This window comes from Lonchura striata, chromosome 3 (genome assembly GCF_050655825.1).
Source record: "Lonchura striata isolate lonStrDom1 chromosome 3, ASM5065582v1, whole genome shotgun sequence".
In the NCBI taxonomy this organism is placed as follows: Eukaryota; Metazoa; Chordata; class Aves; order Passeriformes; family Estrildidae; genus Lonchura; species Lonchura striata.
This window is the reverse complement of record NC_140705.1, coordinates 44,221,097-44,453,003: the sequence shown is the minus strand read 5'-3', so window position 1 is coordinate 44,453,003 and position 231,907 is coordinate 44,221,097. Positions and strand designations below refer to the sequence as shown.

Here is a 231,907-nt window from a genome sequence, read left to right as displayed (position 1 = left end):
TCTATCTCAGGTTATGGGTGATTCCTCTTGTGCTGATACTGTAAGCGTGTTGTAGGGCTGCACAACTCTGGGCAGCACTGGAATCCCAGTGACTTTCTGCTCTTTGCTCCCTATGAGACCAGTGCGTCCACAACACAGAAGGAAGCCTTGAACCAGGACAAGCCTGGTCCTGCCTAACACTGTGGGACACGGTCCAGATGACTGGGAAGTTGCTCAGGGAGATCTCAAAAAGCAAATAAACTGGTGGATCAGGGAGTGCAGTCAAATTCACTCGAAATCTGCTTCCAGGGCGGCAGGGAAAAGTTCACCTCCTTGAGCAATGTGAAAAGCAACAGGGAAGGAGATGCTGCATTAGCAAGGTCTGAAGGCCAAAAGAAAGAGGATTAAATGGCAGCAGGACCCAAATCTGGCCCCGGGCATCCCCTGCTCTAGAGATGCAGATCTCTGGCCTTATAGCAGCCACAGTTATTTGTGTTGTAAACTTAAAGCCACCTCAAAAACACTGCAAAGGCTGATCAGACCATGTCCATGGGTTTCAGGTGCACCTGAGAGAGGCTGCTCTGAATGCAGACAGGGCTTTACGTCCCATGTACAGCATCAGGCTCTGCCAAGAGAAAAAAAAGAAGAGCTCAAATATCCCACCTCCCCACCCAAAACTCCACTAATATAACCCAGACACCCAAAGCTGGCTCTGCATGCAGGCTCAGGCTGCAGTTGCTGTTGCAAATCATCAGCCCTTCCCTGTTTCCTGGGCTGTGCCTGGCATTGCTTTGTAGACCTGTACCGGCTGAGGTTTGTTCTTTGTCTCTTCAGAGCCTTTCCTGTGGTTTCTGTGATGGACAGAGGTATATCAGCCGTGAAAATGAAGGCAAGAGTACTTCCAAGAGTACAGGGAAGAGCTCCCTTCTACCACCTGCAGGTTCTATCAAAGCTGTTTCCAGGGCTATTTGGACAAAAAATATTTCAGCTTCCAAAAGGTGAGAAGTTACACTTCACATTTAGTATTTGTAATGATTAGTATTATTGCCATTTAACATTTACCATTATTGTCCTGGTTTTTGATGGAGTAGTAGTTAATTTTCTTCATAGTAGCTGGCATAGTGCTGTGTTTGGGATTTAGGGTGAGAATAATGTTGATAACACAGTGATGTTTTAGTTGTTGCTGAGCAGTGCTTATACTAAGTCAAGGATTTTTCAGCTTCTCATACTGCCTTGCCAGAGAGTAGGCTGGGGTGTGCAAGAAGATGGGAGGAGATGCTGCTGGGACAACTGCCCCAAACTGGCCATAGGTGTATCCCACATCATACAGCATCATGCTGAACAAAAAAGCTGGGGGGGGATGGTGAGAGGACTGGCTGGGCAGCAGTCAGCTGATGGTGAGTAATTGTCCATCGCTTTTACTGTATACCCTTTTATCATTATATTATATTCCCTTCCTTTTCTGTTTCTTTAAGCTTAGCCCACAAGTTTTACCTTTTATTTTGATTCTCTTCCTCACCCCACTGTGCTGGCAGTAAATGAACAGCTATATGGTGTTTAGCTGTCTGTTGGGTTAAACAGATTTTGTTTATTAAGCAGGCCTACATATACAGAAGATACTAATACAGCAATGAAATTTACTGTCTCCTCGTACTGCCTTGGAAGTACAGATAGTTGTCAATCCTGCAACAGGAAATGGCATGTGTTCCCTTCCAAGTGTATCTCCTTCAGGATCTTGGACTCTGATTACTGTTACATGATGACATTTCTCAGCACTGTGCCATGATCTCTTGCCAGGTATCTTTTTTTCTCTTGGAGTATTAGCAGCAATAAAAATCCAGTGTGTGACCCATCTTCAAGTACAGCACTCCTTCTGCCTTTATCTTGCTTTTCTCCTCTGGTCTTTGGATGGAGAGCCAAAAGGTCTTCAGTGAATAAAAGCAAAAAAATGAAAAAGTGAGGAAGGTCAGGTGAGGAAAAAAATTAAGATGCCAGAGGTGTGTGGATATGGCAGCAGAATATATGGAAGTGCAGTTTTCATCTGTTCCTCTCAACAGGAAGCAGGTGGGTAAGATCAGGCAAATCTAACATACCTGTTTTCTTGGAAAGATGATAAGGAGGGAAAGGATAGAGCTGTTTTCTCCAGGGAGGAGGAGCTGCTCTTACTTTGAGATACTTGAGATGCTATCTCCACTACCCTCCTTCATGCATGTGCTGGGTGGTATCCAGAGATGTCCCTTGGTGCCCTAGGCAGCCCTATTCAGGGAGCTGAGTACAGCAGCACCCTTGCAGCATAAATACCTTCAGGGTTTAGTTCTTTCAAAACACACCAGAAATCTAAGGTGCCTTCCCTTCTTTGTAGGTCACAGTCCATGTTTTTGTGGCACCCACTATTACAAATCCCTTCTCTATATCCCCCTGAAGGCAGATGGATGAGCAGCATCACTGTGAAAGCTGCTGAAGGGACCATGCTGCTCCTTGGCTGTCCCACCACACTCCTGGTCTGTGACATGGCTGTGCTTGGTGCCCAGCTCGGGCTGCTCCCTGTGTGGAAATGCACTTAACAAGCTCTTTTGGGGTATTGAGTTTTTCTTGAAAAACCCCTGCCCCAAGGATGTGTTCCTGGGAGGGTCCTGCACTATACAACTGGCAGTGGTGGCATTGGCCCTCCTCTTGTCCTTCCTGGGCCATCTCACTGTGCTGGTTTTGGCCAAGGTAAGTAATCTTCTTCACAGGAGCTGGCACAGACCTGTGTTTTGGATTTGTGCTGGAAACAGTGCTGATAACACAACAATGTTTTCATTACTGCCAAGCAGCATTTACACAAAGTCAAGGCCTTTTCAGCCTCTCACCCCATCCCACCAGAGAGGGGGTGGGGGTGTGCGAGGAGCTGGGAGGTGGCACAGCCAGGACAGCTGACCCCAGCAGACTAAAGGGATATTCCAAACCATATGGAATCATATAAAGCTGGGGGGGAAGGAGAAAGAGGAGGATGCTTGGAGCGATGGCATTTGCCTTCCCAAGTCACTGTTATGTGTGATGTGGCCGTGCTTTCCCGGGGATGGCTGAACACCTGTCTGCCCATGGGAAGCAGTGAATGAATCCCTTGTTTTGCTTTTCTCACATGCATGGCTTTTGCTTCACCTACTAAACTGTCTTTATCTCAGCCCATGAATTTTCTCAATTTTACTCTTCCCATTCCCTCCTGTGGAATGGGCAAGTGCCTTCGTGGGGCTGAGATGCCGGCTGGGGCTAAACCCCCACCACACCTAATGAAGCTGATCCTGTTGGCTGAGGGTGTTATGTGGCAGCTGTCCTGGAAGCCACCATGGGTGCCCTGGGGCCAGGTGCCTTCCAGGGCTGCAGGATCATGCTGAGAGCCCCAGCTAACTAACAAAATCCATAACAAAACAAAAATACATCACAGTTTGGTGAATTTTCTCCAGGTTAATCAAGAAGAAGCTTTTTCCTTAAAATGTGAAAATCCAAGGCACAGATAGATGACCTGGTGAAGTTTGTCCTATGAGCACTCCCTGTCTCCTGGTACAAGAGGGATTTCCTTGTGCTCATGTGCCCTCTGTAAAGCCAAACCACCTTCTGGCTGCATCTGGGGATGACTTTCCCTGAGCTGGTGGCACTATATGTTCCATCTCTGCATGCTGAGGTGTCCCACAGTGAATGTACCAGTTACCTTTGGCAGGTTTGGGCTTGAACAGATCCTAGCGCATCCTCCATGTGGGGTAATTTATCCAGCAATGCTCTGGGGAAGACCCGTGTTCCCTGCAGATGCCAGTGAAAAAGTGGTGCATCTCTCCCTTGCGTGCGTGTGCTCGGTTAAGTAAGATAACGGCTGCTAGCAACAGCGACCATACAGCTCAATTTCCACATGTGCATCTGGTAAGTGCACATCAGCATTGTGCAGAATAGCAGGGAAATTTATACCTAAGAAAGATAACTGGCGAAAGAGTATCGCTGTAAGTCATGGCACTTCTCCTCAATACTTGTATTCAGGGGTGGAACAAGCCTGAGTTCACTTGCAGCAATGAAATGCCCCATTAATCACGTATGCCTTTGAAAGGGATATGTCAGGCTTGGCTTATACGCCTACATTGGTACCTGATCCCATCTAGACAATGCCAGACAAGCGCTTAACAAAGCGACTCTAGTTAGTAACTTGACTTATTTGTTAGTTTGCTAGTTAGATATAAATCAAAGTGTCGTAATAAGCCAGTGATGTAGCAACAGCTGCAATCTAATTTAGAGAGAAACGGACTCATTTTAGTTTTCCTGACATGAACACAAAAGACAGTATCAATACTGAAGCTGGCAGAGAAACAGCTGTATAAAAAGAAGTGAAAGGTCCAAATAAGACGGCAAATAAATATATTATAAACCAAATAAAATAAATCTTAAAATAAAATTGGTCTTTAACAGTTTTAATTTGTCAGCAAAAGAATTCTGACTACAAGGAATAAATACATCTTGGAGATGTGCTGTAACAGTTGAAAATCATTTTATCAGTATAGCAAACAAATAGCTCTGGCTGCATCCTAAGTACTTGGGTGTGCACAGGAAAGACTTGCCTCAGCTATGACCCAATGTAAAAATTTCTGGTCTCCCAATTTTGGTCCCCTAAATTTTGCTGTAGAAGCCTATTAACAAGCTAACCTTTGAGGCAATTGCAAAAAATACTATTAGTGGCAGCAAAGAATGCTGTCAGGAAGAGCTGTATTTCTGGCTGGCAATATAATGGCTCAGCTCCATTGATTTCAATTTATCTATATCTCTTGATTTTGGCTGGAGACTAGATCTGTGGTATCTATTTTGGGAAATGAATTTAAAAACAACAACAATAAATACTTCCAGATGCAGCATTGAATCAGCAAATCATATTCAGTGCTGCTTGAAACTATTGAGTCAGTTGGTGCATAGAGATTTTTAAGAAGATGCGTACAGTTTAATGACTGACTAAGAAATTTATAGACAGGCTTGCTTTATCTCTTGCTTCATAAAATATAGGTCACAGAAGTATTCTTGCAGGTAGAGCAATTAGTGGCAAGTCCAAGCAGAAGAGAGCACAATATGCATCACTCTGCAATTAGCTAAATGTATTATGAGTTTGATTGGGGTTTTCTGCCTTTTGAGATTTTAGATATTGATGAGAGCAAGATGGTGAGCTTGCAAAACCAGTGGCTTGAGCCTGTGTAACAAAATCTAGCACTTTTACATCTAAGAAAAGTGGAAAGCAGAAGTCTGCCATGTTCCTTGATAAACTGAATTAATCCTGCAGCTATTTGCACTTGTTTTGCCTGAACAGAAAATGTAGTCCAGTGAAAACACACCATTGAGGCAGATTCTGATCCCGCAGTCTTCACTCATAAATATGAAATAAGTAGTATTTTAACCAACATTGTCAGGATTGCTCAGGTGCACAAGAGCTGAAAATGTGACCGTGAACAGTCAAAGTTTTAGGCAGCCTATCTGACTGGAAGAGTCCTGTCAATCCTTAAGTAAGATTCCACCATTAAAATTCAATGCATATCCTTGAACTTGTGATCTATTTTGGTGGTTTAGAAAACCTGGTGCATGGAGTGATTTCTTCAGTGTGGGGCCCTCAGATGCTACGAACCCAAGGATTCTGAGCTCTAAGTGCTCTTAAAAGAGACTTCATATTTTTACTCATGCTCTCAGATGATTTTGCCAGATACAGTTTTGCTGCAATAATCAAAAAAACATTTTATCACCAAAAACATCAGGGAATTACAGGTGCATATATATAGAAGATGATATCTCTTGGGTGAGGTGTGATCCACTATCTCTATGTCCCTCTTTTTTATGAAGCATGGCTCTATTAAAGGAATATAAATCAGGAGAATGTGTTATAATAATGCCAGGGCAGGGTTTTACCTTGTACTTTGTTCTTCATGCTGCAGAACAGAGCGCAAAGTGTTGCAGCACTGAATCAAAAACTCCGAGGATTGGCATCCATGCCAATGCATCCATTGAATGGTGCTTGTGTATTAATAACAACTAGTAATGCTTTTCTTAACTATGCTTTTCATAATTACTCTGTTGTGTGACAGTGCTGACACTGGTAAGCAAAGCTGTGTGGCAAACCACTTAGCAAAATCAGTAGAAATCCAATGTACAGATTATTGCTCAACAATGGTCTTATTCCAACCAAAAGTGCAGAGATTATGCTTCATAGTAAATAAATAATGATGCATATTTACATATACATATTTACATGATGCAAATTTACATATGCATTTCCATGACAGTTTAGGGAGTGAGGCCTCCACTGGAGAGATGACATATGGAGAAAGCTGTGTTTGCATGCATTTGCCATTGTACTTCTTGACTTTTGGGTCATCTCAGTGCACTGTACCATTGCAAGTTGTGTCCATCCTTACTCACCTGCCTTTATGGTCTCTTAAAATTCTTCTGCAAATGGGGAAGGTCTTAGCTCCTACATCTGCCTTCTGGGACTGAGGATGCTGCTGCTCTGCAACTCTTTGTCCCCTGTGGTGAGAACCTAAAACATGACACCCACTGGTGTGCATGTATCTTGAAGTGTGGAGACCAATGTTTATGTTTTAACTCAGACTTTTAAGTCAGTTCCAGTTTTAATTCAAAGCATTCTAGTTCTCTTGGAAACCAAATCACTTGGAACAGACCTAACCTACTAGTGAACAAACCCTGCTTCAGGCTGAGTTACAATTAGGTTGCAGACACTTTTGCCTTTTTCCCTTTCCAAAGAAGGTCTAATCAGGTTTAGGGGAGCTTGGTGGGTAAAAAGCAGGCTGGTGACATTTTTGATGTCAGTTTAAACTCAGTCTTCATAAATCTGTCTTTCAGGAAATGCCTTGTGAATGCCATCAAATAAACAACAGTGGGCTGGACTATACTCAAACAATGAGGTTCTTTGAGTAATGTAGATAAACCCCATTTTAGATACAGCAAAACAAAATACTCTGACAGAAGAGCTGGACTGCCTGTCACCCAGCAATGGAGTTTCCAGAGTTTGTTTCAAAGTTTTAGGGCTAAGTATCTGCCTTGCATCCATTTCTCATGCTCTCCTTTTGGTCAGATGGTTGCAGCAGATCTACAAGAGCAAACTAATTCTTCAGCTTAGTTTAGGCAGCCAAACTTCCTGAGTGGCAGCAGATACACACTAAGACTGCAGCAGAATCACTTGTTCTCCCATGAATTTGGCTCCTTTGCCATGCAAAGGCCTCTGGAAAAGAGCAGTCTATACTTTCTGTGTAGGTGATTAGATGATGGTTTCTCATATGCAAAAGGCAATCCATGTCAGGCTGAACAACCTTTCCCAACCCTTCCTAGGGTAAAACAGGGCTCTAGATTTCAGCACCATGGTGCTCACAGGAATGTGCTAGCCCCTCACTTCACCTGCTCAGCGGGTGTAACAGAAGGTGGAGTCACAGGTGAGAGTAGACATATTTTTCATTTTTTTTTCCAAAATTTGTGATAATAGAGAGATTGGGAACTTCCCAGTTGCTGCTTTCCATTGTGAGAGCAAGGCTAGAAGAGTCTGTCTGTATACAGATGTGGATTTCCTGGAATCCATGCTGTGGAGAGAGTTTCCTGCATGCTTTCCTGTTCTGGTTTTGGATTATGGGAGGAAGTTTTGTGGGGAAGAGCAGGTTCCATGCATAAGCCAGGGATATTGTTATGCTCTGAGGGTGGGAGCAAGAGCTGTGAATAGCTGCAGTTTGCAACAGGGCAGGTTTGACTCTGTCATGCAAATAGACCTTGATGTGTGAAGGGTGTACCCATAAGGAGCGCAGCAGCATCAGTGTGGGAAACACATGTGTTTGTTTCCCCTTTTCCTGCCTAGAATATGAGCCCCACTGCACTGTGCATAGGAAAAGGTACACAAGCCTCTTTGCAAAAGAATTCTTGCACTGGCTTAAATGCAGTTTTTGGTGGTAAGACCATAGAAAATGAGGCCTGCTCCTCTCAGGGTTGAGCTGCTGTTGGAGTATTTGAGGCTGAGAAACCCTGGCCAGCCTAGCACATTGCTGTGTAGCAGGCATGACAATACCATGTAAAAGAAGTTCCCTGAAAGGCTTTCAGAAGTCAGAGCTGCTATGCAACAGCCTGGGAGCTTGTTAGCTCCCTTGCTACATCTGCCTTGAGATGAACAAGAGCCCCCATCAATGCCATTTCGCCCTTCTGTACCTCAGGCCTGGCACCCACCCCACCTGCTCAGTTCAGGCTTACAGACAGACAGACAGACAGATGGACAAGGATGCACTTGCTCTTCCCCCCACACTTCTTTTTCTCCTCTTTTTCCTCCATGGCTTTTTGCTTTTAAAGGTTGCTGCTGACAAATCTATCTATTTGGGGCAAATTGTCAGTGAGAAACTTCCGCTCGAACTCTTTGGGACAAAACTGCCTCTTTGAAAGGGTAAATCCCGTTGCATGAAGGTCTGAACAATGGCCAAATGTGTTGCTGCTACTGCTGCCGCTGCTGCTGAGGCCGGGGCTGTGACAAAGAGCGGATTAATTGGTGCCGCGGCTGACTGGTTCGAGATGGCTCCACTCAGCCCGCGCCGCGGGGAGCCCCATTGACTGGGCCCCGAGTCCCACTTTTCACAAACTCCAAACAAAAGTCAATTTCTTTTTTATAAGGCGAGGGAAGAAAAAAAAAATCAGTTCATGTTTGAGCTCGGGAAGTTGACTTGTTGGATTATAGGGCGTCATGCTCTCCCTGTCTGTCTCTCCCATGCTTTAAAATTGCTTCTCCCACTAAGAGAAGAGTGAAGAGGGGAAAATGGAAGCAAAAGGGAGACGTTCTCATCGGTGTGAGCATGAGAGTGGGCTTTGGGAATAGAAAGCTACCAAGGACCCTGAACTATGCAACTGTGCTGGGAATGAAGCAGGGACTCTTCTTTGGGGGTTTGAACTTCTTCAGCCATCTGATGCTGTTCTGAAAGGTACCTGCAGGACATTCAGTCCTTAGGCAGATAGTCCTGTCAGGGAATGAAACTGAGTCAACATGATCAAAGTCAGCATATCAATGTGGTACTTCATCATCAGCAGTGTCTCCTGGCTTTTTCCATCAGGGAGGGTTTTCTCATGTGGGAGAGGGCAACACAAATAAGTGTCCTTCTTGAATAACCTTTGATTTCCTCTGACTCTAAGCAGGTCAAACAAGGAAATGTAGAATGAAGTTCCCAAGAGGTATATTGCATGCACTCAGAAAAACTACAATATATATAGGACCAATCAGAGAAAGAGAGAGGAAAAAAGAAAGAAAACTAAGGGATTACTCTTGTGCATACAGATGTTAATAGCCATTACCAAGTTGGCACAGTTTCTGCAGCTGAGGTTATACTGGAGCATTTTGGGGAGTTAATCCCTGTAATTGCTTTGATAATCTTGTGGTATTTAAGGTATCACTTAATCAATATTTAGCTTTTCTTTTAGAAAATAGTGATCCCCAATAAAAGAGCGAGGCTATTATCAGATGTAACTGCTGACCCTCTCCTCCTGGAGGTGGTATAGTATCAGATCTCCAGGTTACCTGCAATTCATTTGCATACATTCTGTCTTTGCAGGGGGATATTTCACATTGGATTCTATTTCTCCTTTTTCTGCAGAGTAGATCCTTTGATCTAACTCTCACTAATTGTTTTGACACACAGGGGAGGGAGTAAGGCATCCAACAGTTAAAGTTAATTCCCTTGATTTTTTTAAACACTGTTTTCTGCAACTTATTCTTACTCTAATGGAAAATAAGGTGTGATTTACCATCCACAGTTTTGCTGCAGACTATAAGGAGAAAAGCAGCTTGAATAGTTAGAGAAAAGCAGTTAGAGCAGAAGAGTACAAGAGTGCAGCATTTTTATTTGATAAAATGATAATTCTTGTGTGTTACATCTCTGTGCACTTTGCTCATGAACTTTTGGTATTTTAAGGTCCACATAAGGTGATTACAGGTTACATTCCATTTATGTTTTAAGTAGAGCTATCTTTGTGAAAATACAGCAAGAGCCAAACAGTAGGAACATCTGTTCACATTATCCATATAGCTCTGCAAGTATAGCTTAACTTGAAAAGAGCCTCTGGCTTCACTACTGAGCTGGAGGATTTAACACCACACCACACACCCCCCTCCCCTGAACCTTTGACTGTGACCTTCGCTACTCCACTGCATTTGCTTTTGCCCTCTGGATGTTCTTCGACTTTTGGCTAACCTGACACTGGAAAGACTCGGCTATCTTCCCAGGCTGATCCTCCTTTTGTCTGTTTCATATATCTGTATATAGTTCTGAATTAATCCATCTCTGATTTTATCAGTGAACAGAGAGAAACGGGAATCAATAGATCTGTAGAAAATGTGATTGGTTTAATTTATTCTCCTTTTTCTTCCTCCTTGCAAAACTCCATCAAGGAAACTCCAAAGATATGAAAGTGAAATTTCCTTTATTATACATTTAGTCTGGTATAGAGGTCTATAAAAAGCAAACAGATCCTGTGCTGGAGTTTTCCTTACTGTTGGGTATGCCCTTAAAATTTTTATGGTTTCCTAAGAGGAGCTTCATTAGTGGGCAGAAGACAATACAAAGAATTTTCATTTTCATTGTGTCCCTATTCTGGCTGTCAGCTACCAAGATTTTAAACGAAAGGATGCAATTCTCAGCAGAGCAGCTGAGTTGTGGGGAACTCCAAGGGAAGGAATGGTCTGATATGTCAAAGGTATTGGAAAAATCAAAGGGAAAGGGACTGGAGAAGAGGTGGTAAGAATTGACTAGAAGGACATCATTAGTGATTTTAGAGAGAGCAATTCCTGCAGAGTGAAGTGGCTGGAAACCAGACTGCTGAGTGTCAGAGAGGTGAGTTCAAGAGAATGGGAGTAAACTGGTCATTTGAAAGGATAAGAGGTAAGGAGATGAGAAAGGCATAATGGTATGTAGAGGAGGGTTGTTTTTGCAGAGACTTCAGAGGCTTTTTTGAAAACAGACGAAGAGGGTGATCCATAGAAAGAGTCTGCTCGTGAGTCTGGAGAAAGAAAGTGCTAATGAAAGAATGAGTAGCAATGGGGGTGGCTGAAGGGACCCTAGCAGGGAGTGGGTGAAGAAAGGATTTTTTTCCAAGCATAAGTGCAAAGATGCAGAGGATGAACACAAGGGTCTAGAGAAATTGACCAGACCACATGCCTGGAGGAAATAAGGCAGGATAGAGGCTGGAAGAGTTAGCAGTTAGTGCTAAGGGGAAGGGCAACAATGGAAGCTAAGAGACCAGCTGGGCTAACTATCACCAGGGGTGACAAAAAGGAAGGGAAAAAAAGAGTAGCCAAAAAGTAACTGGACAATGCACATGGTGTAAGAGGCAGAAATGGCTATGCAGTGAGGTCAGTGACTCTCTGCTGAGCTGGCAGCTGAAACTGGAGTTCTAAATATCAGACTAAAGCTGCAAAAATCAGCAAGACAGAACCAAATCAGTGACAGTGAAGAGGAAAAGGAATGGTTACCATGATCATACTGTAAGGCAGCAGATAAAAGAACAGCAGAAAGAGCTGGTACCACATCTGGTAGACATAATGGAGGCCACAGTGAGGCAAGGAGAACTGGGGGCACAGCAGTGCCGCTATGTACAAGGGATTTTGATATATTAATCTAGTTTGAGGCATGGCCATAAAGGTTTCCAAAGCCCATAGTCCTGATCCAGTTCATATTCAGTTGGGAAGTATAGAGGATGCTCTTAAAATGAAACAAGGGTATATAGGGAAGAATCTATGGATTCCTTTTTTTATTTTTCATCCATATAAACCCTTTGGAACCACCAGAACTGGTCAGGTATTTGGATTTGGATCTTGGACAGATGGATCTCCTAAGCCTATCATTTTTGCTTCCTATCTAGAGAGTCTAGTGTTCAGCAATGGCTCTTGCACTAGGACTGAACAAAGTACTTTCCTTTCACTCCACATTTTATCTTCAGTGCCCAAGATCAACATACAGGTGTTTATATCAACCAGGAGGTGCTCAAATAACATTATTTTGGGGATAAAGTATTTACTTTTTCTTCCTGTCTACTATGGGACAATGCTGAGCAACTCAGTCACCCTTCCTGTGTCTTAGACTGTAAGTCTAGTGCAGCTCATGCACAAAGTTCTGACACTATACAGGGGTCCGTGGAGAAATAAAAAGGAGAGCTGTGCTTTTTTCTATCTTTAGAGCTGTACAGTTGGTTTTGGGCTTCTAAGAGAAGCAGACCTATTGTATTGAAACTTTACAATGGTGATCTCTTCATGGGCACTCTATTTGCTGGCATAAGTTAAGCAACAAGGTGGAGTTGATTTTTCATATCTTTTTCAAGTCTTCTGCCTTTCAGAGCCCAGGCTGTTTCTGCCAGAGCACCAAGCAAGGAAATAAACACTATATTCTTCCTGCAAATGAAACATATTTGGTATGAAAACCACCAAGAAGCAGCAAATGTACAGCCTTGCTGTGCTTTGTGTAAGGTCGCATTTGAGAGCTGAGCTCACTCTAAAGTTGCAAAGGACAAAGACTGATATCTCTCTTTCTGTTGAATCCATGGGCTTCTCACCCACAGAAAAATTCAGAGGATGGAGAAAGCCCATACAGGCCTCCTGGGCTGGGAACCCAGCTCATCACACCCCTCAGGGCTGAGAAGGGGGCAAGGTGGAATTTCTAGTTCAGGTAACAATACTGGAGTTGGAACATTTACAGTATCTCAGGTCCAACTCCACTCTTGCCAAGGCAGTGCATTCAATGAGCTGGGTTGGACCTCACTCCAGTTTGACCTGAAAAGGATCATGTTTCTGCTGTGACAAAAAAATTAAATGCATTTTATGTGCCCTGGTTTACATTCTCTGTCCATAAATCCTTTTTATGGTTATTTGTATGACATTCTTATTTCTAGATGACATCTGAGTGTAATTTAATTTAACTGCACACCACCAGGATCTACACTATCTGGTAAAAATACTTGATTTCCTCTGGAAAATTAACTGCAAGGAGGCATCTTTCACAAACTCTGAAAAATTACTTTGATATCAGAGTCAGACAGGTAATTCCAGTTCTGAGTACACACAACCCAGTATGTTGTGTCAAGAAGGTAAATAATAAGTGTCCTAGCTGCTGTGAAATATTTCCACTGATCATTAATTTAATTTGAAATAACAAGTCTTAAATTGTTATGTTCATTACTGAGTGCCCTGGTTTTGGCTGTTACAGAGTTAATTTTCTTCCTAGTAGTTGGTACAGTGCTGTGTTTGGATTCAGTTTGAGAATAATGTCGATAACACACTGATGTTTTAGTTGTTGCTAAGTAGTGTTTACCCAAAGTCAAGGACTTTTCAGTTTCTCATGCTCTGCCAAGAGGAGATGCACTAGAAGCCAGGAGGGAGCACAGCCAGGACAGGGAACTTGAACCAGCCAAAGGGATATTCCATGTTAGAGAACCTCATGCTCAGTATACAAACTGGGAGGAATTGTCTGGGAGGGGCTGGTAGTAGTTTGAGAATGGGCTGGGATTCAGTCAACAGAACTAAACAATTGTATTTATATAATTGTCATTCTTGGGTTTTATCTTTTTCTCTCTTTTCATTGTCCCCCTTTTCTTTACAATGATTATCATAGTGTTACTATTATATTTTATTTCAATCATTAAACTGCTTTTACCTCAACCCATGGGTTTTAACTTCTTTCTGATTCTGCTTCCCAACCCCACTGGTGGGAAGTGTGCGAGTGTGAAAGCAGCTGTGCGGTTGCCAACTGGGGTTAAACTATGACACTGAGAAAAATGTTTTACATTTTATTCTACTGAGTATTAACTAGGTTGTCCCAAGTCGTTGGATTACTTAAGATGCAAAGAGCAGTTAAATGAGCATTACAAGAAATGGAAACTATTTTTATCAGATTGCTACTGTATAAACAGAGTAGATTAATTTTACTGGACTTCAAAAATCCAAATTGCATACTTGGTTATGTTCACTCCCTTTTTGCTGAGAAAAAAAAATGTATTGTGATGCACATCTCAGATCTATTTTACACTTTGATTTTGGATTAAATTAATTACTTCATAAAAATACCAATATAATAGATGCCCTGTTCACTTCCTGTCAGGTGAATTCTAGACAGGTCATTGAAGGCCTTACTGCTTAGGAGGAAAGAAAGGGCAGAAAATGGAAGAATGGAAAAATCATCATCTCCTTACAAATGGGAAACCAAGCTGCAGAGGGACTGAAGGTGGGATTCATCTGCCCTCAGACTGGCATTTGCCTTACTAGCTGCAAATGTTTGAGTTTTGTATGTGGATTTTTTGTAGTGAATCACGGAAAAACTCTCCTAGACCACAGTTCATTCTTGCTGTACCAGACATCCAAAATGAGAACTTCTTGGTTAGTAGTTCTTACCTTCCACTGACTCTCAAGGCATTCAGTCTCACAAGGCTCAGGTGCCGAAAATATCACATGGATATTAAAGGTCAGGTGAGATGAATCCCCCTGGCTCCATGTCACATGGGAGTTTTGTTTTGGTGTCTGAGAAGGAGCCCAGTTTTCCTGAGAATTTAACAGTGATCCCCTTCTCCAAAGACCCCTGTCATTAGTACCAATACTACTTCTGAGGGAGAGCCTGGTGCTGGGGACCCTGGAAGTTTTCATAAGCTATAAAGGGCAATAGATAACCACTCATGTGGGATTACTTGTCTCTCCTCTGAATGACCAGGAAAATCATTGCCTGGTGATGTTCAGTGGGTGCAAGCTAGAGCCCTGGGCCTCCATTTGTCCTCCAGCTGTCCAGAGATGAGAATTCCAGAGGGAGGGAGGGAGGGTGAATTGCCTCTTTTCTGTATATTGATCCTATACCTGTAACTTGATTGGTTTTCCCCATCAATCAGTCCACATGATGCCAAACATCCTTCAGGACATTGCAGGCAGAAACATACAAGGTGTGTCCAACCAAGGATATTTTTGATAGGTGGCATGATTCAAATCTCCTCAGAGATTTGTGTCTTGCTTATCCACAGCCAAGACATTTCTAGAGCAATCAAGGGACCCTTGGGAGGATCATTAATATACTTTGTGCCACTTCTTTGGGGAGTAAAGAGCTGTAGATGTCAATGTACTTGCCAATAATTCTACTAGAAAATATGTACATGGTGGCAGAATCAAACCATCAAAATAAGAATTTCAAGAACTCTGACTCTTGGTCAGGTATGTTGCATTTTGCATGACTGCAGCTTTCACACCTGATTAGTTCAAGGCTTTTTGGATTTTTTAAAATGCTACTTCACTGGCACATAACTTCTCTAAAGAGGGAGAAACTGCATCAAGGTCAAAGCAGACATATTCCACTGTGAACCAATGGCAGTGAAGGATAAGTCTGGAGATAACCTGATTTTCAGGCCTTTTTTAATTACTATGTCAGTCTTCTTCCTCACTTAATCAAAATTCTCCAAACCCTACTTTTTCAGGCTTTTTTTCAATGTAAATGTTAAGCTCAGTTAATTCTGTCCAAGAATTTTGGTTGCATAGTCAGATATTTGTACAGGGATGTACATTTGTATGTTTATATTGGGGAACAATTATTACTCTCTTCTACTCCTCTCTGTTGTTCTCTGCTGAGTAGAAAAAACTCAGAACAATTAATTTCATGTCCCTTCTGTAAGCCAAAGTAACACTCTAAATCTTTACTTCCAAGAAGCAATTAACTTCAGGTTTATTAGTCAAGTTATGCTATGAAGTTTCAATCTTTCATTGTACACTGTGAATTTTAATTACAATTTATTAAAATAATTTAATTGACTTCAGTCAATGGGCGTGAATGAGGGCAGAATTTCCCTGAGAAAGCTGTAGACAGAAGAAAAGGCCACCCATCCTAAACGCCTTCTGCCTGCCCTTTTTTTGGGTTGCATCAGACTGTTTGAAAGAAAGCTGCATTTATCATCTTTGATGCCTCCAGCTCAATGGTCAATTCATATTAGATTCCACAAAAGGCAGTGAACCAAATTCATCTCTGATACAATTCCATTGACTTCAATGGTCTTACCACAGGGATTAATCTGGCCTAATATTATAGTGTTAGAATGTGTGTGTGTGTACTATTAGCCTAGGCTCTTTGCTGGAGATCATGCCGTGTAAAAGCTGGTGGCTGTTGCAGTTGCAATTTGCTCAAGAAATCCAATTCCTTTTGAAGGAAGGATTGACCCACTGAAGTTCTCATTCCAAAAAAAAACCCCAAAAAAACCCAACAACAACAACAAAAACCAACCCCAAAAACCAAAAAAAAACAACAACCAAAACCCCCTCCAAATCTCCAATCAATTTGGAACTGCAGCTGAATTTAGATGTATATTGGCTAATTTGGTGTATTATGCATGCAAATATTGGTATAAAATGTGTTTCAATTATTTTCTAAGGCAGGGACCTATGCATTCTGCACAGTCACAAAGAGTTTAAATGGAGTTATTTTTCCCTGCCTATAATCGTTCTCCCTTTTAAGTACCCAGGCAGAAAAAGTAAGTTTACTGCTTCTAGCACAATGGCTCTCTTCACTTTTAGGTTTGGGAGACCTGGGTGACCTACGAAAGTTAATTAGAAGGTTAACAAAGACTAAGGCAGAGTAGAATACAGCGCCTCTCCTCCAGCCAAAGATGTCATCCATTAATTAGGGAAATCGTTAAGGTGGCCTTTATTGAATCCGTAGAAAATTGTCAGTTTGCCGTCGACAGTTTTGATCAGATTTTGCTCTCCCCAGTAACACCACCCTTAATCGTAGGAGCCGCGCAGGGCTCGGGATGGGCCGGGAGGGGTGCGGGGGAAAGTGTGTGCACATAGGGGGAGTGTGTGTTTCAGCGACATTACAGTTAAACAGCCGCCAATTGTGACGGCTTTGATTCTCAGGCTTACATGGCATACTTATTCCATGATGTAATCTTTATTGAACCTGGAAGCTTGGGGGTGGGGGGCAGGGGGCAAGTGAAACTCGCTGCTGCCTCTCAGCCGCAGGAAGCCCTGGGAGTTAATATTGCAGTCATCATAGGCAGAGCTGGCTGCTTTTGCATGGTAATACGCTATCTGACTCCCCTCTCCTCCTCACTGAAGAGAGTCTGCTCCCAGCCCTGAGAGCAAACAGCCATCTGCACAACAGACCCTTCACTTCTCCAAGAATACGTTCACTTTAAAGTTGAAGGGCCTTTTTTGTAGATCTTGGATTTTTTGTATACTCTCTTTTGCAACTACAGTACCAAATTGGTGTTGCTATGGAGAATTTCAAGTGAAATGTTGGACAGTCTTGGAATTTTAACATGTATATTTTTTTAACCTGCTGGGAGAACCGGCTAGCTGGAGTTTTTACTGGTTTAATTGTGACAACTTTCCCTACACGTTGAAGAAAGCTGTGTCAAGGACCGTGGCTGCAGCGAGTCCAGCCTGTTCAGTGTTGAGACCAAGAAAGTGACCTAGCATTGAAGAAGTGTTTTGTTTGGACATGGGAAGCCATCGCTTTCCAGGGGAGGAAGGTGAAGACAAGGACTACTGCAATCTAGGATGTTTACATCTAAACAATGCTGTCCTAGTTCTAATGTGCTGGAAACTATTGCCTGGAGCCATTGGTTTGAGGGTTTTAAACATGAGGAACCAAGAGCTGTCTGGATAACTAGAAGTCTATATCCTATGCAGCATGTGGCGCATGATGTCTCAGAAAGATTATAAAAGTAAAACAATTATATTAAAGAATACTACTCTGACTGGTGTTCAGGATAAATTAAGCACAATTCTGGGTCGTTAAGACAAACATACTATTAAGAATATCTTGCACTTATTCTTGCACCTCAAATTCTGGTAAAAATCTTCTTCATGTTAGCATGAATTTCTCTACCAAAAAGAATTAGCATGTAAAATACCAAGAAAAAGCAAGTTTTTGTATTTACAGGGCACATATCTGCCTCATTCCTTAGATATTTCTATACAATATATTATTTATATGTATATTATAATTCAAGCTCTCTTAGAAAATAATTCAAGTTTGTGTTTTTAGAATGCAGAAGATGTCGTAAGTATCAGCACAGAAAGAGTAGCAAAGAAATGCTGTGCTGCTTCTGGTATGCTCCCTGTGACCCTCAGGTTTTCTGCATGCTTCCTGTGCCTGAAGGGAGTCATGGTTTGAGCTGGGACAGAGTTTGTTTTCTTCCTAGTATCTTGTACAGCACTGTGGTTTGGATTCAGCCTGAGAGCAATGTTGGTATCACATTGATGTTTTAGGTGTTGCTAAGTAGTGCTTACCCAAAATCAAGGACTTTCCAGTTTCTCATGCTCTGCCAGCAAGGAGGCACAGAAGAAGGCAGGAGGGAGCATAGCCAAGACAGCTGACCCAAACTAGCCAAAGGGATATTCCATGCCATAAAACATCATGCTCAGTATATAAGCTGGGGGAGTAGTCTGGGAGGGGCTGATTGTGCTTCGGGGATGAGCTGGGCATTGGTCAGTGCATGGTGAGCAATTGTGTTGAGTATAATGTGCCTCTCTTGGGCTTTATCTCTCTCTTTTTGTTGTCTTCCTTTTCATTACTACTATTGTTTTAATTATTACTATTATTATTGTTATTATTATTTTATTTTCAATAGTAAACTATTCTTATCTCAACTCATGAGTTTTATCTTTTTTTCCTATTCTCCTCCTCACGGCACTGGGATGTGTGTGTGTGTGAGTGAGTGGCTGCCTGGTCCTGGTTGCCAGCTGGAGCTAAACCATGTAGTGGAGATGGAACAAGGTATATTCCATGAGCAAGGCTTTCTCCATGTATTGAAGGGCTCCCAGAGACTTGTGATTTGAACTGGAGAGACACTGTGTTCCCACAGCTCTATTTTGGACATTTTTCTGGTTTAGGCTAAGAGACAAACTAACTCACCCATTGTGTAACCACTGAGACCCCCAGATAAAGTGTCATAAGAGGGCCACCCACTATTATTCTTTTATTACAGAGCGGCAGAGGTTGTTCAAGAGTTACACAGGATTTTTATACATTTTCCTACTTCCTTTTGTCTTCTAGTAGCAGTCCTGTAGCTTTGAGAGCTTTGGAATCTGACTAGAATCAAGTTCCTAAATTTAAGGTGGCATTCCTGGAGGCTTTGGAAATCATTCCGGGTAGGGCAACACAGGGTCTCTGTTGCTTAGACATGTTTTCATGCCACTACATTTTCCTTATAGAGAACTCATGTCAGTGTTAACTTCCGCATTCCTGCAATGAATTTTCTGGCACTATGGAACAGCATTTGTACAAGACCCTTGGTAATCAGTGCATTACTAATGAAGGTGTATAAGCAGGATCAAATCTCAAGTGTGGGAGAAGCTTATTGTACCTACAGCTATAAGAAACATACCAAGCAAGAGATTATGATGATTTAGAGATTATTTTTTTTCTCAGCTGATGGTCCTGGAGTTGCAGACCAAATTTGTATACTTTGTATGGAATTTTACTGCATTTTCCATGTGATTTCTTTTCCTCTAGGAAGCTGTGACTAGGAGCAAAGCAAACAAAAGTCACTGCAAACACAATTTTACAGTGATTTCAGTTAATACAGATTTGAGAAGGCTGGTAAAAGATGCACACATACTACTTTTTAATGATATTCGATATAGCAATGCTTAAAAGTGACACAGTTTACTGGCTTTGAGGGTTTTTAACTCAAGTGGTGCAGGAAGGAACCAGTTACAGGAGACAAGTCAATAGAAGGCCAGTCAAAACTGAAGGAAGTTCTCTAGAGCCTGGTTTTGTCTGCTTCTGCAGTTTCACCCCCTGCTCTCTTTAAAAGCACCATGGAAGGTACTTCAGAGAAAGTCTGAGTATCTAGAAGGTATAAAATCCCAGTTAACTATAGTCAGCTGCTCCTGTTTTCGTGTCCTGAGTGTCTTTTTCTATTCACAGTGGGCAGGGGACCACTTGTAAATCTCACTATTTTGACCTGTTTCAGCCTCCCATGCCAAGATAAGATGAACTGTGGCCTGAACACGCCTACTCCCCTCCTTGGAGTATAAAAAGGATCTGGAGAATTCATCTGAGTTAGGCTCATTCTTGAAACTGAGTGCTTCATCTAAAGCAGAAGCAATTTCTTGTCAAGGGACTCCTGAATATGACAACCTGTGGGAGGAATGAAGAACCACTGCAGAGCTATGAGGTGGAAAAGGAGCTGGCTAGAGAAGGGAAGACAGCTGGCTATGCTGGAAGGGAATTTCACTCCTGGAATATCTCAAGACTATTTATTTTTTTAATAAATAGATGGATGGATGCAAAATAGAGCAGCATCAGCTACAAAGAGTAGGACAGGACTATTCAGGAACAGATGTTGGCCTTTATAAATAAAATGGATATGGTTTGTAATTGTGCAAAATGCTTTTAAAGGTGAATCAGAAACATTTCTGCTTGAAGCCAAGAGTTCATTACATGGAAATACAAAAAGGGGGAAAACGTACCTCCTTCCCTTACTCGCCACACTCTGACCATGAGACTCCAAAGTTATAGGGTTGCCAAGTAGGCAAATTCAATTCCAGTTTATATAAAATGAGCTGTTTCCAGTAGAGAAAGGAAAACAGGAATGCTGTGCTCTGCCATGCACTGAGACTTCCTGTGGAATTCTATGAACAAAACCTGCAGAAATGGAGGCTATCACAAGTGACTAAAATAAGGTCTAAAGACCCAAGAAAAGAGCATGAGACCTTGCAGAAGGGATTAAAGCAACATCTGAAGGCTTTGCTGAAAGGCTTAGGAGATGGCCTGAGACTGGAGGTAAAATTTTTTAGGGGCAGCAGAAGCTGGAACAAGTTCAAAATAAATGAATAAGGAACCAGTAACCAGATGGCTGAGGACCAGCAGCTTTTCCGGGGACAGAGGAGGCCAAGGAATCTTTGGCAAGCTTGGAGGTTACTAACTGAGCAGGACAGCAGTGAGGATTAAAAAAGCTAAAAATACCAACAGCACAAGGAAATCAAAAAGTTGCAAAAGTCAGAAACCTGATGTGGAATTAAGTTTGTCAGTGGACTTCTACTGCCTAGTTTTATAACACTGAAACAGGAAAGAAAGAAGTCAAACTGTACCAATATATAAGAAACTGGCTAAAAAATTGCAGTGAATGATCTGAGAAGGCATGCCCAGAACCCTTGTGTCAGAGAAGACGGACAGCAACGGTGTTTCCTGGGAACCAAATAGGTCTGAAACACTACCTGCAGGAAAAAAAAAAAAAAAAAAAAAAAAAAAAAAAAAAAAAAAACAAAAAGCAGCTTAGTTTCCAAACTGGGGCACACATTCCAAAGCCAGAAACCATCCCAGTAGACTGGGGCTCACCACTGGGGTCTCAGGGAAGAGGAGAGAATCTACCCAAACTAGGAAGAACCTGAGGAGCCTTCCCTCCTGGCACACCTCCAGCAAAGTCTGCCAAGATGCTTTGGCAATGGGCCAGTTTAGAGGGACTCAGCTGGACTTGGCCTGGCCTGCAAAGACCAGCAAAAGGGGGCCAGAGCCATTCTGAAAGGTGCTGGAATTTGTCATGGGGCTCAGCTGCAGCTGTGTGCTGAAAGAAGACATTGCTGCAGGGCAGAGAGAGAGGAGCTCAGTGCTGCAGACACCAGGAGTATGGGCAAGAGTCTGCACACAGGATGGGGATCCTCCTTGTGGCACTTCTGAGTGATTAGAAGGAAGGATAAAGGTGGTTTGTTCAAAGGGGAAAATGTTTGCTAAGCCCTGTTGACTGCTCATTTAAGGGGAGCAGGTAGAGAAATACCACAATGACTACAGCCTGGAGTGTGGCCAAAATGGAGTAACAGGTGGTACCCAGTGGAAGTTCTTGCCCAGCTTTGAAGGGGAAAAGGTGCAGCTTATTGACCTGAAAGTACAAAGAAGTAGAAAGGTCAGAGAAAAAAAAAAAAAAAGTTGAGGAGGATCCAAGATGCACCATGAGATCTGGGAAACCCTGGCAGTGAATGCTGCTGTGCATCAGCGTTAGTGCCTGCATAGGCAGGTTGCTTTGGAGCAGAAGTGCAGGTTTGAAGCTGATGCTGTGGTGATCCTCGCTTACCGCAGACTGGCTCTGTCACAGAGCCCCTGAAGTGCTCTCAAGCTCATCTCCTGCCAGAGAGCACCACTTGGGCAGCAGCATTTGTGTGGTGGGCTGTTTGGGCCAGAGAGAAGCTGGCTAAATGCTATATGAAGAAAAAACCCCAGGCTGCAGGCAGTGCAGATTTGGAGGCCAATAATTGTTCCAGTCTTCTCTTGAGCCAAAATTCTTGCTAACACCAACAGAGACAGAACATATGGTGATTGTGCAGTTGTGAGTTATGGGCAGCAAACAGAGAGAGTGTGAGTGCTGGGTCAGATGTCTTTTTAATGACTCTAGTTAATGAGAAAACTGTGAAGCTCTGCCTCTGGTAAGGGATCAAGGATAGCTCCTCTGTGTCCTGAAGTCACTTGTTTACTTCATAATGAAGACTCAAGGCTCATCTTTAGAAGCAATGACCCATTAAACTGCCCCACACTGTCTGGGGAGAAGGCATTGTACAGACCACTGAAGACCTAAAGGTGCCTTCAGCAGTAACTTGGACATCATCCACAGGTCTGGTGAGGGAAGGTGGCACTGTGTGCCCTGGGACAAAGAAGAACGCGCTAAAAGAAGCAACACCATTGTAGGTGTGGCCACTGCCGTGGGAGAGTAACACCTTGGACATTGCAGTCTGCTTTCCATACTTAGTTTTAAGAAGAGTTGGCAAGTGGTAGTGGAAGCAAAGAGCAGGGGTGAAGGGCAGGAGACAGCATTTCTACTGTGTCAGTAAGCAGCACTTGAAAGTGCCGGCTTCTGGCTGACACTGAGGGATCTTGGAAGCAGTCACTGCAAAATAGGTCCCTCTCAGCCTGTCTGCTCTGCCGAGATGGCTCAGGGCACACTCAGAGGCTGCTGGTAAGAAAGGCTGCATTTACAACTAGCCTGGGATCAGATCAAGGCTACCACTGAACTTGAGCTTCCTGAAATGAGAGCTGCTCTGAAAAGGGGCTACTTCTCATGGACACACAACCTGGCAAGAGGGAGTTTTCTCTAGAAAAAGGAAAAATATGGCTGTGCACAGGACTGGGCGATTTCCCAGGCAGACACAGATGTGCAGAATTTTGTGGGGCTCTGAATTTACTACGAAGACCTTATTTGTGAGTTTGCCAATATTGCAGACTCACTCTATAAACTGTGTAAGAAAGCACCAACTGCAGTGGCATGAGAGAATTTAACAACTTCAGAATTAGGGTTTCCTTTTTCTTGGCAGATCCAATTTTAAAACCCCATAGTGTGTTTTTTTTTCTGGGCCACTCTGGACCCAGATGCAGGTCCCTGCCAATAGGAAGCTGCTCTGAAAGAAAAAATATGTAGGTTATATCAATGTGAGGAGTTATATTGAATTTATAAAGTTAAAGATCTAATACCAATGATGGTCTAAGTAATTAAAAGCCTTAATAAAGAGGAGTTCAGAAAGGAAGGTTGCCTACAAGCAGGAGAAGTAGTGGCATATATAGTCACACCTACTCCCTAGAATAAGTAAGGTGCTACAGACAACTTGTCCCAGCTGCCTACTGGAAGTCAGTTTCAAATGTTTCCCTGTGCCAGATTGCTCAAGAGGGGCACTGTAGAAGAGAAAATAGTCCCTTGACTTCCATAACATAGTTCAAAGTTTTCCAGTGTGTGCCCTGAAAACTACTCTAGAGTCAGAAATGCTGGAGAAATGTAGATACATCCCAAAGACTCTGCTTTGGATGTAATGCATTGAGAAACTAGCAAATTTATTGGCAAATGCTGTCATCCTTGAGTACTGGAGAATTGTCACTGTCAAAACTGTCATTGTCTCATTAAAGAATAAAGTATGTAAAAGGTGGGAAAACTTATCCAGAAATTATTCCAGTACAAGCTGATGATCCTAAATACCTCACCAAGCAGTCCTCAGTTATACATGAATTTTGAAGCTGACAGACATTTGGAGAACGCAAAAAATTTTCGACAAACTATTAGAAGATTTGTGATCAGTAAAACACCAGTAAAAGGCATAAGAAATAGGGCAAGAAATGAACTCCTTGCAATAATTATGTTGTTGGGATGGAATAGACATACAAGTAAGGAAGATGCCGGTTGACAATTTATTAGGGAAGGGATGCAGAAAGAGAGCCCATGTCTGTTTCAGTCTCCTGAACTTCTCCTGCGGACATGAACTCCACCAATGAAGAAGACAGCCTGTAACATGTCGTACGTGGCATGTATTGTACAGCTGAGGACTGTAGGTCACATCATCAGCTGGAAGAGAGAAGCATAGCTTAATTTACTTTCATGGAACAGCACCCGCTCCCCCCAGCTGCAGATTCACCTCTTTGTGCTCTTCTGCTCCATTAAGGCAGCAGTTTTTCCCAGCAACTTTGTTTTCTGGGTGTTGCTTTTTGCTGTGAGCACTGGGAGAAGACTAAGTGCGTCCTCCAAGGCTGGACCTTGGAAATAGTTGAAAAGATAACTCCTTACACAGCCACCCTTTGCCAGCTTCTCCTGCGCCTGAGGAGAACCCAGCATATAGTTCTCTTACTCATAGTTCTCTTACTCTGCTTCAGAGAGGGATCTATCCTCATGACTCCTGCCAGTTCTGCAGTGTGTGTAAGACCTTCATATCAGCCTCTGTAAGAAGAAAATTTTGTTTGCTTTTCCAGCATGTGAAAAAAAAAAGCTGAGATGGATCGTCAAAAGTTACCTTGTTCTTATCAATCTAAGTCCCTGTCTAAACTTCAAGACCACATAGACAAAATACATTTATGAATAGAGTGAATAAAATGTAACCCCACCTGCTGCAGCGCGAATGGATGAAAGATTGGGAGGGGACAGGGTAAACTGAGAACATGATGTAGGAGACAAAGAAAGGCAGAGACCAGTTTGTCCACTGTATCCTGTACATCACCTTGCCCAATAACTCTGGCTCCTGAGAGACTGTGGGGCTTTTCTATGGCATCTAAAACTATGGAGGGGGTTTTGATAGGCCCAAAGATATGGAACTGTGTGCCTTGATCTGGGAGAATTTGGGAGGGGCAGAGGCACTCACAGGGAAGGGAACTGAAGTTGGCAGGTACAGACTGAGGCAGGGTGGGAGGTAGGAAGGCAATGAGGTTATGTCATGTTTGCAGTAGTAAGAGACAATTGTGGGGATGGCAGGGGCCCAGCTGGTGTGGAAAAGAGAAATCTCTGCTTGGAAGGAACATCTGCAGGAACATCAATGTCTCTCCACTCTGAGTCTGTTCAGTGATGTATTCTGGTCCATCAGGATGGGGGAAGTAGTACCATTAGGAAACCTTCTTCTTACCTAGCCCTGCAGGACTCACTGCCTCAGCTCTCAGACCTTGATCTGGAGTTCCTGGCAGTCCTAGGGGAGCTGGGACTCCTCAATGTACTGGGGAGAGGGGAGAGTGTTTCATACCTGGGAGGGCTGTCCTGCTCCAGGGAGGCCCAAAGAGATAGAGGCTTGCACTGAGAACTTGCTGCTTCATAATCAACAGACCTTGCTTGAACAGCCAGTGGAACAAATGTCGCTTCCTGCGGTGCCATATTGCTTACAGTGTTGCCACATAGCAGATAAACTGAAATTCTAAACTTGCCAGGTCATGAACTCTGGGCTGTCTCAGTCTGTGCCAGGGCACGCCAGAGCTCAGAGCACAGCTAACCTCCCCGAAGCAGCGATCACACCCACCGCCCGCGAAGGTGGCTCACTGCTCCCTCCGCAGGGGCTGTTATCCAGGGAAGATGAGGAGGATGTGTTCTTTAACCCGGTGGGCTTGGGATCAGGTTCATATTCCTTTTGAAATCCCTACCACATGTGCAAACAAGTTGCACTGGGTGGTGTAATTTGAGAACAAAATTAAATGAAGAGGTGACGTGCCAACAGCGTACACAAAACAAGGGAAGCGTTTTCAAATCACAAGCTGCCACGGAGCAACGAGTTTTTACATAATAGCAAAATTAGGGTTTGGATGACTGGTATTCTTCAACAAACTTTTCAGAAATATTTCCTGGAGCAAACCCAAAAAGAGAATCCTCATTTACCCTATTCCTTTCATAAGTAATTGAATTCACTTGTTTAGGGTTTCTGCCTCCTCCACCTTTCATTCAGCAGCAATGTGAATTCTGCTAATCTCTCTACAAAACAGTCAATCTCCTCTAGTCTCACTAACCATCATTCAGCCACCCAGTAATGAAAAATTGCTTTGATCCTCTCTGTTTGCTTCGTCTCCAAAAAATATCTCCATCTAAAAAAAATAAAATCTTTAATAAATTATTCGACCCAAAGGAATGTGTATGATTAGTTCAGTGGGTTGTTTGAGCTAATAACATTGCAAAAGTGGCTCAAAGCTTCAAGAATGGGTATACAGCATTAACATGAGTGTCCAATGGTTATGCAAGCCACAGAAAATTACATAAAGGAGAAGAGGGAAAATGCAGGGAGCAGATTAGTAGGCACATTTTCTTTCTGGATACCATATTTATGAGTAAATGTGAGTTACAGATTTTTTCAGACTGCAGCCGTCCTGCTGCATGCGGCTACCAGTGCTGTATTCACAACGTATTAACTTGGATAAGCAGGATGGTGCTTTCGACATCTTTTCGGGGAGGAGATCTGAAAAACACCTCCCCAGGAGATTACATTACTTGTCAATCATCTCTCTACAAGACAGAAAACTTTCCCCACATTTTGGGATGGGGGGGAAGGGGACAGCTTACTGCAGCCTGTCCACCTTCATTGAAAGCATACTTTTCTACTGGTTCATTTTCCAATATGAATTTTCACAGCAATCAGCAAAAATTAAAACCTGTTCAGAAAAAACACACCCATAATCCTTCTTCTTTGTTCTCCTTGGGAAAAATACAGAATTGCAAAAAGACTGAAAAATATTGTACTTTTGTCTGAGAAGAAATAAATAAAAATTAATGCCTCCCAGCCTTTTTTTTTTCCTCCTGTTCTGTAGAAGCCACAAACACAATCATGTCTTCGCTGGTGAAAGTAGGTGGTTTTTTCTCATTCAGCTTCCTCCCTTGGAAGAGAGTATAGCCAGCCTTATAAAGCACAGATCTCCATTAATTTCCGTGATGAATTTTAACAGGTTGATTTCCTCCTGCCTCTGAGCCATCAGATCATGAGATTTGCCTCTGTAAAATACTCTGTAACACCTGGGAAAAAGTTTCTGCGCTTTGAAGTAATGTAGCACTCTTCAGGAGAGAATAGGAGGCACACTGTAAACACTTGGAGCCAGATCAAGGGAACACTGCTAGTGAGTCATTTTACTTGAATGAAACACACTTCCATTGCCCACACAAATATGTGTCTATATGTGTGCTTTTATTTTCCTAGACACATTAGTTTTAGTTATTTACCCATTTGTGCTCCAGATAATTACATGCTGCGGATTCAATTGGATGCAGATTTATTCTTCACTTCCTGTCCTAAATTCTCTGCAATTAAACAGCTGCTGTGTGCTTGGTGTAATAAATTTACACAAATTCTGGGATGGTTTGGCATAGCAGAAAGGTTGTTTGGCACGGGCTTAGGACGGCTACATTACGTACAACTGTCAACCCCTGTGCAGGTTATGCTTTCTCTCCCACATGAGAATTGCCCTGCTGCAACCAGAACAAGCCATTTGCATGACAGAAATGTTTACAAATTTATAACTTGTTTTGGTTGGCTACATAGAATATTCTGTCCCAACCTGGAAAAGAACATTTTCTTAGCTTTCCTGAGCTAAGTCTTTCAGAAGACTTAGTTGAAAAAGAATAATAAGAATAGATTCTCCAGGAAGCCTCTGTCTGCAGAAATACCACCACTTAATTTTATCGGGTGGAGCTTTCTCCCACTAATTGCTGAGGAGTATGGGAAATAGAGGAGGGGCCTTCTTTACCTATTTCCATGTATGCTATAGTATTTTGCAGCATGTTGCACTGTCATTAATCAAACACACAGATCAGATGGTGATCTCATCCTTTGCCAGGGCGCTTACTAGCCTCCATCCTGTACCGATCCACCTCTGTCAGGAACAGTTCTCACACCTCCAAAACAGGCGTCTCCCCTTTGATATACACCCATCACCACAGGGCATCCCCATCTCCTGTGGCATTTGTGGCCTCAAATGACTGTGGTCTGTGTGCCAGCACGAGCAGTACACTGTTCTTTTGGGGGAGCAGATGTAAAGTCTTCTCCAGTGGGGCCTGCAGACTGGAATTAGAGATGTACTTCTGTTTATGAGTTAGCACACGTGTCTTTTTGTTTCCTGATACCTTCTGCATAATGAAGTCAATGAGAGTTAAACTCCTCAGCTGTGATTCACATATTCATTAATCTCCCGCAGTAACAAGTACAAATTTTACAGCACATACAGTGAGCTTATTACCAGTGTAAACAACTTGCTGCATCCAAAAAAAGTGTTGCAGGAATTAGGTCCCATTGTACTGAAGGAAGGAAGGGTTATTAAAAAATGCTGTGCACTGCTACCTAGGCTCAGATGGCTCCGATCTTGTTATTGCATGGCAGTAATTCTGGATCTTGGAGAAAGAGCTGCCCACATAATTTCCACAAATGTCATTGGGGTTTGCTGGGGCCCCACAGGAATTAACCAAGGGATTTAGCCAAGCATGGGAGTCACTAAAAAATGCCTAGAAAAACAACATACCTGAATGCAAGAAGCATTATTTATTTAATTTATCCGTTTGGGGGTGAAACGATGCCGAGGCAAAAGTGGAGAGGAGATCATGTGTTTCTTCAACAGGAATCCCCAAGGCAGACTACTTTTCAGGGTTCACCCCACAGGCTGACTTTTGGAGTCACATGCAAAGTCATGTCCCTTCTCAAAGGGCTCTGATGGCATTTTTGTGCTGTATTTGCTGCCAACCCATCTCCAGAGTTAAGTTATTGTGGTTCCCTTCAGAAACCCACACATGGTATGTGTGCAGCTACAGGACTGCAGATGCCTCCAGGATTAAAGAGTATGTGGCATGCCCAGGATAATCTTCCATAGGAAAGGCAGAATAAATACTCTTCTTTTCAAGAAGAAGCATCCATCTCATTATTCTCACTCTTTCCACAGCCTGTGACTGTGTCTACCCCTTCCCTGATAATATCCAAGTTGCTTTGACTTAAACAAGTTGAGCACCCCCTTGGCCATTTGAGAAAGGATCATTTTTCATTTTCCAAACCACTTTGACTCAGGTTCTCTACAGGTTATGGAACATTTTTCCTTTTCTCCCATCTCTCCGTCCACTGAGTTGAAGAGGAACAGGATCAGGCCCATGATATGATAAATTTTTTCTTGTGTTTTATGCTTCTCAAAGGTTCAACTTTAATCCACATTATCTTTCTCCTGTGAAATGCTTCTGATTCAGCTTTGATGGAGCTCTGAAGAAGATTAAAATACTGAGTGGATGGGAACAGGTAGCTGGTTATAAGCTTGAGGCTGCCTATAAAGATGTATGGCGAGGAGCATCTCTGCAAAGGAGGCTGGCATGTTTAGTGACATAAAGTGGCTTGACTGTTAGCTTCTTTTTTTTTTTTTTCTTGCTAAATGACAAGACAAAGCCACCTCTGCTCTCCTCCAACTCCCCTCACCCTCCCAAGCCATCCCCTTCCCCCTAGATGCTTGGTGTTTCTTCTTTTAGAGGGGAAAAGAAAAAAAAAAAAGAAAAGAAAGGGAGAGAGACATTTTCTTTCACACAAGCCCTCAGAATTACAGTTCATGAACTATTCAGTAAACTGACCGGCATGAACCTCCCTTCAACGGCCTAATCTAAGGGGTGGATCTATGTGTTTTGTTGCTTGTCAAAAACAATCACTGCTCGGCCCATTACATTTACAGCACGTCGTCCTTTAATTGGTGTAACACACTGAGGGCTGAAAGGAAGAAAGTCCTACAAAAGCCCCCGAGTGAATGAACCCTGACTCACACAAAAATACTCTTCAGAAGTTCAGAGCTGGGCACTAACAAGGGAGGTAGAGAGTTAGTTTGAAAAGGGGTTAAGTTCAGAAATGTGCCACCTTGAAGACCCTCCCATCAAAGCCATGATAGCATTGACAAGATGCAGGGGGAAAAAAGTTAATATTCCGGCCTTTCGGGTTTGAAGGGAATGCGGGAAAGGAGTGAAGACTCCTCCCGGCTCCCCTTCCCGGCCTTACCCTTTTCACATTGGGGCCGTTCTCATTGTGTCCTTCGACTGCTTAGGAAAAATACGACAGAAAAAAAAAAAAAAAAAAAAAGCAAAAACGAAAAGCGAAATGCGGGCCGGGCCGGGCCAGCCGAGCACTGACCCAGGACAAAGCCCGCGCCCCTCGGAGATGCCGCCTCCAGCCCAGTCCCCTCGCCAGGCGCTGTCCCCGGCCCCTAATGATTAGACTAATTAACAAAATCGATGTTTAAACTCCCGAAGCCACACTTCGGGGGAGGGGCACCGCGGGTGCAGGGCCCCGGGGCCCCTCCGCTGCTGCCCAAAACCCCGCAGCGGGACCGGCCCCGCCCGCCCCGCGCCCACCGCCCCGGGACACCGGCGGCAGCGGGGGCAGAGGGGCTCTGCGGGGCCGGGCCGGGCTGTCGCGCCCTTGCACCTTCTCGCCGGTTCTGTATCTCCGCTCACACCACATCCTTCTCCTCCATCTTCCCTCATTTTCCTTTCCTTTCCTTTCCTTTCCTTTCCTTTCCTTTCCTTTCCTTTCCTTTCCTTTCCTTTCCTTTCCTTTCCTTTCCTTTCCTTTCCTTTCCTTTCCTTTCCTTTCCTTTCCTTTCCTTTCCTTTCCTTTCCTTTCCTTTCCTTTCCTTTCCTTTCCTTTCCTTTCCTTTCCTTTCCTCTCCTCTTTCCCCTTCCCTCTTTTTTCCTTTTCTCCTTTCCTCCTACATGGACTGTTGCTCAGAGGGATTTTTTTATCTCTCTAAAGATACAATAACTATTTTGATGTAAATTACGAGGCTTGGGTGGGTCCCTGGGGTAGAGAGTTAATGATTCTTCTTACACCGGGCTGTTCTTTCACTTTTCCTGTGCGCACCATGTTAATAAATTAATGCACCTTTCATTACTCCTACACGCATCAAACCTCAGCTTTGTATTTTGCGGCCTGACCCTCGTTCCTACACTTTTGTGAGCAAGTTGCCCTCATGCTAAGGCTAGGGCACTTTTAAATGCAGACCCATAGTCCTACCCAGGTTTGTAATCCGTCAAAAAGCCGTTGATTGCTGCAAGCGTTACTTTTCATTAAGAAAACTTAGAAGCAATTTGGAAGAACCCTTCTCAATGAATACATTTACCCCCAAATGCTTTTTATTCTTCGCCTATACTTGATGAGTTTCTCTGGCACAAATCAGTTCTTACAGGCACAGAATGGGCAATCCCCTGATCCCCATCAATTGTCATCCAGAGTTTGGGCCACTTTGACCGCCAATAGTGGGGAAGTCAGAGCTAATCCTCAGAAGGAATCACGGGAAAAGAAAAGCAACAATAACCAAGTCAAGCGTAAAAAATGAAAGAGAAATCTCTATTATCACTCACTACATTTCCCAGCGATGTACTGAAAAAATCAGCTCGTTTGTCATTCGAGTCAGACACCCAGAGAAGAATATGGGGTCGTGGTGGGTTGGTAGACTCACACGACGTAAGGAACAATATTTTAGAGCAAAAGGCCTCTTCATTTGCCAAATCCTCCTCACATCCGCCATAACCATTAAATACAGACTGACTTTATTCTCTATGGGAAGAACAAGGGGAAAGGAGCCTTCAGCCACATAGCCAGACAAAAGTCCAAAGAGCCGGGGACCGGGGAGGCGAGGCGGGAGGAGCGCGGCCACCCTCCTCCGCAGCGGCCCCGGGCCTCAGGGGCTGTGCGAGGGGACAGGGGGTGTCGGGGGCGGGGGGAGGTTTGTGAAGCGGGGGTGCCTGTCTGTCTGTCTGTCTGAGAGCGTGTGAGCAGGTGAGCTCGCAGGGAAGGTGGGGGCATGTGCATATGAGTGTGCTGGGGTGCCGGGAGGTGCACGTGTGCGAGAAGGGATTTTTGGGAATGCGAGGAATCCGTGCATTGGAGACGGCGACGCGCGGGTGTGAGCGCTGGCTCTCAAGTTTGCGCGGAACGGAGGGGGAGAGGGGTGTCCGCCCCGGGATGCGAGGTCGTGGATCGCGGGAGGTGTGTGCGCCGCGGGGGCGGGTGAGGAGGGACACGTGTGGAGAGAGAAAGGTGTGAACACGGGGGAGCGGGAGGGGGCTGTGAGGGCTGTGCAGCCGCGACACCTGGTCCTGCGCGCAGGGCGGGGCCGGCCGGGAGCTGCTGGGGGCTGAGAGACACAGTGAGACTTTTGAGAGGCGGCAAACATTGCCGCTTTCCACGCTGACACCTACAATTAGCCCAAAGAAGGCCGTGAATCCTTTACTCCCCGGCCAAGCGAGGGGCAAAGTTAGCGCTGACAGCCAGCTGCCAAGCCTCCCGCGGCTGATACCTTTCGGGCAAGTAAACAACTCGATAGCCACCAGCCTGCTGCTGGCCCCCCGGCTTTTGCGGGGAGCTTCCCCAAAGCCCCACGGCTGTGGTGTTCTTCCTCCCCGGAGGGCTGCCAGAAGCTGAGGGGCTTTGCTCGGGTTTGGGCTGTCTGTGCGATCAGAGAGGGAGCGAGACAAGAGGGGGGACAAGGGGAAGAGATCAGCTCTGGTGAAAGAAGGGGGCGATGGCCCCACTCGTGCTCCGGGAGCCCGCGGGCAGCAGGAAGGAGTGGCTGACCCCAAGCTCGCCTCTCGGAAGGTGGGGGGCGGCGGGCGCTCCCCGTTTCCCGCAGAGATGAGGGCTCTGCTCGCATCTTGCCGCGAAGCTGTCTCCCTAGTTTTTAGCACCCCGTAGGTTCACGGGTACCTTAGCGCAGACTTCTTATTTTTCATTGGTGTGAGGCTTATTTTTTTCACTCCGATTTTTTTTTTTTTTTTTTTTTTCAACCAACGAATAAACCTTTCAGCAAAAGGTTTGGTTTTGGTTTTTTTATTTTTTTTTTCCTTCTTGTCCTGTTCCCCACCTCGCAGATTTCAGTGCAAACCCTCCACTCGCTGCGGCCGTGTTTCCTCCGAGTTGCCCGGGCTGCTCGGGGCTGCGAGCGCCCGGTAGGCTCGGTGCTGCGGCGGCCGCGCCCGCTGGAGCCCGGAGCGGCCCCGGGGACCCGACCCGTCCCCGCTCGGCAATCCCTGCCGGGGAGCAGCACCCCGGTCGCGGTGTCCTAGCCCGAATTTACATAAAAGTGCGGTCGCTTTGCATCATCCCTCATCTCTAAAGGGTGCTTGAAGAACTCGAGACACTCTGCAGTCCTAATTAGTGATTTTTGTCCTCTTGTTACGGGGCTCAGCATCTCATGCAAATGAACTCTTCATCGCCGGCACCATTACCCCTGCGCCAGAATTAACTGACTCTTATCTTTAATGATATGCCGCTGAACTTCTCGGAGCCCGGCTAGCTTTTTATCTTGATTACTCTAATCAATAAGAAATGATAGAGTAAAATTATAAACTCTATTGGCTTTTGAATGTTGCCGACAAGCCCTCTAGATGCGCTCCTCTTTCATTGTTATTTATTAAAATGATCTTCAGCTAACTGCGGATGCAAATAGGGAAATAAACCGGCGAAGGGGCCCTGCACGGAGGGATCCCCCCCGCTCCTTGATGGAGCCCCGCCGGGTGGGCTCAGATGGGGGCAGTGGGGCTTTGTAAACAAATAGCTCTTTTTTTACCAGAAGCTCGAGTAAAAAAAAAAAAAAAAAAAAAAAAATTAAAACCACTCAAAAAAACCCACCACCCAAACCAAAACAACAACAAACAAAACCACAATCCCCCAAGTTCTCCCCTTCACAACAAAGCAGGACATAAACTTCCCCCTCCTCCCCGAGGCCCGACGCCCTCAGGAGTTGCCTCAGGGCGGGGGCGGGGAGAGGGCAGGCACGGGTGGGAGACGGGGACGTGGCCCTGGCCCGCGGCTTCCCGCGGAGGGAGGACACGAAGAGCCCGATCCTGGCCGGCCTCCCCCCCTCCAAAGGAACCAGAGACAGTGTGCCCTAACCCCTTCCTCTCCGCAAGGTCAGCAAACACCCGCTCCTCGCTGGCGGTAATAGGGGATCAACATTAAAGCAGCGTTAGCCCAAGTCGCCGCGGCGGAGACTTTTCCACAGCCTGATCAGTGCAGGGCTGGCCGGGAATACGACCCGCACTCCGTCGCCCCCTCGCCAGCCCGCTCGGTCCGCCCGAAAACGTCTTTTCTTATCCGCCAGCAATAATTAGATGTCCTTGCAGTGACAGAGGGATGCACGGCACCGGCACTTTGTCTCAGGGGGAAGGAATACGTGGGTATGCGCGCACCCACACACAGAGGCACAGAGAGAGCCAATTTTGTTGCTGCCTTTTCCTCCCCGTCTTTCCTGCCCCCCCCCCCCCCCCCCGCTTTCTTTCTTCCCCCTCCCTTTTTTGAATCTCAAGGAGTGGCACTGATCGGGCCCGGCGGCTGCCCGTGGGTTCCCAGGGCTCCCAGAGCCCGTTCCCCGCCCGCGGCGGGTACAGCCCCTGCGAAGGAATTCGGGCACATCCCGGGCTGGCAGCACGGATCGCTGCTCCGCAGCCGCTCCTCTGTTCCGACCCGCTCCTTCCCTTCCTTCCTTCTTTCCTTCCAACGAGGAGTCAGTTTGCTGTCAGTGCCCGAGATTTTAGCGAAATTATGAGGTGCCTGCGAGGAGAGGGTTTTAGGTGGCAGTTTTCAAGGCTGTCGAACAGAAAAGGATACATTTAGTTTCCTGCATGAAAATGAAACCCCTCTTAAATAAATTTTTAGGGCAGAAACACGTTGGCTCTAATGAGTGGTCTGGGGGCCGTCATTTCGTCCCTCTCTGAGTGGCGGACTTCACGGCATTTCCTAACCCCGGGGCTGAAGTTAACAAATCCCCGTCTCTGCGATCACCCACGGGAGAAATTCTCCGTATTTATTTCAACCCGTAGTCTTTAAGCCTGTAGAATACCAACGCCTGCAGAAAATACTTTCCCCCCTGAGGAGTTTAATTACTTCGAATATTTTCAGTATAAACCTGTTCTTATCTCTTAGGGAGACAATTAATCAGAGCGAAGGAAGAGTTGCAATATCCAAGATGGGTTGGACGGATAAATAAAATTAGAGATACCCAAGGGACATTTTTTTTTCTTATATCGGACACATGGTGTTTTTTTTCTAAATATTCAGACGACACACAGGCACATAAAATATGTAATTGGCGTATAATGGAGCAGTACACAGGGGAAGACTAACAAAGTAGTCGTAGGCATGAAAATTGAAGTTGTGTGCCACAAAGACAGACCCTTCCATGGGGGAAGGGCTGAATGTGGCAAAATCATGTAAAAATCTCCGTTCTCAGTAACATCTCGTTATTAGGAATGATGACTAAACCTCTAGGATTATTCTGGACTGTAAGTTATCAAGAGCCCACTAATTTCACATTAAAACCCATTGACTGCAACAGCGTGATTGAAGGGTTTTTAACAATTAACATAATCAGAAAATGAGCGGAGATAATTTTTATTCAACTCATTACTTTTTAATCATGTATTTCTTTTAATTAATATCTTCTCCGTGAAAATAACAAAAAGCCGAGTCCCAAAGCGGCCCCGGGCAGGGGAGGCGACCCCGGCGGCGGCGGCGGGGCGGGCCGGGGGGCTGGGGGCGGCAGGGCGAGGAGGCCCGGGAGAACGAGGCGGGAGGGCGGCATCGCTCCCAAAGCCACCACCGGGGCTGCAGCCACGGCCGCTCCCCAAGACAACCCCTTCCCCATGTCAAATAAAGACGGCTTGTATCGGACTCTCCGACCCCCGTCCCCCTCAAGCCCCCTACCCAAGGGGCGCAGGACAGCCGGGGCATATCCCGGGATCCTCGACGCAGCACCGAGCGAGCTTTCCCCAGCGGCTGCCCGCAGCCCTATCCTGCCCAGGAGAAAAGGCTGGGAGGTTTTGGGGTGAGTGGGAGGCCGCCCCCGGCCCCGGGAGTGTTGTCTGTCCGGTCGCTGGTGTCAACAGGTCGCTGCTGCCGCTCAGCCCCACTCCCCTCGGCGCCCACCTCACCTGTGACAGGGGCAGTGTGCCCGGCTCCCGTGTGCGTGAGGCTGTGGAGGGGTCCCGTGTAGGGGTGTGTGCTCGGTTTCACCGGCTCTTGTCCTTTCCTCTGCTGAGTTGTGTAAGCCTGCCCTATGGCCACTTCAGGAGTTGTGAGTAAGGGAACACCTGGCTTGGGAAAAAAGCCCCAAATCTGGTCTCCGTGTTTCTGCGATCCGGAGGAGGAAAGAAAAAAAAAAAAAAAAATCACAGCTGCTCTCCAGAGATCTGCGTGGGAGTGAGCTCCGGGATTTGCCCCAGCACTGTCCTCGCCGAGACAGAGCCGTGAACAAGTGGAAAGGTGCACCTGAAGTCTGTCCATCCATTTGTCCACCCGTCTGGACACTCATGTATCCTCCCCACCACCGCCTGCCCCACGCTGCCCTCCAGTGCGCGGGAGGGCTGCGGGGGGAGAGTCCCACGGGCGGGATCTCCACGGGCCCAGCACCTCGGCACAAGGAGCCGGGCAGGGAGAGCTCCTGCCGCGGGTGCCCGGCTGCTGGACGGAGCTCTCACAGCACAGGGGCTGGCCTCAGTCGGTGCTGGGGACTCTCCGGTGTGGGTGTGTGTGTGTGTGTGTGGGTGTGTGTGTGTGGGTGTGTGTGTGTGTGTGTGTGTGTTCCCGCTTTCACTGCGAGTGAACATGGTGAAAATTCCGTGGGAAATTCCCGGGATAACTCGTTCCTTATTTTCTTAAAGTCATTTGTGGACAAAGGTATGAAGACTGAATAGCTGTAAGACGGTGAGACATCGGTTCACGTAAGACAGTCCCAGACATCCACAAACCCATGCTGCTCAGAAAGGCTTGGCCAATCTGCTGAAGAATTGACAGGTTCATGTTGAGTAATTAACTCCTCTGTTTCAAACACTTCAATTAATACAGTATAGAAAGGCAAGAAAGCCAAATCCTATTATTTTATAGATTCTCACAGCCTAACCTCTCCTCTGCCACTGAAACTTCCCTTCTTGAAAATTTACTTGGGGTCCCTTGTTCCTGGAAGGAACCAGTGTAAATATCCCCTTGAATATCGACTGGAGCTGAATTCTGCCATCCAGAGATTTCACGGTCCTGGCCAGCCTGCCTGCACTGTCCCTGCAGCAAGGTTTGCACAGTCCCTCCTTGCAGAAAAAGGTTGAGTACACAGTATTAGATCAGTTTTAAGACTGGAAATGGGTAGTGAGTTTTATATCTGTTATTGTTGCTGGTTAGTTGTTTAGGTGTTTTTTGGGGGGAGGGGGTGGAATGACCATTTATTAAAATAAAAAACACTCTAAATGGACAAAATAAGTTTGAAAAGACACTATTACAAATAAAACATCCATAAATATCCTCCCAACACTTAAGTTGCATTTACTACATGTGATATTTATAACTGTGACAGTATTTGTTGTTTAAAAAAAAATTCTTTAATATGAATTCTGTGTGAATCCTTGGAAGAAGGGAAATTACTTTCAGGTCACAGCAGCAAGCTGGAACAGAAACATGGTGATGAACACTGCAAGGTGTGAAGGCAACTGTTTACAAAATTTCATCCAGTCTTCAGCTGCCTGTACCATTTTGAAAGTGCCTGTTGGTGCCTGCTATGCATCTGGTACTCAGCATTATGTTTACAGCTTCTTGACCAAAGCACACTCCCTTTCTCACAGGCATACAACCCCGGTGAACTTTGTTGAACAGACTTGAAAAGTCACAAATAAGAAAATTTGACTCTTTATGGAAACCACAATGGACCAATGCTGGTGACACACCCCAGGTGGGAACAGTGCTTGGCTCTTCCTTAGTTCCTCACATCTCACAGCAGTGTGGCTGTAGCTGGCAGAGGTCCAGTGGGATGCAGCCAGAGTGAACTTTGCCTCCTCAGGTGTCTCTGCCAACCCTCTGCCAGAAGCCACCTTGTTGTTACAATAAACTAAAACTGTGCTGAATATTCTTCTTTTTTTCCCTTTCTCAGAATTAACATAGATGGGGAGTACTTCAGGTAAGATTGGAACTCTGTAGGATAATAAATGCTTGCATTCAATACATTACTGAAATAACCTACCACATTTATACTATCTTCTGTTAATGCTCATCTTACTGTAATCCTTTACTCAGAGAAGAGAGGGAAATATTTTCTAGGAAATTATATTAGTGAATAGATCGTTTTCTACTACCATGTGTAATAGGAAGTGCTGAGGTACAACTCAAAGAAGAGATGTAAAGCAGAAAACTCACCAGGACAAATACATATGGAGACACTTGTAAAAGTATTCTTTCTCCCTTAGCTGATTAGTTCAGATGTTCATGTCAGCTCCTGCAGCACTGCTTCAATCCTGGCTACATAAGTACAGGAGGGAAGGACTCCTGCTTCTGGAGGGTGTCCGCCACTGGCTCATCCCAGAAGGGCTGAAACACAAGGAGTGAAACTTGACAAGCAGATCCAAAGTCTGTCAAAGCCCAGCCACTTTCCCTTAAGAGAAATGTTTTAGGCTTGTGCTTTGAGAACTTGATGAAATTCAGTGGAGATATACAAGAAGCAGGAAACAGTCTGCTGGAGAAGAGAGTGGTATGATACCACACTGACCCCAGGGTAACTAAGAGCAAAACTTACCTCACTGGGTACTTCTGACCATGGACAGTCATCCACCCTGCAGTGAGCTATGAAAAGAATATAGCTTTCATATTATGTGTGTTGATCAAGAAGTTATTTGTGGTAATTTTGCTATTATGCTGCTTCTAATCTTTCTGCTGGGTTTTAAACATTGTCTTTAGAAGTCTTTTTTCATACTTTATTTTTCTATACATTAGCTATTTCATTGGTATCATCCTGTTTTACTGACATGAAAAATATCCAGTCTAACAGCTCTTTCATTTCATAACGAACTGCACAATTAAGACTTAATTAGATGCATATGAGTAAGAAAATGGCAATGCCACACAGGACCTTAAATGTGGTATCATTCAGTTGCTCAAGTGCAGAATCCTGGAAAAAAAAATCCGAACAAAAAAATGCCATCAACTTAGTTCTAGCTGTATCTTTAAAAGCTGGCATGATTGCCATTGACAATTATTGTTTTTCTAGCCATTATTCTAAAAATACAATGCACCTATTTTTTTCCTTTTCCACAGTAAAAACTCTGACAGGTGCATGGAAATTACATTTATCTGTGCTTTGGATTCATAGATAGGATTATATGCAAACATTTAAGGTCTAAGCAAATATCATAGGGCATTACATATGCTTTCTGAAGCTATTATGTTGTTATATGCCTACTGGAAAAAAAAAACAAAAAACCTTCATACAAAGAGGTGGGGTAGCTTTCTCTCTTCAGAAGTGTGCTGGTGCTAAACAGGCAAGAGGGGGTAGCTCATGAATGACCTGTCTCGGTGTTCTCTCTATATTTGTTTGGAAATGAGAAAACTACTGCTGGCTTTCTGGCTTACCATCACAGACCACTTCAGCACCTTCTGATACCCCAGCCCCAGGGACAAAAGAATGTCCAGGGCTCCTCCACCCAGCTAGTTCCAGCTGAAGGTGGAATCCACTAGAGGTGTATCCACTAGAGGCTACAAGAAGAAACTTCAGGTGCTGGTGGATATGGAAAATGGGTCTTGGGCAAGCCTCTGTGGACGGTGACAGTCAGAAAAATAACTGTTGATCCATTGAGGATGTCAAGAGTGGGTCCAGTCTCTCCTGAAGCGAACAGCTAGCAAAAAGGAGGGAGAACTAGGTAGCATCTAATCTTAATCCATACTCTGACATGGAGGAGATTAGTGATTCTCTAAAATGAGAATGTGGTGATTCGGCTGAGGTGAGCTGAGATCCTGTTTCACAATTTTCCACAGAAAAACACACTGCAGTTGATCTGGCTCCATAGACCTAGCCACAGCTCTTTGAAAAACTGTGGTGCTAGGAATGTTTCCTTGTTTCATTTGGCAATTCAGAGACTAAACCAATTTGCAGAACATTCCTAAAAATGCATTCTGTGTGAGGCACTGATACACATTTTCTGTAAGTATAACTCTGAAGAAGTTATAGTTGTGATAGTTTCTTGTCCTTACCCAGAGAATGATGTTCCTGAGTGTGTCTTCACTTTTCCAGAGTCTGATGTTCCGTGACTTCCAAGTGGCTGATGCAACACTATTGGTTCTAAAACCTCCAGGCAGGAATTGGCATTTGATTTGCAAAGACATGGATAGATTTTGGGAGTTTCTGAATCAAGGACTGAAATTACTGTGATTCAACTGATTTTTGTCTTCCTGACTTTTGAGTCCTTTTGCTCATTCTTCATGGTTTAGTGCAGGTGTGACTTTATCTTCTTGCCATGAGGGACGAGGTTTCCATATTATTTGCTATCCACATAGAAAAATAATGCTCCAAATGGACAGTTCGAGCAAGCACAGTGGCTCAGGCTGGTCAGAAATAGTGCAGCTAGAAAAGTCTTTGTCAATCTATTTTAAAAAAAGCTATACAATCTTTTGAAAATAGGAATTGTCTCAGACCAATTCTACAGTATTGCCAAGGTGATTTTGACTTGCAGCTAACCAAAAAATGCCTCAACAGGCTGACAGTACATTTAACATATTTATTTCCTCACAAGTTCAATGTCAAGGGTGTGATGAACATGTGTATGTGCCTTTTATTAATCACATATGTGCTACTGTTTCCTGAACTGCTTTCTGATTCTCTGTAGAATCTGGAAAACAGTAATTTAATCAGGTGACCCACAGTTAGGCTTTGGCATCAGCCACAACCAGGACATGAAGGAGCCGACAATGGCTCCATGAATTAGGAGGGAGGTGCATGACTGTGATGGAGAGCAGGAGGAAAAGCATCTATTACATGTATTCCCTACAAGGCAGGGAATAGATGTAATACACTGGTCCTGTTTTCACGTTGAGCTTTGTAATTTTTTGTAATCTTTGCAATGAAATTAGTCAAGATTAAAAGACATTTTCATTTCTGCAATGCCAGAAACACCTCTCTGTGGACAATCCTCTCACCTCCAGCCCCTGTTTCAGATGATGGGTAATCTGTCTCCTGTGCAGCAGTTTTGGCCTAGGAGGCAGAGCCCTTTTTCTCCTTTTTTCCTGCCCTCTGAGCTGCTGCCTGCCTCAGTCTCCCTTATAGAGGCCATTGCACTCCCCAAGCACCCAGCCTTACAGTCAACCCTGACTCCTTTCACTCTTAGTCATCACTTAATTTTCTGGCACTGCCTTGACATTTGTGGTCTGCTCCTCTTTTTCCAGCCCTCTGGTGTAAAGGTTTTATCCAAGTCATCATCCTTCAAAGATAACAAGAAAACTTGAAAAAATAGTTTGTTTTTCCAGCTCACAGTGGCATAACTCAGGAGAAAGACTACTGACAGAAACAGGGAGACTGATAATCAGAGGGGGAAAATAGGTTCACACCTTCAAACTGTTCATTTTGCCTGGCTCACACTGCCATCTCCTCAGATCCAGCAAGATGGCATAGGAAATCAATACTCATTTTCTGTGTTCAATTTCTGCATTTTAAAGGTAAGTTTTTTTTCCTTCTGCAGAATAATGCTCTTGCCTGTAGTCAGGGCAGGTATTGAAACACTTGAATGTGTTTTCAAAAATAATTTGGTATACCCACACAAGATTTTTGATATTCTTCAATATTTCTGAGATTTGCTGGCCAAGGCTGAATCCTGCTTGTGAGTATAACCCTTTTGATAAGGTCGAGCATAAAGGTAATGGCACCAAGTCTACAACAAAATTAACTGAACGAGCTTGACAGCCGAGTTCTCAGTGTAAATGCCTGTTTCTGCTTGGTAACTAAATTTATCTATTATCAGAGAACCACGCCTTCTTCAAACCCAGTTCTGAACCACAGCTGAAAAATTAGTGACTTTTAAACTTTCTGCTTTGTAGTGTCACGTTTATTTTTGATAAAAAGGAGAAGCACTTAGTGACCAAACATCTTCCTTACTGATCTGCAGCAACTGGTTACACCTCAGAGATCTCATCTGAAGCTCTCGAACCTTTTTTTTCCTTTATTCTTCCCCCTTCCCTTTTTCTTTTTAAAATTTTTTCTTTCTCATTTTTTCCCCTCTCCCAGTCTAGTTTTCACACGCAGGAAGAACGCATTATCTCACAGGAGAATATGGAAGTCCCTTAGACGTGGGAAAGCGCATCTCTCTCGACCCGCGCGATGAAGGCGCAGCTCTGCCCCCGCCAGCCGGTCCCTCCCGGTGCCCGCAGACCCACGCCGGCGACAGCCCCGGTGAGGATGCCGAGAGCTGGCCTGGGGCGTGTTTGCACCGCTCCCCCGGGGTGCAGCTGCTGTCGGGGCGGTGTGGGACAGGCCGAGGTCCCTTTGCAGCCCCGCTGCCCCTCGGTGGGGCGATGCGCGGGAGTGCTGCTGCCCTCTCCCGGGGGATGCGGACCGCCCGGCCGAGCCGCCCCCGCCCTGCCCCGGGCAGGCACCCCTCTCTGTGGGGACACCCCTCTGCGGGGACACCCCTCTCTGCGGGGACACCCCCCTCTGCGGGGACACCCCTCTGCGGGGACACCCCTCTGCGGGGACATCCCTCTCTGCGGGGACACCCCTCTGCGGGGACACCCCTCTGCGGGGACACCCCTATCTGTGGAGGACACCCCTCTCTGGGGGGACACCCCTCTGCGGGGACACCCCTCTCTGGGGGGACACCCCTCTGCAGGGACACCCCTCTCTGCGGGGACACCCCTATCTGCGGGGACACCCCTCTGCGGGGACATCCCTCTGCGGGGACACCCGTATCTGCGGGGACACCCCTCTGCGGGGACACCCCTCTCTGCGGGGACACCCCTATCTGCGGGGACACCCCTCTGCGGGGACACCCCTCTCTGGGGGGACACCCCTCTGCAGGGACACCCCTCTCTGCGGGGACACCCCTCTCTGCGGGGACACCCCTCTCTGCGGGGACGCTCCCGGCTCGGGCAAACGGGGCTGTCTGGACTCCGGCTGGCCCGAGGGTGGCTTAGGGGCGGCAAGCAGCCCCTGTTCCCGTCTCCGGGCTGCGGGTGCCGGCTTGGTGCAGGCAGCGCCGCCGCCCCAGGGTTTTTCGGTGCTTTGGCTGCACCTCTGCACCACGAAAGGGTGACAATCTTCTGTTGCCGGGGCCACCTGGGCACACGCGTCCGGCTAAGCAGCCTCAGGCTTCCACCTTCTAGATGCGGTCCCCAAAGCAGCAGGCGCTGTGCGGGAAGGTACTGCCTGGCCCTGGAGAAAACGTCGGCGGGACTTGCCTTGAGCCTGGGCAGCAAGGCTCAGGAAAGGTCTGGCACCCAAACCAAGGCCCTTGCCCTGGTCATCTGCAAGTACAGACAGCGTGGTACATTTTTGACCACACTGACACATTTGTCTGTGTCATACTCATGACGTGGTTTTCATTTGTTTCATTCACTACTTTAAAAGCCAGCTCTTCAGAGCTGAGGCATCCAGGACACTCAGAGGACAACTCTCTGTTGTGTGCTCCTTGCCTGTTGATAGCATCTGTATCACCACCTTTACTTCTGTGTTTTCACAAATCTGTCTTGGGTATTTCCATGTGTGACATTTATGCATGACTGGCGCAAGCCGGCATCAAGTGGGCCAGGTGACACGATGCTGGTGGAGCTGGCTACAACTGGTTGCTCTGGAAGCCACTTCAAACACTCCTGGGCTCCCAGCAGCTCCAAATCTGTCACAGCACCGTGTGCCACCACCGCTGCCTCTTAATCGACTGCAAAAAACCAGCCCCAAGCAGGGGCCATTCCTGCTTGGCTCTGTTATTCCCGAAGGCACCATGCTATGGGAATCGCGGGCTCTCCTTCATCTCTCTGATGCGTGCCTTACCAAAGGGCTACAAACACCAGACTCGGTGAGAAGCCCGTGGAAGCGGCTGGAAAGAGCTTGAGTTCGAAGGAAGGGGCACGGGGTCAAGGTCCTGCCAGACAGAGTTATCCGATAGCCTGGCACTTCAACCCCGCGAGGGGCTACCCACAGATCTACTCACTCCTCCCGCTCCCAGAGGAGTTTTCCTTTGGTGGCTGCGGTTTTATTCAGAGTCTGCCACGGGAAGTTTGGAGCCAGATAACAGCCAAGGTGTCCAGCTTCAGATAACACGTGGGAAATAATTTGTTTGCACAAAGTTGCAGTTTATTTCTCCGTCATAATTTCTTTCTCTGTTTGGGGGATTTTTTTACCCTTAAATTTCTGCTGTATTTGAGTATATTTTAAATCGCTTCCCACACGACAGATACTCTTAAAATCCCTTCTCGGGTGAAGAGAGTATGACCTGGATGAAATCGCGTTCCCCTCGGAGCAGGATGCGTCCGAGGCAGGTGCATCCCGCGGGCACAAGCACAGCTCGCACACACTCCGGGCCCTGGGGACACCTCGGCGCCGTGTCCCGGGACGGGCCCGGGATGGGTCCGGGATGGGTCCGGGACGGGTCCGGGACGCGCTCCCGCCCGGCCCCGCCCCTTGCCCCGCTCCCTCATCTCAGCAGCCAATCAGCGGCGGCGCCCCGGGGCGCGGGCCGGCTCTTTGCCGGCGCGGCGCTTCCGGTTCCTCGGCGCGGCCGCCATGGCGCCGCCGCGGTCTGCGTGCCGGGCGCTGCTGCCGGCGCTGGCGCTCGCCCTGCTCGGCCTCGCCGCCGCCGCGGGGCCGCGCCAGACCCCGCCGCTGGAGCTGGCGCAGGAGCTGGCGGAGGAGCTGTGGAGCGCGGGGCTGCCCGGCGACCTGCCCGAGCTGGAGCCCGAGTGCCGCAGCCTCCTGGGCGCCTTCGCGGAGGGCAGCGCGGCGCTGACGGGCTGCCTGGGCCGGCGCGCCCGCCCGGTGCGGCTGTGCCAGGGCTGCCACGGCCACTACCGCCGCCTGCTCGCACAGTACGGCAGCATCGCCCGCGCCGTCGGGGTGCGTCCGTGGGCCGGGGGGGTGCGTGGCTGCCGGGGCGGGCTGGGGGCCTGGCCCCTTTCCGGGAGGCTGGCAGGCCTGTGGGCACGGCAGGTGCCGAGGGATCCTCGGGAAGGCGGGCTGGAAGGCTCGCTGCGGTGCGCAGGGCAGTTTGGCAGAGGCTGGGCGTGTTTGGGGAGCGCCGCTGCCAGATTCGGCCGCCTCCTTCTGCTCCGCTGTGGCAGGGTCCGTGCCGCCCGCTCTGGCGTGGCTGGGGCGAGTGGCTCCACCTGCAGAGAAAGCGGTGCGAGTGGAAAAACTTGAGTTGTTCTTGCTGATGTAGCAATGGCTAAAGCAGTGCTCCGGCTCACAGGTTGTATGGGCACTAACGGGGAGCGCTGCTAGAGCTTAGCTGCCTGGCACTTCCCGGAAAATGGATGGCCTGTGAAGCTGTGGCGAGTGAGGCACACCATCCTTTGAGGAGCCGTGTCACAGTGTTCTCGGCTCCAAAGCTGATGGGAGAGTGTGTAGAAAGCCTGAGCACTGGCAGGGGTCAGCGACTCTACTGCTGGTGCTGGGTCTTCTGTTTACATCCTCCATCGAGCTGATCCATTTGTAAAAGTTAGTTCCGGGGATAATGTGACGATGACATTAGTGAATCAGACAAAAGGACCTTTGTTCTTTGATGATGGCTAAAAGTGGGTGCCCTGGTAAGAGAACAGACAGAGTAAGTTTATATGGTGAATGTACCTTGGATTGTGCTTTCAGCCTTGGGATTTCTGAATCCCAAGATTTAGAATTGCCATTGATGAGAAAAATCTGTTGCTTTTTAAGCCTAGGCAATAAAGGTGCCACAGTGGCCTGTGAACCATTTCACTGCACAGGTTACTGTCATTAGAGAAGTATCAGTGTTGCTTTTGGGTAGTGTTTTGGATTGTTTTCCTATTTCTCCTCACTACACCAGTGCTTGTATAGGAAGAATGCATGCATTTCCCCTGGTAATTGTCCTCTCCAGGGCAAATATATAGCCGGTGGTCTCTTGATTTAGTTTGCAAACTTGTGGTCTGTTTGTTTCTTTTATGGAAACTATTTCACACCAGTGACTAGGTAGTGTGAAAGTGAGAAATGTAATGTGTAATTCTCTTGGGTACATTTACCATGATATTTTGGCTAGGATTAAGTAGCCAGATGTATTGTGGTACTTAGAATATGTATGAGCTCATTGCAGCTGCTGTGCCTGAGTACTAGCAGCCTGGGAGGACTTGTCCACTACGTGGTCTGGAAGGCACTTCTGTTGGCTTTCCTTCTATGTGTGGATTAACTAACTAGGTGAATAAAGGAGGTGGCCTCTTGCAACCTCACTCCCTGGTTACAATTAATCAGGTATCTGATGTTTCCATCTTAACAGTAGTTAAGAGTGCAGTGTGACAGGAGCAGGCTGGTTTGAGTTTTGGACATCTCTGAAATATAAATCCTCCTCATCAGGCTAATTAAAGAATCAATTAGGCAAACTTTATTTAAGGAATTATTTGGGTCTGTGTGATTCAGTTTTGGTAAAAGTGCTTTTTCCTACTCATGAGCCCAGGTGGTGAGGAAGATTCACAGCCTTTGTGAAGCAACCAGAGTTTCCTGCATAAACAACATTCTTGCATATCTGTAACTTAGTAGAAATGAAAGCAGGCAAGTGTGGGAGTTACCAGATGTGGCAATATTTGACTTCTGCAACTGAGCCTCCAGGAGAAAGTTCTTATTTAACCTCCCCTTCCCATTTTAACAAAGAGAGGCAAAAACTGGATCTCTTGTAAAGCACTGTAACGAACAAATTTCTCATGAAAGAGATTATTTTTTTCTGTGTCCCACATCACTTATCAAAGAGGCTTTTGGCAGCCTTGGCAATTTTGAGAAGTGCTTAAGTCAATTTAGCAGCCAGACACCAGGAGCTAGATCACAGGAGTCAGCTGACTGGTGGTCACGGTTCTGTATCTGAATTCTGATCAGAATACTTCCTGTTTGTTCTGCAGCTGCTTTTGCACTCACTGTGTGTTTTTGAGCTTGGTCCAGAGAATAAGTTGTGGTAAGAGTTGGGCAGAGCCTGCTTTGAGGGTGGGGGTGGTCACTAAGACAGATTGAGCTTGGTGCCTGTGTCTGGGGAGGGTGAGAGCTTGCCCTGCACATATGTTTGGGTGCGTGAGCACAGGCACTGCTCCACAGAGGACTCTGTTCCTGGTGTTGCTGCACTGGGAGAAGTTTGCTGCTGGTGCAGCAGCTTTGGAGGCTGTTTCTGTTTGGGTTTGGTTTGTTTGAGGCCAGTCTGCTGGTTCAGCTGCCTCAACTATTCCTTTTGTCTAATGAGAACAACCCTGACCCCTTCTCTGACTGCACATGCCTTGAGCTGGCTCCTGGGGCTGCAGCCCAGGAATGGATGAATGTGAACCACCTGGCAGAGGAGGTCTTGTCTGTGTGCTTGTTTCTTTTTTTTTCCTGTGTATTTTTTACTGACTCGCATGCAGCCCTGGTAGACCTGCAGGGATTGTGTGCAGTAAGATGTGTTGCTCACAGTATGAATTGGAGAATCAAAAAATTTTTGTTCCGTCACTTCTGCTCTGCCTTTTCCAGAAATATCAATGTGATGTGTTGTTTTAGATGTGCTTGTGTAAAATACATTTCAGAAATTCCCCTTTGTATTTTTAACACTTGTTTGTGTCCTTTCTTCTTTGCTTTTATTTCTAGAATTCCTCTGAGAGCCACAATTGTGCCAAAAGCATCTTGACCTCAGACAGGCTGCAGATAGTTGTGACCCTTTCAGAGTTCTTCAATGAAACCTGGGAGGCAGCCAACTGCGCAAGTACGTGACTCATTCTGTAGCTCTCATGCTACTGTGATGCTACTGTAGCCCCTAAAATGTGCACAGATCAGAATTGTGTATGTTTGTTTGAATACAGCCAGTAGGTAAGACACAAGTCCTGAACTGCAGTCACTCTGAAAGTGTTTTCTCTTGTAAGGGCCAAAATCTGAGGGCAGTAGTCTGTCAGAAAACTACCGATGATGCTTACTACTTTCAGAAGGATTTCCTAGGATGTTGGCTTGCTTTCATGGTGCTGTTGCTGAACTCCTAAATTCCTCAAATAATGTTGTTTTTAAAGGTCTGGCTGATTAGAGCACCTGAAGTAGGCTAGCATGGATGGAAGCAGTAACATAGGGTTGAGCCCATGACTAGAAGGAAAGCCCCAGAGCTTCTGTCAAAGCTGGTAAAAAGCTCAGCTATTTTCTTAAAGAACAATAATTACACTGTGATTTCTACTGCTGTGTTCATGGTCTAGCTGTTTCCTGGGTGCTCACCATTTCACCTCTGCTGATGGCTCTTCTGCTTCCACAAAATGGCTGTTACTGTTGCTGGGCAAAGCTGGATTTCTGGGCTGGGAAATAACAGTAATGTCTTGTTTTATCTTGAAATCCAAAGATAATTCAGTCCCCCTCTTCAGAAAGCTCTTGATGATAGTCTTCATCTTTCACTTAATCAAGGCCAATTAATTCTGAAATGTGTTCTCGATGAACCATTAGGTCAGCAGGTCTGAGTTATCAGTGGCAGGCAGATAAGGAAACTGCAGTGTTGACTAGACCTATCCTTTCTGGTTGAGAGCTCTTTTTGCAGGAGTAGAGTGTCTGGGGCTTGCTAGCTGCAGAAATGTTAGAAATTAAAATATCCCAATGTTTTTCTTTCTTTTGTACAGATTGTTTAAAGAATAACAGTGAGGGATTATCAAATTCTACTGAAGAATTCCTGGATTTATTCAATAAATCTCTGACATGTTTTGAACATAACCTTCAGGTATTTATGCTCTGTGTTTAGGAGAAGCACTAAATCCTCTAACTGCTACCAAAATTTTATTTATGCTGAATAAACTACAGATGCAGACTAGGCAAATAAACTGCTGCTGAGTTTGTGAATTGTAGGCAGATAAATCCATGATCGGTAAAATGCAGTTGTTTACAGACTGAGTGCCTGAAATTAATTCTAATTGATACTCACCTTGACTTCATTTTGTCTGTAATTGCAATGCTACTTCACATCAAAATTTCTGAATTCACAATAGTTGATAATTACATAGTAAAAACCAGCATGGCTGCATGCACTTGCTTTGTAGAATTGTTGTCTTTTTTATGTAGAAATTCAGTCTTTAAGTATCCTTTTGATAATATGGACTAGCTCAGAAGTACCAGACACCTTTAATTCTTGTAGCATTTCTTTTGACTGTTAAAATTTCTCATGGTTAAAGGTTGGCCATATTGCAAAGACAATATAACTTCCTTAGTAAAATAAATATGGTAATTGTCTTCAGAGAAAATGCCATATATAGCCTAAGAAACTGCATATTCTACTTCAGTCAGAAGCTGGCCAGATTTCAGGATCATTCAGTAGTGAAATGAGTTTACTTCAATGGGCATAGGATAATCTTTGATGAAATGGTCTGCTTCTTTATTAATGCTTTGTAGGAAATGTGCCTTTATAGGCCTTGGTCAGGAACAGTGTGGACTGGCCTATTGAAAACCTCAAGTGATTGAACTAGAACTTAGCCCAGTGGTCAGTGGGTAGCTGGTACAGCCATTATTTGGTTGAAATATCTTCAGAGATTGTAGTTTTGTTTTCAAGTGTCCTGTATTGCCTTCATGGAGTGGTGAAGGCCACAGATGGAAAGGATTGCTTGGTATGGCACAGCATGTCACTGTCAGTGTCAGCAGTAGCAAATCAAGCCAATTTTTTGTTTAATGCTTTAAACTGTCATTCATTTGGAGTTTTATAATCCTAGGGGCAAGGCATTGATCTGTCACCAAATAACTACACAGAAGTGTGCAAAAACTGCAACGAAACCTACACAAAATTGAATGATCTGTATAACCACCTGCAGAGGATGAACAGGCAAGGTGGTGAATCTGCACACTCTGCACACTTGTGTATTGACGTGGAAGATGCAGTAAGTGTTTGTTAATACACTTAATTAATCCAAGCCATTTGTACTTTTCATACTAGGATTGCTTTTTCCTTTGTGCAGGAAGCAGTAGGGGCAGCAGTGCCTTTGGCAGGCTGGTGTCCCATGGTGGGAGGTGTTTGGTGGGGCTGTCCTGCGAGGTCCTTGGGGAGTGCTGCAGGAGTGTGACTGAAGCTCCTGATCTCCTGAGCCCATCCCAGTTTGAATAGCTGCACTTTCATTTCTTTTTACTGTGAAGGAGATGGATTAAAAAAAAAAATAAATCTCTTAATCTTCTGGCTTTTAATGTGAGGCTTTAGTGCTATTGTTCTAGCTGGTATGTTAATTGATTCCTTATTACAGTAGCTGTTTGTAGGGATCCTCAGCATTGATGACATATGTTTGGAAAAAGCTTTGGTATATTGTGGGGTTGAATTGACTGGGCTGAAGGAGTGCTCATCAAAAATATTGGATTAGCCCTGTCCCCACAGATTAACTGTGAGCTCTCTGGGAAACAGGCATGCAGCAGTGTCTACTTGTATCTGAGTACAGTTATGTTTTTGAAGCTTATAAAAGTTTTGATGAAATCTTGGCTCTATCTAAATAGTTTGTTTCAACATTTCCAGCTATTTGCTTGCTTTTGGGGGGAGATCTGTTCAAGTGCAATTTTCTGAGATGATACTTGAAGACTTGCATGTCTTGAGGCCTGAGTGTTTGCCATGCCATGCTGCACAGACAAAATGCATGTGCTTGCTTTCATGGTTTGCTTCTCTTTTCCTTTTAGATGAACATCACTCGGAAGCTTTGGAGCAGGACTTTCAACTGTTCTCTTCCCTGCAGTGATACAGTCCCAGTGATTGCAGTTTCATCCTTTATCCTCTTCCTACCTATTGTTTTTTATCTTAGTAGCTTCCTTCACTCAAAGCAGAAGAAACGGATACTCATTTTGCGTAAGTGGTGGTGTTGGCATTTCACTGTTGGATTGGGAGGTGCCAGGGATTTGCTTGGCTCTTGTGGGAGAGGAGGCCCAGCCAGATCTGCCTGCAGCTGTGCTGACGGCGCTAATAGCAACTATTAGTCTGCTGCTGTCCCCTGAAGAAGGGTAGTAAAGAGCTTCAGCCATATCTTTTCATTAAAGTTTCTGGACGTGAACAGAAAGCTGTTTGCAAGTCTGTGTCGGATAAATAGAGGGAGTGGAGAGACTAGTTTTGTGGAATTCTTTGTGTTTAATTTTCATGTAATTTTTCCCTTTCTAGCCAAGCGCATCCAGTCAAATGCCAATCTTGTGAACATCCAAGAAAAATACAGCTGAGCTGCAAAACAAATCCTGAGAGCTGCTGCTGGTATACAGTGGGTACAATTGTGTTGGAATGAGGCCGGCACAAAAGAGGAGTTAATTATGGTTTAGTGTAATGATACAGAGCAACACAAGTTAAACAAAATGCTGTCTGACTTCTAAGCGAGGAGATTAACAAACATGACAAGGCAGGGCTGTGTGACACTGTATGGACTCTGGTTTTGAAAAATATGTGGGGTTTTTTTTTTCAGTCTTGGGCTGAAGCTGTGTTTTTCTGTTCCTAAGCTTTTGTACTTCACATCAGTAGAATAGCTACACTTTCCTTGTATGGTATTTTCCTATATTTGTTTATTTTTGAGGGGATCTTGATAGACAAAATTTCAAATAATGTTTTATGTTTCTGCTTAAAACATTATTTTTAGTTCCACGTAATACTCAGACTAGGGATGGAAGGAACCCTTTAAAAAAGTTCCCATCTTTCCTATACCACTGAAAAGTCATGCTGCTGGCAACTGTTAAAAAAGAGGCATGAATTATGCAGAGAGAGTGGTAATATATAGTGTCTAAAATGGCAACAAAAGCAGCACAACTGCCAGTGCTGGACTTGAGTAGTAATCGTTGATGGCTACAGTATTCTGTTTTCTCTAAAACTGGTGGCATGTTTAGTCTTTTGCACACTTTAACCACTAAAATTGTTGCTTTTCAAATCTTACATTTTCAGAAGCTAATTTTACATACCTGCTTGTGTAACAAAGTTTCACTCCTTTTATTTTGCCATTTCCTTTCCTTTTTAATTCTAACATTTTTGATGTTTTGTTTGTTTTTGTAGAGGAGAAGTGAGGTAAAGTCAAGTCACTGGAGATGCTGAATTTACTGGTCTAGAGCTTGCTGTGGCTTAATACAGAGGTGTTTACAGGAACTTTGTGGGGTAAAAGTTGTGTTTTCTAGGTATCTGTTTTAGCAGTAAGTGAACTGGCGGGTTCTCTGACTTAAAAACCATTCTGAAGAACAAGAATATACTGTTAGGAATTGGTGACTTTCAAGAAATAGTTTTAAAATGTTATTCCTGTGAAATGGATGGATGTAAACAAATTCAGACTTTGAGAACTCCAAAGCTGATGGAGAAATTTGTGCAATAACTGCAGGTATGGGTGATGCTGCTCTCAGCACCAAATTATGGGCACAATTTGATGGCTGCAACAATAGTGGCAGTTCAGTTTGTTTATTGTATTTCTGATTTGGGAGAGTGGTAGTGTTTAAATTATTTATAACTGTACCTGAGGTTAATGAATGCCAGAGCCTTTGCTCCAATTTTTCAATGTATTTTCTAACCTGGAGATAAAAAAGAATGGTTATTACAGCTAAAAAAAAATTAAATTTCTCTTGGATCTGTGTCTGTCTGTAAAAATACCCCATGAAATAGTTGTATTTGATTTGGTTTGGAGCCTATAATGTTGAATTTTTCCTTTGCACTAAGGCTCAAATAAATATATAACAGTGTAACAAAAACAGTCCTAAAGCTCTTCAAGTAATTTGTTTTATTAATAATTTTATTTGTTATTTTTGTTCTGTTAGGACATGCTGTTGGTTTTGAAGTCAAGCTTAACAAGTTTATTAAACAATATATTTAATAATTAGTAAAATACTGTGTTAGCAACTGGTTCCAGCTGCCTGATTGCCTTTTTGTGTTTTATCAGAAAGCAGTATCTGTGTAACATGTGAATTACTAGATCAGGAATCACTTTGTTTTAGGTAGTTAACAACAATGATAGAAAAATGTGTTTCTCTTGTGTAACAGTACCTTCATTCCGCTGGGAGGGGCATGCTGCCTTTTAAGAAAAAAAAGTATTTTTTATATCTATTATTCTTAAACTTCAACATTCTGGTACTTATTCAGCTGCCTGCTCTAATAGCATTACATTGATTTGGGACATCATATGATTGAGAGCTGTTCAAAGGAATCTTTCATTCGTGCAGATAAAGCCAGTTTGTATGTGCAGCATTTCAGAATGACAGCTTTTATACTGTAAGCGGTGGCTTTTTGAGCACATTCATGTTAAATAGGTCTGAAAGTCATTACTTTTGGATATGGTGGTTAAGCACTTTAAAAAAAATCAGCTTTTCTTATTTTCCTGGCTTCTAAGCCAAACGGAAATACTCATGTGACTTTTGTTGGTTTTGATTTTAAAGCAGCAGCAAAGTTTACACTTGAGATTTTTAATGTTAAATCTACTATTTTCTCCTTTTTCTCCTCCCCACCCCAACTTCCTATTGTGAACTTTCTTTACACAGTGTTATATTTTTGGTAGGATATTTAATATATAAATTGATTGGATTATCTTTATACTCTATTTGCTAGAGAAATGTGGAAGCAAAGACTGTTGAAAAAGAAATAGAATTTTTTTTTTGCTGCTAGTCTTTCATCTTTATTTTTTGCCTTTTTCGTATTATATGTATTAAAAAGCATAAACTTTGAAATGCTGGTTGGGTTTTTTCAGTAGAATTAAAGATTTCTTACTGTGGGGGCGGGGGGCAGCACTTTGATTCATATTTATACTTACTAGGAAACCCCTGAATGTGCAAAGTCAGCTCTAATAAAGATTGTCACTTAACAGTGAATAGTGTGGTTACTTAATTGCTTCATTAATAGTAGTTTTATACTCCTCCTCTTCTGGGCTTGTGTTCAGAAGCACCTGCTTATTATTCTTCATTATGCTGTTTGCAGGACAGCAGCATCAGAAAGGTTTTTTTTCAAAGCAGTGCTGTGCTGAATTACAGAACAGCAGCTGCTGAGAGGGTGGAATTTCAGCCCTGTCAAAGCCTCCTGAAGTCTATGGAAAGGCTTGTGTTAGCTGCAACTGTGCAGAAGTAAGGCTGGTGGGGATAACTTGCTGTCTTTGTGGGGAGGCTTTTGGCTGCCTGCACCAGCCCCTTAGAGCTTCTGCAGGCACGATGCTGGATCGCTGCTGGGCTGCAAGGTTTAACAGCAGCAGCGCAGTGCCTCACCATGGAGAGGGTGGGGTGGCTCACCTGATGGCAGGAGCCCGCTGCTCTAGTGCTGCGATTTGCAAAGGCACATTTAAGTCTTGTCCCTTGCAAGGGACGTCCAGGAAGGTGGGGGGAATTGCAATGTCTGTGTGGTTCTAGCTGCTTGTATGGTCAGAAGAGAAACTTGAAAGGGAATCTGCATGAGAGAAGGGCAAATGGGAAGAATAGAGGATTTAATTGATGGGTGGAGCAGAGGTTCAGACATGGGGGTCTGTAAGCACACACAGGGGAGGCTGCTGAAGTGCACAGGTAGTTGGAAGATGCTGAGAAAAGAGGGTATGAATGAGACCTTGATGGCAGCTGAGCTGGAAGGGGGATGCTCTGGCCTCTTGGTGGAAGCAAGGCTGGGGACTGCTGTGTGCAGTGCAGCTGAGCTTGAGCCCTGCACTGGTCTGTGGTGGGGGGCCTGCATGGTCAGAACTGGGAGTGAGTAGTAGGATGACAACAGAGACTTGCTTCTGAGTTAAATGCAACTGCTTTCTTCTGGGTGTGGTGATATTGAAATAATCCTAGTTCAAAGGTTCCTTAAAGCTCCTTATTCTGTTTTCAGCTGAGTGAGGACTCCTGTTTAGCACTAAACAAAGAACTTTTTTTAAAAAAACTAAACATAGATTTTTTTTTTTTTTTTGTGTAATGGCTTCTTTGTACATCTTCATTAAATAATCACAAAATGGCTTTAGTTTCCTAATGTTTTGTTTCTGGTGCATTCTGCCCAGTTAATCAAGCACTGTCAAATCTTGTGTTTCTGCTAATTTTTACCTTGGTTTTCATGCCATGAATATAGAGTTCCTCTGGAATGATAAGCTGTGTGATTAGCAAAATCACTGTACTCTAATCAGAATGTATGGGTAACTTATCATTTTTTCTTCATATTTCATTGTGAATTTTCCCTTTGGGACTGATGTAAGCATTTTTAGCCTAACCTTTGTTAAGTTTGTGCAGGATGTGCATTCTGTATCTTTGCCAAAGTGAAAAGTTACACTGGAAGAGCGAAGCCAGTAAATTCTGCAACTTCTCTGGAGTGTTACTTCTCCCAGCGTTGTGATGGGTGCCTGTTGCTACTTGCTGGAGGCAGCCAGGGTACCTTGTATTGTGCTGAGAGATGAAGTGCAGGTTCTGTCTTGGAGATCCTAATCTAATCTATGACAAAAATAACATGGAAAGGAAGAAAACAGGTGATGTGATCAATGACCACAATCACAGTTATGTAATGCCTGTATCAAACACCTGCACTTGGAAGAGGTTACCAGCATCTCTGCTGACCTGGCATGGTCAGTACCCAGGACTGGGTGTGGGCTTAGGGAGCTGTCAGACCAGCGGCTTCTCCTGGGATGGCAGCAGCTCCAATGCTTTGCTCTGCTGGAAAGTTGGTGCTGCTCCAAACTGGTTTCCTCCTGCATCTGCTCTGAACTGTGGCAAGGACAGTGTCAGGAAACTGGTGCTGTGGGCAAGGAATATGGGGGTACCCTAGTGTATAGCTTTGAAGGGAGCCTGTTGCTTGAAATATGAGCTAGGTTTGGGCTTTTTCACTTCTGTGCATCCTGTTTGCAAAGGGGATTGAGCAGAATAGGGTTGAGTGAGCACAAAAACAGCAGGGACACTACAATGTTTTGCTGTGTCAGAGAGGCAAAGTTGTGTCAAGTAAATGGTAATTATTTTTTTAACAATATCTTAATTAGTTGTGGCAGAAATAAGTTAAATAGTTACATCAGCTCTAATCTTCCTCTGCTCCCATCTGAGGTGAAAATAATGGATTTCTTTTTCCAAATAATTATTAAAAGAAAGATACTCGCTAGTAGCTCAGTTGAATTTTTAACTTTTAATACTGAAAATTCTCCTCTGGTGCCAGCACAGTAAGTATCATGGATTGCTGCAATTAAGCCAGTGCATTAAGTTATTCATAATACTCTTTCTGGGCAGTGTTCCCACCTGCTTAATCTGTGCTATACAAGCATTTATTAGAACTGACTGTTGAAAAACGCCAAGCTAAATCGGACAACTAAAAAAAAAATTGGAAAATCAATATGATGCCCTAAACTGGTTTAATGTGTCTTTCCTCTTCAATAATCCCACACGTTACTGATTTATTTGCTGTAATGAACATGCCATTCAACCAAAACCAGATTAGCTGCTTAAACCGCCGCATTAAGCACGGAGCAACTTTAGTGTTGCTTTATATTTCATTGTAATGCTCAGCACTTACAGTGGTGTGACTTTCCTTTGCAACAAGGAGTTTGTGTGAGAGTCACAGAAGGCTTCCCAAATGGTTTGGTTAAAGCATTTGAAAAGGTAAGTATGGGTTAGAGGGTTGCAACGTGACACCTTCATCCCAAACTAAGTGGAATCAAACCAGTGAGCAGGATTAATGCACAAATTTATACTCCCTTCAGGATTTTTCTGGGGTTAACTATGAAATAAATGGCTTATGTCAAACTGATCTAGGTTAAGACAGAGAGAACGGCCACTGGCAATCAGAATCTTCCTTTGGACTTCATTCAAAAACCTTTTTTCAGGCATTTCAAAGAATAGCAATTTACTGTGCTGCATCAAAAAACAGATTGCAAGGAGCAGGCATCTTGGCTTTGCAAGGAAGAGTCCCAAAATAGATGTGGGAAAGACAGCAGGTTTTCAAAGGAGTCTGTAAAGGAGACAGGGAAGTAAAAGTACAGGTATTCACACCTGTCTGGTATTGTGTAATGTATAATAGAAAATCTGTTCTTTTGCATAATACTGGGTAGGTCTGAAAAGTTTAAACTCTCCGGTTTCCAGATAAAACTGTGTGTTCTCTCCCTGCTCTAATGGCAAACTTAACTGGGTTTTGATTACTGTTTTGTTCTTTCCCTGTGTCACGAAAATGCTGTTTTAGATAATTACCTTCCCTTCTTGTTGATTAGGAAGCAAATTGTATTTGCTGGGGTATCTGTATACATTCTCCCTAGTTCTCAAAACAACAGTGAATTTTCTGTTTGCATTATAGTGTTATGCTTCTTTTTCTTTGGAAGATTATGATGAGTTGGCAACATGTTTCAGCAGCTTTTTGGGGTCTTGGAGTCAAACTTAGAATAACAAACCCAGAGAAATGTGGTTCACAGTATTGCAAATGTGTGCTGAGTTGAGAGCAATTACCTAAACATGTCAAAATTTTTTAAAAAAATAGGGTATTTGCACTGTGCTGGAGCAGGTTCTTGCTCTAAAAAGTGTATGTTTAAGCGCACCTTTTGCCCAGGTGATCAGAACATTGAATCAAAAGTGATCTGGTAATAAGAGAGTTGAGGGATTCAAGGAAGCTGTTTCTGGAGCAAATGCACTCTGGAAGTCTGTTAGGGGAAGCAGCCTTACTTTGCATTGCTTCATTTAAACAAACAAACAACCTGAAGCTGCTTTCAGAACATCTGCCTGAAGGGTGAGTGCTGGGATGCAAAAAAAGGGCTTGTGAGTGTTGGCAAAGATATTATTTTGCCACTGATATGACACTTTTCCATGGAATAACAGAATCTGAAGGTGAATATGATGGAGTGCCCTGAGAGGAGCATGCATGCTTCAAGGGGAAAACACTGTCCTCAGCAGCTGGTTTAAAATGGAGGAATAGTAACAGTTATGTTACTTGTGTGTTTTTTCTCAGTTATCAGGAGGCCACTCAGCACCGTTTGCTGTTGCTGTCCAAACTGCACAGATGTAAGTGATGCTTGCATTTAGCCCCTGGGCTGTGGTCACTGTGTGTTACAGCAGGCTCAGTTCCTACTGCATAATATGCTTAATTTTTCTGCTACACAGGTAAGCAGCTGCCTTTATTGCAGCCACTCACATGAGCAACTCTAGGCCCACTCATAAGCTCCTACAGTCATATTTTATTCAAAGAGGAAGTGATGTGTGTGATCTTGTAATTCATAGTGATGGAAGCACTTGGACTGGCTTGTTTCATGTCTAAGCAAGCATCATATGAAAGGATAGTGAGAAGGAAGGAATGAGGGAAAACCAGTGAAACTGAGCAGGAGAAGGGAGGATTGAATAGTCCTGGGAAAGCCTCTGCCCCGCCTTGGCTTGTGTAATGGGGACTTATACAACACGTAACCCAAGCTGACCCTGACCCCGCCAGTGCTCAGGGACTATATTTTTACTAAGATTAAGCTTCTCTTTTCTTTCTTTTTCCTGGAACAATTTCATTGGCTTTTAGCTTGCCTCTTGGCTGGCATAGTCAAAGCAAGCTTGCCTGTTCTTATCTGTGATATTTATTTGCATCCTCCATGGGTTGTGTAGCAGAGTCTTCTTTGGTCCAGCAGCTGTGTCTGTGCCAGCCTTGTTGGGGGACATGTGGCTGTCCCACGAATGGTTGGGTAGTGATGAACCACTCCAAAAATCAAGCAGGTGAAGGGGTCTAGTTTCTTTATAGGGCTTCTCTCTCACTTTCTTGAGGAGATTGTGTGCACAAGCTAATCCTCAGTGACTGGTAACAGGGGCAGATTTCTTCCTCTTATGCATACAGATGCCCACTTACTTCTGTTCAAGTGAAAGTAACTCTCTGTAGTAAGAGGTCAGAAGTAAAACTACTTGTCCTGTGCTTTCTGAAAAGCATGCACAGATCTGTAGTCTCTGTGACAGGGACCAGGCTTCCCCCTCTGGCTTAGGGGTTTATCCCCAAATGGGATGGCTGCCCTGCAGTGCACACCTTGCTGCTGACTGCAGCAGTTGGCAGTCTTACATACAGGTAGGCAACCTCAAGGAAAAAGCAAAGCAGACACAGATGTGCTCTGCCTGATCTCTCACCTTCTCAATGTTTTTGCTGCTGCCATATCTAGATGTCTGTAAGCAAAAATGACACTTGAGGGATTTGGATACATGGCCTCTCAGCACAGGGATGCCAGATGTGACCCATGTGCTCTGTGCTTCAACCACCTCTTCTGAATCAACCATAAGGTCTTGAAGGCACTTGAACTTGGCAAACCCATGTTTTCTTCCCTGTTCTGGTTTCTATTTCTAATAATTTTGATTCAAGGTTTGCATTTTTTTCCCCTGAAGATTTATGCTCACACAGCTGCAACAGCTCAGTAAAAGAAGCAGCACCATCCTTTATGTTACTGGGGCAGGAATTAACCTGTGAGTTATCTTCATGTCTGACATTATGAAACTCATATTTTTACACTGGAAACTCATTCCGAGGGGACAATAAGCATAAGACAACGTGGACAGAAATAGAAGTAACAGATGAAAATGTCTAAAATAGATGTTAAAGATATATATATATACATATTTCTTTTTCCTTTTAAGTGCACCTTCCTGATTTCACAGTGCATTATCTCTTAGCTCCTGTGCCATGAGTCAGACAACCTGTGAAACGGAGGTGCACAGACTCTACTGTTCTCACTTCCAGCATCTGAGAGGGGAGATGAGGTAAAAGGGGAAAAAAATAGAGATTGAGAGACTAAGAGACCCCATCTTACTCACTCTTAGGAAAAAAATGCATATCGGCTAAAAGGGGATAAAAGGAGCAGAAATTCCAGTCATATGTGCCTCTTGTGCAAAATGACTAATTAAATGACATTGGTATCTTAAAAATAGACCTTGCTTTAATGAGAAAATATTTTAGAGGTCATTTAAAAAGAAATCAAAACCCCAGGAATGATGAAGAAGATATGACTGCCTGCCAGGGCTTTGTTATTTCTTAGAAATAAATCTCATTTTGGGGATGGCTTTTAAGAAGAACAGGAAAGCCTAGCTCATGTACAATAGCCAGGCTCATACAAACAAGTGTGGGCCAGGCCTCACAAAGGGGCTGCAGAGGTCAGAAAACAAGTGCTGGGTGGTGTGTAAATGAACTCAGCCTCTTGTGACCCTTGGGCAAAAGCTCCTGCCCACGTGGAAGCAGGAGCCTTTGCCGGCTGCCTGCACCCAGTGGCAACTGTGCAGCCTGAGCCCGGCAGGGGCCCGGAGTGGCCAGCGGGTCCTGGCTGGGGGAGCAGCCTGGCACCATGGGGCTTCTCCCGTGCATTTCTTGTGTTGCTGGAACACAGACCCCAGGCATCCATAGTTTCCTGGCACAGGCTTTGGGGTGACAACTGCCTATGAGCAGTGCCCACTGGAGAACACAAGAACTGCTGTAGTGGGTCATCTCTAGTCCAGGAGCCCATCTCCACTCTGCCTGCCAGCTCTGGCACCATCATTTTTTGTTCACCTTCTCTATGCCTGCTGGGTTTTCCTAAACCTTTGCTGTTTCTCTTCTGCGTTTGCCCCAGTAGCACATATACCCCAAATAACTGTTTGTCAAACCATGTGCTCAAACACCTGCAAGATGAGATTTCTAAAAGTTAGTTTATATACTGAAAACATGAAACAGATTAATGCAAAGGGGAAATGTTTGATCTCTTTTACCAAATAACCATATCAAAAGCTCTTTTCAATGCCTTTTGTTAAAACATATAAAAGTCATGAACTCCTTGGCTGCTAGCCAGTACATCAGAGCATTGCCTGGCATAAACTAATGTCGCTCTGTCAGTCTTCAAGGACATGAACTGACTCCTGCCATGCCTGGATGCAGCCTCCAGGGATTAACAGGGTGTTTGTATGACTGGTAACACTGTATGTTCTGTACTGAAATGGGTAAATGTGTATGAAAACCTGTGAGTGAATTTGAGAAGCTAGCTCCTGAAGTACAGCAGATCTCCAAGAGAAAGAGACTGACAGGCTGTCTATCTTTGAGGTGATGAATAAGAAAAGAAATGATGTTTTTGTAACCTTTCCTGATGTTTGCCAGGAAAGGTTACTCCCCAACAAAGGAGAAGTTCTCTTCTAGTTTTGTTATAATAACAGCAAAATTCAATTATAGGAAACTTTCCATCTCTTTACCTGAGCTGATGGTTCAAGGAGAAAAGAACAGGTTTCCTACTTTAATATTTTCTCCTTCAGAGCTTTTCCTCCTAATTTGAAGAGGTACTGAAAATAAAAAAATTAAAATTATGAGAGTGCTTTGTAACTGAGGTGAAATTTATATCCACAAAGAGGTAATGGCATGATCACTTGGTAAACACGAAGTAGGCCAAGGAAGGGTGCAGCAAGAAGTTGTTGATGAGAGAGGTTAAGATCAAAAGTTTACAGATCACAGAACACCCACAGTGACTTACTGGGTCATGTGGCCCTGCCAGGTCAGGGGCTTACTGGCCAGGAACCACTGGGGAGCCCAGGGAGCTGCAATGCCAAGGAAACCACTGCTGAAATGGGCAGGCACGTGGAGGGGAAGCAGGGGCTCCTAGAGGTGCATGGTTCACTCAGGATTGGGTGTCTCAGCAGTGTTCCACTCAGTACAGGACAGTGGACACAGGTCCTGGAATCTGCAGGGTGGAAAGAACTCCCCACTGGGTCCTGTAAGAAGCTCCCTCTGCTTGCTTTCCACATAAATCCTCAGTTTTTCCCTCTAGTGCTTCCTTGCAGCATTTCAGCCATGTCCATATTCTCCTGTGAACACCAAGAGTGGCTTTGGAGGTTTATCTGTCATCACTCCAGTGGTTATTTGATTCCAGAATCATCACCCTTACCTCATGCAAGCTGTGAAATGAATCCACATCTCAGTAGTGTTATACTTGTCAAATACATACTCGTCCTCCTCAAAATACCACAGAATACTTGAGAGTGGAAGGGACCTCTGGTGCAATCCCCCTGCTCATGCAGGACCACCCAGACACAGTTGCCCCAAGGTGAGACTATGCTGAGCTTCTCAGTTACCTGATTTTGCAGGGATTCCTCTGAAAATGAATGCAGCAGCTCTAGGAAGGGGCTGAGAAAGGACTGCTGGGTGTCAGATCCCATGCTCAGCTCCTTGCTGGGCCAGGATAGTGTCCAGTATAATCCTACAAATACCTCTTCTTGGCCAGTCTTTGTCCTCCGGGGGCTGTGGCTCCTCCTGATGCTGAGGCTCTCTGCACTCTATTTCCTGTAGCACCTGGTGTGTGCAGGAAGAACATTTTGTGGGTTTGGTGTCAAAGCTTCTGCTGTGATCCCTGGAGGTTTGAGCAGTCCACTGTGCAGGGGTTGGGAGCCCTCTGTCTGCTTCAGGGAGAGCCAAATAGCTCCTTAAATGCTCATTAACACCAATGCAGGGTGAGCATTGGACATTCCTTCATTCTGGGACCAGCCCTAAGCTCGCTCCCTTATTAACCATGCAAGAAGCTGCTGCCACCATTGCTGCTGAGTGACACTCAAGTGGCTATTGTAAACAAGGGATGGTTAAAATTGTGTTCTCTACATGATATTTCAAGAAAAAAAATCTCAATGAGTAACAGGACAAGCATGTTCTGAGTTTGGCTTTCTGGGGAAATCAAGCTTGTGTCTTAAGGGGTTTGAATGCAGGTTATGACTTCCTGCATTTGCAATCTTTTGGCAAATCTTAGTCAAACTGGACTTGAGGGAGAACATCCAAAAAGACAGAAGTTTCTAGAAGTTTCATGATAAGGGCTGCTGAGGAGAGGAAATAAATCACCCAGAAATTATCCCTCAAAGAGGTGGCAGCCTGACCTCACTATTGGTTAGCCATGACAAAATTCCACAGGAATTTTGTAGAAGCCCCAGCTGCAGGGAAAGCTACAGCCAGACTTTGCATCTTCCTGGGCACTACAATAAATTGATTGTGGGACTCAAATGTGGCTTTGTTAGTTCCAGTCCTTAAGGACCACCTAAAGCCTGCTGGTTCTGCTTTAGTCTCCATTCTTTCTCCCACACTGGGAGCTCTGGGCCCTCCTGGTCTTGGCACAGCTGCCAGACTGGTGAGAGGGCAGCACAAGGTAGTGGTGGAACCACCTCTCTTCAGTAGAATATCAGAAAATTGTGGTTTGTTAGAAATGCATGTGCCTACAGTACTGACTACTGCTGTGTTTCTCAAATACAAGAGGATTTTCTTTCTCCTTGGTACCAAGGAGTTTTATGCTGAGTTGACTGAATAAGACTTTCCAGCAGAATAATTTCCCTGAAAGATTAGGAAAGTCAAACATTTCTTAGGATCTCCATCATGTCTGAAATCTCTTTATCCTACATATGAATTACCTTTTCTCTCTTAAACTGATGCATGCACCAAAGCTGAACTCAATGCTTTTATTCTCAGCTGTTGCTGTTTAACTGCTCCCCTCTCTAAAACTTTTTATTAGCTTTTTTTTTTTTAAGGTGAGAACCTGAGAGGGGTCAGCTGGAGCATAACTGCTCTGCTTTTCCCTTTCACTAGCATAAGTGATGGCTACACATGGATTTCAAATTTGTTTCAGCTCTTACTGGGAGCTCTTTGCAGCCTGAAGCAGGGATTGATTGTCTGTGAAGAGGCTCTGCGGTAACAAAGGCAGAAGTCAGGCAGGGAAGGTCTGGCATGTGAGCTGTCGGAGGTGGTGTCACTGCCAGCTGACCCATCATAAGACTGCCGGGAACAGCCAAAGGGTGCCCTGCTTGGGAGGTTCTAGTGCCCTGCTCCCTGCTAGTTTGTGCTTGGAAACAGATTGACTAACATAATAGAGTGATTTTGTAATCTGTCATAATACCATAAGCTACAGATCCACAGACTTTGACCCCTTGCAGGTATAATGAGCTCCTTTATTCAGCTGCACATGCTCTCTCGATGGGGGAGAGAGAGGGGGGCTTTTTTCTAATTATATATCCAAAGCATATGTTTTGCCCAGAAACAAAGCATTATATTCATTTGTGAAATCCTATAAGCTTGGCTCTTTTTATTAGCCAGTTAACTAATTGACAGTTAAGAGCATGTATTAATATCATGGTGTAACCATGCAGTCACTTAATCTGACAGCTTTATTAAAATCATAGCATTGCTCCTCTAAGTTGCTACAGTGAAGGGCTGTAGCAGTTGCATTAGAAACACTGGTATTCTGAGATATAAAGCTCAGCTGTGAAAAAAAGTCAAAATAACAACACACAAAGTCTCAGCCTGGTATTGGTCTCTGTTAATCCTTTGTCAGAATTGGAGAAGAGCACTAAAGGTTCTTGTATGTGTCTTTAAAAATCTGCCCAATCAATTTAAAGTAGGTTTTAGGAGCCTAAAAAACCATTTGTTCATACATTATCCTTTTTTCCTTACTGCATCAGAAAATTGTAGCAAAATGCAGATCACTGCACATCTGAAAGAATAATGCAAAGCTCTGGGTGCAGTTTGGGCAGGGGATGTGTGTCACACTGGGGACAGGGGGAGCCCAAGTACAGGTGTGGATGTGGCACTGAACACAGCCCTTCCGTTTGCTATGGTAGTTTAAAAAGGTAAATGACCTGTACATGGAAAAGCTTAGAAAATAAATACCGGTAATGGAATCAATGTCATCATGGTGTGATGACATTGTACAAATCAATCTTACATCCTCACCTCACCAAAGTAATACTCTCTATAGCAGCCCATGTTTGAAAGGGTTGAGGTGGCAGATTTTTGTCACAAAGAGCTGTGCTTTCATGAGGAACGAGAATAAAAGCTCTACAGAATCACATTATTCCTTTCATTATGCTTGCACAGCTTCTGCATCTGGTTTACAGATCTTTATTACCTGGTGCCTGACATATAAGATGGAGAATACAAAACAGCTCTGGTTTTGTCAAACTGATAGCTACAGAGGGGGACAAAAAAAAAAAAAAAAAAAAAAAGAAGATGGAAATCAGTGAAGCAAAAATAAATATGAAAACCACATAATGGTATTTTTGCCAGTTTTTACTTCATACAGATTGACAGAGTCATGGTGGGAAACCCAGAAAGCTTTAAAATGCCCCCGCACTGAGCAGCAAGGCTGCCCACTGTGGGCATGCCTTCCCTGCTGTAGCTATGAGAGCTGTATTTGGCTGGCTGGAGCTGCTGTGCATTTACTGGCTTGATGTGATTCACTGTGTGGTCAGGACAAAGCAAAGATGTGCATGTCCTTATCCCTGCAAAGATGGGCTAAATCCCTCTGATTCAAACTTCTCCCTGCACTCCTGCCCTCTGTGCCTGACATGCCCATGACTATTATTTTAGCTCAGCAAGACAGGACCAGAGTACAGCACCAAAGGCCTTACAAAAGAGGCTTCACCCCATTCATTTATTGCAAACTTCCCATCTTTTACCATGGGCAGCATTGAAGTGAGTATCACAGAAATGTGTAGCCAGACTGATCCTACAGCCAATTCCTGTAGTATGAATGATCTCATCTGGAATGGTTGAGACCAAGTGGAAATTACCTTGGCTGGGGAAGATGGGGCTGGGGCTGGACATTTCTCATGCAGAGGCAGAAAAGTCAAAGTGTCTTCAAGCAGGTGCTGATTACACTGCAGCCAAGAAACCTGTTCGTGGGGAAAAAAAAGTAATTTTTTGAAGTAAAGAAACCTCTCAGTGAGAAGTGAAGTCAGTGGGTACACATGAATATGAGCACACATTGGTGCTTTCACTGGGCAGAGGCTATTAGAAGAGAGCACATGAGCCTTGGCACCTTCTGCAGTCCATTGCCCCTTTCTCTGCTGTATCTATCTAGTGCTACTGTGCTAGGGATGTTCAGGGGTATGCCCTAGCCTAGCCCTTTTAGCATCCACCTATGGATCTATTACTGTCCATCTAATTCCTTAGTCAACTAGCTGACACCATTTGACTCCCCCAGGTTTATGCAGTTGCCAGCAACAGAGGTTCACTGCCATCAGCCTAACAAATGTCTCTTCTAAACCAAGCTCCTACTTGTTTCCTCCAGTCTCCCCCATACTGATGTTTGCTGATGCAGTATTTGTGAGTCACTGTTCCACTTGGCTGTTGTTGCCAAAGCTTTGTGAACCTTTGTATGTCCTTTCTCAGCCACCTCCTCTGCAGAGCCCCAGCCTGCCTCTCTGACCCCCATAAGATGATCTTCAGATGATCTCCTTGATCATTTCAGTTGCCCTTTCCCATCACTCCTCTAGTTCTACACACAAGGGTATGGGTCAACAGGTGTCTGCTCCAGCCACCAGTGGAAAGTGTAGCTCAGCCAGCAGGAACAATTTTCGAAGTCCTTTTTATTTTTGCCATGATATCTATTAGAATTCAATCTTGATGAAAAAGAATTTTCATCCTTTGCCTTCTGAAATGTCCTTCTAAACCCAGACAATGTTGCCCATTAAAATAAAGCAATGAACAAAGTAAATTAGAGAATGGTAGTTAATTAAATATCATAAATGAAAGCTGATAAAAACTCTCTGGAAATCAATACAAGCCTCTGTGCATAATATTGGTGACCAGTAACAGGACACAAGGGAATGGCCTGAAGTTGTGTTGAGGAGGATTAGTTTAGATATCAGGAAAAGATTCTTCACCCAGAGGATGGGTAGGCACTGGAGCGTGGAAGTGATCACTTCCCCAGGGAAGTGATCACAGCACCAACCTGACAGGGTTCAAGAAGTGTTTGGACAACCCTATCAGGCACACAGGTGGGATTCTTGGGGCTGTCCAGTGCAGGGCCACAAGCTGGAATCTGTGATCCTTGTGGGTCCCCTCCAACTCAGGACATTGTCTGGTTCTAATTTATGATTTATTACATTCAAGGTTTTACCACTATTTCTTGGACAAACCTTGCACAGGTAGCAGCCAGGCAATGGTGTCAATGTGAATTTTTTCTGATCACTGGCAGCATGATTGTGATCATAATAAATAAAAAGTCAAGGAAAGCCTCTTTTAAACATTCAAACAACATCTGTTAAAAAAGCCCAGCCATGGTGAACAGATGGCTGCTATATATTGGAGCAGACTTGGGGGGAGGACCATAATATCACACTTCCCAAGCAATTTCTGAGCAGCAGAAGAGAAAGCAGTACCTCTAATGCGAAATCAGAGGTAAAATGAATTAGGTGGTGATAACCCTTGAAAAAGAAAAGGTATTTTGTGAGTTTCTGTGCAAAGACCATTTGAGCTCTAAGCTTCATAATCAGCTTGGAAAATAGTTTAACCCACAGGAATCTTTGTGACTTACTTCTGTCTTCCTGAGTTTGCAAGGTCAACTATCAAAACAGATATAGTTTGGAGAGCTTTGAGTCACAAGCAGTGGGCATAATTTACAAATGATTTTCTGTTTCTAAAGGCAGTGCTATTGCATCATTTTTAGGTCATGTTTAACAATATGGCATAGAATAGTTAATTTAAACAAAAATGGGAAACTCAGAGGGGAAAAAGGGGGGTGCGGACTTTTCAGATAATCCACTTACTGCATCTTTGTTGTGCCTATCCTCATAATACCCCTGAGTCCCGGTTGCTGGATTTAGCTGTAACACTTAACCAACTTCCAAGAGAAGCAGCAGCCGTGCTCCAGCTTGCATTGCTAATATTGCTGGCATTAGTGCCCTGTGGCAAAGCCTGCACCTCCTCATGGTGTGGGCTGCTTGCAGCTGCTTCCTGTGTGCAGCTGGGTGAAAGACAGAGAAAAGGGGAATGAGAGAGTGAGAGAAGGGAAGGGGGGAAGGAAGGAGGGAAGGAAGGAAGGAAGGAAGGAAGGAAGGAAGGAAGGAAGGAAGGAAGGAAGGAAGGAAGGAAGGAAGGAAGGAAGGAAGGAAGGGAGGGCATTGGCCCTAGGTCAGTGGGAAACCCTCATCTTCTAAAGTACTGCTCAACTTCAGTATTGCATCCTCACAGTTACTCCCTAGCAAGCAACAGCAAAGAACAAAGTAGGCCAAAATGCCAACCAAATTGATTCCTGATGGAACTCAGCCACTGGATTTCTACTAAGGGTAAAACTCCAGAAAGTCACAGCCCAAATGTTACAGACGAGCATATAAGGTGCTTAAGCTCTTATCTTCCCTCTTAACTGGCTCTTCTGGCACTGCACTTTATTTAGGAGCACTGTGGGGTTTTGAGCTGCCACTAACCTCTGCACTACTGAGATACAAGCTGCTAGCACTTTGCCCCAGGACCTTTTTCCTGAATTTGCTACCTCTCAGCAGGAATAACCCACAATTTACTCTCCTCTGAAACTACCCACTGGATGAAGTTCTGCAGTATTCAGCACACTGGCCAGGAAAGCTCCCTTTTCCCATTGTCATGGTTTTCCCTGGAATACAGTTAACTTTCTTCACAGTGGCTGATATGAGGAGGATATGATTTGATTTGTGCTGGAAACAGCTGACAATTCAGGGATATTTTAGTTCTGCTGAGCAGCACTTGTACAGTCCTGCCCTTCATCTCTTTCACTTTCCCCATCCCTTTCCTATTGGTCTGGCACAATATTTGTGCCTATCCAGGAGTGGATCTTTGGGGATATTTGTGGAAATTGCACAAAAATATTAGGAAGTGTGCCAAGGAAATAAATATTTTCTTACCCTTGTTGGGAAGCAAATTGGACATTGAGGTGGCAATGGGGCAATCCCAAGAGGGAGCTATACTCCAGTAGGTAGTCCAAGAAGAGGTTAAAACATGGGACCTTTCTTCCTTGTGTGGTCATGTCAGAACACCTCTGTAGCTCTGGAAAACACTAGTTTTATTCCCATAAAAAAATCCAACAGGGTTCATGGCTCTTCAGTATGATCACACTAAACTCTTGACTGGAAGTCATTGGAAGAATGGGCCATCTTGTGTCGCAGGATAGACTCAGAGAATGAAGATTTCTAAAATAGCTGGGCCAAACACAAAGACTCCTGTGCAACATGGCTTGCAGTGTGGATCAGGAGCAGAACCAAAACAGGGACTGGGAGCCCACCCAACATGGCTGGGCAGCCTGAGGTGGATCCCAGACACACACAGGGCAGATCCTGGTGTCTTTCTGGTGTTTGCAGCTTTTCCATGGCGACAGGTTCTTGTGAAGCCCTCACAAAAAGCTGTTTTGTTAGCAGTGACCATTTAAATGAAATATGCCATATAAACCTGTTATCTTTTCTCTTTCTCACCTAAACACACTAAGAGCCTTCTTCTTTTGTTGCTTTGATGGCCCAGATATGCTAGTCTTATGCAACCCCACATTGCATTTTACTGGGAACTAGTATACTTACAAAATTGGCAAATCATTGGAAATTCATCACCTTCTCATTGGACTTGTTTGGCAGCAGCATGAGATGGAGAATATGCCAGCATTGTGTTGGATTGCCATTGTTGTAGAAGAAGTTTGTAGAAATATAGCACTAGCAGCTTAAACATTAATAGCTAGAGTGCACAAAGCCTATAAACTGCAGCACATGAATTGTAATAACCATATTACAACATGCCAAATAGCTAACTACAGAATTGGCCAAAACATCCTTAAGAGGATGTTAAAGGGGATGTAGAAGCACTGTTTACTGGATAAGATGACCATTTAGTACTCAAACAGCAAGAAAATCAAACTAATGCAATACCAGCAGATCCTAGACCTCAATATTATGGAATTGTTGCATGAGGGATGGGGAATTTAGATTGTAAGGAAATAATTGCCCAGGGATCTCTCTGTTCAGGGTCCCTCTTCAGAGACACCCGGCTCAAGCTGTAGTGCTATTAATAAAAAGGACTGTGTAGAAAAATCTCTTTTCAGTTTATTGATTTGGTGAAAGCTTGGAGTTGAACTCTGCTGTGGTGGTTGCTGTGTGTAATTTCCATAGCAGTTTGGGGACCCAGTGGGACTCTAGACATCCAGCACTAGATGTTGGAAGCTGTAATCTCCAAATGTCCAGGTACTGGCATCACCTGAGAACTTTGGGACAGGAGACACGATTAATGAGTGCTAAAATTCAACCACTACATTCTGGATATTCTGGCTTCAAGTGGGTTCAAACTGCAGCTCAGAAGCATGGTAGGAGAGGTGTGCATGGCTTTATCAGAGTAAGGCACACAAATTTGGCATACAGGTATGGGGAATGTACCCAGCATAGTGAAAGGGATGCCCCGAACTGAGGTATAATTTAGTGGAAGCTATTAGAGCTTGTGGAGAATCTGAAGTGAACTGGACCAAAGTATGGGAATGCAGGCAGAAGGTACAGGAACACCTTAGTGATATTGGGGATGATCACGGTGGGATTTATCAAAACAGAGAGGAATGACCACACAGAACTTTAACAATGAGCTAGGGGCAAAAGTATTTGTTGATCACCCTGGATATACAGAAATATTTTAAAGAACATATGGCTGGGTTGCAAGGAGAGACATTACATAAGCCCCCAAGTTTTATGGTTATGTTTATGTTACATGTTTATGTTTGATGGATGGGAAGAAACACACATAGAGCTGAACTTGCAAAGGAAAAGCAACAGGAAAAGCAACAAGAGGCTAGTCTTTTAGTGGCAGTACTGGCGAAGAGTTTACAACTAAGAGGGTGAAGGAAAGGATTTCCCCCTTGAAGAGAGGGCAGAGGTAGGTCAGATAAAATATTTGAGAAAAAAAAAAAAAAAAAAGAGAAGATTTGTAATTAAATGTGAGGAAAGGTGTCATTCCCATTCCCATTACTGTGGGAAACTCGGTCACTGGCAAAGAAAATGATCACTACTTACGAGGGGGCATCATGGGGAGCTGGTCATGGGAGATGTAAGACAGAAATCATGAAGTAATCTTCTAAGACTGAAGGCAAGAACTCATTATAACTGGAACTGGAAATCTGAGTTTAGGGGATGTGGAAATTATAGTAAGAAATAGGAATAAAGGGACGTGAAGAAGATTTGTATTAGGAGAACCATGCCTGTCTTTTTGTTAGGAAGAGATCGCCCCCAAGCCCTAGATATACAACTACAGCTATCATTCGGAGTCGTGATTTGACAATCACGGGGGTATGTGTAACATCTGAAGCTCAGGAGCCCGACCTGGAGATACCTGAGCCGCTGGAAGTGGTGCCCAAGGAAACGCGGAGTCAGTCGGGGACTGCCGAAATACGCCTGAAAGCAAAGGGAGGCGCGCCCTCTGCTGTGAGCAGCATCCCATCCCCCGGCAGCAGGGAAAAGTAATCAAAACCAAGGTCAGCATCTTGCCCAAGGAATCTTGGAAGTGCCTGAATTCCCATATAAAACCCCACTGTAACCAGCTGGAAAAAACCAGATTGGATAAACATGGGTATCCTGAGTTTCAATTTATTCCAGATTTGAGAGCAACGAACCAGCATGTCTCACACCCCTCAGTGCCAGATTCCTCTCCTGCACTCTTGCAAATCATGCACTGGGCTACATATTTTATTTTACTGCGACTGATCTGACTGCAGTGTTCTTCAGTATTTCCACACATGAAGAAAGCCATCCCTCGTTTGCATTTACTTGGAAGAGACTTCAGCTGATGTGATCTTGTCTTTCAGAGGGGTTTAATGGCTCTTTTACCATATTTTCTCAGAAATTAAAAGAAGATTTAAAGGATATTCCGTTACCTGGTGGATTAATTTTAGTGCAATGTGTAGATAATTTATTTCTAACACCTAGTAGAAATTGCAATGACTGTTTGAAAGATATTAAACATTTATGTACTGCCTTAGCAACCAAGGGCATATCTCTATCCAAGCTCCAGCTGTGTCAAATGGGAGTGATTTGTTTTAAAGGAAGGACAGCAAGTAATAGATATAGAAAGAGTAAAGGTTATAGTTTAATTTCTTTGGTTAGTTAAAAAAACCACAACCAGTTAAAAAAACCACAACCAGCTATGAGGATTCTTGGGTGCAGCTGGGTTTTGCCAACTGTGGATACCAGGATTAGTGGAACTAATGTAATCTCTGGCTGAAACAATAAAAAATGAAGAAATAGAACCCATTACATGGGGGCCAGAATGGGAAAAAGCCTTCAGAGCTATAAAAGGGCCCTTGGTTTTGGCTCCAGCTTTATGACTTCCAGACTACACAACGCCTTTTGATCTGTATATACATACCAAAAAAAAAAAAAAAAAAAAAAAAAAAGACTGCATAGTGGAGTATTAATGCTGAAATTAAGACCTCATTGAAGACCATTTTATTCTAAGTGGATCCGGTGGCAGCTGGAGCTCCAATGTACAGTAGGTCCATGCCAGTGGCAGCTACAATAGGGAAAAAACCTCCATCTTTAGTATTAGGGTACCCAATTACAATCTACATGCCACATAGAGTTGAATTACTTCACAAGTAAGTGTCTCCCCAATGTGCCAATGTGCACAAAAATACAAACAAAATCTTTTAAATGTAAATGGGTAATTCTACCTGGCAACACTATTACCAGTATCAGGAGAAGGGGAAGAGCTCTACTGACATGACATGTAATCCAGACTATGAGTGAGGCATGAGCAGATCACAGACAGAAAAAACCCAGGTCTTGTTTTATTCACAGATGGATCATCCTACTGTTTGCCAGAGGCCTCCAGCAACAGTTAGTGCTTAAGGGGCAGAGTTAATTGCCTTTGCCTGAGCAGCAATGCCTGGGAAGCAGAACGTGAGTATTTATACAGATTCTAAGTGTGCTTTTGGCATATGCCATGCAATATTGTGGAAAGAATAGGGGTGTCCCACCTCCTCAGGAAAAGGTGTGGCTAATGAAACAGAAATGTGGGACTTGTTGGACACAATTCAACTTCCCAAATAAATTCCTGTAGTTTGCTGTCCATTCTGTACAGGGGACACTACCCTAATCAGCCAAGAGAATGTCCTAACTGATGCAGCAGCAAAGGCCACAGTTTGTCAACCAGCAGCGAACATCATAGCAGTTACTTCAGATAAGAGCTCATGGCCTGATGTTGACCATCCAGAAAGATTATGACCAATCAGGTGTGACAAGTGAAGAAAAGGAACTGTGGAAAAAGTTGGAAGCAATGCAAGACTGAAGATGGAATATGAACAGTAGGGGGAAACCTGTCTTACTGAAGAAATAACTGATAACTGAGTGGTTCTATGATGAAGCTCAGGGAAGAATGGAAGCAGTGGCTAATCAAGTACTACAAGTATGGGCAGATCTGGGTGTCTAAGCAGCTGCAAAAAGAGTCACCTGTCCCACCTGTCATAAATTATTACCTACAAAAGTGATTTGTGAAATCAACCGTGAGCATTTTTCCCATTCCAAAGATTGCAAATAGATTATAGGGATATGGCTGCAGCATGTAAATATAAACACTCACTAGTGATAGCAGCTTAATTTTCTTAGCTTCACAAGGGGTGGCATGCACAATTAGTAATACCAGTTGTTGCATGTACATTGACCGAAGTGGAAGGACTTCAGCCAATGTCCAAAGTTGTGGGAACAAATAAAATTAATGCAAAAAAATATAAGAAGACAATATTTCAGCAGGATTCCAAGAAGTATGGAATTCATACTTATTTACCAATTCACTTATGGATTTACTTATTCACCAATACTTTAGCAAAAATATTGACTCACCTCCTGGGTACCAGATTAGGAGCTTGGGCAAAATGAATTCTTTATAGGTTATTCAATTTTATTATGATCTTTGAAATAATGTTTGTTTTTTATTAAATGTGATAACACTTGCTTTACTCAACACCTTAGAGTATTCTGCTCCCATGTTAGAGCATTGTTAATAAAAACAAAGGCAGGACTGTTGTAGAAGATGTTAGCTTCAATTTAGCATTCGCAGCTTAAACATTAATAGCTAGACTGTGCAAAGCCTGTAGATTGTTGTATATGTGCTGTGACATCCATATTACAGCATGCTGAGTAGCTAACTACAGAACCAGAAAAAAACAACCTAAGAGGATGAGAAACAGGATACAGAACCACTGTATTGTCTAAGGAGATGCCCACTTAGAACTGCCTACTAACTAAACAGCAAGCAAATCAATAAAAAGTAAGAAGACGCCAGACTCTAATATTACCATTGATCCCAGCTGTCACATAAGAGGTGGACGTAGATTGTAAAGGTATAATTGCCACGGGATTTCTTTGTTTGGGTCCATCTTCAGAGGTGCCTAGTTTGATCTGGAGGACTATTAATAAAAAGGACTTTACAGAAAAGTCTGTTTTCGACTTACTGATTCCGCCTAAGCCTAGAGCGGAGCCCTGCTATGGTGTCTGCTATGCCAAATTTCCACAGCACCATCTGCCGGCCTCATTACCTCCTGAGATCCTGGCTACCCAGACTGTCAGCTGTGCAGCTGTGACAAGGCAGTCCACCACCTCACAGAAGATTAGCACAGTCATGACATGTGGGACACAAATTCCCACAGCATACAACATATCTCCTAGGTTTTTATTTCCATTTTACAGTCATAAAATCTTCTATTCTGTTTGGAAAGTACGTATCTGTTACAGATGCATTGTTCCAAGTTTCACCATTCCTACTCACTAAACCAGTCCAATTGTCATCTTTGGCACCATACCAGGTTTGTCACTACTTTTCTTCCACAGAGATCTGGGGACCTTGTCAAAACACACATTTTTCTGCCAGTAATTTGGGTCCCTGGCTCATATGATTAGGGATTAAGGTAGGATTGAACTCAGTCAGCTGCAGTTTTGTAACTAAGCCTGATAAAAGCCTGAAGGTGTGGTAGAGACAAATCAGCAGCTGACAATCTCCCATGAGATCAGAAACACCAGCAGGTGATATGCAGGAGAGGTGCCAGTGACTGTGAAACCACTGTGCCAATGCCACGTGTGTGACACTCTGTAACTTGAACCTAGTGTAGGGTGCTGAAGGAAAGCCAGGTGGATGGCAGAAGTGCACTGTGAGATGCTGGGGGCAGCCCCCACGGCTGCAGAATCCACCTGTGCACACCTGGCTTATGTGGAAGGGCTCATGACAACTGCTAGTAGCACGACAGGGCTGTGTTGCAAAAAAGGGACACTTTGGTGAATTGACATAACAGGCCCTCAAAGTATTTGAGAGCATTTTGGGAAGATCAGATTCCTCTAGGTTACAAATAGTTATCTAATCAAGATATCCCATAATGATATCTTCACCTGCAGTGGACCACATTGGTTCTCAAAGCCAAGGACCTGGGGTTGTTTTCACCAGGGTGACCTTTCAGACAGGCCATGAGGAGAAAAAGAAACATTGCTTTTTCCTTTTTCCTGGGAAGCAAGGGATCATGTCACTTATAGGGATATTGGGTAAGGAATGGCACTCAAATAAACCATAGGGGTTTAGGTTAGAATGGTCTCTGCTCACTGCTGTTCAGTTATGGAGCATCCCCCTTCTGGCTGGGGAAACCTGCATATCAGAGCTGATGGCAGGAATTATTTTTCTCCAGCCCTATTTTCCAGTGGCTCCTGGCTAATACCTGGAACAGGCTGGCAGGGAGAAGGCAGAAAGAGGATAAGGCTGAAAGCAGCTCCTTATGATTCCCTTACTAGGTCAGTTAATGCCACAGGCAACCAATCCCCTCACACACCAACGGGGCAAAGGAGTGATGTTGCCAACAACAGACAAAAAATCTGTAACTGAGTAGCGAAGCAACAGCATTAAGAAACTATCTGATGATCTGCAACAGAAGCAGTGCCTGCTTTCCTCCTGATCTGACTCCTGTGATCTGCTGAATACATTGACCAGAGATTTTCTACAGGACACTGACTTATGCTGCTTCCTGTGTGTATTTTACAGTGCCTTGTAAGATCTTGGTTCACCTACTGCTCGTCCTTCAAGCTGGTGCCCTCACAAGCCTTCCTCATCTAAGAGGCTGCTTTCACAAAACCTGCAGGAACAAAATTGTCTGTGAAAGCTCTGTCCCTTTATCTGCCTGAAGAAGCAAACTCAGCAAATGAACACAGCTGGAGGAAGAACATTTCCTCTGCTTACAAAACTGGTCTGATTACATGTGTAGGTTTTTACCTGTCATGTCTTCTTTACTGTGCACAGCAACTTTTCACTGCCTTGCTGTAAAACATTAAGGACTAGAAACCCAGAGGGAGATGAATTTTAATGCATTCAGGGATCTTCCAAAACATCTACTGCAAGAGTTGCCATCACTGCAGGGAGTGTACAACACTCAGGGTATATAGCAAAAGACATAGAAGGAAATATCTTAAACTTTGTCTATGAACCTACAAGGATCTAAACAGAAGCAAATACAGAGTGTATCAATGAAAAAAATTAGAATCTTTTATAAAAAAAAATAATTAACACAAAATAATTTCCAAGAAAAACTAGAGATTTCATCTATTCACAGATTACCACATCATGGCACCAGGACATTTGGTGCTCAACTCATTGGTTGCGGCATTGTGTTATCTTTCTCTCCACTTCCAACATCAGTCTTTGTTAATGGGACAGAACTTCTTTCTAAGGTATGCCTAATGCTTCTCTTGCATGGGATGCCATCACCCATTTCTGTGTCATAGTTTCCCATAGCCTGAGCTTACAAGAACTCAAAATGTGAGATTTTTTATAGGATTGCAGTTATGAGTGGCTGTACACTGGACCGTGAATCTGTAGAGATGAGTATATTCCCACAAATGGGCATGATTAGCAATCATTTCTCCCTCAAGGAGGTAAGTTGCCATTAATGATGTGAATAGGATCATCACAGTACTTTACTTTTGATTTCACACCTTTAGGGTCACATCCCCTTGTAGAGCATGATCATGCATACAACTAAATTCGGAATTAGACACATTTTAAATTGTTGCTCTTACACGTTTGATGAGGGTCCACCCTCTGAATTCTGAGAACTCTATTATGTCTGAAATACTTTCCTGTTCCCAGACTCTTCTTGAGAAGAGAAGAGAACAGAACAAGAGGCAACAGGCAGAAACGTAAGCACAGGAAGTTCCACACATACATGACTCAGAATGTCTTTATGTGCAGGTGACTGAGCACTGGAACAGGTTGCCCAGAGAGGTCATGGAGTTCCCCTCATTGGAGATGCATCAAGAACCGTATGTATGCAATCCTATCCTGCTGAATGGATTCAGGACCTTGATAGGCTGGAGAATTAGGCGGAGAGAAACCTAATGAGGTTCAACAAGGACCAGTGTAGGATACTGCACCTGGGGAGGAATAACCTCAGGTGCCAGTACAGGCTGGGACAGATGTGCTGGAGAGCAGCTCTCTGGAGAAGGACCTGGGACTCCTGGTGGATGCCCAGCTGACCATGGGCGGGCAGCGCCCTTGTGGCCAGGAGGGCCAGAGGTACCCTGGGGTGCGTTGGGAAGGGTTGGCCAGCAGCTCAGGGGAGGTGATCCTTCCTCTCTACTCATCCCTAGTGAGGCCACGTCCGGAGCGCTGCGTCCAGTTTTGGGATTCTCAGTACCAGAGAGACAAAGAGCTACTGAAGATGGTCCAGCAGAGATGATGAGGAGTCTGGAGCATCTCTCTTATGAAGAGAGGCTGAGGGAGCTGGGCCTGTTTAGTCTGGAGAAGACTGAGAGTGGGTCTCATCAACGCATATAAATTACTCAAGGGCATTTGTCAAGAGGATGGTGCCAGACACTTTTTGGTGGTGCACCGTGAAAGGGTGAGCATAGCCACAAACTAAACCACAAAAAGTTCCACCTCAGCATGAGGAAGAACATTACGTGGGAGGGTCTCAGAGCCCTGGAACAGGCTGCCGGGCAGGTCGTGACTTCTGTCTCTGGAGATATTCCAGATATTCCTGTCACCTGCTCTAGGTGCTGTCACCCACTCCTTGGCAGAGGGGTTTGGACGAGATCGAGAAATTTCTTTCAGCCTTACCGAACCTGTGATTCTGCGCTCTGATGGCTCGAAGGCGCTCTGATCCTGCTTTAGCAGGGACATTAGAGCGGAGAGCCACCACCGGCCCCGCTCCCCGGGCTCCCGGATCCGGGATTTGGCGATTGCCGGGGGGCGGGGCCGCGGCCGCGCCAATGGGCGGCCGGGCGGGTGCCGCGGCGGGCAGGCCGTGACGCGCGCGGGCTATGGTGGCTGAGCGGTGACACGTCTCCGCTCCGCCCGGCGAGGGGCGGGCGGGGCAGCGCGCCTGCGATCTCGCGCGATCCCGGGGCGGCGGCACCGGGCCGCCGGCGGCAGCGGCGGCGGGCACGGGCGGCCGGCGCGGCCATGGCGGGGCAGCAGTTCCAGTACGACGACAGCGGCAACACGTTCTTCTACTTCCTCACCAGCTTCGTGGGGCTCATCGTCATCCCCGCCACCTACTACCTGTGGCCGCGGGACCAGCACGCCGGTGAGCGGCCCAGCCCCGGGCACGGCCGGCTTCTGAGGCGCCGCGACACGGCGGGGCCGGGCCGGGCCCGCCGCGCTCGGGGCGCCCGTTCGGCCCTGCCGGCCCCGGGGGCCCGCGGAGGGGCGGCGGCGCCGCGCCGCGCTCGCCGGCGGCCATTTGGCGGTACCGGGGCCGGCGGGGGGTCCCGGGGCCGCCGCCCCCCGAGCGCCGCCCGCTCCTGCAGAGTCATCGCTGCGCCGGGGTCCGCGGCTTTGTCTGGGCTTTGGGCTTTCCCTTGTCTTCACGGAGCCTTTCAGGGTGGATGACCTGAATTTTGATCGTGGGGGAAGAGCAAGCTATTGAGTGGGGACAAAGGGGAAAAGTTGCCGGGTTCAGCTTTTATGTACTGTAAGGTCACAGCGGGTGCGAAATTGGGGATTTATTTTTTTTTTCCCCATTGCAAATCACAGTTAAATGTCCGAAGGGTTACATTTCTGTTTCGCTCTTCGGGGCGATGCTGTGTGTCCCTGAACGGTGTTATAAAGTTTCTTTGACGAGTTCAGAATCTCGTTTCCAAAGTAATTTTCCACGTTGTCTTTTCTGCATCCCTCTATTCTTGGAAGGGGAAGGCGTTTTGGTATTCAGGCTGCAAAGGAACACATTTTTAACTGCAGTTCTGAGATTAAAAAGGCTGTAGAAATTACGTTTAAAGGCTGAGTGGTAAGTGTTAGTAAAACGGGGATGCTTGATACTGGTTCCCATTGCAGAAACCTGCTGACCTCTTAAGAATACTTGTGCTTTGCAATCTGAGAAGAATTCCTTTTGTTTCTTGCATCTTTTTACATTCAGTATCTGGTGGTTACTTAGTGTCTTTGATGCCATTTTAAATGGCTTGCCAGGTTCTGCTTAACTTAGTTTTGTATGTAAAAGAAATACCTAGCAATGAAATCTTAATCCTGTACCTTCTGGTAAGGATAGAACAAATGTTTTAGTGCTAAATCACAGCTGTTCACAGTCTTGGTTGCTGCCAGACGTGCTGGTGGGCCACTGGCAGGGCCCTGGCTCGAGAACCTCTTTGGAGGATTGGTCTCTGCCCTCCAGGTACTGTCGTACAGCTGAGGAATTAGTTCTCTCTGCTGAAGGGAAAGGTTTCTCTGCCTCCTCTTCCTGCGGCCTGACTCTTGCAAGAGGGAGAAGAGGGAGGCGTTACTGTTGCTGAAGATGTTTTGTAATCTTTGGGTTGTTCTTGAGGAGCAGGGAATCGGAGAGAAAATAATACTTCTGTAACCTTTTTACAAACCTCAGGATTTTGTTTTATTTTTGTTCTGGTGAAGGGTGGGAGGCAGTGGGGGAGAAAATCACTTTTTCTCTTTAATAGTGCTTTACTTCCTTCATAGTTTTTAAAAGCTGCTTCTTGGGAAAATGATTGATTTGCCTGAGATGCTGTGCAGAATGGTATGGCCAGCAAGGACACTCAGATGTTAATATCAGTTTCAGAGGGCTGACAGAAGCAGGAAAAGCTGTAGAAATGCTGTCAGACTTGAGGCACTCTACCAGCCTTACATAGTTGATTGTCAGCTATCCTTACAGGATGGCAGAAAATGAAAACCTGACTTTGGAATATGGCTGTATAGATTTCATGCAGTTCCCAAATAGACCTGCCGTTAAATTTATTACTAATTTCTCTCTGTCTGGCCAGCATTGTCCAGTATATAGAGGACCTGCTGCATATTCTGCATTCAGTGCTAGATTGTTGCAAAGCTGTGTCAAACCATATTTTCCAAAACAAAAGGTAGATTTTGTTATTCTGTTGGTGCAAAGAAATGAATCAACTAAGTGAAAATCACCAGTGGAAATGAAGGGAGATGGAAGAATGATTTCTGCCTCATAATCATCTTAATGGATTTTAAAATGTGAATGCAGTCCAGTTTTTAGCATATGCATTAATGGCATGCCTACAGTCTCTTGATTGAGTTCTGTTCTGCAAGCACTGTTTAAACAAATAGTTGAGGTGTCATGCAGATCATAATTTGGGACTAATTCTGATCTACTAAGTAAGTTCTTATGAAGTAAATCTGCTAAGTAGTAGAACATTTTGATGTTCAAGTAAGTGTATGGATCTTAGGCAAGTCATTTCCAGCAAAATCCACTCCGTATTTTTCTCACAGCTTTTTGTATGCAATCAACCATGCCTGTTCCAGCATTTGAACAAGATTTCAGGAATAAATTAAAACCTTGTGATGATGGAAAATACTAAACGGTTAGCCACCTTGCTCTTGTTTTCAGTGTAATTCACTAGTTTAAAAGAAACAGTAACACCACTTATTTTAGAAGCAAAGAGAAAGCCTGTGTCTTCTGAAGAGAAATCTTCCTGCACTGATAACTCCTGCTTCCTTTGATGAGCAGAAATATTTGGATGTTGATATGAGATGTTATTTTGATGCTAGTTTAGAGTGGAGTTTCCAGTACTGAGGCACAGTATTGGGCCAAAGAGAATAAGCTCTGCCAAGACCTCTGCCCTCTGTGTGTAGGACCACGTAGCTTTTTTGTTCTGGAGCTGTGTTTTGCCCTACCTGTGTTAGAGAACCCAGCCTTTGTCACCCCTGGTGGACTTGGTGAGGTACAGTTGTACTGGTGAGCTCTTTCAGCTCCAGCTGCAGGAGTGAAGAGGACCAGATCAGGGGGAGCTTTTGAGGCAAATCAGGTGCTTGTCCTCCTCACTTCAAGACCCCTTTGCAATGCAAACCAGAGCATCCAAAAGACACAGAGCAGATTCCTTTTTTGGTGAAAACTGGGTTGGAAGAGGAGCTTCAGCCACATTGTGTTGTAAGAGCAGACTAGAGCTAGGATTTCGCAAGGGTGAAATGCTCACTGCAGGAAGATCACGCCATTGGTGCCTGCTGCTTCCATCTACAGATGTGCTGCCATGGAGTGCTGGTATGTGCTGCAGTACAGAGTGCCAGTGGAGAGAGAAGTACAGCAAACATCTGGGAATTGCTGATGGCCTGTAATATTTTAGGATTTGTTCTGTGCTGTAGTTTTGTAGTAAATTCTCATAGACTAAATAAACCCCCTCAAAACTCAAGTGGTTTTTTTTGCCATAGCGAAGATTGGAAAGTAAGACTGGATCTATATTACTTTACTACTTCAAGGAAACTCAAAATGTGTTACCTAATGTCAGATTTGTAGTAGAATAGTTTTTTGGCAAGCCATTAACATTTTGGTTTTAGTTCTTCTTATAATAAACTTTTGGAAAGCCTTTTCAATACTACTCTCTGGAAGAACAGCATGATGTAACTTATGTGTCTAAGTACTGAGAAAAAATTGAGCTGCCTTTTTTTTTTCCTGAATGTCTAAACCTGCTTTTTCCAGACACTCTGAAACAGTCCCTATGAAGAGTTGCTGCAGCCTGTGGTAGGGGTTGATGCTAGTATTTGGGAGGATTTTGCTCTGGTATGCTAGACACCCTGTGAACTGTCCCATAATTTCATTATCTCAGCTTTGATAAACCAAACAAGCAGGTAATTGACTTTGTAAACTGGATTTGTCCAAATGACTTTTCCTCCTTGGTGTTCACTCCAGAGCTAATAAGGCCTTCATAGAAGGTTAATTGTTCAGCTTTGTGTCTTGGACTGAAGGTTCATAATTGCATTGAGGTAGCAGTGCTCTAACAGAGTTAAGTCTTGTATTTCTCCCCATCCCTTGTGCCAAATAGAGCACCAGTGCATGGGAATGGAAGAAAGTAATTTCAGCTAAAATTAAATTTTATTCCTTTTTTTTTTCTATTCTTTCTTCTGTCTTTTGATGTGTATTTGTTTCTGTGTAACTTTGAGTGTGCCTGGGGTAGTACAAGATGTGGCTGAGAGAAAGAAGACTGATTCCTTCAGTGTTGGTGATGGCTTCAGGTGATGGTGAATATTGCTTTAGGCTATATTGTTTGTCCTTGACTTGTTTCTTTAAAACATACGTGTGTATATATGTTTTATTACTAAAAAAGTCTTTTTCTAGGTTACCTTTGTTTTGGGAAAATACTGGTATTAATTTAGCCTAATTACTGTGAGTAAAACCATTGCAAGGACTGCCCTTGTAACAAAAAATGTGGTTCCTAAAAAGTTATTCTGGTGCAGATTCATTTTTGACTAAAAAGGTATTTTCTGCAATGGGAATTTTCAAATTGTTTTTCAAAAAGTTAATAGTGAGAGTTAAAGAAAAAGATTTTTCTTTTTTTTTTTTTTGTTTGTTTTTGGTTTTTTTTTTGTTTTCCTCTGCAGTTAGGGGTGGAGGAGTGTCCATCAAATATCTTCCCATTGTTGAACTTGCTTTGAAGTTTCAGTGTAAGCTTGCATAGATTAAACGTCAGCATCTAGAAAGGAAGTTGAGAGCAGGGGGTGAATTAGTTTAGTTGGATAATATGGCAGTTGTTGCACAATGCTGATGTGTTTGCTGAACTTTGTTTACTTTTTGACTTATACCTGTGCTCCTGGATTGAGACACGTAATTGTAAAGCTGTGCTGAAACAGGTTGTCATAGATTGTGGTGTGCTTTGTAGTATGGAAGCTTGCTATTTCATGTTTTTTAGTTTATTTAGGTCTACATTAAATAAATTATCCTGTTTTAGGGCATTGAGTATTCGTAATTTGTTAGAAAGCTGTTGGAAAGAATAGAAGTATCTATCCTGAGTTTTTTACAGTAACTTGAACAAAACAAGATGTTGAAAATATTTCAAAAACCCCAAAGAATAACAGCTGTGAATGCAAGGATAATGCTAATAGAAGTTTGCAGTCTCTTCTCTGAGAGAAAAGAGGCTGTAGGGGCTATTCTGTTTGGAATGTAGATCTTCCTTCTTGAAGTTTAAGAATATAAAAACCCACTGTAGGGAAGGGAAGAAAACCAGATGAATGGCTGCATTTTTGTATCTAGAAAAAAGTATTGATATGAAATAGATAAAAGCTATTTAATTAACTTTCATTATAATAAAAATTCATACAAAATCTCTGGTGTTTGTTTTTGTTTTTTTTTAATTTGTTTGGCTTTTGTTTGTTTGGATTTTTTGTTCTTGTTGCTGCTCCCCAGCCTGGCTGTATGTTTTGCTGTTGCTCACTACTAACACTTTTCCTTTGCACCCTACCCTTTCAAATGTTTCTGTTTAAGATATAGCTAAAGTTTTCTTGAAGAGCACTGGGCTAATACAAAGAAAAACTTTAAAAAATCTGGTTCAAGAAGGCAATTCTCTGCTAATCTTTGAAGTTGCCATGCCTGTAGGAAGTAGCATAGGCAGTTAGAGAACCCTAAAACTATTCCAGCCTTTTTTATATCGAGGCTGGACAAATAAACAGTAATATTTAAAAATGACAGCTTACTTGGTGACTGTTAAAAGGGAGAATATAATACCATGTTGATACTTAATATTATTTTATTTTGTACTGTACTGCTATTTTGAAGCAGTAGGGCTTTTTGTATACTTCTGTAGGTATTAGTTGGCACTCGCATTCAAAGCCTTGATCAGAAGTCCTGAGGAAGTTGTTCTGTAAGGGTTTGCTGTCTTAGGAACCATACTTCTCCGTGTATCTGCCCATTATACTGGATATTTCTGTGTAGTGGTGTCAATAATGAAGGTTTCTCTGTAATTTTTTGGTGTATTTTTAATCTGTGTATGTTGAGGCTGACTTCAGAGTCTCATATTAATCCCCTGCTTTAAGATGCAGGTAGGGGAACTGAGGCTGTGAAGTTTATTTGTCTGAGGACAGTGACTGTGCAACTCATACCAGTGTAGAGAATACAGGCAGCACTTCTTCAGTTTTATCTGTAACAGAGTAATGAGCACTTGTACCTCACAGCAACTGAGGGAGAGGAAACAGCATTCCTGCTGCCTTTCTGTGATGCTCCTAATCCTTTGGTGTGGGATAAGATTGGTTGGAGTGGGTTAACTGTGATGCCTGTCCTTGCTCACAGCTCACTGAAATCTCATTAACCTTATTCCAAAGTATTTCACAGCATTTTGGTATTTGATTATGCAGGATAAAGTACAGGATGCTGGTAAAGAACAGGATAAAAGGACAGGATAAAACCACAGTATGCCATATTCATTGCTAATGTGGATAAGCATGGGTGTGAAAATTTGGTATCTGTGACTATAAACATTTTTTGCCCATATGTGTGTGCTTATCCTTTCCTGTTAATATAACCTTTCATCATTGTGTCAGGAAGTGTGAGGAGAGTCAGTGAAACTCAGTTATGCATCTAAGGACTGTTACTACTTATAAATTGAGCTTTTTTGGGAGATTGAGTATACTATGGTTGATGTAAACCATTTAAAGTTCCAAAAAATAAGTTTATTAGGTTACTGCTTAAAGGCAGAATATAATGTAAGGATGATACTTAACTTTGTTTTGTTAATTTTTTTTCACTATTTTGCTGTTTTTAAGCAGTAGGGTTTTTTTGAGCAGCACTTGAAGAAGGGGCAAACATCATGAGATGCCACTAGTAATGTCTAGCGATTATCTCTAAAAATATTTTTCAAAACAAAGCATTTACACTGAGTTATCAAAATTACTCTGTTATTTGGAAAAGAATGCTTGTCTTTTCATGGAATTTTTAAAAAGTATTGTAGTCTTACTATAACCACTATAGCTTCCTAGCACTAAAGTAAAATTAATAGCACTGTATTAGAGGTTAGTTGAGTACCTTCAAGACTGTCCAGAATACAAAATGCTGAAAAGCTATTTTGTGGCAAGTGAAAGATATAGGTGTTACAAGAACTTTATCTTTCATTAAGTGTGCATAAAAGTAAAGCAGTTTCTTTATTATTATTATTATTATCTTTAAAATTCATCCGATGTTATGGAAGCTTATGAAAACAGTATTGAAGGTTTTATTACACACCTTGTTCATTTAATAGTTGCTTCAAGGTTGTCTTGACTATTCAGAGAGATGACATTAAACTACCAGGATATACAGGCTATGTAGTAGAGAATTAGATTCAGTTATGGTTTCATGGGCAGTTAAACTGTTCCTGGAGAAGGAACAGGAAATTTGAGAGAGAAGCAAGGTAAGTGACAGGAAATGGAATCAATAGTGATTCCATATTTTGGGGGTTGCTTTTTTTTTTTTTATTTGTTGGTTGTGACTTTTTTTTTTAAATTTGTGTTTCAAATTCATGCCAGTGAAGAAAGGTTCATATCTGCAGCAATTTGAGCAAGTCTTGACTGGGGCTGATGCTGCATCCTTGCCCCCTGTGGTTTTGCTTTCTCCCATTGTGGGATTTATAGGCCTTTCCCTCAGTTACTAGCCAGGACATGACATGTATATGTATTTCATGGTGAGGAGGGTTGTGCTGGCTGGAAATATCAAGAGCAGGGTACAGGTACCAGAGCACAAAACAGGCACCTAATTTCTTTCCTGAGCAAAAAGATTAGTGTCTGCACCAGTTTTTAAGTAAGTATACAATTAAGAAGATTTAAGAGGTGTTTTCAGATTTTCACCTAGTATTTCTCTTTTACAGGCAATTGCTTACAAGCACTTTAAATTCAGACTATTCCTTTATCCTAGTTGGCTGGATGAACTATTTGAAACTAGGCTATTTGTAAGCATTGTGGTTTCCTCAAAGGCTTACCTTGCCAATAAAGCTTCAAATACCCTTTTTTCTTTAGGAACAAAAGCATGGACATACTGGGTCAGATCAGGTTTTTTTATGTAGCATTACAGAAGTGAATGCCTTAAGGAAGGAATAACAGGACAAGCATAAGTGGTGCTTCCTTTGCATATTCTCTGTGTTTCCAGTGGTTTTGAGTTTGGTAGCTTTTGTTATAGCATCTGTACCATCCTATGTGAGGGAGGTCGCCATATCTGCTGCCCACACCACAAATAATTGCCTTTGTTTTGCAGCTTCTGATGTTGCTTAACAATCCTTGTTTTGCTGTACTGAAAGAGGAAGTAAATGTTCAGTCCTGGCTGTCACTTAGGTTTTTTACAGCCTTCCATTACCTCTCCTTGCACTTTACTCTCTCAGCTGGAAGATTTGTAGATTATATTTTGCTCATAAATCTTCTTATACATTTGATGGCCCTTGTTCACCTTAATTGAATGTTTTCTGGTTGCCCCTCTTTAAGTGGTGGGGACTAGGACTGTGCATCACACTTGAGGTATGTACAGCCTCAAGGTTGGACATACCTCCAGTTTATGTGGTGGAGTAATAATCTCTTCCTTTTCTCATAGGAATGCTCTAAACACATGATCTGATTTTTATTAATAATAAGCATTCAGCTGAGTTTTACATAGAACAGTTTCTCAAAACACCAAGATTGTAATCTGAGAGGTAATAATCAGCCTTGAGCTCATCCTTGTATACACAGAATTAGGGTAGCCCCCACTGGACTTTGTTTTCATACTCTCAATTTCATGTGCCATGCAGAAGTGCACTTGCTTGATCTTTACAATTCTTCAGGATGCCCTTGTCCTTGTTACCCAGAATAAGTTCATCTAGTCCAGAAGCTTTATTTTACTGCTCACCCTTTTAGTCAGATTATGTATTAATGAAATGTGGTGTAGTTTCAACACAAATTCCTGCAGAGCTTCTGGTGATTTCCTTCTGTTGGAAGAATTGGCTATTCATTCTCTTCTATTCACATATTTATTTTTGTGACAGTTAGATGGTTGTCCTGAAAGACTTGTAAAAGGAACCTTTCAAAAGCTTTTTGGAAATCACAGGCTGTATCAGCAGGATCTGTTCTGTATCTTTACTTCCATGAGAGGACTTTACCAAATTCTCTACTGATGCTAAATGGATTTATGATACTTATCCTTGTGTCCTTTATAAGATTTTCTTCAGGGTGTGCATCAGAACAATACTGACTACAAGCATTTTTCATGATTGGTGATAGGTTGTGACTTTGTTTACATTTATTTTGGATTGAATGTGTTCTGGTTTCCTCCCCGCACCAAACTGATAAAATTCAGCTAATAGTTAAGAGTGTGTAATCTTGGAGCCCAGCATTGTTATTGGCTTTGTCTAAAATTGTTAACCTTGACCCACGTGGGTGTTGTTCCACAGTAAAATGTCCAGTTTTCTGATTCCTCTCAAATTCTGTTCAGGTTTTGCAATGCAACTATAGGTCCAGCCCTACTATAAATTTTATAATTTAAGTGATAGAGCTTAAATGTTATTGTAGTTAGTTCCACTGAGTGTTTTATCAATGCAAATGATACAGTACACTAATAGGAGGGACAAGGTTTGGGAATGGCTTGATTAGCAGTAGTGTAATGTGGAACTGTGCCCAGCTGACTGTAAACACAAAGCTTGGGTAAGTAAACTCTGAAAAGAAGTTAACTTTCAGGATATTGAATCATCTTACGTTGCTGTTTTTTGAAGCTGTTAGTAACAAATGCTATCTTTTGGTCAGCAAATACGTGTGGAATTGTGGGAATGGAAAGGTTACTTTTTGTTCCTTTTAAGCTTTATCTAGTTGCTGCAAAACATGCTCAGGAAAAAAAACAGCTTTGCTGTTAAGTATTTCGCAGGTCTCTTCGTAGATAATGAATTGCTTGTGGTTTTAATACTTAAAATTTTACTCAAAACACATGATTTTTTTGGCTTATTTCTATGAATATTTACTAGAGAGAAAAATCTATTTGAAAACAACTAGGGTGAGATTATTCAGCTATAAATGCTTTAGTTAAGAGGCTGACGTGGACATGACCTTTTTATAGATAAATAATGATGGTAATGAGGACAATTCTTATAATGATAGACATAAAGATTAGAAAATGTCTATCAGATGGTTTAATTCTTGACTGCTGTGGTCCGTTCAAAGTCCTGAAACATGCTTTCCATTTTTAATTTTTTTTAAAGTAATCTGCATATTATTTACAGGAATAAAGCGACAGTCTACATCCTCTTGTGAGAGGCTTGCTTTAACAGCATCTTGATATTAGTGTTAGTGAGATTAACTCAAAAGCCCATGGGTGCATTATGCCTTTGCTTTCCAAGGCTCTTTAATACCTATTCCTAAAACCGTAGGAGAGATTCACTGTTGTGAAGGATTTTGCCCATCGAATAAGAAGTGGTTTTGACTGGAGAAAAAGCATTTCCTCCCACCCCACACACACTTGTCTCCCTGTGATCCCGTATCAAAGGATGTTGTTTGAAGTGCTCTTATGCTGCAATGGGAAGCCATAATCTGGACTGAGAAGAAATAACAGAACTCTGCTTGTCTGCTTTTAAAACTCTGAACTGCTTTTCCTGACAGAAATGGATTCCAGAGAAAGTACAATCCATATTTCACCGCAAAGTTTTACCTTGAGGAATGTGTAAGTTGTACACTCCAGTGAGATCAGGGTCTGCAGGGCAGTGTGCCAGTTCTGTGGCATGGTAAATTCACTTGTGTAAAAAGGAAGCTCCTTTAGTCAGACAAAGGCAAAGCAAAAAAGATCTGATTTATCCACAACTTGCTTATTAGTAATAAGTTGCTGCTTTTATTAAGCACCAGAATTATCTGGTATTCTGGGCTTTGGAAGCTTTTTGTTTGTTTGTCTTTCCTATTATTTTTTTTCATTTTCTTCCTTCTGTATTTTTCTTTAAAAGTTTCCCTTTCTCTTTCTTCTCTTGTTTTTCCCCTTCTTTTTCTTTTTTCTTTTTCCTGCAATCCATGTCTTCCTAATATGAGAAGTATTTTCTCTAGTGAAATTGCAGGCCTTGTCTGTAAAACAGGAAGCCAGCTTTTCCTGGATACAGTAGGAATATAGCTTTCTTAGTATGGCATTTTGCCAGTGGTTTTCTGCCTAAACTGGGAGTTATACTGTCTGTATTGTTCCTTCTGTTTCCCAAGTAGGTGCCTGTTTTTGAATTCCACAAATGAACATGTGTTAATGATGGCATATGACATGACAGAGGAAGTGCCTCAGGATAGCTCCAAATAATTTGAGTAGTCTGGACTTTGGCTTCAGTTTGGGTAGGATTTGATTCTTTATGTTCTGAACAGATAACTATAAATAATAATTAATCTTATTAATGTTCTCTCTGATCCTGGGATGGCAGTGATCTCATTTGACTAACAACCCCAAAAGGAAAGAGGTAGGTGTCCTGTTTCCTTTTGGGGTTGTTCGTCAAATGAGACCATTGCTATCCCAAGATCAGAGAGAACATTAATAAGATGTGTTTGCTTTGATATTGTTTGATCAACTGTAATTAAATTTGATCCAGAGTTGTTCAGATGCATGTGTAAAAAATGTAATGGCTACTTAGCATTGTGCATTAATTTGATGCTTGGTTGAAGAGGTCCCTCTTGTGCAGCATGGCAGCTCCAGGACTCCATTTATCAAGTATTCAGAAGCTTAATTTTTGCTCATACTGCATGGCACAGGTTGTTTTTGATTTTTTTTTTTCTTTTAATGCTGTTGTCAGACTGGTCACAAAACTTGTCTTCTGCAGCTGTTACTGGAAAGCTGTTCCAAGACCTCAATTCAGTGATTATTGTAAACCACATTTAGTGGTCAATTTTTATTTGACTTTCTGCCAGCTCTTCAGCTTATCTCCTCTAAGGCATTTATGGAAGGTTTTTGGCATGATAAGGTAGAAAGTACTGGCAATTCTTGCAGGGAGGATGCAGAGCAGGGAAAATAGTGTCATCTGGTCATTGGAGAGCTGGACAGTTGGCAGTTTGAGAAGTGGGGCATTGTGGCATAGGTCTTTGAAGTCAAGGTACAGCAGCTTGTTAAAAATCAATATCTTAGCAAAAGCACTTAGAGGCTCAGGTGATCATCTGGGTTGAGTGGTTGAACTGATGAACAGTTGGCTTCATCTTGCTTCAGCACCAAACAACTGAATTGATTGACAGTATTTGAAATAAGTGATTTAGGCTTAAGTGCATGTATCTTCTGTGAGTCTTCTGATACCTGATTTATTCAAGTATAATCAGTAACTTTTTCATAAAAGCATCACAGTTTCATAGTTGTCCAATGACCATTTAAAGCCTTTGAACACTTCCTTCCCTCTTTCTGTTGCAAAGGTTTTCCATCCTCATGACCTCATTGTCAGTGTAGTCTTTAATGGCATCAAGTTTGATTCAGGGTTTTTTTTTTTTTTTTAATGCCAATTCTTTGTTTAGTTCTATCTCTTTAGTTTTACTTTGCATTTGTAATTTAATTTTAGGTAATGATTAGCTTCTGGTTGAAGTGAATCCAGTTTTGAACCAAGAGAGATCTCCTAGAATTGTTGTCTCAAAATAAAAAAAAGCAAAGACAAAATGCCAAATTAATTTACATTTTACCGGTAGGGAGTGTGTGTTGCATTTTCAATGTTTTCATTGTCTGCTGAATTTTTCCTTCACTGTGCTTTCTAAAGCCTTACATAAGTAAAACTAAGTGGGGGATTGCTTAACCAAATTCTAGTCATGTTCTTTTTTGTTTAAAAAGTTTTGTGTTTCAGGTATGTGAACAATCTTTGCAGATCAGGAGAGCTGCAAAATACTTGTGTGAATTATCTGTTGCAAAACCAGAAGTTTGGAATCTTATTTTGAAGCATGGCAAGAGTTAAATGAAATGCAGGGGATTGAATTATCTTTGATTATCTCTCTGTCTTTGGGGGTGATGGTACTACCAGTATAATCTTCACAGGAATTGCATCAAACTGTTTAATGTCATATCCAGTTTTGGGGAAGCTATACTCTATAGAACTAGGTAGTTCAGAATAAGCTGATAGACTTTTGTTCTGGTACTTTGTCTGGACAAGCTTTAATAGTTGTCTGCTTTACTAGCTCATGGGTGGCCACGTGTCATCTGTGTCCCCACTCTATTTCTGCTAAATCAGCTAGAGTTTGAAATACCATCCAGTGCTCACATCTAATCTGCCTTAAATCTGAACTCATGGTTGATGTGGAGCACAGTGGTCATGTTTCTCTGGCCTCAAAGGGTTTGGTGTTTGCTAATTGAATTCTACATATTTCATCTGAATTGTGTGCTTGCTTAGCAATTTGAGTAGATCAACACCATATTCCACCTTCCAACACCTTAAGAATAACTAAACAGTCACTGTCTTCCACTATTACCTTTTAGAAATCAGCCAGATAAAAATGTCTTCATGTATCATAACTGCTGTTTTAATTAAAATGAGTTCAGTGCCAGGCTGGATGGGACTCTGAGCATACTGGTCAAGCAGGTGGCATCCCTACCCATAGCTGGGTGGTTGGAACTGGAGGATAGTTAAGGTTCTTTTCCAACCCAAATCATCCTGTGATTCCATGAGGTTATCACCTGATCAAAAGTGCTAAGTTGCGATTTATGACTTAGTAGGATATGCCTGATATGTGCTTTGGATCAAAGTTGTTAATGTAATTCCTGTATTTATATAATTAATGATTGTCTTTTAAATTTTGTTTACCAACAATATCTAAGAGCATTGACACAGGATGAATTTTCTTTTGTCTTGATTCTTTTTCCTCTAGTCTGAAAAGGGCTGAGTGATCTTATTCTTTTGCAAGTAAGGCAGTTACGGTGACATTCTAACTTCAGAAGTGTTATGGGTCAGACTGCATAGTTTATGGACAAGTTACTTAAACAGGAGTTTAATTATAACATATAATTTCTGTACAAGCTATTTGCTTTCCACTGTACTTTTCATAGTATAAAAGAATTCCTTGACCAAGACTAAGTTGGTCCTGATCAGCTCTGCAATGCAATTAAAACTCTCTTAACAGGGCTTTCATGCCTCATCATGGTGAGTTTGACAGTGTAAGTGCAATTTCCTTCCAGCCCCATCCTGTCCTAAAAGGACCATGGGAAGAAACCTTGTTGACTGCTGTTAATGTGAGAACTCCCTTGCTGAAGGCATCTATTACTGAGCTGCATGGCTTACAAGTCGCTTTTTATCTTCCTTCCTTTTACCCTTCAGCAGAAAAACATAAATGAAGGCAGCTTATAAAAGCAGATGTCACAAAGAGGAAGAAAATGCATTGTATTTTGGATTGAGGAAGGAGCTGTTGCTCCTGCTGTACTCTTTATTTGTATACAAACACCAGTTTGCCTGTGCGTTGCATTCTATTTGTTTGTTTTTCATGCATGTGGTGGCTGACATACTGAAATGGGAAACTTCTGGAGTTGAGTGTCAGAAGTAAAGTTTACAGGTGCATGTTAGGCAAAGGCTGGGTTAATGTGTGATGGTTACTATGGGGCATATAGGAAATAGAAAGGATTCTTTTTAGGTAAAGCTGACCAACTTCTTATGTTTATGAATATACAGCATCACTTAAATGGTTAGAAAACATTCTTTCCTCTGGTAATGCTGGGCCTTTTGTTAGTCCTCCAATTGACCTTGTACTGCCTGCTCAGGGTGAGATGACTGTGTTTGTTGTTTCATGTTTTGTCAGCTTGGTTAATCACAATCTCTCTATTTTTACAGAACAAATTCGATTAAAGAATATAAGGAATGTATATGGAAGGTGTTTGTGGTACCGCTTGCGACTGCTAAAACCACAGCAGAACATAATTCCTACAGTGAAGTATGTACCTTTCATTTGCATGGCTTTCCATGAAAGCAATTCTTACTTTTTTAATATAGAAATACATTGGTTTGTAATCAAAGCAGGAATTAGTTACTTTTGCATCACTGAGCCATTTGCAATCTGCAATATTTGCATAATTAATAGGTAATCATTATTGTCTAGTAGGGCTTGAAATCAAGAGGCATGCTGTTTGTCCTATATAAAATACCTCAGGAATGAGACCAGTGAGCCTCAGTTGTAGAAAAAGTAAACAGTGCATTTATTTGTTGGAAAAAATAATTCTCCCTCACTGAAATTAGTAGTGCTAGTGTAATCTTTTGATTTAAATATTTAGTATGTGAACATATACTAAAACATACTCAAATATAAATGAATAATAACTTTGTATCTTTGAAGGTGAATGCTTTATCAGTTCCTTGTTACTCCCACCCTTAAAATATTTTGCTGTCTGTTATGCACCTCTGTCAGCTTTTTGTGTTTTGTTTCTTTTTCTTTTTAACACATTGTCTAGGATCTAGTTAAAAATCATCCTTTAAAAATAGGAAATAATAATGTATACCTGCTGAGGAGAGACAGTTAAAAATGAAGACTTGGTGGTAATGGATTGTCATTGTTAAAAACTAGGAGAAAAAGTGGTATTAAAACTGAAATACTAATACCTGCTTTAGTGTTTCTTGCTGTTTTAATACTGTTTCTTGAAGAGTGATATAAGATGGCTTTTAATCGTATTAGAATGGTGCTTGAGCTAGTGGATTTGTGTATTTAAAAAATTATTTTTTTTCCAAACAGGAAAATAGTCCTCCTTGCTGGCTGGGCATTATTTTTGTTCCTTGCGTACAAAGTTTCCAAAACAGACAGAGAGTATCAAGAATACAACCCTTATGAAGTGTTACATTTGGATCCTGTAAGTAATAACATCTTTCACTAGTCTGTACTACTGTAACTGTATATTCTGTGTGCAGATGTCTAATCTTAGACTTGTTTTTTTCAAACAAAGTAAGTCTAGTGAATCTATCTAGTGTTTTTGGGTTTTTTTTGACATGTTATTGCTGCAGAAAGTTATTGCTGCATGTTATAAAGTCAGTTATGTGTTTTTTGCCTATATCTGTACCAATTTATAACTCTTATATCTAGCTCCTTCAAAAGTCTAGTTATGTAGTGAGGTGGGTATTTTAAAAGCCTATTCTGATGTTGTTTTCCTCTCTATGTACAGGAAAACTACAAAAAAATATGCTTTGTATGCCCTTTGTGAATCTTCTTAATAAGAACTTCTAGGAATGCTGAAGAAACTGTATAAGCAAGAATATGAATTCATTTGATGTACCATTTCTGTACAGAGCAGTATTTGTAAATGAGAGGTTCCACTGAAGGGTCTTGGTGATGCACATTTTGATGTAGGGCAGGCGAGCTTGAATCTTGTGAATATCTGTGAATGCAAGCAACAAATTCTAAACAGTGATCCCAGCCAATAGCTTTATTAAACAGGGATTTAAAAAAAGATACAGTGCCTATCTAGAAAATAGATGCACTGCTTTGTTTATATTGAAGAACTTATTCAAAATCGATTCCAAAAGTTACATATCCCAAGGAGAGACTTTCTGAACTTCTTTTAAACTCTTCATCTTAACCACAATACCTCAAGCAGAATGTCTGCTTATGTTAATTATTTCCTGATACAAGGCTCCTCTTTTGAATAACAGCAGAGTCATCTTTCCATTTCTGGAGTCTGAGGTATGGTTCACTCTCAAGTCTGAAGAAATACACTGTGGATCCAGCTCAGCACAAGAACATGAATGAGCTTTGAATGTACCTGTTTTGATTAAATGTGATGTATATTGTTAGTGTGAGAGAGCGTAATATGTATGTGAACTTTAGCAAATACATCTCTTGCCTTTAAATGATGTTGACTTGTCAGCAAAGCATTACCTTGTGCTAAGAAAGTAATTTATAGCAGGTGAGAAGTCTGTAGCCTGTTTCTAGCTAGACAGGTGGGACACCTGCCTGTCATGTCTGGAGCCAAGTTACTGCAATTCAGCTGCTGTTCAGCTCCTCTGTGACTCACTGATTGCTGACATGAATTCTCTCACCGGTGCACAGGACGGAGCAATACAAGTTTTTACTGTTAAACGGTATCTATTGGAATCATGCAGTTTTAATGTTCTTATATCTGGGTTAACTTTGATTAAACAAATCAGGCTAGGGATTAGGTCAGCAGAGTATTTTCCTTTGTTATCTTTGGGAAATTTCTACAAGTAACAACCCAGAGGGGAAAGAAGAGAATGCATGTAGTGAATTACAGCTTTGTGTTTATTTATGAAAACTTATACACATGCTCAAGGCATGTGCAACTTATCCAGGCAAAAAAACAAATTCTGGAATGCCTCAAGAACTGAGGATGAGGCATGTGGACATATGTGGAGCATAAGGACAAGCTGAATGAAAGCCAGAGATTTTAAAAGGAGGATGAAAAGATGGTTGTGCAGATAGATAGTTGAAGTAGGGCTCAAGAAAAGTAGGGCTCAAAATCTGAGTGTGTTTCTCACTATCAGGCAACTTCTATTAAATTTTCCGAAAGATTTTCTGTTCGGACTATGTGAAAAATCAACAGATTTCTCTGTTACCATTCAAGTAGAACCTTGAGAGTTGTAGCCAGTCCTGCTAATGAAGTGATACAGATGCTGAAGTGTAGTTAGATAATGGAATTGTTATTGTTGTTAAAAAAAACCCTAAAACACCAGCAACACCACCCCCCACTTAAAAAAATAAAATGGTTGCAGATGCAAGCACTTTGAAGTTTTGATGCACAGTAATTCACTTCTTCTTTTCATTCACACTCTAACCAAGATAATTTTTTATTTTATGTTAGCATATCAATTTATAACAAGAGGCTTTTCTTCTCCAGATAAGAACCACAGCACCAACAAAGTCCCAATAATGTACTTAACACCAGATTTTGTATGCAATATCAGCACTATGTTTTGAACACAGAATAGCTCTTTTTGAAGCATACCACTGGAATTTCACTAAAACATAAGGTGCTCAAATATTAATTATTTATTTAATAAGTATCTCTACTGCAGTTTTAAAGATAGGATCCAAGGCCTAAAGATGAATCTTAGAAGTGGTTATATACAGGCATGCTCTGTGTTCCAAGGAGACTGACACCAGCTGTCCAAGGCTAGTAAGCATTTGTATAAGTCAGGCCTAACCTCTGTAGCCTAGCTTTGGAAAATGAGGCGTAAGAAATTAATGTAGATGGAAAACATGTCAACTTGTCTGGGTGCACCCTCTGTGTCAGAGAGAAAAAATGAGTTTTGTTTTTTTTTTTACAGGCAGCATTCATGTGAGCCATGAAAACAAATCTCTACTCAAACAGCTTGGGGTTTTTTCCCCTTCCCTTTGTTCTTTTTCCCCTACTTTCTAGTTTCTGCTCCCTGTCTGGCATGCTTCATCTAGTGTTGAGACACCTTTTAGTTGAAGTCTAATTTATAATGGAGTAAATCCATCTTGTGCATTAAATGAGGCATGCTGTTGATAAATTGTGTTGGAATATGATAGACTGTATAAAGTGAGATAAGGTAACAGCAAGTGAAGCCTCAGGGTAGTTTAATTTCTGGTTTAAATTTATTGAAAGAGTACCATCATCTGTAAATAAATTCTTTTGTGTTTATTATGCATTTAAGATCAGCATGCTAGTTTCTCTGGCACAAAACATTGAAAAGTCTTGTGGTAATTGTTGTGAAAAATTTAGCAGATAACATATAGAAAAAAACTTTAGCTGAACATACTATTAAGTTTTGTTGATTTTCTTGAGTAGTGAAGTTCACAGTCCAAGCTGGAAGTTAATGTACAGGACATTGTGTTGGTGGCATTTAACAACATGCTGGAGTAGAATAACAATATTTCTCAGGTATAGGTAATGCATTCCCTTTGTTCAAGAAGTTTGAAATAATTTATGGGTAGGATGATTCTAGTCAAAGGCATTTTTAACTGGCAGGGAAATCTGCTGTTCCTGGTGACTGACAGATTTACTTCTGAATACAAACTGCAAGTGGACCATCATACTTGATCTATGAAGTATAGTTAAATAGAAGAATATTGCAAGTGAGAATTCCTTGTATTTGTGATTATGTTTAAGATTTGCCAAACAGATAAGAAATCCTTCCTTTTTTTGTGTGTTCCTATGGATAGATCAGCAAGATAATCCAGATGAAACCCAGTATTCAGTCATCTGAGTGTCTTTTAGTTAGACTGAACTTCTGTCTTCATTTAAAAACATAATGGTTGTAAGAATGTTATCAGAAAAATAATACTGTTTTAATAAAATACAGTTTAATGATCCAGTGTTATAATTCTTCAGTGAATTGTTTAGAAAAATACTACACAATGTGTATTAAGATTACATATGAAAATTAATTTTATTTAAGGTATTTATTAATAAATGCAAACCTTTCCTTTTGAAGGGAGCAAGTATATCGGAAATAAAGAAACAGTACCGTGCACTCTCCCTAAAATACCATCCAGATAAAGGAGGAGATGAAGTTATGTTCATGAGGATTGCTAAGGCCTATGCAGCGTAAGTTTCTTCTTTACCTGTGAAAAAAGGGAATCATAATATTATGGGGAGAACAGCCTTTACAGTAAGGGCAAGGATGGCCTAAGCAGGCAGGAAGAAATGTGTTCAGGTACATAACAAAAGTCAAAACGTGTCTTCCTGCAATGTGTATTTGCTTTGTACAAGTTAGGAAGGATAATTTGTTTTGCACCTGTCAGAATACTGTAAGATGTTAGTTCTTTGTGTTAACTTGCATATCAGCTAGGAAAAGTGTTTCCAGTGTAACATATATCTTAAAGATGACAAAGAACAAAATGGGTGTTGTGATTTTTACCAACCGCTGCTCTGTTACAGCAGTTTTGAAGTGATGCTTAGAAAATATATTTACTGTTGGTAAAGCCAAAGAGTAAAAGACTGTACTTTAACTGTTCTGGATCTGTTTTCTCTCAGCTTGCCCCTACCCCTGTCCAGTTATGCTTGCCGTGAAGTCCTGATTTTTTAACTTGTGACTGTTTCATAATTCCTGTATAGCTCTTAAAAGCTGAGTCCTTGAATCTGCTTTTACTCTAGAGTATTTTACTAACTGAGAGATGTCAAATATGAGAATTTGGTATAAACTAAATCAAAACACAGGAATTTAGATACACAGTTCAATCACAACACCAGTGGGATTCCCGTTACTGTTGTCTCTAATACACTCACTGTCACAATGCTGACTGGAAGGCGTGTGTGGCTTCATGCCAGCTGGAGCCCATTGTTCTCTACAGAATTCTAGTTGTCTGGTTTTTATACTCTGGTGGATTGAGCCAGGTATTTACTCCCTCCATGCTGATGTGTCAAACTTGAGACATTCATAGTTTTTTTATGCACTCAAAGAGAAATGTTTATACCACAATTTGATCCCCTCAGCTGTTGGTGGGTTTTTTTATGTAAAACAAAGGCCACTTTGTGTCCCCTTTGTGCTGAGGTGGAGTCAGCTTCTCTGCAGCAACTGTGCTGAGTCACTGTCGTCACAGCATGTCACTCTTGCCCATTGCCTCTGAGACTTCATCAGTTATTGGGGTTTATTGGGTCAGTCACATCATCGGAGAACTTAGGAAGTTGGTGATTTCTGCTTTGAAGTCAGTTGTGTGTGTGGTTAACCTTAATGATGGAGAGTCCTGTTTGGCAAGAGGTGGGAAGGAGAACCAACACCATGCTCACTTGAGCAGTTTGAAAATCATACTTTTTGCTTAAACACATCTCTGTTGCTTTAAAAATCTTTTCAGTAGGAAATTCTCGTATGCCTTTTTGAACTCCTGAAACATATAAATTATTTGCTTTGCAAGCCACTACTCAAATACTTGGTGCTGCAGTTTGATACTTCAAACACTAGTGCATGGGCTGTGGTAGAGGTATATTGTGAGGTAAATGATGGTGAAGTTCCTTAGCCATGCTGTCTTGAAATATTATAAAAGCTGCCCTTGGTGAGTGTTTGTCAACAAATGGGAGACTTAGAAATGATCAGGAGAGGTGTGACTTCTTCACTGGGTTTCTTATGTGAGATAAAATTTTTCATACAGTGAAAGCCAGGTATTCTGTTTTCTAAAGCAGTATTGTTCCTTCTAGTAACAGGGATTCTGTCAAGGTAGCATATGACTGCCAAAAAACTCATTACTGAACAGGCACAGAAACTGTAATATTTAGAAGGCAGTGTCTTATTTAATAAGAGTATTAAATTATGAAATTTGGGAGTTCCAGGGGAAAAAACCCCAAAACAACCAAACACAGGCTGTCAAAGGCTAAAGGTCTAGAATAAGATGAAGGCCTCTATGGACTACTTCTGATCAATCTTCTATCTTTACCTTCCTTCCAAAAAATAAGATAAATTTCAAACTCTTTCAAAATTTTCTGTGCTGTAACCTGGCATCAAGAAATATTGTGTTGTGGTGGGTATGCAGCCACTGTCATGAAAGGGATATGTGATTGTGCCATCTTCTTCATGTGCATCTTCTGTGTCTGATTTTCTGTCAGAGTCCTTAAAGAATTCACCTGTGTATCAAAAACAGCAGTATTGTTTCCTACTAGGTTTAGTGTGAAAAAATACCAGAAGCTGTTTAGATTTCCAAACCACCTCTAAAGGATAGTATGACTGTGACATTTTAAAGTTTCTAGTTGTTAATGGTTTAGAGAAACGTATTAACTTAATCTCTCTTCTTGTAACTAGCTTAACTGATGAAGAATCACGAAAAAACTGGGAAGAATTTGGTAATCCAGATGGACCACAAGGTAACAGTTATGCATGACAGAGGTTCTGTAATCGCTGCACATTGAGATGTGTAATATGTGATCAGTCAAGAAGCACTTATATAATAACTTCCTCCTGGGATTAAAGCAACATATCTGACCAATTCTTTGCTTGTGAAATTGGCTCTGGGGGTGGTGGCAGCGTAAGGCAATAAAGAGTTTGCTTCTCAAACTTTTTATTGTGGTAAAAAGAGAAGAATTTTTTAAATTGGCTTCAGTAAGTATCTAGGGAGACTTGCCAATATTAGTGGAGGTATAAGCAGAAAACAGAATACTGCTTATCAGAAACTTATCAATTTTAAACATTTCTTGGTATTTATGATCAAATACTAGAGATGTATATTGAAAAATTAACAACTAGCCATAGTGCAATAAACACACTTTGGAAGGATGTACATGGGGATATTTCTGGCCCAGTTTCTGGGCAGGTTGCTACATGAAAATAATTGTGGTGATGGTGTGTTGAAGTTTTACAGTAGGTGATCCAAACTAAATGAATTTAAGATTGAAAGTTAATAATTTTTTCCCTACTTGCAGTTGTGTGAATTGCTTGTAAAACACCTTTGTATTGTTTAAGTGGCCTACTAAAGAAAAATGTTGCATGTTTCTAGCTGATACTCATTACAGGCAAAATGGAAACATGCCATTTGTTATTGCAAGTTATACAACATATCTGTGTAGAATGAGTTACAGCCAGACTGGAAATAATAAATGGAATTTGTAACTTAATTCTGAGCTTACAGAACGACATGAGGGTACTCAGTCATCTGTGCTGTGAATTCTACTTCTGAATTATATCCACTCAATAGGACATTAATTTTTAAAGTTAAAATAACAGCCCTAGTCCTGAACTGGTGTTTCAAAGAAATAAAAAAATTCTTCCCTCTTCCTTCAAAAAAAATCTTTGCCAGCTATATCACAGTCTGACAAAGGCATTTCTGATGGACTAAGGAGGTGAATCAGCTTCTTTAATCGCTGTGTTTTATAGCATAACAGATTTCTATCAGCTCCTAGCTTCTAGTACTTCCTTAAGAGGTCTCTATCCCTCTTGCTACAAAATACAGATAAAATCTAAAATCTTTCTTCAGAAATGCTGTCACAATATCAGCAAAATGGTACCATAAATTTTAATAGCTTCTCTAGGACCTTTCTGGATGCTAAATTGATTTTCACATCCATAAGCTACTCACTTAATGTTGACAAGGCATAGAATTTGAGGTTAGGCAGTTGTGTCAGTGTCCTTGAATGGACCTGAAGCTGTGACTTCAAAAGAAAACTCAGCCAAAACTTGAGAAGGCACAAAGATCCTTGGTTGGCTTAGTGATTGTATTCACAAACCTAAGAGACTTTGCATTCCCAGAAGACAGAATGAAATTATTTTTTGGCAGGCTAGCATTTCGTACTGTGAACCTTAAGCCTTCTGCTCTGCTGAAAACTCTACCTCAGACTCCAGTAAAGCTAGAATTCTCTGCTTTATTTCTAGACCTCTCATTATTGTTTGAGACATATGAAGAGTGGGAGAAGTCCCTGAAGTTTTCTCTCTCTCTTCTATTCTCTAACCTTGTTCCACATTAAAGTGTGAGGGGCTTTCTAATTTAGTGGAATTTATCTTCTCTGTATGTATATATGTGTGGTGTAAAAACATGCACCCAAGCTATGTATTGTAGTCTTCTAGTTCTGTATAGACAAAGAAGTATTGCTAGTACAAAGGAAAACATGTTGTTTTTCTTTTAAGCAGGTCCTAGAAATGGATAAAGCCTTACTTTCTTTCCACTGTTGGTTTCATAGAACTCTTAGTATTGGGATGGATAGTGTTTGCAAAATTTAATTTATTACCACCTGTGTCTGAAAAGCTATTTTATGCTACTCTTTATTCAGATCTGTATACTGGAGATGTTAGAGAATCACATCTTCTGTTTTCTGTAGCCTAACTTCTTTTGAATTGAAGAGTGTTCCTCTTTCTTTTTTACCAATTACACAGAAATTTGAACTGACAGAGGGTCTTGTGTTTACAGTTTACAGCTTAGAACGTTTTCTTAGTGGGACAAACCAATAGAATTTCCCATAGAAGTAATTTGCTCAGATAATTTTCCTGCAGTTCATTTGCTTACATAAATATAAGTATTTAAACTGCTGAAAATTCTGCAATGCAAAATTCACAAATCTTTAAAAATTTTATAAAAATTTTTATAAAAATTATTTTTTCTTTTTTTCTGACTCCAATTCTCTTTTATAAAAAGAAGTATTGCCCATCTATTTCACTGCAATATGTTAAGCTAAAATATTTGGTATTTCAGGTGTTTAAGTCCTGTTATTGCATACTTGGCATATTTCTAATTTGTTTCTTGATTTTGCTGTATTTGTTAAAATTTTGCTTATTGAAGTAATAAACACGACCAGGTTTTTTGTGGGTTGGTGGTTTTGTTTTTTTGTTAGACATAATGTGACTTCAAAAATGTTTCTCAGTATTTTATAATGAACTTATTTTCTTTCATCCTACAGCTACAAGCTTTGGTATAGCTTTGCCAGCTTGGATTGTGGATCAGAAAAATTCAATTTTGGTGAGTCAGCTTACTTAGCTTAAGATTTTAAGGTGAACTTACAAGTGATTTTGAAAAAAAATTTGCTTAATACTGCATTTTTAGTCTAAACACATTAATACGTTGGATCAAGTGCACATCTTTGAAGCAAATTTCAGGAGTCGTGAGTGTTAAGAGTAGTTTAAATCTAACGTTTGAGAGTAAAGTGTCAGTATGTTTGGGTGGATCTTATTCCAATGACAATGAGGTTCTACTGTGGTCACCTTTGCTACAAAGTGTGTGTTCACACTTGCAAGGTAACACAGCTGCATGCTGGGCTTCTCTAGTTCCATTTGATTTGCTAGTGATGCTCTAATCTAAATGTATTTAAATGTTCTTCCTGTTTTATTTGTTGCTGCAAGGTGTTTTTCTTAACCACTTGATTTCTTTTCATTGTTTGTCTGCTGCATCACAGTCTTGCTGCCAACTTTTTATTTATTAAAGAAACTGACCTGTGACATTGTGTGAATCATTTCAACTGATTCATATGTGAATCACACTAAACTGACACTCCTTTTTTAAGCCATACCTAGTTATATTACTTGTAAGTTGCTCTTCAGAAATAGTGACACTATTATAAGCTTATGACAATTTTTAGTAAGCTTGTGATAATACTACTTGACTATTTTAGAATAAAGATTAAACAAAAGTGCTATTAAGTAGCCACAGTATCTAATACAGTATGTTTTGTATTATTTTTGTAGGTGTTGTTTGTATATGGATTAGCATTTATGGTTATTCTTCCAGTTGTTGTGGTAAGTAGTATCTGATATTCTCTCTATAACCAAGTTGTAAACAAAGCTGTCATAGAGTTCTCATTCTTACCTTTCGTAGAGGGTGCAAGTGAGGTGTTTTTTAACAGGTGGTGTCTTCTTTTATTGTGAAAAAAGTGTAACTGCTATAGAGTTTCCAGAAAAATGCAGTGCCATGATAGAGAGAGGACTCCAAGGAAAATACTGGATATCACAAGAATTATTAAGTTATGTATTTGTCTTGTAACTTCTTTCTCAAGAAAACTATTGAGGTGATGTAAACTCAAGAAGATACTCAGTGGTGTAATAGTAAAGACTGAGATGTCTTTAGCTGGTGGTGCTAGAATGAATACTGTAGGTGAAGGAGATGGTTATTTCGTTTTTCCTGACTGCCTCTGTTTAAATAACTTCAGTTTTTATTGATCTTCTGTACACCATGAGATCTGCCCTTGACATTGCTTTGTGTGAGGAATCAATTGGTAGGTGAGTGTTATTTCAGGGCTTGGGTTCGCCCTACAGTATTGCTTTTGAACAATTTTTCTTACGCAGTGATTGTGCATTTGGGGTGTGGCATGAAGCAAGACTCAGAAAAGTGACACCAAAAGGCCCTCATGTTCTTGAAAAGAAGATTTTAATTTGAAAAAGTGTTCTGAGGTCTTGGCAGTTGCTTGCATCAGTGTGTACAAAGACTCACACATTATTCCTTCCCTTTGAGTCTCTCTGTGTAATTGAAAATTTAGCTTAGAAGATTAAATATGCTGACTTCAACAAATGGTTGAATAAAAAGTCTAAAATCCAGGATGCAAAAAAATGTCATGCCTTCCTTTTAGGATTCAGTTGATGCTTTTTTATATACACATACTTTTAGTGATTTACACCGGGTTTATCATAGCTCAAGTGAAGGGAAAACAACCTTGTTGGTACAAACAAATGTTCTGAGCACAGAAAAAGTATTCTACCTCTTCTTGCCCCATACCAGATGTAGACTTATATGTTCAGACTTGTCACTGCAAATTTCTTTTATAAGTCAATGAAGAGGAATAGTCATTTTTATGGAGCATGTTATTTTATCATTCCATTTGAAAGTAGTCATACAAGATAATTCATGCCTCTAATAGGCCTGTTTCACTTTTATGAATCAATAAAGAAGGCAAATTTAACTGCATTATAGTCATCCTATGTTTGATTGGCATCTAAAATAAAGTAAGGCTATTTCCACCCTTTGAATCCAGATTAATGAGAAAGGACAATACTGATAAGTAGTTCTTTCCAGACTTCCACTGACCTAAGTAATGTTTTGTACATGAGGCGAGAGACAGGAGCTATATCTGCAGAAGCAGTTAGGGCAGCCTTTCTCATGTAGATTTGGACTGGCTAGGTACATTTTTCTTCCAATACCTGCACAAATATTTGGTAGCTGTGGGATTATAATTAATTTTTTTATGCAGAAAAACATTGTAGAAAGTTGTGTACTATTTTGTATCAGCATTCATCTATTCATGGAAGAATCAAACCTAATTTATTAAAAAAATTGTTGGAGCCAGTCCTTGAGTATTTCCCAAACAATTAAGTAGATTGCAGAATTATTTCCATAATGGGGGAATTCCTGTTATTAAACTAATAATAGTAAGCATTATTTACTGCTTTACTGCTTGATGCTCTTCACTGATAGTAAATTTCACAGCAGATTGAGGAGTGTCTTCGATGTGTTTTCTTATGTTAAATGAGCTTTGCTTATAGGGAGGAGTGTAATGAACAGATTGCTGTTTATAACCCAGCACATCATTTTTCTGAAAATATATTAGAGAGTACAACCACTGTAGAGTTCTGTAATCTGAATCACTGGTGTAATGCTAATTAGATAATTATCAGAGTGTTGCTCTTCTTCTGTCAATCTGAAGGTGTATGGCTTAATATTGACAATTAACAGCAAGGGTCACATGCCACCTCCAGATTCCTCTTCTGAAAAGCATTTTGTAGTCAGGTGACTTAAATCACAGTTTTGCAAATTTTCTCTTAGTGAAAGAAATCTTTGTTCTTGGTTTGGTCTTGACTTGCCTGAACTAGATTTGAATACTGAGTTGCACTGTAAAGAGTTATCACATCATATATAGAAAGTGATAAATTGAGTGAATTTATTGCTTAGTGGATTTATTAAAAAAACACCAGAAATAAACCAAGCAGTGTGTATGTGTGCAGGTGTATATGCTGGGGAAAATTTCTCTAGGCTAGAGGTCATTTAAAAATGTTTAACATTAGATTTTCTCAGATTAATTTATCATTGTGCTTTTAAAGTTCATGTCAGCGAATATATTTTGTTTCCCTCTCCTTTCTAAAATTAAGTTCACCTCAACATATATAATATCAGCTGGGTTGAGTTTATCTGGTTGTTGAGGGACATGAGGTTGTGCAGTATGGCTGTTTTGATGCTTCCTTAGCTGACCTCAGTCTGTTCTTGTTGAATATTTCAGGGTTCCTGGTGGTACCGATCAATACGATACAGTGGAGATCAGATTCTCATTCGGACAACTCAAATATATACATATTTTGTCTATAAAACCCGGAACATGGACATGAAACGTAAGTAAAAGCCACCTTGAACTGTAGATGTGTTCCTCTGGAAGTGTTAGTCTGCTGACATTAAAATACTTCTACTTCATAGGCCTTAATTAGGCTAAAGTAATGTTTCTGGTTCCTTTAGAGTATTTTTAAAACTTAATTCCGTTGCAGGTGAAGAACAGTCTGTAAGAAGTTAATGTTTGGGAGAGGAAATTGTATATATATATATTTATGTCTATCTATACATGGGAAAAAAAAAAAAAAAAGAGGTATTGTATGTTGGGAAAAACATGCTGATCTGCCTGTAGCCCTCATTTGCCAGTAGGAGTCAAGCTCTGTGTGTTTTCTTCTGTTAGTATAAAAAAAAAAAATTTAGGGGCTTCATACAATTTTTGTATGCATAAAGAATGAAATAGCATTTCCTGTTTTTAGACGTTAGACTAGAGAGGTAAAATTCTGTTCAAAAATTGCTATTAATTTAATTTTATGTTATTTTATTACTTATTTGTAGCTTTCAGTATAATTCCTTTTCTTGTCTACTCCCTGATTCTAAAGTAATAACACTCCCCCCCATTTTTCTGAGGAAAACTGTATTTTAGTATTAGATGTATTTTGTTGGTCCAAAATTATATCTTACAGTTTGGGGGCTGGAATAAGCGTGAGGAATTGGCACAGTACTACTTAGTTCTAGATTGGACTTAACTAAATTGCATGCTCAGAACAATTGAAAGGCAGAATAGAAGAACCCCCAAAGCCTTCTGAAGAAGTGTTCATAAATATATTTTCTTACTCCTTTGAATTGCACTGTTTTTCAACTTTAAATTTGCTGGAAGATTGCTGAAATCTGCTCTTGATCCATCCTTTTCCTACAGAGCAGAAATGCTTCACAGGTGATCCAAATGGTGTAGGGAATAAGAGTATGGAAAGATGTTATCCTTTTATTCACAGTACACATGGACTCGTTTGTGGGATTAATTCAGACCATTTTATACTCTATTTTGTCATACTCTTATGGTTTTTCCTATCTTCTGTTAGGTGAGAAAAGAGAGAGTAGGTGAGACTTTAGAAGTTTAGTGAGATCACTTTCTTTCTTCAGACTTGTTCTTTAAAGTAATTTGTTTCATACTGAACCTCGCTCAAGCTGTGAGGCTTGCTGTGTCCCTCCTAAAAAGTGAACTCTAGGTTAAATGGCCTTATTTAAGGACTTATTGTGGAACTACCTAAAAGTGTTCAGAGGCAGGTAATTTTTTTCTGCTGAGGTCTGTTGTGCAGTCTGAATGAAAACTGAGGTGCAGCTGAGGTGGCTTAGACAAACCACACAGTGATCAGGTAAGGCTTTTGCTTGGTTGTGAATTCCACTGTAGTGTGGTATATCAGTGTCAGCAAATATAACCAAACCAGGCTAGGAAAAGGATGAGATAAAGCTTCATGACTTGCCTTGTTTTAAGGTATTTTTTTCCAGCTTCAGCACAAACAAACCTTGAGAATCTCCTTTCCTGGAGATTTTAATTTTTCATCTTAAATAATGGGAAGATATTTATAGTCATCTGAAAGTCTTCAATATGCTGTGCTGAGGAAGTGAATAGATAATTGAGCATGGAAATGAAAATTGATGCTCAGGGAACTTGACTCATTGTTACTAGTTTGAATTCACTGGGCACTGCAGGTAGGCAAAAATAACTTCGACTTGCTCGTAAGAGCACTAGCTTAAAATATAAGAAGGAAGCTTGAGTAACTACTGCTGAAAAAGTTATTTTAACTGGAGCAAATGATTGTTTGAGCTCTCTTGTGTGGCTGAGGGGTCTGGTATGTTCATGAGCGGGAAGCTCACAATGGGACTAAAATACCCAGTTATCTAGGGCTTTCATTTTAATTACACTACGGAATGTTTTGTGGTAATATGGATTTTCCTAATCACATTAAGAAAAGAGTGGTCCATCATCTTTTTGCCATTTGTTTGTAGGATTATTTGACTGCTTTTTTCGTAATTACAATAATTTTTTTGGTGAATTTTCAATGCTGATTGAGCAGAAAATGGAGCTGAAATTTTATCCTTTCTGCCTTCCTCTTCCATGCACATTGTGGTATTGCTGCAGGCACATGGGTTGCTGAGAGGAATGGTTCTGTGAGCATGCAGTAGTCAAACTGCTGTGCAGTGGTTTCTGCTTGTCCTAATGAAGTGTAATTATGTTTTTTTCAAGACATTAAGTGTCAAATGCTGGACTTCGTACCATGCAAAATTGAGCTTTGAATAATTTGTTTTGTGCCAGACATTGATTCCTGCATCCTTTGCCCTGGGGCAGTAGTAACTGATCCATGAAGTAGAGGGCATGGGTATTCATGGTTGTTGGGGGAGGAGTGTTTTATGGGGGATAAGTTTTATGACTGAAGGTTCTGTAGAAATCAGTTGGTGGCTTTAGGATGTTGACCTTTTCTTTGTCTGACTCCAATTCTCTTTTCAGGGCTTATCATGGTTTTAGCAGGGGCATCTGAATTTGATCCTCAGTACAATAAAGATGCGACAAGCAGACCAGCAGACAACATCCAGATACCTCAGGTCAGTCATGTCTAGAGGTGTTTTAACTGTCCTCTTCTAGGGAAGAGGGAGGTGATGGTTCTGGATGACCAGCTAACAGAATTCAAGTTCTTCAGACATTAACTTTGTAGTGAGGCAACTGTATCCCTTCAGATATATGAGCTAGACTTGATTTAAACATTTTAAAAAGAAAATATAGTATTAATGGTGCTAATGCTTATTTTAAATGGAATTGGTTTAGTATATAGGCTGCTGTATTTGACTTTTGGGGAGGGGTAAAGTAAATAGGAAATTAGTGTTAATCCTTAAAAATGTTGAGAATTGACTTAAGGAGGTGATCACCATTTGATGTTCTTTTAAATCGTCAACACAAATCTGGTTGAGTGCGTTACCAGTAAAATAAAATTACTATCCAATGTCTGAATTAGTAATGTCTTTAAATATCATGAAGATTCCTCCATGAATATCTGTTCCCCTCTGATTGCCTTTTATATTAATTTCCATTCAGTGTTTCCAATGGCATCAGAGATGCTGTAAATGCATACTGCGGCAAACAATTTTTACTAGCAGAGTTTTAGAAAGACTTATTTAGCAGAAACTAAGGCTTTGATTTAAGAAGTTTTAAAGAACAGTATACAAAATGCTCCAATGAAAATGTTTTGAGTTGAAAAAAGAGGGGGAAATAGTGTCACAAATATAATCTTTGCATGCACACAGTTGAATTCTCATGTTTTAAATGTGATGTAAAAGTAAGAGATATCTCAGTCTGTTTTACTCAAATGTCTTTTTCTCTTTTACAAGTTATTTATCTTGTTGTGGACTTTACTGCAATTCCATCTTCTACTCAAAGTGGGGTATTTCAGCCACTGAGGGAGCTGAAACATGGGAGCAAAAGGCTGGAAAAGACCTTGATCAATGGTTCTTCACCATGCTGTTGCCAGCATTGGCATTCTGCAAGGCCTTTTATGTTTAATCATTCATTATTTAAAAAGCAGTCAAGCCTTCTGTAACCATATCCTGCTGAGAAGCTGTTTCAGAACTTGCTGTTCTAATGATTAGGAGTCTTGTTTGTGACCAATTTATATCCTTGGTTTTTATCATCACCATTCTGGAGTCTAAACTATTCTTGCTGTGTGTATCCTTACGCATCTGTAGACAGAAGCAATAGCCCATTAGTCATCTTTTTGTCTTTGTTTTGCTAAACTAGAAAAAGTGCTGTCTTTCATTCCTCTCTTTTCCAAAAGGCTCATTTTGCTCCTCCTGCTGTGTGCTGAACAGGGTACTGTTCCCAGTTGATAGATTTCTAAATATTACATTATTTTTGATCTGCTTAGAATTGTCCACAGTTTTCTATGTTAAATCTTAACAGTGCCTTAGTTGGTGGCACTACTATTCCTGTATTTTTGCAGGGAATGACTTTCAGCATACTCTTTTCCACAGCTATTTTACATGGGAGTTTAGTACAACTAGAGTGGGATCAGTAAGTTTTCAGAATTTCCCCATCTTAGGTATCTCTGTTTTCCAGCTAACAGGTTCCCATCTTTGAGCTGCTGTTCTTGTTAGTATGCAAGTGCGTGACTTTGCATTTTATAACAGATTTTGTTCCCTTTCTAAAGGTCCAGTATTCAGTGTCATCTGTGGTTTTTTTCTGACTGTATGACAGAACAATTAACTGAAGCATCAACACAGAATGGTATTGCTAATAGCTTCCGCTAGTATGTCCTGGTTTTGGGGCCATGATCCATTTTTCACAAAATTCTCGTTTCTAAGTTTTCTGCTCTTGATCTGGGGTTGCACCAGGATGTGCTTATAAGAAACTTCTTATAAATTTCTTATAAGCACAGAATCAGAAATCTTTTTTTCAAGTGTGGTGAAAGATTGGTGAAAGACTTTTTTCAAGTGTGGGGAAAGACTGATTGGTGTAGCTTAGCTGTTGATACCCAAAGTTCTCTTTTTGTTTTAAGATTTTGGAATTTTTGAGCTTAAAAAGTGAAGCTTCTGGGCCATGTACTAATGCTACTTTATCTGAGCTACTGTTACTTATGCCTGTTTGAACTGTGGGGAACAGGAAAAGTCATCCTGAGTAAAGAACACCATGTTTTTTTCAAGTTGGTGTGGTTTATAGTGAAGTTAAAATTTTCAGCCTACAAGGGATTTCAGGCTTGTAAACCTCCTTCCTGTTTTATCTGAAATTATTCCTAGGGAAGTTCATTGTGTCTTAGATGGGTGAAAGGTCTCAAGGTGATGTTGTTGCTGGTGCATATTAAGTTCAATGTAAATGCCTTAGAAATATGGTTGAATCTAGTAAACGTTGGCAGTAGAATCAGATATTAAAAATATTTATCTGTCAATACAAACTTATTTAACACTACATAAGACAAGTTTCTTGCATGCAAATCTTTACATCCCATCTGTTCACACATTGAAAAAAGGTATATAAAGACACTTTTTTACTTTTTGGAGCTGGGTTTTGAATAAAAATGGCTAATTATTCATCTCTACAGAAATTTCCAAGGAAAAGTTACTTAAACTCTTGTTTTTGTGAACGTGCTTTTTTTTTTTTCCCTTGTGAACTCTTCTCCTGTATTTGCCTGTATTTTACAAAAAAATAGCTCTTTAACCTTTTTTTTATTTTTTTTTAGCTAATCAGAGAAATTGGTGGCATAAATTTAAAAAAGAATGAGCCTCCTCTCACCTACCCTTACAGTCTGAAAGCCAGAGTTCTGCTCTTGACTCATCTTGCCCGGATGCCAGTTCCTGAGGTCCTTGAAGAAGGTAATGACTTCTCCCCTAACTGGAAACAGAGCAAAATGCTGCATACTAGAGTACTTTTGATTTTTGTCTTACAAAGAGTTGAATGGATCTCTGCTCAATAGTCTGTATGCAAGCTGCTTAGTTTTTCAACTTTAATGACCCCTAAGAGCATTTACTTAACATTTCCTCACTCTCCTGACAGCCCTACAATACTGATATTTTACTTTTTAAAACTTTTGGCTGTAAATACTGCTTAGATAAATTGTTTTTGATTTTTATAATAGAAGAAAAAGTTAAACGTGAAGTATATTTGCTTTTCAGAGCAAAGAAAACCAAGGTCAGCATAATGTTGCTCTCTATAGCATTTCCATGTGTATTTATTTTTGGAGGTGTTTAGCTCACTATGTGAAGTAAAGATGACAAGATTAGAACTTTAAATATCAGTTACCTGTGAACTTTGGTGTGTGTTTTGGAATTTTTAATACTTTTCAATATTCAAACAGAAATGTTTCTAAATTCATTTCTTAAGTTTCAGCCATGAGAGCCATAGTTTTAGAATGACTGGCAAAGTTGAGATGTTCTGCGTTTTAATGGAAATAAAAAAAACCAAACACAAACCAGGGAAAATGCTTTGCTTCAAATTTTTTAGTTCCTTTCAAAAGAAAAATAATCACCTTTAAAAAGACATGAAAAAGATCTCACCTTTGTTTTACTGTTTGTACTTAGAACTTCACAGAACTACATTTGAAAGAAGTTGAAACCTTGCAAATAATGTTTTTTGCAAAACTGGTGTTTCACTTAAAATTAAAAATCCTGGTTTTAACCTGTGATTACATAAAGAATTCATCTGATTTTAGTATGACTGGTAAATTGTCCGTGCCATCCTATTGCTTCTTTTTAGGTGGATTTAATAAATATTATTTTGTTTAGTGTGGAAGCTGGTATACAAAATTTGTTTCCTCTGTGCGCTTTCATTTTCCTGTTTTATTTAAGAAATGTTGCAGATGGATATGTCAGTGAGAATAAAGTGGCATTTTTGGTAATACAAGAGTGAATAGAAGTGAAGACCATGCCATTAAATGGTCCAGTTCATGTAATTGATTGTTTTTCCTAAAAGTAGTACAGCATAATTGCAGCCAGTTGTATCTTGCAGATCAGCAGTTTATCCTTAAGAAGAGTCCTGCACTACTTCAAGAAATGATTAATGTGATCTGCCAACTAATAATAATGGCTCGAAGCAGGGAAGGTAAGAAAAGAAACTGTATAATTAAAACCAGTAAATGTTTCTTCACTGTGATACTTCATAAAGTCTTTGGTTCTTGTGGGAAACTTAACCTGTGATATTTAGAAATGCCTAAATGCACTTTCGCTCTTTTTATTGTAATGAGAGAGCTCTCTGTTTTGAGGATTGAAATGCTGCTGGTGCTAAACTCTGCTCAGAAATCCTGACTATATGTGTCCTGCTTGTAATTTTTACAATTAAAGTTTTTTCTTAACTGCAGTTGAAAACCTTTTCTTGAAAGCATTGTTTATTTTCAGTAGCAAAGCATTTAGTATAAGACTTGTGTTCTTTCCATTTGCACTTCTACAATTTTTTCTCTCCTGTTATGAGTGCCTCTTGTGTTTTAGATAATTTCTTTGCCATTATTTCTTTGTATGTTGCTCATATTTCTCCCTATTAGAATTCTATCCTCTTTAGCCTGCTATGTAGTTTTATTCTGAAGTTGTAGGGGCCCGTGCTTAGCTGTATGTCTTGCCATAGAAATTGTAATTTAATTTAAATATAATATTTAAACATTTTCTTCCACTGTAGTTACTCAGTTACTCAGAAGATGGTTCCTTGCAGTGTAAGGAAGCAAAGACTTGGATATAATTCCTTTTTTGCGCCAAACAGTCAAGGCATTTTTTTTATGTCAAACTGGTCACCTTTTTTTTGCTATCAAAAAATACTTACTAGTTGATCTTCACTAGACCAAAACTCCTTTAATGAGCATTGATAGTCTCCTAGTAAGAATGGTTTTGGGAAGGATACTTCCCAGAACTATTGCAAGTGGTGCTGGAAATTGTGCTCCATAAGAAAATAAAGTGTGAGAGGGGATGTGAACAGATAAGGATGTCTGCTAGCTTAGATTATTTTTCCTTTAAATTTGGATAGTATTTTATAAAAAATACCTGAACCTCTGAGATACTATAAAATACTTCAAGGCTCTGAAAAATAAATTTTTAGATGGCCTATGTGTATATTAGTCAACTAGCAAATAATTGTTTTCTCTTGTGCAAAATGAAACCAAAATAACACAGGCAGAAGCTTTTTTTATGCAAGAGAACTAGAAGTCTTTGAAAAATGAGAAACACCTATAGTTCTTCTTGTAAAAGCTGAAATAAGATACTGAACAGAGTGCATGATATACTTTGCAACTTACATGACCTTCAGGTAACTCTGTTCTTTTCCTCTACTTCTGAATATGCAGAGGTACTTTTTAAATTTGACATTAAAATAAATATTTATAGATGCATTGTTCTTAATAAATTGCTTTGAAATTCCCAGAGCTTTAGATTTTAACTGAAATTAAAAGAAAAGGAGACAGTATTTTGAAATACAGTGGTGTAAACGATTTTTCTATTGGCATGTGAAATGGTTATTTATAAACCGAATCTGAACAATCTCTACCTCTAACAATTTCCAGAGATTATCATTATCTCTTCCATTCTCAATCATTTTGTGAAAGCAGAAAAGAATTAGGTGTCATTATGTACAGTAGAAATTGTTTCCCTAGATTTGGAAAAAAAAGTAGGTATGTTTCATAGGTATAGTTCAGGACTTGTTTACAGCTTTTCTTAAAATTGTTTCCAAAGTTTGGAAGTGGCAGTAGTCAAATTTGTACCAAACAACCAAACATTTCCTCTTGCTTCCATGCCAGTGCTCTCAGCACATGGTGTTAAAGAGAAGGTGGTACCCAACAGCTTCCCATTAATAGTAATGAAATTGGGGATTTCAAGGTAAATAGTTTCAGAATTTTGGTCTTTGATTTAAAGCGAAGTCACTGCTTTTACTATTTACTATTTATTTAGCAAATGTAATGCATTGACCCTGTTTCTGATGACTGTGCATCTAGAGAGAACTGTATTGCCCTGGGAAACAACTGGAAATTGTAAAGGTGGCATTGGTTTGGTTTTGTGTTGTTTGTGGTTTTTTAAGTTGAATAAAATTGAAGTTAGATATTGAAATTTTTAAGCGACTTCTTTGCTTACGTTTGTATTTGTCACCATAATTTTAAGTGGCTTAGGACTTAACTGCAGTTGATTTTGGGGCTAATTCTAATTTTCATTACATCAGCCTTGACACAGTACATAAAAGGATTACAAGCTACGATTAGTCATAGATTTTTAGTAGTCCTGGCTCTGTGAATGTACAGAGGTAATGGCATGTGTTAATAATATCCCAAGAAATATTTTGGGGACAAATCATACTTTGTGATACCTAAATCGATAGTGGGATGAGAAGTCTCATTTTGTGCTGCATTCCTGTCTTTCAAATATTCTGAAATGTTTTTGTTACTATTAGAAGCTTAAAAATGTCTGCAGCAATTCATGCTTACCTTGTAATCAGGTCTGTTGGAGAAAGACACTTGATATGAGTCTTCTCGATCTTGGCGCTTAGGTTTGCTTTGTGGCATCCCTTGCTTGCATCCATTGTTCTGTAGCTGATACCTGAGAATCAGCAGGTATAAATTATTTTCATGGCTTGCTTCCTTGAGATCATCCTTAAATATAATAAATAGATAGCTGCCTTGCCAAGTGAGTTGTTTGCTGCCAAAAATATGGGATGTGCTCCAGTAAGTGCCTGCAGAAGTTAGGCATGCATTCAGCTGTCCAGTCAAACAAAGCACATTCCTTAATTCAGGTTGGAAGCTGCAGTGTGAATAAGAAAGAGGTTGTGGCTTGACCTAGGTCAAGCCAGTCCTTAGCAGGCAACTAAAATTTGCATTTAAATTTGGAATGGACTGCTTTAATGTCATATGTTTGGTTTAAACTGAAAGAGGGTGGTTTTAGATAAGAAATTCTTTGCTGGTCAGGGGTGGGGAGGCGCTGGCATGGGTTGCCAGAGAAGCTGTGGATGCTCCATCCTTGGAAGTGTTCAGGGCTAGTTTGGATGAGACTTTGAGCAACTTGGTCTAGTGGAAGGTGTCCCTGCCTAAGGCAGGGGTTTGGAACCAGATGATATTTGAGGTCAGCACAACCTATTTTACGATTTTATATTTTTGGTCAATTTAATAACCTTACATTAAAGGTCATCTTGTATTGTGCAATTTGACAATCAGATCCTGTCAGCATAGGTACAGCAATGACATTAATTTTATGGTAGGATCATTTGGGGGATGTTAAAAGCTATGCTGTCTTTAAGTCCATTCTCAGGGAATATAAAGACCTGTGTTCTTTTCAGGAAACTAAGATCATACTCTCCAACTTTAAAATATTTTTCTACTGTCATATAGGTGATGAGTCAATCCCTTAAAAAAGAGAATATTTTCTACTTTGACTAGTGCTCTGTGGTCTCAAAGCTCTAGGTGAATTTCCTGCAAAAGACAGTTTGTCAGAGATTATTTAGGATTCTTTTATTGACTTGGTTTGCAGTGTGTTTTTTTAACTTAAGAAGAAAAATCCTGTGACTTTCCTTAGCAGCAGCAGCCAAAAAAATTACAGGGGAGCTGGAAGCTGAGTAAGATGGAAAGTAAATGTAGTGTTACTTGGTTGGGACATTAATCTTTCCATTACTATGTGGTTTTTTAAAGGTCGAAGTTACATATTTGTCAGTTACCTGTGTGCCTAGCCAGGTAGTTCTATTTTGTGTTATATTTCTCTTTGCATTTGCATATAATTGCCACATGTCCTTCCATGTAATTTTGTTTGATAGCTGATGATATTTATAGCTTGGTGTAATTTGTAGCTTGGTGTAATTGGTGAAGAAAGGGACAATTTGAAGAGGAGAGGGGCAGCTGAAGCAGAGGGAACAATGCAGTTACTATGCCTTCATAGCTGCTTAGAAATTTGCAGTGAGATAAGAAGTGGTCTGAAATGAGTCCTCTAAACAGGGTTTATGAGAAGTTTTATGTATGAATGAATGGTTGTCAAACAAAGTGATATTGCAGTTTGTGTCTACTTTCCTTTTTCATTTCTTTGCAGATGTGATGAGAATTAATAATTGCAAAGTGTGGCTTTTTTGTTTTTCTTTTGCTCTGTTCTGGCTAAGACTTATTTCTCCTTATCTACTTTATAATAATTTTAATTATGAGTGTAGGTGTTTTTGTACATTAAAATATGAAAACAATTGTAGGTAATTTCTGTAAGAAAAGTCAAATAGACACTCCTTTTAGCCAGTAAGTTTATTTATATAAAGTCTTGCATTTGATATTTTTGCTGCTCTTCTTGCTGCCTTCTAACATAATATAATATGCTCTGCTTAGCTCCAATTATAAATATAGTTTTCTTCTTGCATGTGATAGGCTGAAACCTATATGTTTATTTCTCAAGACAGAAATATTATAAATAATGTATTATATTGTAAAATATTAATATTTAATGATAAATTTTAATAAATTCTACAGTAAACATGTTATACACACATATGCATAAAACATACAAATATAAAATAAGTTTGTTTTGATGCTGCATTTTTTAAACTGAATTGGTGAAATTTTTGCCTATAATAATTACATAGATACATTGTGCAGTTGTTCCCTCAGATAATGTTACCGTTCAGCTGTGACATCCTAAATAGAGGGAGGAAAATGTCTCCTGGTCTGTGTCCCTGGAATTGGAGTAAAACGTCTGCCTAGTTAATTATACTGAACATTTTAAGATATCTCTTTCTTTTGCTTGGTGGACTGGAAATAAGGTTTTCTGCAGTACAAGTATACATTGGAAAAGTATAAGAAGAAAAAAAATTAAAAACTATATCATTTGTTTCATTCTCCCCAAGAAAGGGAGTTCCGTGCTCCATCTTTGGGATCTTTGGAAAATTGTATGAAGCTTTCCCAGATGACAGTCCAGGGTCTTCAGCAGTTCAAGTCTCCCCTTTTACAGCTGCCTCACATTGAAGAGGACAATCTGAGGAGAGTTTCCAATCATAAAAAGGTATAAAAATACACATGATACTTGGTAACCTCTTAAAATGTGATCTGCTACTTCTTTTACCTATTTGTGGCTAAGGAAGCAAGGTGATGAATTCACTAAGAGAATAAAAATAGATTTATTTTTAAGGAACTCAATACAATACTTCCCAGTGGTTCTGTCTGCTTTTGGTTTTTTTAAAATCCATTTCAATTAGAAGGTGGGAATTAGGATCAGAGATCTGTTAAGTGTAAATAAGTGTGAAAGATCAGTCTGTGTTGACCTAAGAAACAACAGAAACAGTTTATTTCTTATTAAAATGCATTATCTCCTATTTAATATTCTTACAGAATGTGTCTGGAATATCCTACTGGGACATTTTTTCTGGGGATGGGTGGGAGGGTTTGGTTGACTTTATATTGTTCTTAATGTACTTTGATAAAAAATATGTTTGGAAGCTTACACAGAAGAGTTCATAAAAGAAAAAATAGCAGTTACTGTGGGAAGCATTTCAGACTTTGTGATTCTGTGTGAAAGAGTGTGTCTTACAAGGCTTTTGCTACATAACTGTAGTTGGGTAACTCTCGGGATTTGTAGAATTTAAGGACAAAAATAATAATTTTGTCTGAATACCTGCATGTGTTTCTTCACTCTGTTTCACCAATTGTCTCTGCATTGAAACCTGCTTGTTCGTTTGAGTCTAGTGTGTCTTCTAGGATTGCCTGGTTATAAACAGCCCTTTGCTTCTAAAAGCTGTTGACTTTGGTAATTTTATTACATTGGTTAATTTGGATGAATCTTGAAAATATTCTTTTTATCTGATGGTATTTTTGTTTCACTTTAACTACAGCCTTAGGTGGTGTTTAAATGCTTATGTGTTAATGTCAAGACTAAGAATTCTTAGGTACTGCATTTTTTAAATCCTCTCTGAAAATGCTTGTTCATGAAATATTCAAGTAGTCATCCTTTGGATAAAGTAAAAGATTCTCTTACAGGTATCATTGAAGACTGACTTTTTAAATCCAGTCTTAAATTACAGGGAACATATGAGAAAATAAACAATTTTAGATGTATTTTTTGACATGTGGATTGTAACTAAGTAAAAAACCAAGTAATTTGGTTGTGTTTTAATCCCACCTCTGTTTGCTGTGAAAGAGGGGGGGAAACCCCAGTTTTTTAGGCTAGTTTCACAGGATCACATGCATTGAGTTCTTCAAAGATACAGTGCTCTGGATTGGGGGTATGATCAGTCTACCTGGATGCATGAAGTTCTTTTTAATAAAGTACATGCATTTATAATGGTGAGCTAATCAATGTTCAAGTCTGTCTTCATTTTAGCTCTGTTCTGCAAATCTTAGGAGTGGATTTAGATTTGTTTGTAGTTTAGTACAAAAAAAACCCTCTAAACCTGTATTTGGTTGTTTCTGCTAATGTAAATCTGAAAGCACTCAAGTATTCTATCTAAATAAAAACCCCTATTAAGAAGATTTCTTAGCTCAGCTTTCTGAAAAACTGTTCTGAAATAACAATTTTATAAGAAACTATAAGCCATTTCTAAGGTGTGACATGCTAAGGAACACACCAACGTTCAGAGCAGTTCTGTTCAGTAGGTTTGAGTGTGACCTCTTTGGTTTATTGTTTCTCAAAACATACGCTTGCCAGTTTCCTAAAGTGTGGAGTTTTTTATAAGAACAAACGTAATGATATGTATGTATTAGTAACGTGGGGACACCAGTGATGTATTATGAAGAGTTCATTTTTGGACTGTGTTCTGTTCTACCATGAGACTTCCTTTCTTCTTTTTTTATTTCAGTATAAAATCAAAAGTATTCAAGACTTGGTGAGTTTGAAAGGCTCAGATCGTCGCAATTTGCTGCACTTCCTAGAAGATAAGAAATACGAAGAAGTTATGGCTGTCCTTGGCAGCTTTCCACATGTCACTATGGATATAAAACCACAGGGTGAGTGGGAGGTCTTTTTGTTCTGTGTATGTCACTCTTCTGACATCTTGATAGTCTGCTGGCAGTAAGCTATTGGAGGATGCTGAAACACAACTTACTGCTATCTGTGTGACCTGGAAATTACATATTACTTTGGAGTAGTGGGTTCTTGTACATGAGAGCTACAGTCTGAGGAGATAAAGTACATTGAAACATTCCATGTATTCCCAAGCCAGCAGTAGTTTCTCATACACGAGCTTACCTGAAGTTTTGTCTTTGAATTTTAATATTTCATGAGAAATGTGGAATTTTGGTTCAAATACCACTTTTATTAGCTGTCTTAAACAGTTACACTTACTCCAGAATTTATGCTCGGTTTTCTTCAGCATGCAGTCATTTGTGAGGTTCCTTTGGGGTTCTTTTGTGATAATCCTGGTATAGTTTTTATATCTGGCAGAATTTGTCCAAACTATGCTTAGCTACATTTGTGTATAATGCTCTCCCTCTCTGAAGATTAGGTATATTGTGAGCAGTTCCTGTTAGACAGCTTTGCAGTGGGAACTGAATTGGTTCTGTGGCCTCCTTTTTAGAAGATAAGTGTTAGTAAATGTGTGATATTGAAAGTTTGTTCTAATTCTTATTTCTAGTTTATGTTTTCATTGTGATAGCAATGATCACATTCAAAATGTGGTATGCTTTGTTTGGGGAGCCTGATTGTAATTTTGCTTATGTACAGTTCCCTGTGAGAAGCAAATGTTAGAAGGAAGCAAATATTTCTTTGTTTAGGAAGCAAATGTCTACTAATTTTGGTGTTTCTGAATGTTTTTTATGTTGTTTTGTTGGTTTTTTTAAAACAAACAGAAAATTTTATGTTCTTTAGTTTAGGATTGTATACAGTCTTGTTAATCTGCTTAAAATTCAATATTGAAGTACCTGCCCATATTTTGACAAACGTTTGCCTGCCTGTAGTCTTCATTTGTCACACAGCTGCACTCAAGTGTGGTGTGGAGGATTAAACCATCCACATGCTTTTCTGTTTAGCTCAGTATTGCCACTATATAAAATATATATGTAAGATGAGCAAATAATAAAACTGCTTTCACAGGGAAAGCAGTTTCACTGGAGGGGAATAAATAAAATGTCTACACTGGAATAAAATTCTATTCCTCTCCTACCTGAGACATTCTTCATTTTATAGGTTGGAGGTATAAACTCCTCAGTGGCTCCCCTGTGGGGTTTGTTTGATGTTTCAGTTAAACTAATGATTGCTGTTCTTTTATTTTCCTTTGCCTTCTCCTTAAAAAATAATTAAATGTATGATTGTTAATGTGGCATTGAAATTGAGTTGTTAATAATATGAAAGTCAGGAAAATGAAAATTATGATTCCCAGAACAAATATAACAGGGTCCCTCTGGTCATGTGTGATATTTCATGTTTCTGAAGTTTTATGCTTTAATATATAATGCACAACATTACAGGGTTATGGTTCCCACAGCAGCTATAACTTTGAATTTTCCAACTTTCATGCAATTAAAATTTCAAACTCATTGTTGTGGTTTTATAGGTTTCTGAATTACCAGCTCTCATTCTGATAGTATATTTGAAGTTGTAAAGGACTTATTAAATAATACTTTGAAATTATTTTTGTTAAAAATTCTGGAATTTGAATGCTTACATTTAGAAATAGCAGAGGCAATGTTTAATGGAGAAAAAGGCTTTAAAGAAGTCTGACAGATGTGTTGTTTTTCTTTTTGCACTAGTTTTGGATGATGAAGACAGCAACAACATCACAGTAGGTTCTCTTGTAACTGTTCTGGTCACACTAACAAGACAGACCATGGCAGTAAGTATTAAGAATTCTTGTTTTTTCATGGTAACTGTGGGTGTACACTAGTAAAAAGGCATTTCTGGTTGTTTTGTAAATATAACTGTGAGGTTAAGATTTGAAATTGAGAACTTGTGCTCTTAATCCCTCCTTATGGTCTTGTTTCTGAATAAGAAAGTTTTCCTGGAATAAAATCAAAGTTCAGTCTGACCCATTGCAGTTGTCTAGGGAACAGTAAAAGAATATGGCAAGTGATACTGCTCTGAGGTTTGTAAACAACAGGAAAAGAGACATTCAGAAACTTGGTTCTTGAACTAAAATAAAATATTCACTCAAGTCCTTAGGACAGTGTTTGCTTTTGCTTTATGTGGGCTCATAATGTTACAAATCTTTTGGGTGTTTTAGACACTTTTATGAAAGAGATACAGTCCAGCAGAATGCAGAACATGCAGAACTTAACACAAAGGAGGTTCACCAGTGTCACATGAAGAGTGTAGACTGCTGTGTAGGAAACAGTGTGGCATAAGCAAACCAATACTATACCCTCGTAGTTAAACTTCTGACTTGTACTTATTTTCTAGCTTAAAATACATTAATGGTTTTATTTTAACAAAAAACTTTAATACAGAGAACCTAAACAAGCTTTGACACGTCAAAGACTGCAATGTCAATTTTTGCATCTCTACTAATGACATAATTCTCTAAGTAAACAGAAGGTCTGAGTTACACCTCTAAGGTAAGGCACACAAGCCTGAGTATTACACACAAGCCTGGGCTCAGACTATGGAAGCCTGTCTGTATATATAAAAAGTCTGTATATATAAGCTCCACGTGCTTATGCTGTGGTAGCTGAGAGTGCAGTAGGTAGAAAGTAAAAGCACTATCACTATGCTGGAATTGCAGAATAAAGGAAACTGAAAATTATGAGGATATTGAACTATACTTAGAAACTAAAATGTCTAACAGCATATAGAAAATTAATTTGTTTCCTGTGTGACCTCCACTAGGCAGTCTGGCATAGAAACACATGACTGTAAAACAAGAGGTAGCCTTTTGTATGATGCATGTTTTTTGTGGTGGTATTTCCTCTTTGCCATCTTTATATATGACAGCTCCTTGTGACTATTTTGTTTGGGTGGGTTTTTTTTTAAATGGCATATAGTGTATTTTGAAGAAAGAAACTCATTAAAAAAATCCAGAGGTGTCCCAGTCTATAGTATACTAACATTGTGTTGTGTCTTAACGTTTCACATTTCTGGTTTGATTTGTTGTTCTGTGTCCCTGAGTAGCAGAGCAGCTGTTTGAAGTTTTTAATGCTCTGACAACTGGAGGAGAATTAGCATTTTACTACTGCTTGCTTTTGTGGTATAGGATTTCTGTGCTTTATAAAACAAGTAGATTCTTTGGAGCAAAGTGACATGTTGCTATTAAATTTCTTTATAATACTAGTGATGGAAAAATCTGAGACCAAATGTTTGAGCTAGTGTTTAATTTTGATCTCTTAATCCCTTGTCGTGTCTGTCACTGATAAAAGAATTTGCCATGAGTAAAATATTCAGACCTGATTAAGATGATTTAGTTTAAGTTCAAATATAAAATAATAATTTGCTCTTGGTACGGAGAGGCATTAGTAGTTTTCACATTTTTCTCTAACCAGGAAGTGTTTGAAAAGGAACAGTCTATATGTGCAGCAGAAGAGCAACCAGCAGAAGATGGGGTAAGTAAAGAGTGAATGTTCCTATTGCTAATTAAAGAGAACTTTGTTTCAGATCTTGAATTGCTAATTGTACACTTCCTCAAGCATTTTTTTCAGAAATGCCTACTGAAGTGTCCTTTGAACTGTGTTTTGTAATTTTGGTTCTTAGCTTAAAACGTTTAAAGTATAGTTGAATGACTGAAATTTTATGAACAGAATAAATATTTTAATACTACTTTCCTGCAGCAAGGAGATGCCAACAAAGCTAAGAGCAAAGGATGGCAACAAAAGAATAAGGGAACCAAGAAAGCTTCAAAATCAAAGAAAAAGAAGCCATTGAAAAAGAAACCTATGCCACCTTCATTGCAACCACAGAAACAGCAGAAGCAAAAACAAGCTAATGGGGTAGCTCATAGATTCAATGATACTTACAATTTTATTCAGTTTATCACTTGTAATCTGATAGGAGGTTTTGTATCTGTCTCTTACATTTCAGTTTATGCTTTTATGAAGTGTGTCTTCTAAAATAGCATTTGTTTTCTCTGCATTTAACAATTACTAGTGAAGTAATCAGGGAGCCACCATGGTAATGTTTGCAGTGGCCACTGAAAGTTCTGCTCAACTGTTTTAAAAATTTGGCTTCTTAGTCCCTTCTTACTACTTGTTCTTGTTATACTGCCTTCTTGGAGGTGAATTGTTCTGTAACTTCTACTTTTTATTTAAAGATAAAAACTAAAATGAGATTTTGTTCTGATAAATTAAGTAGCTTTAGTAACTTTATGCTCTCAATGCATGGTGTTTTCTCCACCTCATGGGGTATGTTGTAGGTACTTTCTTAAGTTCTTTGTAATTTTTTTAAGACACTATGAAATACAGTCCTGGAGTCATAAAATGGTATGGGTTGAAAGATCATTTGGCTTAAAGAACATTTAGTTCCAACCCCTCTGCCATGGGCAGGGGTGCCACTCACTAGCTGAATTTGCCCAGGGCCCAATCCAGTCTTGCCTTCAACACTTGCAGAGATTAGACATCCTTCTGGGAATTAAATACTATTTTTTCCTATTCCTGTTGTGAGAGCCATATGGAGAAGGAAAATGGCTTCTGTCCCCCTCTTAGTGAATGAGGTGGAAAGGATTAATCTTCCCTGTAGACATAACTCTGTGACACAAGAAAGGTGTAGATCGTGTGGCCCTGCCTTAAGGCAGGCATGGTGAATTCTGTGTACTACAGTAATGCAGACAAACTAAGTTAGAGGTGTTTGGTTTCTGTTTTTCTTTCCCATTAGGAAGTCGTTGTGAAGGAAGAGGAAGAGGAGGTCTCTGATAAAGGCAGTGAATCTGAAGAAGAAGAAACAAACAGGGACTCTCAAAGTGAAAAAGATGATGGAAGTGACAGAGACTCTGACAGAGAACAAGACGAGAAGCAAAACAAAGATGATGAAGCTGTAAGCCTTGCTTTTTCTTGAAGGGTAATGTTGCCTCTGGGGTTGAGAGAAAATGGATTTTAATCCTCTAGCATCCCCTCAGGCTAGGCAACACTAGGATGAAGGAGTAATACCGGATCTCCAGAGGTTTTCAGACCTCATTCTGGTATAAGAGCTTTGTAATTTCAAGTTTGCTTCAGAGTGAATATCAAAGAGTCTTTTCAGCATGGTCAGAAAACTTAGAAATGACATGAGAAACATGGCTTAACTTCAGGAGAAAAAATATTTATTTCAGTTTAATTTGATTACTATCAGCTGCAGATTTGCATCTTAAATGTGCTTTTTACAGGTAGTGGCTATTGCATGCTGCAAAATGCATACTAAGCATGCAGTAGTTGAACAGACTTGTACAGGAGCTCACTAAACTCTAGTAACTGTCAGGTTATGTGTCTGAAACTGTAATAGTGTAGTGTAATAGAGGGTGAAACATTGTGGTGGTAGATGATTTCTGCACCACAGGTCTTACAATAAAAGACTTGAGTGACAGGTGAATGGCCCATACAGGGTGAGATTAAGCTTCTAATGGGAAAGGAATAATCAAACTTGTAATCAGGACTCCTATGGCTGAGGTAGAGTGTGTTTAGAGGTAGTGTTGTAGAATTGAGTTTTGAAGAATGTGTGCAAACCCCACAGATCTGCCTTTTCCCTTTATAATGTTTAGTATTGCACAAGAACTAGTCACATGTACCATTTTCTGTCTTTTTAATGAAAAAGATGGTTAGTGCATAATAATTCTTTAACCTTATCTTTGACAGGAGTGGCAAGAATTACAGCAAAGTATACAGAGAAAGGAGCGAGCCCTTCTTGAAACGAAGTCAAAGATAACACATCCTGTTTACAGTCTTTTTTTCCCTGAGGTCAGTAATATAAGACATTACAGTTGTGAAACCTGAAAATTAATAATAATATAAATTAATTGCTCAATTAATATTTTTTACTGTAAATATTGGGCTTTTAAAAAAGCTTAATGCCTGGGAAAAATTAGTATTAATTTTATAAAGTCTTAATGTATAGAATTAAACACTTTCAGATACTTTTCTAAAATATTTTTCTTCATTATTCTTTCTACTCAGTTCCCAGAGACTGGCAAACTTGTATAAAACTTAAGGCGAAACATTTGGGTTTTTTAATTCTACATTTAACTTCAAGTGTCTGTACCTGGGGTAGTCCTGACCTCTCCTACATTATGAGTAATCACAGGAGAGTTTTGGGGGTCATTTGGATCAGCAGGTAGTTTTGGCTTACTGGTTGACTTCAAGTCTCAATGCAGCAATGTAGTGGCAGCACAGTGATGGAAGATGGAGTTGGTTGGCAAAGCTGTCTCTTTTCACCACAGTGTAGTCTGGAAGTGGCAGAAGCCAAATGTGGAACAGCCTTTCCTATAGAGCTCAAAAATATAAGTTCTAGTGTGGATGAGTGTCAGAGAAAATGATGTATTTGAGAGTGATGACTCAGTACAGCCTGAGGTGTGTTTATAGCAGCTTTTGGTGTTGAAAGTATTACCTGATATATCAGTTGTTACTTGCACTAACAGCTAGCCACTCAGTATTTGTTTGACAAGCCCTTAACAGCAGTGGAACTTTGAAAAAGAGGAGATTTTCCAAATGGAGGGTTTGTGTTCTGAGCAGATAAGTTAGGTCCTTGGGATGACCTGATTGGAACCAGGAGGGAGTATTTGGCCACACTTTCTTTCCTGGCCAGTGCTTCAGAGGTTTCCTTTGCTTCCTTGCAGTCTTACTAAGGAACTAATCTAGGATCTGTTCTCTGTTGTTGTGCTATCTCAAATAATGGGGGTGGTATGCAAGGCTTATGCTTCCTCCTGTGGTTTAAAGAAGACAACTAAAATGGGAAAAAGGAGTAAAACATGAATGAAAAGGAAGACACTGTGTATATTTGCTCCCTCTCCTCAGTCCCCAGGGCTCTTTATGCCTGTACCCTGTACAGCTTGTTATGTGCAAACATACGCCATTGTCCACATGCTTATGATCATATTGTTCCTGCTGGTTTTACCTGCTAGCAGCATTAAAAAGCTAATTGTGGGTATTAAGACTTGTTGCTGAGCACCCAGAGAATACATAAGGTGAATAAATTGTCTTCCTGAAGGCCTTAGCTGACATCTGCTTCTGTAATGGCTGAACTTGAAGCTGTATTTTCCTGACAGTTGGGTGCACTCCCATCTCTCAGTACAGCTTCCACCAGTACACCAGCATAATGTAAAAAGGTGTACTGGCATTCTGCTCTTCTGGCTGCCTTAGATCATGTCAAATAGCTGTGGAGTCTTAATACCTCCTTGCTGTGAAGGCAGCTGGCTTTGGTCATAAGTTGAAGCTTACAGACAGTAAGTGTCATGCCCAGTGCCTCAGGGGTGCTGAATATTTGTATTTCTCTTTTACTGAAGTGAGGGTCCTTTCAGAGACATTGCTTATGCTTACTCTATATTGAGCTGCATGAGCTTCAGCTGTGTGTAACTGAGTTACATATGGGTTTTGTGATAAAAAACCTAAATACAGCTTGTTGCTAAAAAGAAATCTAGGGCTGATCTGAATGCTTGAACTTAAAAAATACACACATATCCTCTCATGATACTGCAGTTGTAAATTTTCCAATTTCACTGGTTTCATGCAAGTTGAATGCAGCTGCACTTTGTGCTGTAGCTGCATTTGGAACAGGTTCAGATAGAGTTGATCTGCAACATCTGAAGAGCAAAAACCATTATACTCTGTTTTGGGTTTTTTTCTCATCTGTTATTTAGAGTATTATTTGTACTGTGGTCATAGCCAGTTCAGAGATAAAAAAATAGAGATAAAATGCTGTGTTCCACATTTTAAAGATGTTTGAGTAGTAGCTGAGCATAATAATACTTGTTCTCAGGAGGCAGCCTTAATGCTGTTTCATCCAAGTTTTGGGGCAGTTGATTGCCAGAGATGTGCTTTTAATCTATGCAGGTTCCTAAAGAATTATCTTCTGCTTCTGCATCCATTGGTCCAGAAACTGCACAGATTGTAGTTTTGACATTTTTTAGGTAGAAACTAGCCTTGGTGTTCCAATTTCATGAACATACTGGTTCCCTGGCATGCCAAACCTTGCACCCATCTGTTAAAGGGCATTTTGCCCACTTGCCTGTTAGTTTGCCAGATTCTCACAGGCATAAACTTTAAATTCCACCCAATAAGAAAGAGGAAATCACGGTCCTGCACAGTTGTCCTTTCTGTAAAAAAGTGATGGCACTTTGGGGTCAGGAGCTTTTCTTCCAAAAAATTTACTCTATAGAGTCCTTTGAGTGTTAAATCAATGGTTGTCATTTGCACTGGGTATTTTATACTGGGGTATTTTTTCCCCACTTGGCTGTTATTTTTAACTAGTTTTTGTGAAAAGCCATTTGATGTTTTGATCTTTGTCTGTTTCCATCACTCTCAATGGCACCGAATTATTTTTTTTTGAAGAACAATGTGTAGTAAGTCAGCACAATGTTTTGGTAAAATCCAAAACAACATTGAGACAACTGCAGGTCCTTTTTATTATGGTCACAGTCCTCACAGGCCCCAAATGGATTAGCCATTTCTGTAATGGATCTTGCTTCTGTAGCTCTTGTTCATCTGTACTATTTATACTGTTCATCTTTCTATTCCTAGAGGCCTCTTGGCTAGGAAATAAACACTTTGACTGCCTAAGAGTCTTCTTTGCTACAGCTGTCAAGAAGATTGACAGTATATTTACTGTTGAAACTTACAGATAAAATAACTTATGCCTTGTAATCACATGGGATGGTTTTTCCTAAAGAAAATCACTTGGAATAGTTGTAAGAAGGATTTAGAATTCTACACGTTCTGGTGTTAAATAGCATACAAATAGGTTTTTGTCTTGTTCTCTGTGCCTGTTCCAAAAACACGAGGGGAGTGCTGATGCTTCACTATGATGCTTTTGCTTTTATACACTTCAAAATGGGTATTTAACATGTTGAGTTAATTTTACATTTCTCTGTTCTGGGACTCAGGAGTGCTAATAGGTGTTTTTAGTTGTTGGTGTGAATGTCTTGCTGTTGTAAATGGTTGAGTAATTCAGTGAGATTGTGATAGTTAGTATAACAATTAGTCACTTCAGAAGAAAAAAGGAGTTAATTTAGCTTTTGCAATTTTTCAACAGACATGATTTAAATCTCAGCTCATGAAACACTAGCTTCTGAAGCGTTAAAAAAATCTAAAACTACTGAACTTTAAACTCTTCTGGTAGAGACAAAAATTCTTCAGATTCTGCATATTAACATCATTTGCTTCCCAAGTGTGGAATTCAGAAGTTGCTTACTAGTGATGTTGAAAGTCCACTGCATCCTTTCTTTCAGTCCTTCTAATGTTGTTAGATTAAAAAGAAAACAAAACAACAACAATGGTTTTTATGGGACACTGAAGCAACTGCCTGATTGTTTTTCGTGTAAGTGTATAAAAATTGGCTCCCTGTTTTGGAGCTTGGACTTGTAACTGTAATAAAATACATTTTTTAGGACTCCAGTCTGTTATGAACATGATGAGTTACCAAACCATTGGGGGTGGGTAAAAATTGGTTCGAAAGACAGTTGAACATGTGGATTGTCTAAAAAGAATGTGTATATTTCCCTGAATGATAAGATTATGCTGTTGTGACTATTATCTGTCTACTAAAATACTTCTTCATAACCATGTGCAAGTCTCCCCTTGTCCCTCAATATTCTCACTTGTTTTAAACAAAGGTTTAAGAAGGTATAGGAACAGGAACTTGCTTTGCAGTACTAAACTATTATTTTTACAATAAAAAGGTTTCAGCTTCTATTCAGCAAAGTGGATTTTGCCTAAAACAAGTGCCAGAGCTTTAACCAAAAAGGTGTAGTGTTTAAATGAAGAACAGTTATGTTAAAGAGCTGTCTTTACCATTTGAGAATGGTTGTGTCTGTACTACTGAACTGCACCACAGTCTTAAAATTCTGACTTCAGTTGAAGGAAAAGACCACTATTTCTGTACAGTGTTGCTGTCTTGTATGAAGGACCACAGTAATTTAATTTAATTTGGGAACTTTGCTCTAGCATCTGTGATGGCAAAACTTTGAGACCTGCAGCTACTTGGAAACCTGTGTGATAGGGAGCAGTTGTTGGGCATCCTTTACAAATATACATTCAATATTGTTTGATACAGAGTCATTTCATTGAACGGAAATCTCGGTATGTTCAAATGTCATTTCACTTTTTGTGGGGGGAAGCAGTGGAACAGAGCACACTTGTCTGAAAAATACTTTTCTGCTAAGTGTTCTTTATCTGTCTTTACATTTTCCTTGCTTTGTATGCTCAGCTTTTTCTCCAGGTTGGATTTCTGTTGAAGGACCTAATGTTGTTTTGTATTGCATGAAGTTGCTTGTTAATCCTCAGTGGACACAATTCTTGGGGGTGGTTCCATGTCTCACATGGCAGCTGAAGTTGAATACATGGAATTAAGCCTTTGGAGACCAGCAGTTACTTGTCATAACTGTTTGCTTTCAGTGTGCAGTGTACACCATGTATTTTATTCATGTACATCCAAGAGTTTGAAAAAGCCACCAGACACAAACTTTCTATCTGTACCAGTGAATCCTAATTGCCTGTTTAAAAGTGTAGGGACATCTTGTTTTATGACTTCTATAATGCTGGTGGGTTTTTACTGTTGTTTTTTTTTTCCCCTTTATGAAAGGAAAAACAAGAATGGTGGTGGCTGTATATTGCAGATCGGAAGGAGCAGATGTTAATATGTATGCCATACCATGTTTGTACACTAAAAGATAAAGAAGAGGTAAAGTACTTGGAGAGTTTTCTTTCTGGGGTATTACAGAACTCTGTTGAAGTGTCTCTGGTATGCAAATACATGTAGATTTTAATCTTTTTTACTTATCTCTAAAGATGGGAAACAAATTTTATTCTCTTGATAAAAGGAGAGAAGTGCCTTTTAACTATGAAAATTGATAGTGGAGAAAGAAAAAGTAATTTAAGACAACTTTGAAGTATCTTTTGGAATATGTTTGGTTTATTTTTTCCTTGATATCAAAATATGATGAAAAGCAGTGTTCATATGCAGTGAAATGCCTAAATTTATTCAAATTGTTAGAAATATTAAGTGTTCTCTTTCTGTATAGCAGAGACTGTGACAAATTAATTAGCTTTGGCTCATATAAACTTTGCTGAACCTGTAACCTTTGTCAGTGTTCTTTGTGACACTTTTCTGAAAAATGAAGACCTAATGTGTTTGTTTTTCCAAATTAGATGTTACATTCAATTTCAAATAAGAGCAGAGTTAAGATAAGACTTTCAGCAGACTAAATATTTTAACCTGTTTGGGTTTTTGAGGCTTAGCATACAGCAGGGTGAGATTGTGTACTTAATGTAGTTACTTGGCCTAATTCAGAAAAAAATCATTGCTTGACTGACTCAATGATTCAGCTTTCATGGCAGATACTGTATTTGAGTATTGTTGCTCTTTTCTACAGGTATTTTATTACATAGTTATATTCAAAAAAGTGTCCCTAGTAAGAAGCTAAAACTTTCTATAATTCTGTAGTAATGTTCATTGTTCATTGGAAGACTCAGGTACTTGTTTGTTTCAATGTGTCATTTGAAAGCAGTAAGAACTTTATGGTATGAAATCTCTTTTGTAGGTAGAGCTGAAGTTCCCAGCACCAGGCAAACCTGGAAACTATCAGTACACGGTTTATTTAAGATCGGATTCATATATGGGATTGGACCAGATTAAACCATTGAAGGTGATGTTTGACTCTGTTATATACTTGTATTATATTGAAAGCTACTTCTTAATGGTCATTAAAACACCAGAAGTCCTGTTTATAAGAATTCAACCTGTCTTAATTTTAAAACAAGTGGGAAGGATAGACAGACTTATAAATGGTTTCTGCCTAATGTATAGTGGTAGTTTTATGATGGATTAAAAGGGACTAAAATTTGATGCTTTGCCAGTTTCTGCAGTATGGTTGGCTGTGGCTTTTTATACCTTGAGGTTTGCCCTGCAGTTTCCCCGCCCTTCCTTAGTCCTAGATTCATCCAGTTAATGGGAAAAATCTGGCATGCCGTACTTCTGGAAGCAGTTCTTGGTTTTGTTCTTGGTTTGGGTAGTGGGATGGGATTTGTTTTGTTATTTAGTTGGTTTTTTTAACTGTTCTTTTGTGTGTTACTTGTTTGTTTTGTGTGTGTGAATTTGTTTGTTTTCCCACATTGCTGTTTATTGTCTGTAATTTTTTTCCCCTCTCTTCTCTTTCCTTATCCAATTACAGCTGGAAGTTCATGAAGCAAAACCAGTGCCAGAAAATCATCCACAATGGGATACAGCAATAGAAGGTGATGAGGACCAGGAAGACAGTGAGGGCTTTGAAGACAGCTTTGAGGAGGAAGAGGAAGAAGAGGAAGATGATGATTAAACATACTATTGATTGACTAGAATATCTGCACACAGTGCAAGCTCTTGGTCTGACTGTGGAACTTGTACAATTAACCAAGAAACACAGTACAGAAGCTTTGAGAAGGCTGAGTTTAAATTTTCTTTACCAATTAAGAGTGCATTATGTAACTTCTCAGTGGAGGTGAAACAAATCTGTTGCCATTGATACACCTTGGAATATGCTTATGGCTCATAGCCTTCAAAGTACAGGATGGTGCATTTGTTTCAATTGAAAATAAAAGCTTTTTTATTATAAATGTCCAAAAGTGTGGGCTATGTATTGTCTGATCAGTTTAGGGTCCAATTTAAATAAAAGGTACTGTTAGCTAGGAGCAAACTTTCAATCAATTTTTCTGCATTAGGAATTTATTTTAGAAAATGTTTTGGTATATTTGACATTACAAATATCTGTTGATTGAAGCAACATTTGCTCAACTTTCAAACTTGATTGGTTCTGTGGTATTCATTAACTTTTTTGCTGTGATACTGCTCACATCATTCATAGCTTTAAGAATCTGTTTTACTTAACTTGATCATTAAAAATTGGCATCATATCCATTGCCACATTCCATATATTTCGGAGGGCTGCTTTTTTTAGGACTTTTTGCCTTTTTATGCCCGAGATTATAATGGAAACCATAAACTTTCTTGACTCTGCCATAGGATACTTATTAATGGCTTAAAACATTTTTAAGCCTTTATTTCATCAGATCAACAGGAGATCTGAGTCTTTTGATAAACAGAATGTCTGTAAGTAATTTTGGGACCACATGTTATGTAAGCTAGTGGCTTTTGTGAAATACCTTTATAAAAGGTAGATGCTGAAAGCCGAAGTATATTCTGAATTCTCAATCTACCTGACACCGTCAGAAACATTTTAAGGGTAAAATACAACATGCAGAGAGGGCATGTTTTGTATCAGTTTTGAATTCCCATCAATAAACTGAACAATTTGATGGCTGTTTTCTTTTGTAATAGTGTGCATCTTTGTCTGAGGTTCTTGGTTTGTTGTTTTGGGTTTTTTTTTCCTACCCTAGTCTTCTGCAAGGTTGTAAACAAGATAGTGATTATGTTCCTACCCCTTTTAAAGAAAAAACGATAAATCAAGTCTAATTAGAGAATAAATTCAGGGAGGAGAGAATCAGGACTGTTTGTATATTCTATGAGACTTGACAAAAGCCTTTTCTTCCTCTCAATAACACAAATGAAATGTTGCATTTCTATACTTCAGAAATACTTATGAGTGTTCTGCAAGTAGGAATAGATGTATTTCTGTTCCTGTGTATTGAACTATGAAGATTCAATGCTGTAAAATGTGACATATTCTCATGCAGGAAAACTTCCATAAAAATTGCCCCAGGTCAGAATAGGTGCACACTAATTTGTGACCTTGTTTGTTAGAAAGGGTTGTCACTTTAAATGAAAATTTATATTGTTATATTCTTTGTAATTACAATAGATGCAAATAAAATTTGAAGGTGTTCTAATGAGATTATGGTATTTTTCAAAGTACTTCTGAGGTGAAGGCTAGGTTTAAATTAAATGGCTTGTACACTTGATGCCTTATAACTCCAGTTCTGACTTGCAAAATACAGCAGAGGAATCAGAACACGAAAACTCTAGTTGTTGTCCATAGTCTTTTGAGCCAAATACTGAGCTGGTGACAGAAACGGTAAGAAAGAGTCTGATGACTCTTCCTTAAGCAAGTAGGCAAGGTGAATGCTAAGATGACTGAACAACTCATAGTGAAAATCTGCAGTTGTTAAAAGTAGGCAAGTGGTGAGTAGGGAGGTAGAGTTGATAATAAGAGCATTCCGGATGGGTTGGGCTGCACGCTGACCGCTGATCCCTAAACTTTGCTGTTAACAATAAAGGTATATAGATGTGCATGCATTGGAATGATTTCAAAAGGAAAAAAAAAAAAAAAGATTCCTGTCTCTGGACTGAATACTGAACTGGTTTCTTCTTGAAGATTGAGGTGACAGCTGGGATAACACTTTAAGTCTGCCAACTGGAGGTAATTCTGGTGAGCCAACAGGCTAATACTTCCAAGGTGTGTCTCCTGTGCAGTCAAGATAACTTAGTAAAAAATGTGAGGATAAAAATTGTGGTATTGTAAATCTTGATAACGTGAGAAAGGCATGCTGTTACTTTTCTCACAGAATACCAGCTTATGTGGTTGTGCATGGTATTACTACATCTCCGAAGAGGAATACAGAAGGAGGCCAAAGAGGTATTGAAGACCTTCACACAATTAAAACCACCCAACTGCAGCTGTCCAACGTTATTGAGTTGTTGGTCTTCTGTTGTGTGGTGTGCCCATTAATAACTTTTTTATCAATGATATGAATTGTCATTTATATTGATCTACTTCCTCCTGCATAACAGTTACCAGGATGGGTAAAACTTTACAGGAACAAGCAGCATTTTGCATTCACTGTTGTATGAGCCTCACTTTTTGATAGGGTTTAGGGATCAATCTAGCCAATTTTTTACCAGTGTTCTGAAACTCTGGGCTAGTAACTGAAGAACAAAAAAAAAAAAAAAAAAATTGTTCAGGAAATAAAATCTGCTTTCCTGCTGTACTCCTTGGGCAATGGTGACTCAAGCATAACTGGAAGCAGTTACTGTTTTTTTAGCCTGAACAGATTTGTTTCTGCCCTTTTGCTGCTGTGCTCTTTTTCATATCCCCTTGTTCTAGGCCAGAGGAGGCAACTGTGCAGAGCCTGGCTGTCCTCCCAACCAGAGATGCTGCAAATACCTTCAGGGCTTTTGGCTCTTCCAAGGAGTAAAAATGGGGCTTGTTGGGACAGGCAGTGCAACTGGCCCGGCTCCTGGTCCGTCTCAAGGATGCGTGCAGGGTGCTGCGACTGCGGGCGGTGGAGGGAGGCACCACCACGAGGTACACTTAGGCTGCTAAGTGCTGCTTGTTGAAGTAGTTAAGCGTAGCTAAAAGAACGAAAGTTTTAAAAGTGATGTTTTCTCTTGAGTGTTTTGTGTAATATGATTTAAACGTTTGCCTCCTCTTCCCACCCAGCGTTGACAATGGTTGATTAATGTTAACTGAAGTAGTTTAATGACTGGCAAGTGTCTGTGAGTGGGAAAACCATTGAGCTGTAGTGGAAGAGGAGGTGGTTTTCTCAAGGAGCGGGCGCAGTTCCCGGCCGCGCTCAGCAGGGGGAGGCAGGAACATGGATTTCTTCAGGAAACCTTAGGATTTTTCCAGGGGATACCCATCGTATTTGAGCTGTAGGTTTAGTTTTGTGCTCCCCCTTTCTGGAGGGGAAGAGGGCTTAGATGGAATTTCTTTGATCTATTTTGTTTTTCTTTCCAAGAAACTACTGATTTCTATACATTTTTCTGTGATTTGATTTCCCCAAACCCCCTTGCTGACTATTTAAAACCTGCTGAAGGTGACCCATTTTAATATTGGGATTAATGTATTATTGAGTTTATTTTAATAAAAACCTGAGAAAGGCAGAGCTTCCTTTCTTAGCGGTAATTGAGGTGTTAATGCGTCCATTTTGAGCTTTAAACTTTGCTTTGTGTTAGTTTTTGTTAAAGTGTGTGCAGAAGATGATCGTTGTGAAGGTGTCTGCACTTCAGCTGTATTTTAAGCTCTGCAAAGGGAGCTACAGGAGGTGGTTCCACCATGGGAATGCCCCTACATTGAAGAGCTGATTTATGGGGTACCTGGGGTGCCTTGTGGGCACCCACATCATGCTGTGATCACCCGAGTTTTAAGTGATGTGCAGGGAAATATGTAAAAATGCCCCTGGCAGCAGCAGCTTTAAAACCTCTTTCCTCAGGGTTGTTTGAGGGCTTGGCAGAGCACCCAAGTGCTGGATAAAAGCAGATGCATGTTTGGAACGCAGAGAAGAGGGAGCTGGGTGGCTCGTGTTCACTATTGAACTCTAGCTGAGATATCAAATTGGTTCACAGTACATCAGTTGATATTCATGGTTGCACCTAATTTCTTTCATGTGATGATCTTTTGTTTTAAGATGCAGTTTGAGCCAGCAGACATTATTGAGTTGGTAGAAATAACTTTGTGCCAAAATCGTTTATATTTTTCATTCGGTTCAATAACAGAACTATCACTGGCAATGAAACCTATTAATAAATCTAATTAGCACAATGGATTGTAAACCTAATGATAATATTTTAAAGCCAAATTGCATATACTCTACCTAGAATTTGATTTCTAATGTGTGCTGAATCAGAAAGCACTGAATAATTTTCAACCTTTCACTGTGTGTAAGCCTTCCACATGCATGCTATAATCATTAAACAGGGAAGGCATTACATTTACCTTGCATGGGTGGAATTTAACAGCACAAAGGAAGCTGCATGGACCACCTGGAGCAGCTGTTTTAAATCCATCCACCTTTACTTTAAAATAAGGTATAAGTGCTTTTCTTTTTTTCCAAGCAACATAGCTAGATGCTTCATGGCATGGAGGCATTCAGGGGACAGATCCTGGAAGAGCTGGACATATTGTAGGTACCTCCTGCAGGGTAGTCCCTGAGCTGGAAGAGCCCTGATTCCTCTGGGGCATTCCTGGTCCCTCGTGGGCCAGTGAGGATCAGCCAGGCATTGTTTTTGGCTTTTCTGGGGTGTGGTTAGTAGGTGCTCCAAAGTCCAGGCTGGTATGGGGCCACCTTTAACTTAAGGTAGCTGAGAACGCAATGCTGCCTTTGCGGTCAATGTGTGTCCTGGTTTTTAGGCATGGTTCTCCTTCACTGGAGTTTCATGTGTATGCCACAGGCACAGCAACTTTTGTAGCCCTTACACCCTGTACCACTGAGCTCCATCAACCCACTCTGGCCTCTCTGATGGAAACACCCCCAAACATAAGCAGGGATCAGAATGAGGCCATACTCACCAATATGCCAGGGTGATGCTTCCTGCAGCTGGGAATATGTGATAGCAGTGGCAGTGAGACTTAGCCTTCCACCTCCAAGCATCCAAACTGACATGTCCAGGTTTATTTGTGTGTCATGCTCCCATAGAGGAGAGACTTGCAAAGCAGGAGGTGTGAAAGGCCAGTGGTGAATTGTTTACTGGGTGTTTTATTTTTTTCCTTCCCAGCACACAATCCTTTCTCTGTGCCCAGATCACAGCCATGGAATTTGTGCTTCCTAATGTATGCACATGCAGTAAATTAAACTGAATGACCAATTTCCTCACCACTGGAGCTCCATTAATTACTATGTGTAAATCACACTGGCTGAGATTAGGTTATAATGGCTGTAAAATAGCGACAGACCATCACAGGGTGGTGAGATTTGGAGGCCCAGATGACAATCAGCTTGGTCCCTTGAAATGAGACAGCTTTTGCTTCATTTTGCAGCCAGCTGCTGGTCCACTCATATGGCCCAGCTGTGCAGGTCCCTCTGGATCAATTTAGATTCCTGAGAGCCTGTTGCTCTCTTGGCCTCACCAGGGCAGTGGGTGTCAGCCCCCCATCACAAGGCAATTTGAGCAACCTCATTTACATCATTTACTCTCTCTAACATCCTAGGGCAGAAGGGGCTGCTGCATACAGGTACTTCTTCCTGGAGTTATGAGGATTTACTCTTTGCTGTTAACTTCCCCACATAAGGTTTTATCTTGGTTGTATCTTTTTATGGTTCCCTCCTGATGTAGATTTGTTAGGCGTATTTGATCTCTTTTTTATTTTTCTTACCTCCTTCATTCAGTCAGGACTGCAGAGTTCATTCAAAAGATACAAAACTGCCCCATTATATTTTGCATTCAATTAATATTTAATTATAGCATGTATAGTAAAAGTTACTGGTTTTTTTTGAAATATAAAGATGACTATACAGGGGCTCTTCATTCTTCTTCTGTCCTACCTCTCAGCAAGCTTGTAAGAACTGGAGGTGATTGAGCAGGGCAGCTGGGGCTGGACCTCGCAGTGGGGTGCAAGCAGCCTGTGGTCACCTGCTTGTCCCTCAGCCCATCCCCATCCTGAGAACCAGTCACAGGAGGGTCAGGCTCTTAAAGATGAGTGAAGAGCCTCTTCTCTCCATTGTTGTTCTTGCCTGGTAGCCATGAAAGTCAGGATGGTGGCTCCCACCACATGAAGGATTAGTTTTTGGAAAGGGGGTGTTGGACAGGGGGTGCTGGGTGCTGGTGCAGTGATGTACTCCTTGCAGTGACACTGGAGCTGGCTGTGCCAGGCACACAGCAACAGGCAGGTGCTGCATTGAACACTGTGGGAGCAATGAGACCAGGAGAGAGAGGGATGGGTGGCAAGGTTGGTGGATCATCTATGTTATGAGCTCAGAGAAGCAGAAGGCTTAAAAGAGAAATAATTGGGATGAAAGCAGCATAGTTTGTCCAGTCCATTGCCTCCTTGCAACATCAATGCTGACATTATCCCTGCAGAGTGTGCCTCTAACCTCTTCTTTCAGATCTGATGCCTTGAGTGGTGCCTGTGGGATGTCCCTGAGGTGTCGGTGCCCGGCAGCAGCTGTGGGTCAGCTCCAGCTGGCCGCACACCCTGGACAGCACTGCCCAGTGCAGCATCTTCCACTCGCTGCTAAAAGCCCATCAAAACAAAAAAATAGAGCAGTATTCTTCAAACTCCGCTGTGGCTTAAAAGGGAAGCATGGACCTCTTGGTCAAATGTGAGCCTGGGAGACTCGCAGGAGTGACAGCAATTAATCACCACTGCTTTCAAATCATCACTGCTTTGAATCTTTATGTTAGTGCTCAGTGTTAAACATTACAGCGGCACTGATGTGGAAGCTGACACCAGCCTTTGTAAGCCAGGTCTCTGTAGATGCGAGTTGCAGGCCAGGCAATAATAAAATAGTTCAGCTTGTTAGACACAGGCAAGGCTTTTTGGTATGCACATCATGCCAGCCTCAAAAATGAAGTATGTGTCAAAATAGCAGAGGGAAAATAGGAGGAAAACCCTAAAATCAAGCCTTTTATTTGAACGATATCACTACTAAAATTAGATTAGATTTATAACCACAATAAGATTTCTGAAGTTTAGCATGCAAGCAATTAATCAGCTAGCTCAGAATACCATTGAGAAGTATGTTTTGGTTCTGGGGGAAGCTTCCCCCCCTTTTTTTCTGTTGGCAGCTATTCCACATCTGAAAAAGAGAAGCAGGCTTCTCTGGCATACAGCAGAGGTCACTTGAAGAGCTCAAATCACCTTTACTAATTCAGCTATCTGCCCACCTGTGACAGGATCCAACAAGTCTCTGCAGAGGTACGTGTGGATGGAGGACAACAGAGTCTCTCCTGGGATTCTGAATTTCATGAGACTTTGGGGTGATATTTAGGACTAAACTACACCACTCAGTAAAATAAAATCCAGATACAGATTATCCTCTGAAGCTGAGTGCTGAAATTTTGGTGTATTTCTGATCTCTGCTAGCATTATTCTTTGTTAAAGGAAGTTAGTGTATGGCTAAGAGATGGTGCCATTTTCCTTAGTGAGGCAAATATCTGTAGGCACCACATCTGCCTGGGCAGCTACACAGCTGCATTTCAGGACAGCCCTGCTGCCTGGCTCTGCTCACAGGTATCACACCCCTTGTGCTGGGGCACTCCGTTCCTCTCCCCACCAGCACTGACCTCCAGTGTGTGCAGAGGGATCTCTGTATTCCCTCCTACATCTGCAGATGTACCCTGAGCAGAAAATGGCCTTTGTGATGTCAGAGGCGGTGCTCTGACCTGTCCCCTGTGCCCATCTGTCAGGTTTCCGGCAAGTTGCATTTCTATTTCTAGATCCATGCTCATCGCTGATGTACCCTCTTCCACCCAGGCTCCCCTTCTCTCCTCCAAGAGCTGTGAAATTTGAGCCCTTGGTTCAAGAGGCTTGAAACTGTCCCGAGGTTTGGCTCCCGGGGAGGGTTTGTCCCTCCTCAGTTTTACAAGCAGATGCTGCGTAGGGAAGTTTCTCAACTGAGTTTGTATGCAAACAACATACAGCTCCTGACTGCTGATGGCTATCCAACTCCCTGGCAAATTAAAATCTATAAACTATGCTGGCATATGTAATTTAAAAAATAGCTATGCTATAGTATGGCTATGCATGTGTATTGACTAAAAATAGCACTTGCCAAGAGAAAAACAGAGTTAATTACAGTGAATTTGGATTGCAACTGATTTTATTTTTTTTATTGAATTAGGAAAAGGAGTATGCAAACATAGCTTATGTAGAGACATATATCTTTACTGCTCTTTTTGTTACGGAGTAAAATAAAACCTACTGGACTTAGACACTTGATAAAATTTTGTTATATGAAATTGCTACTAATGTCTTTCTCTCTGATGAGCTTGAAGGTGGCAGCTGAGCCCATCCTGCTAATGAGATGCAGTGCTCCTCTGGCAGGAGGCAGGAGATGGCACCATCACACCTTGTCTTTCCTGCCTCTCTCGTGTGTGAGCAAGTGTTTAGTCTGGGGAAGAACAGCTTTTCCTACAACATGGCTGGGCAGTGGCCGCTGTGGAGGATTCTGGTGGAAGCGTAGTTTCCTCCTTGCAGAAGTCTTAATGACTGCTAAAGGACAGACTTCTGGGACTGAATCCCTGACTGGGAATGGGTTTCTTGGCCTTCAGTCCCCTCAGGTGTGACATTCACTGCCCATTAACATTACCTGCCTACATCTTTGACACGATTTCTTTCAGAATATCTGCGCTAACTTGCTCTCAGAAGTGTCTTTTTTTTTTTTTTGGAGTGGGGAGAGGGAGGAGGGGGAATAACATCTTCTTTTCTAGTACCAGACCAGTTTTCCAAGACTAAAGGAAGGGTGGAGGCTGGAGAAGATGTGATCCTGCCCTAACTTGAGGGAAGAGAGCTCACACAAGGGCATGGTAGGCACTGTGGCAGCTGCTGGGGAGGAAGAACACCCTTTTCCCCCCACCTCCTCCGCTGAACAGCAGCTTGCCATTTCTTCTCTTTTATTCACATCCATGCAGCAAGGGCATCCCAGCATCTCGGGGTTTGCATCTGTGAGGCAGGGCCAGGCACACAGGGAAGCAGAGCACAGGTATCTGTGTTGCCCTCCTGCTGGAATGGGGGCTGATCAAAGAAAGCCAGCGGTGCTTCACCAGGAATGGTCCTTGCTGGCTGAGGCCTCTCGCTGCAGAGCAGGGAGCTGCTGGCAGCTGCCAGGCTGTGGGTGTTTAATTGGTTAAGTGCCTGGGGAGCCTCTGGCATGGAAATGACTGCAGAAACAGAAGACTGATTCAAGGAACAAAACCCCTCACCTGGAGGATTTTTTTAAATTACTGCTCAGACCCAGTTATCTCTACTGCAGAAAGTGAGGCTGTGTGAGAAAAATTATTTGAGAGAGATGCTCAAAGATGGGTTCATGAGGGGCCATCCCTATGCCAGTTCTGCTCCCTCACAGGGGGGTTGCTGGGTTGCCCACAGCATGGGGGAAGCTGTGTCCAGGTGCTGATGGCACCATATCCCTCAGGGTGACATCTACCAGGAGGGAAGGGGGCTCACGGCTGGAGGGGAGAGGAGGATTCCTAAATATTTGCAGATAAGCAAGTCAGTGTTTTACACCCTAGCAAGCATCGATGCTCTGGACCTGGAGGCTCACCTCTGTTCTAGCAATACTGTGGACACTGGCCAGAGAGAAATGGTCCATGGGGAGTCACCTCAGTCGTATAAACAAACATTCAACAAATGACCACATGTGTCAAGCGCCTTAAACTTGGGGATGAATAAGGTTTCTTTGTTTTTTATCTGCAGCAGGTTGCTTTGAAGCTGCAGCAAGTTGCTGTTTTGGCTACAGCTTATTTAATTTCTATCTACCCACTCTGGATGCATGGGATTTTGTCCAGCTACTTGCCCTTTTGGTTGCAGTTCCTCTCAGGGTTTTTTGCTTGAAAGAAGCACACAAGTGAAGGAGAAGGCATGATTTCGGCAGCTCAAGGGATTATTTCTTTTATCACTAAGGAAGCTGTGTGACTTTATTGCCTTTCTGAGCTCTTTAACACAGCAATAAACGAGCCGTTAAAATATTTTAAAATCAATAAATGTAATAAAGAACCAAGCAAATTACAAAGCTGCTCCTGATGTTTAGTGATTTGGGAAATAATCATGTCCTCAGGTGAGCAGTGAGTTGGGGTCGGGAGGTAGCTGGGTGACCTTGCAGGGGCTGCTGCTCCAGGGTGGAGGCGTCCGGAGCCCGTCCCGGGGCAAAGGGGGCTGTGGGGTGGTCAGTGGGCACGGGCTGGGCTGGGTGGGAGTCTGAGCAGGGTGGGATTCCTGTTTCCTGCCACCCCTTGCTCATCTCGGCTGCTGTCAGGCTTAAATCTGGGGTTTCTCTTTGCCTCAGGCATGTGCTTAATTTTCAGCTCATCCTCCTGAGCTGACTGCTGCAGGCACTGAGGTCTCTGAGGCTTTACTCCCTCCTAGGAAGGAGCCTAAGCAGAAGGTGACCTCCAGGACCAGGCTGGGCAGGGTGTGACATTCGGGTGCCGTGGGGCCCTGGCAGCCTGGGGGTTTCCTGGTGCTGCCATCCCACATCGCCTCCTCTGCTGGGCAAGCTGGAAGCAGCTGGGGTGGAAGCAGGGAGCGATTGCGGCCCGGAGCAGGAGTTGCAGCTCCTCGCACCGCTGTTTTCAAAGGTTCATGCATCTAAATGACTTCTCAGCAGCTGTCCTCCCTGGAGATCCTCTTTCTTGAAAGATGATACTGCTCCTGTAATTAAGGTAATTGTTTAAATTCATTCCCTTAAACCGGACTCCATCATAACTTAACCAACGGTGTCTGTGCAAGCGTGGCAGGGTTGAAGAGGGTCGGGGCGGGTGTCACGGGATTGATTCATCATCCGGAAAGATTTATAGGTTAAAATCTTGTTAAACTGAAATGCCTAATAAAGATGCAGGGGAAAACCACATATAGGGCATCACCTGGGCAGGCAGCTGCCCCAAAAGGCCTGCTGATATCTTCTGTGCTGCAGTGACTGACAGGGTGAATGTCACCCCTGCAGCCAGGTGGAAAGACATGCTCCAAGCCCCACCCCCGCCCCGTCATCTGCCCAAACAGCAGGTTGGGCTGCACATGTTTATTTTGTTTTGGGATATTTAATTTCCTTTCTCACTTACTCTGAATGCTTTCCGATTTCATGGAAGTATGAAGGTAATTGAATGTAATTATTTCAAGGATCAAATTATTTAAATTATGGGGTAATGCTTGAAATAAAATGACAATTTGTGTGAGTTCATTAATGCTGGTGGTGGATGGATAGTGGCAGAGTATTGTGTGCCATTGTGCCCAGCACAGGGCTACTGGGCTGCTAGTGCCAGGGAGCCACAGGCTGGGAAAGGGCAATGGATCAGGGCCAGGATCCAGCATGGTCCTGAATGGGTGGCAACCCTCTGTGGCACTCATCCCTCCCTGGCAGAGCCCAGACCGTGGCCATGTTTGTCGTTTGTCTTCCGTCTGAAATGATTTGGGCAAGAGCTGGTAGCTCAGTCCCTCTTTGAGGCTGTTTCAAGGTATCTGTGGGGAGTGGCAGAGATTACCCTGGGGATAAGGGGCTTTTCTCAATGCCACATCGAGTGCCCCATATCCAAACCCTGGATGTTGCCCTGCCTCCTGCCTTGTTGTTAAAGTCCTGGTCCTTTGTCCCTCACTGTGCCACTGCCTGCCCCAACAGCTTCACTTCCATGTCAGGGATCTGCTCCTCCTCAGAGAAAGCTGTGAAGACAAGCTGGAACGAAAGGTTGAAATATAATCAGTACAAAATAGGTGAAATACAGATATCAGGACACTGGTGAAAAGAGTATGAATAGGATTTGCATTAAAAATAATAATAATTTTGGAGATTGATGGTGACCTGTGGCTCAAATAGCTGGGGAAGCAGTAACAGGAGGCAGGAGGCTTCAGCTGTGCTCCTTGCTCTGCTACTGCCTGCTTCTGTGTGCAAAGAGCCTTAATATATCTCTGCAGTACCATCTTCATCTGAAAACCTTATGCCTACAGAAGGAAGTCTTTCAATGGTTTTGAGGCTGGGTGGTAACCAGCTGGGTGTAAACACAACCTTTTCTTTTCCCCACCACCACTTTGTCACCTTTTTCACTTTCATTTGGAAATGAGGCAAGTGATTACGCTGCCCAATCACATTTCTGGTATTGGTAGGCAGATTTACTTGGGCAGCAGTTTAAAGCTCCCCTACCTCCTCCACCCACTCTTCCCCTCACCCCACAGACAGGTGTGTCCCTCTGCAAGGGGAGGGTGGTGTGAACCAGCTTTCTGTGGAAAGGCCAGCTTTGGGTTGAAGCCACCAGAGGGTGGCTGTTGCTGCTCAGGTGACCGTGACAGTTGTGTGAACATGCCACAGGAACACAGGCAGGCAGTTCCCCTGCACCACCCAGGGCACAGCTTTCCCCTCAGCTCCATCTCTGGCTCATCTCTCTTTGCCCCTCTTGGGGAGTCTGAGATCAGGGAATCAGCCTTACATTTGACTCCACAGCAGATGTAAACACTTCAAGCCATCCCCCCAGCACTATCTCATCCACCCTTGCTTTTAGCTGTGATTTAAGCTGCTCTCCAGACCAGCTGTGTGTTTTAAACTAAAATTCAACTCTTTAAATTAAACTTCAAATTCAAGGCTGTCAAACAAGCCTTGCAAAGAGCATATTCCAAGGCACTCTGCAATCCTTCACTGTGCAACATTTGCTCCCAAAGCAGTGGGCAATTGGCCGGTTTTAAGTCTGGTTTGGTTTTTGGCTGCAAAATTATACACGGCATTAATAGCATCAGTGATGAAAGGAAATTCCCAATTAACTCCCCAACATTTTGCTCTTGCATTGCATTGTATTAATCTGGTATTTTTTGTGAGAGGCCACGGCTGATGCCTCCATGCTGTGAGGTTGTGCCAGCCTGCCCGTGCTAGATGACATTGGTAACATGGTGTGACACAAGCAACAGCACCGGGTGTGACAAGCCATAGCAGCAATGGATCTGCAGAGCCAGTGTGAAATGACAGGGATGGCTAAGACTCATGCTCAAAATTTTAAGTGGCTTACAAGAGAAGAGAGATTTTCTAAAGCATTTTGTCACAATTTTTCATGATTACTAGTACTTTCCTCCATTTATCCCATTAGGGAGCTTAAAACAGGAATTTCCATGGTGGTCCAGTTCCCTCCATTTTTACTCTGGTAAGGGAATTAATGAGTACTGGACCACTGATCCTGATTTTGTCCAAAAAAGAAAAGGAAAAAAAAAAAAAAGAAAAGAAAAGAGAAGAGAGAAAATGAGGGATTACAGGTCTTTGCCAGGATGAAGGCTGGGATGAAGAGCATTTGTGTGCTTTGTTATTATCGTGTTTGTGTGCACCACGGGTTTCATATACCAGTTACAGAAGACAGAAAGCAATTGTTCCAATACTGTGCTGATAAAATATTTTTCACACCTACAGTATCTGTCAAGCTTGTGGCAATGCAAGCCAAAATACCCAAAAAAGCAACTTAATGCCTCCTTGATTCTCCTGGATCTACCCAACCTCATTTGTTTTCTTTAAATGCAGAGAGTTTTTCTCTAACCATAACTCTAAGAAACAAATAATACCGTGGCCATCCTCCTGACCTTGTGCTTGCAACTTGGAATGAGCTTGGCCATCTCACCTTGCTCACAGTCACTAGTGGGCAGGTGTTGGCCCTTTTCCCCACTGACAGGGAAGGGGACCAGCAAAGACGTGGCTCTTATTGGTACAAATAATCCAGGATCTCTGCTTCCTGCTTTTCCCCTTCTTCCTTGGTAAATGAAACAGGCTCAATGTTTATCTCATCTTTTGTGGTGGCAAGTCAGAATAACTTCCCTAAACCCCAGACAGCCCAACTATCACAAAGCCAGTGTGCAGGGACCACAAAACCAGCAGAAACAATGGCCATGACTGCAAGCCTGTCTGGTGAGGCATTCATGGGACTGGAAGGAGAGAGGTGAGAAACACGTTTGGCTTGCCATGAATCCTGAGTAACAATATATGTGTGTGTGTGGAGTGGGCAGTGGGGAGCTGTGCAACACTCACAAACAACTGTGACACACCCCTTTGCTGGGATAATTTGATCTGGCACAGTCAGTGGAGAATGGCAGCATTATTATGATTGTAATTTTTCATATGTACTACAGACTTTTGTTGTTGAGTGAGTTTTTCTTCTTTTTGTTTTCTTTTATTCCCTTTTTTTAGGTGGTAAGAGCTGCTAGTACTGTGCTAAACATGCGAAGAACTGGCATTTTCTGTCATTTTCAGTGACTGGAAATTCAATGAAAAGCCAGTCCTGCATTCTGCCCAATTGGCATGGCATGGCAGCCATAACGAGTTATACAATTTCTGTACATTATGGATACCTTTGCCTGGCCATACCTGTAAGATTCTTCACAGAGCTGACTTTGTGAGTTTGTGTACAGTGCATGTGTGTGTGAGCAACATACACCCTCAGTGCCGCTGGCAGAAAGATACCAGGCCCTATTCCCCCAGTTTCCATGAAAATTATCAAAACCGAAGTGGCTGGTCCTTCCCATCCGTGGCACATCACGTAAGCTCAGCATCGGGCCAGGCTGCTGCAGGAGTGGGACAAAGGGCTGATGCTACAGTCCGGTTTCCATGGCAACAGAGGAGGGGTAGTGAGACCAGAAATGTTGCAAACACCCCTTCTTCTCACTGCAGCCCAACGCACCGTATTGCAAAAGACAGTGCTGCTTTGAGGGGGGGGAGAGGGGGCAGGACGAGTCCAAATGTCTTTACCTTTCAGGTTGCAGAGTTTCTGAAATAAAAAGAAATGACAATTTTTATTCTCAATCTAGTTGCGAAGGGAAAGGAAACCCGCCACGCAGGCCTCGTTTTCTGCGTGTTAAATGCGTGTGTTCTTTAAAAGGCAGTGGTTGGCTGCTTATCCGGACATGATGTGGTTGAAGCTGTCATCGTAATGGAAATTCATTGCTGTAGCTATGGTAAATTGAGTTTTCTGCCTGTGCTGAATGCATTAGTCTAATGAGATGTTTGCAGCTGGAGAGCTGAGCTGCTGGAGACTTACACTGTACTAAAAGACAGGGAGAAGATGGCTTTTGCTGGGTCCTTGTGACTGTGCTGAAAGTGCTCTGTCCTTTGGGTCCAATGCCCAGGCTCTTTAAAGACTCTGCTCAGTGTCTTAGCCTAAACAATAGGTAAGGGGAAAGCATGTTTCTTCTTCTTCCTCCTCTTCCTCATCCTCTTCTTCTTGTTCACCTGGTGTTTGTTGCTGAGCCTTGTCAGAGCAGTTCTTGTTCTGTTTGTATGTGTTAACTTGCAGCTCCTCAGCTGCAGACTCTCTTCCCCAAAGCACATCCTTCCAGAGCCCTGGGAGCAGTTCCTGTGGGGAGAGAGGCAGAGATCAGCCCGCGCTGCCAGCATGTGCTGTGTCTGTGTCTGTCTGGGGGTGTGTGAGTTAGTGAAGACTTCTGACTACAGGGCACTCTGCATGCAGTGTGGCTTTGGGCTTTTCCAAACCTGAATCTAAGTGGTCTTTTTTTTTTTTTTTTTTGCTGCCAAGGTAAATGTCTCTTCCATTTTAAAAGCAACTTATATTGCAATATATGTAGCAGACAATAAATACGTCACGTGTTCTGGGGGTTTGGTATAGTTCATAGAGCAATGAGTTTAATTATAATCTCCTCATATCTTCAAACCAGCTGTTAAGTTCAATTTTTATGTCTATCTGAAACCTGGAGGGAGCAATACCGTTTGCAGGCTGGGTTTTTCCTTCGAGACCAACAGGCTTCTGTCTTCCGAGAGACACTGAGGAGCACACTTGAGCGGAGTTCTTGGTGTCTGTCTTTCCAGGTGTTTTGAAGCTGACTTGGAGGGAGCACGGAGCACAGGAATGCGATGCCTGCGGGCACCTGGCTAGCCCTGCCGCTCCCTCCCTAGCCCCGCTGCCGCCCCAGCCCGCGCCCGCCGTTCGCTGACAGAGGTGAAGCCCGGCGTGGTTCAGTGAGTAATTCCACCTTTCCATGGCTGGAGAATGGCTGTGAGGGCTGGCTGCTTTGCCTGCGGCTCCTCTGACAGCAGCGCTCTGGCAGAAAGAAGTTGCTTTTGGGTTCGGTGCATGCGGGGCTTGCGGCAGGGATAAAGTTAACCCGGTGAGCTGCGGAAGGAAAGTTGCTCGGATGCTCTGCTTGGAGGGGGATTGCTGTTCAATCCTGGGTTTATTTCAAAGAGGCTTCTGAAGACGTTTTTCTCAAGGACACACCAAGGGCTTTTCAAATTGAATAAAAGCACAATGGGAGAAGTAAAGCAAAGAAAGGGATGTTGTTTTTTGTGGGAGCCGGGCTTGAATCTAAAGAGTGTCTTTGTGCTGCAGGGGTACTTAGAGCACCCTTACAGCACCGTGCTGCCGGTCCTGGTGCAGCCCAGCACACCAGGTTCAGTCAGCCTCTGGTGTAAATCAGCCCAACTTCCCCGGCTCCAGCCTCATCTGACACCAGCTGAGGACATGGCTTGGAGATTTGCAAGTTCAGGTTTTGTAATTTTGTTTCGATGGGGTGCCTCCCAGTTCTCTCTGGCTGCAGGGGACTTTGTATTTTACTTCAAATGTCACACTGATTTTCCCGGTCAGGCAGTGCCCCTCTGATAAAGGGGGAGATAAAATAAAAGTTAGTTAGCTGAGGCACCTGCTCTTTGGATTGGAAAGACTGCTAGGGGCATGAGTTTTTCAGTGACTGTGTGTGAAAGAGGGACTGGGGGAAAAACCTACCAACAGGAAAAGTACATTTGTTGAATTAAATCAGAACGCTGCAGAACATATACCTTGAGAAATGCTTTGTTGGTGAGTGCAATAACTCTGATGTTTCTATTATTCGCTCTACTGGAAATGTTTAAGTCAAATACTTCCTTATGTTTTGTGGGACAGGATGGGTAGAAAGTGGCAATTTTCTTTCTTGAGCATTCAGTGACTTGCCATGAGGTTTCTCACCTGCATGGTTGAGAGATGACTGCACAGGGGCCTGACAGTGGCTATGGGACCTAGAAAGAAGAAATTGCAATAGGATACTCTCTCACAGCCATTCCCTTAGTTCCATGCATGACACAAAGATTTGGGATTTTGTTAAACATATCTATTTTTTTTAAGAGAAACATGATATAGTACCTGATCATGGTACCAAAGGTTCAGTAGCCTGAGATGTGACCTTACACAGATGTCTCCCAAACATCTTTCCTTCCCTCAAATTTAGGTAATACTAAAGAAAAGGAAAAAAACCAAGAAAGGTCAGGTTGTGGGGTGAATGAGGGAGTGGGGTGTGGGATAGTTGTCCATTCACATGCTGGTAACAGGAGACAGGCAAGCCCTGCCAGCTGGGCTCCTGCCCGCTCCCCCAGCCAGCCCTGCTGTGGGGAGGCACTTGGGCAAGGGCCTCTCTGCTGGGACATGGGCTGACCTCAGTGGGGATGCATCCATCCTCCTCATCCCTGGCCATACTCGTGCCCACCAGCATCCTTGGGCTCTCCCAGCACCCAGCTCTGGTGGACACCAGCTCAAACCCAATAGTAAAATATGGGATAATTTAGCTCATTTAAGCTGAATCATAGAAGCTGGATTTCAGTGATCCTGTGGGTCCCTTCCAACTCAGGATATTCCATGATTCTGGGATTTGAATTCCCCAGCATCACCACTTCTCAGTGGGCTCCTTCTCTGTGGTGAACTGAATTCACATCACTAAGGTTAGCCCATATTCCTAATACTGCTTTGGAAACACCCAGGGTACTTCCAGCTGGAGGCAGAGGCATGCTCTCCTCCTGCAAATGGCAGGGAACCCGCAAACACCTGGCAAGTAAATAAAAGGGATAGAGCACATTTTGGGGTAAGGAAGAACTTCAGGAAATAGTTGATGAGAGCAAGACAGCAATGATTTCTGTTGAAAATTGAAAGAAATTAAATATTTATATTTGGTATCGCTGGAGTCAGCAAAACCCTGGTTTCTTCAGGGGGTTTTAGTTCACTTTCATAAACTATACTCAATGGCCTTGTGGTATCTTTAAAAAAAAAAATTGTGAGAAAATATACCCTAAAATCCTACCCTACTTCTTTCTCTACAGCTTTAAAATGGTGCAAAGGAGGAGTCAGCTTTATTTATATAAAACACTCCCAGCTGAGTTCTCCAGCTGACCATTAAGAGCAGGTACAGTGTTTAACAGGTGATGGTTCTCCACAGTGAGAATGAACAATAATTGCTTTACTTATGCAAAGAAAAATATTCCAGGCTCACCTTGGAGGGAAGACAATCACAAGTATTAAATCTGTCATAACAAGTTGCCTCATGAGGAATTGGTTTCCTGTACAAAGCAAGCAAAATTTTCTCTTTATTTTGCTGTATATTAGAAAAGAAACTTGTTCCAAAATTGTGTGTCAGGAGAGTACACACTGCTCTGCTGAACACAATCATGATATACTGGTGCACTAAAGATACTGGCTAATTTGCTCTTGATGAATAAAATTGAAAAGAATTTATAATCTAAGTTAGCATCTTTGCACCAAGTCCTTTTGTTGATGAGAATGAAGAAATTAACAAAAGAAAAGGTGATGTGCAGTGAAGGTGGAGTCAAAATTTATTAAACTTCTAAACTTCTGATGTTATTTTTTTAATAAAGCCTTATTAAAAATTATGAACCTGTAAGTCATTCATTAAGATTGACTCTTCCCTTTAGGAAATAGTATAAATTTGACTTGAATAAAGGATTGCCCAGAGAGAGTCTGGGTGTGTAATTATATTCCACTGAAGGATGAATAATTCCTCTTGAACTGAACAGTTTCCTGTACCCTGGCAGTTTATACTGCCCTCATCTTTAGGGCTGATTCTCATCGTACAGAAGGAACGGTGCTATAAATGCTAGTCTTCCCCTTTCCCCCGTAAGAGTTTGTTACTCTGCTCCCTTTGGGTGTGAGACGCAAAGGATGGGGTTTCCTTTCCAGCATCAGCTGGCAGTGCAGCCAGGAATATGCCTCTGCTTTCCTGCTCCTTTTCTCTGGCATGTGCACTGCTGCCGGTGTGCTCGGCATTCGAAATGTCAGAGCGACAAAAGCTTTTGCAGGGCCCAGCTGTTGCTCTCGTTGCTTCAAGTATTTTTATACATGGGGCTCCCAGGAGTATTTGCTGGCATTTTTGTTATTTATGACAGGTGTGACTGAGCTGGAGCGTTCAGAGCTGTGCCCCGAATTGCTCGGAGTGCTGTGGTTACCCTGCTCCTCACAGAGGGTCCCCTGCTCCCCACCTGCCCCACACACAGATGCTGGGTGCCCTCACAACTCTTCTGCAGCTGGAGCTGCACTTGGCACAGGAAGGGGAGGCTCCAGGTCTCACCCCTCTGTTAACCCTGCCCTGGCACGCAGGCACTGCCCAGCTTCCTGCCAGCATGCTGCTGCTCTGAGGTCGTGGCTCAGGAGATGGGCAGCTGGCTAAGGGCACCTGCAGCTCTACCCCAGACACGTGCTGGTAGAGACACACTTTCCTTGGCAGCTGGGACTGGTGCTGCACCTGAAGCAGTGTTTGGTCCTGTACACTGCTCCCACCTCAACCCAGGGTTGCTCAGTTGCAGGACTTCTGCTGACACCCGTGCAAGCCTTGCTTTCTCAAGGAGAACTACAGAAAGTTAATCCCACGGCATGTGCAGTGAGAGGTGATTCAATGTGGCATCCCCTGTGATCTCCAGTAGTTTGAAAAAGCAGCTGTGTTTCTCTGTGACGCTCCTTGGACACAAGCAGCGTGTGAGCCCATGCTGCCTTTTGCTGAGGGATGAGTCTCTGAGAGCTGCCCTGCCTCTCTGTTGTGTAAACACCTTTTCATGATGCTTGCCTCCATCTCTCCATCCTTCCACTTGTGTATCAAGGGTGTGAGGGAGGTACCACAAGATGCACCATGTTTTCCTTGGCGGGAGGTGCAGGGAAGGTATGAGATGCTTTTTTGTTTCAGCCCATCTTCCTGCAGGTGTCACATAGCTGAGGTTTCAATGAGTTAACTGTAGTAACATGTAAACCCCCATGTCCCCAAAATGCAGGATAAGTCTTTGCTGACCTGAAAGCCTAGAAGCAGCATTGGCCCCTAATGATTTCTTCCTGCCTGCCTTCTAGGAAAGACACCATAGGCAGGTAGGTTTTTAATCCAAGACCTTGTCTTGCACCACAGGCAAATTTATTGAGAATTATGGTAGTTGTTATCCTGAGAGGCTCCAGTGAGTGTTTAGGCACTCTATAAACTCAGAGGGAATGTGTCACTCAAACACTCAGTCTATCAAGGCAAGAGAAAGGAAAGGTGGAAATAAAAGATCACCACTGGTCTTGCTTGCTGGGTGTCCTATTGCCACCTCCTGTCCCCTTGCCAAGGTCATCTCTTGGGTACCTGCTTCTCCCTGGCCCCACAGAGCAGCCTGAATTTGGGGCAGAATGGGCCATGAGAGCAGCACTGCACCTTGCAAGCAGCTGTGGAGGCTTTTCTGGGGAGGCAGCAAGGGGACACAAGCTGCTTTCTGGTGGAATCTCTCTTTTACAGGATCAGTGTGTAAAACTATCTGATTTCCAAAGTACACATCAGTGATTTGCAGCCATTGAGACCTGTGGACACTCTGGGGAGAGAAACATGACTGGAGGCAGGAGTAAAGGTTTGGGAGAGGTCTTCAAACCCAGCCAGAGGTGGTACTCAGAAGAGATCTTGAAAGGAGAGACAGGCATTGAACAGGGCAAAAGAGAGCTCTGGGGTTTTAGCTAAGGACAAATCCAAAGGGCAACATTACAAGTAGGGGTTCCATATTAAAGAACCTGAGAGACTGGGTTGTTTTCTTTTGTCTCTGCTATAATTTTTGATTTTGGGCTGAGCTGCCACTGTGCCAGGCTCTGGCTCTGCAGGGAAATGCCTGCACACACTCATTGCTGTGCCCTAAAGCTTGGGCAGGTATACTAGTCCAGAGACCACACAGGGCCTCCAGGATCACTTCAGGGGCTTGTTGGTGACTCCTGTGAAAAACCCCACAGCATCAATAGGATTGCAGCCCAGCAGAAGCTGAGGAGTCTAATGGTAGATAAATATATATATATCTGTATATTTCCATGAGCTTGTCTGTGCACTTTCCTATTGAACTGGGCAATAGAAATAGGGAATTTTTTCCTTGTTCTCCATCAGAAAGAATGAAGTGAATCAGTGTTACTTCATTCACTACCACCAGGAAGAAATATCTTGTGGAGGACATATCCATTTGGCATGTCATCTTAAAAATCAGAGGGAAGTGAAGGAGGACTTCAATAACACTGTATCTGATGCATTTTTAAGAACTGTTTCCCACAGAATATGTCTGTTTTCTGCCTCAGAAAAGCACAGACCTGCTGAGGTGCTGCACTGGGTATTGTTTTGCAAATGCCCAGTGCAGATTCTCAAGAGAACATCTGTGAGAAGAAATGGCACAAAAAGTCTCATGTCTCTTTCCTGCACCAGATACCAGTAAAGAAAGGGCTCACATTTTGGTGCTGGGAAAAAGGGAGTTGTAGTGGGTGTCCCATCTTTTCAAGGTGAGAATGCTCCTTTCCTGCAACCTGTGCAACTGCCGAGGAGGTGGTGAGTGAGTGAGCAGGGATGGTGCATGGCCCTCCTCTATCCCTGAGGGACAGAAGGGACTCCTGTGCCACTGTCAGGCAACAACAATGCAACAAATTGTGCTTCTGTGCAGATGTGTAGTAAAGACACTCACAGAGTAAAAACAAATAGAAGAGGGGATGTAATCAAGAAATTGTTTATGATCATTATTTATGTGTATGTGGAGACTCAGTTCCCTGTTGCCTTAAAAAAATGTTTGTTGCATTTATCTCCCAATTTAATCTGTCAACCTCCATCTATTTCCCTGTAAACGATGAATGAGATGTGCCTAGTAACTATCTCTTATGGCTCAGTAAATACTTGAATTTATTTGCATATTAAGTTGGCCACGCTTCTACTGCACTCGCTAAATGCAGCAGCACGAGCTACTACACAGAGGAGGCTCGTGGGCCATAAATGTGCCAAGGATTTATGTGAATGACTCCCTTTAACATTAATGGAAGTTTTCTGCACAAATCGCCTTCCACTGGGGGAATAGACCATAATGTATGTAAATACATATTACTCACTGCTGTTTAGTTATTCAAGAGGACGCTTAGCAATCTAAAACACCGCTCTGGTGCTGATATATGAGCAGTTCTCCTTAAAATGTGGGAAGGAGAGTATGCTGCTTGTTGTGTAGGTTGTGTCACCTCTGAGCTGGCACACATTTGGAGGTGGTTGCAGTCCCTCAGGCTTCAATGAGACACCGAAGTTAAGTCCTGGCTGAACTGGTATTTCACATGGGAGTGAGGGCAGTTCTGCTCGATGGGATGGAAGAGCTAGGAGAAGATGGGTTCCTCTGTCTCTGTTGAACTCCCAGTGTGGTGGGAGTGCTCCCTGATTCCCAGCCAAAGGCTCTGCTGTGTGCCCCAATGCTGCTGTCTTTTGGGAGGGGCTGCATCTTTCCTTCTGATTTTGTCAGGCTTGTCTCTCCTGCCTTCGCTCACTCAGCTGGGAATCCCCATTCATGCAGGTCAGTGAGCAGCATGGCTGGGCTCCACCTGCATGTGTGGTGCAGTACGTCTCCCTTCCCACAAAAATGCATGTCCCCCTGCACACTGGGAGCTTTGCTGTCACCTGCCTGGAGACCCGAGGGCTGGGGGACTGGTCCTGCCCCACTGTGGAGGCTACAGGAGGGGTAGGGTGTTCTCTGGGAAAAAAACTGTTGTTCCTCCTCTGCATGGCTTTTTTCCACCTTTTCCATATGTGTGAAAGTCAGCAGTGTGCCTGGGGGCTGCAAGTCCTGCTGCCCCCTCTTCTTGGCTCAAAAACCTTTGGACACAGGTTAACATGTTGTGTTTCTCTTGGGATTGCTGTAGTGGCATCGGGTCACTGAAGTTAAGCCTGTGCAAATATCCTTCTCTCTCCGAATGTGGGTTTCTCGAGTGATGCTAAAAAAACAGAAAATGTGTCTCTTCTCTTATTCACAGCTGACTAGATGAAGGTAAATTTGCTCTGGAATGAAAAAGGATCAAGTGATTAGGCTGATGGGACTGACCACAGTGTCACTGTTTCAGCCTGTTCCTGACCCTGCATGACCACAAGTTTGTGTTCCTTCTACACCTGCACTCGTGAGCTTGGGTGTGTCAGGGCACCCTGCAGCAGAAACAAAGATGTGCTGGTGGTCTGTGCCAGTCCTCTGGGATGGTTAGTTTGGGATGGAGCTGTGTGGTATGGGGAGAGACACCTGGGAGAAACCTGCAACTTCAGGGACATTTTTCTTAACAACATTATTAGAGATAGTGAAATTCCTTCAGTCTTTAATATATTAAATTTACTTTCCATGGTAAACTTAACCTACCTCTGATTTCTAATTAAATGAGATTATTGAACTGGGAGACAATATTGCACAAATCATGATTTGTTTCTTTTCTTTACACATTATTTTTACATGCTTAGCGGTGGCAGCCTCCGCTGACAGCAGGGACCATGCTGAGATGGCAAAAAACTCAGGGATCTGTCTTTGTCAAAAAGAAAGATCTGCTCAGGCAAGCTACCATTGACCTTGTGCCAGGGCTTCTGTATTTCTGTGAGCTTGGAACACGTGGAGCAAGAGGGTCTGTCCAGGGAAGGGCTGATGTTTAATGGTGGACTTGGCAGTGCTGGGTTAGCAGTTGGGCTCGATGACCTCTGAGGTCTTTTCCAACCTAAAAGTTTCCATGACTATATGCTGTAGTGTTTTTTACCTGGGTAGGCAGTAAGCTGCCATATGATGAGAGAAAATGAAGGGAGGCTGGGGTATGTAATGTAGAGGTAGGCATACAGGAATATCCCCCACTCTGAAATGGGGAGAGCAGGATTGATTGAGACTTCTGGTGGGTGATTTATTCTAATTAATTTGGAAGCTAGTGTGTTCTCTCAAACTCATTAATATCTAGCTCTGCAGATACAGAGGTCTCCTGCAGAGGGACATACGGGAGGGGATGATGAGCACAGAGAAGCCCATCCTCCTACCTGGGTGAAAGCTTCAGAGCAGGCAGGGAGCTGGGAGAAGAAAGAAGTGAGGCTCCAGCCCCTCTCAGGGACGCTCAGGGGGACTCGGAGCACGACTCAAAGAGTGCAGTTGACAGCAAACCCCGTGGAAGGCTGTGCCAAGGGAAATGGTCCCTGAGGCCAGACAGGGAGAGAGCTTTCCAGAGCAGGAAAGAATTGCCATGGATGCCCATCTGTGTGCTTTAAGACCTCACATGAGCTGGTTTTCCCTGACATAATGTGAGGTTATCGAAACATGTGATGTACAGGTGCAATGGCAGACAGGGCCATGTGTGCCACTTGGTTATTTCTCCCATCAGGGCCCGCATGCAGAAACATGTACAACCATGGGGGTACTCATGTCTGGCCCTTTACCAGCTAAATGAAGGTGCAGAGGAACTGGAAATGCTAATGATGGCCTCGCTGTGTACTCAGCCTGTGTCCCAGGCTGCAATCTTAATTACTGTTCCATGAAGAAGTGTTGCTAGTCAGAGGTACTGTAATTATTTATTGTTACTAGGTCCAGGAGACAGTGCACTACATCCTTGACTTTTCTGTTTATTTGTTTGTTTTTTAACATGGAAATAAATGGTAGCAGAATAAATAAATAAAGACAGCCTCTGAAAAGGTCACATTTGCCTAAAGTCACAGTCTATATGCCAGTTTCTGATGCTAATTTTGGGGCAGTGAAAAGCTTGGCACTCTGGTCATGCTGCCTGTGATTACTAGAGGGGGCTGCTCAGGTTGGTTAATGCAGGTGCCTTTAAGCATCAGAAGAGAAATTATGGGCTGGGAAAGCCAAGAGGCTGTGCTCCATAAGGGAACATAACATTAGAGGAAAGTGGGAGGAAAATTAAACAAATAAAGTCTGAAATTCTTCCTGGTACTCAGGAGGCTTTAATCATCATGTATGGACAGCACCATGCCACAGCCTCCTGATAAAGGAGAAAAGAAACTTGCAAGGAAAACAGGATGAACTCTGAGTAGAGAAAATGGCTTCTGACAAAAAATTTGGGGGATGATGACCTCGATTGTATTGGATCCTGTGTGAATTACATCACAAGAGAGTAAATCTGATTTTGGACTTTAAGGTGCAGAGGGAGGAGTTTGCAGTGGGACACTTTGCCTGTTCTGCTGTGGGCATCTGAAACACACATGATCCACATTTAGAGACCAGTTTGGATTTTCACGAGAGACACAAGAATCTTTTCAATCTGTCTTTTCATTTCCTTTGCAATATCACAGAGATTTCATTAAGAGATACATACTAGTTGTCTCAAACACTGCCTCAAAGAGTTTATAATCTGTTCATAAGTGATGTGGTCACACACACTAACAATAAAAAGGATGACTTACCTCCATCCAGTGTGACCGTCCCTTGCAGAGGGGCAGGCAGAATAAACTATGACCTGCGGATATTTTATCTGTCTCATATTAATTTGTGCTTTCTCATTGGCAGAAGAAAGAGTTTAAAAGCTGAAATATTTTATCAAACAAATTTAAAATGACTTTGCAGTGAAGCAGTGTGCCTGGGGCATGGAGGGGCTTTATGAAGGCTTTTGATTAAGGGGATTCAGGTGATGGGGGAGAACAGTCCACTCTTCTGGCCAGGGCTTGTACAGACACCCTGAGCCCTTCTCACCAAGTGCCCACTGTGCTTGGCAGGTGATGGAGGGAGGTTTCCCTGCAGGAAGGCATGTGCCACCAATCATTCTCTGTGTTGCTCCTCTGGTGATCCATACAGTGGGACAGCCCCCAGACACTGAGCAGCTCCCAGAGCCCTGAGCTCCCTGCTGCCCCTGAGCTCAGAAACTCTGTGGTCTATCAGAATATGCTGATGTGGGTGGCTGCTGGCACTCTCAGGCTGCTATGTGCCTCAGCCTGTGCATGAAGGCATCTCTTCCTTGGCAGCCCCTGGTATATCCAGGAGTCATCTTTGCTACCAAAGTAGTTCCAATTAGTAAGAAGAAATGTAGCCAGGAATGGAAGACATTGCCATTCTGGAAATCTCTTGCCAATTCTGTGATACAGACGTAGAAAATATGAAAACAGTGACACCCTGAGCACCAGTAAACAATTCAACATGTGGTGGGGAAAAAAAAATCCCTGTGTGCAGGAACTGAGTATGCAATGCAAGTTCCTCTCTGGTCCCACAGAGCCCTGTTGCAGAGGTTTAAGCTGTACTGCAAGAGCATATATGCCTTCTGCTAGTGCTCTGTGTTTGTTCTCAGCCACTGTCAGAATTACACAGGAGCCAAACTCTGGTTCCATAAAATGTCTGAAAGCTCAGATCAGGGTTGGAAGTGTGTGTGCCTTCTACTGACAGGCCCTTGCAAGCACAAACCAACTGAAAGTTCATTCAGAGGGACCTTTCATCTGGGGTGTGTGTGTGTTTTTTTTTTTTTAATAGCAGCAAAAGCAGACATTTAATCAGTACAGTTTTTCAGATTCTATTGCTGAAGGTATGCAGACTCTGACACATGAGCCAGCTGGAGAGGTTTTGCTCTGAATATTGAGTTTCTAGGTGATAAAAACGGGGTTGTTGCCAAACACAATGTAAAAATCATTGAGAAAACAGAAAATGGTGCTTAGTTGGAGAAGGAAATGGATCAAAACAGTTCTGAAAAGTCAAGGTTATATATTTATTTAGAAAATGAATTACAGATATAGTCAAACAGGAGTGAACTTTAGAGTGCTTGTCCTTTAACAATCAGCCCCAGTTAGCAAAGTTTTGCTCCCCAGTCACAGTGAGCTGCTCCTTTCAAACTTGCTGCATGATATTCTCATGGTTCAGTCTTAGGTCTGAAACAGTTTTCAGTTTCTCAGCACACTTTTATTCCAGATGTATCTAATCTTCACTTTGAGAGCCGCCGGCAGCCTTCCCAAAAGACAGATCCAGAGTCCAGGCAGACAGCAAGCCTGTGAGTGGCCAGAACTCACCTTCCTAAAAGGGGTGCACCAGCAAAACAATCACAGCTGATGGTCTGAAACTTCCCCACTACCCTCTGCCAGCCTGCCTAGTGATTGCTGAGGTACCAGAGCTTTTCTGCTGGAGTAGGAAGCAGTAGCACTGGGGTGACCACCCGGTTCTCAAACAGTCCAGGTTAACACATCAGGCTCTAGGTAGTAATGCACATGCTTTTCTTATTCCTGAACTTAATTATTGAATTATTATCCTTTTATTCATGCTGTCCAATTAAAATGTGATTTGAATATAAATGTATCTCTCATGTGTGGAAGTGGAGGCTTTCAGCATCTTCAGAATCTGTGGTCCCTGAAATCTCTAAAGACAGAAACATAAGAGCTACTCCAGTTTATGCCAGAAAACGATGAATCTTTTATAAGTATTATTTCTCAAAATGTAATAAAAAAGTGCATCATATCCCTAAGGAATAGAGTTAACTTTATGTGAGAAATTTCTACCCTCTGTCCAAAAAAAGATATTTCCCTACTGACTTTTGTAATATCAGTCCTTCAGATTTAGGGGGCTAATTTATTTCTTGGGGCAGATATCAGTGGTAGGCACATCTCTGGTATGCACAAGAAACCCTCCTGAATTTATGGGCTGGCTGTTACTGGTGGTGGAATGGGAGGCAGCACATGGACTGGTGCAGGAGCAGGGGGCAGGGCATGGCAGCCAAGGACCCCAGGGTTCCCCAGCATCCCGTCATTCCCAAATGATGGGATATCATTTGTGTGCAACTGGAGAAGCAGTGGACTGCTTCTTCAGTGCTCAGACTGCCTGCAAAGCATATTTCAGTGGGAAAGAGGGATGAATTCCACATCTTTTTCCCAGAAGAAGCACATTAGCCCTGGTTATTTCATGCAGTACATATAATTTGGGAGGGAAGGAAAAATTGATATTTTATCCATATTGTGGGCTCAAAAAAGGCGGGAAATCTGTAGTCAGGATAGGGGCTGTCTCTGTATTAGAAATGTACTTACTTGGCAAGGTAGATCAGGATGGCAGGGTGTAAGCCATAATGAAACACTGAGAGTAGCACAAGAGGCAATAAATACCAACACAAAATATCCAGACCACCTCAAGCTGTTCATCATGACAATTTCCCCTTTACCATATAAAGTTTACTTATATTTCTTATTAACCTGAATCTGGGTAAGACAGGGAGTTTTTCAACCTGACTCCAGTTTCTGTTTGAGGGATTCTTTCTGTTAAATACAGATGATTTCAGGGATCAGACCAGTTTAAATTAAATTGCTGGTTCAGAATCACAGCCACAGTGCCATATAGTTAATTAATTAATTAATTAATGTCAGACTGTCAGACATACTGGGCATCTTTGCATCTCCAGTACTTGGGGTTTGAGTTGGGAAAACTGAAACTTGAGGATCTTGGTGCTGGAAATCACAGCTGGTAGGTCAGGGAGAGAGGAATGATGTACTCTGTGTTACAGTCCTCCCAGTCACTGGGAAGTTCTCTCAGCCCCAGACTGCTGATGGTCAAAGGCAGGGCGGCAGAGAAGCAGGCGGGAGCTGATTGCAGCCTGGAAAGGGAGCAGCCCTCCATTACACATCCCTACATCCAGAGGGATGCTGGGGAAGGATGCAGGGTCTCATGAGCCACCTAAGCAGGCATATAATGGCTGTGGAGGCAGTGGGGGAGAGCACCTTTCTCCTTTGGAGACTTTGCAGCCTGTCAGCACCAAGGGGAGGATGCTCAGATGAGGCAGGGGAGGTGAGGAAATGAAGTGGAGGAAGCCTGATAGGAAGGCCTGGCAAGCAGAGCTTGGAAGTCTGCTGGAGCATCTACTTGTAAAATAAATACCAAACTTGTAATACTCAGCCCTTGGCCTTAGCTCTCCATCCTGCTTCTCCAAGATCCCAGAGGAAGTTTCGCATGGCTCCTGGACAGGTCCTCCAGCAGCCCATTTTACCACCCTCAGGATTTCAGGACATTTTATGAGGGTCATTTTAGCAAAACAAAATGACACCTCTGCATACACAGAAGCTGAGGCAGGAGGTCTCAGGAGAGTGAGGGGAGGGATCCAATTGTTTTTCTGGGACCTTGTTTCTCAGATGGTAAACCACAGTCCAAGGCAAAGATCTGCAAGTAGAACCCTACCCACACCTGCAACTTGCCAAGACTGGACAGCAAGTCCATTGTATGTCTTGCTTCTCTGCAATATCAGAAGTGGGGCTGCTAGCTCCACATAAGATAGAGAGGGAAGGAAGGAATTGCCTTTGCTTTGTCCCTTCTTTATGCACATTTTCCTTCACCGCCTCTGCAGAGTGACCCATGCCGCTCACATGGCCTCGCTCATCCATTTTTCACATCTTTCCTTTGATGCTCTGCCTGTATTCACTCACTCCCCATAAAGTTTCATTCTTCCAACTCCCTGCTACAGGCTACACATCTGCAACAAAAACGTCAGGCCAAATGAAGAAAGGTAAGATCAGGAGGCGAGGCTGGCCTCGGCTGCTCCTGGGGGTCCCATTCTTGCCAGGGTTTTCAAGTTCTTCTGGCTCATTAAGCAAACCTGAGTGAGAAGGGCCATGCAGCCACCGCTCTACCTGCTGTCACCAGGGTGCTATCCTTCAAAAGAACACCTCCTCAAGGACAGCACTGTCACTGCTGATGAATTTAACTTAAAAAAAAATCAAGGCTCTAAGAAGACACTGGGAACTATTTTCCCTTTCTTTTGCTCTTAGTAACAAAAAAAGGTGCAGACAACATCAACAATTTTCATCTGGATTTTGAAGAATCCTGTGTTTTTTTCTACCAGTTCCCTGTCTTTTCAATAAGGCACCCAGATGGTGAGAGGGAGAAGAGGGCAGGATACAGCACAGACACTGCTTGCATGCTGCCCAGTCCTTTCCCACCCCAGTGCAGTGACTAAAAATACCAGGACCTACTCTCAGTACTTGAAGAGCAAGCGTGCTGCAGGACCCCTTCTGCCACTCCTGAGCCTGGAGCAGCCAGCAAAGCACCTGTGACAGACACATTGGTGGGTTTCTGCTGCACTGAGACACATTTGCAAAGGTAAAAGGGTGCTTCCTTCCATTGTTTGATTTGGATCCTCTGGCAAATTATTTAATGATGCACTATAGAATTGCTATTGCAGGGTAACCTTCAGCACAGGCTGGAGGCATGCAGGTAGAAAGGCCTGAAACCACCTTCAAAAATAAAGGTGCCATTTTCCAAGATGTGAAAGCCAACCAGCAGAGTGCCACCCATGCCCAGACTGGCTGCTGCACCTCCTTCAGCTCCCATGGGGAAGGCACAAAGTCATCTATAGGAACAGCCTCAGGAGACAAGGATGCCTGGTTTTCTATAGACTGGTGAGACTGGTGACCTGTAACTGCCCAATTCTGATTCTGCTTCCGAGATGGTGTCAGGTCTCACAAGATTTTTTCCCAGCATCAAAACTTTTGTATTGTGTATTCTGCTCTCATTGTCTCAAAAGAGCACAACTGGGTTCTCATATCTCTGTCTTTTACACATTTCCACTACACCTGCAAGCCTTTGCATGCACCTTTTGCTGTTGTGCTCCATCAGGTCTGTTTGAAACAAAGCAACAAAAATCATATGAGGAGTGAAGGAGAGCATGAGTTTGTGAATACATGAACTCTTACTCTGTAGGAAAGTAGAATAAATAAATGAAACAACTTTTTGCCATGCATATCTCAGGTACAAAGTGATGTCACTGAAGGAAAACTGTCATCTCCCACAGTGTCCCTGGCTGACATGATGGCTCCAGGGCAAGGCACACAGTCTATGCAGTGACAGATGCCACTGAATGTTGTTTTGGATGCTGCAACGACTTCCAGTTCTATCAAGGAGGGTTAAATTTCTTCTGTGCTGCAAGGAGATGATGATATGTGGCTACCACTTCCAACAAGAGACTACAGCTCATTAGAAATCCATGTTTTTGCAGTCCTGAACACATTCACCCCTCTTGTATCTGTGTGCACTCTTCATTATAGCACTGCTCCATGTACGGAAAACTCACATGTATCTCTTTGAATAGATCAATCTTCTTGGGAGTGCCTTCAAGAAGAAAATGTGTTTGCATTTCCTTCAGCTTTTCTAAACTGCTTCTGAAAATGTCTAAACCATAAAATAGGTGGCAAAAAAATAAACCACTCAAGGAACTATGGGGGAAAACATATTAATTTATTCAAACAAGAGGTACTGAAATATTTTTCTCACTTTTCCTTGAGAAACAACATGTGACTCAAGGAACTATGGGGGGAAACATTAATTTATTCAAACGAGAGGTACTGAAATATTTTTCTCACTTTTCCTTGAGAAACAACATGTGGCAGTGATTGGGTATGGGTGATGGGAGTGTGAGGAGCCTGGATCCTGCAATCAGCTGTCCTTGTCCCAGGAAAGTTGCTTTGCATGTCTAGTTGTCTTCTGGCCCCTGGAGGAGACTCTGTGGGACATGGGGGAGAAGTGAGACACTGAAAGTATGGTCAGTTCCTAACTTGGGACCTGACAAGGAGCCTGAAACAAACCCAGGAATGTCATCTTTCTTACCCAAGAAGCTTGAGTTTTCAATTTCACAAAGGCAATTCTTTCTTCTACAATGCTAATCAGGAACACAGGACAGCACACAACTGGCCACTGCACATAGGCACGAGCAACCAAGTGCAGGATTCACAAGGGCATTGGAGATATCTAGACATGAGTTTGTTTTTCCAGACTCATTTTATAATCAGAAGAAGGAAGTACACATAGGACATGATAAACTTCACCCTAGTGTCAGGTATAAAATACATAAGTCAAACCTAATTTTCAGAAACAATACACATTTTGGTTTAAGACACCTAAATGTGGATGTCTACAAAGAAGGGACAAACTGGACCTCGTCAGTGGACCCTAGAGCCACTGAAGTCACCACAAATTACATTTATATCTGGACACCTTCAACCATTTATATCTGGGCACATCCCCATGCCTTCAACTGTACTGGCCACATCTGTCCTGACACCATGGGATGTCAGGCATCCAGCACCCATGGAGACACCTGTGTCCAAGTGTTTGAATGTAGGCATTTAGGTGCCTTAATCTGTTACTAGGTCTGGTTGTCTAAAATAGTCATCTAGTGCTACCTTAGATGACTCGAAGCGTGGGAGATATTTTGGCAGATGTGACACAGGGTATCACGTTAAAATGACCAGGGGCTGTTGCCTTGTTCTTTTGAGAATTTTAAAGGTCTTTTAAAAGTTTTCTATGCTTTTTGACATTTGCATATTTTTACTGAATCTTCTCACACTGTTCATGTAAATAATGATTGTTTTACATTCTTCTTTGTGGGTGGAGAGAATTGATGGACTGTTGGTTTGACCAGTGTCGTTGGAGAGGTAGCAATTTCACCCTCCAATCCACTGTTACTTTTGCTATTCTATATATAGTAGAGTCAGAAAATAAAATTCTCTCTTTGGGTTCTTTTCTTTCCCCTTTTACATCTAGCATCTGTGTGTGAGTTATTTCGTGTCGTAGTGTGACAAGGGGCAATTATAATGAGGCGATGATAAACTGGGGTTTGAAATTAGGATTGTAATTGGGATGAATCCCAATTTTGGTTCCCACAGCTAGCACAGGTATTTGTGTTTGGGTTTTTTCTTGAATGAGTGATTTGGGAAAATAGGCCTGTTTACTTATATGCTGTTGGCTAGACAGTCTCAAGAGTTCTATGTAGAAATACTCTTCCTGGGGTCAAAATGAGCAAAAGAGTCCCTCAGAGAAGTAGCTTCTCATTTCAATCCCCAAAGCAATAGGCAAGAAAAGAGAAGTGGTTTGCAAATCACTGTAAAAGAACTTTGTGCCACAGATAAAAATTATCCTGACCTTTCTTTGAGCAATGGTGAAATGGGTGTTCACCATGAGAGGTCATTAGGCAATCACATACAGACATGCAGAGAATATTGGCTCAATGGTTTTATTAGCAAAAATTCCTACTGTCTGCTTCACTAAACTCTTACCTTTCATGTACTCTGCGATGCTGCTTTGGCATTCACGATGAAGAGATGTGTAATGTCTCATGTCCCTGAATACTCCCCAGGAGGAGCAGGCAGGTTTAAAGCTTGGCTTCCAGATCTGACAATGCTTTTCTTTTTGCTCACCTACTCCTCAGACCATCATCTCTGAGTGGTCACAGTCAAAGGGCTGCCCTGCTGTGCACAGAGAAAGAGGGGAAAATAGTCATGTTACTGACTGAAAGGTATCCCCTCCCTCTTGTTTAACAATGTCATATTCCCCCACAAATGTGCTTTCCTGAACATCTGAAGAAAAGACAGACAAGATCACAAGAAGTTTATCTCTTTTCCACGTTCCACATACCACTGTTGGGTATGTAGATCAGTGAGACACTAAGCTCTCTCTGCAGGAGTCAAGAGTTGGAGGCAGCCCTGCAAATGCTGACAGGTCAGAGTCTTTCTGCATCTGGGAGCAATGAGTGTAGGGGAGAGAAGGGCAATCTCCTTCAGTTCCTGAGGAATGGGCACGTTTTCTACTTGACTGTACCCCTGCATGTTCCTTTGGCTTACAGCAGGAATTGCTTGTTCCTTCCCTGTGTGTCATCCTGAGCCTGTCCAGGCATGGGTTTGCATAAGACCTGGTATAAACCAAGTTTAAATGATCATCCTGTGGAATTACCGATGTAAAATTTAATGTGGTATTTTTACCTTCAGTCCTTGCAGTTACTGGAGTGCAGGTTAAAAGCTGCATTTATTGCAGACATTTATTTTTATGAAGAATGGATCGTTGCAGTCCATCAAAAACACTCAGCTTGGGAGGAAATGCAGCGTAGCTCCCTCTGCTCTCAGCTGTGGCTTCCAGCACGGAAATCTGCGTTGCTAACTGTGCAGCACACACACCAACAAGCAGTGCAAGGCGTGGATGGTGCAAAGCACGGGCTCTTACAAACATCCTACAGCTCACCAGCATTGGCCTAGGGAATTTTTTCTCCCCACCCCTGCATCCCATGGGGCAGACTGCTGTGCATAGGGTGCTCCTCAGGATCCTCTGAAGTCATAGCTGCTGGAGGGAATGAGACTTCACCCTTCCTGCAGTGCTTGCCCGGATGTCAAGGTGGGGAGAAGTGTTTCCCTGCTGCCTCCTCTTTGGGACCTGATGGGGCAGTGTGGAAGGCAGGGTTAGAAATTGTATTTCCAAATGACAGTGTTTGAGAGACAAGCCAGGAGAGGTTACCCTGTGCCTGGCCCTGCATTAAGTGATGAGCAGCCATAAATGCAGTTTCCTGCTGTTATTTTTAAACTAAGAATACAAAAGTGATAGACCCAGGTCAGACTGAAGCTGCACCATCATTGGGCATCCAAAAGCTAGCGTATTTGGAAAAGTACAAGGACAGGGCAAACAAACACTGGTTTCCCTCCTATAGGATTCCCCTGAGCTATTTGTACTACAGTGCTTTCCTGAACTGAGGCTGTGCCTTTGTTAGCAGCCTGTAATTTGCTCCTTTGAATTTGACCTTAAATTTCATCAAACTCTCATAACTTGCCTTGAACTCACCAATCTTTCCAGCACTGAGCTATGGGTCAAACCCAGGCTGTGGCAGCAGTCAGAGCTGCCCTAGGAAAGTCATTCCAAGGTGACTTTGCTTGGGGGGGCAGTCAGACAAGCCCCTGTGTCCCTCTGACTTCTTTGGCCGGCTGCAATGTGCCTGCATGCTTTTCCAGCCTGCCCAAGAGCTTCCTCCTGGCTGTCAGGGAAGCTCTTGCTGTGACCCCTCACTGTTGGGCAGAAGCAGTTTTTGTGTGTCTGCTGCCCTTCCCAGCTGCTGGGGAGCACCTTTGCCTCACAGGATCTGCAGCAGCATGACAATAAATGCCACCAAAAGCACTCACATTTCCCCTGCACACAAGGAAGGAGAATCAAGTCACGGCTGGGCTTGTAATAAAATGTAATTGCAACAGCTTGTATACTGAAGTTGACAATGTCTTTGCTGTATCAAATCAGCTGAGATCCTTTTGTGCACAGTTCATCTGGGTCTCGTGTGGCAGCACATGTGGTGAGGAGCTCTAAGAGGTTTTGCCAAAGCACAGCGTCACAAGTATTGGGAATGCAGAAACAGCACAAAAGCCTGTGATAGTTAAAATTTAGCGTGTTTCCCTGAGCACCATGTATTTAATATTTCACCAGTTGCAAAAGAAAGTAACATTTCAGACAAAGGGGTGCTCTGGGTCAGTACCTCTTGTTTTGGGGGTTGATAAATCAGAGTTTCTGAGGTGCCATCAGCTACTTTTACCATCAGAGGAGAATATGATACAGACAGTGCAGTGTGGTGTTCTGTGCAGGTGCACAGCCTCTCTCACAGCCCCATGCCACCAGTGGTCCCTTCTGCAGGAACCACTCCCTTCCTCAAGCAGGGAGCAAACCTGGGCTGGATTTGTCTTCCTCAGCCTCCACCGAGCTCTGCTGCAAAGGTTTATCCTGCCAGGTTTTGTTTAAAGCAGAACAAAATGCAGAGCCTGCAGCACTGGGCTTTCAGTATGTTTTGGTGCCAAATCCAGTGTAATTGTTGCATTTCCTTTCCCTGCTGAACTCCCTGCCTACAGACAGCCTGTAATGTAAGATCCTGGGAATGTTTTGTTTTGGGAGGTGGAAGAGGCACCGAGGGTGTCTGTCAGAAAGCACTACAGGGAGGAAAATGAACACTGCTGAAGACAGAAGGGAAGCAGTGATGTTCAGGATAAACCAGGCCTTTCCATTTAACTCCTGCTGTGGCAAGCCTGATGATTTTAACCCTGAAAGGACACTCTCTGCAGTCACATGAGACTTTTCTTTGGTAAAAATCAAAGCCCCATAGCAGGCTTTCATGGGGTTCCCAAGCTGGCTGAGCATGCCTGGAGAGTGAGTGGGACAATACGGCAAATTGGGCTCCGCAGGTTTGCTCTGCTCCAATGTTTGACACTCAGTATTTGCTTGAGAGTTTTAGGCAAGTGGGGTTGAAGACTGGAAATGTTCTAATCAATCTAGAAGTCCCACCCCATATAATGGATCTGTCTGAACAGAGCAGATACCCCTAGCATTATTGAAAACACACAGGTTTTAAGATACTGCAAATAAATGCATTTACTGAAGGGTAGGGTTAGGAGCCCTCTATTTTTTTTTTTTATCACACAGGAGATTGTGTAAACTACAGACTGGATAATACCATAAAGGTGGTTTCTTTTTGGTTAGTCACGCTTACAGAGTTTGAACTAGGCATAATATACTTACCTTTGAAACAAAGAAGCCTCCTGCTGAAGATACTTGTCACCAGAGACCCCTAGCAAGTGGTACCCTTCCCACTATGTGAGTGAGCAATCCTGATTTCATTTCCAGCAACATCAGCTCTAATCACACTGGGTTCTGAAACTGTGAAATTTGAAGTGCTCTGAGAAATTTGTAGGCTTTATAATTTATAGATTTTGTAAGAAATTGTAGTTGTTTGTAGTAATAAACAAACCTTTATTTGCTTTATGTAGAGAATGCTCTTGAACTACATCTTTAGGTTTTCTCTGAAGCTAAGAGAGCTCTGAGCCTGCTCTGTGAAAAAATGCCCAGAAAACAGGGAGTCTTCCATTATCACTGGCCTGAGGGAGCACAATTTTGACAACATTAGCCATTGCAAGGTTTATCATAAAAGTATGAGAATTGCTTGGACCTTGTCTCTAGCAATGCACACAGGCAGGACTGGGAATACTATTCTGCCCATATGCAGGAAATCAAATGTCTGGACAAAACAACATTTGGAAACATATTGCTACAGCTTTTTTTTTTTTTTAATTAACCTTTGTTCGTGGGCAACCCTTACTAGAAGCTGTGAAGGATGCCATATATTTCCTCGGTATTGTGTGTATAGCTGTATATTTGTTTTCTTTATTAAAATCTGGGCAGAGGAAAATGGACCCGATTCCACTCCATTACCCCTGCTCAACTTCAGCAGCTGCATGGGGTTGTGGTGAAGTAACTGTGCTAACGGAATACATCCAAAAGCCCACTACTAACATGCATGGTAACAGATGTTATAAAATTGCAGAGAGGAAACATTTGGCAATTACTCTCTAACACGGCTACTTTGTGCTGGCAGCCTCATGCCCAGCCCAGCCTCCCCACCCAGGAGTGCTGTGGATGAAGAGAAGTCCACCTTGGTATTGGTAGTACTTCTGAGGTGAGGCAAGATTTGCAGAACCATGGAATTTGTGAAAAAAATCAGGTTGGCAGGGACTTTAGAAGGTCATCTACTCCAAAGCCCCTCTGACTGATGGCTGCAAGATCAAGCCTTCATCACACTTTACTGCAGGATGCAAGGTTGAGGTGGTATCCCCAAGGTTGTGGGATTCACCTGTTGGACATCTGCAATAGAAGCCTCACCACCTAAGTAACTCCCTCTATGGTACTCATGGCGAGGAGAGAGGAAGAGGAAATATAAGTGTTTTGTGGTCAGGTGAAGATAAGGCTTTGGTCAGGTGAATCCCACCCAGGGTCATACATCTGTGGTGTGTTTCTTCTGCTTTGTGAGCAGCGGTAGGAGGGAAAATGACAGCATAGAGAGAACCGCCTTGGAATTAAAAAAAACCTAAAATGAAAATTAAATAAAGAGTTGGTTTGCTTTTCTTTATTTATTTATTTTGTCTCCCTAGGGCAGATGAGCCACCCACCGTGCCTGGACCCAAGCCTGGCTGCTGGGGAGATGCAGTCCCCCAGGATGGCAGGGAAGAAGCGAGGGCGACCCCCGCTCCAGCCAGCGCCCATCAAAATGGCTGTTCACAACCTCTGCCCAGCACCAGCCACTGCTCTGCCAGTCATGAAGATCCCAAAGAAGAGAGGGAGAAAACCTGGGCACAAGGTAGATGCATGACTTTCACATTCCTTGTCCACCTCCTGTTGGTCTTCATACATTTTCTTCTAGAATTTCAGCTGAAACACCGGAACAGAGGAAAAGTTGTGCAAGTCTGGGGCAGAGCAATGCAAAGAATAAAAAAACAAAAGATAAGATGATTTCTCTTCCACCTTAGGTAATGAAAAAAAATTACAGAATCATAAAGTATTCTAAGTTGAAGGGACCCATCAGGATCATTAAGTCCAGCTCCTGGTCCTACACAAGACATCACAAGAACCCCACTATGTATATTTTACCCAAGGCTAAAGTTATTTTAATTTGGTCTATTTGAAAATGTTTTCCACAGTGTTGTGTGGGAAGGCTGCACACCTTCAGGGAAGGGTTTCTCATTTGTCACTTTCCTCTCTCTCACTAACAGTGATTAGAAATTAAACAAACTGAACAGAGAAGGAAAGGAATAGAAGAGAGTGGAAATAAGGGGGGGGGGGGGGAGGGGGAAGCTACTTTGCAAAGGAAAAAAAGAAAAGAGGGGCATTTGAAGAAAAGAATTGTATTTCACTTTATTAGTCTGCTCACTGCCCAGCTCTCTGTGCAACCCTGGGGCAAAGGCAGAACTAAAGAAAGGCAGGAACCCTTAGTGCCTCAAGCCCTTCTGATGCTGCTGCTGGGCTGAGTCTCTCCCACCACACCACTTGCCGTGGGCTCGGCACCAGTGGGAGCAGTGCCATGGTGGTACCCTATGCCAGGCAAAAATGGGACTGTGATGCTGTGGGAAGGAGAGTTTGTTCTGGGGAGTGAAACTGGGCTACAGCTTAGTAAGGGGTCTTGTGTTCAGCAGATTGCTCTGTTAATCTCTTCATCTCTGTCCCCAGCCAGCTTGGGGCACAGTACACGTTTGCCATGCCTGTTCCTTGTTTTGAATGGGCACTGGTACAGACATTCAGACTGTCACACAAGGAGGGCAAATTGCTGACTGTTGGAAAATCAGAGCTGCTCGAGTTTGTGGTTTCAAGACAGAAAAATGAATAAAATAATCAGGGTATGCACAAGGCTGACCCAGCCTTCCCTGGAGAAGGTCTTGTCTGGGGTGTTGCCTGGCTTTTCCATGGGTCTCTCCTGGTTCATAGGGGGCAACAACATCTCATGCATGGTGTTGCTGGCTGAGCTCTGGACACAGGCACCAATTGTTTGATTGCTATGATCCTTGGATTTGAGCTGAATCTAGAGCAGGCTACCCTCATCTTTACCTTTCCCTCATTTTCACCTCCTGCCAGACCTTCTTCCTCCCATCCCCTAACTTCTGTCTAACAGTAGTCCAAAACAGAATTCCAAGCTAAGACTGGGGCAAATATTCAAGTGTTTTGTAAAGTGTGGGATATAGAAATACTTTTTATTTTTTCACTTCCATATCAGGATAGAGCTCCAGGATGAAAACATCTGAATTGCTTTACTTGAGTTATTTCTTATTTCAAGTTTATTATTTACTATATTTATCTATTTCAATTTAGTTATTATCAGCAAAGCTGGATGACTTGTAGACTCTTCAGATCAAAACCATCCAGTCTGGACAATAATACTTTGGAGATGTGCTGAAATTGGTTCTTTGAGGTTTGAGATTAAATTATTTTCCAAATACCACAATGACTATATATGCAGGGTTTTTCAGACCCTGTCCCTTCTGTCCCTGCTTGTCTTGGTGATCCCCACTTCTTGCTCATGCATTTACATTTGATTTGTAATTTGACCAAAAGAACAATGCTGGGGAATATGTTCCATTCGCCTCCAAATTCCCCTTCTACCTGGAAAAATCTTTCACTAATCACCACACATACATAAATGGGAGAAGTGGTAGACCTAACTTCCTGGAAATGCTGCAGTAACACTGTGCTTTGGCCCTATGTGGCCGAGCATTTGATTGCTGTGTCCCCCACTTCTTCCGAAGGGACACGTTATCCCTGGCTGGGTACCACACACTCCTCCTCTCTGTCCCCAGGCACGTAGCGAGGTGGCAATAGCATCCTTCCATCGGCAGTGAATCTGGGATGAGGTTCTTTCTTGGCAAGTGTGGCACATTAAAAGGCATCCTTTTGTAAGCAATGGCTTAGGTGGATGGAGCAGACACTGATGAGCTGCAGCACCCATGGCATCTGGCCTGGTTGATTTGCGCTGTAGAACTTGAACATCGAAGCAACATTTTCCCTGAGGTGCCTTTGTACGCTGTGTGCTCAGCTGAAGTGAGCCACTCTCCATCCAAAGCACTTCCCCAGTGTGAGTCAAAAATTACAGTTTTTGATGGGGAACTCTAGCTTGATTTAATTAGCTTGGTAATTGTATGACTTTCAGATACCACAAGACTTAAATGCATTTAAAAAAATTACTCCCTGCCCAAATGGCAGACAACCAAATTCTTTATAGCAGCCAGAGAACTGAATTGTTACAGAACAGATGGAAAAATACTTCTGAATTTTTAAAAAACTAGGAATTTACAGCCTAGGTTTAAATTTATTTTGACCAAGATCTGAATTACAGACATTTTCAATCACATGCTCTTTATAGGCAGGTGACCCTTTGCCTGTTTTCATTGATATTAAAGCAAATATCTGTGTCTTCCTGAAATGACATTTCATCACACTTCATCACCAAGAAAAGTCTTTTCCTTGCTATCCTGTTTATTTTCTCACAGCTTTGGCTATAAAATTTCATCAGCTGTTTTTCCAAAAACTGTTTTGTACCTTATGTGGAGATATTTGCCATAAAATGTTACATTTCCCCAAAATGCAATATCCTTTCTGATTGTCTAAATCTCTGGGAAAAAGCCTATTCTGGCAGCCTGGGGGGGGGGTTTGAGTTGATAGCTGGGTTTTATTTCTCTGGCTGTGAGTGAGAGCAGCCCTGAAGAGCTGCCTGGAAAGCCTGTACAAGGGAAGGGTTTGTTAGCACCCTGCAGGGATTTGCCCTGTTAGAGGACATCGGAGGGACACGTGCATGGGGCAGGGTTGCTGTTGAGGTAGGACAGAAATAAAGAGATTGGACTTAGAAGGTTGTGAGAGTAAAACTCCAATTTATTCAAAATTTATTGCCCTTTTATATAGAGCTTTTTGAGGACTAACTTTATTGGTTTTGAAGTGAAAACAACCTACACCATTGGTGCGAAGTGCTTGATGCACAGTGATAGAACTTAACTATAAACAATGTGAAAAAGAAGAGAGATAAAGAATTATTTACATTCTTCTCCAGCTCTTTTCCAGGCTTTTGCCTGGCTAGAAATTCTCAGTTTCTTTCTTTGACTGAATCTGAGACCCACAGGGCAGCACTGCAGAACAGACCATCATGTCCCTCCCAGAGGGCAACAAAGCCATGCCACCCTTTGAGCAGCTTAGGGCAATTTGTCCCTCCGTGCAACCAGTGCAGCTCCCACCTGGGGAGGTGGCCCCAGCCCAGATCAGGTGGGGTGAGCAGCGAGAGTCACACGTGTGGAGTGACAGTTTCCATTATGGGCCATAGGTTACCCTGCTGCCCTAGAAGTCAATATTAATGATGATAAACAAGCAATTAGGCTTTGGACACATTGGGAATGAGATTGCACAGACAACCTTAATGTGTCCTGTTTATTCACCTGTCCTATGATACAGCCTTGGATTTCAAGGTTGTATATGCTCCTGTCAAGGTTACCTGCCTCATTCACTGTGAAACGCTGGTGGGATGTAGGAGGCTGTGTGCAGGCTGGCTTGCCTCATTTGCTGTGCAGAAGAAAGTTATTGCACAACACAAGAAGAAAAGGTGGGAAAGACCTTGGACTGCGTTTGCCTTTGCCGGCTGACCTCCCCTCTCTCCCTCAGTGACTGGGCTTGTGTTATCCTGAGTCTCTTCACTCACAGCCAAATGCACAGAGCCACAGACCCCAAGACATGTGCTCAGAAGCTCTGTGCTTCCCTGGTGTATGTTTAATGGCAACCTTCTGATCAGCCATCAAAATTCCACATGGCAGGACCAGGCTGGCTCAGACACTCACCTTAGTGCACACTTGCAGGGGCTGGAGATGGTTCTCTCTCTGGCAGCAAAAGCTCTCATTGCCAGGAGGTGCCCCTGCCCTCCTGTCTGGAAGAACCAAAGGTCCATGAGGATGGGGTGAATCCCAGCCTTTTCAAGCAATTGTTTTTTCAGGACAAGGGACACTGGTACAAGGGAAGGGAGTGATAAAAATGAGAACCTGCATCTAAGTGGTTTAAGAAAACTGCAGGGAAAGATTGTATTGTGGTTCATCGTGTTACTTTCCTGTGTATTTTATTATACAGGCTTGCAAATATCTTCAGAAAGAAAAAAAGTTGCCTGGCAAATGTTCTTCAGCCTCTTTCATTTTTCTGGTGGGGGATGACATAAACACCAGTTAGATGAATACTGGCTTCTCTGAGGAGGTGTGCAGACTGTAATAAAAACTCCAGGACTTAGCAGAGTCCTCCCCATCCCCAGCCACAAACTTGTAGCCAGCATCAATGGTACAAAAGCCCGTTCTCTCTCCATCTAATGCATGGTGACTTTGATAAAGTAGACACACTTATTTCCTACCCAAAATCCCTGATCAGCTTTCTCTGATCTCAATTCCATTGTAGAAAGTCCATAAGAGTGGGAGGTTGGTTGTAGATCTTGTTTTAGAGCAACCACTTTTACATCTCATGCTGCGCATATTAAAATTCACGACATTTGATATTCAAAAACTGATTCCAATGCCTTACCACAAGGATTTCCCAATGTGTTCTGACACATTTCCTCTGTCTCTTTTTTTCTTTCTCTTTTCTCTCTTCTTCACTGCTTTTTTTGATTCCCACACATATGTGCTTTCTACTGGCAAGCTCTCAGTCAGTCAGCTGGTTAGTTGAGTTGGCTTTTCGATAGAGAAGACTCAGTCCAAGAAAAGACATCTTTAAATTGAATACTTTAAGATTTACCCTTCATTATATTCAGGGACTACTCAAGGTTTCAGTGGCCAGGAGGTAGCTAAGCTGTTGTTTGTTTAGTGTACTGTCCCTTGTACTAATCAGGCACTGTTTCATTTTGATCTAACAAAGGCCAGTTCTCTACTACCCCTAATAAAATTACATTTATCTGTACCCAGAGACTGTAAAGCACATTTTATTGCAATTAATTTTGCAGTAAATTGTTCACTAAAAACAGGGGGGGTTCCACAAACAAAGAAAGAGGCTTCCTCACTACAGAGTTTATACAAGCCTTGCCCTCTGTTTATTCACTCTTGAGAATAAGTCTGCCTGGGCCTCCAAGATCCAGGAGGGGAAAATGTCTGATGATGTTGGTGAGGCACTGCACAGTGTTGGTGGGGCAGCACACACTCATGAGGCTCAGGGGCTGAAGATGGGACTTTTGCGGCTCTGTTTGGGACCCCAGGAATGTGAGCCAGTAAGGATATTAAGGAGACAACATGCAAATGAAGCAGAATGTGTCAGGTGTACTGTCTCAAAAACAATATCTATATAGAGAAATATCTAAATAGAGAAATGTAAGAGTGCGAGCACATAAGCATTTCTAGAACCTGTAGAGAAGGACAACAAAGCCAGTGAAGAGTCTGCAGGACTCTTATGAGGAGCAGTTGAGGGAGCTGCTCTTGTTTAGCCTGGAGGTTTGGGGGAAACCTCTTCAATCTCTACAGCCACCTGACAGGAAGGTGTAACCCAGTGGGGTTAGTCTCTTCTCCCTGACAACCAGCAACAGGGAAAAAGGGAAGTGGACTCAAGTTGTGCTAGGGGAGGTATAGATGCTATATTTGGAAAGGGACCTAGGGGTCCTAGTCAGTGGCAAGTGGAATGTGAGCCAGCAGTGCCCTGGCAGCCAGGAGGGCCAGTGGTGTCCTCGGGGGCACCAGGCACAGCATTGCCAGCTGGGAAAGGGGGATTGTCCTGCTCTGCTCTGCACTGGGGTGGACTCTACTCGAGTGCTGGGGGCAGTTTTGGGGTCCACAATATAGAAAGACATTAAACTATTTGAGACCATCTAAAGGAGGACAATGAAGATGATGAAGGGCCTTGAGGTGAAGCTGTATGAGGAGCAGCTGAGGTCACTTGGTCTGTTCAGCCTGGAGGAAACTAAGAGAAGACCTCATTGAAGTCTGCAACTTCCTCATGAGGGGAAAAGGAGGGGAGAATACTGATCTCTTCTCTGTGGTGAGCAGCAACAGGACCTGAGGGAATAGCCTGAAGTTGTGTCAGAGAAGAGTTAGGTTTGATATTAGGAAAAGGTTCTTCACCCAGAGGGTGATTGGGCACTGGAACAGGCTCCCCAGGGAAGCTGCCACAGCACCAAGCCTGACAGAGTTCAAAAGGATTTGGACAATGCTCTCAGGCACAGGGTGTGACTCTTGGGGATGGTCCTGTGCAGGGCCTTGGTGTGACTCTCGGGGATGGTCCTGTTCAGGGCCTTGATGATCCTTGTGGGTCCTTCCAACTCAGCATAGTCAGTGATTCTGTGAAAACAAACTGACAACACTTTGTTGCTGGTCATTCTTGATCCCAGTCTGAAGGCAGTACAACTCTACAAAAACAGGACAACGAAGGCAAGTGAGAAATGGCATTAATCAGGGGCCAGCTCAGGGTCCCTCATGCTCTACAACTGCCGTACAGCAGGAGGCCAAATACACAGCTTGTCTCAGAAGCACTTACTGATTTTTTTTTCCCTCTTTCAGACTGAAAACAAAAGGGATAGGTAAAAACTCACTGCCTCAGGGGAGGTAAAAAGTCACTTAGATGTCCCTAAGTCTTACATACTTCCCTTCCCTTTCCCCAGCTTTCTATTTTTACCAGTATGCTGAAATAGTGACAATTATTTTAGACATTTGTAGTTCATAGTCATGGACAACAAAAATCTTAATCCAAAACAACTACTCTCCATCAGGGATTGCTCAAGGTTTGGTTTGTAGGCAGTTGGTCTGACTTCATTTCTACCTAAAATATACTTTGTACATTGTCCACTGAAAAACAACAAAAGGAAATAAATACCTGTCAGAAGAGCATTTTGGTGTAGGGTATGTAAATATATAAACCAGCAAGCTGTGTGCTTGGCTTTCTGCTTTCCCCCTACTTCTCTTCTTAGCAAAAGGAAAGCAAGAATGGTACCTTCAGGTCACATCCATCACATTGGTTCTTTTTAAATATGAGGACCTGATCATCATTTGACTGGTGAGGTGTTGCCAGGTACCGGCAGCATAAAGACATTCTGATATTGCACCATAAATTCACATCATGCTTCTCTTCTCCAAGCTGGGCTGCAGGTCGCAAGGATCACTGGGTGCAACAGTGCAGCAGTTTGTATTTACTAGCTGGTAATAATACAACCTGGACCACAGTGTGAGCTTATTTACATGGGTGTCAGCTCAGAGTAGCCTCTTGGTGCCACTGGATTTATACAAGATTTACAGCCCTGCAACCAAGAGCAGAATTTGGCCCTAAATTATGATGCAGTTAAAGACCCCATGCTTCTGAGTTGTGAAGCATTGTTTACACCCACATGAAATGGGTCGTAAAATGCCATTGCACTGATTTGTTGGAGTGTTAGGCTCAATTTGCTCAGGTGTAAATAACTACCCAGTGGGTGGCATAATATTTGCATCCTGTAGCTTAAGGCGTTGCTGTCTGCAGCAAATCAGTCAGGCTTCAGGCTCCAGTATCCTCCTGGGACCAGGATGGATCTTCTGGCCTGGAGAAAGTGATGCAATAGCAGATTGCTAATGAGGGGGAGTTCATGGGGTGTGACATACATAGAATAAAATTGGAATATCTTGTGTATACTTTCATTATTTTTTGCAGCTGAAATCTCGTGTCCTGATGACTCCTTTAGCAATCTCTCCACCGAGAAGCACGCCAGAGCCGGATATTAGCTCAATCCCCCAGGATGCAGCTACGGTACCCGACTCGGACACCCCACAGGCTCTCACAGGTACTCAGCCTCAAGTGCTCCTGGACCAAAGGGTGAGCAGGAGCCACAGGCTGACAGCCAGATGTCACAGCCAGATGCTGGGCTTTCCAGAAATGGGGGAGCTCGTGGAAATGGGGTGTCCCCAGATAGTCTAGCAACCAGTGACAAGGAGCAGAGTTATCCTGCTAGACTGTATTTTGACTGCCATGTGTTGAGTTTAGTGGAGATGTCAGTCCCGTTGCTCTTGAAATGTGAACATCAAAACCCCATGAATGCTCCATTTTATACCTAACATTTTCACCCCATCTAATATGTTGCAATGACCAACCTAAATCCCTGTGTGAACATGAAGCATCTGTTACAGCTGGGGGGGAGAAGAACGGAGTAGCCATGGTCTGACTGTAGGCAGGGCTACCAGCACAAAAACCCCAATGCCTTATCACAGCAGCAGGCATGGTCATTTCCAAATGTAGTCAGAAAACACAGGCTTACTCCTTCTTTTTGTTTATATTACCAGAAGTAACATAGGTCAAGGCTTTTAGACTGATGTAAATGAGAAGAAAATCAACAAGACAGCTGATTTACCCTGAGATTTCAGCAGAGAAATGGATTAGATAACATTAGAATCTAAACACAACACATAAATCCCATTATTTCTTAGCTGGGATGCACAGAGGAGAAGTTTTCCATCTGCTCTGGTGGCAGAATGATACTAAACCCAGCAACAATGACAATAATATATTTTATTCTTGTTTATCCCTTCACACACAAAGTCTGCAAAGCACTTGGCAAACACCAGCTGAGTGGATGGAAGTGCCCTGAGAGGTTGTGCCCAAGGCTGCTTTTGGAGTGGGACAGGGAGGCACAGCCCACCAGCCCTGCCAGATCACCCCTGCAAAAGTAGGGGCTGCATGGGTCATTTCAGACAGTGCCCCACACCTCTGTCTGCCCATCCTCATGCCACTGGCACCTTTCCTCCCAGCACCCTCCCAACAGTGCAGGTTCCCACCAGAGAGGGGCTGGCAGGAGGTGAAGGGAAGCTCAAGCCAGCTTTTAGCTCCCTCTCTGCTTCAGAAGGACTGTAGGGACCCTGCAGTGGGGGACTCAGCAAGCTGCAGAGTGCCTCCCATAGCTGAGCCCCGACAAAACCAGTGGATTGTCAGGCAGAAGCCGCATTCTGCAGATTTGTCAAGGTGTGGCACTCTGGGAAAGCTGCACTCTGACATCCCCCTACAATTCCTGCATACTGCTGCTGCATTTTCAGTACACTATCACTTCGTTTGTCTGGCACTTGGAAGGTGTGAAGTGGTGTAATGATAAGTATGATTGCTATTATCCTCCTGTTTACCCTAGATGTACTGCTTGAGCCCCTTCTGCTGGTCCCTGCAAGGTGGGGGAGCAGAGTGCACTGTGACAGTTGCACTAGATTTTCATTATGGTGATGCAAACTGTAAATTATTTCCAACTTTACACAGCTGTCATCATGTCCTCCACTCTGCTTGATGGGGTTTTTTTGTCACGTATCTGATTTCTGTCAGAAGATAATGTTATATTGTTTGAGAGATGACAGCTTGAGCACACTCAGCCAGCTATTATAATATGTCTCACTTTAGCCTGACTTTAGGCTGTGTCTTAGTCGTCCTTAGTTACCCAGCGCTATCCCTGCTTCCCCTGAGATGCAGTTAGCCTCAGCCAAGCTTAAAATAAGTTCATGGTAGTGAGGAGAACACTCATTTTTTGGGCTATTGCTGGCAGGACTAACGGCATGTAGAAAAACTACCTTTGCAGCTTATGAGAGGAGGCATGGAGGGTTTAGCTGTGGAGGGGCTAGGTCAGACTCCCTCACAGACCCCTCTGCAGCACAGTCACATTGTTGCAGTCCCAAAATATAGCACTGCACACCATGCACAAGTTTCCCTCAACTTGATGCAGTTTGTAGAGTGTTAGGTTGGACATGGAGGGTTAGGAAGCTCCCAAAGACCAGATTTCTGCCATGGCACTGTGCAGCATAACCCTCCAGAAATTACAGCTGGGTTAGAAGAAGCAAGGATCCAAAGGCTTTCCAAAAGTCATCTCAGAGCAGTGCTTCTCACAGCAACTCTCAATGAACCAGGCTAAAAACAGAGGGAAAAAAAATAAACAATCTGAAAACACGTCTCAGGCTGGCATTCCCTCCTTGCTGTGAAGTCAGCGCTGCTAGTCACTGTTCTGCACTCCCAAAACATTTTTCTGGTCACAAGTTGTATGGACAAGGTAGACTCAAGACAACAGACCCTAGGCACATATAGGAGCTTTTTTAGATGTATGTAGCCTGTGACATTGAGCTAGACCTAAACTTGCTTTGCCCTGGCAATGGGTCATTAGCACAAGGGAGACTGGCTCTGCCATCACAAATGGCAACAATTCACCAGCGAAGGAAGAACTTGGGAAATGAATAGGAATGTAGAATGTTAGCATTTCCTAGGATGCTCCCAGGCCTGTTTTGTAATAACCTTGTTGGGATTTTATGCCTACAGTCTGCATTTATGTCAACAAACAAGCGAACCTGGGGCCGTACCTTGACAGAAAAAAGGTGCAGCAGCTGCCAGAGCACTTTGGGCCGGAGCGGCCGGCGGTGGCCCTGCAGCAAGCAGTGCAAGCCTGCATCAACTGTGCACTCCAGCAAAAGGTGGTCTTCTCCCTCATCAGGCAGGGCTACGGAGGCGAGATGGTGTCAGGTAAAGCATCCTTGTAAGGGGTTTGTGGCCACTAGGGAAGTGCTTGAAGTCTTAACATGTTCTCTAATCCCGACTGCCCTGGATGTCCCGTTCCCATCAGTCGGATGGCAACCAGCTTTGAATATCACTTATGCCTTTGCAAAATGAGCTGCTGCAAGAATCACCTCGGTGTCAGGTGAAAGAATGTTGGTAAGGGGTTTGCAGTGGTGATTCAGGTGAGGAACTCTAGAGTCTGCCTTACCACTCTTTGGAACAGTGCTGAGGCCAGGGCTGACAGCTGTTTTCATGCAGCTGTTCAAGCATGGGCAGCAATGCCAGCCCACTTTGTGACTCGCATTGCCACCACAAGTACACATGCATGCCTCATGTGATGAGGGTGCAAAACTCTGGAACAAGTTGCCCAGAGAAGTGGTGGATACTCCAAACTTGGATATATTCAAGGTCAGGTTGGATGGGTATTGGAGCAATCTGAGCTAGATGAAGATGTTCCTGGTCATTGCAGGAGGGTTGGACTAAGTGACCTGTAAAGGTCCCTTCCAGCCAAAATCTTTCTATAACTCTATGATTCTGTGTCTCATGAAAGGACAACTTTTATGGAGTTTAGCTGTTGGTGTGTCCCCTGCCTGCAGCTCATGAGCCAAACCTGCTCTCTGCTACAGGAATTGCAGGAGTCCCACAGCAATTCCCCATGCAGCAGGACTGCACAAACTCTGCACAAATTCATCAGAGAGAATCAAAGACCAAGGGGAACTTCCCAGGAGCTCCTCGTCTTCCTGCAGTGGCACTTCTTGCTGTGTCCTGATGAACCTCCCATGTCTCACAATGAGTCCCCTGGTTCTCAGAGTGAACGTGAACTTTTCTTCTATCACAGCAAGAGTTTTGTGTCACATTTTTTTGGCATATGGGGATGCAGTGGGAATGAAACAATGATGGGAACATGGGAACGGCACTCTCCAATGAGCTGCTGCAGATGAGTCAGGCACAAACACAAAGCCAAGGATTGCAAGTCCAATCAGTTTTGCAGGGACTGCAGATGCTCAGCTGTGCCACTGGGACCTTCTTGTGTGGGAGCCCAAGCTCTGGCCCTCTGTGCAGCATATAAATCTTGCTTCTTCCCTCTCCTCAAGTTCTCTGTAATCACAGGTGCACCTTCCCTAAGGGACACCAAAAATACTCTGAGAATGATCCAGACTTGTTCAAAGAAACACAAGACTGAATCAATTCAGTGCAAAGTTTCATTTTTGCCTAGTTCTGTGCTGTATATATGATTTTCATTACAATCAAGGGAGTCATATTTTGCACCAAGCCTGCCAAAATCCTTGGTCTTAGCTCCTCTGAGCTGGCTCAGCTTCAGCTTCACCTGAACTAAAAGCACCTGGTCAACATTTCTCCCAATTTCATGGTCCTTCTATTCATCAAAGAGGGGTGAATGGCCTCCTAGTCATGGCGTGGCTCTGCAATTGCACCTCACTCCCAGCAGTGCAGATGAGTTTTGTCAGGGGCTTTCCAATTGTCCCATGGCTTGGCTCACAGATGCTCAACCAGCTGTGGAGCATGATCCCTCACAGCAGCTCAGGCCAACAGGAAATCTCTGAAGTTATCCCCAAAATTATAAGTCTAATGTTGCAATTTTTTCTTGTTGGTAGTGATGGGAGACAGTAGAATTTGGAAAGAACCTTCCAGGTGGAAGAGTTCAGGCAGCCATACCATGATGTCCTCCCTGCAAACCTGTTGAAATTGAATGTGCCTTGCTACAGCTGATCTTGGTGGGTCTGTTTTGACTGCTCCACCTCTCCATGGTTGGGGCCTTATGCCCTTTTTATGATTCCTGGCTCAGTATGCCCTCTGACAGGTTTACACTGGAATTTTAGCTGCCCTGTTCTTATCCTTAGATGTATTTCGAAGAGAGCCACCCTCATCCTGCTAGGCTGAACTACACAGTTCCTTTCAGGTTAAGAAGATCACTCCACCAGTGAAAGGAGTGCAAGTGTCTTGCCACAGTCCCACATAGCAGGATGGTGGTGGCTGCAGTGCCACAGGGAAAATTTCTGTCCCACAGACATCAATGTGGCTGCCTGTGCACTTCTGCAAGTGTGGACTCACCCTTCTTCAGCCTGTATGACCACAATGACGCCCATCAATCCATATCAGGTTTCTTTAGAACTTTATATAATGGCTTTAATACTCCATTTTCTCTCCTGGAAGTATTTTGCTCCACACCTTCTGGAAATATATCTGAGTTTTTCATGACCGTATCACCTTGCTGTTTTATGGGCATCTGGTAAGCTTGCATTATCATTTCTTGTCCCACCAGGTTGTTTTGAGCCTCTTCAAAGAGCTATGGATTTCTAAACATTTGATATGTTTATTTTCCAGATTTTTTTACTAATTTTTACTATCATGGAAGCCAAAATCCGTCAACCCTTTCTGTGCAATCTCCCACACCTTTCCTCCATTGAAGATGTCTGCCAGATTACAGCATCCACAAAATCTCTTTGTGCCAGCACAGACTGCTGCTGGTTTCTCTCTGGGACTTGGGGTCTCCTGCCAGCAGAGCCTGTTGCCATTTCTTGACTCACCTCTCGTATGCAGTCATTTCCAATTTAATGGAAGATTTCTCATACTTTACTGAATTCTGGATGGACCACAACATTCCCTTGCCTATAAATGCAGTTAACTCAGTAAATAAAGATCAGCGATGAAGCTGTTACCTCTCTCTTTAATACAATCCTGGTACCTTTCATTCATTCACAGCCATGCCTTTAATTCTTACGTCCCCATTATCTTTTAAAACTTTAGGAACCGTTGAAGTCAGCCTACCCATCACTATTGGTGATCACTGCATATCACTTTCTTTCCCCTTCCTTAGACCAGGGTATCATGATTGCCTCCTTCTAATCACACAACACAATTTGCAGGTGGATGCATATATTAGAAAATCTTTCACTGCTGGCCATGCCAGTCAGCATCTTTCAGCTCTCCAGGGGGAAGGTGATCTGGGTCACACAAACTCAGCTCCTTAAGCTCCTCTAGTTTGTTATGTGCCTCAGGTAGGGTAATTTTGCAAAATATTTTAGGATATGCAAATGCTTGAGTAAAATTATTTCCCCTGCTCTCATTCTCCCACCATGCAGGTATTGAATTGCTCCTGTTTTGCTTTCCAGTTTCAGCTTCTTTTGAGGGGAAGCAGCATCTCCAGAGCCTGCTGGTAGTGAACAGCATCGGGTACGTCCTGCGCTTCCTGAAGAAGCTCTGTCACAGCCTCCTGTGTGACAATCTCTTCAGCAACCAGCCTTTCCAGCAGCACAGCGCCGCGACGGAGAGCCCGGAGGGGTTCGAAAACAGGCGGATGGAGGCAGGTAGGCTGCTTGATCACCTTGGGCTCAAGATGTAATCGAGCTGAAGAAATAGCTGTCTCCTTTTGGTGCTGTGCTGTGTATGATAGGGAACTGCAGGCTCCTGTGGGACCCTTCCAGAGGGAGGCAGTGAGCTTACCTGTGGTATTTTCCCAGTGGCTATAGAGGAGGTGTTTGAGTGAGAACCACCATGTTGAGGTGCCAGCAGAGAAATTTTGGGCCAGCATGTTCGTTATGGTAGCACAAACCTGAGGTACATATTATTAGCTGTAGCTCAGACAGCCTGGATCCCAATCTGCCACCTCCACCCCTGAGTATAAAATGAGCTGTGACTGCTAAGTGGTTTGCTTTACTGCTTGCAGGGATGTTTCTCCTAGCTTAAAACCCTTCAGGACCAGCAAGGTCCCTGTCTTAGTGATTGACCATGTGGGGCAAAGCCTGGAGGAGCTTGGCATGAGGCAGATGCATCCAAGGATGGTGGTGGTCTTGAGGGGCACCTGCCCTGGGCGGCACTGAGCTCCCAGATGGATGGTAGCTCTGAGCTTGCTTCTTGTTTTTATTCTGGGAGAGGGTGCTGGCCCCACACAGCCCCCACGGAGCTGGGACATGCCTGCAGCCCTGTCCGCAATCAGAGGCTGGAACGCTGCCCTGGGGCCTTACTATGGCATTGCAAAAGCTAGTTTAGAAAAAAAGAAAGATGTAAATTATGGGTATGAGCCTTCATTTCACCTGCAGTCCTTCTCCTGAATTAAGTTATTTTTCCTTTTCTTTTATTAACAACACTGTGGGTATTTGGGGAGGACACTGTCTCTCATGCATTCAATTTAATGGCAGATACATGCTGGCAGATGAGAGAAAGATGTTTTAATGTCCACAATCACAATTTTGAATCACTTGTTCACCAAGAATACCCTCAGTGTGTGCTTTGCTGACTAAAGGTGGGAGAGGGCTGTGCACACGGTGCAGAAATAATCTTTTTGTACAAAGAAATCCAACTGCCACATTTACACATAGGGGAAGAAAGGTAGGAGCCCAGACTGAAGAACAGTGTTTTTCTTACCTCTCTACTACGACATTTGCAGCAATCTGAATGCTTCTAAGAGGTCAAGGGATTTCTGTAGCACCGAGCGAGTGCAGCCCAGGAGGCCTGGCATTTGTGTTTTCATTTGCATTTTAATTTGCATGTACATTTGCATTTACTTTCTCACGGCAGGGCTGTGTGTGAGAGAAGGCAATTCCACAACCAGAGTTTTTACAGTTGCTGTTATACTCTGAGCATCCCACAAAATTCCAATGCAGATGTCCCTGACACCATCCTCACTGGATCTCCCCAGACACTGAGGATGGGCAAAACATTATTTTTCCCTCAGACTAGACAAGAGATGTGGGTGTAGGCAAGGCTTCTTTCCTGGGTTTCCCACTGTAGGGTGTGTGTGTGTGTGTGTGTGTGTGCAATCAATAGCCCCCCTGAAGCAGCATGGGCTAGTCAGGTAGGTTTAGATTAGCCATGAGGAAGAAATTCTTTACTGTGAGAGTGGTGAGGGACTGAAAGAGGTTGCCCGGAGAAGCTGAGGGTGCTCCATCCCTGGAAGTGTTCAAGGCTAGGTTGGTTTGAGGCACTGAGTATATTTTTAATGCTGTATTGCCTAAATCTTCTTCCATCCCCCCAGGAGCCAGCATTTCTCTGCAGCAAGGTCAGCATGGGGGTTCCTCTGCTGCACAGAGCACAGACAGGGCTTCCCACAGTGCCGTGACAAGGAGCAGCTCTGCTGCAGACAAGTCTGTGAGGGCACCTGTTGGGATAAAGCTCGCATGGAAGGAGCAGGGCCATAAAAAAGCACCACAGGAAGCCACGCAAAGCAGCCACATTTTTCATTGTTTCTGTTCCCCATCTTGTAATCAAGATGTCCTTTCCTTTAAAATCATGTGCTTTTCAGCCCCTTTGCACCAATGAATCTCATCCATGTATTGACTTTGGTGCAGTTACTCTTGATTTACACCATCAGAAGGGAGAGGAGAAGCCGGCATCGTGTCCAGTCATATTAATCCACTTACCCCACACAGGAGTCACCTGTTAACCTTGCCCCAAAGCACATGCTCCGAAGCCATAACTCACCTGTGCTCACAGCAAGCTGCCAGATGCTAATGGCTGTGTACAGGCCAGGTGGGATTTGTTGACATATGCATATATCACTTACAACTATGTTTTACATGCCTAGGAAGTGCACACTCATCAGGCTGTGCCTAGAGCTGGGCTCTGCAATGAGCCTTGTTGGCCGTGCATTACCCTCCCTGCACCTGAGCCCCACGCTCTGCCTGCTTTGCCAAGGCTCCTCACCTGTCTCATGCTTCACATGGGACATTCCCAGGGCTCTTTCTCAGCTGTGAAGGGACTTTCTGACTCCTGAGACTGATTTGTGGGGAGCAGTTGTGGGATGACTCCCAGGCCTTCTGGGAAACGCCCAGCTTCTGGTCTGCATTACAGCAAATCCTGAGATGTTACCTGCCACCACAGCACCTGGGTTCAAAGCACCTCTGGACCTGCACCCCAAAATTTTCCATGGGAGCGGCAGAGCAGTTTGAGCTAAAATGATGGCAAGACCTGGGTGACCTGTGCAGAAAACCCTGGGAAATTGGGGCAGGGTCTAAATGATGGGAAGCCAACAGAGATCTTGTAAAGTGCCTCCACTCTGTGTTCAGATTTCATTTGTCTCATGCTCAGCTAATGGAGGCTTGGATGGGAGCATGTGAAAGGTACATTTCTAGGACATCTACATACTGTTGACATGCACCTATGAGATATTAGATTATTCTTCAGAGGAAACCATGTTTGCTAAAATACTTCTGGCTAACCTGATGGTAGGCACAGAAATGGAAGGAGTTTCTCTCATGTGAGAAGCATTAAGTTTGATAAACATACACTTTCCTTTTCGGTCAATCCTTTCCTTGCTCTTTCTGTCCCAAACCTTGGGTTTTGGCTATTTTGTGCTGTTAGACAGCTGATGTCTCCACATAGAACTTGGCTGCATGTGCAAACATGCAAAGCCAACATGTGCAAAACCCTTCTAAAACAGCTAGGGAAGAAAAAGAATAATATGATAGAAAACCACATATTATTACAATCAATATTTTCTGTTGCAAGCACCAAATAAACAGCAGCTTGGAAGTTTCAAGCCCTGAGAGGGTAAGAAAAATGTTGTCTCTCCCCTTTCTAGTACCATGGCTTGTTTAAACTTGTCTTGTTGCATGCTATGAGGAACAGTGCTCCTGGCTTCTCAGTACACTCAAAATAAATGGCTTTTATGGCTATCAATAGCTTCAGCGCTCCTCAGCATTTAATTACCTGCAAAGGCCATTTATTGCCTCATATATTCCTCTACCATGATCATTATCCTTTAAACAATAAATAAAACATTAAGGTCACTCTTAAAGAGGGAGCAGAGACATCCAGCCACAACAAAGTATAATATAAAAAGTTTATATGGTCTTTGGGGCTTTGGGATTCATGACATAGCCTGCAGTACAGTTGAGAAAGGCTGGGATAGTCTTCCTTCCTTCCTTCCTTCCTTCCTTCCTTCCTTCCTTCCTTCCTTCCTTCCTTCCTTCCTTCCTTCCTTCCTTCCTTCCTTCCTTCCTCCCTCCCTCCCTCCCTCCCTCCCTCCCTGGTTCTGAGGTCCTGCTTGCAGCTGGAGTTGGAACAAAAGAGAGAACCAGCCAGTGTTCCAGTGGAGGGGTTTCATGAGGGTGGTAGCAACGGCTTCAGCATTCAGAGCCTTTCAGGCTGAATCAGAGGAAACTAATAAAATGTACACTAAGGAGCAAATCCTGGCAGGAAATAAAATAAGAGATGGATGGAAGAGAGAAAATTCAGCTGTGATGTATTTTGCCTGGTCTCTATAAAATTGGCAGAATTGAATAAATTGAACTTTCTGACCTTTAAGTTGTGAGATTATTGTTTGCTAACTCACAAATGAAGACTCTCTTTCTTTTCCTTTAAGTTTATGAAATTGTATCTCTTTGTGGATGCTAAGCAATGAAGCTGTAAGCAGACATCTCTTCAGCAGCCAGCCCAGGGAAATCCTCCTTCCCACATTCTGCTGGGCTGTTTTACCTTCACTGACTTGAGGGGCTGCAAGGAAGCTCATCCCTTTTGAAAAGCTACGCCTGGTGGGGTGGGCACTCTGCTCTCAGCAGTGAGCAAGGAAAAGCCCAAAGGCCTTTTTGTCCTTCAGCCCTAGATGTGCTCAGTACTGTGGTACAGACACCAACAGTGCTGGATATTGCCTGGGCTGCAGCCGTGGAGGTTAGAAAAGAGAGCCAAGCTATGAAACAGAATTTAAGGATGCTTTATTTCTACGTATCAAAGGGTATGCATAAGGAAAGTGGATTAAATGATGGGCATAAATGCATGAAGCATGATGGATGAGATCATATCCACTACAGAAAAAATACCCCTGGGTATATGCATTTAATTCAAGCTTTACAAGCAGTCATGCAGAGGAAGCACAGACACTTTCGGAGCCCTAGTCGGGTAAATTATGTGATTGTTACTTTATTTTAGCTCCAGGTTTAGCTTTAACTTTGTTTTAGCTGGTTAAGACCTTTCCCTAGAGCTATATGATTCCTTTAAGAGATATCTGAAGTAGTCCAGGCTTTTATTTTAAATAGCTTAAATTAAAGCTGAAACAGGAATTTTCATTCCTAAACTTTTAAAATATTGATCCAAATACCTGTGATAACATATACCAGTATTTCAAGCAGTCAGATAAGCAAGCCACAAGCCAGAACTGGTGATGGGAAACCTATGCAAGTGCTGCAAGCACAAATCAATATGATTCACCCGGTTTTTCAAAGATGTGAGCGTGAAAAAAGGTGAATCTCAAGATCCAGCACTTACTAAATAAAACAAGAAAGGTTTTGGAAGAAAGGGGAACTTCTGCTTGTGAATCTGGGTGAAAGAGCCCTTGCTTCTACGGCTGCCTGGGATGTGGTGGTTCTGGGGCTGCCTGGTATGGCAAGGCCTGGGCTTGCACCTCCATGGCAGAAAGAAGAGACAGCTGAGAGTGGGGAAAGGCAATCCGGTATTTAGGCTGTTTCAATGTGACAGGTTTCAAACACTATTCAGAATTTTCTTCACGGGACATTACTGATTTTTTTTATTGTGTGTTCTTGAATTTTTCAGCTCAGTTTTTCACATTTCCTCATGTTGCTCTCTTTTTTAGCCTTTTATTGTCATCCCTCCCTTATCTGTCTTTATCCACCTTCTATTTCTTTCTATCCTTTCCCAGTTCACTTCAAAACAAATGGAAACCCATGCACAGAGGCATTTCCATGGAAATGAAACATCCACTATTTTTCCTTGAAAGGTCTTGGCCACTGTTGAATCAACAGCACTCCCCAGCTCCTTAGGATTTATTTATTTGCAGTAATTATCCAGAGAACATCAAAATGCCATTTGGAAAGTAGTAATACGCAGCATCTGCCTAAAGAGCATTAATCTGTTGGCAAAATGAGTGCAAAGCAGGGAATTAAAGCAATTAAGAGAGTACTAGAAGTAAATTGTTGGTGGTGACATGTAATTTGGTGTTTGTGCTGGCCATGGACAAAGTGAGCAAGGTAAGGGTGCAAGGCAAGGAGTTGCATCACCAGCAGCTGGGCAAGAGAAGTAAATCCTCTGACTGAAAATAAGCTGCAGCTGGTGGCTTGGGGAAGGGAATCAGGTTCTTTATGGTGAGTTTCTTCATGGAAAAGAAAATGTTACAGAAGTGACTTAAACAAAAAGGTGGCAGTGGCTTGATGGTCTTCATCAGAGAAGCCGGATTTAAGGAAAATGCAGTGAGGCTGGGCATGAGTCCTAGGATGGGGTCCCAGGTAAGCCCAGCTCCCCAGCAGCATGGCACAGTGCAGCGCAGTGATGTGGGGGGAAACTGGCTCTGTAGCATCATGGAAAGAGGAGGGGATAAAAAAGCTCAACAAAAGGGGATTGGTGAGTTCCTAGCTGCTGGGATTGAGGTCAGGCAGAGATGGCAGAAACAGAGAAGACAGGAAAAGAGAGGTTTTGTGAAGGGGACTAAGACTTCAGGGCTCATATATGTTGTACTTACATGGCAGAAGAAATAGCAGAAAGTTCAGCAGAGCAGCAGCACTGGGCAGGGAGGAATGAAGCAAAGACTTTATAAAAGATACCTGCATACAAACACATGCACAGGCTCATGCTTTATATGTACTTTCTACCTAATTTCTGGGTGAGAATATTATAATTATTAATGAGCAAACACAGCTTATTTTGCAGTCGTTGCATTTTGCTGTAGACATCTCACTTCTTGTATCTCAAATTATTTGTTTTTCAAACAATAAAAAAACTATGGTTAAATATTTTAAGCCAGCACTAAGCAATATGATTAAGGGACATTAATCATGGTGGTAGCAAAACAGAAATGCACTGAGTATCTGCAGAGAATCCCAGTATATAATACCTTGAAATTTTCGAATAACACAGTCATTTTCATCTAGTCTATTCTGTATACAGCTTTTTTGTGACTTCTATCAATGCTGATTTATAGGGATACAGAGTGCATTATAAACTACCTTGACAGAAAAACCCCTCTAGCTACCGCTAGAAGCTGGAAACAGAAAAGATCGATCGCAGCCTCTCCCATCTCCCTCTGCCATCGCAGTGCTAAGACACAAAACTATACAACCCTGATAAATCTTCTTTTCATGATGTACACTTTGGTATAACATAAAGGCAAGGGAGAAGGGAAGAGAGAGGAGGAGCAGGTCTGAAATCAGGTGGAAGAGACCAAAGGAAGACTTTTACTACAGCCTAGATCCCTGTGTCATTGAAATCCCTTTGCCTTCACTCCTGCGTGTGCCTAAACAATTTGCCTGTGCTGTGACATAGGACTAAAACCTCTCTATTGTAACAAAATACATTTACTCAATCCTCCCCAAGCACTTTGAAAATGGACAAAATTCCTCAATGAGTTATTTATTCACACAAGCATCTTTTGTTATTAAATCTAATATATTTGTCAGCAGCTAGCATTTGAATTTACTCTACCTTTTTATTCAGTTTGGAAAATAAAACCATGTTGATCTGTTCCCAGCTGGTCTCATTCCCTAGTTCTACTGCATTAAGCACAATGTGGCTGTTGTCTGGGCTGCAAACACTCAAGGGAAATTGTTTAAATAATGAAAAAAAATATTGCTTATGCTGAAGACCTAATCAGGACAACATTGGATTTTGGAAAATTCTCTAAAAAATTTAGATTCTTGATGTTAACTGACTGGCAGCTTCTCCTTGTGGGGCTCAGCATTTCAGTTACTGCAAAATATTTTTTAGCAGCTAGGACACAGCTAGATGATACATGGTGCAGTAAAGCCTCAGACTGGAGAATTCATTTCAGGTTTTATCTCCACAGTGTGACCATAGTTTCAGTGTTCATAATATCTGCATTCACAAGTGAATGACGCATATTTACATTTTCCTGTTCTGACTGACTACTAAGCCCCCCTTTTTTTCCCCTGTGGATGCAACTGTGTGTTCCTATAACCCATGCAAATGTTCTCCCACAGACTAAAAACCACAGGCGTGACAGCCCTGGCCCTGTTGGCGGATGCCCTGGGCTGCCTGCTCTCCCACTGCCTCTCTGCAGCCGCCTCAGGGATGCTGTGACTCCCTGGGGACGTGTCTCCATGCCACTCCGCCTTGGCAGGCAGCGAGCAGCTCGGCTCCGCTGCCACAAGCCAGATGTCACTCCCCGTAATGCCTTCCTTGTCCAGCCAAACCCTGGCAGCCACGGGTTGGTGTGGAAAAGGCCTGGTCCTTGCCCAGATGTGGAGGGGGCAGATGCATGCACCAGAGAGTGGTGCTGACACGGTACAGAAACATCTGCTAAGGGGTGACATCATATTTTCATCGTGCTGCATGTCTGGATGGGCAATGGAGCTAAAAGAAGTAGGCTGGTGCTGTAATCCCAGAGTAAATCACAGCAGCCAGAGCTGGAAAGTCTTAATCTATCACAGGAGACTCTTATCTTTAGATAGATGCATGCAGGCTCAAACTGCAGGGAAGATAAGGGCTGTGGTACATTCCTGACTGGACTGAAATGTGTGATGCTGTTTGGAAAGCACAGGAAAAATCTTTTAAAATCTTTCAAGAGTTTATATTTAAAACAGAAGTTAGCAGTTCAGAGCCAAGGCATATCTTTCACAGTCTTAAATACTGTTTATACCTTTCTGTTCTCTCCCCCTCTGGCTTTCGCTAGATTTAACTGATAGTTAAACTCATCTGAAGGATTTCCTCCTGCATTTCAGCATTTGCTTTTTGTGTTTTCACACTTCTATTTTTCCTTTCATGAAGGCTGAGATGCAGGGTTTCTAAGCTGCTGCTTAAAACTGTCCCCTCCCCTTGCCCACTCCTCCCTCACCCCTCCCACCTCCCTAGCAGGGCAAATGCCATCCTTGTGCTGGGAGCAGGAGACAGGCTCAGGAACTATAAAATACAGGCAAAGATAAAACCATAGAAAGAAGGAGCCCCTTGATAGGATTTTGACACTGTAGCTGGCTCCTCTCAAGATGACTGGGGGATGAAAAAAGGCTGTCCCTGGCTGGGAGGAGAGGTCTGAGGAAGCTATGATATCATGCTGCTTAAAATATGGAGTTCACATCTGGTCAACCCATTATAGACAATATATGGTAGCACTTTAAAAGGTACAGGGAAGGGTCAGAGGGCAAAGCCCATCACTAAATGATATGAGGAATAGGAGATGACACAAAAAAAGGAATAGTGGGGGCAGAGAAAAGAAAGATAGAAATAAATCTGTATTGACTGTGAGGAAAAGAAGTTAATGGGGAATTCAATTAAAGCAAATACAAATGATTGAGCATTGCAGGTGGTAAAGTAAATGGTTATGAAATGACATTATTGTCCTGGAAGGAAGGGCAGCTGTCCTGGAAAGCTACTGGTATGTAAAAGAGGACCTCCCTGGCTTGGGGATCAGTGTCCAGCATGCTCAGAGCAGGGTGTGTGGGTTTCCAACCAGCCTTCACCCAGATGCAGCCACTTCATGGCTGTGCAGGATATGATATATACCTGTTGATTGGGAAAAGGGACTCTGGCCCCACTTCCCTGCCCTGACCTTGGGCTCTGCTGTCCAAGCAGCAATCTGGGGATGAACCCAGAAAAAGGCATGGGAGTATCAGGAAAGGGAAATCTGGATCAATAAAAGTGTGAGATGGGTGGAAGGGGAACAGCCTAGGGAGAAAATGGTTAAGAAGATCATATGTGTGGGAGGAGGGAAAATAGAAAAGAGATACAGGGAAATATCTGGCAAAATGGGGAAAGGGTAGGAAATTTAGGTGCCAGATAGCAGTGTTAGAACAAAGTCAAGATAGTGGCAAAATGGCAGAAGTAGGAAGAAGTGGCAGGGAAGAACAAAGGTAGAAGAATGTGGGGATATAAGGGAATGGAGCTTGAGAGAGGTAAAGGGAGAGAAAGACACACCATGAGCAGTGATGTGGGAGCAGCAGCAGGTGAGGAAAGCAGTGCAAGACATGTTTGGTCTGGGAGCAGAGAAGGCAGAATAGAGTGTCTCTGGAGTGTACAAGGAGATTTTGCCTGTAGGAGAGACTCTAACAAACTAAGTTTGGGCTTTGTTTAAGATGAAGAAAAAATCAGAGATTAGATCTGCTCAGGAAAAGGTCAGCTAGGGATCATCTTTCCTGTGTATATACTATTCTTCATTTCCTGCTTGACTTGAAATTGATTTTCATTTGCTTTCCTAATGTACAATGAGAGTAAATTCTTTTGTCTTTCTGGAGTGTCTCTATTCCCAGATGTTACCAAAGGCCCAGTATTTGTGTTCTGCATTCACACATACAGCATGCATCCATGTGGCACTCTGCAGTGGCAAATGAGTACTGCTGGGGCAAAGAACTCAACATTTTACAGACATGAGAGACAAAATAAGTGGTTTCCTTCATTCTAATGGGGAACTGAGGTCCAGAGATGACAGATAACCTGACCAAGTTCACTCCAGAAGTTTGCAGCAGAGGCGGGATGTTAGCTGCAGATTCTCAAGCTCTTTTAACTCTCAGCTGACCCATCTTCAGGATTTTGGCTAGGAATCTTACAGACTGCTACTTTTAAGAAACTCAGCTGAAGAAATGCACATTTTTTAATTGGGAAGGCAACTGATGTATTTTTCGCTCCTTTGTTGCATTTTAAGGTGTGCTGGATGTAACAGCCTTGGGCTTTTTAATCCAGCTGCTTGTGGACCATTCATGGAAAGGAAAACTGCCAGAATGGCTTAAGCATCTCAGGGTGGTGAGCAGTTGTGACGGAGACTACTGTGCTCAGAGCAAAAGCTCAAAACAGCTTTCTCATAAATCCTGCTTTAAAGCGTTGTGTATTAGTTTCACACTAATATGTGGAACTGACTACCTACAAAATAAAATATGAAAGTGAGTCAGGATACAAAAGACCTAAGCTATAGATTTATGAACTGTTGCATTTTCAACCCCAATAAAGGCTTATATTTTCTTCTATTGTCTCAAAAATAGTGTTTTTTTCCTAATTGGCCAAAGTGGGATTAGAAGTTGTGATGGCTATACACTTTACAAAGCCTTCTGGGAGCTTACAAAATGCATATTTTTTTATGCACATGTTTTATTTTTATTCATCAGTGGAACCTCAAGTCATGCAGCTTCTCTGTGGTGCAATTTAACAGAGAGCTGGAAAAATAGGAACACAAAAGCTTTCACAGGGTTCCTTAGTTTTTGGGCAGTAGGTCACTTGAGACGTTCCCTGCTCCCCTCAGTCCAATGAAGACATTAATATGACTTTTCAAATTCCCAGAGCACCTCCCACTGGGAGATGTTTCATATGTAAGGAACAGAGGCTCCAGCTTTTTCCATGGCCATAGGCATCATTACTCCCATTTTGGAGCCCAAAGCAGAGATGTGGACTAAATTGCTCTAGATCAAGAAAATAGTCTTAAGCAAAGTTGAGAACACATCTGACAGAGATTGGCTCCTTGTAGTCTTGTACACAATTCATGGGTGTCCTTCCACTGGGAGATTGTATCTGCACATGTCTTATTTCACACAGACTGTTGAGACAGTCTGACATCCATCAAAAAATCCCTGGTGTCTGCTCAAAAATTTTGGAGTAATTTACATCCATGGCAATAAAAGCTATATGCAGTTTGTTTAGCAGGGCTCTTTTAATGTGCTGTTTGTTGTTTTGATAGTCTATGTCTTCTTCATATTGTAATCATATTAAAAGAGCATTCTTTTCCTGGAATAAAGAGGTAATGATTCACAAGAGGCATAATTATTCCATGCAGTGCAGGCAGGATGCTGCAGAAAGAGCCATCTTCTTTATGCATAAGAGGCTTTTATTGCAAGTGTTCTACACAGTAATTAAATTCCTTTGAATGAGAAGGCTTGATTGGATTTTCTTTGGTTTATTGGGAGGAGTTTGAAAAGCAAGGTATTTAGCTCAATTGCTATATAATTTTGGCATCTGTTGGAGGTTAGGAGGAAAGGTTCAGAGTGTCTGATTCCCATTTCTCTTATGTGTTACGTTATCTGAACTCCCTTGAATTCAACTGGATTACACCCTATCTGTATTTGTATGAGAATCAAGCTCAGAAATTCCTGGCAGAAAGCAGCAGGACACCTGATTGCATGCTGTAAGAATCCAAATCATCTAAGTGAAAAAAGCCTTGCTAAAGGAAAGTTACTTGCAGTTGCAAAGGCAAATGCCCAAAAGCGAGAAAATTTCACATTTGCAGCTTTCTTTCAAATTTGATGGTTTCCTTATGGTGAGTCCAGCTTTGGCCCTGAATGGGACAAAATTTTAAAAGAAGCAGTAAAATAGAACAATGTAACAAAAATCTGTGCTGTGGCCTGACACACAAGCCAAGATGATGGCACAACTCCTGAGTATTTGAGTTGTTGAGATAAATCATGTTCATTTAACATCAACTACGGTACACAGCTGCCAAGTAATGTTGCTTGTTTTCTTTAAGGAAAAGAATGAAAATGTAAATGAAAAGGAATACTCTGTTATATTCAACATCTCAACATCTATTATCAATGGAGTTTGTGTCTTATGGCATAAATTACAGCATAAATTCTTCTTGTTATTCAATAAGGCTGCATAACACATCAGGAGGAGTATGTGTTGCTCAGGCCAGGAAGCTGATGTGTGACACCATGGGGGAAATTTCACCCTGCTTGGAGGTCTCTGGAGGGAGAGTACACATGATGAGGAAAGTGGCCTTTTCAACAGCTCAGAAAAATGTCATGAGGCAATGGAAGGCACTTCTCTAATCTAGAGGCTCCCTGCCTGCCAGGTGTTAACACCCAGTGGGAGTGGGAATCGCTAAAGAGCAGGTTGCCAGAAGGTTTCTGTGAAGGTTGTGATCTCATAGAGCTTTCCAAAGGCTCTGCTTGTACCCCAGTAGTGATACTGGGGCTGGGTGACAGGAGGGCTGGTTTTGTAGGGAGAATAGTAGTGGGAAAAAGGAGGAGGAAGACCTGTGGCCATCTTTTGTGAAGACCAAAAAATGGCAATAGGAAAGACATGGATACTGGAGGAGGACGACAGTGACACAGGCATGGAAGTGTCAGTGACAAACCTGAGCCTAAGTCTGAGGGGAAATAGCAAAAAAATACCTACATCCTGCAAAAGCTGGAGCTAGACCTGCCTCATGTCTGTGTGTTAGACAAGCACAGGGGAGTGTAAGTCTGCAAAACAGGTCTTAAATTGCAAAATTTGTTTTATTTCCAGGAATCCGAAAAGCAAGGTATTTCACTCCTGCATAATGTGAAAATTGCAATGGAGAGGACAGGAACCAGCATAGCAATGGTTTGCAGTTGTCTGTGGTGTTGGCACATTTGAACCTGAGTCAAGTCCAAGTGACTCACACATAACTGTCCATGAAAAGCCTTGGGTGTGCTCATCAGTCATCAAGTCTGTGTCCTTGCAGGATACTGGGCCTGATGGATGTCTGCAGCTGAGGATGCTTCTGATTAATTTTGGTAATTGCAGCCAGAATGCTTTGGTTTATTACCTTCACTCCTTCCTAATGGCTGCCAGGCATTTTGAACCTAACAAACTGCCTGTCCTGTTGTCCTCCCCTGCCTCCTTCCTTTCAATCCGCTAATCTCGGTGTATTTGAGGAGCACCAGGTGTCCAATCAGACCTGGGCTAAGTGGCCCAGGATTTTACAGAAAATAATATTGTAAGCTGACACAGATGACTCATATCAAGTCATGGTTTCCCTCTTGTGACTCTACTGACTTTGAATGGTTGTGTTTCCCTTCACTGTTTATTAATTCTCAGCAAGAATCTCTCCTGGGCCCAGCTGTCTGCACAGAAAGTTGATAACAGAGTTACACTTTGTCACAAAAAATGGGAACTTCGGCTAAAAAAATTTTTTTCAAGGGTTGATTTAAAAAGTTTCTGTTTTACTGATGCTTACTTTGTGTCTGGCCTTCCTGGGCAGAGACAGTTATACCTGAGGACTACCTGGCTGATGCTCCAAGCAGGAAGCAGTACAGTGCGGATCCTGCCGACGCTGCCTTGGGCTCCATGGGCTCCATGTACACTGTGCGTCAGAGTCCTGCAGATGGGCACCCTGCTGGAGGCTCCTCTTCCTCCTGTAGCCATCGTCCTGCCCAGATGTCTTCAGGGGGGTCCTCATCTAGTGGCCTGCGGCATCAGACCTCCAGCCCAACAAGGAATGGGGCGTATCTTGAAGGAAACAGAAGTGGTAATGTAGCATCTTCCATTTAGTAATGTGTGCTGCTGTGCTGGTGCTGTGCTGGAGTCTTAACTCATTCCCAAATTCCCAAGAAAATTAGTAAGGTGATGGAATCTGTGATGGGATCCATCCAGACCACTCCTACTTCCATTTAGAAGGGGAAATAATAACCCACGTAAACACAAAATCAGTCCGTTCACCATTAAGTAAAAAGGTGAAGGTTTTCTAATGCTGTTGTTATGTAAACATGTGTATTACCTATAGCTGTGTGGCAATCACACCTGTTATTATCAGCTCAGATGTATAGACATTCATATATAAAGCATTCCTCCCAAAGAGTCATACTGCCTACAGGCAGGTACCTGTTATTTGGGTGACACCAGCTGTGTACAAGATGTGATGCAGAGCAAACCCAAATATTAGTGCCTACCTCAAAGCATTTTAGCCAAAGGTTTTGCTTCCTAGCTCTGTGCCCATCCTACCCCTTTAATTACATACCAAGCCAGCTTTTGCTTGAAAAACACTCCTCAACAAAACATATGTTTTTAAAAATAATTCAGCTCATTGCTTAAGGATCTTTTATTCTTTAGGAAGCAAAGTCAGACACAAGAAGTTTATCAGCAAATTCAAAAAATGCCGTAGGAAACACTGCATTCCATGATTCTTCTTCAATTTCTTTGTATTTTTGTTCAGTTACCATTTGCTGGGGTAGTTGCTCTACTCATCCATTACAGTTCCTAGTGGCCATGATGTTTTTTCCTCTAGAAATTACTCAAATTCATCAGGCAGGTTAGCTATTTCACTGAACTTCAGTTAACTTTGTTTGCATTTTCCAAATTCTCAGTCAACAGGTCTTTATCAGTAGTGATGCCAACAGTGTCTTCACCCCTTACTAATTATTCAAACTTCATGTATGCATTTTTCATTCTGATGACAGATCTAACAAAGGAGTTGAATGTGTCAGCCATTTTAAAGTCGTTAATTTTTTTTCCCTTCCTCATTTATTAATGGAATCTACTGCCACTCTAATACTATTTTTTTTTAAATCTTGATATATTTGCAGAAGATTACTGGTTCCCCTAGCCCTTTGTCTACCATTATCTCATTACACTGTCTTTTTGCCCTTGCATTTCCCTTGGAAATTTCAATTGATTCTGCATATTCTTGCTTGGAAGCCATTCCAGAGCTTCTTTCTAATATCCTCTGCTTAATCTTTACTTATTTTTTTCACATTCCTCACCTCCCCAACATCTGTATTAATTATTTTTCCTGAATTTTCACTATTTAACATTTTAGAACATTATTCTTTCAAAAGATGTATTACAAGAACTTTTCCCTGTATTTATTTGTTTATCTAAGTTTGCCTTCTTGAATATTCAATACCCACCCAAAGCTATTGTTTTTACTTTGCTATTATTTCTACACAGTTGCTTCCCTGGTTTAGCTTATGATAGTCTACTTATAGAGACCACCAATAAGTGTTTGGTTCTCATAATTATCTCGTTCTTTACCTACAGAGTCAACTTTACTCAAAACAAAGTAGATAGTACAGATGTACACTGCAAACAGCTTGTAAAAGTTTGTCACTAGGATCTAGTGGCCTTAGTTACAAAGAAAAGGAAATGAAAAGCCATTTTCTTTCAGATCTTGTTCAGTGCCTCTCAGGCTGGCATAATTAGATACTGGGAGGACAAGAGGCTCACTGTGCAGAGGATTCATTTACCCCTCTCCCACCACTTCCTTAGAGCCTCCTAGCAGAACTGGGGCCCTTTCACCAAGCTTTATAGTTGGCAGCTGTGAGGAGCCAAGATTTAACAATCTTGGTACTTACTTTTCTTAAAAATCTTGATCCTTCTTCTTGGATCAGTCATTGTCTCTTTGTAGCACACATGAAAAGCCAGGGCAGTTCAGAGCAAAGGTCTGTCTTGCCACTCATCTTGTCTCTAGAAGGAAACAGCAGCATTCCCCAAGGAAAGGGATAAATGCAGAGATGGTGGTGCATTCCCACTACTCTCTCTGCCTTCAGAAATCTGTGTCTCAAAGACTTCTGCAACCAGAGGTGGTAGATTCATACATAGTAACCCTTCACAGATTTTTTTTTTCCCCCTCTGGAACACTTGGTGGCTTACTGAATATTTTGTGTATTTTCAGAATACACAGAACTTCTGTACGTAAGAATGTGTTGTGTGGAGAAAACCCTTGGTATCAGGGGACAGAAACTATGTTCAAGGGACTGAAGCTTAAAATCAGAGCTTCTTAAGCTTCTTAAGCTGCATTGCTCTCTGTTTTTGTTTTAGACTTTGAATGTCACTGTTTCCCAGTCTTGCCGATGTTTTGTGAAACATCCATGTAGTGCCGAGCAGGAAGCTGAGCTTCAGGGGGCACCTCCATCTCTCTTTTCATGACTTCCCACAAAATCCGTAGTCTTTACAAAATGGAAGGCTGAAATATGGCTCAGTTTTTTCCAGAACTGAATCAACAAAAAAGTCATCGAGTGGTCATGCAATAGGCTTTGCAAGTTCCTGTATTTCTCTGGCTTAAAACTGTTAAAAGCACTTTGAGGAGCAAAGAGGGAGAGATTGCTTTTGAACCAGGTATCCATTACACAAGTCCCTCTGAAGCAGTCACAAGCGACTTGAAACTGCTATATATACTACCTGGGGTTAACAGAACTCATCCCAAAACAGCTTAGTAATTTTTATGTGACAATCATTTGACGCTTGCATAGTCTAGTTCCTCTGAGGTCTCTAGGTCATTTGGCCAGCTCAACACTAAAGGCTTCCTAAAACAGAAATGTATGCAATGACCATCATTAAAATGGTTTTGGATTCATTTATATTGTTGGGGTTTTCTTAATTTTTAGGCATTTATTAGTCCTGGTATCACCCATTGTAGATTATGGTCTACTACAGAGGCACATGCAAACCCATGCAGGTTTTGCTGCCAAGGTCCCTAACAATCCGTGCATGTGTTTTTCTTCTTTCTAGGCATAATTTATATGTTGCTGAATCATAAGTAAGCAAAGATGAGTAAGTGGAGCATGTCGGTCTCTGTTCTTATCCTCTTCAGTTTGTATACTTATGAGGCAGATATGGGCTCATTAAAGAGGAAGAATTTATCTCTGAAACCTCAGACCAATCCTGTTTATTTATGGATAGTTTTGAAAAATAGCTTGCCTTATTTATCACGGTGGGCAAATATCATGGAAAAAGCCATAATCATAAAACATATCTCAGTGCATAGCAGAACATGTCTTTCAAGCGGAATGGATGGGATTAAACCTCAAAGCTCTCATTAATGCGATCGGAAGCTTGATGCCTAATTCTCCTTGATTATGCTAAAAAATTCTGAAAAAAAGACGTAAAAAAAGCCTCATTTCAGAAAGCCAGTTGGGGCTGCAAACAGATAAACATGCACTTTCCTGTCATCATTTGCCAAATTGAAGCTTTTAAATTAGGGAAGGAATAGTCAAGGACATCATAAACCTTTCCAAGCCTGCTTACATAACAGACAAAGCCTTTATCCTAAGTATGAAGAATTGTGTGTTCAACCACAATATAATAACCTTAACCTTGCCCTGTAGCTTGTTATTTTTATGGAGATTTTATTATCCAGTATTAGCAGTTAATTATTATCACCTGAGGGTCTTTGTTAAAGGGGTAGTCCTGCTTATTAGTACACGTATTTTCTGAAAACATCTGGGGGCACAGGAGTAGAAATTTATCTTTTTCCAGAATAATGCTACAAGCAGCTCACTGGGGGGCAGATCTAGCACTGCCCCAAGGCAAAGGAGCTGCTGATGGCATTGTGAGCCTCAGCATTGCCTCAGCAAATACAGCCTGCCTGCTAATTTTTGGGGACATTTCAGTCTGAAAGTTTCGGGGCTTCCAGTGAGCTGCTTTTTTGTTTCCCCTACAAAGGAGAGGCAAAGCAAGAAAAACCGGGATAAATATTTGATGCCCGCAGCCATGCCTCATGCAGCCGGGTGCTGGGCTGCACCTGCAGCGGGCAGAGGAGCACCTGCGGTGTTGCATCCCCGCACGGTGTGTGCCATGCTGTCACTGCTGGGACAGGGACTCTGCTGTGACGCCTTGCGAGGCGGAGGACACCAGGCAGGTGGTGCCTGACATGTCCTGCCAGCGCCGGCAAGTGCAAACAGATGCACTGAGCCTGATCTTTGCAGAGCTCTCTGCTGATCATGGCTTGTCAACACCCTACCCTGCCCCAAATATCCTGTAGTTGTGTTCTTCCAGGTGTTCTTCTTGGTGTGCCTTGGATTTTTAGAAAAGTATCTTAAAGCCTTCCTCCTTTCCTTGTTTATAGGGGGGGGGTGGTTTGTGTTTTTAAAAATAATTCCCATTTCTCTGTACCTTTGGAGGGTATGCTACTTCTGCTTAGTTTCAGTAGATCTGCTGCTCCTTATTATCTGCTCCAGTGCAATCAGAGAGAGCCTTTTAAAATTTCATTCCCACCCCCTTCCCCTGAGGCAAAGAAATCATTTAGGCCTGCAGCAATATTAAAGTTCATCTGTCACTCCCTTTCCACTCTTATCTATCAATGACTGTACTCCCTCTGGGCTCTGTTTGTTTGCCAAGAACATATTTAGGGAGTCTGTTATTTGTCTTTCCTTCTTTTGCAGGTTTAACTCCATTTTAGCATTTTATTTCCTTGTCCTGCCTCTGCAGCCATTTGGCTGTTGGCTCTGTCTCCATTCTCCTTCTCAGGAGGGTCCAGAGGTTAGAGATGAATGTCAGAGAAAAGTGTGGGGTGAAAAATCAGACTGAGACAGACTACCTCTTTCCCTCAGTTTCACTCAGCTTTTGCCACTGACCTGGTAATTCCAGCTGTTTCTGTGTGGGCAGTGATCTTGACTGGGATGCCTTGAGACATTCCCCTGCAGAGGAACCTCTTCACTGTCCTTCCCCAATATCGTTTGAGGCAGGAGGGGAAAGTGCTTCCCTCTGATTACCTAAATTTCCATATCTCATTCCATTAATTTGACAAATTTTTGCCACCTGTCAAAAACAGGAAATTGGATTTGACCTAGATTATGATCTCTAAAAATAATTATTGGTCGCAAGCACTCCCATCTCTTTGTAATCTGAGTATTCATTATCATCTTGATTAATTCTGATGACAGGATGGCATAGGATACCCAGGAGACATGAGACTTCCTCATTTATCTAATTCTTAGGTTAAGTGTGAATACCTTCAGATATGAAAAGAATGTATAGTACTTGCCCTGCCGCCATCAAACACTTTTGTGCTTCATTATAATCTTTCACCAAAGTGATGCTATTGAAAGAAACCCCATGCCTTTGTGTAGACACCACAAAGGTGTCTATACAAAGGCATGGAGTTTCTTTTATTTTGTAAATTGAGAAATTACACTCTGATGTGTAAACTACAATGTTAAAAAGCCAAATAAATTAATCAACAAAATAAATTATAAAATATATGGGAAAACAGATTGTTTCCAGACTCATCAGCTAAAACCTGATATTTTGCTGCAAACTGGCTGTATCTCAGTTTTACTAATAACATTTAAAGGTAGCTCCTTTCACACAAATAAATTAACACACCTTAATTCATGAAAAAGCAGCAGAGAATCCAAAACTTGATACTAGGTAGATAAATAAAGACACAAAAAGTATTTGAAGAATTAATATTGACACATAATTCTTGCTTGTATATTATGATATTATACTATCCCTCAGGGATGGATTTGAAAGGGTTATCTTCACCTGCTAGGGTATGGAAGAATTCTAGCCATGCAGTCTCTTTAGAAAGGTCATTTATATATTTGTCTTTCAGAAATCATATTTATGCTATTGATTGCTAGATTGCAAAGGAGTGAATAGATTCCTCCTGTCATTTCAACCTTTTCTTCTCATTCCCCTTCCTTTTATTACAGATACTTCCAATATCTGTGAAGGCTCCCAGCTGCACTTGGGGCTCTCTGCTCCCCTTTGCCCTTTCTGGTCAGGTTGCAGGCAGGAGTCAGTGGGCTGCAGGCTGCCCTTTCTGTTCCCGGTGTAAATCCCAGGCTAAGTCCTCTGGGCTTTCCTTAATTTATACAAATTTAAGGGAAAAAAACATGCTCCTCAGTAGTGGCACATCTCCCCTGACCATGTTATGGCAGTAGCAGAGAAACTTCTGCAGTCTTTTGGTCACAGCCAAACCTTTCTCTCCTCCATCTTTTTCTGACTAGATTGCAAGAGACTGTTCTTTTTCCTGACCTTTGTTTTGAGGTGATGTGGTGCCCAATGCCTCCACACATCAGCTCTCATCCAAACCATTGATAGATCATGAAGGGGAGAAATACCCCCGTGTCTCCAAAACAAGTCTCAGTTCTCCCACTTGTCCCTGACAGAGTTCCTCATTGTTACTGATGATCCCGGTATTGGCCAAGATTACATTGTTAGTTTTGCACTCTCTGTCTTCACTGTTTCATGCCAAAGGCTCCAGATGGTGTCTGTACCGTTGTGTATTGCATTTATTCTGTGAGCAGAGGCCAGGGTCACCTGAGTCCATACAAACACTGGTCCTTGCTCTCTAATTAAAAGGACCTGAGGCTGTTCCTTGTCCTTTGTATCGAGAACAGTGACTTAGCAAATGAGAGTGCAATTATCATGATATTTACATCTCATCTCATTATGAAAACCATCGACCAGATTTGCACATTCATAGCACTGCTGCTTTCTAGAGTTCATTCTGAGTAACTGCAAATACACCTCGTTACATTATACTGTAAGATGAGCATGGTGGCAAGGGAAAAAGGACAAATAGGCACATAAACCCATTATTGGGTGTATATGGGCAGAGTCTCAGCTAATATAAATCACCAGAGCTCTATTGAAGTCAATGGAATGACAATCTACACAAGCCCCAAACCCACCCAACACATTTACTCACAGACATTAGGATGGTGTTTGGAGTAATGCATGGGGATTCTTACATATCTCATCTGTCTTTATAAGCTTAGTATTTCTCTGGAGAGCTCGTCCCTTCTCTTCTCAGCAGTTAGGATTGTCTCTTGGCTACCTGGGGCATTTCCAGGCTCTAGTTTAGGTGTCTGTGATGTCCCTCTACACACACTCTTCTGTTTGATTTCTGGTATTCTGTATAGTATACTTGCTTTCCATTTGCACTTCTCTCATTAAAAACTGGGCCTTGACAGAAAGAGATGCGAAGGTGTGAGCAAGTAACATTTAATGCATCTGTGTGCTGCTGTCTGCTAATGCAAAATTTGCTTGTTGTGGATATAAACAAATGGAAACAGTTTTCTTGTAACCTAGCATAATATAGTTATTGTTGTAAAGAAGCAGCATAAGTGGGGATACAAATTATATTCAGGTGGAGATTGAGATTTATAATTCTGCAGAGACTAAGAATAAAAACATAAATGCACTTTCATTCCTATGTGCCTTTATTCACTTGATTTAAAGCTATGGCAAGTTGAAGTCACCTTAAATCATTGTTGGGTTATACCATTAAAAAGTCACATGTGCAATGTTCATCTTCACATGTTTTAGCAGCTTTCCAAATTGGCATTCACTGGGGACCATCAGCTTTGTGAAAGACTAAGATTAGGAAGACATGGACTGAAAACCTTCTGCTAAGCTCTAAAAGAATTATGAATATCTGAATGCAAATTAAAAAACCATATTTTCTAAATCCTGATTTTATCCTCCATCCTTCATATTCAATGGCACTCCTTTGTTTAGTGCTGAAGAAACTTCTCTCTAGGTGTGAGGGTAGTGTCTTCTTGAGCCAAGATCCCTGTTGCTGCAGACCAGACAGCAGGGGCAGCTTGGTTTAAGAGCCTGGCAGCTGGCACATTTTTTCTTCCCAGCAGGGACCTAGGGGTTTAATGTTTTTTGACACAATTCACCAGCTGGGATCATGTCTTCCAATAAGCAGTCGGATTGGAAACTTCTGCAAGTCCCCTTTTTTCCCTATGCCACCATCTCAGGCCAGTACTTGCATGCACAATGTCCAGTGCTGCAGTGAGACTGCCGAAGCCCTGCACACTCACAATCACAAACAGAAGAAACCTCTGTGTGCCATTGTAATGCATTGTTTTGGGCTTTTTGTACTGATAGCCTCAAGTCCTTCACCTGAACAAGAAGATGCAGCTCGGCCATCAAGCAAGAATCCTTTGACCTGGACGGTGGATGACGTGGTTTGGTTTGTGAAGGATGCAGACCCTCAAGCTTTAGGCCCTCACGTGGAGCTCTTCAGAAAGCACGTATGTAGAAGGCTTACCACCTTACCACCTCTAGGAAATTTAAATCACAAGAGACAGACAGCACATGTCACACATAGCCCCTCAAATGCCTCGGGCTTCCTCAACCAGATTGAATGCAGGCCTGGCAGGGCCTCTGGAGGGTTTGGGCTAAAGAAATTTCACTTATCCCTTGAGATGGTGGTTAAACATCAGGACGGGCTTTGTGAAAATTGGGCAATGGCCCAAGCTTGTCAGTGTTTAAGAGGATTTTGGAAAGTGCCCCTAATAACACAGTGTCATTTGGTCAGCCCTGAGTTGCTCTGGCAGCTGGACTAGATAATTGTAGGTCCCTTCCAACTGAAGACCTTCCTATTCTATTCTATTCTATTCTATTCTATTCTATTCTATTCTATTCTATTCTATTCTATTCTATTCTATTCCATTCCATTCCATTCCATTCCATTCCATTCCATTCCATTCCATTCCATTCCATTCCATTCCACTCTATTTTGTACTGTTATGCTACTCTATTCATTTCTATGTCAATGGGGAACCCATAACAGTGTCTTTAGAAAATGCTCACTGTTTGTTCCCCATTATTCCAGCATAAATTATTTCTATGCCAAGCCTTAGAGAAAGCACTGAGGATCTGGTGCTCATTTTTCATTGTCAGATTGGCACCAAAAAAAAACCTCATTTCAGTGACAATTTTTTTCACAGGATATATATGATTCTTCTCTGAAGAGCATTTTTATATGTCTCCAGATATTTAGCAGGAGAAACCCAAAACAGCCAATATTTTAATCTTTTTCCCCTCAGTATTATGTAACTACATAACCAAATTTAACAGACCTGCTGACTCTCTATAGGGTATTATAGTAAGGGTAACCTCCTCCAGTGATGGTAATTTTATTATTCTTAATTAGTAACTGGGAAGACAATAAACTTGTCTGATCTGGAGTTTCTTGTTCTGCTGCTGTATATAGAATTGACACCAGTGTATCTATTAGCATTTTTGGCCTTCTCCATGTCACCACAATCAATTCAGTCTGGCTACAAAAAATGGATTTTACCCTAGAAGTGACTTGTTTGTATTCAGCTGGAGGTCGTAAGTTTTCATGTACCTAGGTCTAAATGAGAATTGCTCCCAGCCCTTAGTGCTGACCAGAGACAACAAGAGGGCTTGATCACTCCTTGACCCTATGCCAGAAGAGACAAGTGGGGCTGTGGAGCTGCAGATGGGAGCTGAGGGAGGTAAATGGACTTCCAGCTACACTCTGCCTCCAGGCTTTCCAGATACAGGAGAGGAGGTGGCTGAGGAGCAGCTGAAAATGAACCCAGGCCCTGGTGTCTGCTCACCCTGGAAGGTATTGAGGCCATCTGCCATTCTGTAGACAGAACTGTGGGATGAGAACAACAACAGGCACAGCGATGTAGGGCCAAATCTGCAGGTACAGGTTAGGTGCTGGCCTGCTTTTCCTGCCTTCTGCCTTATAAGCTGATAATGAAAGCATGGCCTATATTGGTCATATGGCAGAAAAACAAGACACCTTCAGACTTGAAGGAACTTGCTGTAAAATCAGTTTCTTACAATATCACAAGGGGCTGTGCATCAAGAGAAAAATCTTCATGCAAGGGAGTGAGAACTGACATGGTCTGAGGCATACAGGTATATCCCAAAGGAAAAAACCCCAACTTTTAAAGTTTGTACTGTAAATATGGAAAGTGCAGAAGCACTAATTTTGTCTAGTTTCCATTTGTAGCTAAGTATGCTTTTATGTAGCAGCAAGGCCTGGGAACGCTCCAGGCAGCCATGGGCCAGCTGCACTGGAGAACGCCATGGTACTGCAGCTGTTCTGCGACCAAAGAGATCAAGCTAAATTGCCACTAAAGACTGTCCCTGTCATCCTTTGTTGCACACCAGCACCCATGGGCTCTACTTATCATTGGTTTCCTTGTAAAATATGCCATAGGTGTGAGAACCTGGGTATGATTGCCACACAACTCAATTCAATTACACCTTTGAGTTATATATATCCCTGTAATTTTTCAGCCTTCAAACCTCATCTGGATTAGCACAAAGACCCCAGGGGTGAGAGACAAGTGATTAGTCCATTAACCTCAGCCATATCTTCCTGTATGTTCAATCTTTCTATGGAGCAGGTGCATAATTTACTAAGAAGCACTTACTGTCATTGACAAGGCCCAGCTATCACTTGAAATAGTTTGGCAATCAGCTCATCTGAGATGGGAGAGAGAGGCTGTTGGGACCAGCAGGAAGAAAACAGCTGGAGGATGGATCCTGAACATGGGCAGTGTGCTTTCCTACTGCTCTACTAGGCCATTTGGGTCAGTCCTCAGAGCCAGCTCTTCCAGCCTGCAGCCCACATCCTTCACTGCCCCAAAAGGCACTGCAGAATGTCCTGGCTGTCTGCTCTTCCCACCAGGAGCAGAAGCTTTGCTTCTTGCCAAGATACCCAAGGAGCTCTGTCACCAGTAGCTCCTGAGAGTGTCCACCAAAGACTGAGAAATTTCCTGCAGCTCCTGTCAGCTGTTCCCTGCTCCCTGAGCACATCCGTGTGCCAAGCACAGAGCTCTTGGTCTCACAGAAAGGAGCCACTCCCTGATCAGGGACTGTGTAGCAGCACCATGTGAGATCCCGTGGAGACTCCATCATCAGGAAAGACTTGGTAGAAAGATAGAGGGAAAGGAAACTGAGGAGGGGAAAGTTGGCCCTGATGGCACTGAGTGTTACCAGCTCCAGAGCTGGTTCAAGATCTTCTGCTGGGGCTAATGTTCATGTGGGAACCATGTTATCAAAGTCTTCTTTTAAAAAATATTTTTAAAAGGGCTGACATGGTAATACTGTAAAGAAGTCAAGCCAAGAATCTGCACAGAGAAATGGCTAATATGGGATATTTAATTGGATATGAATGCTCCCTCTGGCATACTAGTGTCATGGAGTTTAATCTTGACACCTACACAGTAATAATAATGGAAATAATAAAATGCTGAACTCAACATTTAGAAGCAGCTTCCTCCACAGCTGACCCTTAACAGTATTTTTACCCTATGGCATCACAGTTAAAGAAGTTCTTATTTTATTTCTTATGCAAATAGTAATTATATGTAACACTTATTCTTACTTTACATTAGCTTCCTTAAAATAATGGCAAGGAGAGCAAGGAGGCAGAGAGAATTTCTATTATGGATAGAGTGGGGGTTGCAAAATGAGGAACATTAATTGATTGAGTTAATCAGAAAGTGACCTTAACTGCTCATCAGATAAATCACCTAGTGAATGGAATAATAATGATCAGGGCAAATTAGGATCCATAGCGTTTCTTAATAAGTAGGCAATAGCTCAAAGTGGACCATCAAAACCATAGAACACAGTACAGACAGCATTGGTGTGTATCTGTGTATGTGTATGCACACATACATGACACTTGTGATGTTTTAGATCTGGCACTCCAAGTGTATAAATGTGCAGGAAGCTGTGGAGGCAGGAGTATTTTTTGGCAGATCCACTGATAGAGTCAGGAAAAACCAGACAGGATCTGGGTCTAAAGAAGATCAGTACAGCTGAAAGCATCTGTGTCCTACAGCCCAAGGTAGAGGAGAATGTTGCTCGGTGGGCTCAGGCTTCTTTTGCCATAGTACCTTGTAATTTCGAAAGGTTTTCAAGCCAACAGCTCTGGGATAAACAGCTAAGCTTGGTGGCAATTTCACCCACTTACATGAAGGTTAAATTAAAATTTAACAAATTTAATAATAAATGCAATTAAAGCAAGTTACTACAAGTCTCAAATCTGAGAAAAAAACATATATATACGCATCCACATATACCATATGGTTGCATCACTGGGTATAATTGTACTGGAGATATGTGAAACACACAGATAGCTGGGGACAAAATTGAAAGATTCAGAGGTGTTCTATTAGCAGTTTAATATGGCTACATCCTTTGCTGTCTCCATCATTCATACCTTTCTCTCAAGGCTGACTGGCTTTTCTCAGAATTGCGCTTAGAGCAACCCTGATTTTTAAAAAATTCTACTTTTAATTGCAAAATAAATTGAAAACCTAAACTAATCTTATAGTTCCTTGAAGAATAAAAAGTAGGGTTTAATTAAACCTTCCTTTATGGGTTCCTACTATCACACCTCAGACTTCAGTTTTTTAAATGAAATTTCAAAATGCATGACATTTCATGTAGCTCTACCCTAAATGACATGCTGTTTCTAATTCACCTTGTTTAATGTGTGAGGACACAGCACTTTAAAGGGGGGTTAACACATTTTTATTCTCTTCCTCTCTTTTGAAACCAGGAAATTGATGGCAATGCTTTGTTACTGCTGAAAAGCGACATGATCATGAAATACCTGGGGCTGAAATTGGGACCAGCACTGAAACTGTGTTACCACATTGATAAGCTCAAGCAAGCCAAGTTCTAGTAATTTCTTAAACAACAGAATCTGAGCTAAATTTTGATGGAAGACTAAAGGTAACGTTGCCTTACAGAAATGCATTCATTTGCAGATTGCTTTTCCTTCTTTTTTATCGAAGACTTTGTCTTTTTTAACATTTGTGCGTTGTCACTTTTTTTAATCCAATGGGATCTTTTGGGGCTGTTTTGTGTTAATAGTTTGCCAAAAATTATATAATTACAATAATTATTTTGTATCATTAATATTATTATGATTATAGTAAGTCCTATTTTTGTAACCAGAAGTGGGAAATCAAAACCAAACACAGCTATATGTATAGGACTGCTAGAAGACAAACCGAGTCCCTCCCTTGCCGCCTCTGAGGAGCAATCGCTGACCTGCATTGCCTGGGCACACCAGCTCCGCTCTCCATGCTCAAGGGCTGGAAAACTGCCCCGTGTCTTGCACTATCCGGAAAACTTGAATTGTTCACTTAAACAAACAAACAAACAAACAAGAACAAAGAAAAGAGGGGGAAGAAGAAGAAATAATTTTTAAAAAGAAGGAGGGGAAGGTTTTTCCCCAGCTAAAGTACTTTTTCCCGCTAGAGGGAGCAGCCCTAGCAGACTTGTGGCTGGAGCTCTGATGCTGCGGTGCTCTGCCTCTGATGGGCTTTGACCGTCGTGGCTCTCCTATCGAACACGTCCGTAAATACCGCCAAGGAGTCACAGGCTCCCAGCAGGATGCTCCCGTCAGCGTTTACAGATAATTCATTCAAGACGAGCTGGAATGCAGAGAGTGTTTGTGACAGGATGTTTCCCGTCACACCGAAGAGGGGGCGGATGGCTCCCACGGTGTCTGGCGCGCACAGCTGTCAGCGCCGCTCCCTGAGCCGCCTCAGTCTGGCGCACACTTTGTGGCACTCCAAGAAAAATCTGAATTTCTGCGTTTGGTTTTTGGGTTTGGTTTTGGTTTGGTTTGGTTTGGTTTGGTTTAGGTTTTTTTGCATCTTTAAAAAAACGACGACCTGCACCTCGCGCAGGCCCAGGACAAATGCTCTAGGGTTGGTTCCTGATTGTGCGGTGGCTTTCAGTACGCAGACAGATGTGCTGGACTTTCTGTCTCAAGTGAGTTAAAAATTCACTTCTGCCTCTTACACAAGTCTAAAAGGTGCTTATTCACACTCCTTGTAACTGAGGGGAACAAAACAGGTCTCAGGCTGAGGAATGTGTATGAATCTGTGGAATGAGTATGTCCTTGTTTTCATCTACAAAGGGTGACTATGGATGGACACACCCATACAGTTCAAACCCCTAGTGCATGACAGGCAGAGGTAGCAAGTGTTTGTAAGTCATGCAGGTGATTTTAGTGCTAGTTAGCTCAACTTTATTGAGAAACAGGGTCCTGGATTGTATGCAAGATTGTTTGACCCTGTTTATGTAGAAAAGAATGTTACCAAAAATACCTCATGAAATAAAATTTAAATTGATGCATGTTGCTAGACTAGAACTCCTACAAAAAGATGCCTGTTCAAAGGCCTACTCCTGGAAATCCTTAAAAATAGGAGAAACCATATCCTACAAGGCTTTCACTAAACTCCTGGGGACTGGTCTCCTAATTTAAAAAACTTGTCATAAGTTTGCAGGACTGACCAGCTTTCAGCAAATCCTCCTGCATGCTGAAATACCCTAAATAGGAATAGCTGAACAACTGTGTTAAATGAAAAGTCATATATGTCATTATGTGACATAATATAGGGAACCCTAAATGTGCCAATGCTTGTAATACAACACCCATCTACATCACTTTGTGTCTGTGGTATAAAGAATGGAAATCTCTTTGGTCAGCTGTCTGGTTGAGGCAGAGGTGACATTCCATCAACGGCAAACCTGTACTGTTCATTTTTCACTGTTACATTCCCAAAACATGTAAAACTCTTGCTGTATTAGTAATATCTCCTTCAGAGAGTCCTCAAACCATCTTTTTTTCCTCATAATTACCAACTTAGCTAACCTCTCCCCGTTTTTCAAAATGGGATTTTAATTCCTTCACTTAAAATCCCACCTAGCTGTAATATATTGGTAATCAGAGCTGCTTAGACTTTATCAGATGGCTTCAATGCAGGAAAATCCCACTTTGTCAAAATCAGAACTCTTCATAAAAGCATGTCACTTTCAAACATTAAATTCTATTTAACTGAAACTACAGCTTTCAGTAGTGTCAAAACATCATTTTGACATTTTGGAAATGGAACATTTTTGTTCCAAGAATATTTTTGCATTTTATTGTGTTTTCCTGGAGGATCTGTAGCTTCACATTTTGTTCTGAGTGTGGGTGGGGGGGGGAAAACACAGCTAGATTTTCCTCAGCAAGAAGCCTTCTGATTCTGTTCTGTGTCTCACCCCTGTTCTGTGTCTCACCCCTTCCTTCCACTCCCTGTCCCTACTCCGGATGTTACAGCCAAAGGGGCTGATCATACCAACACAGTGTGAAGAGGCTCCATGGTGGAAATTATGTTAATGCACATGATTTAACATGCTGAAATAGTTTTCATGTATGCATCTGATGCACACAGTCAGTGGTGCCATTTCATTTGATATCACACTTGAAAGTACATCAGGACCGTCCAGGCCATGATATTTAATGTTCTGTTTTTCACAGGGGAGGCAGTTAGTGGAATCCTTTTACATGGAAGTAATGCTTATGACAAAAATTCCTCATTGCATGGTGTTTTGTTTTATTTCACTTGAGAGGCAATTAGGAGACAAACATTATTGCAATTGCTGTAATATAGAAATTGTACCTAATTTTTATCTTTCAAGTCTTGTCAGTGAAGGTAATTAAGCAGCTCTGCTGTTCAGGGGGTGTCAGACCATCTCCTCAGAAGAGGCTCTAAAGAGCCAGAGTATGCATGTCAGCTGCTTCTCCATTGGCTGCTGCTCTAAGCATCGCCTGTAGAAAATTCTCCGCTTGCCATTCCTTTCACAGCTCTCCCTTCAGACTGTAGCCGACCAGTTGTATTTTTTAACTGTTCCCAACAGGTGGGTGGATGTGTGATACCTTTAAAAGCAACACATGTGTCTCTTTTCTTCTTCTAAGCACTTGTAGTTGGATCAAAAGGCACTTCGGTTGCTGCAGGCAGTTTCAATTCTTTGTGAGCTTTCACTCTTTTTTTTTTTCTTAAAAAAGCAAGCAGTTGAAGTCCAAGGACTTGGAGACCATTCCTCCCTAGCTTGAGTGGTGGTTACAGGGTATTGAGAACACAGAGCCAGTGCTCCCTGGCAGACCAACTTCTTGGATCTCCCGTGCCTGACCAGCTCAGCCTCAGCTGCCAACACTGGCCAGCCTCGTTGCTTCCCATCCACCTGCCATCACAGCCTCTTCTCTCGCACCAGCAAACGCCTTCTTCCCCAGCCAGACCTAATTGTATTTTAAGAAATGCCTCTGGGAAAGCCTCCACCTCTCTGAGCCCACTGTCTTGCTTGGCAGGCTGAGGAGCGCAGCAGCCTTTGCAGCGTCAGCAGCTTTGCTCAGTGTGATTCATGCAGGCAGGCACCCTTGGGACCGGCATGTAAAGCATCTGGGCTGTTATTGGCCTTAAACTGATGGCTGGATTTCTATAGGTTGTCAGCAGTCTTCATGAGTTACGCTTCATGCCTTTGAAAAGAATGGATGGCTGTGAGAGATTAAATGGAACATTATTAGCAAAACCAGCAATAATTAGTAAATCAACAAGAAAATGGCTGATAAAGTTTTTTTGTGGAAAGAACACCACTGTTGGGTCAGCAGCAGGAGCACACACCATCCTCCAAAGTCCTGACTGCAGCAGCCCTGGGTGGTCATTCCTCTTGCCCTGGCACAGCCACCCCATAGCTCTTTCCTGCCCATGGGATGCAGCATGCCCCCATCCTACTGGCTGCACTGTTTGGGGTCTGTGCAATCTCAGGGAGGAATCTGTCAGCTCTTACTGCCCCAAAACATACCCAAAACTCTCAGTTAATTAGTTAGTCCCTTCTTTATTTGCCTGCCTACTCTCTGTTTTCATTTGAATAGCTTCTGTTTGAAAGAAAGACATCATGAGGGAGATTGCCCAGGTCCTTCAAGCAGCCTGTGAATGACCTCTCAACTCACCCAACAGAGGAGCATCTCCAGGGTCAGACATCTGCCTGGATACAACTGATCCTTGCTCAACACCAGAAAGGGAGACAATAATTAAATGCCCCCTTTTTATTAATTAAAATTAAATGCTTTTCAGGTCCTTCCCCTCTCCGAACTACAGCCTCCTTCCACAGGACCAGTTGCTAGTTCTTCCCAAAGCAGCAAGGAGGGAGATAGAGGAGGTGGCTGGAAGGACTACCTGCTGCTGGCTGATCCAGCAAGGCAGCAGGTATGGAAGGACCAAAACCAGCTGCTCCCCTGTTTGAAACTGGCTTGGCTAGAGAGAGGTGTTATGCCCAGGGATTTGGTCTGGGGGATTTTCCTGTCAGACCATGCAGGTTGCATTCCAACATTTCAGTCTGCACCTTCAGTCAGTTGCATGTTCAGTCTGTTACAGTGTGGCTTTTGTCTCCAAATCTGCCTTCTTGAGCTTGTGTTAAGGAATTGCTCCACTGCCACAGGCTTCTTTCACATGAACACACTTGGGGTTGCTAGGGAAGAAAGTCATAACAAGCACATTGAGGGTAAATATTCAGGGAAACAGCAGGTCAACAAGATCCTCCTTCCCTTTCTAGGCCCTTCTGTGGGCAGAACTTTACTCAGCAGCTCCATAATAGGGCAGAATGTGCTGATTTTTGGCTGAGGTAGAGTTAAAACACAACACCCACACACCATTACACCTCACCACTGGCAACTGGGTCATATGGAGCCATAGGGATTTTCCTTCTCTCACCAAGAAGTATGGTCCTAAATTCACACACCTTTATCAGAGAAGACAAGCATGTAGCTGCACACACTGCCTCTGATGCCTTGAAGTAGTTGCATGCTGTTCTCCAATCCATGCTCTCTTCATGGACAATTGGAATTCGATTCCCTTGGAAATCTAAAATTTTCCTTCAGAAAGAATCACTTTTATTCACTGCCATGAGTTAAATATCATGGAAACATGACTGCTAACAATTTGCTTCATATAATTTGTACTAATGCTAATAAGCAACAGCTGCAACACTTCCTGTTGTAAATTCTTTTGTGGTTGCAGCGGAATTATCACATCTGTACTTCACAAATCCGATAGACTTGAGCACAGCTTGCTCCTTCTGGCCCCAGCTCCAGCAAATCCCTGTGCCTCAGAAGTAGAGCTACAGAAAGATGTATTTACAGTCTCTTTCTCCCTTCTTCCCAAAGCCTCTGCTCCCCACCAGGTACCTGGAGCAAGAGGGGTCGAGGCTGGGGGGATGTGGCAGCCTGGGGGTCAGCCAGTGCATGCATAGTATGGTTGGAGCAGATTGCTTTCAGCAAAGATATCATTGACCAGCCAGGTTTATTGCAGTTCAAGCAGACAGGTTTTGGTCAGAGGCTAAGTATAGGAGAAAAGTGATTTATTAAAGAAAAAGAAAGAAATATGAGTGTGCAATACACAGCCACCATAAGACTTCAGCTGAAACCCAAGAATCCTTCAACTGTAATCTAAAGAAAAATGTTTCCCTCACTCAGGATTCTAAATAAAGCATGTTAGGCCAAACCCAGGTCCCTCTGAGGTCTGCATAAGTTTTTCTATTGAATTCATAAGACTGGGGCTTGGCTCATAAACCAGGTCAAGCTTCAGCCATATCCCATAGTAACCAGAGCCTAACAAGCTATTCCATCCTCTCTTATAAAGAGCAGAGACAGCCGCTGCTGGCCAGCCCCCTCTCCCCTGCTCCCAGGAGAGCTGCTAGCTTACTGGAACAGAGTTCTTCCAGCTGCACCTCTACCTGACCCCAACACCTTCTCCTGTTAGCTTTGCATTTTAGCTATGAGTTTCATGGAAGGTGGTTTGGGTTTTCCACTTTGGAGCAAACCAAAGCCCATGCCCTGAGGATTTCAGCTGTGCCACTAGGCAGAAAGTTGCACTGATTTGAACATGACTGTACCGGGAGATTTCCACATGTTCCTGAGGCAAAGGCTGAGGTGGAATTTAAAAATAAAACTTTTCAAAATGAGTCTCAGTGACCCACAACTTTTGGCTCCTTCAGCATCCACCACACTTCATCATACTTCAAATGGTCAGGTCTCTTGGTAGTTCCATAATCGGACAGGAATAGCTCAAAGAACTTCAGAAGAGACTCCATCTCTGACTATGGAGTCTTGCTCCTCTTGGTCTACAGGCAACTGCCAAAAAGCAGCATTTGAGGAGAATGTGTGAGTATCTGTGTGTTGCTCAAAAAGGATTGCCTGGCTGCACAGACAGACTGTGAAGTGAGTGAAATAATAGAAGGACAGAGCATCTGGGAAGGAGGGACTCTAAAAATGGGAAAGCCCTCGGCTTCACTGGGGTTCCCAAGGAGTATGTGCCCTGTCTCCAGGCAGCCCTGTCTGTATTGAACTTGCCCTGCATAGCACAGCATGTCTTTATTACCCAGTGTCTTCCCTTAGTGTAGTGTAAAACATGAGGCATCATGCTGCCCTTTGTGAATATGAAATATGTGCAACCAGCTTCATTTTGTCAGACATCTCTTAAAGAGTGGGGAATAGCAAAATTCTGAAGTCCAAGTGGCGCAGGAATGAGGACATTTCAGAGTGGAGCAGTTTCACAGGTTTCAGTCTTCCAGCTGAAATGCGGAAGGAGAGAAAAAGAACTCCTGAATTGAAGTGAATGCAAGCCAGTGAAAGACTAATGATTAATATTATCCCTCACGTTGATGGTTTCCTGATCTGTAACATGTTTTATGGCCCTGAGCATTTGCTGTAGTGGCAGTGCAGTGAATTGATCTGTGTGTCCAGGTTCCACTCAAACCAAATGACTGTCTCTAAAAGCTATCTCTCTTCTTCACGGCTTTTCTAATATGCTGCAGCATCCAGAAAGCTTCTGATCAGCTTGGTAAGAGTCAGTATTTAATGAAAAAAAATCTATTTTGTTCCTTTTTTAAATTTTTTAATCTTGTGGCACAAAACTTCAAAAAGCAGCTATAGCCACAGCTGTGTAGCAGGTCAACATACCCAGCTTTTTATTTTATGCCTCTCAGAAATCTAGTAGTAAAAAATCTTTTGCTTACTCTATCTATGTACATACAAGAAGCCAACCTAGATTCTGGTCTTCCACTGACCGTGTAAATGGAAGTGTTAAATATAGTAGAGTTATAGACACTCTAAATTTAGAAGAGTTGTTACACATTCTTATCAGTGTAAACAAAATCTGTATCTCATTTGATAGACCTGTCCTCTGACAATACTGAAATTTAAATGCAAGCTGGTTTGGCTTCTGCTATCAAAACTTGCCATCAGTAATTGTGTCACAATGACATGTCAGGATTGTGTCCAGTGCTGTTCAGGGATACTGTGAGATGATCACCCTGCCTTGGAGACTTGACAGCTTTGTAGGGCAAGAGAGACAACCTAAGGAGAAGGGTTTCTTGGAGTCAGTTTTCGTTTCCTATTGTAGATAAATGTTGAAAAAAATAGAAGTAAATGGCAGGAATTTCCCACAGTGATGTGAGTGGAAAATGGCAGAACACTGAGAAAAATGAAGCAAAACTTCCATGAAGATGAACAACATTGCCTTCTTCCCAGCACTCTTAAGCCTGGCCTTTGGTGAAGAAAGCATTTGGATCCAAGCCTCCTGGCTGAATGTAGTGCCTTACCCACTAGACCCTCTGCTCTCATTGTCCTCTGTGTTTTCTCCCAGTGCTGTCCACTTCTCACACAGCCCTTAACTACATCCTTAGGAATCTGAAAAATAGCACCCAAATGGGCCTTTAAAAGTCACTTAGTCCTTCACCCTGCACTCATTCTTCTCCACCTCAGTCTTCCTCTGTTATCTAGATTTTTTTCCCCTGGAGCTTCCCACCCCTTTCCATTCCTATCTTCCCACTGTGGTTTCATTTTTTTCTCCCCAGTTCTATTCCTGCAGCATTGCTTCTTTTCGTTCCTTTCCCTCTCTCAGTAACTATGCACGTGTCTCCTTCACCTTTGCCACAACTCCTTCTCTACCTTTTAGCTCTTCCATGCTCTTCCATTTTTCCGCTCTTTTTGTCTAGTTTTCTGCAACCCTTTATTTCCTTTCAATGAAGTGCCCTTTTCAGGATAATCTTGTATCAGTTCTGCTGTGACAGACTACCATGCACTGACATCTTTGAATTAGGTTGTCTGTACATTTTTTGACACAGTCTTTATCTCATACAAAAACTCTTCTGCTGCTTTCATTCACCAGCATGAAAGGCACTTCTTGAGAATGGTCTTTAACTAGTTGGCTGATGACTATTTGCAATAAATATCTCATTAAAAGCTCAGCACTTTAATGAAGGATAAGTGCAGTTTCTCCCTCTAGTTTCCATCTTTTCCTGTGCTGCCTATTGATAGTCAAGCTGCTAAAATTCTGCTTGTGCTGAAGAGTCCCTGTTACACTGCTCATTGGGATGAATCCTTGGCTCCCACGCTGTTGCTGATGGCCACATGGATCAGGCTCGGACCTGTGAATGGCACACCATTAGGCAGGTGTGAGCACTGATGTGTACAGAGCCACCAGCATTGCTTCCCCAGGCTTGGAGAAGGTCCAGTTTGCTTTCAGCCAGCATCAGAAAGTTGGTTGGAAAGAAGAGGTGCTCATTGCCAATGATAAGGACAACAGAAGGTAGGAAAGAACCATCCAGTTGGAGAAAGAAGAGAAATGACATTGGCCAGCTGGAAGGTGGTGGTGGGATAGACAAAATCAGCAGTGAGGGAAAGCCATGCTTCTAAGCCTATATTGAGACTGGGGAAAAAAAATCTGTGTGGCAACTGGCATTTCAATATTTACAGCATCATCCTTCATATGTGCAATAATGCAGGACAGAGCATGCATGGGTGCACACAAGTGTGAGTTTAGAGTAATAGCTTCTGTGGGGCACTGCATACTTCTACCAGTAAGAATGAGATCAGATCTTGGCTCTGGGTCTCTGTTTCCAAACAGTGGGAAGGATGAGAGCAGAAGAGTTTATATCCAGCTGGAAAGTGGCAACCTTAAATCAGGCCACAAAACAGAGCTGCTCCTGCTCACACTTTTTAATTTTTTTCTTTAAATGCTGCTCTGAGGTATCTTCCAACTCTTCAACATTAGCTTCCAGGGTTAGTGAAGCATGTACAGGACTTTTTTGATGTATGCACAGCTATCAGTTATTGTACTGTTAATTGAGCTCAAAGTGTGTTAGCTTTGATTTTTTAATGTTCTGTAATTTGCTAGATAAGCCTCTGTTTTTGCAGCAGGTATATAGGTCGGGCATCTTTCATCACATCTTGCAGATATTTTATAACACAATTGTTTATATAGCTACTAACCTTGAAAGTTGAATGACAGCTCTTTCCTGGTACTGTACAACCTTAGGAGTAGATATTTTGTAACAGGCAGCACATATCAAGGGATGATATAGTTATTTTAATTTTTTCAAGTGTATATAATATCTGCTAGAGAGAGTAAAACCTGACTAGACAAGCAATTTGGTTACAATCAAGAGTTCAAACTCACAGTCTTGCATTCTGACACTCTCAAATTTATTTAAGGCCTATACCACTTACTATTGATAGACACAACATCTCCACATCTCACATCATTAGAAAAACACATTTGTGACTGCTCTCATCCAAACCCATTGGAGATAACAGGAGCTTGTAAAGCACATGGCACAGGTTTCTCATCAGTGACTGCTCTCACAACAGAGAAATCAGTTTACATACAGTAGCTCACCAGGGTTCCTTCACCTGCCAGACTATATATTAAAAATAGAATGTAAATAACTAGCTTTCCTATTTATTAAAAATATGCCGTCATGATAAGATTATGAGCTTGAATGATGCTGACAACTCAATCAAACTATTCTGTGATTCTCTACTATGATTCTGTGACTCAATGTGAGGTGTGTATAAGGCTGAGGACTTTTGAAAGTCCTTGGCTCAGATTATCCTCCTCCTTTCATTGTCCTGTGTGGTTTTATTTGGCCCTATTATGCTGCTGTCACCAGGCTCCTACTCTATTCCTGGTGGCACAAGGCAGCAAGGTTTATTTTTTTCTTTCTTTATTTATACTGGCAGTACAGCACTGTCAATGGCAGCCCCATGGGCCGTGACAGGAGTGATGCTGCCTGAATGCCCCCTTGGAAAGAAAAGACCATGTCAACTCCTCTCAGAGTTCTCCCAGCCCTGTCTCCAGTCCATAGCACCACCCAGCTTTACATGGTGTTTGAGCATGTTCTGCTGTGTAAATCTTCCTCACTGCTTCTTTCCTGATGCTGCTATAAATCCAGATCATCCCCGCCAGCATTAGTGCAAGGCTACCCATGGCACACTCACTGACGAGAGAACAGTAAGGGTTTCTGCATTCATCTTTTACACTTCTTTGCCTTAGTGCTGTTTTGTTTTGCTTTCTTTCAATGAGGAACAAGAAAGCATCTTAGCCTGTGAGCAGTTTCAAGGCCCCCACGCAGCAGTGCAGTTCTGTGCCAGTCAATGCCAAGCCTGAGCATTTGTACCACTGCCATAAGTCTTGAGCTTTGTCTCAAGCTGAATACTCTACATGCTGAGTATAGGTAATTTCTGATTCTGGAAAGCCTAATATTCACTCTACTGTCCACTCATTTTACTTATCACCCTATTTTAACATTATTTTTCTCTTATCGTCAGCAGATAATATACAATTTGTGTTGCTTAGAGCCTACATAGATTTTGATGCCTACAGCTCTTCCTAATACAAGCTATCTCCATTTTTGACCAAAAAGTCTTACTGATGGTGACATACAGGATATATTTTTAATTATGCCAGAATTACTATATCATGCTACAATTGTCGGGGAAAAGACATCTGCCCCTTAGTTCCACTTACTGGAAAAACAATGCAAACCCTTTAATACTTTGCTGTTTCTCAGCTATCAAATCCTCCCTCAGTAAATCATCTCTAACAGTGAACATTGCATTATATTGGATAGTTTTGTATTCACTTTGCCAATATGCAAACCTGGGAGAACTGAGGTAAAATGAATGTGGAACTTACAAGTGGGGATAACATGCAACTGTTATCCTGGAGTCCCAGGAGTGGCTTGATTATGACAAACAGTGTATTAGTATTGCTCTCACCCTGCCTCAAAGGGTTTTTTGAAGTGATTTGTCTTCAGCTGTGGAGGTGTGTGCCTTTCTACGTGTACGTATGCACAAGTGTGATGTATGTACACAGATATGCACCTGCCCACCATGTGTACACCTCATACATATTCATGCGTCTGAGCCAAATAATAACTTGTTTTAGCATGTTCTGTATGGGTGGGTCCAATATAATCATTCTTCGTATGTACAGTGTTTCAATACATGTGCAGCCATTTACCAAATATAGTGTCAAACTGTGATTCTTTTTCTATTTCTTCAGACATTTTTCTTTATTAATTGCAACATATTCCAACCAGTGGATTATCTGTCACTATTTAGAGGCATGTGTTAATATATAGCTGTATATTGCCTGTTCTGTGTGCTATATACTGTTTGCATCTTAAATAAGCTGAGTATTACTGGTTTAAATGTTCTTAATTTTGTACAGCAGACTTTTGCTTGGGTTTCATAATTTGATGGAGTATGTTTAAGAATGTAGTGTGGAAGGGGACCGGCTGTGATAAAGTAAAAAGGTCCTAAAATTTCAGATTTATGTTTCATAGAAAAAGCCAGTACTTTCTTTTACTATTGCAAAATTATTTCTGTATTTTTTAATAAAGAACTGGATTTACTTGGTTCCATGTATGTTTTCTCTAATAAACCTTATTTTTTAAATAAGGATCTGGGCTCAGTCTTTATGCATCTGCAATGTTCATTGTGTTCAACACACAAAGCACTTTTACTACTGCACTCCCTGAGGCTGAGCCTGCAGCTCTCCTAATGCCAGAATTACCTCCTATCCTGCCCAGTGTAGAACTAATCTCATGTATTTATTTGCTTTTCTCTGGTATGCAAATAAGAGATGGATACTGAGGTGCCAGCCTCTTGATAAATCCCCACTGCGATACATTAGCATCAATGCTCATTTGCAGGGCAAGCAGTTTTTTCCGTTCTCCACTGAATTAAGGCTGGGGTGTCAATTTGAGGCAAGGGTACAACACACAGGCAGACACCTAATCCCTCAGGCTGCCTCTGCATGGGCATGCCTTGCTCTCATTTGTGTTGACGTAAATCTGAGGTGGCTCAGCTGAAGTCATTACAGTTATTCTGGATTTACACTGGGGAGAAAACAAGAGCAAGAGTTGTCCCAAGACCATAATATTTCCAGGTTGATCTGCTCCCTTTATACTCTGGCAGCTAGTGGAATACTCTAGCAATGTCTCAATAAAAAGCCTGAAAAACAGCCAAAAAAATCTCAGCTCAAATATCATTAAAAAACTTCCCCTAGAAAATAAGAAATGCTTTCCCTGTTATATAGAGTCAGCTCTAACTATCCAAGAAATACATTGCATTGGATGATTCCCCTCTTTTCTGCCCTTTAATTACATTTTCCTCCATGATGCTATCAAACCTACAGCCTGATGAAGTTTCCCTTGAAGTCAATTTGCCATCCATGTCAGTGAAAGTGAGTACAGACCCTGGATAACAGTCTTTGGGTCCTGTCTTATTGCTCTCCCTAATCAGATAGAAATCAGGTGGAAAAAATAATGTTACAGAAAAAGTAGATTAATCGGGACAACCCTTGATTTCATTGATTCTGGAATCTCTTTATGAATTTAAGGGAGACTTTAAAAAATGTTCTAAAGCTGTTTCTTCTTATGCTATGCCTCTGCAGGCTAAGACCAAAAATGAAGGTTTGTGAGACATACAGGTAGGTACCCAGCTGCTGCTCATCCCCAGCTATGGCTTGTCGCTGTGCCTCTGTTCCAGGGACAGGAGAAGGAGCAGGAAAGTACATATCCCAGTTCTGAGAGGCCAAAGGCCTTGGCAGATTTGACAGGAGGCCCTGGGCCAACTCCTGCTGATGGCCAGAGGTTTCTCTGCTTGGTACGGATGCTCATATTCTGAGTGAGTCACAGAATTAGGTCCCAGTTCATACAACAAGCCTACTTAAGCCATGTATTTCCCTTGTGCCCTTAAACAATCAAGTGCAGCATTTTGGCTCTTCTGATGAGGAGAAATTTGCCTTTTTTCACCAGACAGTTCTTTTATCTTCAGGCTTTAAAGCCATAAGAAAGTTTTCCTCCTGACTGAATATATTTAGAAGCTGTCTGAAGTCATTTAGAGCCTGGTTTCTGAGGTGAAGCAATTCAACTTCATCCCTGGTTTATGTGTCTGCAAAGGGCTCTGTGGCCTCAGTTTGAAGCTCAGACACTGTCTGTAATAAATAGTGGGGGGAGGGAGAAATCTCCTTCCTTTGATTATAAGAAGTGTATAGAGTAGACTGGACTTCAGGAAGCCAGCATTGATCTTGAAGATCACTGAATAACACAGGCCATGAGGCACTTTCATTTACTATTCTGTCTAAAGATCCCAGCTGGGCCTCACATCCCAGCTCCACAAGGAATCACACAAGGAAATAAGAAATCAGCATTCCTGCCTTGCACAGCAAACAGACCATGATTTAGACTTTGGGCAATGGATGAATATATATATATATATATATATATATATATATATATATATATACACATATATATACATATATATATGGAGAGAGCAAAACACCATTTGTCAAAACTGGTAGCGCAAAGCAAACAAAAGATCTGGATGCCTTCTATAACTATTATGCACATTTTTATTTTGTTTTTCTTCCCCTGATTACCTGGTGTGATGGCAACAGGGGCTTGGCTGTCCTTCCCCATATGAGGACTCTCCCCATACAAGTCCATATGAGTCGCTTGCTCATGCAGCTGTCTGCCTCTTGCACATCTGTCAGGAACCTGTGGTCCAAATCTGGGGTATGGAAAGTGATGATGTTTTGCACAGACTGTTTATCTGGTATTACCAGGCAAAAGGGGAGTGTAATATGCCAGGGTGGTTCCAGGTTTTTCAGATCTCTGGAAGGAAAGCCTGCCTGCCTTTGCCATGGTAATCTACACTAACACATCTGGGAAGGATTTTCATATGTTGCTATTGTGAAGAAAACTTCTGGTTAAAAATTATGTCCAGACAAGATGAGTTATTAAGCTGGAAAAAATTGTCAGGAGATGGGAGTTGCTTCCCATGCCCTTGCCTCACTCTGCACAAGCAAGAGAAGGATCAGACAGCTCCAGTTCAGCAAAGATTTACTCTGGAGGCAATGTTGTGCACTTTTGCAACACTGTAAATAATTCCAAGATCTGTCTGTATGAGAGCTCTGGGAGGAAAAAACAAGCCCTGTTCATGCCCCAGCAATGGGACTCTGTCTGCCAATGCCTTCTTGACTGCACTCGTGCCACCAATGGCTGAGCAGGACTTCCCTTCCCAGATGTGTGTAGGCCACTTTGACATCTGGCACAGAAGCAAAGACCAAGAGCATACATGTCCTTTGAAAACTTGCTCAGTGCCCTTTAGGGCCTAGAGAACATGCAGGAGAAAGATGTATCCTGAGCAGGGTTGCAGAGCTGGGTCTGAGGGATGGGCTGGTAGGAGAATGGACAAAATCCTGGACATAAATGAGCGACTGGGAACTGGTGGTACTGCTTGAGACTGGGAGAAAATGGGAAAACCAGGAATTGTAAGCAAAATGGGAATATGCTGAAACAAACATGAAAAAAAAAAACAAACTGGGACAGGTAGGGAAGTGGGAAGGAATTATCTTCTTTCTCAAAGAGAGAAGAGACTGTGATGGTTTGTAAGAAGACAGTGCTGGTTTCTAGGGTTTTCTGAACCTGGGAATCACTGCAGGGACCTGGAGAATCCATGAAGAACTGCAAGCAGCAGCGACTGAATCTGCATAAGCTCTCCCCAGTCCACAAACACACGTTCCCTGTGACACCATGCCAGCCACTGAAGGGCACTCTGGTGCACCTCCACCCCCCACCCAGTAACCCTGGCACCCCTCTCAGATCCCTGACTTTTCTTCCCCAGTGCTGATTTTTCCATTTCTGTCTTGCATTCATTTTTATCCCTCTGGCTTTTTAAACTGATGGGAGCTTTGTTCAAAAATAAGCCTTCTTCTGAAATAGTGTTACTTCTCTCCTTGAACTTTTCCCTGCGAATGACTTGACATTAAGCTGATAGTTGCTCTTAACCAATTGTTAACCTATTAGTGGAGACCATAAAAATTACTGAAAGGCCAAGGCTAAAGCTGTTTAAATGAGAAATATTTCTACAGAACTCCCTCGAGACGAAATAAAAAAAGCTCCTGCCGACACAGCGGCTGCCAGTTTGAGACTAACGGGTTTGAAGATGATGTTTTGCTAACAGCAGTTAATCAGTAAATTCCCATTACTAATAAGGACATCACTTTGGCTGAAGCTGCAAATTACATGTTATGTTTCTTGGTGCTGAAGATAAAGTGTTCTTTAAATTCTGCGTCTGTAAATGTAATGTTTAGCACAAAACACCATCAGGAAAAGCAAGAGGAAAATTGAAAAAATGTCACATGCATTCTGCATCAATTTGCTCCACTGTCACTAAAATTACATATCTTTTTTGTTTTTGTATTTATTGCCACCTTGAAATTTATATTTATGAGGGGAATGGAAACAATGGATGCTTAGTTTTGATTTCAGACTTGCTGCTGCTGCATAAGAGGCATCCTAAAGTCAAACATAGCCTGATGCAAGTGAAATCAGAGCTGGCTTCTGTCATGAGACAAAATTAAAAAGAAAACAACCTGAAAAGTTTCATTATAATGTTGCATCTTGATTGTCATCCAGATCTTTTACTCGCTTACAGCGTTGCAAGTCTGGCTTCCTTCCACTGATGCAATCATCAGTCCAGATTTCAACTCTCTTACTGAGAGAGTAGGATTTTTGCCATCAGTGTCCAAAGAAGAGTACAGAAATGTGTTTTATTATGGTTAGAGAGCTGAAGGCACTCCTTGATTACCAGTCCCTTTTTTACTGCTTTCCCCATCCCAGACACAGCCAAATTCAGAGCCCATCGAGTTGCTTGGAAATGGAAGATGAAGAGTGCCAATAGCTAACTCGACAGCAGGGCTTTTTTCCAGTGTGAAGTGTTCTTTATCTACATTTCCAGAGACAGTCATGCAAAAGTCAGCTGCTTCAGGCAAAGCTCCTCCCTCCAGTGCCAAATGAGGTTTGCAGGGACTTGGCAGCCTCACTTTTGCTGTCCACTTATTTCATAGGAAAGTGTCTACATGACTGTCACCCCTCCATGACTTTCAGCAGCAACTTCAGACTTACTGGGCTGCTGGTAAGAGTAGGATTTTGCCCTGAACTCTTAATTCTGCATAGGACTGGGTGCACACATACAGGCAGACACATGCCAACCCCACAGCAGTGAGCATGGTCCCACTCAGGGTTGGTGGATGTTGGTTGGCCTGCTGAGCACATTGTTCAGCCCCTGTGCTTGGCTGGGTGCTTGGCCCTCACTGTTGGTGCTCATGGGGGTGTTTCCCTCTTCTTTCCCCATTAGTGTTTGAAACCAAACCCTTTTTTTTTGCCCAATGCTGCTGGGCAGCCACTTTCTGGAGCATGCAAAAAAGCCATGATCCCCTGGGGAAGGAGAGGTGGTACAGGCAGCAGACAGGAAACACCGTGCTTTGGTTCAAGGGAAGTTTTTCCCTCACAGGGGAAAAGCTGAAAGACAACAGTTGTTCTGAAGGAGAACCATATGTGGTCCAGGAAAATACAAAATATCTTGTGCACTCGGTGGTATCCTCACTGCAGCAAAGCAGTGCCTGTCAGAAGTCAAGAAGTGCTCAAGACCAGAGGGTCAGAGTCTGATACCAAAGTGCCTTTTGAATCCCTGGTGCTGTGTTTTCTTGGCACTGAAAAACTCGCCTGTGAATTTCTCAGTCAAGATGATGCCGGCTGGTGATGTCTGGTGTTTTCCTCTTCACTTTCATTTCTGTTAACACATCTTCTGCTTTCTCTTAGAGCTATGTACAGCTTCCTTTTGGGTGGAATTCTGTATTTTTTGTCTGTGCTCTACTTTCTGCATTTTCTGCACATATTTTCCCACTTTTGCTTGCACCTCTGTATCCTTCCTTCACTTAGCACCTAACCTTCTATTAATAATTGCTTCCTCGTCCCTTGTTCTCTTCACTTAGAACAGCTTAATTCTTCTTTTACAACTTTGTATTTTTCACCAGAAAATCCTCTTCCAGGTAGATCCCTCCATCAATATCACTGTCTAGGAAACAAAATGTCAGCTAGGAGTTTTCTGTCTTGAATTGGAAAATGCTGACAGCCATGAAATCCAAGTTCAAGTGAAAAGGTCTAGAAAGCTGGGAACTCATTTTCTGTTGCAGCTGTACAACATGAAGGCTCTAAGTGGCCTCAGTGCAGGCCAGTGACCTCCACTGCAATTCTCAGGTTTTCTCTTCCTATTGCCAAGGATGCTCAATATTAAGTTAACTCTTTCAAGTTACTTCAGTTTTACCTCGGTGCACCAACCTGCACACAGCACTTAACCACAATTCTTCTCTGAATGAGTATTTTTAGACAGTATTTCTCAGGTGCTGGTATCCACCTGAAGTTTTAACTGCCACAAGCTTAAAATTAGGCACAGTGAAGTAGGGTAAGTTGTCTTATATAGAGACACATATTCAAACATTTATACACACTCACACACACACACACACACACACACACACACACACACACTCACACAAATACAGTGATCACCATGTACATCAAACTGCACATCCCAGAGATAGGAGATGAACCTGGTTTCTATTTGCAGTCTCTCCCAAGCACCCTGATTGACAAAATGTTCAGCTTTCCCAAACTGCTACCTCCATGCATTCCACTGAAAGAGCTTCAGTTGGACCCATGCCCATGAAATTCTTTCCAGCTTGTCTTCCTGACTGTTTCCTTGTCTAGCTCCTTTTGACCTTCTACCTGCTAGCCTTTAGTTTGTACAGCTCAGCCAGAGGGTAGAGGCTCAGGGATGCTGAGATCCTTCAGATTTTACCCATGAGGTCCTGTGCTGACAGAAAACCCTTTCTCTGTGAAGCAGCCAGCCTCACTGTTACTAGGACTTGTGTGTCCATTGCCATGAGCAGCTACTTCTACTTCAGGTCCCAAACTGTGATCCTCAGGGCTGTTTTTTAATGTCACTTCCACCCAAATGTCCCTAAGGATAACATCCTTCACCAGGGAAGTGTCCTGGAGACCCTAACAACTTGATTATGAGCATAGGCAGTGGCTTCTAAGCCCACACTAAAATAAGAATCTCCACCTTACTCCTACTTCCAAAGTACACAAAATAAACATTCTTCTGTCTTATGTCACCTGACAGGGGGTTCTAAAGATTTTTCCTGGGAGATGCAGATTCTAATCATTTCACTGGTTAGCATGCAAAACAGAGAAATCATAACACCCTTCACTGGAGCTGTAAATTTATGATGGCATATTCCACACCACAATAAGCCATCTAGCCACCATGTTACCAGGTTGTCTTTTGGAAGGACTGGGCTCTTCTGAGTTTCTGAACAAAAATACTTCTGGCTCTGGTTCCAGGAGGTTTAAGGCTATGAATCCTAACTGAAATAAAATACCTCCTTCAGCAAATAGAGCCCATCCACTCTGGGATTAGAGCATAAGGTTGAAGATGAGCCCTAGTCTGTAATGCTTCTCAGCAAGCTTCAGGAAGATCTCAGCCTTCACACACTCACAAATGAAGGGGCATCTTGTGCAGGGACAGGAACATGAAAGTCAGAACATAGAGTTTTGAATACTGTTCTGACATTAATGTTTTACAAATTTTCTCCTGCGTATTTAACAGATTCATCTAGCTCAGCTGAGTTGCAAGAAGAACCTTCATCTGAAAACAATAAACTCAGAGCTGACTGCAGGGATGGGGGAGACAGGAAGGGGGTGGTTTGTCTTTAAATTTCCAGGTCTTAATTTTCCATTTCCACACATGAAGCTGTCTCCTGTGTTTTATGTATCCAATTTGAAGTATTTCAACTTGGTCTTGATTTTATTGACTTGGGTATTTTTGTTGGCTCTACCATCCCTCATCAGCAGGGACTGGGAAGGGTTCTTCACAGCCAAACCCTGTCCTATTACTGCCTGGGAACAAGAAGCATCCACAGTAGCCATGGCCAGCAGTGATTTTCAGCCTTCTCCAGAGAAAAACTACCCAAAAAGAGTATACAAACCTCCAAGCCAGTCTGTGATATTAGAATTAAAAACCCCTCCATTAGAACAAATGGTGAACTCTGGGTTTCCTTTGGTAGTTAATGAGGTGACTAGTTGCTTCTTTTGCAGAAAACTGTGAAGTAGGGGTTTTCAAATGTGAACTTTATTTCAAATATGAGCTTTATTTCAAGCCAATTGTATAGTTCCACAGACCAGCTGCAGGGAGCTAAAACTGCAACCCTTGTTCAGCTCAGAACCAATTTCAAATGAGCAATCCGAGTAAGAGACTTCTCCAGTTTAAGAAGTAAACTGAATTAGAAAGCATGATTAATTGCTACAGTTTACTTAGCTTTAGATTTGTCTGCTTTGCATGCTTACCAGAGAAATCCTAGCGCCTACTTTTGCTGCAAATAAAACCACTATTCGTGTTAATAGATTTTTATATTATAAATTTATTACCTACAGTTTCATGCGATATGGCCATGTGGTTTAACAATCTGCAGCCCACCTCTGGCTCAGAATGGATGCTTGAACTAAAGCTCCACATAGAGAATTCTGCAAGTTAAACACCCACCACAACACAGAGTTCAGCACAACAAAGGTTTCCCAAATTCACCAGACCTATCCTCAGTCAATGAGCAAATGGGCACTGAGGGAAGAGCCCTGCTGGTCACAGGAGCCATCCAGGATCCTACTCAGGGGTTTGAGAGGAGCCTCAAGTCACAGAGCCTGTGTCAAGCCCAGAACTGTGCATAGAGAGAAGAGGGAGCTGAGGCTGAGCAGCACAAGGCAGGCAACATTGCTTAAAGATGCTTTGAGCTTGAGCTAAAAGGAAAGGATGCAGAAAAAAAAGAAAGTAAAAATTAGTTATATCTTCTAATATTAAAAAATTATTTGGACATTCATCCAAAATTCAAAGTGTCAGTAATTTCTGAGTGCACAATAGCACAGATTACTTTTATTAAATTTTGTTCTCTTAAATGATGACCTCTGCCTGGATGCTGCCATTTCAAAAAGAGCAGAACAATTTTTTCTCTCTCTTTTTATTTTTTTCCAGCTTTCCACAAAAAATCTTCACCTCCAGCTAGAGAGGAGGCCTGGAAAATTTCAACCTTCTAGGTGAAACTTTTGGATACTTGCAAGAAAGTGAAAACAGCGAGATATAACATAATGGAAAAAACTTTGGCAGCCTTAGTTATAGCTGTCACCAACGTTCCAGCCTTAATGAAAACTTTCCTGAAGTGAGGCTGGGTAGATGAATTAACCCAAAAAGGGCCTTTCCTGACCTTTCTGTGGTTTGCAGGCAGGCTGAACCCCCAAGACAGGGAGAGCTGCTCAAGCTGCCATGTTCCATATTGGAAGAAGGAGCTTGCATCTGTAAATCAGAATGTTATTTCTGCCCAGGATTTATTTCCCTTCACCTTGGGGTGAGAGACCAGAATGACTTGCCCAGGACAAGAGCTTTCTACATTCCTGGTTTGCAAAAAAATCCTGTCTGGTAATCCCTGAGCACCAGCAGTGCAGTTCTGGCCAGCTTCCCTGGACCTGCCATCCTACCACCCGCCAAATTTCCATGGAAAGGACACTCAGCCTCTCCTGACAGGAGACAGAGATGTTGTGTGCTGAACTGCTGGACTCCCAGCAGATTCAGACAAACAGTTCTTGGCTTCTTGGCTCCTGGCTCCTCCTCCTCACAGGGCACCCCTGACCTGCAAGGTCAAGAGCGTGAGCCTCAGTGCAGCGCCCCAGCCAAACAGGAAAGGGTGCACCAAATCTTCTCCCACGACAGCAGTCCCAGACAAGGAAACAGAGCTCCACCATGTCCATCCAATCCAGTTCAGAGATTAGGCACCCTTGGCCCTCTGCATTTGCTCTAGATGACCATCTGGCATTTCTGAGAAAGGTTCGTGGTGTGTTCTGCATTGTTGCCTGGTTTGCAACATGTAGAAGTAAAACATGTTCTAAGTTACAGAGTCATAGAATATCCTGAGTTAGAAGGTTTGATGACCCACAAGGATCATCAAAGTCCATCTCATATTGCCTCACTGGCAATCCACATGAGCTGTATGGTCTTGAAACTCCACAGCGCTATCCCAGTGGCTTCCAGGGAGAGCAAAATGCAACCGGCACTTTAGTCATCATCACTTGTAATTCTGTTACCTGAGAATCTCATTCAGATAAAACCAAGATATTGATTTAGTACTTGTCACTTAAAAGAATTAATTTTTGGCCCAGGCTTTTATAGTACTGCTCAACTTCAAGAATTCAAATAAAAGAGTTTTCCTCATTACTTCGCAAGGTCCTCACCTGGGCTGGAAAACTCCCAGTGTCAATACAGGCTGGGGGAGGAAGGGACTGAGAGCAGCCCTGTGGTGAAAGACTTGCGGGTTCTGGTGGCTGAGAAGCAGTACACGAGCCAACAGCATGCACTCACAGCCCAGAAACCCAGCTGTGCTCTGGGCTGCACCAAAAGAGTTGTGACCAGGAGGCTGGTTCTTGTGAGACCCCACCTGGAATGCTGCATCCAGGTCTCCAAAGAAAGGCCATAGAATTGTTGGAGCAAGTCCAGAGGAGGACCAAAAACATTTTTAGAGTGCTGGAACACCTTCCCTGTGAAGACTGAGAGGGCCAAGATAGTTGGGGTTGCTCAGCCAGAGACGAAAAGGCTCCAGGGAGACCTTAGAGCTCATTTTAGTACCTAAAGGGCTTATAAGAAAGAGATGGGGACAAACTTTGTAATCAGGTTTAGCAGGGCCCGTAGCAATAAGACATGGAGTAATGGTTTTTAACTAAATAAACAAAATATAAGGAAAAAATATTTCACAATGAGACTGGTGAAATATTGGAATAGGTTGCCCAGAGAAGGAGTGAGTGCCCTGTCCCTGCAAACACAGAAGGCCAGGCTGGGTGGTGACAGGTGAGTATTGGTTTATATTGATATACGCAGATTTTTTTGGTGTCTATCAATCAGGAGTATATCAGACTTGAGGTGACAGGTGCCAGTT

The 231,907-nt window shown here is 42.5% G+C and overlaps 3 protein-coding genes and 1 long non-coding RNA gene across 6 annotated transcripts; 3 read left to right on the top strand and 1 right to left on the bottom strand.

Annotated features, from left to right (window-relative positions):
- Positions 1 to 44,660: 44,660 nt before the first annotated feature.
- Positions 44,661 to 53,891, top strand: OSTM1 (osteoclastogenesis associated transmembrane protein 1). Of its 2 annotated transcripts, XM_021553787.3 has the most exons (7): positions 44,662 to 45,029; positions 47,739 to 47,853; positions 48,740 to 48,837; positions 49,817 to 49,981; positions 50,760 to 50,925; positions 51,232 to 51,325; positions 52,102 to 53,891. In XM_021553787.3, exons 1-6 carry the CDS (start codon positions 44,700 to 44,702, stop codon positions 51,285 to 51,287), a joined length of 930 nt encoding a protein of 309 aa, XP_021409462.1. In that variant the 5' UTR covers positions 44,662 to 44,699; the 3' UTR covers positions 51,288 to 51,325; positions 52,102 to 53,891. The 2 variants fall into 2 exon arrangements, with proteins under 2 accessions (XP_077638405.1, XP_021409462.1); XM_077782279.2 differs by having other exon boundaries at positions 44,661 to 45,029; positions 51,232 to 53,891.
- On the bottom strand, positions 52,830 to 78,104 carry LOC146767876 (uncharacterized). Its single transcript, XR_014953709.1, has 3 exons — positions 77,791 to 78,104; positions 65,502 to 65,603; positions 52,830 to 62,250 (listed from the first exon to the last, which is right to left on the bottom strand). It is a non-coding gene; the product is annotated as an uncharacterized LOC146767876 (long non-coding RNA).
- On the top strand, positions 78,090 to 132,740 carry SEC63 (SEC63 protein translocation regulator). 2 transcript variants are annotated; one of them, XM_021553824.3, is made up of 21 exons: positions 78,090 to 78,259; positions 92,628 to 92,727; positions 93,520 to 93,634; positions 97,194 to 97,306; positions 99,492 to 99,553; positions 102,074 to 102,132; positions 102,855 to 102,905; positions 105,374 to 105,482; positions 107,924 to 108,018; positions 110,640 to 110,772; positions 111,905 to 111,997; positions 116,732 to 116,886; positions 118,676 to 118,823; positions 120,564 to 120,646; positions 122,286 to 122,345; positions 122,571 to 122,729; positions 123,610 to 123,768; positions 124,563 to 124,664; positions 129,499 to 129,597; positions 130,457 to 130,561; positions 131,087 to 132,740. In XM_021553824.3, exons 1-21 carry the CDS (start codon positions 78,136 to 78,138, stop codon positions 131,228 to 131,230), a joined length of 2,268 nt encoding a protein of 755 aa, XP_021409499.2. In that variant the 5' UTR covers positions 78,090 to 78,135; the 3' UTR covers positions 131,231 to 132,740. The 2 variants fall into 2 exon arrangements, with proteins under 2 accessions (XP_021409499.2, XP_021409500.3); XM_021553825.3 differs by lacking the exon at positions 78,090 to 78,259 and adding an exon at positions 78,493 to 82,149.
- A 939-nt stretch (positions 132,741 to 133,679) lies between these two features.
- Positions 133,680 to 211,897, top strand: SCML4 (Scm polycomb group protein like 4). Its single transcript, XM_085574993.1, has 9 exons — positions 133,680 to 146,404; positions 147,060 to 147,209; positions 168,926 to 169,131; positions 176,937 to 177,066; positions 179,562 to 179,762; positions 182,927 to 183,121; positions 196,639 to 196,905; positions 205,002 to 205,147; positions 209,458 to 211,897. The coding sequence occupies exons 3-9, from the start codon at positions 168,931 to 168,933 to the stop codon at positions 209,581 to 209,583; spliced, it is 1,266 nt and encodes a 421-aa protein (XP_085431119.1). The 5' UTR covers positions 133,680 to 146,404; positions 147,060 to 147,209; positions 168,926 to 168,930; the 3' UTR covers positions 209,584 to 211,897.
- Positions 211,898 to 231,907: the final 20,010 nt, after the last annotated feature.

Excerpts from the sequence above, each read along its gene's own strand:
- OSTM1 (XM_077782279.2), top strand. The coding sequence starts at position 44,700 with ATGGCGCCGCCGCGGTCTGCGTGCCGGGCGCTGCTGCCGGCGCTGGCG. Across the intron at positions 48,838-49,816 it reads GTTTTGAACATAACCTTCAG|GGGCAAGGCATTGATCTGTC; the intron begins GTATTTATGCTC and ends TTATAATCCTAG. Across the intron at positions 50,926-51,231 it reads GAAACGGATACTCATTTTGC|CCAAGCGCATCCAGTCAAAT; the intron begins GTAAGTGGTGGT and ends TTCCCTTTCTAG.
- SEC63 (XM_021553824.3), top strand. The coding sequence starts at position 78,136 with ATGGCGGGGCAGCAGTTCCAGTACGACGACAGCGGCAACACGTTCTTC. Across the intron at positions 102,133-102,854 it reads ATCAGAAAAATTCAATTTTG|GTGTTGTTTGTATATGGATT; the intron begins GTGAGTCAGCTT and ends TTATTTTTGTAG. Across the intron at positions 129,598-130,456 it reads CACTAAAAGATAAAGAAGAG|GTAGAGCTGAAGTTCCCAGC; the intron begins GTAAAGTACTTG and ends TCTCTTTTGTAG.
- SCML4 (XM_085574993.1), top strand. The coding sequence starts at position 168,931 with ATGAGCCACCCACCGTGCCTGGACCCAAGCCTGGCTGCTGGGGAGATG. Across the intron at positions 179,763-182,926 it reads CGGAGGCGAGATGGTGTCAG|TTTCAGCTTCTTTTGAGGGG; the intron begins GTAAAGCATCCT and ends TTTGCTTTCCAG. Across the intron at positions 205,148-209,457 it reads TGGAGCTCTTCAGAAAGCAC|GAAATTGATGGCAATGCTTT; the intron begins GTATGTAGAAGG and ends TTTTGAAACCAG.